The sequence below is a fragment of the Arvicola amphibius genome, chromosome 4 (genome assembly GCF_903992535.2).
Source record: "Arvicola amphibius chromosome 4, mArvAmp1.2, whole genome shotgun sequence".
Classification (NCBI taxonomy): Eukaryota; Metazoa; Chordata; class Mammalia; order Rodentia; family Cricetidae; genus Arvicola; species Arvicola amphibius.
Window position 1 is genome coordinate 3,739,242 of NC_052050.1, and position 279,310 is coordinate 4,018,551.

General features: G+C 52.9%; 3 protein-coding genes, 1 long non-coding RNA gene and 1 pseudogene across 5 annotated transcripts; 2 read left to right on the top strand and 3 right to left on the bottom strand.

Annotated features, from left to right (window-relative positions):
- Nucleotides 1-26,839: 26,839 nt before the first annotated feature.
- Nucleotides 26,840-137,533, top strand: Dnah17 (dynein axonemal heavy chain 17). The gene is made up of 80 exons (XM_038325776.1): nucleotides 26,840-27,184; nucleotides 28,706-28,899; nucleotides 29,946-30,138; nucleotides 30,324-30,423; nucleotides 30,568-30,653; nucleotides 30,885-31,010; nucleotides 31,403-31,555; nucleotides 31,991-32,077; nucleotides 34,832-34,999; nucleotides 35,513-35,629; nucleotides 37,630-37,895; nucleotides 38,483-38,678; nucleotides 40,621-40,767; nucleotides 44,171-44,279; nucleotides 45,198-45,301; nucleotides 46,681-46,821; nucleotides 47,892-48,035; nucleotides 49,858-50,040; nucleotides 52,339-52,593; nucleotides 53,414-53,583; nucleotides 54,096-54,318; nucleotides 56,177-56,293; nucleotides 56,395-56,481; nucleotides 59,197-59,349; nucleotides 60,477-60,725; nucleotides 62,001-62,123; nucleotides 63,175-63,522; nucleotides 63,609-63,700; nucleotides 64,005-64,131; nucleotides 64,691-64,843; nucleotides 67,141-67,266; nucleotides 67,848-67,955; nucleotides 69,687-69,818; nucleotides 70,451-70,611; nucleotides 71,553-71,709; nucleotides 72,568-72,672; nucleotides 76,189-76,346; nucleotides 76,735-76,873; nucleotides 77,030-77,257; nucleotides 77,452-77,589; nucleotides 78,513-78,645; nucleotides 79,213-79,340; nucleotides 79,987-80,135; nucleotides 84,223-84,505; nucleotides 84,604-84,777; nucleotides 84,960-85,167; nucleotides 86,129-86,294; nucleotides 88,685-88,787; nucleotides 89,797-89,944; nucleotides 90,311-90,402; nucleotides 91,918-92,079; nucleotides 92,847-93,011; nucleotides 93,395-93,586; nucleotides 99,229-99,495; nucleotides 102,053-102,214; nucleotides 104,033-104,266; nucleotides 105,593-105,757; nucleotides 108,191-108,286; nucleotides 108,372-108,589; nucleotides 110,026-110,233; nucleotides 110,447-110,562; nucleotides 112,328-112,520; nucleotides 113,499-113,734; nucleotides 114,516-114,638; nucleotides 117,144-117,348; nucleotides 118,452-118,616; nucleotides 119,154-119,294; nucleotides 119,400-119,570; nucleotides 121,813-121,935; nucleotides 122,558-122,751; nucleotides 124,648-124,796; nucleotides 126,273-126,400; nucleotides 126,721-126,948; nucleotides 128,809-129,000; nucleotides 133,592-133,771; nucleotides 133,942-134,124; nucleotides 135,024-135,206; nucleotides 135,487-135,630; nucleotides 135,990-136,215; nucleotides 137,286-137,533. Exons 1-80 carry the CDS (start codon nucleotides 26,840-26,842, stop codon nucleotides 137,531-137,533), a joined length of 13,389 nt encoding a protein of 4,462 aa, XP_038181704.1.
- On the bottom strand, nucleotides 132,485-134,643 carry LOC119811775. The gene is made up of 2 exons (XR_005285006.1): nucleotides 133,990-134,643; nucleotides 132,485-133,711 (listed from the first exon to the last, which is right to left on the bottom strand). It is a non-coding gene; the product is annotated as an uncharacterized LOC119811775 (long non-coding RNA).
- Nucleotides 136,922-174,485, bottom strand: Pgs1 (phosphatidylglycerophosphate synthase 1). The gene is made up of 10 exons (XM_038325777.2): nucleotides 174,341-174,485; nucleotides 162,836-163,025; nucleotides 160,254-160,331; nucleotides 158,695-158,794; nucleotides 157,886-158,075; nucleotides 157,183-157,361; nucleotides 154,737-155,258; nucleotides 143,892-144,040; nucleotides 139,849-139,974; nucleotides 136,922-137,378 (listed from the first exon to the last, which is right to left on the bottom strand). The coding sequence occupies exons 1-9, from the start codon at nucleotides 174,472-174,474 to the stop codon at nucleotides 139,855-139,857; spliced, it is 1,662 nt and encodes a 553-aa protein (XP_038181705.1). The 5' UTR covers nucleotides 174,475-174,485; the 3' UTR covers nucleotides 136,922-137,378; nucleotides 139,849-139,854.
- A 13,037-nt stretch (nucleotides 174,486-187,522) lies between these two features.
- Nucleotides 187,523-187,636, bottom strand: LOC119813795 (annotated as a pseudogene).
- A 4,589-nt stretch (nucleotides 187,637-192,225) lies between these two features.
- Nucleotides 192,226-196,062, top strand: Socs3 (suppressor of cytokine signaling 3). 2 transcript variants are annotated; one of them, XM_038327091.1, is made up of 3 exons: nucleotides 192,226-192,243; nucleotides 193,035-193,314; nucleotides 193,868-196,062. In XM_038327091.1, the coding sequence occupies exon 3, from the start codon at nucleotides 193,956-193,958 to the stop codon at nucleotides 194,631-194,633; it is 678 nt and encodes a 225-aa protein (XP_038183019.1). In that variant the 5' UTR covers nucleotides 192,226-192,243; nucleotides 193,035-193,314; nucleotides 193,868-193,955; the 3' UTR covers nucleotides 194,634-196,062. The 2 variants fall into 2 exon arrangements, with proteins under 2 accessions (XP_038183019.1, XP_041910905.1); XM_042054971.1 differs by lacking the exon at nucleotides 192,226-192,243 and having other exon boundaries at nucleotides 193,021-193,314.
- Nucleotides 196,063-279,310: the final 83,248 nt, after the last annotated feature.

A 279,310-nucleotide genomic window follows, 5' to 3' on the forward strand; every position in this document is an offset into this window, starting at 1 on the left:
GATTGCCCCAAAGCTTCCTGTGTGGGGGGTAAGCAGCTTAACTTCATCCCAAGCCTGGGGGACAGGTCAGGGCCAGAGCCCCTCCCACACACCTGTTCTCACTGTGTATCCTGAGCGGACCAGCATCTGGGTCAGTACCAGTCTATTTATCAGAGGTGTAGATCATCTATACGTAGTTTTCCCCCCTTTTAGATTATCTTGTATTTCTTTTTTTAAAAAAAAATTGTCAAAATACAAAGAGATGACTGGAAGTTGTAGAAAGGGTTTTTTGAAAATATCACTCCAGCTGTTTTTTGTGCCTGCCTCATAAACTAAGGGAGTTTACTCCAAGGGAGTAGGTCACTGAGGGCATGTATTTGGAGACTGTATCTTGTCCCCCCCCTCCCTCTCCCCTTCTCCCCCTCTCTCCTTCTCTCTCTCCCCCCTCCTCTCTCCCCTCTCCTCTCTGCCTCCTGTATGCTGTACCTCACCTGGTAACACGGTCCAGCTATCACGATGCTCTACTTTACCAATCCCAGTATCACCAGATCCCTGACACCGCTGAAGCCACGAGTCAAACGAACATTATCCCTTTTGGTTGCAGGTATTCGGTTCACATCCAGGGGAGGACTAACAACCTGATGAGCTCTATGCTCAGCAAACAGACCACTGCCCTGACTTCCAAGACAAGAAGCAGGCCTGGGCAAGAACAGCCCCAGCAGGGATACTATTCTTGTCTCCCTTAATCCAGGTCTCTACATCTCATTCCTTGACATTTGATGGCATTTACTTACCTCCTTTTGGTTTGATTTTCTGTACATATTTGATCAAAATGAATCGGCCGATGTGTTCTGCATGGCTCTAGCTGTTTACACTGCATCTTGTTCATAGCATGAAGTCAGCACTAAGCTGTGCTAAGATGTCTGTGAACATCTCACATTTAACTCTCTCAGTCCCTTTAGATGAGCTGGTTCTACCACTTCGTTCTGTGCAGCTCTGGGCCCTTGAGAGTCGCTCTCTGGTCAGTTCAGTCAAAAATACTCTATCCGAGCCCTTCTCGCGTGGTTACACCAGTCTCTGCGCTCTTCACAGCTCCTATTCATTCACTCGCTTTCCTTCAACAAACGCGCCCTGGGGTCTCCTAGACTTGGAAGCCAAGAACTGTGTCCATGACCTGACTCCAAAAAGGCCTGACTGAGCCCCCCCCCCCCCCCAGCAGAAATAGAGCAACAGAACAGCACGGCAGCTGTGCTGGAGACAGGACAGCCAGGTCGGGCACGTGTGCCGCTCCTGACTCATCTCTTCCTCCGGCGCCTGCTAGAGAGCAGCAGAGTGGTAGACTGTGGGCAGTGAGACAATACCAAACCTTCCCTGTGTGTGTTACTTATAGACTGTGTCAGAGTGGCTTAAACAGAAGCAACGCTTTGCAAAGGTCGGTGGCATGGATGGCTAGCTTGCTGCCCCTTGTGCCGTGCTGGCCACAGGAAGTGACCTCATCACTGTTGGGCAGGGTTGTGCCCTGTCTCTGGCGTTCCTCCTAGGCTCCAGCCTTGCCACTGTGCTGACCTGTGTAGCCCTGCGTGGCTTGTTTGCCAGCTTTGAGGCTCACTCCACTGTGAATGTGACCCTGAGTGTGACAGCTACACTCAGTGTTGGAGGTTCTCTGGGCCCAGTAGAAGCTGAAAGCAGGAAGTTTGCTCACTGGGTCCAGCTTTCTCTGAAACTAGCCAGTGTTGGGAAATGCCCAGGGGAGGGCCAGACTTGGGTCCATCTATCTGTCCCATTGATGGTTCTGATCCTTCCAGTTAGAGGCTGTCTTGGTGAAGAAGGGGTACCAGTCCTTGGGAAATGAAGCTGATCATCCCAGTATCCACTGCTTAGCAGCTGGAGCAAACTCAGGCTAAGAGCAGAGATGGGGGTGATGGGGGCACAGGTAGGGAAGCACTGTCCCCTGTCTCCATCCCAAGTTGCTTCATCACATCAGAATGTGACACAGACCTCTCAGGCGTGTGTATGGGAACTTAGCAGAACCCAGGCTAGCAGGGCCAGTCACGGATATGTTTATTGTGTAGGTCTCTGTACCCTTGACGTGTGCGTGTCTGAATGTGTCTGCTCATACCAACACTTGGTTTGTTTTGCTTTTGTGTTTGGTCCTGGTTTTTGTTTTGTTTTTGTTCTTTTGGGAACTCACTGTGTAGTCCTTACAGGCTGGAACTCCCTGTGCAAACCAGGCTGGCTGAGACGGGTAGAGCAGTCCACTGCCTCTAGCTCCCAAGTGCCAGGACTACAAGCCTGTGCCTCTGCACTCAGCCTCGGCTCCTAGAATCTCACTGTGAGGATCCAGAAGAGGACCATCTCTGAGGTGAGCTATCAGATCAGAAGGAAGCCATTGCTAAAGCACCTGAGCTGTGATGCGTACCTGAGCCCTACTGGTCAGGGGCTGGGACTGATCCTTGATAACTCTACATTCATACCCGAGAGAGTTAGGCCATGGTGCCTCCAGGCTTTCCCATCCAGGTGAGTGAGAACATGGGTGACCATGGAGGCAATGGTGTTGACAGAATGTTATCCCAGCACTGTCAGCAGACAGCCTTGGGTGTAAAGGGCAAGGGGGAAAAGGGTGACGTGGGGTGCCAGGTGGATGCCCCGTAGGAGGGCATCTGAACCCACAGGAAATGCAGACCATGGCCGTTTCCAAGGTCTTGGGAGGATACAGCCATTGGTCACATCATTCCCTAGTATGCACTCTAGGGCATTGTACCATACACGCAGGTAGGGGAGGGGCCTGGCCAAGGAGAAGGCCAGCCTCCATGAGCGGGTTGATTTCACCAGCGGCCAGGGCAGCCCAGAGTGGGCAGGACCAGCATGCCTAGCCAAGTTCCTGGTACTTCTAATGACATAGCTGGGCATGGCATGACTGTGACATGCCAAGCCCTTGATGTAAATCTGCAAATCCACCCCACCCCAGCTCCACTGCCACACTGGGCAGACTGCAGCTGGGTCACGGACGTTCATGCTCTCATGGTCTCTGTCAGATGGCAGGGGAACAGGCACATACAGTGTTCTTCAGTTGGCGCGTTCCTCAGGCCAGTTCTTGGGCTCCAGGAAAACACCCAGGGGCCAGGGTTTGCAGGGGTGCCCAAGCCGCCATTCATTCGTCTTTTTCTGTTGGTGTGTGTGTGTGTGTGTGTGTGTGTGTGTGTGTGTGATCAGCCCAGGAATCTGGGCTTCACTGTGTAGCCCAGGTTGGCCTCCAATACGCAGTCATCTTCCTGTTCCAGTACTTTAAGCACTAAAATCACCGTTTGAGTGCACGCGCCCAGCTTGAGCTGTTCATACTATATATAGTGACATGGGGGGAGTGGAAGGATGGAGTTGAGACCCGTTGCCTGTCCTGGCGAGGACCTGATTTAAATGAGTTGCCTGTGGGAAATGCAGAAACCACGCTATGAGCTATGCAAGGGTCCCGGGGAGCAGAGGCGCTGCTGGAGATGTAGGTGCAGCAGAGAAGGCACTTCTCCCCAATAGACCTTCCTAAAACAGGAAGTCCGATGAGATCCCACCTCAGCTCTCCACAGGAAGACAGCCTCGTCCAGAGGGCCCCCATGTTGTCCACACAGCCCAGCACATTGATAACGATGATGCATGAACAGAGCTAGGAGCACACAGCCGAAAGGCGAGACACAGCAAACAAAGCAGATCCCATGGTAACCTAATGAGGAAATCACTCAGTGCCCAGTAAAGTCAGTGAGGCAATCCAGTGGGGACAGCAAAGCCTTTTCAACAAGCAGCACGGGAACCAACTGCATGAGTAAGCTACACACTCCAAAATATTTCAAGATGGGTGTGACTTGCTCCTCCGACATAAAGCCAAGAAGCCTCTAAATGAAAGCATAAAAGTGTATAATAATGACCTTGGAGTCAGCAAAGGTTCCGCAAGCTGGGCTTAGGAAGGTTGAGAACCACCTTCTGACGGCAAGCGCGGTGCTCGCTAGCCCTCTTGGGTTCTGGAGCCTGGGTCCTGCTGCGAAGAGAACAGCCACAGCACCCCAGGGAGACACATTTAAACCTACCGCCTAATGGGGACAGTAAGTTCAAGCAATACTGAGATACATGCAGGAGAGCATGGTCCACAGACAAGACAGGCTCCCACCGGCTTCCTGGAAGCCGGTACAAAACAAGAAATGGGATCAGATAATGCTGCTGTCCGCTACTTCCGCGGGGAAAGTTAGAACTCACTGTGTGAGAGACTGAATAATGGATGTTGAGATCCAGTCAAAGCAGAGCACACTGCATGAGAAACACTGAATGATGAACCTTGAGACCTGTTTTTACAAACCAGGAAGGGGACCCTAGAGCTCCCCCACTAGTGCAGAGTAAACAGATATGTCGAAATGACTTGACTTGTGTTACAAGAGTTGTCTTGTAATGTGTCTTTATGAAACCCAAGGGATTTTAGAACTGGACAAAACTAAGACAGCTCAGTGCTCCCTGCTCCCCTGAGGAATGAGGAGCCTGAGCCCTCCTAGGTGAAGGTCCCTGTGCCAGGTGTAAGGAACAGTGAACTCTGCTGGGAAAGTTTTCCCTGTAGTTCCGTGCTGAGCTGAGAGACGCCTGCTGAGTGAGGTCAGTGTTTGTTTTGCTGACTGAATTATGCAGACGCAAGTGGGATCATTTGTGGTCGCATCCCGTACTTTAACAACAGATTATTCTAAACTAATGACTCATGTGGCTTCCCGCTTACAGTAGCTTTTGTTTTCCGTCCTTGCATCTCAAATTAGTGAGAAGTGTACTTTGCTTTGAAAGCTCAGGGACCTTCTAGGATGCTGTGGCCCTTTTTAACCTCTTGCTGTAATCTTTTTTTTTAAAAGCCCTTGTGTTAAGAGTCTTGCTGTGTAGCCCAAGATAGTCTTGAACTCAAGCATCCAAATGTTGGGACTATAAACATGTACTTACAAGTCCTTCATTTTTTTATTTTCAGGATCTCTCTCTCTCTCTTTCTCTCTCTCTCTCTGTCTCTCTCTCTCCCTCTCTCTCTGTGTAAGAGAGAGATTTCTTTAGAATGTTTAGTTATTTAATTTTTATTAATTACAGTTATTCTTTGACAGTTTCATATGCGTATATAATATTTTCCTTTAACTCTTAGCCCTCAATCTCTCCTAGGGTCTCTCCCACCCCTGTTGCCCTTCCCCTCCCTGCTCCCTTGTCCCAAACTCTCGTCTCTGCGCTTCCTCACACAGATTTGGAACTGTCCATTCTGTGCAGCCGACGCTGCTGGGCAAATCTGCCACTAAGCCCCGCCCTGGCGCCCTCTGTTCATTGGTTATGGCCTTTTCCTGGGATTCATGTCTAGGTCATGTCAGTATCTCTGCCCTGACTGCTGAGACTCAGTGGCAGCCTTCTCAGTTGAACTTTCGGAAGCACTCCAGAGCTGACTGGACTCCCCAGCAGCAGCAGCACCTTCGTTTCCCCATTTGGTGGAGGCTTGGAGAGTCCCCAACTGTTGTTCATGTCCAGTGGGGGCTCCACAGTTTAAGACTTAGAGCACTTCCTACGTGCATAGATATAGTGAATCTCGTATTAAATCTGGGGCTGAAGTGCATGAAAGTGGGGCTCGGGGTACAGCTTAGTGGATAATGTTCTCAAGATGCAATGTGAAGACCTGAGTTTAGTTCCCCAGAGCCCACAGAAAGCCGGACACGGTAGTGCAGGTCTGTGATCCCAACATTATCGTGGTGAGAAGGGAGGGGGAGACAGGAGAAGCCGTGGAAGCTAGTGAGCCAGCCAGCCTGGAGTACAGGGTGGCAAATAACAATAAAAAAATTCTCAAAGGAGATGGAAGGTGAGGAACAACCTCCTGGACTGTCTTCTGATCTTTACACAAGTCCCATGTGCATATGCACCTACACTTGTACGCTGAACACACACCACACACATGGAGACTCTTTTTAAAGTTCAAGGGAGCGAAAGTTAGAATTAAGGAGAACTTCGTGCATCCCCACAGCCCTTCCCTTTCCTGCATTCCCACGGGGATGGAGGGCTCCTAAGCTCCCACTTCCTCTCAGCCAACATCTGGTAAAACCTCTGGTGACCAGTTCTCCAGGCTCTATGTGTGCCTGTCTGTCTGTCCTCTTTAGACAGCACTAAATGGACCCCGTGTGACCTGGAGCAGAGGGCCATGGCATTCTCGCTAGACTGCACTCAGCTGCGTGTCTTAGACCTGTGCATAATCACTGTTTAACTTTGCCATGACTGGAGCTCTGTGAGGGGCAAAACATGCATGCAGGGTGCTGCCAGCTGGTCCCTCCTGGTCCACAAACCAAATCTGGTAATCCCATGTGCTGTGTGGAATTCATCCTGAAATGCAGTCGGACAAAAACAAATATCAGAACATACAAATATAGATGAGTGGATTTTTATCTCACTCTCCAGGCTATTGAAATGGTGCTCGTACATGATAGTGTGTGCTTACCATCTAAAACAATTCCCCGGTCCACACAGTGTGCTCATAGATAATAATGTATGCTTACCATCTCAAACAATCCCCGGTCCACACAGTGTGCTCATAGATGATAATGAATGTATGCTTACCATCTCAAACAATCCCCGGTCCACACCCTGTGCTCAGCACACTGGCGTCGTTGGTGAACCCATCCCTGCTATCCGTATCCCAGAGTCAACTCTGCCCGTGAAACACTGGCTCCTCATCCCCCTCCAGCCTCTGGTGACCTTGATCTATTAGGTCCCTGTGAACTGACCACTCCAGGGACCTCACAAATGACAACAGATGGTATTTGGTCTTTGTGTCTGACCCGTGGCATTTGGCAGGCTTCGTCAAGGTTCGTCTGCGTGTTTCCGGCATTAGTGATGGTTTCTTGAGGGATTTGATGTCAATAAAGAGTTATCAGAGGTATACAGTAAAGAGGAAGACTCACTGTCACAGACTGCCACCAAGCAGAAACCAGGCCAGAGCCTGTATGGAAACCTGTAGTCTGTAGCATTTCCAAGTTCTGGACTCAAGGCCCAGCAGCCCCCACCCCTACCTTTTCCAGGATCTGTGTGCATCCCAGCCCGGCTCTTCCCTGTCTGCCCAGGTGCTGCTCACGGCAGCCTCCAGGACTGTGGCCTCCCCTTTGCCACACATCTAAAAAGTGTGTTTGTTTCCTTCTCTGCCGGTCTTTGCAGGGAGAATGTCTCCAGCTGCGTTCACCTCTCTCTGACCTCAGTAGCCCCTTAGCCCTCAGCACCTGGAGCTCTGAACATAGAGACCTTGCCCTGCCCCTTCAAATCCTCAGGTTCAGCCAACCCCAGGTGGGTGTTACCACACATGTATAGAGCCTGTGTGCGTGCACTGATGTCACCGCGGGCATTACAGTGTCCTGGGAGTGATTCACCAGGAGGACACACACAGGTGACATGCAGGTACCACATCTTCGTAAAGGAGGAACCTGAGCGGCTTCAGACTTTGGGAGGACTTCCTGGAACCAGTGCCCTGTGGCTCCTGAGGGACAACTCTACTCACATGAGTTCATTCACCATTTTGCCACTCAGAATGGACTTCCTCTGCCAGCAGTGGTGTTTCGGTCCCTGTCTTAGCCACAGAGCACAGAAAAGATTTAACTGTGCCCTGGCCCTGAGGTCTCAATACATGCATCTTATAATGTTCAGCTTCATTGTTTCTGTGGTTTGCTTATAAATTAGTTTTAATTGAGAAGGTTCGGGGTTTTTCCCCCCCTAAAACCTCTGAGTATTAATGTGATCATATGGTTTCCCAATCTCAATTTATTCAGATGACCAATCCCATTAATGGCCAATGAACCATCCTTGCTGTCGGGAAGGAGCCCAGTGGGCCACAACATCAATTCTGCTCATGGCCTTGGGGAGTCTGGGATCTTGAGTTTCCCCCAGGGCCCCAGAGTTTTATTTTCCTTCCTGTTCTTGTTGAGGCTTTGCCATGCCACACACTAGATTTATCCCATGGTCTAGAACTGTGCCCTGCTCAGGTCCTGTGTGCCAACCTAAAGACATGGACATTGCCTGTGCCCAGGAGGTTTATGAAAACCTGTAAGGGGACCTGGAGCTCTGGAGGTCCCAAGTCAGAGTAAGGCCTCTGCTGGGTGTCCCCTCTGGGGCTATACCAGGCCTCTCCTGACTTCTGGGGTGGCTGTGGCCTCTGTCGCCTAAGCTCTGCCTGCGTATTCTCGTGGCATTCTCCTGCATGTGATCACATTTTCCCTTTGTCTAAAGATGCCAGTCGTGTTGGATCTGGGCCCACCAACTCCAGCATGATCTCATCTTAACCACCGCAGTACTGACGCTACTTCCAGATACGCCCACTGGCTAGCCCTTCAGCCTGGGAGTGTGGGGAGGAGGGGACACAGTAGAACTCAACAGTGGGAGACACCCTTCACCAAGTCTCATTTTTCTTGGGTTGGCTGGTTGGTTTATACTGCCTCCCTTGGGCCCAATGTCCTCATCGGTGTCCTGCGGTCTGGCAGTCTTCAGTGTCAGGGTGCACAGGGATCCAGGGAGAGCTTGTAATAGATGCAGGATCCAAGGGGAGGTGAAGCTCTGCTTCTCCAGAGCACTGGAGGACCTTGGAGTACATGGTCAGGAAAGCCAATAGGAGATATTGTAGAATAAGCAGTTATTGCATGGAAGGCTCTATACAGATCTGTATTTTTTTAATCTGCCTATTTGAATCACATCTACACTCTCAATACTAATTGCTCTTAGCTTCATTTAACTTTTAGCCATTTGTTTTCTTGATTGTTTTCTTGTGAATTTTTTAAAGACATGATCATACATCCAGGCTGGCCTCAAAGTCAGGATTCCCCTGTCTCTACCACCTGAGTGCTGGGTTTACAGACATGTGCCACTGTACCAGCTTGCTAATCTATTTTCTTTTAAGGATTATTCATTTTTAATTGTGTATGTGTGTATGTGAGTATATGTCATGTGGGTGCAGTGCCTACAGAGGCCAGAAGAGGGCATCAGATTTCCCAGAACTGGGGTGACAGGCTGTTGCAAGCTGCCTGACCAGGGTTCTGGAAAACAGACTCAGGTCCTCTATAAGAGGCAGTATGTGCTCTTAACTTCTGAACCATCTCTTCAGCCCCCTTGATCTTTCAAACATCTAGATTCTGTATGTGATTCTGTGTTTTCCTCCATGGTTGCTACCTCCATGACTGCAGCCCTGCCTTCACTGGGGTGCAGTTGGCTACGGTTCTGCTCTGGCACAGGCTTGGCTCTAGTGCCACATCTCTGTGACTTAAGGCGGCTGCAGCTCCACCTTCGCTCGTCAGCTGCATGCAAACGTGAAGATCTATTTTTATGCATCCTCAGCCCAGTTGACAGTGCCTCTCTCTTGCCTAGCAACAAGAAAACCAAATTTAACTTAACCTGTAAATATGTCTGTCAGGCATTTCCCCCCCACTGATAACCAACTGGTTTCACTTTGTTGTGCTCAGATAAACATCAGCCCCTGTTCGACCACCAGGCCCATAGCTTCTGGCTGGCAGGGAGACCTGGCCTCTCCTCTGTCTGTCCCATCCTGGGCCTAAGTTGCCATTACTGCAGGCTGGTAGGGATATGGCAAGAGAATGGAGTGGGGAGGTCTCTGGTGGTTGATAGACACCCCGTGGCATCGGGCTGTGGCACACTGAAGAGTTCGCCCTCCTCCCCCCACTAGTCTCCCAGCATTGCTCCTACAGAGACGTGGCTACTGCAGCCCCCTGTGGCCCAGAGGACAGTCCTGTGGCCGCCTTCTGTGGCCTCTCTCCCCAGAGGAACCTGATGAATGGTTGCTCACTCACTTGGGCCGGTAGAGGAACCCTCTGTGTCCCCACCTACACGCTGAGGCACCGGCCACTCATGCCTGCCATGCCCCAGCGTTGGCATGGAGGGGGTGCTGCTTCCTGAGCCCAGGGTTCTTGAACACAGGGAGACTATCTGGTGGCTATTAGGGGGGCGGGGGACTTCCTGAAGGACGACAGGATGATCGCAAAGCTACAGATCTTGGGTTTTATTTACAAACCTGTTATAGTAGACACTCTGGGAGAGGAACGTATTTGGGGACAGAAAAGGAGTCGGGGGACAGGAAGGAAACACGTAGGGATGGTCATGCTGGCTACAGCGTGCATTTGCCTTATGGTTTGAACAGCTATGGTCTTTGGACAGTTGTAGATTGTCTGACACTTAGCTGCTTTTTCCAGGAGCGCAGTCCTAGCTGGACTTTCTATAGATGTGTGTGCCACCTTAGGGCGCAGCTCCTCATGCAAGGACCCCTGGGCAGCAGCATCCCTGGGCATCACTGGACAGCTTGGATTAGCACACTTGTTCCCTGCATTCTACATACGGTTTACTCTGTAACATCCAATGATCTGGTGGCAGAGTCCCCCGTGCCACCAGTCCCTCTATTCAGCTGCTCTCCTCCACCACCGTTCTCCACCGCCGTCCTCCATTGCTGTCTCCACCGCTCACCAGCAGAACTCTACTTTTCTTTTTTGATGTCTGCTTTCTCTTGTTTTCATTCCCTCTTTGGTTCCTGAGAGAATTTGTGATGATCTGGTTGTCTAGTGGTGGCTATCAGTGTGAAGAATGGAAGCTAAGAGGGAGAGATGATATCATGTTTGTTAAACAAACAAACAAACAAACAAATCCCTGCCCTTCCAGGGAGTGTGAGATCCTCTCCACATTCCGCTGGTTTCTCCCTTGTCCTCTGTCTCTGTGGGGGCAGATGGAGGACCAGGCTGGATGGGTCTTTGTTCCCACTCCATGAGTTTGGCTGAGGACCACTTGGAAGGTTGCCTTCTCCAGGTAGGCACCAAGGTGTCTGTGGCAGAGATCGTTTCCAGCAGGCCTGGCTAGACCTTAGACTCCTTAGAATCACTCCTTGGTTTTGTTTGTTTTTGAGACAGATTTTTCACATAACCCAGGCTGGCCTTGAACTCACTGTGTAGCCGAGGGTGATCTCGAATTTGACATCCGCCTGTCTCCACCTCCTGAGTGCTGGCCACCACTCCCAGTGTTACTTAGAGCTGAGGACTAAATCCAAGATTAGGAAGCTCTCTGCCTATAGAGTTTTGCCCTCCTCCCAGTCCCAAGGGAGCTTCTGGAATCTCCAATTTGTAGCCCTTGTTACAAACCTATTATATCATGGTGTTTGCAGTAGGACCCCAGATTCAGCATTTCTTAAGGGAACTGCAGGAGGTGTTGACTGACATTCAGCTCAAGGGCAGGCATACATGTCTGATGACCAGCTGGCCAGGTGTCCCCATTAGCAAATGCCACACAAGCAGCAAGGTCCTTACAGTCAGCAAATGGGAGACTGACAGGTGGTGGGGGGTGGGGGACAATAGCAGGAACCTGGTGATTGGGCTCTCCCAGTACTGGAGTCCCCAGGGTGATGGTGTACAAAGATAGCCTGTGGATTCCAGTCAGGGAAAGGGCTTCAAACATCAGCCCAGCAGGCACCGTAAAGACCACAGCTCAATGCAAGTTACCTTCTGGCATCTCAGAGCAAGGAGAACCAGGTGGCTAGCAGGGTCTCAGCAGCCTTAGGCCCAGAATGGCCATGACAATGGTGGGTTTTGCCCGAGAATTTATCACAGTACAAGTCCTCAGTAGGGACCTTGTTTAGCCAGAACTGGCAGTAGTTGTTTCTCACTAGGAGTCACCTGGCTGGGCCAGGACTCTGGCCATTGATGTGACCATTTCTGGAACATTCTACTACATAACCCATAGCTGGTTTCGGTGCCTGTAGCTTCTTGGACTGAAGGACAGGAGTTGGCTGTTCTCCGGGTGTCCCCAGGCATGTTTTATGCTAACAGATGAAGCATAAACAGTCGGAGTAGATTCCTGGGCCAACTGCCGCGTGGCGGAGACGGGTTAGCTGTCTTTTTGGTTCTCTGCCAGGTGCATACACTGTCTCCATTCCTGCTGAATCCACACGTTTCTTGTGGGCGTCCTGGTCTTCATCGTGTCCTCCGAGGCTGCTGTGACCTGCCCATGCTGCCTGCACAGGGTTTCCCACCCTTGCCCCCTGCTGTGGCATCGGGAGTCCTGTGCAAAGGAGGTAAGGCATGCCTGCTGCAAGCTTGGGAAGCTCATAGTTGCCACAAGGACCAACACGACATGGAGGAGGAGTGTGGCTGGCTGGGATGGTCCATCCCTTACTCAACGGAGACCCATTCCTGCCTCACACTAGTCTACCAAAGCCCTGAAGGTGGTGGCAAGGATCGACAGCATACTGGGTCTCTCTGTACCACTGAGAACTCAGATACCCTGTCCCAAAGCCTTCAAAAGCCGAGTGGGTCCTGGTTTAAGTTTCCGCGTCCTCCAACAATCACATGATTAAATTTAGACCCATGAGAAGGTAGGCTCTGGAGAGGTGAATAAGTCACAGAGTGTCCTCACAGAGAGGGCAGAGAGGGTGAGGAGAGCACCTTGGTGCTTCGGCTCTTCTGTCTCTCCCGCACCGTGAGGACAAGATGTCAGAGCTGAGGCTCTCTAGACTGCTCTTGTACAGCTCAGATCTCCCTGCAGCCTCGTCCCTGTACCCTCCAAAGTGCCACCAAAGAGAGGAATGGGGTGAAGATTGGCTGAGGAGGATTTCTGACTTTTGTCCATGGGGACTTGCTGCACTGGATATAATTAGAGTGTCTCTCCCAGGGGTACTAGGTCACCAGTGTGCTGATGTTGTATTGGTGGGCCCTTGAAGAGACAAGGCCTTAGGCCTTTGAGGTGGCTCAGCAGGTAAAGATACATGCCCTAGGCATGATGGCCTGAGTTTGATCCCTAGGACCCACATAGCAGAAGGAGGAAAACACCCATCCCCAGAACTCTGCCTTACAGAGTCCAGATGTAAGGGCCTCATGACAGCCACAAAGAGACTCGACAGGGTCCTCTGTCTTACAGCTGTGCTGAAGGTCTAGGAGGAAGATCCTCAATTCGCCAGCTGTGATACAGAAGCAGCTCTTTCAGACAGTCTAGACCACCGTTACGCAAATCCTAAGTTTGCATGTTGCCTTGACATGCAGGAAAAGGCCACACAGGCCTAAGAACATTAGGCAAGATTTGTGACATGTGATTGCTACATGTTACGAAATCAAAGCCACCTCTGCCTTTTTGATGCAAGCATGGGTACACAGCCTCCATGGGGAAGTCCCTTCTGTGCAGCGGTCTTACCAGGGCTGTTTCCTAGCCACACAGTGATATTGCAATCCCCCCCCACCACCCACGGAGGCTCTCACTGTGTAGCCCTGGCTGTCCTGGCACTCACTCCATAGACCAGGCTGGCCTTAAGCTTCCTGAGTACTGGGATTAAAAGTGTGCACACACTACCGCTTGGCTATGTGTGTGTGTGTGTGTGTGTGTGTGTCTTTTAAGACTGAGTCTCATGTAGCCAAGGGTGGCCCTGAACTCACTCTGTAGCTTAGACTGGCCTTCAGGAGATACCGATCTTCCTGCCTCCACTTTCCAAGATTACAGGTGACGCCAAGCCTGGCTGGAGCCCGTGACCTCTGTGCTGTGTTCTGGAGAATCTGACGGGGTCCCAGGCATGAGCATGCTGTCATACCTGGCATGCCTGCTGTCTCCAGCTCTTCAGCCCAGGATGGAGAATGCAGCTATTTGGATGAAGGTGGGAAGGGGTGGGATGGGACTGAATATTGGAGCAGGGAGGGTAACATGAATTTCTAACCGGTCTTAATAATAAAAACCCGGAGGCAGGGGGTGAAGGCTGAAAGATCAGAGCAGCAGAGCAACCAGCCACTGGTTCTTACCTCCACTAACTCCCCGGAACCAAGGGGACAAGATCCTGTTTCTGTGAATCCTCAGACTGAATGCCATGTGCTCCCGTTTCCTCCTGCCTTTTCTATTCCTCTCTGCCGAGCCATATTTCTTCCTGTCTTCACTTCCCTAGTGCTTGGATTAAAGGTGTGAGCACCCATGCCTGGCTCTGTTTCTCTTTGAGTCTGGATTGATCTAGTTTAGCCCTGGGTGGCCTTGAACTCACAGAGATCTGTCTGCCTCTGGAGTACCGGTATTAAAGGTGTGCGCCACCACTGCCAGTCTCTGAGGCTAACTAATGACTTGCTCTGCACTATGCTCCTCAGGCAAGCTTTATTTGTCACAGCATCACCAGAGGGGAGTCTGAGGCCAGATCAGTCCCAGCGTTCCCACAACGCTTCCTCTGCATCCTGTTGTCTGCAGTAAATCACAGGGCCAGGCCATGCAGGAGCCATAGATGCCCACCTCCTGTTGGGAGGCACAGTGGGGCCCTGTGGTTGGGATGCCTGCATCTTAAGTCTGCTGTGGACTCCCTGTTTATTGCTTCCTGCTGAGATGCTAGCTTCTCAGACATGAGGAAGCTCCAAGTCCTAGATGTGCAAACACTTCATGGTGCCCCTCCCCTTGCTTTGTCCTTCCTCAGGCCCCATTTATTCCCTGACTGCCGTCAACACCCCCAAGCTCTGTGTGAGTCTCAGTAATGCCCAAAGCACCATGCTCTGGTGTCAGTCCTGAGGCTTCTTATGTGGTCATCCTCCCGTCCGACCTGCCTGTCTTCTCCTTCCTGCTGTGTGTAACCCACCCAGGTTCTGAAGGCTGCCTCCCCTGTCTTCCCCCACTCCTCCTCTGGCACTCAGCCTTCTACTGTTTCCGCTGGCTTTCAGTTTGATGTTTTTGCTTCCTGTGTGAGTCTTTGCAACTTGCCTGGGACCCTCAATCTGGTGAGTTCCACTGCTGGGCTGAAGAGTACAGGGCAGTTTGTCGGGCAAAGCTGGAGCAACGGAGACAGGGACTGGAGCCGATGGTGTATGACGTGTTAATATGGGCGGCACTCAGGATATACTGAGCCACGCTTCCTGAGAGAAGGGATCTCAGCCTCCCAGAGGCTACGGCTTCATCCTGGTGTGTGCTCACGGAAGAGGAAAGGAGTCGCGTTGAGTCAGGCACTGCCACATGTCCAGTCACGTGTTCCAGAAAATCGTCCCAGCACACACTTGGATTCAGAGTGTAGAGTTCTGAACACCAGAAGGAAAACCGGAGTCTCCGTGGCTTCGTGACATTTTATGTTTATTTTTGTGTGTACACATGTATACATGTGTGTGTCTGTGCCCACAGAGAGATCAGAGGACAGCTTATGGTAACCCATTCTCCTCCCATCATGGGGGTCCCAGACCTCAAATGCAAGTTGGCAGGCTTAGCAGTGCATGCCTATGCCCACCGAGCCACCCTATTGGTCTGTTGTACTTCTGAGACCAAGTCTCACATAGTAGTTCAGGCTGGCTTCAAACTCTCTGTGTAGCGAGGAGGACTTTGAACTTCAGATCCCCTTCCCTCTGCCTCTGAAGGGCTGGGATGCCAGTCGTGCTCCTCAGTGGATGGGGTGCTGAGGAGCAGGCCAGTGAGTGGAGCACCAGGTAAGCACTCTGCCAATGGCACTCTCTCCAGCCCTGAGAACTGCCCTCTCAGGAAGATTTTGGTGATTGTCACACGGGGCAGTTGCTCTGACAAGCCTGCCTTCCAGCGTGTCTTAATACACTGGTGCTTGAAATGGTCGCCTTGCCAGCTCCCAGCCTCACATGTGGGGCACATGATCAGCTAACATACTGGGTTAGTGTAGTGTGAAGCGGCGGGGCTGCGTCCTGCCACCCGGCTCCCAGCAACCGGCTAGCTTTCCGCCACCCGGCCGCCGGCTAGCTTTACACCCGAAATAATTACACGGAAACTGTATTCATTTAAACACTGCCTGGCCCATAGTTTCAGCCTCTTATTGGTTAACTCTCACATCTTCCTTTAACCCATATTTAGTAATTTGGGTAGCACCACGAGGTGTGGCTTACCAGGAGAGATCTTAACCTGTGTCCATCTCGGAGAGGAGCAGCATGGAGACTCACTATCGTGACTGCCTGAAGCGTCTCCCTAACTCTACTTCCTTGTTCCCACAATTCTGTTCTGTCTACTCCACCTACCTAATTTTCTGTTCTTAAAGGGCCAAGGCAGTTTTCTTTATTAATTAACCAATGAAAGAAACATAGACAGATAACTCTCCTCCATCAGGTTAGTTAAGGAAGGAAGGGTTTATCTGGGCTCTCACTTGTGGGAGGACACGGGAGGAGCGTGAGACAGCCGGTCATGTTGCATCTGCAGGCGGGAAACAGAGACGGATGTAGAGCTCAGCTCGCTTCATTCAGTGCAAGACCCCAGCCCAAGGGCTGGTGCCATCCGTACCCCAGTCTAGGGGATGGGGCCACCCTCACTCAAGGTGGGTCTTCCCTTTTTAGTGAGACTTCTCCACATCTGATCTCATCCCAAAGCCTCTCCAGGTCATGCTAGCCAACATAGCTGTGTTTCCATAGGCCTGAGTCCAGTGACTCTGACCATGAAGACTGGGTACCACAGCGCCTCAGCAAGGCCCTCAGAGAACTGGACGGGAGTCAGAGACTGTGACCCGCACTGGATGTTGAGCCTCCTGAGAACTCCCTTCCCAGGGGTAGGGAGTGTCTACACATCACCCTGGAAAGTCATTGGAAGATTATCAGTTCTGGTTCATTGTAAGTCAACGTGACAAAGCTGGAGTCATTTGTAACAGGGCCCCGGCCTTAGCACAATGGATGCCATGATGGAAGTACCATTCGGGCAGTAAGACTCAGCGTGTAGACAGCACCACCAGCAAAGACCTAATTCACCAAAGACCATGGCTCTAGGAAAGCCTCTGAATGTTCTAACCTTGCTTTTTGACTCCTGCAGTTCCACTTCTGGCTAACTGTTCTCGTTAACGGAAGAAGTATGTCAACCCAGGATGTGGTTTTGTGCTTAAAAGCTCACAGTGAGAGAGGCTCAGGGTGACACTGGGATCCCGAGCCCCCAGTGTAGTCACCAGCCAGCTAATGAAGACTTTCTATTGTAGTGGTTCTCAGCCTTCCTAACGCTGTGACCCTTTAACACAGTTCTTTATGTTGTGGTGACCCCAACCATAAAATTATCTTCACTGCTACTTCAGAACTGTGATTTTGCTACTGTTATGAATTGTAAATATCTAATATGCAGAATATCTGATATGTGATCACTGTGAAAGAATTATTCCAGTCCTAAAGGGGTCGTGACCCACAGGTTGAGAGCCACTGTTCAAACCCATATCTGAGAGGTTTTCTCAGTTGAGAAAATGTGTCCATAAGATTAGCCTTCAGGCAAATTTGTTGAGCATTTTCTTGATAAATGATGTGGGAGGAGCCCAGGCCATTGTGGGCGGTGCCATTCTCTGGACTGGTAGTCATGGATGAAATGAAAAAGCAGGTTGGGCAAAGTCGCAAGAAGCAAACCAGTAAGCAGCACTCCTCCTCCATGACCATGGCTTCAGTTCCTGCCTCCAGGTTCCTGCCCCCAGGCTCCTGCCCCCAGGCTCCTGCCCCCAGGCTCCTGCCCCCAGGCTCCTGTCCCCAGGCTCCTGCCTCCAGGTTCCTGCCTCCAGATTCCTGCCTCCAGGCTCCTGCCCCCAGGCTCCTTCCCCCAGGCTCCTGCCCCCAGGCTCCTGCCCCCAGACTCCTGCCTCCAGGTTCCTGCCCCCAGGCTCCTGCCTCCAGGTTCCTGCCCCCAGGTTCCTGCCTCCAGGTTCCTGCCTCCAGATTCCTGCCTCCAGGCTCCTGCCCCCAGGTTCCTTCCCCCAGGCTCCTGCCTCCAGGTTCCTGCCTTGAGTCTTCTTGCCCTGGTTTTCCCTGCAGATAATGACCTGAGAGTCCTAAGCTGAAGCCAACCCTGACCTCTGTCTTTGTTAGAGTTTCTACGGCCGCAATAAAACACCATAACCAAAAACCACTTGCTCGGCCTACCTTCTGGAGACCAGAGAGGGAAGCCCACTGTGAAAGGCAAGCAGAGCTGCCTGCCTCATCAACCAGCAGCTTTTGATTTTAACAGGACGTTCTCATCAGTTAACAAAAACCACCCAGGACAATGAGCCTTTGGGAGTAGGGGAACACACGGTGCTGCCCAGAAGGGATCACGAAAGGCAGAGGGGTGGGAGAACAGGAGGCAGAGACAAAAGATTTCATAAAAAAGCCAGCTCTCTGCCACCCGGGAAGCTCAGCTAGGAGAAGGAGGTTCTGCGTTAACTGGGTGGAGGCGGAGAAGGAGGCCCCTGAGTCCCGTAAACCTAATGGTGTGGACAAGCGGGGGGGGGGGGGGGGTCATTCATCTTACTGCAATTAGCGGGTCTCCAGCAACAGTGCTGCGCTCGGCTTTATCTGGTGGATGCGGCTGAGCTGCAGAGCGGAGAATGCAGGAAAAGCAAGAACACCGAGAGCGGCTCCCATGAGGCCCTTTGAGGTCACCGAGCAATCCATGAGGTGGAGGTGGTCTCATCACAGACGACCTGGCTACTCTGTATAGATGCTCAGTCTCTCCTACGAGGTGAGAACCTTCTCCATACCCTTGTCTTTGCAGCTGTCAATCATTCCTCAGTCCCATATGTTGGTGTGATGGTTATTCTTGGTTGTCAACTTGATGATGACATCTGGAATTAACTAAAACCCAAGCACCTAGGTAGGTCTGTAAGGAACTTTTTTAATTAAATCATTTGAAGCGTGAAGACCCACTTCTTATTTTCAACTTTCTTTTTATGTATTCTTTGTGTCTTTTACATCATCCTCATGATTCCCCCAAAAAATATAACAAATAAAATTTAAGAGAAAAAAGGGGGGAAGAAGGGGAAAATCTCATCATGGAAGCTGTAGCGCGGTACAATGAGTCACACAGTGAATCCCTTTATCCACACGTTTTTACATGCAGGCGTTCCTTGCAAAGAATCATTGGTCTGGTTTGAGGCCCCTGGTCTCTGCTGCACCATTATTGCTGGGCCTCACTGGGACTCTCCCTGGACATCCTGTTGCTGCCCTGTGTCGTGGAGAGTCTGCAGTCCTGGGTCCACAGAACAGACACCCCACACCCACACACTCCAGCAGATCATGGATAGAGTGGATGTTGGGGTGGGCCAACATATAATCCTGGTTCTGGGCCTGGGTATTGCAGGGCTGGTCAGCCCGTCAGCTCTTCCCTGTCCTCACCACCAGGGGGAACTCTCCAGCATTGCCCTGGTTAGTTACACTTTGCAGCCATGAGCAAGGGGCGGGGCCAGTTCTCCTGCTTTTGTATCCTCAGGGTCTGTTCTTCCACGTCTACACCTTCAGGGTCAGCTCTACTGTGTCACCCAGGTGAGGTATGAGGGCCTCTCTCCTGAGTGCAGCAACTGATGAGGGGCAAGGACAGCTCTCCTGTTCTTATGACCTTGGGGGCAGCTCTCCCACCTGCCTCAGGCATTGATGGGCATGGCCTGGGGCGGGCATCTCTCCCCCACCCATATTGCCACATGACAGATGAATGATGGGGACAGCTCTCCCATGCTCACATCGGGACTGGCTCACCCACACATCTGCCTGTGCTGCTCAGGCAAGGTGCAGGGGAAGATCCACTTCTAATCCAGGTCTTTCTTCTCTTTACTTCTTTTAAATTTAATTTTATTTTAATCCAGATCTTTTGAGGTGGGAAAAGCCACTTTAGTTTGGGCCACACCTGCTGTCATCTCAGAGACAGCTCTTTCTAGCCTGACTTGGTCTAGACTAAGACACTGAAGAGAAGATCTCTTGCCACAGTTTAGATCTTTGGAAAATCCCAATGTGAGCGGAGACTGCTCTTTCGTTTCCTGGCTGCCTAGACCTGAGTAATCACACAGAAACCATATTAATTACTACACTGTGTGGCCAATGTTTCAGGTGTATTTTTAGCTAGCTCTTACATCTGAAATTAACCCATTTTTATCAATCTGTGTATCACCACAAGGTTGTGGCCTACTGGTAAGGTTCTGGCATTCAGCCATCTTTCTCCTTCAGCAACTACATGGCATCTCCTTGACTCCGTTTACTTTCTCTCTATATCTCTGTTCTGATTTTCCACCTGGCTTTACTCTGCTAAGCCATTGGCCCAAACAGCTTTGTTCATCAGCCAATAAAAGCAACACATATACAGAAAGACATTCCCACATCATCCCAGATGAAGGGACCTTGCCCTTTAAGAAAGACACATTCTTCCAAAGCTCCTCTAGTTGAGGAACTGGTGTGGTGAGGCCTGGAAGGAACCGGTCTCATAAGGAGGTTGTCAATGAGGCAAGCCATGCTGAAGTGAACCATGAGATTGGCCTGTGGCACGGCCCCCTTTCAGCAACCCCAGAATTAGTCACATGGCCTGGGCTGGAGTCCACAGGGCCAAGCAGGACCTTCTCTGAGAAGCCTTCAGGCCTCACCCCAGCTCTGTCCCCTTAGAGACACGGTGTTCATAAGGAACCCAGCTGCAGGGTGAGGTGACAGGCTCTCTGAAATCTGAGGTCCCTCAGAGTCACTGAGGATGAATTCAGCAGCATGATGGATAGCTTTTGTCTCAGACTCAGTTAAACCCAATTACTAATTTGCATAATTATCAGCTTTCCACCCAATGGGCCAGAACTCAACTCTGTGGAGCCCTGACTGGACCAGAATGTCCTCACTTGCCTGTACTTAGACTCTGGGAAATAGGGTAATAGCAAATTCAAGAGGCTAGTGTCAAACAATAGGAATCTGAACTTGGGGGCCAAGAAGGGTTCTTCCTGGGGAAATGGTCAGAGGGTGTTTCTCCTAGGGCATAGTCTGCTCCCAGTAGGGTTAGCATAGCACCTTCAGGTCCGTGGGAAACCCTTCACACTGGGCCCATGGGGACAAAAGGGCAAAAATGTTTGGAGTGTTGACCTGGTGCAAGACAGTGATTTCTATAGTTACAGGATCCTGAGTAATTCCTGTCACATTTTCCATAGGCCAGGACTTGCTCCCCAAACTCCCCAAACTCCCCATCCTATTGATTCATGAGGCAAAGTCATATCTAATGGCCATTCTAGGGCTTGACATTGCCCCTTGTCTTAGTTAGGGCTTCAGTTGCTGTGAAGAGCCACCTTGGCCACAGAAACTCTTATAAAGGAAAACCTTTAATGGGGTGGCTCACAGTTTCAGAGGTTTAGTCCATTATCATCATGGTGGGACATGGAAGCGTGCAGATAGGTATGGTGCTGGAGAAGGAGCTGAGAGTTCTAGATCTTGATCCACAGGCAACAGGAAGCGAAACTGAACAACTAGGCAGAGCCTGAGCATAGGAGACCTTAAAGCCCACCCCCACAGTGGCACACTTCCTCCAACAAGGCCACACCTCCTAATAGTACCACTCCCTATGGGGGCCATTTTCTTTCAAACCACCACCCTCCTGTTCTGATCTTGGGCCATCACGTAGCTGACTGAATGTGCTTCATGTTGAAATGGCCCATGGGATGGTTGCTTCTTTTTTTAATTTATTTATTTATTATACAGTATTCTGCTTGCATTTATCCCTGTGGACCAGAAGAGGGCACCAGATTTCATTAGAGATGGTTATGAACCACCATGTGGTTGCTGGGAATTGAACAAAGGACCTCTGGAAGAGCAGCCAGTGCTCTTAACTGCTGAGCCATCTCGCCAGCTCCGGATGGTTGCTTCTTACTGTCATGAAGTTTTGAGGACAGTGGGCCCTTCTTGGCCCAGGTGTTCCCAACTGAGAGACTACGGTTCCAGAAACTCTACTGCCACCGAAAGTCAACCTGAGACAGTGGTTCTGAGTCTCTTGTCTGTCAAGATGTGGACACTCATTAGCATGAGCAAAGCAGAAGTTAAGCTTTGTTAAGAGACGGTCCCCAAAGTGGGAGGGCTTCCCAAGAGAATTGAATGAATTAACAGTGCCAGGGGATTTATTGGACTATGACAGAAACTGGACAGAGATGGAGGAGCTTTGTTGAGATTGGATGTCTCCCTGGCCCCACCAGGCAGGGGACCATGTTTTGTCCATGATGCTCACCCAGCTATGGTGGTCCATCCCTGAGTCCTGCTTTGAAAGCTGCCAACCTTCACTTGGCCTTGTAGGCGTCTTGCTAGCTGACTACACTCTCTCGACCCCTTCTGTCTACTGGACTGTGTATAGCTGCACTGGAACCTAACCTGTCACCACCACCAAGAAGTAGCTGCAGGTTTTCCTGGTTGCCTCACACTAAAAAACAAAACCAAGGGCTGGAGAGATGACTCAGTGGTTAAGAGCATTGCCTGCTCTTCCAAAGGTCCTGAGTTCAATTCCCAGCAACCACATGGTGGCTCACAACCATCTGCAATGAGGTCTGGTGCCCTCTTCTGGCCTTCAGGCATACACACAGACAGAATATTGTATACATAATAAACAAACAAACAAACAAACAAACAAATAAATAAAAACCAACCCTTTTTAGATTCCTTTATTTTGTGTTTATGAGTGCTTAGCGTGCATCTGTGCCTGCGTGTACACCACGCGCGTGACTGGTGCCCACACCAGTCAGAAGAGAGTTTCAAATCCCCTGGAACTGGAATGACGGATGGTTTTGAGCCATAAAGTAGGTGCTGGGAGCCAAACCCTGGGTCCTCTACAGATTTCTTGAAATAGGTGGAGATTTGTTAGCAGCCATTGTTTAATCTGTTGCAATTAGTTGCATTACAGGTGGAGGTTTGTTATCAGCTACAGTTTAATCTGTTGTAATTAGATGCATTAGAAGCAGGAAGATATGAAAAGGTAACAGAGACCAGTTTATACTCCCGGAGTGGGCGTGTCTCGTGGAAGCCAGCCAGCCAGTGCCCTGCTTACACTCCTGGGGTGGGCATGTCTCATGGAAGCCAGCCAGCCAGTGCCCTGTTTACACTCCTGGAGTGGGCATGTCTCATGGAAGCCAGCCAGCCAGTGCCCTGCTTACACTCCCGGAGTGGGCGTGTCTCATGGAAGCCAGCCAGCCAGTGCCCTGCTTACATTCCTGGGGTGGGCGTGTCATATGGAAGCCAGCTGTTGCAGATGCTGGTCTTGCCTCTCAGAGCCCCGACTATCCTCAGGACAGCTGCAAGCCCTCAGTATGTTTTCATCCTAACACTTGTGAGCCCTTTTCCTATCTACAGTGAGCCAGGTCCTGTTTCAACCCACGCGATAGTTTTGAAAGCTTTGCTTCTGCCTAACTGTATTAGTTCTGGAAGCTTCTCAGGTGCCTCTCAAAGTTAGAGGATTTTTTTAAGACAGGGTTTCTCTGTGTAACAGCCCTGGCTATCCTAGAACTCACTTTGTAAACAAAACTAGCCTCGAATTCACAGATATCTGCCTGCCTCTGCCTCCCGAGTACTGAAATTAAGCTAAGGATAGAGTTTTTGATCGAGTTCTATCTCCAGCAAATCAATGAAAATTACAAAATATCTTCTATTTGATGAAAACAGATTGCAGGCACCAAGGTACTTGGACCAAACACTGCCTACTCCCTGTAAAGGAGAAAGTTCTTGCAGTGGGGGTTGGAGAGTGTGTCTCAATGTGTGTTTGCACAGAGAGGCCAGAGGTCATCGTGAGATGTCTTCTTTGGTGGCTCCCCATCTTGTCTTTTGAGTTAGGGCTCTCACTTAGCTTGGAGCTTGTTGATTCTAGATGGACTGAGCCCCAGAACCCTCCTGTCTCTACCTCCACGACACTGGGATGACAAATACTCGTCACCCACTGTGCCTGGCTCTTTCCATGCCTGTGCAGCAAGCACTTAACCTGCGGAGCCATCTCCTGGTCCCATGTGACTTTAGGACCTGGACGCCTCGGGATAGCAGGATTTGGACAGAAGTAATTCTGGCTGAAAGTGTTGTCCCTTAGCTGCTCCTTGAGTCTGAGATGTACCTGCAAGGACTGACTGTCTAATGAGTTTGGGGAGCACTGGGTTGGGTGAGGTTTGACAACTGTCTTGACCGCAGGACTTCACGGAGCCTTATCCTTTCCGGGATCTTCTTGGGGCCTGCTCTGGGCCAGGCTCAGTGCCAGATCCCGGGAGCGACTATGCCTATCACCAGGGATTAGAGAGGCCGGCAGCTCAGGCCGATTGATAGCGAGGTTGACTAATTGCAGCACTGCTGGGTGAGAGCCCACGAAGCTGAAAATGCTTGCCCATAGGGCGGGGGTGGGGCTACAGAGGCTGGTGAGCTGCTGCTGTGGTCCTGAGGATGAGGATGAATGGGGGGAGGGGCTTCATCCTAAAAACAGGAGGCTAGTGATGATTTTTAAGGGATTTTGTCACGACAGATATTTTAATGATGCTGGGAGAATGGATGGCAAGAACTGAACAAGGCCTTTCAGGAAGGACAAGAAGGACCTGAATGAAGAGGGCCATTGGCAGAATTAGATACACTGGAGGCTGAGCGTCGAGCCAGGTATGTGCGGGATGTTGAGGGAACAGAGGAAGGTTCTGGACAAGTTGAGCAGAGAGTGAGTGGAGCTTTCATAGTAGCCTTGAGCTCTAAGGATGAATCGATCTAGGAGTGTCGGAGAAGTTGGTGCTTGTCCATGGGATCCCCTTCTCCTATCTGCTTAATCAACTCTCCAAATACTCACATAGATGCCAGCTAGAAACTACATCTCCCAGATTCCCATGCAGCTCATAGTGGCCACGTAAATAACCATGGCTCAAGAGAGTGTGGGCAGAGAGACATGATGAGCACCTCCTTCTGGGCTAAGTTATAAAATTGTCACCTCCCCGCTTCCCAAGGATGGGTCTAGGGGATAGCGTGGGATCCAGAGAAGAGTTCTCTCTGAATTCACTGTCATGGTGTTCACTGCTAGTGTATAGAAATACAGAGGATGTTTAGACATCAGTCTTCAGTCCAGTTGGCCATGATGGCACAGATCTTCAACTCCAGCCACTTAGGATCGCTTAGCCTGCATGACATGCCATCTGAAGTACTTAAATGAAGATCTTACGTCCTGATGGCTCACTGAACTTCTTCTTAGCCCTGCTTAGTTGGCTTGGGGTTTCCTGCAGACAGGATGATGTCGCTATGAGGAGGGGGGTTCTTCTTTTGGATTCGAATCTCTCCTGTTTCTCTTTCTTTTTTTTGTTTTTTTTTTTTTTTTTTTTTTTTGAGACAGGGTTTCCCTGTAGTTTCTAGAGCCTGTCCTGGAACTAGCTCTTGTAGACCAGGCTGGCCTCGAACTCAGAGATCCGCCTGCCTCTGCCTCCCGAGTGCTGGGATTAAAGGCATGTGCCACCACCGCCCGGCCTGTTTCTCTTTCTTGCTTGACATGGCCGGCGGCTCTAGTATAGCATTTTACAGAGTAAAACCGGACCTGGGCTCAGAGCCCAGACTCTTCCTGCTTCTGTGAACAGTGTGCTAGCCATCTGCTGCACTCCCTCTGCCTACTTAGGTAGCCAGGAGAAGGTTCTAGAAGTCTCTGGTACCTTAACACTCCATAGTTCTGTGGCAGTTGGAGCCTCTCAAGGACCAGAAGCCGTTTCCTTTCGTTGCTGGGAAAAGGCTCTCTGACTCTTGACCGAAGCACATACTCGCGTGGATCTGGTGAGCAGTCCTAAACCAGGTTAGGGCGTTGGAGGAGCTGAGGGGCCTTGGCACATAGGGTAGAAGCCCGGGTCCTGGCTGGCAGCGGACTTATCACTCACCAAGTACTGTCCCTGCTATCTGCTTGGAGCTGGCCATCATGGCCCCACTCCTTCCTCTCTCAGGCTTACTGGTCTGCCCTCCCTGTAGCTGCCCCTGAGCCAGCCCAGCCTCAATCCTGCCAGCTACCCCTCGTGAATAGTCTGAGGGACTGGTGGGCCTGAGAAGTACTTCGTGGGACAGTGTTTAAACTGTCACCTCGTGGCCAGCACCCCAGGAAATGACACTGCGGATTTGAGATGAGACCAATTGTGAAACCCCAAATCCACAAAACCGGTAAACCAGGGGCGGTCCCATCAACCTCAGTCGTAACATCAGCTTGACAAGAGAGGAGGGCCCCCTTAAATACTCACGCTCCAGCACCTAGGCTTTAAATGACGTGGTGCTGGGAGGGGCTGGCTCAGCAGCAGCACCAAGCAAGCCCTTGCATGGCTCACTGATGTCACTGCGTGGCTCCCCCATGGGGTGGAGAGGCAACTGTCATTCCCCTTGTTCACAGAAGGGCCCAAATCAAGCAGGTTTGGCCCAGGGACCACTCTCTCTCCCGGCTCTCCTCCTTCCTCTCTCTTGACCTTGCCTCCTGTCACCGAGAAGCCTTGGGCACTTAGGAAAGCCCTGGGTCACTGAAACCACACAGCGCCACCTCACTCAGATGTGGGCAGGACTGAGCACCAGCTCTGGTGTGGGATGTGGCTCTAAGGACCTGTGTGCTGTAACACCTCAGAAACCTCCAACCTTGGCTTTGCTCAAGTCAAAGGCTGGGATCCGATGGATTCTGATGTGGCCTGCAAACGCTGACATTGACAATGGCTGGTTCTAGAACGGACTGAAACACAGAGCCCTAGAGGAGTTGAGCAGCCCAAGTTTGTGCGTGTGTGTGTGTGTGTGTGTGTGTGTGTGTGTGTGTGTGTGTGTGCGCGCGCGCGCGCGCGCGCACATTTCCATACATGGAGGTCAGAGGTCACTCTTGGGTATCCTTCCTCAGCTTTTTTTCAAACTTTCCCTCATCCCTGTCCCCTTTTGCCTTGCCCATCCCACCCCCACGCTGATGTGGCCACTTCTCTCTCCCCCCCATGTCCCCCTCTGTCTTTTCCCTTTTATTTAATCTTATGGTCACGATAACACAAGTGTACACCATTTACCTGCTGACCCCGCACCAGGAACAGGGGCCCCTTCCTTGTCAACAGCCGAGCCAACAGATAAAAACAAAGGCCAATGAGTCCGGTCCCACTGGCTTGGCTAACGGGGATTCTGTGGAGTTCTGGGAGCTCAGACACCAGCTGACAGCCGCCCGTTTTCAGCAGACCGCACTGTAAGGAAAGGGGACGATGACCATCCTGCCGGACGTCAGAGTCGAGTACCTGGAGGCGGTGTCTTTCATCATTCTCAAGTACAAGGCCGACAAGTGGAGCAAACTGATCGGAGCCGAGGAGAACATGGCCCTGTTCACGGAATTCTTTGACAAAACTGATGTCTCTGTGCTAGTGTTGACACTCAATGCTGCGGGCATGATCATCCCCTGCTTGGGCTTCCCAGAGTCCCTCAAGTCCAAGGGTGTTTACTTTATCAAGACAAAGCCAGAGAACATCACCAAGGACAACTATAAGACCCGCCTCCTCTACGGAGACATCAGCCCCACACCCGTGGACCAGCTGATCGCTGTTGTGGAAGAGGTACGCGTGCCTAGACTGGCAGGGTGGGGCCGGAGCACCGAGGCTTCGGGAGGACTCGGAGTGAGGGGCCCAAGCCCTCATTGCTCTTGCAGTGTGCAAGCCCAGTGGCCTCACCTAAGAGCTGGCTGGAAATGCAGACAGACCTGCCCCAAGCGATGTGGCAGGAGCCCTAGCTAGCTCCAAGACCATTCCTATTTCCCTATTCCTCTATGCCACTGTCATGTCCTGGTACCTGCCCTCAGCAGATTCAATGGAATGGAGGATAGCTTCTGGTGGGCCACACCAGGAGGCTGGGTTACTTAGCCCTCCCAGTTATAATAGAACGAAAGGACCTGGGACCCTGCCTGTGCTTCATCAAAGAGAAACATGAAGCCAGGAGGCTGGGGAACAGGGCCTAGATGCCGAGAGTGGGAAACCTCAGTGGGAAGGCTGCTATCAACTCAGTGACCGTCTGTAGTTCCAGATACTCTTGAAGCTGGGAGCCCAAGGTCAGGACCAGCTGGCCCTCTCCTACCACACCTCTGACCTTGGCTTGTAGATGACCATCTCTTCCTGTTCCCTCTGGGATGAATTTTTTGTCCTTATCTCTTTCTATGAGAACTCAAGTCCTATGAGGTTAGGGCTCAGCCTACTGGTCTAATTTACCTTATTGCCTCTTTAAAAGCCATATTAGGCTGGGCAGAGATGGCTCAGTGGGCACAGGGCTTGCTGCACAAACCTGAGGACACACGTTCCCATCTCCAGCATCACATAAAACTTAGCTGTGGTCCTGGTATCTTGCAATCAAAGCCCCGGGAGGTAGAGACAGGAGGATCCATCGGCATGCTGGCCAGCCAGTCCAGATGGCAAACGTTCCAGGTTCAGGGAGAGACCTTGCTTCAAAGAAGAAGATGGACAGGCTGGAGAGAAGGCTCGGAGGTTAAGAGCACTGACTGCTCTTCCAGAGGTCCTGAGTTCAACTCCCAGCAACCACATGGTGGCTCACAACCATCTGTAATGAGATCTGGTGCCCTCTTTGGTGTGTAGGCAAACATGCAGGTAGAACACTTTATATATAATAAATAAATCTTTAAAAAAAGATGGAAAACACACTGGCCTGTGTGACCTCTACATGGTCACATACCTCTGCATGGATTCATGTATGGGTTCGTGTGTGTGTGTGCCACACACACACACACACACACACGACTGTTTCCAGCTGCATCCACATATCAAGATACAGGAGGTAGGACTATATATATATATGTATACATGCCTAGAGACATAACTCAGCCTTTCTCAGTCCTCACCCTAAACTTCCTGCAAGATATGTGGCATAAATGTGTTATGGGGGCGAGGTGTGATCCCACCCCTTGGTGATGGTTCAGATGCTCAAAGACAGATAGCTGGGCCATCACTGCTCCAAGAACTCCAGCTGCCCCATCTCCAGGAGAAAGTTTTCTCATGGCTCTGGGCACAGAGGTCTTCCAAATCCTCTAGAAGAGCAGAGTGAGGTAGAGTCACTGTCGTGTCCCCTTTCAGGTGCTCTATTCTCTGCTGAACCAGAGTGAGAACATGGCTGGCTGGCCCCGGGTGGTCTCAGAAGATATTGTCAAGCAAGTCCACAGGCTGAAGAACGAAATGTTTGTGATGGGAGGCAAGATCAAGGGGAAAACTCTGCTGCCCATCCCAGAGCACCTGGGCAGCCTGGACGGCACGCTGGAATCCATGGAGAGGTAGGCAGCAGCCGGAGAGGGGGACCGTGAACTTCAGACGTAACTGCAGGTGGATTCCATGCCTTGGCTTTCGTGGGATGCTCAAGGGCAGGATGGCACCAAGTGTGCAGGAGAGGGCTCCAGACACTGGAGCCCCTGGCAATCCCTATCCAACCATCCTGCAGCGTCTACACCCAGGAGGGGGACCCACCTGAATCTAGTGTCCTCCCCATTTACACACAAGGGTAGACCCGACGAGGCTCAAAGTGTAGCCACGTACGCTGGCTTTGAGACGCCATGCTGAAGTTCTTCTCCAGCGGAGGGAGTAGGAGGGATGTTGGACAGGAAGGCATAAGTCAAGGTGTAGAGATGGTGGCAGCCAGAGGTCAAGGGACTCTTGAGGCACCCTGGTATGCGAAACAATTAAAAAGCAAAAGTTGGCCGGGCGGTGGTGGCGCACGCCTTTAATCCCAGCACTCGGGAGGCAGAAGCAGGCGGATCTTTGAGTTCGAGGCCAGCCTGGTCTACAAGAGCTAGTTCCAGGACAGGCTCTAGAAACTACAGGGAAACCCTGTCTTGAAAAACAAAAAACAAAAAACAAAACAAAACAATAAAAAGCAAAAGTTAACCTGCGTGAACTTGTCCACAAACAACTATTGGACGATGACTCCTAAGTTCCATCCTGCCTGGTCCTTCAGGGACTGCGCATTAAGCCCCCAATATAGGCCATGTTGTATGGTGTTTATCTGGGTGTCTCTGGCTCCTTGGGCATCTCTGAAAGCTCCTGTTCCTCTTTGCTCTGGGCATTGTTCCATGGGGAAGGGGAAATCTTCAGCCTCCCTTAGGTAATTGGATTATGCCAAGGATATGAGACCAGACACCAGCTAGTGCTAGTGGCGGTGGCAATGGCGGTGGTGGTGGGTTGTGGCAGTGCCTGCAGCTTGGGGCTTTTTTGTATACAGGCTGCTGATGGGGGACAGGTGGGTTTCCTCCGCAATAGCACAGGGTTCGAGGCAATCCATGTGTGTGTGGCCACAAGAGCATCATCCTGACCTTGCACTTGACAGGATCCCCTCCTCCCTGGACAACTCGCTCCTGCATTCCATCGAAACCATCATCATTGATTGGTCCCATCAAATCCGGGACGTGCTGAGCAAGGACTCGGCTCAGGCCCTGCTGGATGGCCTGCACCCGCTGCCCCGTGTGGAATTTGAATTCTGGGACGCCCGGCTCATGAACCTGCAGTGCATCCACGAGCAGGTAGGGCCTCCTTCCACCCAGAACTTGACTTCTTACTGGGCCACTCAGGCGGCGGGTAGCTCGGTATTGCCCTTCCAGGGACCCCAAGATACATTCCTGGCACATTTCTCAGCCTTGGCAGCCCCAAGTCAGTCTGCTCTCGCTGGAGGGTTGGACTGAGAGGCTGTGGCTTCTTTTGTCCCCAGCTAAACAGACCCAAGGTGAACAAGATAGTTGAGATTCTAGAAAAAGCCAAAAGCTGCTATTGGCCAGCCTTACAAAATGTCTACATGAATGTCACCCAAGGTGAGCCAGACGCCATCCATGAAGTCCCTCAACCTATGGAGGGGGTGGTGTCAGCCCACTCCTTGGAAGGATGCTGAAACCTCTAGTGCTGCCCATATTCACCGAGTCCCTTCAGCGCTGACTGCTGTGTCCCTTCATACTCAGGGCTGAAGGAAGCCAATGACATCGTCCTCTATCTGAAGCCCCTGCGCATCCTGTTAGAGGAAATGGAACAGGCTGACTTCACAGTGGTGTGTTGACAAGGAAGAGCCAACTGGATGGGTGGGAGAGGCCAGCCCATGGCATTGTAGAGCCCTTGGAGCCATTGTAGAGCCCTCGGCGGATTTGTAGAGCCCTCGGTGGCTTTTTAGAGCCCTCGGTGGCTTTGTAGAGCCCTTGGCGGCTTTGTAGAGCCCTCAGCAGCCATCTGGTACAGAGTCCCCTTGGGAGTCCTCTTCAGCAATCTGGGCTGTCTCTCCCAGCTCCCCAGCTTCATCGTCAAGGTGCTGAGCACAATCTGCTTCATATGGGCCACGTCGGAGCACTACAACACACCTTCCAGGGTCATCGTCATCCTTCGGGAGTTCTGCAACCAAATCATCGAAATGGTGACAACCTTTCCCAGCCTGGTCTTCCCCCACCCTCTATTCTTCTTTGGCCTGGGCATTCTCAGGCTCCAAGCCGAGGCCAAGCCTGGGGTGGCTCTCAAGCATTTTCCCAGGGTGCCTTGCTAGCCAGTGGCCAGCACCACTGCAACCCAGGCCACCAAAGCATATTAAAATCCCACTTGCAACCTAGCCGTAGGATCAGAACACTGTGTGTCTTCCACGCCTGGTGATCCCTGATCTGCTGTGGGCAAAAATCCCTTTTTGCTGTCACCTTGACACGAAATGAGCCCTGGGGGGTGGGGACTGGTCCTCTTCCAGTACCCACTGTGCCAGGACTCCACCTGGGGACTCATCAAGGATGCCTTAGGATGCCTGTCTTTTCTTCTGTCTAGACTAGAACCTACCTGAGCCCAGACGAGGTGCTGAAGGGCTTGCAGGGCGAGATCGAGGAGGTTCTGAATGGCATCTCGCTGTCCGTGGGCGTCCTCAAGGAGCTCTTCCACGCCTACGACTTCTGCTGTGCAAACATGAAGCTTTTCTTTAAGGTACCCGCAGCCAGGTCTCAGCACCCTGGGCCACGCCAGTGCCACCCCAGGTGGGGATCTCTGCACCCTGGGCCACACCAGTGCCACCTCAGGTGGGGAATCTCGGCACACTGGGCCACGTCAGTGCCACCCCAGGTGGGGAATCTCCGCACACTGGGTCACGCCAGTGCCACTCCAGGTGGGGATCTCGGCACCCTGGGCCACGCCAGTGCCACCCCAGGTGGGGAATCTTGGCACCCTGGACCACACCAGTGCCACTCCTGATGAGTGGGCAGGTGGGGATCTCAACACTCTGGGGCACTTGATGGGTGGGCAGGTAGGGATCTCGGCACCCTGGGCCACATCAGTACCACCGCTGACAGGTGGGCAGGTGGGACTAGCTGAAGCAACTATGGCCTTCTCTCTCTCACCTCCCTCATCCTCTGCTTTCTAAAGGACAAGCCGCCTGTGCTGTGGGAATTTCCCTCATCCCTTGCCTTCTCCCGCATGAATTCCTTCTTCCACCGTGTGCAGACCATTGAGGTAAAATTGGAATTCCATTCCCTTTTGCTTCTATGTCCCTCAGAAGAGGCTACTGGGGCTGGGCTCAGTGGTAGAGCATGTTCCAGCATGTATGGGGGCTTCCTAACTCTGGGAAAAAAATAGAAAAAACAAAACAAAACAAAAAACCTCCAGGATCATCTCCTAGTTAGAAATTTCTAAGTGAGTGGCAAGCTCCTGTATCTTGGAGAGACTGTTCTCGAGGCCCCCTCCATGCCCAAACGCAGAGGCCACTTGGCCCCTTAGCTCCAGTCTTGTCCCCCAGCCAATACAGTGGCCATTGTCGGCAAGCCAGCAGCCAGATGATGTGATATTGAAAGCCAGGAGCCAACACCAAGATATTGTAAGGCAAAAGTGTATTCACGGCAAGGCCATATTTTCAGTCTCCTGTAGGAAGAGAATGCAAACGGCCCAGATTACAGGCAGAGCAGTCTCTTTATACCAAGCAAGCAAGTGGTTAAAAGTGGAATTTTGCAGTTATTTTTATGATCAGGGGAAAGGTACTTGTTATGAGTTTATGGTCGGACAGTTAACGAACCACAAAATGTCTTACGGTCGGTCAATTCTCAGAACAATGGGAACAGTTGACGACGTATAATTCAGAAGATTGTTGAGGAAGAACCCGTCAAAACAGTTGACCTCTAGCTAAGGATGTGATCAAAGTCGTAACATTGTTTAAGTGAAAAGAAAATGGATTCAGCTGTCCCTGGCACCAAAGGCCGAGTTAGTCCACAAAATTAGCACAAAGGGAGACTTCAGACCCCTGTGTGTGTGGACCCGGAGTGAGACAGGTCAAGTGAAAATTCAAGAAGGCGTCAAGATGGTCTCCCCTGGGGAGGAGCGGTGAGAGGGCTCCAGCTGGGTGGGACAAGGAGCCCCTGCGTCATTTAACAGATTATATTTGCGGTGAACACACGTGTTCCTGTGCCTGGGTGGAGACCAGAAGACATGTATAATGCTCCACCTTCCTCACTCGAGGCAAACTGACAGCAGTGAGCCCTGGCAATTCTCCCGTCTCTCCCCTCACAGCACTGGGGTTTCCACCATGTGGGGCAGATGTTTTCATGTGTATGAGTGTTGGCCTGCATGTGTGTGTACCACGTCCATGCCTGGTGCCCACAGAACCAAAAGAGGGCATTGGATCCCCTGGAACTGACACTAAGGACAGCCGTGAGCTGCTGTGTGGGTACCGGGAACCAAACATAGGTCCTTTGTGAGGAGCAGGAAGTGTTCTCCACCCCTGAGCCATCTCTCCAGCCCACCACCCCCAATGCATGCCCGGATTTTGTATGTAGGTGCTAGGGGTTTGAACTCAAGTCCTTATGTTTGCACAACGAGCATTTCTAGCAGCTGAGATGCCCCCCAGCCCCTCCCAACACACCTTGCCTTTTGTCTTCAAGTCTTTTGCCTGAGGTAATTGGCTTTTAATGTCATGTGCATAGCCCTAAATCCACTAAAAATGGACAAACTGAGAACGTGGCTCAGTTGGCAGAGTGTTTGCCCAGCATGCACAGAGCACCGAGTTTCATGGCCAGCACCCCTGAGGGCAGTGGCTCACACTGTAGCCCCAGCATTTGGGAAGCAGAAGCAGGAGGATCAGGAGTTCAGGGTCATCAACAAATAGTGAGTTTGCCGCCAGCTTGAGCTTTGTAAGACCCTGACTCCAGAAGAGGGGATGGGGGAAGAGGAGGACGGAAGAAAGAAGTGGCATATGCTACTCACTGTCCTCAGGAAACACTGGGGACCTTGTTGCGCAGACAAGACTCCCACCCAGAGAAGCATCTGCTGAGCGATTGGATGTGAAGAGCGTGACCCTGAAGCATCTTCTGGGAAGGGATTGTCATGGGCTGCCACAGTTGGGGAAAACTGGGCACTGGGGGATCCTCATGAAGGACTGCCTGGACCGGGCGCCAGTGTCCAGCAAGTGTCTGACCCCTCTCAGTGTGGGATGTTCTCCAGGGGACAGAGAAATCTGAAGCTGAGCCAGAGCATGAGAGACCCCGGTACCTTTCTAGCACCTTCCAGAGCTGAGGAAGTGGAGGTCAGAGCATCTAGGGAAGCTCTTTGGCCAGCGTGGGGCCTGGACCACTTCCCAGGCTTCATCCTCCTGGTCCCCCATGCTCTTAATGCAGAGGTGATTCCTGGAGGAGCCCCCCCTCCACTATTTTGCACCGTGTTCTAGAAACAGCTGAAGAGCGCATCCCACGCATGTCCCTTGCATGTCTCACATGCTCCCTGCGAAGCCAGCCCTGGGTGTGATATCTGTGGGCTCTCTGTGCTGGTTCAGAGAAGGTCCCGTGTAGTGTGGAGGTGAGCAGGCCTGCTTTTCGTGGCTAGCTTTACACCCGAAATAACAACACACAAACTGTATTCTTTTAAACACTGCCTGGCCCGTTAGTTTCAGCCTCTTATTAGCTAATTCTCACATCTTGCTTTAACCCATATTTAGTAATGTGTGTAGCTCCACAAGGTAGTGGCTTACCAGGAAAGATTCAGCGTGTCTGACCTGGCCCGTGGTGTCTGTCTCAGAGAGGAGAGGCATGGCATCTTCCCTTCTTCCCAGCATTCTGTTCTGTCTATTCCACCTATCTAAATCCTGCCCTATTAAAAAGCCAAGGCAGTTTCTTTACTAACCAACGAGAGTCCTCCATCAGTCCCGGGACCCCTTTGTATTTTATTGGCCCTGGAGACAAAGGCACAGAGCAGATGGGTTCTTGCTCTTTCTCTCCGTGCTAGGATCTTTACAAAACAGCCATTGAATTTTTGAAGCTGGAGAAGATTGAGCTGGGGGGCGTGCGGGGGAACATCCTGGGGAGCCTGGTGACCCAGATCTACGATGAGGTCTTTGAGCTGGTGAAGGTCTTTGCTGAGTGCAAATACGACCCTCTGGACCCCGGGGACCCGGTAAGTCGTGGGCGAGGACTGACCCTGGCCCGCGGATGGCGGATGGAGTGACACTGGGTGGAGTGAGTGGGTTGTCCCAGGACGTAAGGACTCTAATAAGTTGTTACTTGTCGGGCTGGAGAGATGGCTCAGAGGTGAAGAGCACAGACTGCTCTTCTGGAAGTCCTGAGTTCAATTCCCAGCAACCACATGGTGGCTCACAACCATCTGTAATGAGATCTGGCGCCCTCTTCTGGCCTGCAGGCATGGAGGCTGAACACTGTATACATAATAAATCTTAAAAGAAAAAAAGTTGTTACTTGTCACCGTGCCAATGGACAGATGCATGGGCAGGACCTGGGGTCAGGGAGGGGAGATGGCGGTGCTGGTGATCTGACCCAGGCCTGCACTCCACCACTGAGTTGTGCGGTCAGCCCCGTCTTGGCTAAACTAAGCCATGAGGCCTCCCAGCCTGTCCGTGGTTTGCGACAGCTCCCCGCTGCCTGCCTGTCGCCACCCTTCATTTCCTTTTAGAGTTTTGACGAAGATTACAAGGACTTTGAGACCAAAATCCAGGACCTGGACAGGAGGCTGGCTACCATGTTCTGCCAAGCCTTTGATGACTGCAGCTCCATTGAGTCCTCAGCAAAGGTGGGTGAGCGTCGTGCAGCGCTGCAGGGCCAGGGAGCCTGTGTTCCAGGGCAGGTCAGTAGGGAAAGGTGGTCAGCGTGGCCTGGGCACCCCAGGGCAATGGCGACCTCTGTCATTGAGAGGTTTCTGGGTTTCAGGCCCTCAGCTGGAGACTGAGGAAGGTTCTTGAACAGGAGCTCCAAGACCTCTCCCCTGTAGAGTCGGGTGCACCCCCACCCTGTGCTGTTTAACCTGTGTCTTTTATAAAGGCAAATGCAGAAATAGTGGGGGCCCTGGCGACAGGAGAGGTCTAGGATTGCTTGGGACTTCAGGCGATGAATGCAAATTAATGCGGTGTCTCCACAGCTGTGGGTAAAGAACACCTTCAGTTAAGTCAGAAAGGAGACCTCATCCGTTGTTACAGGGAGGGAGGGGTAACAACCTCCCACCCCACCCCACCTGCCTGGCCTCATTTCCAATTCAGCCCAAGCAAGTGGGAGCCACAGTCAAGAAACAGGTGTGGCTTGTGTCTAGAAAGGACAAAGCACAGCACGGGTCTCTGGAAAGATCTGGATGGAGTACCCAGATGTTTGTCATCCTAATTCCCCAGGTGTCTCTGTCCACAACCTTTCCCTACACACACACACACACACACACACACACACACACACACACACACACCAGCAGGAGCCCATAGTTAAGTTGATAACCAAGGTAACAATCTCCTGCCCTTCAGGGAAAACAGACTCAGCAAAACCAGACAAGTTGAGTATCTGATCCCTTGACCAATACATGAGGTGACACCCCTGTCTCTCAGGTCTCAAAGAAGGGGACACGCTGGGTGGAGTCTCCCAGCCCTGGGCATGAGCTGAGCCACCCACCCTCTTGAGTGTTGCCCACTGTGTCATTGGGTTTTGTTTTTTTCTGTCAGAGGCAGTTGGGCCATGGATGGGTGGAGCCTCACTCATCCAAGAGTGATAAAATTGGCCTGTCCCAGGGCTTTCTTGCTCATGAGAATGCAGGCTTGCTTCTATACGCCGCATTTCCTAAATTCCCAATTCACAATGATGGCACTTATTAAAATGGTCCCACATGGGGAGACCCTCGGGAGTTGCCTCCTGCCGTCCCTGTGCGTCCCTGACCTGATGCTACAGATGCTAGGTCTCCCTGTCATCAACGCGGTACACGTGGCCTGGAAAGTTCTAGAGCATTGTTCACGTGACCTCCTCCAAGCAGAAAGTGAAAGGGCGTCACGTCCCGAAAACCAGAGATCAAAAAGCCAGCAAAGAGCAACGGTGGTCGGTGGTCGGCAGACCAGGTTCCCCAGCTGTCACAGGTCAGGGAAGTGACAGGGGAGGATGCCTCAGGGTTACCACAGAGGAGGGCCCGAGGCAGTGCCTGGCTCCCGCTTCCTCTGCAGACCCACACTGCTCCGTTCTACTTCCAGGGGACTGAAAATTTCCTCTCACTTCCTCGGGTCATGTTGGTCCTCAGGTCTTAAAAGGTCATTTTTAGTGATGGTCATATTTTCCAAACCAAAACCTGAGGTCAGTGTAAGACCCACATAGGCCTCGGAGCCCCTGCTAAGGGAAAGGTTACGGGAGTCCACTGGGACACTAGGTGTTTGCTATGAACTCCAGACGTTAGGGGACCCCTTGCTATCCCCTCTCTGTGGACAGCCCCTTGTTTCTTTTGTGTGTGTGTGTGTGTGTGTGTGTGTGTGTGTGTGTGTGTGTGTTCCCAGATCTGGAGTAAAATCTCCTGAGCTCTGGGCTTAGCTGCCTCTGCTAGTTTCCAAGCAGGTGCCTCTGCCTAAGGCAACATGGGCTCATACAGGCTCCATTTAATAGCTGCCACAAAGAGAAAGACTCCGGTGGGGTTTCTGTTTCAATAAGGCCCAAGTCTCCTCAGTCCTGAAGTTTGTCAACAGCCCCAGTAACCCTGGGTTAGGGCCAGTACTGGGGACAGAGCTGGAAGCCCGAACTCTGACAACAGCAACGCCTCCTTCCATGTCTCGGCAGCTCCTGTACATGTGTGGGGGCCTCTTGGAGCGGCCTCTGATTCTTGTTGAGGTGGTGCCCAGGTACTCGGTCATGCTGGAGATGTTCAACACTGAGCTGGATAACGCCAAGCTCATGTACGATGCCCAGATGGCGGCCTCCACCGAAGGCGAGATACCACCCATCCACAAAAACATGCCTCCTGTGGCCGGGCAGCTCAAGTGGAGCCTGGAGCTTCAGGAGAGGCTGGAGGTGTCCATGAAGCACCTGAAGCACATTGAGCACCCGTGAGTCCCGGGCTGGGCTGGGAAGGGTCCGGGTAGCCCGTGCATCCTGCCTGCAGGGATCTTCCACCTCACAGAAATAAACCAAGACCACCTGACTGGGACCAAACAGGCTCTTCACTGTGCTTGCTAGAGCAAAGACGTCACTAGACCCCTTTTCTTGAATTTGGCGTGGGGGCGGGGCGGGAAGGACCACTCTTCGGCAATCGCGGGGATGCAGCAGGTGTGCACAGAGGGAGGTTGTTGCTGGTGAAGCCTGCACTCTGTGGGACCCGTGAGTCACGCTGGTCCCACGTAGGAAGGGAGGCTGTGCATTGCCAGTGGCTATGGCCAGCTGGGGTTCCCGCAAGGCAGGCTACCGTGTGGACTCCTGGGGCATTGGCTTTGGCTCATGGGCAGGCTAAGAACTCAGATCTCCATTTTCTCATGTACGGCTCAGCCACCCTCTGATGGTACCTTCACTCTGTCGCCCTGGGAGGAAGGTAGCCGGCAGCCTGCTTCAGCGCCCTCAGATGGGCAGCCACCGATGGGGGGGGCGTTAGAAAGCCCTAGAGGGTGAAGTCTCACTGCCCTGTCCTCCTCCGGCCCAGGGTCATGTCCAGCATGGAGGCCAAGCTGGTGTACGAGAAGTACGACGAGATGATAGAGCTCCTGAAGAGCTGCCGGGAAAAGATCTACCAGCAGTGGGTGGGAGGCGTGGACCAGGACTGCCACTTCAACCTGGGCCAGCCGCTCATCCAGCGCGACCCCGTCTCCAGCCTCATCCAAGTCAACTTCAGCAAGGCGGTGGGTCCCTGGCGGGCATGGAGGGCGGGGAGGGAGGGGAAAGCCTGGGCTCACCGTGCCACAGGCTGACTCCACCACCACCACCACCAGTGAACATCCGTGGAGGTGGCTGTGCGTGAGCCACAGGTGCCCACAGCTTTGCCGAGGGTTTTCAAGTGTTCAGGATATGGGTTAGATGATAGCTTGAAACATCTGCGAGGTTGGAGTACAGCTCAGTGGTAGAGTCTTTGCCTACGAACCAAGAGGCCCGGGTGTCCATGATCCTTACCATTAAGAGAGACACGGACAGAGTGGTTTTTTAAAAATATTTATTTATCTATCTATCTATCTATCTATCTATCTATCTATCTATTTATTATATGTACAATATTCTGTCTGTGTGTATGCCTGTACGCCAGAAGAGGGCACCAGACCCCATTACAGATGGTTGTGAGCCACCATGTGGTTGCCGGGAATTGAACTCAGGACCTTTGGAAGAGCAAGCAATGCTCTTAACCACTGAGCCATCTCTCCAGCCCCAGACGGAGTGTTTTAAGATAGACCTTTTCTTTATTTTTACTGATTTGACCTCACAGGACCTCACACATGCTAGGCACGTGTTCTACCCCTGAACTACATCTCTTAACCTCTTTTCCTTCATTGTGGGACAGGGTCTCGCTGAGTTGCCCTATCTGGCTTTGATTCATTCTGTCATGAATCCTCCTGCCTCAGATTTCTGAGTAGCCGGGATTGGGGGCCTGTGGAGCTTCTTGGCCAGCTTGTCTGCCTGCCTTTCATATGACCCTAAGAGAAAAGGTGAATTTGAACATGACCCAGAGAGGTGGACCAGCTAGCCAGCCAGGGTGGTGTATCCAGGGCCGAACCTTGATGGTTCAGGTGTGACCCGGAGAGGTGGACCAGCTTGTCAACCATGGTGGTACATCCAGGGCTGAACCCAGATGTTCGAGTGTGCATATGGGATGGAAGCCAAGTGAGGCCGAGTCCTCTTTGCACTGCCATGCACAACCTGTTCTGCCTGGACATGGACAGTGACACCAGGAAGGCAGGGAGGGGGGCAGGATGAGCGTTTCTTAAAGCTTTTCCTTTCCTTAAGATCCATTCTTCCCTTTGGCTGGGCACTGCCGTGTGTGTGTTCGGTACACCCTGGTGAAGCCAGTCCACAGCCTCCATTTTGCCCTCCTGGTAGGAAGTGGGGAGGGAGTGAGCAGAGAGAGGACAACCAGTTAGTATAAGCAAAGAGATGAAGGCCGGGCCACCCGGGCGGTGGTGGCGCACGCCTTTAATCCCAGCACTCCGGAGGCAGAGGCAGGCGGATCTCTGAGTTCGAGGCCAGCCTGGTCTACAAGAGCTAGCTCCAGGACAGGCTCTAGAAACTACAGGGAAACCCTGTCTCGAAAAACCAAAAAAAAAAAAAAAAAAAAGCAAAGAGATGAAGACCCACACAGCAATGGTGACCTCAAGTGCCCCGGGGTAAAGGAACTAGGAAGGAAGTGGAGAGGAACCCACTATAGGGCTAGAGGAAGGGAGCAGGTGTAATTTTAGACCTGAGTCAAGCCTTGCAGGAGGTCACCTGCCATGTCAATCCCCTGGTCAGAGCAGGTGTGGGGGAAGAGAGAGAGAGAGAGAGAGAGAGAGAGAGAGAGAGAGAGAGAGAGAGAGAGAGAGAGAGAGCCAGAGCGCGAACCCAGGGGAAGCCCCTAAGGAAACCTCTCAGTAGCCTGGGGCAGAAGGAAGGATGGAAGAGAATGATGACATCATCTGCCCACGACGATGATGTCAAGCTCACCCTGGCTGGGTCCCATTGAGTAGAGTGAAGACACCCAGCCAGCAAGCACCATTTCTTACTCACCTTCAAGTTCCCTGGCTGTGAAGAGCCAGCAGCAGCGGGCCCATGGCTGGGGTCACCTGCTGACCATTTCCCTGCTCTTGCCCGACCCTTTAGTTGGTGGCAGTCCTGCGAGAAGTCAAATATTTGAACTTCCAGCAGCAGAAAGACATCCCCACGAGTGCGGAGACGCTCTTCTCGGAGAACGAAACCTTCCGGAAGTTCGTGGGCAACCTGGAACTCATCGTCGGCTGGTACAATGAGGTGAGCCGGTGTTGTCTTGCGTAGTATGCCACACTTGGGCGTCTGCCTATTCAAACGTGCCTCCCTTCCTTACTCATATGGAAGAAGCCACAAGGACGGTGATGACTCAGCGACACCGCGGGAAGCGCCGTCTGTGTTAGACTCGGGCTAACATTGCACAATTCTCGGTAAAGGCTTTGGAAGTTCCCGAGCTTTTGGGTAATACATACCCACGTCATCTCGCATCACGTCCATCCCTTCTGTGTAAGCAGGGAGGGGCACCTCCTGAAACCCAGGTGGGAATGACAAGGCTCTCCCCTAGTCCCTTCCATCTGGGGACCTAACACAGACATCACTGACAACTGAGAGTCCCAGGCCTTGGTTAGCCTTGAGGACAGCCTGCTCCGGCAGCAGAAACAGAAACTGTCGGTGGGCCGTGGGCGCGGAGCATAGCAGGCAGCCTGCCCCACTCTTAAATTCTACCCAGAGACAGAGAAAGGCAACATGAGAGTCTGGCCATGTACTGGAGGCTCCGTCCCCAGTCTGCGGTGCTACCGATGGCTTGGCACAGTCGGGGTGAGCCTTATGGGAGGGACATAGGATGATGGAGACACAGACGACAATTCCGGGGCCCCAGTTCCTGCCTCCTCTTTGGTCTTCTGGTCACCACGGGGTGACCTCTGCTTCGCATTCCCACCCCCATGACATCCGCTTCACCACAGGCCCTGCAGCAATTACACCAACCTCAGAATGAAACTTTGGAAGCCAAGAGCCTAAACCTCTTTAGCTTAACTTTCTCAGGTATGATCTGGAGCAGGCAAGCACAGATATTGTGGTTCCCCAGCCGTAGATTGTGGGCCAGCCCGGACTCTGGCAGGCTCTCTACTGCTGCCGTGACCTAGAGTCACACTCCAAGCAGCTCCCCGACAGCACAGACCCGACATCTTCCAGTTCTGGGTCAGAGGTGTATAACCTGTCCATTGCAGAGGACAAGTGCCAGCTTCCAAAGGCCACCACTGCCCTTGGCTAACGGCTCAGGTGTTGGTCAAGACTCTCCAGGGAAGTGGTGCCAAGGAGAGATGGCGGTCCATGTGGCAATTAATCACCAGGAATTGGCTTGTACGGTTATGGATAACGGAAGGTTCACAGTGCACTGCCCGCTAGCTGTCACCTCAGGAAGGGGCCATGTAATTCAGACAGTCTAAAACCTGAGAACCAGGAAAGCTGGTGGTGTGAATACAAAACCAATGCCAGGAGAGGTGACCAGTTGCCCCAGGGAGTGAGCCAGGAAAAGGGAACAAACTCCTCCCGTTTCAAATTCCCTTCCACTGATAACATCAAAGAAGCCTAGATGAAGCCCATCCACTTGGGGAAGGCACCCTACTGGGTCCACCCTCATGTGCCCCTTGCTAAGTCCTGCCAGAGACAGCACTGAGTAGCAGAGACGTGCCAGACAGCACCAGAAAGAGCGGCAAGAGTGCCCAGTGCCACCTCCGCTGCCCCGACAGATGCCTTACAGTATGGCGCCCAAGTACCCCAAGCATTGACCACACCTGCTGTTTCGGTGCCGGCCCTCGTTGCAGCTCAAGTGAAGGCTTGGAGGATGAGCAGGTTCCAGGGAGGTTGCAGGAGCCCAGGGCACCTCTGTTTGTGACTTTCCTTTAGCATGGCAAAGGTCAAAAGTGAAAGGGAGAGTTGGCTTAGAGATACCATACACGCCACCCCGCACAGAAAGGACCGTGGCTAGACTATACCTGAAGTGTACAGTTCCGAACACAACAGAGTGACAAGCCAGGGACCATGACCCATGTCTACGAGCCAAGCACTTACAAAGCTGCCTCCGGAAGATTGCTGCAAGTTCAAGTGCCACGTGTGATAAACACCTATAGCGCTAGTACGCAGGAGGTCGAGACGAGAGGATTGCTGTGGGTTGGATGCTAACATGGCTCAAATAATAATAATAATAATAATAATAATAATAATAATAATAATAATAATAATAATAATAATGGGCTGATGAAATAGTTCAGTGAGAAAAGTGACTGCTCTTGTTGAGTCTGGTGACCTGAAATTGGTCCCCAAGGCTCCACATGGTAGAAAGGAGAGAACTGGCACCTGCAGGCTGTCCTCTGACTGAGACGTGTGTATGAGCACACGCGTGTTCGCTCACGGTGGATGGTTCTGGTTTCTATAAGAGAGCAGGCTGAGCAAGCCACGGGGAGCAAGCCAGTGAGCAGCACTTCTCCCTGGCCTCTGCATCAGCTCCTGCCTTCACGTTCCTGCCCAACTTGAGTTCCTGTCCTGACTTCTGCAGTGATGAACAGGGATGTGGAAGTGTGAGCCAGATAAACCCTCTCCTCCTCACCTTGCTTTTTGTAATGGCGTTTCATCACGGCAGTAGCCACCCTCCCTGAGAGAGGGGTTAGCACAACAGGTCTGTGGGCTGTGCCACAGCAACCTTGTCTTCCAGACAGAAGACTCCTTGGGCCCCCGCAGCGTCATCAGCCACCAGAAGCCAGCAGCTGGAGTCAGCATACAGGGCTCCCCTGAAATCCACCCACAGGCTTTGGGCACAGACAATGGGATGGGATGACATCATCTGGGGGGGGGGGGCTCATCCTCCAAGGAAAGGCTCCACCCCTGGGAGGAGTCTCTGTTCTGTGTCTTAGACAGAGCCTGACTGGTGGCTCCCTCTTTCTTGGCTACTTCTGATTTTTTTGGTTTTGTGAATTCACCTTTTCAAGGATCAACTACTTTTTGGGTGCACGAGGCAGAGCCGGGCAGAAGCAGTGGGCTCTACGTCGTGATAAGACAGGTTCAGCCACTTCTCCCAGACCCTGGCTCCCCCAAGACATCGCTGGACTTCAGACTTAGATCCCTGACCGAGAAGAGGTTCTGCAGACAGAGCCTTCATTACACATATGTTACATATATGTTACACATATGTTTCCTGCCATTGTCCTTCTTTCTACTGCGTTGACATAGATAGCAAAGAATGAAGCATTTTCTTAACCCTCGGAAGAAATCAGAATCACATGAAATACAATGTAGTTTCGTTTTTAGAACTTTATTTTCAGTCTTTGTGTGTGTGTGTGTGTGTGTGTGTGTGTGTGTGTGTGTGAACACCATATTTATGTATTTATATGGGTATCTTTGGAGGCATCAGGCCCTCTGCAGCAGGAGTTCCACCTGTGGGCCACCTGACGTGAGTGCTGGGAATTGAACTCGGGTCCTTATGGAAGAGTAATGTGCACTCTTAACAACTGTACCGTCTCTCCAGCCCCAGCATGAAATTTAGACATAATTCCAAGATGATACCGGTTGTGGTGGCATTTGTAAGTGGCCCTTCATGCTGTTGAACTCTAGGCAGTCTAGAATCAAGATTTGGGACCAAACCCCTGACTCCGCGGCCTTCCTTCCGCAGATAAAGACAACAGTGATGGATGTGGAATTCCCACTGATCAAGTCAGAACTGGAAGCAATCGACGTCAAGCTGCTGAGCGCCGAGACGACGCTCTTCTGGAATGGCGAAAGTACCTAGGCCCCCTTTGCTCTGAGGGTTTACCTGGGCAGCCCCAGCCTCTGGCGCTCCAGGGAAGCTGCTTCTGCCTCCAGGCTCCAGAGAGTCGCTTGAATTGCTGTCATCCACCTCCTTGCCCAGGCCACAAAGCCTGCCCTTGTCACTCACAGAATGGGCAAAGGCCCTTAGGGAGTTGCCAAGAGTCCAGCCGTTTCCAGATGGGGGACCCAGACCTGGTCTTCCTCATTTCTGCCGCAGGCACTTAGCAAGTCAGTAGGGGAGACATATTATCCCTGTTGTTCAAGGCAGATGCTGAAGGAGAGGAAGGATGCGGGGTGGCGGGGTCTCCTTCCTCCATCCCACCAGCAAACGAGACATGGCCCTAACTCCCCCTGCAACCCTGGGTACCCTCTGAGGTCTGGACGAGCCACCTTCTGCTCCTCTCTTCCTCCCGAGACCTTTGCTGTGCCTTTAGCCACCCTTTTCAGTCCCACTGTGCTCCACTGTCTCAGCTGGAGGGTGGGACCAAATGTCACCATATGTAAGACATGCAGGCCCCCTTGAATGCTCCTTTAGAAAGTGGCTACATTCCTTCCCTCACCCTCCAGCTGCTGTAGAGCACAACCTTCCTCCTACCCCAGGCCCTGGCAGCTTTATGCCCAGCCTCCTCCTCCTCACTCATAGTCCCGGGAGCCTTGGGGTGAGGCAGGATCCACACACTGGGCAGTGAAGACAACCTATGACCACAGTGGCAGACTGTGAGTGACTTCCGCCATTTCACTCCAGGGAAGTCAACAAGGGCAACTTGTGCTTCGTGCTCTGGAGTGGGATGCCGCAGAAGCATCCACGTGGAGTACCGAGCCTGTCTAAGAAGGGTGTGGCTCTTTCCGGGCCCTTCCTGGGGTCATGTTGTTCGCGCTTTGTGTTGCAGATGTGTTTCAGTACATCCAGGAGATGCGGGAGGTCCTGTACAATCTGCAGAACCGGATGCAGAAAGCCAAGCAGAACATAGAAGGGATCAGACAGGCCATGCAGGTGAGTGAGCCGCCAAGGGCAAGGCTCCGGGGCTGTGTGGAGGCCTCCGGCCGGTGCTGCTGTGTGTTGGGCAGCCAGATGTTCTGAACCGTGACATCAGTGTGCTCCCAAAGCAGGAGGAGCCTGGTCCCTCGGCAGAACTGACTCAGCTCCATTCTGTTGCTCTCAGTAGACTGTGTGGGACCCTGGCTGTGCCAGGCTGGGACACAGCCAGTCAGAGAAGAGGCACCCTGCTCAATGGGAAAGACAGAAGGTAGTTCTTCCACCTCGAGCAATTTCCAGAAAGCTGAGGGACCTTTCTCTAGCCTCCCTCATGGGTCTCAGTGGCCTTCATTTGAGAAACATTTGTGGCTCTTTGTTCAAAAGGAAGTTGAGAGTACATGTGTGTTTGGTGTGTGCAAGTCTGTGCACATACATTGAATAAGTGTGTGTGTGTGTGTGTGTGTGTGTGTGCGCGCGCGCCCCCACGTGCACGTGGTGAATGAAGGTTAATATCAGGTGTCTTCCCTGGTTGCTTTCCATCTTAGCCCTTAGAGACAGGGTTCCTGAGCCTGAAGTTCCAGCTGACTAACCATGCTAGCCAATGAGTTCCAGGATGCAACCGCCCCACCCCTGCCCCTCATTGGGCTTACAGACATGCACTGGAGCACCCAGACTTTACCCCGGTGCTAGGGGTCTGAGTTGAGATCATCAGGCTTGCATGGCAAGCTTTTATCCTCCCCAGGCCAGGATGTCTTTTTAAAAACTCTTTCCTCCCGTCAGTTCTCAGATATATAATTTTATTATATGTCAAAGCCACCATGCATCCACGGGCAGGGCAGGGGGACAGGCAGCTACGAGCTAAGTATGTTAATCCTGAAGTCTCGGGAAACTGAAGAGGGGGGAATCCCGAGGTTGAGGCCCACCCAGGTGTAGGCAGGAAGACCCTGTCTCAGAAAAGCAAGCAAAGCACCAACAATAAAAACAAAAAGATGGGAGGCTGAGAGACAGCTCAGCAGCTAAGAACACTTGCTACTCCTGCAGAGGACCCGGGCTCTGTTCCCAGCACCCACACTGGGTGGCTCACAGCTACCTCTAATTCTAGCTCAGGGTATTCGACACCCTCTTCTGTTCTGTGGGCGCTCCACATATACGGTGAACATACCGACAAGCGGGCACACACACAAATAAAACGTAAAATTCAAAACAGAAGTGGAAAAGCAATGTCACCCCTCACCATTGTCTTCACTTGGATGGCACACTCGTGTCCCCAAGAGGAAGTTAGGCACAGGTGCACAGGGGGCACAGCGAAAGGCTGGCAAGGGACAAGGAGGCCCACGTCCAAGAGAACGTGGAGGAGGGGCCAGGCCAAGTGCGTCACTCTTGTGGTTTCTCGCCAGGACTGGTCAGCCAACCCCCTATTTGAGAGGAAGGACAACAAGAAGGAGGCCCTGCTGGACCTGGACGGAAGAGTGGCCAACCTGAACAAGCGCTACGCTGCCGTCAAGGATGCGGGCGTGAGAATCCAAGCCATGGTCGCGGTAAGGAGACCCTGGGGGCGGGTGGAGAATCCACGTCACAGTAAGGAGAACCTTGGGATGGGCAGGGGTGGGGTGTCTTTGGAAGCTGCTTGCTCTCTGTGGAGGTGAGAGAGCTGAACATTTTATTAAAATGACAGACAACAAGTGTAGTAATGGCCACAGAGTCTATTAGTTCTCGTCCATCCATCCATCTCTCCATCTCGTCCATCCTTCCTTCCATCCATCTGTCCATCCTTCCTTCCATCATCCATCCATACATCCTTCCTTCCATCCTTCCATCCATCCGTCTGTCCTTCCATCCATCCATCTCTCCATCTATCCTTCCTTCCTTCCTTCCATCTATCCATCCATCCATCCATCCATCCATCCTTCCATCCTTTCCTTAATCCACCCCTTCATTCATCCTCAACCCATCCACTCATGTACCCACCCATTCATCTTCCCATCTATTTATCTAGCCATCTACCCGCCCACCCACTCATCCACTCTTGTGTTCATTCACCTCCTACCCAGTTCTCCTTCCATCAATATTTCTAGCCATACATCCACCCATCCATTTACCTACTTGTTGGCCCACCCATCAACCCATCCATCCATCCATCTGTCCCTCCCCTGTACGTCAAGCCCTTTACCACGTGTGACCCAGATACTGCCAAGCATCAGAGGTACAATTGCAGAAAGGATAACTGAGGCTTCTTGTCACAAAGATGGCCACCAAAGAAAGATACAGACCAAAGACAAGATAATTGAGAGCTGTTGCTTGTGCCACAGTAGTTGTAGAAACAGCAGGTTGCTAAGAAGAATGTGGGTGGGGTCAGGGATGCTCAAGGGACAGTCTTTAGGAGGAGGTGACATCTGAGCTGAACACTAAAAGATTAGAAGAGGCATACCTTACAGGATCGGGGGGAAGCTCCTGCAGGAAAGCCTTCTATGGGAAAGAGCCCAACACATTAGAAGGACTTAAAACATCTGCTCTGAGCGTCTCTGAACCAAATGGTCAAAGACCAGGGTGATGCATCTTGTCATGGGCGTCAGTAAGATCGCAGCCAATGGTGTGCTTCCATACGCAGGAAAATGCGGAACTGTTCAGAGCAGATACGACTGGCCAGTCCTGGAAGGACTATGTCAACTATATCGACAGCATGGTCTTAGACGAGTTTGACCACTTCATCCGCAAATCTCTGAACTACTTGATGGACAACATGACTACGGATGTGAGTTATTGGTGTGTGTGTGTGTGTGAGTGTGTGCATGCATGTGTGTGTGTGCGTGTGTGCGTGCGTGTGTGTGTGCGTGTTTGTGTGTGTGTGAGTGTGTGTGTGTGAGTGTGTGTTTGTGTGTGTGTTTGTGTGTGTGTGCGTGTGTGTGTGAGTGTGTGTTTGTGTGTGTGTGCGTGCGTGTGTGTGAGTGTGTGTTTGCGTGTGTGTGAGTGTGTGCGTGTGAGTGTGTGTTTGTGTGTGTGTGTGTGTGTGTGTGTGTGTGAGAGAGAGAGAGAGAGAGAGAGAGAGAGAGAGATTGGTGTTGGAATCCATGCTTCTGAATTGCTTGATGAAAAAGCAGGCAGTTTTGTGGATTAATAGACTTTTAAGTCTGTTTGTGGTACCCAGATTGCCCTGGTTTTAAAACTAAAGGTCCCGCATGCCAGAGAACACCTCCAATCCCAGGCCCTCAGGACAACTGGTCACCTGAGATCTGCTATAACCCAAATGCACTGTAGGGTCCCTGACCAGGTCTGAGAAAATGCTTCCACCTTGCTGCCAGGTAATGCCAGACAGCCCTGTTCCCTTCTCATGGTTATGACAGAAGGGGCTCTTCCCTGTGATGTCAGCAGCTTCACTTCTGTGTCACCGAGGTGTGCTAGTGAGTCCCACTGAGTTGTGTCCTCTGGGGGGATAGCGCCTTCCCTATCGTGCCCTGGGTTATAGACAATAGACGAATACGCAGCTCACAGTCTAAGGTCAGCCAGTGGCCCTGCTGGAGCAGACCTTAATGTTGTATCATTTCATGGAGGAAGAAGGAAAGGCCAAAGGTAGAGGCTGGCAGCGTCAAGTCTACTGTGGTCAGAATCCAGTCTTAGGGTCAGAGTTCTGCCCATCTGCCCACACAGGCTTATTGAAAGGCCCATGTCAACCATAGCCCTGACAAACTGTAGACCCAGAAGTCTTTTGGTGCCAGCAGGCCTTACTCCCAGCTGTAAGGGTCACAAAACAGCCCACATCCTTGTTAAGCATCAGTGGTAAACTGTCAAGGTGTCATTTACAGCGGCAGATCAAGGGGCTTCACCATCAGAACCATGAAGATTCCTCCTTTACCCTGCCAGAGAGTTCCCAGTAGCCGTGGCCTCCTGGCAGGAGCCAGACTCTGCATTAGTGTTCAGAAAAGCCCGGCCATCCTTTATGCTGACTGACCACTGATACCCTGAAGCCTCTCAACGCTAGCAAATAGCTCCCCTGGTCATAGAGAACTTGCAGGAAGGGGGCAGCGTCTGCCACAGATCTGATGGGGCCTGAGACCGAGGTGACCACAGAAAGGACAGCCTAGCCACTTGTGGGCCGTGGCACACAACCCAAGAGTCCCTGATATAATGGGAAGAGCCCCAGAGTAAAGCTCGGTAGCTCTCCTGGAAGATGGGACCCATGCCCTGTGACTCTGCAGCCTCACCAGAGGCATCCAGATATGGACTGGCTGCAGCGGTGTGGGGAGACGAGGACTTGCCTAGCCCTACACACTTGTGTCCTAGGAGTGACGGGCAGCCTCTGTCTCCATCCTAAGTAATGGTAATCCTGGCTTCCCATGAAATGACTCTTCCAGGGCCAGGCAGCGGGGGACTGGCAGCACTGAGCTCAGCCATCTGCTTTCGGGCACACTCTTCCCCAGCCTGTCCTTGCTGCCTCGAGCCCACGGCTGTGCACCGGGCTGACGTAGTCTGAGCCAGCAAGCGAGAGCCACTTATTAACTGGAGCCCGGAGTGGGCAGCTGGGCCTCATTTAGCAGCAGCCGAGACCCTAAGCCCCCCCACCCCATGACTTGTTTCAGGAGAGCATCGCTCCCCTGTTTGAGATCCGCATGGAGCTGGATGACGAAGGGCTGACCTACAACCCGTCTCTGGAGATGGGCGGAGAGGATGGCTTCCTGGTGCTGATCGAGGGCCTGATCAATGACCTCTACAATGTGGCCAGGCTCATCCCTCGCCTGGCCAAGGGCAGAATCAACTACAAGGTCAGCCTCAGTCCATTGCCACCTTTCTGTGTCTCCCTGCTTGTGCGGGTACCAGCTGGTTATGGCCTAGCTCAGCAGAGTCTGATGATGACAGCTCAGAAAACGATCGGTGTGGGGTTATGTCCTGTCGGGTTGCCAGACCTGTGTCTGCAGCTGGGAAGCAGAGAGTGATGGATTTTGGTACTCAGTGGGCTTTCTCCCTGATAAGCAGTCTGGGAATGGTGTCGCCTGCGTTCAGCCACTCTAGAAGTCTCCACAGCCGTACCCAGAGAGGACTCTAAAGCTGGTCAGGCTGACGATGGAGATTAACCCTCCCAGATTCCATCTGCTACCGTCCCCACCAGCCTGATCTGAGTGTATTGATTGCCGAGTGTGGTCCGATTCTGGGCGCAGGAGTCTGACGTGGGGAAGCAGGCAGACCGCTAGGACATTTGTGGGTACAGTGGAACACAAATTGGAGATAGTTCCAGTGTCCCCCCCAGACTGGAGCCGTCTGATGGATAGTCTGTCCCCCCCAGACTGGAGCCATCTGATGATAGTCTGTCCCCCCCAGACTGGAGCCCTCTGATGATAGTCTGTCCCCCAGACTGGAGCCATCTGATGATAGTCTGTCCCTCCCCCCAGACTGGAGCCGTCTGATGATAGTCTGTCCCCCCCAAGACTGGAGCCATCTGATGATAGTCTGTCCCCCAGACTGGAGCCGTCTGATGATAGTCTGTCCCCCAGACTGGAGCCGTCTGATGATAGTCTGTCCCCCCCCCAGACTGGAGCCATCTGATGATAGTCTGTCCCCCAGACTGGAGCCGTCTGATGATAGTCTGTCCCCCAGACTGGAGCCGTCTGATGATAGTCTGTCCCCCAGACTGGAGCCGTCTGATGATAGTCTGTCCCCTCGCTGAGTACTTACAAGGAACCAGACCCGGGAAGATGTCCTGATTACCATACACCTGTGAGGCTGGGGCACTGTTTCCACTGGGATCTCATCTAAGCCGACAGAAACAAGTCTTTCTGTGGGTGCACACTGAACTTTTGAGTGCCTACTGGTGGCAGCCAGGATGAGGGCAAGGGGATACGAGGACAGGTGTCATGAAGAGGGGTATCAGGTGACTTTTCCTGGGGAGACCAGAACAAATGTCAGTCCACCTCAGATAGAGTACTGACAGTAACCTGGAGAGCCCGCCCCACTCAAGTCTAGCTTAGTGAGCCAGTGAGCTTATTGGGTTTGCTGACAGAATTGTGGGTTGCTCAAGGCAGCTGTGTCCCCAAAAAGCCCACCCAAGTACGGGTGACAACTCATGAAAGCTTCATCTCTGGAGCGACCTGCAGGAATTGTAGGCAGCCTGTCAGTAGGAGAGTGCCTTGCCACTAGTTACTGCTCAAATGACCTGGGCAATCCATCTTTGTGGATCCTGTAAGCATCAGGAGTTTCCTAGCCCTGGTGAGTTTCCTCTGCCTCCTGAGTCCTGGGGGAGCCGCCTCGGAGAAGGAATGTTTGATCCTGGAAAATAGCTGCACAACATGGAGCCATTTTCTCCTCTAGGTTTCTGCCTCATTGGCACTGCCCAGTGGTGCAGATTCTCCAGTAGCAAGTAGTTCAAAGGCGGTGTCCCTTGTGTGCAGGGAGGGAGGGATGTGTGTGCACTTGCGTGCTTTTACTAGAAGATTTAAAGTTACGCAATGAAGAACTAGTGAAGGACAGAAGGACTTCAAGAGAAAAATAAAAATGAGACTTAACAGAAATCGTTAAACGTTTAGAAATGTACAAAAACAAAACACCGCCCTCCCTGGCGTTCCTAGCCAGAAGCAGGGCTCCAGCTGGGAGTGAGTGTCCAGTGCAGGTCTCTGCAGAGCATAGTGAGGAACTTACAGACCTCATAAACGGCCAGGTGCAGACCCAAGCACCTTCCATCTCTCTTAGGTAACCCTGACTGAGATTTACCAGGAGGGTGATCTTCTGGGTTTGTTACTGTTTGTCAAATGCTGCCCACTCCCACCCAAAATAGTCCATGCGAGCCCTGTCTGTGTCCCCATTGCCCTTCCCGGCACACGTCACCCAGCCAAGGTCTGTGCAAATACAAAATGGATGAGCTGACACCCCAAGTCACCGTGGGTGAGACAGACCAAAGTCGCCCTCACCAAAACGTCTACCAAGGGGGCACTGCACCCTGGCAGCCCCTCCTCATCCGGGTTACTTAAGAGCACCTTCATCCATAGCAAGCTACTCTTCCAGGTTGGGGGCAAACCTGTGATTCATCAAAGCAAATGTCCCATCCATTGTCCCCACTCCTACGCCTGCAGACAGACCTGGAGGACATTACAGACCTCATTGAGATGCGGGAGGAAGTGTCCAGCCTGGTCATTGGGGCCATGAAGGTGGCTGAGGAGTACCAGGACTCCTTCGAGAGATACTCCTACCTCTGGGTGGATGACCTTCAAGAGTTTATGAAGAACTTCCTCATCTTTGGGCACGCGCCCACCCCTGAGGAGCTGGACATGCGGGTGGACGATACCATCCCCAAGACGCCACCCAGCCTGGCTCAGTTCCAGCAGCAGGTGTGTGCCCTGGAACTGTGTGCATTGTCCTCCCCTGTGCCCTCTCCTGCATCTTCCGGTGGACGGTCTCAGAGCCTCATTTGAAACCTGGGTCATGCATGATTAAGATGTGGGTTTTACAGCCGCTCGGGGCTGATGAGGCTAGGAGGAGTGCCATGCTATACCACACCACGCCACACGGGGGAGCACTAGTGTCCCAGGAGGGTTTCTCTAGGCCAAGGCTCTGAGAAGAGCCTTCAGCAGGCTTCAGTTAGCTTGGTGAGTTGGCTCCTGTGCTGAGCTGGCTGGTGTTCTGTCCTGTGTGACTAGGACAGGGGACTGTTGACCCTGAGCGTAAGACTCTGTGAGAGCTCAGTAAGAGTCCCACACTCAGGCCGGCTCTAGGCAAGGGGTTTGCTGTCCAGGAATCGGCCTCCAGGGTCAGCAAGGGCCCAGGTGTCGGAGCATCTGGAATCCAAACAATGAGACAGTCCCCACAGATCTCCAAACTGAGTGAGAGAGGACCCTCACTTGCAAGTGAGAGGGAGCCACCTCACTGGGATGGGGTGGCCCAGATTGGGCAAGCGCTTCCTTCAGGAGTCCCCCAATGCTCCCGAAGGCCTGCTGTTGTCACCCAGTCCTGTTCCCCTTCGTCTGACTGTCCCCTTGTAGCGGTGGAGCAGAAGGCACCCTGGGATGTTGGCACAAGGGTAAACAAGTAGCTGGGTGGTGTTAGCACCCTGGGCTACCAGGCTGCCCTTCAGAGTCAGACAGAAAGCAGTGCTGGCTCTCAGAGTAAGCGCGGCCATGGCTGATGGAGCCCACGGCCTGTGTTGGACAGATCGACTCCTACGAGAAACTGTACGAGGAGGTGTCCAGGTGTGAGAACACCAAGGTTTTCCATGGCTGGCTGCAGTGTGACTGCCGCCCCTTCAAGCAGGCCTTGCTCAACACCATCAAGCGCTGGAGTCTGTTGTTCAAGCGATACCTGAGCAACCACGTCATCAACAGGTGAGACCGCGACCCACTGTGGAGACACCCAAGTCTCCCCGGGACAGCCTGGGAGAGAAACCAGGAACTTCACCAATGGGGCCTTCCACCTCTGCTTGTGGTTAGGTGTGTGACCAGTCTGGGGCAGGTAGGATGGGGAAGCTGAGGGGGGAAGCCACGTAGCCCTCATGCTCACTGTGAGGAAGCCTTGGGTCTGGCGGGAAGGCTGCTGGGACAGCCCGCCAGTAGTTGTAGCATCAGGGCAGCAACATGAGCGTGCGCTCCAGCTGAGCCCATCTGGGAAGCCCGCTGGCCACTCTGAGCTGTGGCTTTAAGTCGGGGCTCAAGAACCAGCCTGGTCTAAGCTGCTAGGATCTTTGTGCATCTAGGCTGAGGGGGGGGGCATATGGGGGAAGCGGCTGTCCCTTCTAAGGTGGCACCTTGCATGGTAGTCAAGTGTCCTTACTAAGCTGACATTGAGGTGGCACCCCAGGAGGAGTCAAATCCTCTCAGAGCGTCCCCTTTCCCCGCAGTCTTGCTGACCTTGAAGGCTTCATGACCATCACTCGATCGGGCCTCAAGAAGCCACTAAAGGAGGGAGACTATGATGGGCTGGTGGAGGTGATGGGGCACTTGATGAAGGTCAAGGAGAGGCAGGTGGCCACCGACAGCATGTTTGAGCCCCTGAAGCAGACCATCGAACTGCTCAAGACCTATGGGGAAGAGATGCCGGAGGAGACCTACTTGAAGCTCCAGGTAGGGCCAGGCGGAGTGGTACAGGGGAGCTGTGCCGGGTCACCGCAGGCTTGGCACCTGCTAGACTCTGCGGTCCCAGAGGTATTGAGGCAGGTGACAGCGTCCTCCCAGAGAACAGGGCCACGATGGTCCCAGAGGCCTGGGACAGCCTACTGATGGTTCCATGGGGTTAAAACGATCCCCATGTCCCACGTCTCCTCTGCAGTGTGGCGGTCACTCCAGGTGGGTGTGAAAGCTGATGGAGACCAGGGCAGAGAGAGTCCCTGAAGAGAGCGATCGAAGAGGGGGGCAGAAGCTCTCTAGGTCTTGCCGTTTACTACTCACATGCCATGTGTAGATGGAGTCTTCATTTCCTGGCCGCCCAGACCCAAAATAATCACACAGAAACTATATAAATTTCAGTACTGTGTGGCCAATAGCTTAAGCATATTTCTAGCTAGCTCTTACATTTCAAATTAACCCATTTCTATTATTTTATATTTTACCACAAGGCTTGTGGTTTACCGGTAGCAGGCGTCTTTCTCCTCCGGCGACTACACGGCCTCTCCCTGACTCTGCCTTCTTTCCTCCTCTATATGCTTGGAATTCCCGCCTTACTCAATTCTGCCCTGCTGTAGGCCAAAGCGCCTTTATTCGTTGACCAATGGTATTCAAAGCATACAGAGGGGAATCACACAAAAGACATCCATTGTCAACACGGAAGAAGTCTCTGTTGCAGGGATATAGGCTGAGCAGGATGGGGGAAGTCCGTCTGTAGGAGCCCTCTAAGGAGGCTCTGCCTTTCCCATCTCCTCCCAAGCCCATCAGCTAACTAACATCGCTCCCTCCTCCCCTCCTTCCCTCCTTCCTTCCCTCCCTCCCTTCCTCCCTCCCTCCCTCCCTCCCTTCCTCCCTCCCTCCCACTCTCCCACTGCCCAGCTGCACCTGCTCTAGCCACTGTCCACATCCACGGCTCAGGAGCAACAAGAGACATGGAACCACAGACCCATGGCCCCACAGTGCTGTCTGCCAGGGTGGCCTTGTGCTGTCGAGGGTCCCAGAGTTGGTTAGGTGTGAACCTTAAGCAACAGGCTCACGTCTGCCCCACTCAAGGTCCAGATGAAGCCTGTGGCCAGTTCCTAGGGGCTCCCAGGCCGTGCCAGGGGACAGCTTGGTGTGTAAGGGTACCACGTACAGTGGACTAAGTAGGAATGTCTTAGGATGCTCAGTGGGGTTGATGGCCTGGATGTTATCACTTTCTAATTCCTGATTCTGGGTCCTTAGCCTGATAGACACAGACCTCTGCCTAGATAAAAGGCTTTGAACTATATACTGGTGGACGGGCACACATGCACAAATGTATACACAGGCGCTCCCATGCACACATGAGCATACAGTCACTTTCATAGGTACACACATGCATACACATGCACAAATACATACTTAGGCACACATGAATACACACACACACTCGTATGCACAGTGTACATCGTAGGTAGGTTCAAGCCGATCAACACAATGAAGGTTGGAAGAACTTCTGGTTGGTGGAGGACACAGAGCTCGGTTCACCATTCTAGGGCTGAGCGGGGACCACATGAGCACTCACTCCACTTTAGAGGTGGCTCCTGAGCCTGCAGTTATCTCACGACAGAGCGTCTACAAAGGGAGACATGGGGGGCTAGGGAGACAGCCTGGCTGCTTTCGCAGAGGACCTGGGTTCAGTTCCCAGTACCCACACGGCAGCTCACAATCACCTCTAACTCCAGTTCCAGGGGATCCGACCCCTCCTCTGCCCTCTTCAGGTGCTGCACACGTGTGGCACACATACCTACATGCAGGCAAACACCAGACACACCTCCCTGGCCTTCGTCTCCAACAGGAGCTGCCAGAGCAATGGACCAACACCAAGAAGCTGGCCATTCAGGTGAAGCAGAACGTGGCTCCCCTCCAGGCCAACGAGGTTAACATCCTGCGGCGCAAGTGCCAGCAGTTTGAGGTAGCCTGACAGGGCCTGGGTTGAGGGTGTGGCAGTGGTGGCAGTGCACCGGGTGTCCTGAGCCCGGCGGGGCCTGAGCCCCCTCCCTTGCTCTCTTTCAGCTCAAGCAGCACGAATTCAGGGAGAAGTTCAGACGCGATGCCCCCTTCTCCTTCAGTGACCCCGACCCCTACAAGTCTCTGAATAAGGTACTTACGTGCTGTGCTGAGGTCCGAGTAGTGGCTCTGGGAGCCTTGTGGAGTACTGGTCTTCTCTCAAGTCTTTACTCTTGCACATAGGAGTGTGACATAAATGGGACTGCCCTCGGGCCAAGCATGTGTGTGGGACTCTGTGTGTGTGTGTGTGTGTGTGTGTGTGTGTATGTGTGTGTGCGCACGCATGTGCATGTGTAAGTGTGGACATGTTGATTAGCCTCCACTCTATGCACTGCTTAGAAAGCTATTCCAGGGCCAATGCCCATGGTCATACAGACGTCCTGCAAGGCTGCCTTTGTCACGCTCATGCCCAGCTACCTTCCCACGAAGCAGTGTCCTGTCACCTGGACTTAACTCCTGTCCCTTCCTCTCCCGGCCAACCAGCTGCCAGGTATTGCCTGTGCCCCCACTCTGTTCTCACTGCCCAGAAGTTAGAGTCAGCATCCGACACTTGGGTCCACAGCCACAGCCTGGCCATCTTTCCCCGGCCAAGGAAGATCCTCCCAGGGCAGGAACGCTTGGGGTTCTCAGAGCCTGGGTCAGCTCTGAGCCTCTTAGGCCTCCTGCACCCACTCCAGGGTCCAGACCTGGGGGACCTCAGCTTGCTCGGTGAACCCCACAAGGTCCTTCCAGTAGCCTCACATTTCCTGTGCCCTACGCGCCCGTTCTTAGGGTCAAGTTCTCCTTTTCTTCATGGCCACTTCACATGTGGCTCATTCCCTGAGCCACAATCTCAATGCCACCACCTCCGCCTTAAAGCAATCCTGTGTTGCTCTTGTCAGTTTTAATATATGAAACTATGGTATGGAAGTGGTGGGTGCTGGGGGATCGATCCCCACAAGGACTGATGTTGGGGGAAGTGATCGCTTGCTTGTCCCAGCCACCCAGAACCAAAATAACCACACAGAACCTGTATTAATTAAATCACTGTTTGGCCCATTAGCTCTAGCTTCTCATTGGCTAACTCTTACATCTTAGTTTAACCCATTTCTATTAATCTGTGTATTACCACGAGGGCATGGCCTACCAGTAGAGTTTCAGCACGTCTATATCCGGTGGTGGCTCCATGGCTTCTCTCCCTCTCTCTCCCCCTCTTCTTTCTCCCAACATTCAGTCCAGTTTTCCCCACCTACCTAAGTTTTGTCCTAACAACAGGCCAAGGTGGTTTCTTTATTCATTAACCAATAAAAGCAACATATAGACAGAAGAACCTCCCACACCAAACTGAGGCACTTGGGCTGCAGTGGTACATACCAGTCATCTCAGCTCTGGAAAGGTATAGGCAAGAGAGTCGGGAGTTCAAGGACAGCTTCAGCTTCAGAGAAAGTTTAGGTCACCCTGGGCTCCAGGAGACCATATCTCCAAAACAAGTTAAGGAATAAAAGGCAGCATGGATATGCCACAGCCTGCACAGCCTAGGGGTGACCTAACCGGCTCCCCACGGAATGCTGTTATTTGTATTCTGAGAAATAAATCTTGCCTAAAGACCAGAGGCAAAGCTAAAGCCACTAACTTTCAGGCAATGGTGACACACACCTATAATTCCAGGATTTGGGAGACAGAGTCAAGTCTATGAGTTCAAGGCCACCCTGGGTTACCCAAAATTGATGCAGAAACAGATCCAGGTGGTGGTGGCTCCCACCTTTAATCCCAGTCCTAGGGAGTCACACACCTTTAATCCCAGCACTAGAGGGAATATAAAATAGGAAGAGAGAGAGAGCCTTATTCTGTTTAGTTTCTAGTCACCCAGCCTTGGTAGAGGTAAGACGTCTCTAATGGCTTGGCTGCTTTGCTTTTCTGGTTTTCTGGATGAACCCCAATTACACATAGATTCCCAGACACACAGACGGAAAAGCTGGGCTTAGGTGGGCTGTATGGCCAAGACATAGATTCCCAGACGCACAGAAAAGCTGGACTCTATGTATATATGATGACCCAGCAGCCCAGAAACTCAATACATTTATTGTATACGTCTGAATCCAGGAGTCGGGTTTTTTTTTACACCATCAAAAGAAGAGAGTAGCATCATCTCAGTAGAGGGTCTAAGTGAGCAGTCTCAAGCTGTGAACATCCAGGAGAAGGGAGAAGGAAGTTATGGTTGATAGCTTCTGCACACAGTCAACCTCCCACACAAGGATTTTGTGGGGGTTCCCATCTGCCCAGCAAGCTGAGGTCCCCAGGGTCTGGACCCTGGAGCGAGTACAAGAGACCTGTTGAGTTCAGAACTGACCCCTCTGAGAACCCATGCGTTCCTGCCCTGGTTAGGATAAGATGGTTGGGCCATGGCTGCGGACCCGGGCATCAGATGCTGACTCTAACATTTGGGCAGTGGGAACAGAGGGGGGCATGTCTTTACCATCTCCCTGAGCCTAACTTGGGAAAGGCCTTGCCATGTCCCTGGGTCTGAGGCTGTGCCCATGCCAACAGCACACATTCTCTCAGGACTTCCTCTACTTCCACACAGACCAGAGTCTGTAGACACAAGCTGTCTCTGACTACATCCCAGAGGGAATGGCATCACAGAGGGCAGCTGCCATCTTGGCTGGGGCATTGGTCTCCACCAAGGGATGGGAAGACACCAATGGAAGACAGAGAAGATTTGTTGGGGCATGGTGGAGAAAAGAGATGGAGAAGGCAGGAATGGGGGCAGGGTAGGGCACTCAGGTTTTGGGGGGCAGCCCACTGATGTCCCCTCCCCTCCCATCCCAGCAACAAAAAAGCATTTCGGCCATGGAGGCCGTCATGGAGGCGCTGTGCAAGTCTGCCAGCCTGTTTGAGGTCACGGTGCCAGACTACAAGCAGCTGAAGGCCTGCCACAGGGAGGTCCGCCTGCTGAAGGAGCTGTGGGACATGATCGTCATGGTGAGGCAGGCCAGGCCCCGTGGGGGCGGGGTAGGGGTGAAGAGGGCTGGGGACTCTGCAGGAGGCTGCAAGGGCACCGAGAGGGGACCTGACCCCAGCTGGGGCCACTTCCCAGAGGCCTTTGCAGTCAGGCTTTGTCTAGACAATGTGGCCTCCATCTGCTGCCTCCCTCCCTCCTGCCCGACTCTCTTCCCTCAGACTCCTTCTGATCCACTCTTCTCAGATTGATCCCTCCTACTTGCATGGCCTGTTTGTTTGTTTGTTTTTGGGGGCCTGTTGAGTGTAGTTCGAGATGCTAGCCCAAGTATAGGTGTAAGTGTATTTACTCCAGCAAGGGCAACTTACCAGTGGCCTTACCACTGAGGAATATAGCTCTGCCTCCCAAGCCACCTCAGAGAGGGGTGGGGCCTCGTGAGCCCCTCATTGTTGAGAGACCAAGTCTCACCTGGTTCTCCTGGGCTGTGAATGCTCCCACGCTGGGCACTGTTGATGTAAGAAATTGGTTTGTGGTCTCAGGAAAATGACCATACATCCCACAGTATTTCACTGAGGCGAAATTGGGGGAGCCACGTCAGAGCCAGCAAGATGCACACCTGGCAGGGTCGGGTCCTACTGTGCTTTTATCTCTAATGCAAGGGGTCCTGAGTGGCCTGAGCTCTGCCTCAGGTTGCTACTAGTCTGACTGACTGGTTTATACAATTGCGAGCGCCTGGACCGCGGACGTAAGATGCGCTGATCCTGGAGGACTTTGAATTTCCGCTGAGCAGCTTTTTTACAGTTTCTTCCTTTTTAAAATGTATTTATTATGTAAACAATATTCTGTCTGTGTGTATGTCTACAGGCCAGAAGAGGGCACCAGACCTCATTACAGATGATTGTGAGCCACCATGTGGTTGCCGGGAATTGAACTCATGACCTTTGGAAGAGCAGGCAATGCTCTTAACCACTGAGCCATCAGTTTCTTTTCTAACGGAGTTTGCTTAACACTTTTTTTTGAAAGCGAAGACAGTACAGCGTGTCTCACATCCCCCAAACTCTCCAACAGCAGATGGCGCAGGGTGCCCAGGGGGAGGATGGCGCAGGGCGCCCAGGGAGAGTGGGAGGTGACACGGATGCTGTCCCTGCAGGTCAACACTAGCATCGATGACTGGAAGACCACCAAATGGAAGGACATCAACGTGGAGCAGATGGATATTGACTGTAAGAAGTTTGCCAAGGACGTGAGGTCTCTGGACAAGGAGATGAAAACTTGGGATGCCTTCGTGGGGCTGGACAACACCGTGAAAAACATGATCACATCCCTGCGTGCTGTGAGCGAGCTGCAGAACCCCGCCATCCGAGACCGCCACTGGCAACAACTCATGCAGGCCACCCAGGTACCCGCGGCATGATGCGGGGCGGACCGAGAGGCGGCTGCTGGCTGGTGGGCTAGCCTGGGTTGCCTGAGCGGTGGGCATGGGGTGTCAGTGCACAAGACTGGCAAAGCTAGACCTGGGCCGCTTCTGTACCGTGGTTCAGAGCGGGGGGGGGGGGGCTGCGTACTTGCCTTCAGCTCTGCTGGTTTTAAATCCTTTTTGTGCAATGTATTTTGGTCATCTTCATCCCCTCATTACTATCCCTCACCCCCTCCTACTCCCACCAAACCCTTTCTTCTTCTCAAGCCCCCCCCCCCTTATTTTCATGTGTTAGCATCTGCCGCTGCGGCCCCTGAGGTCATCGTGAAAGGAGAAAGGGTTTATTTACTCTGAGTCACAATCAGAGGATGTCTCCATGGTCCTTTGGTCCTGCAGTTCGGGGACTGTGGTGATTCCATCCACGGCAGGGGTACAGGAGAGCAGGGCTGCTCACCCCCTGTGTCCAGGAAGCAGCAGGAGAGGAAGGAACCAGTCCATCAGTGTCCCTTCGAGGACACACCTGCAATGGTCTCACTTCTCCCTGCTAGATCCCACCGTTTCTTCTAACACCTCAGGCTGGAAACTAAGCCTTTGACTCATAGACTTTGGAGTGTCCGTGAGGATCCAAGCTGCAGTAGTGGGGTGATGGCGGCATATTGTTGTGCTTGTGAAGAACCAGTAACTTGCCGGCTACCCAGAAGGTCTATGCAGCATGGACTTTTTCCTGGGCTGCTCTGTCAGGGTGGGCTCGTCACTAACAAAGCCATGCCCTCCCAGATCTGAAAATGTCAGGAAGGAGGCTCCAGAACCAGGGTGCTGCTCTCAGCTTCCAGGGCTCCGTGAGTTTGCTGGTCTGCAGCCACTTTCTCCGTCGTCGGTCTCTGTTTCTGTGGCCTCCTCGAGCTGTGACTCAGAGCCTCACTTCTTCCTTCTGCCACCTGACTTAGGGTGCACCCGGAGATCCGGGCCGACCTCATCCTGAGGTCCTCACCGTCTGTGGGTCATGCCCTGAGATCCTTAGTGAGCGTGTGTTCGGGTATGCGTGTGCACTTTTCACCCCCACTCCAGAGGGTTCTGCGGTTTATGTGACTTTATAGAAAATGCAGTGAGGTTTGGAGAAGGAACCGGCCTGAGTCATGGAGCCCCTGAGTCACAGATCACAGCGTGGCACAGTAGCCAAGGCTCCTCTGAGAGGCCTGCTTCCTGCCGCTGCAGGACACCTGGCCTCACCTGAAGCACACCTGTTTTCTCCCCTAGGTAAAGTTTGAGATGTCAGAGGAGACCACCCTGGCAGACCTGCTGCAGCTGAACCTCCACAAGTACGAAGACGAGGTCCGCAACATTGTGGACAAGGCTGTGAAGGAGTCGGGCATGGAGAAGGTGGGCGCCAATGCGGCCGCGTGTGCTTCTCTGCAGAGGATCCTGGGACTCTCTGATGGGTGCGGTGACTGTGAGGAGCCAATCTCATAGGCTCAGTGACTGTGAGGGACCAACCTCAGACCTCAGACCTCAGCCTCTGGCTCTGGGAGGTCTAGACACCTTCCCTTGAGAGCTTGAGACAGAAAAATCTTGATCCAATACCTGCATAGCTCAGTATCATCAAATAGCCCCATTCCTGGCGTTTCTGGCTGTTCTCTCTGAAGCACACAACAGTACGCTATGAGGAGACTCCGGGGGTATCACTCACCTGGGAATGAATCCCCTGATATGTGAAACAGATCGGGGGGGGGGGGTGTTGCAGACATGGCTCAACAGTAAAGAGCACTTACTGCTCTATCAGAGAACTGGGGTGCAGATCCCATCCCCCACAGCAGGCGGCTCATAGCTGCCTGTGACTCCAGCTCCAAGGGATCTGGTGCTCTCTTCTGACCATCATGGGCATCCAGCACGCACACATATGTGCACACACGGGTGCACACTCACATATTCAAAAGTAGCTGACACAGGGTGACACATGCCTTTAGTCCCAGCCCCCAGGAGACAGGAAGATAGATCTCTGTGACTTGGAGGCTGGCTAGGGCTACATAGTAAGGCCCTGTCTCAAAAACCCAAAACAGGGTGGAGGTCGGTGTGAGCTTAACACCTGCCGTTTCAAAAACACCTTTAGTCCAGAAAGTCAGTGCACTCTCCCTAGCTTTATTCCGAGTCCCAGGTGCTTAGATCCCTCCCTGAGCTCGCCACCCCGGATGCTCGATGGTTGTGAATTGGCCATTTTTGACAAAATGAGCATCTTAAGGAAGAGTTTTTCTGGCTTACAGGGGGGGGGGTGCACAGTCCCTCCTGGGGGAAGGCATGGCGGCAGGAAGCTTCCTAAAGGTTGCACGACCTTCCCAAACTGCAGCACCGGGTAGGGATCAAGGGCGCAAGACACATTGAGCCTGTGGGTTACGCTTTGCCTTAAAAACGCTCCCTGTTTCTGTCGCCCTGAAAGATCCTGAAAACCTTGGACATTACCTGGACCACCATGGAATTCGAGCACGAGCCGCACCCGCGAACGGGCACCATGATGCTCAAGTCGGATGAGGTGCTGGTGGAGACCCTCGAGGACAACCAGGTGCAGCTGCAGAATCTGATGATGTCCAAGTACCTGTCCCACTTCCTGAAGGAGGTGACCAGCTGGCAGCAGAAGCTGTCCACGGCAGACTCTGTCATCTCTATCTGGTTTGAGGTCCAAAGAACCTGGAGCCACCTGGAGAGCATCTTCATTGGCTCCGAAGACATCAGAGCCCAGCTCCCGGAGGATTCCAAACGCTTTGACAGCATCGACCAGGAGTTCAAGGCAAGCTCAGCCGCTGGGTGTTCCCAGAAATGGACGCTGTGGACGAGACAGACCCTGACGCTTCTGTCCTCCCCTTCTCCTTCCAGGCCTTGATGGCAGATGCTGTGAAGACACCGAACGTGGTAGAAGCCACCAACAAACCGGGTCTCTATGATAAACTGGAGATGCTGAAGAAGAGGTGGGTCCCCATACGTCCATCTGAGGTGTCGTTGGAGCACAGTCGTGTGCTACCTTAGGCTGTGCAAAGGCACAGCTCATAGACTAAGAACATTCCACCACTGAGGTGGGTTAGGAGCTGGGAGGTGGTCAGAGCTGGTGGGGAATGAGGGCGTCTGATTAGAGTCTCTGAGTTCATCCGGGTCTATGGAGAAAAGGCTGATCTGAGTCGTCTGGGTCTGTGCCTTCAGTTATCTGAGAGGATGAGCTGGCCGAGGGCCCTGCAGTAAAAGACCAACGGGCCCCTTCTTCCTCCTCCCTCTTAGCTTGGCCGTGTGTGAAAAGGCCTTGGCTGAATACCTGGAGACAAAGAGACTGTCCTTCCCGAGGTTCTACTTTGTCTCCTCGGCTGACCTGCTGGACATTCTTTCCAATGGAAATGACCCCGTGGAGGTAGACGGGGCCCCAGCTGTGGAAACCGCTACATCTAGGAGCCCTGGGCTGGAGGACAAACCCGCCATGCACTCGGCACACAATGCAGCTTTGGGCAAGGCGGCTGACCCGTCTCTGCTTGTTTTCCTTCTATGGAATGGATGAGAAATTGCAGGGACCGGGGTGGGGTGGGGGCTTCGTGGACACCTGGAAGACACACTGAGCTATTCTCCTTGTGGTCCTCATAAGCTTTGCCCTAAGGCATACCCTGAAATCTAGGAAGACACTTCCCAGGGCTCCTTGAGAAGAGAGGTCATGTTTCATTTCAATAATAGAACTATAGGCTAGGCACGGAAAAGGGTGCATGCCGAGAACCTCAGCAGAGGCTCTGGTAACTGTGTCCTGCCCAAGGCTGGTTCTGGCCGATGTCTGTGGTCGCCTGAGCCACACTCAGTTAGCATCAGTCAAAGACAGGGCAGATATTCCCAAGACGGAAGAGAAAGGATGGAAAAGAGAAGGCTTAATTAAATCCACTGCAGGGAGCCTGGAGCCATGGGCAACTCCAGGGTCCTTCCCCCAGGTGAGCCGCCACCTGTCCAAGCTCTTCGACAGTCTGTGTAAGCTCAAGTTTCGTCTGGACGCTGGCGGAAAACCGCTCAAGTTTGGGCTGGGGATGTACAGCAAGGAGGACGAGTTCGTGGACTTTGATAAGGAGTGTGACCTCTCCGGCCAGGTGAGCCTGCCTGTCAAGCGGTGAGGCTGTGGGAAGGGGGACAGGCTGTGCACTGTGCATTCCTCTCTTCTACTGCTCAAGGAAATGCTTGGGCGGCGGGGGGGGGGGGGGCTCTTTTCTATCTGATTTATAAACGTGTTTGTTTGTGTGGAGTGCATGTGTCATGGTTTGCAAGTGGAGGTCAGAGGCCAGCTTCCAGGAATCAGTTCTCTCTCTCCTTCACCGAGTTGGCCCCAGAGACTGATCTCAAGTTGTCAGGCCTGGCAGCAAGCACCTTTGTCTGATGAGCTATCTCCCTGGCCCCCACTCGGAGACCTTACCAAACAGCCTTCCTGCAGGGTGTGACTGAATCTAAGGGGCAAAGGAAGCAGGAAGGGACAAGCTTGCCCATCTCATTGAATTGCTATGGTTTGTGCAGAATGGGGCTGTGCTCTCTGAACTGCCAGTCCCTAGCCCCTGTCATGAGAAGTGACCATCGTGCTTCAGTGGGTTCAGGGCAATCTTGAGGTCCTGATTCTTCCCAGCAAGCCTGTCGCCACACTTGGACTGCCTGGTTCTGCTGACAGCAAGCTTCCTCCTGGCTCTTCCCCCACCTCCGTGTCCGGTCACTGAAATGCTTTGGCCATTAGCCCTAGGGAAAATGTGATGAGGGGTGAGCCAGAAACTCACACAAGAATGGGGGAGCTCGGGAGCTGGAGAGATGGCTCAGAGGCTAAGAGCACTGACTGTTCTTCTAGAGGTCCTGAGTTCAATTCCCAGCAACCACATGGTGGCTCACAACCATCTGTAATGAGATCTGGTGCCCTCTTCTGGTGTGCAGGGATATATGCAGACAGAATGCTGTATACATAATTAATAAATAAAACTTTTTTAAAAAATCGCGACACTGGAATTACCGCCAAGAGATGTTTAAAAAAAGAAAGAAAGGGGGCGCTCTAGAGATCAGCTCATGCCTGTGTCTCTCCTGCTTCCCGGGGACAGGGACTGGGCAAGGCAGTTCCATGTTGCCGGGTGACTCAGGACTGTGGCAAGATCCCCTCATGGGGGCAAAGTCCCCTCATGGTAATGGTAACTAGAAAAGACAGTCCACCCTCCCCTAGAGGACTCTATTCCTCCATCCAGGTGAAGTCATGGAAGGCTGTGCTGCTAGGAATGAGTCCAGGGCCGCAGGAGGGAGCAAGGTAGTCGGGCTCCCACTGAGATAGACTTTTCTCTGGATGCCTGCCTGCTCCCTTCTCTGATTTAAGGATAACTGTATACTCTACAAGTCTTTGCAGAGGTATTGTTGGCTTACTAATGTGTTTTTTTAAGTGGATCGGCATCGGAGGTTTTTTCTTTACACTTTATCTTTGTGTGTGTGTGTCACGGGACTCACACAGAGGCTGGAAGGCAGCCTTGTGTCCTTGGTCCCCTCCTCCACCTTTACATGAATTCTGAGGACTGACCCTGTCCTGGGATCATGCAGCAACTGCCTCCACCTAATGGGCCATCTCACTGGCCCTGGATAGCCATTATGCTGCTGCTCAATGAAAACCTTAGCATTTCTGCCCCTGACGAGCATGTTATTGGTGGCCACAGCCTGGACCAAACTTCCAAGTTCTTGGCATCTTGTTGAAGAAGCTCACCCAGGTAATAAAGCAGCCGGGATGCGGGGAGGAGTGTTATGAAGAAGCAAAGCAGAGGTGTCGAGTAGATACGCAGTAAGGGCAGCGGGCGCTCAGATGGTCAGCTCAGAGCCCTAGCTGCATCCATCACTTCCTTTTGTGGATCCAGTTGGTGGAGGAGTCGTTGGAGGTGGGGGTGGGGCTCTCCTCTAATTGACAGGCTTGGGTTCTGTAGGCTGTTGTTCACTGCACACATCCTTCTTCATGTCCCTGGTTTTGAGCGTGTGCATGCCCAGTCCTGCAAACCTATGAGATAGTTAACGGGATTTCCCCTAAAAGCTGACTGAGATACAGTCTGGCGCACTGCCCGTGCTCCCAAAGCTGGTCCACGCAGGACCCATGCACCGCTTCTAGATCCAAAAGCGTTTGGTTGGTCACAGGAAGGGAGTTACTAGCTAGCCACAGATCAGAGGATCCGTGGTTCTGTCTAGAAAGGGGTGAGACTGAAGCTCACCACAGTGGAGGTCCTAAGTGGCCAGCTGATCTGTTGGGAAGGGAATGTGTGAAGGCCAGGACAGGCAGGGTCTAGAGCTGCTAAGCTACTCGTAGCTTGTCTACCTCAGGTATGCAAACCACTGGGATGAGATGTGGAGGGGGAAGGGGCTACCAGGTCAACGTGAGGTCTTTCCCCAGGTGGAAGTGTGGCTGAATCGGGTGCTGGACCGAATGTGTGCCACGCTGCGCCATGAAATTCCAGAAGCAGTAGTGACCTATGAGGAGAAGCCGAGAGAACAATGGATCTTTGACTACCCAGCCCAGGTCTGACATGGTTGGGACCCCCTGCAGTACAGGTCCATGGGGGACCTTCTTGTGGCTCCAAGGCCCCAGCTTAACCCTCTCTCTGTTGAGAATGGGTTTATCTGTTTGGCATGAGGTCTTTTAAAGAGAATTTTTTCCTTTACTTTTACGTGTATAGATGTTTTGCCTGTGTATATGTAAGTGCACCACCTGTGTGCAGTGCCTGTGGAGGCCAGAAGAGGGCATCAGATCTCCTGGAACTGGAAATGGTTGTGAACATCTATGTAGGTCCTGGGAATCAAACCCAGGTCCTCTGGAAGAGCAGTCGGTTCTCTTAACCACTGAGCTGTTTGGTCAACCTCATGATGTCATCTTTTTCTTTTTTCTTGGTGGGATTGGGTTGGGATTAAGGGGTTTCAAGACAGAGTTCTTCCATGCATCCCTGGAACTCACTCTGTAGACCAGGCTAGCCTTCAACTCAGAGACCCATTTGCCTCTGCTTCCCGAGTGCAGGGACTAAAGGCGTGTGCCACCACTGCCCGACTATGCCCTCATGTCTTCATCCGTGAAGAACGGTTTCTCATGCCCCACGTCGTTTCCAGGTGGCGCTAACGTGCACGCAGATCTGGTGGACGACTGAGGTGGGCCTGGCATTTGCAAGGCTGGAGGAAGGGTACGAAAATGCCATCAAAGACTACAACAAAAAGCAGGTGCGGGAGCCCTGGGGCTCTGAAACCGCCAGGCAGTAGCCAGAAGCTCCTTGGATTAAGTAGGGTTTCTCCCACTGTGATAAGACACCATGACCAAAAGCAACTTGGGGAGGAATAGGTTCAGTTCAGCTTACAGCTTGTAGCCCATCAGCCAGGGAAGTCAGGGCGGGAACGGATGCCAAGGCCACAGAGGCTGCTGCTTCCTGGCTTGCTCCCCAAGGCTTGCTCAGCCTGCTTCCCTATACAGCCCAGGACCACCTTCCCAGGGGTGGCAGCACCTACCGCAGGCTAGGCCCTCTGACATCAATCACTAATTAAGAAAATGAACCCTGGACTTGCCCACAGGCTAATCTGCTGTGGGCATTTTCTCAGCGGAGGCTCTCTCTTTCAAATTCCTCCAACTTGTATCAAATTGACATAAAAACTTCTCCAGGTGTTCACTGTGTTCATCGGCCTGTGGGTCAGAAGCAATCACATAACCATTCAGTATCAACCTCAGGAATACGGGACTCAGCATCTCCCCCGGGAATCAGATACCAACACTGGGTTCTCTCAAACGTTTATTTCTGTGTATGTGTGGAAAGTGTGTGAGTGTGTGTGGGTGTGCGCGCGCGCACGTGCGTGTGTGTGTCTGTGTACACATGTGCACCCCAGTGTGTATGAGGAGGTCAGAGGACAGCTTGTGGAGGTCATTTCTGCTTCCAGGAATCAAACTCTGATAATCAGGCTTGATGGCAGGCACCTTTATCTGCTGAGCCATCTTGGCAGTATTCTTTTTCCCTTAATATACTTGGGTAGGTCTTAGAAGCTGAGAGAGAGGGGGGAGGGGGAGAGGGGGAGAGGGAGGGAGGGAGAGGAGGGGGGGGGGAGAGAGGAGGGAGAAAGAGGGAGAGGGGGAGGGAGGGGGAGGGAGAGGGGGGAGGGGGAAGGGGAGGGGGGAGAGGAGGGAGAGGGGGAGAGGAGGGGAAGAGAAGGGAGAGAGAGAGAGAGAGAGAGAGAGAGAGAGAGAGAGAGAGAGAGAGAGAGAGAGAGAACCTTGGGTGGTTCCTCAGGAAGCAGTCCACCTTATATTTGGGTCAGGGTCTGAAGCTTGCCCATTAGGCCAGTGAGCCCTAGGGATCACCCAGTCTCCGCCTCCCTGGTGTCGGGATTACAAGCATGGTCCACCGCACCTCACTTCTTTATGTGCATCCTAAAGCCCTCACCTGGCTGCATCATCTCACCGTCTCCCCAGGGACTCTGTCAACATTTTCTCCCGTTGCTTCAGAACCTCCCTTGTGTGTAGTTTGATCCATTATGCCGGCTTTACAGCAACAGGAAGCTGGTTCTTTTTTTTTTTTTTTTAAATTTTATGTGCATTAGCATCTGATTCCCTAGAACTGGATTTACAAACAGTTGTAAGCTGCCATATGGGTGCTGGGAATTGAACCCGGCTCCTTTGGCTGAACAGCCAGTTCTCTTAACCGCTGAGCCATCTCTCCAGCCCCCAGGGAGCTGTTTCTACTGAATGCACATGCTCCTCCTTCTTGGGGACCCCATGGTATCTCCACATGGAGGAGGGGAACTTTTCCATTCTTTCACTGTGGTAAACAAGAGCTAGTGAACTTATACACACACATGGGAGTGGGGGAATTCTCTGTGACACCCCACGGCCACGGGAATCCAGCCCAATGGTCCCCCGAGGGTGGTGGCTGCCAGCCAGGGTCCCAGCACGGCCGCCCCTTTCCGCAGATCAGCCAGCTGAATGCGCTCATCACGCTGCTCATTGGGAATCTCAGCGCTGGCGACAGGATGAAGATCATGACCATCTGCACCATTGATGTGCACGCCCGGGACGTGGTGGCCAAAATGATCACCGCCAAGGCAGGAGCACGCCTGTCCCCGGGGGGCTGGGAAGGCCTGGGAACTGGGATTGGGGCTGGCCATATGCTGGAGGGATCCAGCCTCTGCCATATCTTCCTTCCAGGGAGGTGACAGGGGAGGAAGTTGCTGTCTGTCCTTTACACACACACGCACACGCACACGCACACGCACATTCCATAGAGGTCAGATGAGTAGGTCAAGTTTCCATTCTTTCATGTGTGTTCATGTGTGTGCAGATGCATGTGTGTGTGTACCTGTGGGGGCCAGAGGGCGCCATCTACCTCCTTTTTGGAGACAGAGTCTCTTACATTGGCCTGGAACTCAGCGAACAGGTTAGACTGGCTGGCCAGGGAGCCCCAGGGGTCCTCCTGCACCCACCTCCACAGCACTGGGATTACAAGAACACACCGTCACACTGGCTGACTTCATGTTACACGGGTCCTGGCGATTGAACTCAGCTGTCTTAGACTCTCAGCAAGATCTTTACCAACGGGGCCAACTCCCCAACTGCAGAAGGTGTTCCTATTTGTAGCAGGCTGCAGCCCGGGGTGTGGGAACAGTTATATATAGGATCAAGAGGGGAGCCCCAGGGACTGGTCTGGAGCCAAGACACCCGCGGCGTTCTTCCGCAGGTGGAGAGCTCGCAGGCCTTCACCTGGCAGTCGCAGCTCCGACACCGCTGGGACGAGGAGAAGAAGCATTGCTTCGCCAACATCTGCGATGCCCAGATCCAGTACTCGTACGAGTACCTGGGCAACACCCCACGGCTCGTCATCACCCCGCTCACAGACAGGTGAGCACCCAGACCCAGTACCCCTACAAGTACCTGGGCAACACCCAGCGGCTCGTCATCACCCTGCTCACAGACAGGCGAGGACCCAACACCCTTCCCTCCTCACCACACACCCCCTGGACCCTTTCCCCACAATTCTTCCCACCCTCAGCTCTGAGGCTAGAAGAACCCACCTCAGGGTGAGGAGGTCCTGGGCTTATGATCCAGCCCAGACACCGGGTAGGGTGGGGGACCGTGGAGACAGCTTTAGGCTGTGAGTCCTTGGTCTGACGCTGACCGTGTCCTCTTGGGAGTTAGTTACTTCAACCCTCTGAGGTCTTGAAAGCAGGGAGCGTGGCACATCAATCCCCACGAGTGTGTGAGCGTTGAGTAAATTATAGGACAATAACCGCACTCAGCCCAGAAACCATGTCTGATGAGTCCAGAGGGCCCACTACCCAAACCCCACAGGAGGGCCATGCCTGCACTACGCCTGTCCCTCAGTCACATCACAGTGTTCTTGCTCTCTGCCTTTTGTCCTTTGGGGGCTCAGCAAGTACAATAGCTCCACAGTTTTTTTAAAAAAAAAAAAAACTGGCCCTGGGGGTCACAGTGTCACAGTGCAGAGCGGGCCCTGGGGTCACAGTGTCACAGTGTGGAGCAGGCTCTGGGGTCACAGTGTCACAGTGTGGAGCAGGCTCAGGGGTCACAGTGTCACAGTGTGGAGCAGGCCCTGAGGTCACAGTGTGGAGCGGGCCATGGTCACAGTGCCACAGTGCAGAGTGGGCCGTGGGGTCACAGTGCCACAATGCGGAGCAGGCCCTGGGGTCACAGTGCCACAGTGCAGAGCGGGCTCTGGGGTCACAGTGCCACAGTGCAGAGCGGGCCCTGGGGTCACAGTGCCACAGTGCAGAGCGGGCTCTGGGGTCACAGTGCCACAGGTGACTGGGGGTCCTTGGCAGGTGCTACATCACCCTCACGCAGTCTCTCCACCTGATCATGGGCGGAGCCCCTGCTGGCCCGGCTGGCACAGGCAAGACTGAGACAACAAAGGACCTGGGCAGAGCCTTGGGCACCATGGTGTACGTCTTCAACTGCTCCGAGCAGATGGACTACAAGGTATGTAGACCCAAGCATGTGTGGACCCCACAGACAGAACCCTGGGGACCATGATGAGGCATTCAGAATGCCCTGCCAGTGCCCCCTTTTGGAGGTCCATGTATCCTAGAGGGACCCCTCTCATGACCACCATTGTCCCAATGATTAGAGACCACAGAGAAGGAGCAAGTACCCGCTTCATGTTCAGCGTAGGTTTAGGGTGAATGTAGTGTCCTGATGGACTCTGAAGGGGACGAGAGATGGGGGAGTCAGTCCCATCGAGCACAGAAACTTTGGGGTCATGTCTACTCAGAGAACTGAATGGGAGGGGAGAGGCCCCAGCGGTAACAGGAGGGGTGTGGGGGACCTCAGTCTTCAGGGGACTCCCTCCCCTTGGATGAGTCCCACAGCCTACAGGTCCCATCCTGAGGCTGAGGACAATGCTCATGACCCCTCCTGAGTGACAGTCATACCATCATGCCCCCCTCATGGGCCCTAGAAAAGTGGTGTTGGTGACCCGACAAGGGATTTCGGTTTGGACTCCGTGGCTGTGTTGATTACCCTGCAGGAGACAGAATGGCACACTCATAGGGAAAGGTCCTCCAAAGAGCTGGCAGCCCCAGCCCACCTTGGAGGATCCTTCCTTCATGCATAAAATGAGAAGGTGAAGGGGGGAACCGCTGAGGAACTTCTAGCTGTGCCCCTGCCTGAGCCTTTTGCTTAGAAAGTCGCTGGGACAGTACCCCGTGGACGGTCAGGCGTGAAAGGATGCTGTTCCAGGCATGTGCCAGACGCAACAGGAGTGTGCTAAGACGCGAACCTACTTCCTGCAGGCCTTTGGAAGCCACTCCCTCCCCTGACACATCTTTCTCTTTGTAGTCCTGTGGGAACATCTACAAGGGCCTAGCCCAGACGGGAGCCTGGGGCTGCTTTGATGAGTTTAACCGGATCTCCGTAGAGGTCTTGTCTGTAATCGCTGTGCAGGTAGGGCCCTTCTGCTCTGTCTGTGGGTCAATGGAGGGGCCTGGAGCTTTGCCCAGCTTTGTGGCATCTGAGACACTGGAGACCCTCCTGCCTGTCCACCCCAACAGCTGGGCACTGGGCACTGGGATGACACAAAGATGCCTCAGACCAACCCCTGCCCTGGTTCCTAGGGGCCCTTGGTAGTTTACACACAGAGGAAATAGAGTCAGAGATGGCAGCCCCTGTGCCCAGGGAGACGGGGAGGAGTAACGGATACCGCTTGGGGATGCTAACATAGAAAATTACCTTGGGTGTGGTAGCGCATGCCTATAATCCCTGCCACCTTGGGATGCAAAGCCAGGAGGATTGCCACGAGTTCAAGGCCAGACTGGTCTATGCAACAAACTCCAGATTAGGCAGGACTATAGATTGAATCTCTGTTTTGAAGAGAGAGAGAGAGGATATTTTATAACCCTTAGTTGCCTTTGTGATTGTACAGTCGGGCAGCAGGCTAAGCCCAAGTGGTCTAGAATGTACCATCCCACGGTGTAAGCAGTCTGTGTCTACAGTCTGAGGAGAGGGAGTGACGACGGCGTAGGGCAGCTGGGTTGGTCACAGTTGGCTCTGTCTTACCGGAACATGGTTCAAACAACAGTTGGCTGCCTGCAATGGACATGCCTGGGACTCAGCCATGTGCTTCAAGAATTAAGTTACAGTGTCTTTAGGCATCAGTTGGTCACAGTGTATTCAACAGATATCCAAGGCTAGAGAAACCCTTACCTAAGCTGAAGTTCAGTGTGGAGGTGACCAGGCCAGACCTGGCAGCGGAGAGACAGCGGACAGAGAAGTGCTTTAGCAGTGAAGAAACTGGGGGAGGGGCGTGTGGAGGTGACTAACAGGTCAGGAGTGGGTGGGGAAAGCGTGGCCGTAGGTCTTAGGGAACTCCCTAGCAGGGCACAGGACAGCGGTGGGGAATCCAAGGCAAGGCAAAAAGGAGCAGAGTCCTCAAACGGGGTAGAAATGGCTATGCCAGCACCCCCAGCTTTTAAACTCACCTGCACAGCCCTGCCATGCATGTCACATTTCACATGTCACATCATCGTCACATTTCAGACAGGAGCCCCTGGTGCCCGATAGGCTGGAGAAACAGGGGGGCGCTGTGGTCAGCTGAGGCTGGCCTCCAGTCCTAGGTCAAACTTGCAATCCCATCTCTGGAGCCCCAGGCCAGAGGCCCCACTGCGGAGGTCCTGAGAAGCCAGGCCTAGCTACTTGTCCCAAACCTGGACAGAAAAAGGAATGGTGGGAAACAGGAAAGGGAGACGAGGGACAGCACTCTTGTCCTGGGTGGGGTTGGAGTGTGCAGGCAGGGGAAGTGCTAGCAAGAGCTCCAAAGTTACACAGGAAGGGGTGTTGGGGCTGGGGGTTCCAGTCTTGTCACAAGACATTGGTCCGTCAAGCCTATTGTCCCTGGCACAGAAGTTGACCACCAAAGAGAATTAACCTAAGAAAAGTGAGTCGGATGAAGGTCCAGGCACCCAGGTTTCACCTTGCTGTCTGTTACCCATCAACCACCTGTCTGCCTAATGACAAGCCAGAACTTTGTAGCAGAAGCAACTGCTAATCCTGTTGGGATTTCAGTGGGAAAAGTCAGTGGGGTGGGCAGGGGGCAGGGCTCCTGACCACCCATGCAGGGGTGCAGTGTGGGAGAGAGGACCCATGGCCTGGGGGAACCTTACCTCCAGAGCTCTCAGCAGCTCCCCATTCCCCAGTCTGAGAAAGGCCAAATGAGTTTGCCAAAGTGGTAGCCACTCCCCCACCCTCCTCATTGGGGCTTAACTACCAGCCCCGACCCAGTATGCACCCAAAGCTCCACCCCGCTCCCAAGTCAGGGAACAAACCCTAGAACGTTCCAGGGAGCATGTTTTGTTTGTGGGCACGAAAGACCTGGGAACAGAATGCTGGGAAAGTTCTGGCAGCAGGCGATGCTCCCAGTTCTTGCCCTCTAGTCCTGCCCAGGTGGGAGCCCTGTGGGCTCCGTCATGACCCACACAGCACACTGCCTAGCAAGACCAGGCCAGCAAGCTGTGGGCTGGGCAAAGGAGCTGATGGCCCAGAGATTTCTATCACAAGCCTGGAGCTCCCTCAAGTGGTGATTTTGTGGATTGCAGCTGCCTCCCTTAGGTTTCTCTAAAATCCCAAGCACAGACCAAATTGATAAGCAGGAGGTGGCCTCAGAGACTCTTGGCTAATGGGCCACTTACGGGACTCTGGTGGGTATTATCAGAAAACTGACAGAATTCAGCCATGGTCATGACCAGAGGGCGCTCTTGAGACAAAAGCCTCCCTGCCCCCGAAGTTTTCTCTATAACAGCCTTAAATTGCAAAATCACAGAGGACAGGGCAGCACCGGCAGGAACCATGGGCAGCGACAGTGTGAGGGCATTGCTGGTCACAGCTACCAGGTCCTGTAACTGGAGTGGGGGTACGGGGGGGCGATAGTCCCATCAGTAAAGAGTCCTGTAACTGGAATGGGGGTACGGGGGGGGCGATAGTCCCATCAGTAAAGAGTCCTGTAACTGGAGTGGGGGTACGGGGGGGCGATAGTCCCATCAGTAAAGAGTCCTGTAACTGGAGTGGGGGTACGGGGGGGCGATAGTCCCGTCAGTAAAGAGTCCTGTAACTGGAGTGGGGCTACGGGGGGGCAATAGTCCCATCAGTAAAGAGTCCTGTAACTGGAGTAGGGGTACGGGGGGGGCGATAGTCCCGTCAGTAAAGAGTCCTGTAACTGGAGTAGGGGTACAGGGATGGGCGATAGTCCCGTCAGTAAAGGGGTCTATAACTGGAGTGGGGGTGCAGGGGTGGGCGATAGTCCCATCGGTAAAGTACTTGCCACACAAACCTATATAGACCTGAGCGTGATTCCCAGAACTCATGATATAAAAGGCCAGATGTGGGGCCTGGAGAGATGGCTCGGAGGTTAAGAGCACCTAGTGTCCCAGAGGACCCAAGTTCAGTTCCCTACACCCATGCCAGGTGGCTTACAGCTTTGGGGGATCCAACATCCTCTTCTGGCCTCTTTGGACAGCCAAACACACGTGTACATACAGATGAAAACATACACATAAATACTCATAAAGGGGGAGGGCAGATGTTGCCAGGTATGGTGGACCATGCCTTTAATTCCACAACTCAGAAGGCAGAGGGAAGCCGATCTCTTGAGTTTGAGGCCAGCCTGAGCTACATAGTGAGACCTTGTTTCAAAACACAAACAGAATCAGATGCAAGGTGTGTAAACCCGGTGTTGTGCAGGGGGAGGTGGAAGGAGCCCCGGGACTCTCTGGCAGGCAGTCCAGTCGACTGGTGAGCTCCACGTTCAATGAGAGACCCTGTCTCAAAAACAGCAAAGTGCAGAGCAATAAAGGAGGACACCCATTGCTATCTCTCTTTCACACACGTGCATACCAACACACATGCACACGCACATTTGCACACACAAATGGTTCCATGCTGGTGTGTGTCTGCATACCAACTGTCTAGGTAAAGTGTGTCCAAGATGCAATTCGGGCCAAGAAGAAGAAGTTCAACTTCTTGGGCGAGATAATAAGCCTCATACCCACTGTGGGCATCTTCATCACCATGAATCCTGGCTACGCCGGACGCACAGAGCTGCCTGAGAACCTGAAGGCCCTGTTCAGGTAAAAGCGGGTGGGGTGAGGAGGGGCGGGGGGCTAGCAGTGTCAGGGCCGAAGAGCGAGTGAAGCTGGAGGATCCCCAGGCTAGCATCCAAGCCCAGTAGGGCTGGCAAGAAGGCAGGCAGGTCCATCAGAAGCCCTGGGGCTCCCCAAGTGAGGGCAGTTCCCCAGCCGAGACACTTCTGTCCATGAGGATTCTGGTTAGAGCAGGCATGAGGTCCAGAGCTTCCTGACCCAGATATGTGAGGAACCATGGGGGAAGGCTGGAACCCAGCTCCACGTGCCCGACTTGGCTGGCAGGAACACATACTCCAGGGGAGGAGGGACAGGTGGCACCCGAGGAGCCAGGGGAGCCGACGTGGGGAGAGACAGCTGCTTGCTCAACCCCCAGGCCCTGTGCGATGGTGGTGCCCGACTTCGAGTTGATCTGTGAGATCATGCTGGTGGCCGAGGGCTTCCTGGAAGCCCGCCTGCTGGCCCGGAAGTTCATCACCCTCTACACCCTGTGCAAAGAGCTGCTCTCCAAGCAGGTGTGTTCTTCCAGTTCCAGGGGAATCCTGGTCAAGTCTCAGGGGACCCACGCTTCTGTTTCTGCCTTCCCTATCCCTGAGATCCACTCTGAGCCTGGAGTTGCCAGCTGACCTCCATAGGAAGGTGTGTTCATATCCCTGTCTCCACTCCCACAGGATCACTATGACTGGGGCCTGCGGGCCATCAAGTCTGTGCTGGTGGTGGCCGGCTCCTTGAAGAGGGGGGACCCAACCCGGGCAGAGGACCAGGTGCTCATGAGGGCGCTGAGGGACTTCAATATCCCCAAGATCGTGACTGATGACTTGCCCGTGTTCATGGGGCTGATCGGGGACCTCTTCCCTGCCCTGGACGTGCCCCGGAAGCGAGACCTGAATTTTGAGAAGGTAATTCTCGCTTCCCCCCACCTCCATCCCCCCCTAGAAGCCTGGTCTTTGCTACAAGGATCCTGGGGCCATGAACTGCTTCCTGCCCCCCGGCCAGTCCTGGGTTTCAGAGCTCTGAGAGTCACAGAAGGATCCAGGGTTGGGGCTCTGGGTGACATTAAGTCTTCCTGCCCTGCCTTGCACCTGTCACCCAGATCATCAAGCAGAGCATCGTGGAGCTCAAGCTGCAGGCAGAGGACAGCTTCGTGCTGAAGGTCGTGCAGCTGGAGGAGCTGCTTCAAGTCCGACACTCGGTGTTTGTCATCGGGAACGCTGGCAGCGGCAAATCCCAGGCACGCTGCCAGCACCCGCCTATTGTCCCCCTCCGCCCCCCCGACAACTCCACCCCGCCACCCGCCACCCATACACCCCACCTGCCTCCCCGAGGCTCCCCCACTCACATACTCCTGTCTCCTGGCACTGCTTGAGGCCATGGCAAGCCCTGGAGGGTGGCACCCGGCGACACCAGTGGCGGTAACTCTGGCATATTCTGAGCTAGTCAGGTGTCTGACCATGTGCCTCCAGGGCGGGGTGCTTAGCCTCCTACCAAGACCCATTTCTGAAGACAGAGGGACCAGGGGGCAGCTCAGGTGGTACAGCGCTTGCCGGCCCCCAGAACCACATAAGAAGCCAAGCATGGAGGGCTGGGCACTAGAGAGGCAGAGACGGTAGAATCCCTGGGGCTTGCTGGCCACCAGCTCTTGCTGGCCTAACTGCTAAACTCAGGCACAGGGAGAGCCTGTCTCAGAAGGATGCTGATGGTGTTCCTGAAGGTGACACCCAAGGTTATCCTCAGGCGCACATGACGGACACATGTGAGCACACACACACACACATACACACACACACACACACACACACACAAAATAACCTTAAGTGTCCTTGAAACCCATTTCTCTGAGTGAAAGTCATGAGCCATTTTCTTCAGCTTCTTTTGTTTTTCTCAATGGATTACTTGTGTAGCGAGCATGGAGCTTGCATGCTTTTCTAGGTCCCAGCATAGTCTCAGGCTCTCTCTCCAGGATCCGTAGGATGAAGTCAGCTCCCATCGCCCAGCCTGTGTTGCTGTCCAGGGGGCACAGACTCAGCAGCATCTGCTGCTCAGTCCACTAACACACCTGGGGCTGCAGAGAGGGTGGCCCCGTGCGGACTGTGTGCCAGGCTCTGGGACAGGTGCTGTGGGCATTGAGTCGGTGAACAATTCCCACCCTCCCAGGTCCTCAAATCCCTCAACAAGACCTATCAGAACCTGAAGAGGAAGCCGGTGGCAATAGACTTGGACCCAAAGGCCGTCACCTGTGACGAGCTGTTTGGCATCATCAACCCGGCAACCAGGGAGTGGAAGGACGGTAGGTGGGGCGGGCTGTGAGAAATCACCTCTGGGACAGTCGCTGTGCTCAGTGCAGCAAGGCTTTCTGAGACCCCGCCTGGTACCTCAGCAGGCTCCCGGGGCCTGGGAGGAGTCACAGCCTGTGCAGGCCCACGCCACTTCAGGAGAAGATAACGGAGCCAGTGCTGGGGTGCCCGGGGCACAGTGCCCCTGCACCACCAGGCAGGCAGCAAGCAAGCATGAAACTGACTCAAGAGTCCAAGTAGAGCCCCCTAACCTCAGGGAGACCCACAGGTGGAGCTGTGCTGAGTGTGGCAGCCTCTGGCAGGGCCTCAAAAGAGGGGCCGACGGTGGAAAGGAATGGGAGGGTCGGAAGAAGTCAAGGGCAGAGGTGTGGGCAGTACCACGAGGAGCAAGAAAACCACTGTTGTCCCTTTAAATGGGGACCAGCCACCTCTGAGAAAGTTGAGAGCAAGGCCAAGGTCAGATCCACCTGGGCACGAGGGAGTGAAGGCTCCAGAGTGGCCATCATGCCATTTAGCCCCTCGGGAGCGGCCATGTGTGTCACCAGCCTGCCTCCCTACAGGCCTGTTCTCAACCATCATGCGGGACCTGGCCAATATCACGCACGATGGTCCCAAGTGGATTGTCCTGGATGGGGATATAGATCCCATGTGGATCGAGTCCCTCAACACAGTCATGGATGACAACAAGGTGGGTGATCCCTGGACTCCCAGCTGAACCCCCTCATCCCCACCGTGAGAAGGGGCGGTGTGGGAACTTACACGCAGTGCTAGGGGTGGAGGGCGGAGCAGGGCGGCTGGGAGGGAGTCTGTGGGGAAGTCCACACGGAAAGTCATGAACTGCAGCCAGCACCTGCCACACGGCGTTCTCCAATCAGGACACCGATCCATGCACTCCTGAGCCCGCCCATATTTCTGCCTCAGTGATAGCCAGAATACAGCTCGGGGCTCATCCTCCAACTCACAGGTGCACATCATAGCGACACACTTGGGAGGTAGAGATGGCTCTAGAATAGTCTAGAAGCAGCTGGAGAAAACAATTCCTCTCAGCACCAGGGAGGACGAGGCAGGAGGATCATGAGTTTAGGACCTGCCTGGGCTGCATAGCAAGACCCTGTCTCAAAAACAGGGCTTCTCAACTGGGTAGAAGACAACACGGAAGTGTTCCGATAGAGGGGAGAGTTGTGGTTTTTGAAGGGATGTCTGTGTTGGCTAGGAGCCAGGCAGGCATGGGGGGAGGGGGGCCTGGAGGTAAGGAGAGCTGAGAGACGTGGGTTCCAGTGTGGTCTGTGTGCCTGCCTCAGTGGCTCCTCACTTAGAGACTGCTGCCTCCCCAGGTCCTGACCTTGGCCAGTAATGAGCGAATCCCCTTGAATCGCACCATGAGGCTGGTGTTTGAGATCAGTCACCTGAGGACAGCCACCCCAGCCACCGTCTCCAGGGCTGGCATACTCTACATCAACCCTGCTGATCTTGGGTGGAACCCGTGAGTAGGGCTTGGGCTCTTATTCCAAACTGCGGCAGGGAAAGTGGTCAGTGGGCTGTGGCATAGTGGTGTATGCTTTCACGTACCCATCCACGCACATAAGTACCACGGGGCCCCTCCACCTCACGTTCAGTGGGCTGTATCAGAAGGGTACACACGTGTATGTGTTCACTTCACTGTCGCTGCAGTGAAGGAGTGAGAATATGTATGGCAGCTGGTGAAACCCTCTGGTATAAAAGCTGGGCGCTCAGGATGCCAGGATAAGGAGGGGCTGGAGATACTGCTGTCCCTGAAGACTAAACTCAAAGCTGCCGCCAGAGGGGGCACTCAGGAAGTACAGGATCTGGGTTCAAATTCCCAGAGGAGGTCTGGCACCTATGGGGAGGCCCTGGGGGTGGATGGTGAATGAAGGCTGAGGGCCAGGGAGAAAGGATCATTTGTGATGTGAAGAAGAGTTCTGGCCTTGCCTATGGACAACGTGTGGACAATAAGGATGGGGGTAGGGGGAGGCGTGGGGATGAGGGTGGGGAAGGCGTGGGGATGAGGATGTGGGGAAGGCGTGGGATGAGGGTGGGGAAGGCGTGGGATGAGGGTGGGGAAGGCGTGGGATGAGGGTGGGGAAGGCGTGGGGATGAGGGTGGGGAAGGCGTGGGGATGAGGATGTGGGGAAGACTTGAACTTGAGAATGTCTTGAAGTTTTAAGGAGATTTGAGGTTAATACTTTCCTGCTTGGACATGTGGCCAATAATTGGCAGAATAGTTAAACTTCAGGGGACACAGAAGGGGCAGCTTGGAGCCAATGTCCTTAGTCAGCTGGAGTAGAAATCCACCCATGTTCTAGGAACTATAAGCTCAGGATGGATACCTGAGCTGGAAATGTGCATTCACCCATTAGTTCATCTGTCCATTTATCCATCCACCCATTCACCCATCCATCCATTCACCCACATACCCATGTACCCACCCACCCATCCACCCACCCATCCACCCATCCACCCATCCACCCACCCACGCACCCACCCATCCACCCATCCAGCAATCAATCTGCCTACCCACTTATCTACCCATCTGTCCATCCATTTATCTACCCATCTACCCAATCATCAACCTCTCTATCCATCCACCTATCCCCAGTCCCACCCCCATCTGTCCACCTGATCCTTTCTTCATACCTTTTGTGTCAGTGGAACCCTGCTGGGGAAGTTGATTTTCCAGGAGAGACATGGGTCATGATTGCAGACGTCAGTTTTCCTCACCCAACTCACATAGTCTTAGAAGAGAAACAGATTCCCAAAAGTGATCTCAGAAGAGACACAAGGGGCAGTGGTGAGCTGCAGAACTCTGAGGAGAAACTGCCAAGAAGCAGGATACTGACAGGGTCACACCTGAGAGACAGCAGGCTCAAGGAAGGAAGTTGGCCAAGACCTGGCAGCCAGGTGCTCACCAAGAGGAAGCCCTGGGACACTGGGGCAGCCGCCAGCACAGAGGTGGCCCTGGAAGTGAAGCTGTCTGTGAGAGTTCTGAGTTTAAACTCAAGTGCTGGGGGAGGAGGGTGCGAAAGAAGGGAGGTTTGTCAAGGTGAGACCCAGTCTTTTGGGCTCAGGGAGCTGGCCTGAAGTGTCCAGGCACACACATCTGTGGTAGAGAGACGGAAAGGCACTTCAGTGCCTTGTCCCTCTTCAGTGGGAGGTGAGATGCCCTTGGGGAGGCAGGCTACAGAGCCAGGCCAGGCTTCCAGAGGGCGCCGAGGAGGATGGCCCCCTGGTGGGCACAGGCCTGAGACCTGGCCAGACACCAGGGGGCTGGAAGCTGCTGAGACAGGAACCTCAGAGTCATCTGCCCAGAAATACTTGCCAAGTTCCTGGCACTGCCGTAAAGAAGAGCTGCACACCAGGTAGCCCCTGAGAGCAACCCGTCCTCTGAGAGCTGAGGCCAGAAGCCCAAGGTCAACGATGGCAGCATACTGGATCCTTGGAGGATATGGCACAGGATTGATCCCAACTTTTGTCAGTTCCTGGTGGCTCGTGACCACCCACGACTGTCTCTACATGGCTCTCTGCCAGCACCAGATTCAGGGTCCGCTGAGGCTCAGGACAACCACATCTTAAGATCCAGACTTTGATTGTGCCCACGAAGTCTCCCTCCCTCTATAGGGCCACACACTTAGTTTCTGGGTGGGTATGGAAGGGCCGCTGTTCTGTCCCTTGCAGCAGCTTGAGTTTTCAGGGAGAACAGAAGACAGGAAGTGGGGGCTGAAGTGAAACCCAGGTAGGAGATGAAATGCAAGGAGGAAGAAGTCAAGTCCTGGTCACACCAAGAAATTGAGACGTCAGGACACAGATGGCTCTAGGATGCAGGCGATGGGGTCAGGGGACACAGCAGTGGGAAGCAGGCAGGAGAGCCAGAGGTGAAATTGTGAGGACAGAGGCAGGAACTGGACACTCCAGGGCGTCCAGAGCAATCAGAAGAGGATGAGTTCTGCTGAAGGAACCACGAGAGGCAGGTACAGGGTCCCCACGTGGAGCAGCAGCCCTCAAGTCGGACTCCATAGGAGCTGGCCAGCCCATGGGGACATAGGCCAATGACATGCCCCAATCACCTCTGGGAGTGAAGCCAGAAGTGCCTGAGCGTGTCAGCAAGGCTGACCTGCGTCTTCAGGTATGTCTGCCTGAGTGTGTGCACAGATGGAACCCAGCATGCAGGGGACTGTGACCCGTGCCATCACTGAGGCAGTGTGACATGGGAGTGAAGCAGCAGCCTGAGTCCAGACCTGCGTGCCAGCCCACCCGACTGAGGACCACCCGCGTGTGGCGTTCACACCCACACCGTGTGTGGGACATAGATGTGAAGGCTTCTCTACCACACGGGTGTGCAGGTGTTGGGGTCCAGGCTCAGCTTCCTGTCCCCACAGCAGCGCAGGAAGCAGCAGCGCCTCCAACAGGCTTGTGGAGAGCCCAGTGGGTCCCGGTTGTGGACTGTGGCCTCGCGTTTCATAACACGAGCTTCCTGCTTATGCCTCGGGCATCCTGGAAATGACGCACGCCCTCAGCTCGCTGACCCTCAAGGGAGCCCGGCACTATTTATGCTTTTAGCAGAGAGTCCTCTGGCACTTGCCACGGGCCAGGCTCCCCTCTGTGGGCTTTAAAAGGAGCAGCCCGCGCCATCCTCTGGAGAGGGGGTGACGTAAACATGATGGGATTATAGATGAGAAATCAGGAACCCAAAGCTGTTGAGTGGACTTGCCTCCAGCTGCATCTGGCTATGGTCCACCAGGCGAGCCCAGGCAGCCAGCTGCAGCTTCCCTGCCCCTCACAACCATGCTGGGGCATGACATTGTGCTGTACAGTGTGGAGTGGGTCCCAGGGGTCATCTAGTGTATGGACTTGGACTCTTCCAATGAATGTGTCATAGAATGTCTACACACATGTGTATGTATGCACACGTCTGGGTTCCAGTCCCACAGTTGGATACAGAGGTCTGAATGATGTCATGAGGGTCCCACTTCCTCTCCTCTCTTCCTTCCTTAGCCGCCCCCCCCTCAATCCCCAGATGACCTCATGAGATCTTCTCCTAGTCCCTAGCCCTTAGTATTAGCTTCAGCTGGGGTAAGATGCTTCCTAGATGGCAATAAGAATGACTGGAGATTGGGGTTGTAGTTCAATGGGTAGAGTGCTTACCTAGTACGCATGGTTTACCTAACACCAGTAATCCAAGCATGGTTATTGTCAGCTGGTAAGTCCAGCATTTGAGAAGAGGAAATAGAAGGATCATATGCTCTCATCCTTGGATACCTGGTTTGATGACAGCTTGGGATACAAGGGACATGGTCGAAAGAAGTGGGGTGGGGGGAGGCAAGTGAGTGAGCTGGTCCGTCCCAGTTGCCTTGGCTTTACATCACTCCCAAAGCTACCAATCCAGAGGAGGAACCCAAACGCCCCACCAGCGGGCATCCCCATGAGGCCTTCTGAGGGTCTGCAGGGCACTGCCACACGGGAGGCTAAGTGGCATCCCCACTTCCCTGGCCACTGCCCCCCAGCACTGTGAAGGGCCCCTACGTGGGCTGACAGCGGCCGTCACTCCCCATCAGGGTGGTGAGCAGCTGGATCGAGCGGCGCAAGGTGCAGTCCGAGAAGGCCAACCTGACCATCCTCTTCGACAAGTACCTGCCCACGTGCCTGGACAAGCTGCGGGTCGGCTTCAAGCGGATCACCCCCGTGCCCGAGATCACAGTGATCCAGACCATCCTCTACCTACTAGAGTGCCTGCTCACCGAGAAGAACGCCCCGCCTGACTCCCCCAAGGAGCTGTATGAACTCTACTTTGTGTTCGCCTGCTTTTGGGCTTTCGGGGGCGCCATGTTCCAGGACCAGGTGACAGGAGCCCTGGGGAGCCGCCATCCGGACCCAGGCCACCCTGCCTCTCTCTTAGCTGAACCCTTGGGCTCTTCCTTTTCTTCCTGTCCTTGCAGCTCATTGACTATCGAGTGGAGTTCAGCAAGTGGTGGATCAATGAATTTAAAACGATCAAGCTACCCTCGCAGGGGACCATCTTCGACTACTACATTGACCCTGAAACAAAGAAATTCCTGCCTTGGACAGATAAAGTGCCTGCCTTTGAGCTGGACCCTGACATCCCGCTGCAGGTAACACTCCCCAAAAGCCATGGCCTGGAGAAGGGCTCAGGGTCTCCTCCCACGCAAGTTACAGCAGGACCTTTTAATGACGCCGGGGACTTAGAAACCCCGATGGAACCTGTACACCAGTTGGAACTGGATCTGTTGTCCCTGTCGTCCGTTAGCCGTGCCCCTGTCCCTCCCACCCCTAGGCCTCCCTGGTCCATACCACGGAAACCACCCGCATCCGGTACTTCATGGACCTACTTATGGGGAAGGCGTGGCCGGTGATGCTGGTGGGTAATGCCGGCACCGGCAAGTCGGTGCTGATGGGGGACAAGTTGGAGAGCCTCAACACGGATGACTACCTGGTGCAGGCCGTGCCCTTCAACTTCTACACGACCTCGGCCATGCTGCAGGGTGAGTGAGCCCGGCCCCGCCCTCACACCTGCCCACCTGCACCTCCCCAGCCCCCTTCCCCGCCCTCACACCTGCCCACCACCTCCCCAGGACCCTTCCCAGTCCTCATACCTGCCCACCACCTCCCCAGCTCCCTTCCTCGCCCTCACACCTGCCCACCACCTCCCCAGCCCCCTTTCCCGCCCTCACACCTGCCCACCACCTCCCCAGCCCCCTTCCCCGCCCTCACACCTGCCCACCACCTTCCCATTCACACCTGCCCACCACCTCCCCAGCCCCCTTCCCCGCCCTCACACCTGCCCACCACCTCCCCAGCCCCCTTCCCGCCCTCACACCTGCCCACCACCTTCCCATTCACACCTGCCCACCACCTCCCCAGCCCCCTTCCCCGCCCTCACACCCGCCCACCACCTCCCCAGCCCCCTTCCCTGCCCTCACACCTGCCCACCACCTCCCCATTCACGCCTGCCCACCACCTCTCCAGAACCCTTTCCAGTCCTCACACCTGCCCACCACCTCCCCAGTCCCCTTCCCCGTCACCTCCTCCCACTGTAGGCCTGGGCACTTCTGAAGGCTAGTTTTGTTCTCATGGAAGCTCCTGAGCGGTGTCCTGGGCAGACACTGCAGTGGTGGCCCGTGAGGGTCCTTGAGGGTCCCAGAGATGACTGATTCTCCAGCTGAAATGATCTCACGTCAATTAGGGGTGGCCCTAAGGGTGAGCCAGATCAAGGGTCCTGCCACCTCCTCCTCTGAATGGTATTTTAAAACAGAGGCTGAGTTGAGTGGCAGATGGTGGATCATGGTGGATCCCTGTTGCCTATGACACGCCATTGAGGGTCTCTCTCTGGACCAGGCACATCCTGCAATCCTGACCCCTCACCTCCAGCCTGTAGGGCCCTGCATTGTCTAACGACACCAGTTCGGGATGTGTGGGTGGTAGACGACCTTCTGTCCTTTCCAGGGGTACTGGAGAAGCCTCTGGAAAAGAAGTCAGGGAGGAACTATGGCCCCCCGGGCACCAAGAAACTAATCTACTTCATCGATGACATGAACATGCCTGAGGTGGACAAGTACGGCACGGTGGCCCCACACACCCTGATCCGCCAGCACATGGACCACGGGCACTGGTGAGCTGGGCAGCCACGTATGGGAGAGGAGAAGGTTGGGGCTAGCCGTGAGACCATGGGATCACGGGGTCATGGGGCAGGGTCAGAGCAGTGGAAAGATCATTCGGTTTCTGCTCTGTTGCCACCCCACAAACATGTCAGCAACTGTGGCCAAGATCCCCCACAAGGGAGAACAGATGGGTCCCCACTCAAGAAGGTACCTACCTGCTGTGCTGGGCCAAGGGAGCACTCTGAGAAAAAACCTGGATCCATCACAGAGGAACCCCTAGTGGGTCACAGATGCCCCCGGGAGAGCTGGGAGGCGGATGCCATTGGGACCGCTGAGGGACTTCTCGGGGAGAGCAGCCTTGGCTGAGAGAAGGCCATGCGCAAGGGGCCTGTGACAGAAGCGAACGCGGCTCAAGGATGGACTGAAGAAGGAAAGGAGGAGGGTGCACATGGCACCTTCCGCCTGACATGGGGCACTTACCTCTTCAAATCGGGAAGCAGCCCAGGCCAGAGCTGGGAGTACTTGAGATAAAAACAAACAAAAACCAGAAGCCAGTCAGTAGGTTCCCAGAGCCCCCCTCAGGACTGCCCAGAAACTGGGTGGGGGTCATGCTCAAGGGGGCCGGGCTGCCTGTTTGAGGTTACAGTCCTAACACTCACCCCACAGCCCTCCTTTCCCCCACGGGCAGCACCGACCCATGGGGTCCAGGAAAGAAGAGCTCAGAGTCCCTGAGCTGTGGGCATAGCCACCTACTGAGAGAGGGTGATAGCACAGCCCAGGGGTGTCTGCACGCATGGTGGCCCTCACGGCAAGTGCTGTTGAGTTAGTGAAGGAGAAGGCAGCAGTGAGGTGGTGGGGTGCTCCCCTTCTTCCGGGGGCTCCCCTGTGGCAGCCTGACCCCCACCTGGACCTCTGCAGAGCTCTCCACCAAACACTGGAAGACCCCCTTGCTCTCTCCGCCAGAGAGGCTCTCCTGGATCTCCAGATACAGCTCAGCCCATGCTCACCTTCAGGTTTTCTCTGAAGAAGCCTGAGGATGGGGAGGAGTGGCTCCATTTGGGTTTTCAAAAGGCCCCAGCAGGATGGCGCGCCAGAGCTTGCCACCAAGGCCAACAACTGGAATCGGATCCCAGGGGAAGCAGAAAACCATCTCCTGCAGCTTGTTCTCTGCCACCCCCACATACACACACAGTGTGGCAGAACCTCCCTACAGATGAGGTCTAGGTGGCCAGCAACGGCCGGGACAAAGGGATCCTATTGCAGTCACGTCAGGAAAAGGCACTTTTGGTGCCTGATCCAGATAAGGCAGGGACACCGGCTCTGAGGGAGGTCGGACAGAGAAGGGCTTCCCAGACAAAACTTTGGAAAGCCAAGCTGGGGGCAGAAAAGCTGCTCCCATGACCGACATCGGACTTGTGGGAATCTCGTTCAACAAAAGCGTAGGCCGACATAATAGTTAGCACACGGGGTGGGGGTGGGGAGGAATCCCTGACAGTGTGCTCAGTTCATGGAGAGGCAGAGGAGCCGTCTGGAGAAAACAAGCAATTCCGGGCTCTACGAAGGGGTAGCAGCCACAGCAGGGGTCGGGGGGAATGGGAGACACACAAAGAGGTTCAGCTTCGCATGAGGATAATGATATCACAGAGCACTCAGCTCCCCTAATAGTGAGAGGCTAGGGGCATGGCTTGGAGGGTGGGGTGCTGGCCTAGCATGCAGGGGACTCTGGGTTCAGTTTCCAGCAGTGGATAAACCAAGCGTGTCCTAACGGTGTCCGCTTGTAATCCCAGCACCTGGGAGGTAGGAGCAGGAGGATCACAAGTTCAGGGTCACCCTTGGCTACCCAGGGAGTTAGAGACCAGCTGAGGATCCGCCCGAGACCCTGTCTCAAAAAAAGAAACCAAGTTGAGTGACCCATACTGAGCATGTATGTGGTGGCAAGTGCCTTTGATCCCAGCTTCAGGAAGCTGAGACAGGAGGATTACCACCAGTCCAAAGGCAGCCTGGGCTACCTAGTAAGACCCTTTCTCAAAACATGTGCGCAGTGCATACACGCACACACATGCACACACACAAAGGTACTCGTGGGGCAGGAAGCACCGATGGGTGTCCTTATGGTTATGCTTGACACGCGGACTCCTGCATCCTGGCGGTGATGCCGAGAGAAGGCAGGAGCAGCAAGGTGCCCAGTGGTCATCCAGTCTGAGAGGGCCCACTCCCTCCCCCTGAGAGCTGGACTGGAGCTCAGGGCCATTCCCAAGCTCCCCTCAAGGCTCAGCAAGCAGTCAGCTCCCCTCACCTGATGCTGCCCCCTAGTGGTCTTCCTTAGGCACGCACAGGGTGATACTGGGGAGGGGGGCTTCTCTGGGCCTGAGTGCAATGTTCCTACTACCCTCCCCCACAGGTACGACAGGCAGAAACTGACGCTGAAGGACGTCCACAACTGTCAGTATGTGGCTTGCATGAACCCTACGTCTGGCTCCTTCACCATTGACCCCAGACTCCAGGTAGGCAGAGGTCCAGCACCTTCTGCCAAGTGCTGAAGGCTGAGGCAGCTCTGGCCCTGGTTTGAGGCGTTAGCGCTCGGGCTGCCAAGCTCCACAGATCTCACTAGCCTTGCAGTATCAGGAAATTGAGGGGAGCAGGAAGGACAAGAGGCCAGACAGCCCTCCTCATGACCCCGGAAGGCTGCCAGATGTGCCAGGTGTGGCGGTGCACATCTGTAATCCCAGCCCTTGGGATGTGGAAGAATTATGAGTTCAAGGCCAGGTGGGCTCCATTGCCAGCAGTGTCTCCGAACACCAAAGGCTGGGGTTGCAGCTCTGAGGAGCACTTGACTAACAGAGCACAGGGCGCAGGATCCCAGCTGCACCTGAATTTCAGATAATTTACAAATACCTTTTTTCTTTTTAAAGATTGATTTATTGTGTATACAGTGTTCCACCTGCATGTGTGCTTGCAGGCCAGAAGAGGGCGCCAGATCTCATTACGGATGGTTGTGAGCTGCCACGTGGTTGCTGGGAATTGAACTCAGGATCTTTGGAAGAGCATCCAGTGCTCTTAACCTCTGAGCCGTCTCTCCAGCCCACAGATACCTTTTTATGTATGACACTGGAGACAGTGTCATAACCCCAAAGTTATTGTGAGGGTGTCAGGGGCCCAGTTTTAGCAGGGTATCATGTATTACATCTGCAGCTGTGCCCAGGCCAACCTTTTCAAATAACCAGAGTCACAGGGACCCAGGATATCCCCACAGACCAGAGCCACAGGAACCTGGGAGACACCCCCAGACCTGGTGCCCTCCATGCTGTGCCTCTGGGAATATTTTTCAGGACGATGTGTATGGCTGCTTCACATAGAGCGGGTGTCTCATGTGATTCTCCATGCGTCTTTACTATGCACCCCCCCAAAAAAAAATTAGACAGTGGCACCAGGGCCCACTCTCCCCAGAGGGTGAACCATGGCCTCAAGCTCGTAACTCAGCTCCCTAGCAGAAGCCTGTGCTTGTCTGTGCAGCGCCATTTCTGTGTGTTCGCCGTGAGCTTCCCCGGGCAGGACGCCCTCATCACCATCTACAACACGATTCTGGCACAGCATCTGTCCTACCGCTCAACACCCATGGTGATCCAGAGACTGAGCAACCATCTGGTGACTGCGGCCCTGGGTAAGCCCAGACCGCCTCCTCCCCAGCCAGCCGGCGAGACCTATGGCTTCGTGGGCTGGCGGGTCTTCCCATCCCCGCCCCCTGTAAATATTTTATCTATCCTTTGGAATCGATCTTTTTTTTTTTTTAAACGGTGCTACGTTGCAGCTCGGAGAGAGGTGAAATCCGATTGCCTGGGGGTGGGGGAGAATGGGGGGAGAGGAGGGGCAGTTGACAATAGCCGCGAGCGCCCGCCCTCCTCAGAGAGCTGCGCGTATTTCTTGGTTAAATCATTGCACAGTCCATTTGCCTTAGGAACTTTAAGCCCTGCGCTTCCTGAGGCCATTAAGAGTCGGTAAGAATCGATGTGCCTCTCTCCTGCAACAGCCTTGCACCAGAAAATTGCGGCGACGTTCCTTCCCACAGCCATTAAGTTTCACTACATCTTCAACCTCAGGGACCTCTCCAACATTTTCCAGGTACTGCTCTGGAGCTGTGTGTCACGTTGCCCGTGGCCACGTCCCTGGTCCATGGGGGCTCTCCTCCTCTGCGGTGCTCAGGAGGAAAAGGGAAATGGGCGTGGGCTGATGACAATGGTGACACTAGGATGGTGGGTGATGGTGATGGTGGCCATGGTGATGGTGGCCATGGTGATGGTGGCCATGGTGATGGTGGCCATGGTGATGGTGGCCATGGTGATGGTGGCGGTGGCCATGGTGATGGGGATGGCGGCCATGGTGATGGTGGCCATGATGATGGTGGCCATAGTGATGGTGGCCATGGGGATGGTGGCCATGGTGATGGTGGCGGCAGCCACGGAGGTGATGATGATGATGATGATAATGATGATGATGGTATCATATCGGTCACGTGATGGCAGGGATTTGATGGTGGTGGTGGTGGTGGTGGTGGTGACAGGCTGAAGATTACGAAGGATGTCATGATGAAGGTGATGTCGTAGTCCCTCATTTAGTGACTGCTCAGCCTGAACCAGGCATTAGACTTAGCCATTTATACACCCGCTGTCCCCTGAGCTCATGCCCTCCGTCTGACAGATGGGAAATTTAAAGCTCAAGGCTAAATTGTGCTGGTTCCGTCCCACTCCAACCATCGGCTCAAAAGTCACAGCCCTGCAGAGGCCTCTGCACACCCGTGTCCCTCCCGCTGTCCTGTGTGGCACTCACAGCACAGTGTGCCGTGTCCTGTTCTCTGCTCAAATCTCGCCAGCGGGACGCAAGCCCCATAAACACAGGGACTGTCTTGCTACCATGATGGTCCTACAGCCCAGGGTGGGGGCTTGGCAAACATCTGCGGAACCTATCGAGGCTTGCCAGTATCCTCCCCTCCCGGGCTGGACTCACACTGCCTGAACCTGAGCTGTGGCCTTTGAAAGCCTGGCCTTGTCAATGTGGGCACCACCACCACCTTGAATGCGCCCAGTCACAATCTGCCTCCCTGTCCTTCCTCTCTACAATGCTCCTCATTAGAAAATAGACCCCTAACCCTGTCCTGGGAGGAGACTCCCCAGGCCTCCCAGGACACAGACACACACTTCAGCATCTAAACTGTGTCTGTGACCCCCACAGTGAGTGGATTTCCTGGTCCCAAGCAGAAGCCAGGAAGCAGCTAAGTGGATCGCTCCCTAGGGACGTAGGCACTTCCCCCACATTCCTTCCAAAGATGGTGCTTGACTTGCCCTCACAGCACAGGTGGAGCTGCTGGCTGTCCAGAGAGGGGGCAGAGCTGGCCGCTCACCGTGTGTCTGGGGCAGGGCATCCCCGGCCAGAGTGGGGGCAGAGCTGGCCCCGCACGGTGTGTCTGGGGCAGGGCATCCCCATCCAGAGTGGGGGCAGAGCTGGCCCCGCACGGTGTGTCTGGGGCAGGGCATCCCCATCCAGAGTGGGGGCAGAGCTGACCATGCACTGTGTGTCTGGGGCAGGGCATCCCCGTCCAGAGTGGGGCAGAGCTGACCATGCACTGTGTGTCTGGGGCAGGGCATCTTATTCTCCACAGCAGAGATTCTGAAAACCCCACTGGACCTTGTCCGCCTTTGGCTGCATGAGGCTGAGCGGGTGTATGGGGACAAGATGGTTGATGAGAAAGACCAGGAGTCCTTGCGCAGAGTCAGCATCGCATCCACCAAGAAATACTTTGATGTAAGTCGAGCCGCCGGATTCCCTTGATGTGCCCACATCCAGTTCAGTGTCCAGGGCTAAGGATGCCCACAGCATCCTCTGGGAAGACCCTTTGTTGGAGACAGGGAGACCCATGTAAGGACCCCAACATGTGGCAATGGGTCCAGTAAGAATAAGCCAGAGCTGGAGAGATGGCTCAGCAGTTCTCCCAGAGGACCTGGGTTCAATTTCTAGCACCCACATGACAGCTCACAAACTCTAATAAGGAGGGAGGGAGGCAGGCAGGAAGGGAAGGAGGGAGAGAGGGAGAGAGAGGGAGGGAGGCAAGGAGGCAGGTAGGGAGAGAGGGAGGGAGGCAAGGAGGCAGGTAGGGAGAGAGGGAGGGAGGCAAGGAGGCAGGTAGGGAGAGAGGGAGGGAGGCAAGGAGGAAGGGAGAGATGGGAAGGGGGAGAGGAATGAGGGGGGCGGGGAGGGAGAGGATGAATTAGCCATTCGGAGAGTGGCTTCCTGCCCTCCACCTGTATTGGGGCACAGCTGCCTCAGTCCTTGTCACCCCCTGGCATGTCCCGTATGTTTTTGTACCATCCATTCTTCTCCGCGGACCACCCTACGGGGATGGAGCATCCAGTAGTCTGTAAGGGCTGACACAGTCATGGTTTGAATCACTAGAGACATGCCTGGCCTCCTACAGGCCTCATGGGCCCCCCTCGGTAGGTGTGGTGACCATTGTCTGGCAACTGTACGTCCTTGATGGAGCAGGAGCAAAGCATCTTGTCTCTTGGCCCCAGGATCTCGGGGAGGAACACTTATTCGCCAAGCCCAACATCTTCTGCCACTTTGCCCAAGGGATCGGTGATCCCAAATACTGCCCCGTCACGGACGTGGCTCACCTGAACAAACTCCTCATGGACGTCCTGGACAGCTACAACGAAGTCAATGCAGTCATGAACCTGGTGGGTACACTCGTGATGGCCTGGCGACAAGGGCCCGGGACATAGATGCTCCTCCTGGGTCGCTGTACCTCCTGGGTCGCTGTGCCGCGGGATTCCTTATCCACACAGAGACCTTCTGAGGTCCCTGGTGGGTGCCCCAAACTGCTGTGTTGTCTGTCCTAAGTGTAATTTACAAACAAAGCCACCTTTGAAACCACAGTGCAACAGGGGCACGAGCCATTAGCACCTACCAGGGATTAGTGAGAGCCTGTGCTCTCCTTGGGGTTGGCCCCTGCAGGTGACTTCCTCTGAGCCACAAGTGGTCATGTGACCTTGGCGAGAGCCTGTGCCCTGCCTTCCACAGGGGTAACACAGGGGTGACCCCTCTGACCTCCCTCTCCCAGGTGCTGTTTGAGGATGCAGTGGCGCACATCTGTAAGATCAACCGTATCCTGGAGTCTCCTCGGGGAAACGCCCTGTTGGTGGGCGTGGGCGGCAGTGGGAAGCAAAGCCTGTCCCGCCTGGCTGCCTACATCAGCGCCCTGGACGTCTTCCAGATCACCCTCAAGAAAGGCTATGGGGTCCCAGACCTCAAGGTGAGGGCTCCAAGGGAGGCGGGGCAAGGGCCCACTATGCCCCTTCCCAAAGAGAGGCCAACCAGGAGAGACACCAGATGTCACCCGTGACTCGATCCTGTCAGAAAAGGCCAGGACACACGTGACTGATGCACTAGGCCCTGTGACAAGATGGAAAAGTGTGACTCAGTTTACCTCGGTGTGGGAGGGCAGAGTGGAGATGACACACAGAAGTGCAGAGGTCAGATTCCCACCTTGGTCACAGGGTGTACTCAGCTGTCCCCAGTTCTACAGGCTAAAGCATTCAGAGCCGCTGCTCGGCTTCTCACTGCATGCCAGACCCTGACGCGGCGGACCGCTCAGCCTGAATTGACCGAGTCCACATTAGTGAAGTAGGCCTGCCATGCCCCAGGCGTGCCGCTGGGCCTTCCATTGATTTCTCCTTCCCGAAAGTTGGCCCCCTGGGAGCGTGTGTGTGTGCCAGTCAAACACTATTAAGCCAGAACAAGTTATCGGAGTGCCGGGGAAGGAACCTGAAATTGATCAGCATACACGACACAGTCATATCTGTGTTCATTCTGGAGCTGCCTCTGCGCGGGGCCTGGGAGATGCCAGACCTGCCCAGGGAATCCCTGGGGAGTCCTCGCCGTGGCAAATGCTGCAGTGCCTGGCCTGGTTGCACAGGTCTGGAGCTTGGAGAGCCCGGCACCTGGAATCTGGGGTGCAGGTGAAGATCTGAAGCGCACAGGAGGCTCTGGTAGGGGGTGTAGGCCGGGAACCATCTCCTCCGGGCCAGCCTCCTATTTCCTGGACTCTGTGGTCGATTCCATTTGCAGAACTAGCCAGCTCTAGCTTCAAATCCTAGTATGAAGGGACAGAGCCTCCCGCAGGAGGCTTTTCTGCACCGCAGCAGCACGCATGCAAGCAGTTGTCCTCGGTGACATCACCACAGCAACTTAAGTGCTGCTTGGACCCACCCCCGCCCTCCCACCCCCAGGAGCCACCTGTTTTCCAAGGTTTTGTCCCATCCATCAGCCAACTCATGTTCTGTCCCTGTGGGGACTTTATTACTGAGTCTTCGCTTTAGAGCCGACAGTGGGTGTCCAGTATTTTACTTGAGGTCACCAGCCACCGCAGTACTGTAATTATGGTCTAGAAATCAGTTACCCCGCACCCGTAATAAGCTAGCTTCCTCCCTCTCTAGACCCAGTTCTAAGAGTGAAGGAAAAGCTGGGTAAGGGACCCCACATCGTAAGAGGGGAGTGGTCTCCCGAGCTGTTAAGCTGTCTTACAACAGCATCACGGTGCTGGTGTGAGCGGGCGTGAGCTGGCATGAGATGGGGTGAGTTGACGTGAGCAAGCATGAGCGAGTATGAGTGGGCATGAGTTGGTGTGAGCAGGTGTTAGCAGGTGTGAGCGGGCGTGAGCTGGCGTGAGCAAGTGTGAGTGGGTGTGAGCAGGTGTGAGCGGGTTTGGGGGGGTGTCGAGCGGCCATGAGCTGGCACCATGCTTTCATGATGCTTTACAACAGTCCTTTAAAGTGAGTCCCGGAAGTGGCAGGCACCTGCCAGAGGCTAAAGATGGAGGAGATTTAGGAGTGTGCTTGGAAGCACTTCACATAGAAGCCGCTGGTCTTTGTCCCAAGAGGATGTACAAGCCAGGAAGGGACAAGCCCACCACATCTTAGAGCAGAGGGGAGTCACAGTAGACAGGCGCAGTGTGTGGCCCGTAGGGAAGATGTGGCTGGCGCACAGGAGATGGCCGGTAAACATGGTCCCCCTGGGGCTTGTAAGGGCCGCAGGGAATGAGAGAGAGGTGGACTCAGAGCAGAGTGTCGTGATGGTGGCCCAGGACAAGACACTGGACAGAGAGCAGAGATGGGGTGGGGGGGCAGGCTCAGCTTCAGGTCAGTGTCCTTGGCTGCAGGGGTTCCACGGAGTTTGGAATACAGCAGTTGTCCAGGGCCCTGGGAGATAGGGTGTCCTAAAAGATGTAGATGAGAGGGTTTCCTCACACAAGGGAACCGCCTAGCGCTGTCTCCAGGCTTACGTGGCCCAACAGCTTTTCCAGAAGCTACCATCTTGACCTTAGCACTCAGTTGGGGGGGGGGGGCGCTTGCTTTGTCCGCTCACCCAGATCCATAGCCCTCACTTGAACTTGCCTGGCAGTCTGACCAGAGGCTGTGAAGGCAGCCCTGCCAGTGGCTCCTTCTGTGTGCTGTGTCCTTCCTGCTTCCTGTGGTGACCGTGGATTCACTGAGCCACAGTGCTGGAGGCACAGAGAGTGTCCCTGCTCTGACCTCCCTGGCTGTCACAGCAGCCCCTCCCCCCCAGGCTATTCCCGAGGTCACTGCTATGGAGAAACCCCTGCAACATTGGCTTTTGTAGTGTGGAGCTGCTGGCGGCTTCCCGCCGCCCTGCTCTCGGCCACCAGCTAGCTTAAAACCCAAAATAACATCACACAACCTGTATTCTTTTAAACACTGCCTGGCCCATTATTTTCAGCCTCTTTCTCACATCTTGACTAACCCATATCTAATAATCTGTGTAACACCACAAATGGTGTCTTACTGGGAAAGATTCAGCATGTCTGAACGGCTGGCTCCATTGCATCTCGCATCTCTCTGAGGAGAGGCACGGCGGTCTGACTAAGGAGAGGCGTAGCATCTGACTGAGCCATCTACCTCACTTCCTTCTTCCTGTTCTGTCTACTCCACCCACCTAAGGGCTGGCCAAGGCAGTTACTTTATTAATTAACCAATGAAATCATCAGATAGATAGAAGACACACCTACATCAGGCTTTTCCAAATTCAGAGGGGTTTTTTTTCCCCTTCACTTTCAAAAAAAAAAAATTAGGTTGCCTAAAATATGGAGTTTGAGACTTGCTTTTGACCACCAATCAACCCCAAAAGAGGAGCCTTGGAATGTTTCCTTAAACTGGGAGACTTGGGCTCCCATGCAATGGGTGAGCTAACCCACTAGGTGGGGGGACTTTCATGAACATCTGTGAAACCTTTCAGAGAACTACAGAGCCTTAGAGAATTGGTAGGCTTTACTAAGGAAATTAGGCCAGGCGTGGTGGCTCCTACCTCTAACCCTGATACCAGAGGGCAAGAAACAGAAGGTCTGGGAGTTCCACGCTATAGGGAGACCCAATTGCAAAAAAAAAAAAAAAAAAAAAAAAACCCACATAGACAAGCAAACAAAAAACCCTGGCTGTAGCTCAGTGGTGTGTCATCTACCAGACACATACAACACCCCAAGGCCCCTTGGTCCCATATCCAGCACGGTAAGGAAGAGAGGAGGGTGGGCTGCTGAGGTTTACCGACTTGACACAGCTGTGTAATTTTGGAAGAGAGAGCCTCAGGTGAGAAAGGGCTCTATCAGGTTGCCCGTGGTGTGTGTTCTTGATTGACCATAGATTCAGGAAGGCTGAGCTCACTGGGGGCAATGCCTCTACCCCCACCCTCCATCCCCCCACCCCCACAGTGGTGATTTTCAGTGCTGTAAGAAAGCAAGCTGAGCCGGGCAGTGGTGGTGGCACACACCTTTAATCCCAGCGCTTAGGAGGCAGAGGCAGGCTGATCTCTGAGTTTGAGGCCAGCCTGGTCTCCATAGTGAGTTCTAGGTCAGCCAGGGCTACATAGTGAGACCCTGCCGAAATCTCAGTGGAGACCTCCAATTGCCGCGCCCCGCGCCCCCGTGTCTGCACTTGGTGTGCTTGAACCCAGTTACCGAGTTTCGGGCAAGGGGCAGGAGGTTAAAATACACAGACACAGATAGACAGAGACACGGGTCATCCTTGAATTCCCCAAGAATGCCCCCTTTATTGTGTTCAGGGGCAGATTATATAGAGATAGCCACGCCCCAGCCAAACCCACCAGAAACCACTCTCCTGCCATCAGGAACTCCTGAAGGTCTCGTGCTCAGAGCAGCTGTAGGCACTCGGATCAGGGGATTACAAGAAATTCAGGATCTGGGGTCTCACTGCTCCCAAAAAGACCCTGTTGAAAGAAAGAAAAAAGTGTGGTTGTCTGAAAGAAAATAGCCCACAAAGAGAGTGGTACCTATGAGGAGGCGTGGCTTTGTTGAGGAAGTGCGTCACTGTAGGGGCGGGCTTTGAGTTCTGTGTTCAAGCTACTCCCAGTGTCATCATTCACTTCCTGTTGCCTGCAAGATGAAGGACACTCGCCTGCTTCTCCAGCACAGTGCCTGCCTGGCTGCCCGCCCACCTGCCTGCTACCATGTTGCACCGTGATGATAATGGACAAAACTGACACTGTAAGCCAGCCCAATTAAATGTTTTTCCTTTGCAAGAATTTCCAAGGTCCGTTGTGTCTCTTCACAGCGACAGCAACCCTGACTGAGGCAGCAGGCAGGCAGGCAGGCAGGCAGGCAGGCAGGCAAGCAAGCAGGCAGGCGGAGCAAGCCACAAGGAGCAAGCTGGTAAGCATCATTCCTCCATGACTGTGCCTACAGCTCCTGGCCCTAGCTTCCTTTGGTGATGCAGTTTAAACTGAGAGCTGCAAGCGACGACAAACCCTTTCTTACCAAATCTGCTTTTTTTTTTGAAAGATCTTTCCCACGTAGACCAAGCTGAGATTTACCTGCCTCTGGCTCCTTAGTGCTGGAATTATTAGTGTGTGCCATGTTGCTTTTGGTCATGATGTCTTATCCCAGCCACAGAAATCTTAACTAGGACAGAAATTAGTTCCAGGCTGTAGGTATTGCTGTAACAGGCCTGGCCTATGTGGTGGGGGTGGGTTGTGGTGGACTTGAACTTGGGGCTGGAGAGGCCGTTAAGTGTTGAGAGCTCCGTGAGCAGTTCTGCAGGATCTTGGAAGATGAGCATCCTGAGAACAGTGCAGACGATGGAGGCCTGACTTGGGACATTTCAGAGGGAAGGTTGAGAGTTCCTTAAAGACTTTACCAGGGCCCTTTGTGTGATAGTTTGAACTAAGGATCTGTCAGCCTGTGGTGACGAATCAACTATGATTAACAAGAGCCCAGGACTACGGAGGTGAAACCCTCACCAGGTGGTTGATGTGAAGTGAAACCTTGGCCGGGGTGGTCACTGCTGCTCAGCCAAAGCTGAAGAAGCAGCCGTGATTAAGGAGAGCCCAGAATCACTGAGGTGATGTCTTTGCAGTGATTCCTTAGGCTCAGCATACAGATGCCATGGTTCAGAGGGGCTACAGCTGTGTCTCATGCTGGAAGCCAGACTTGGTAGTGTTAAGAGCCAGCCAGGTGGCGCTGGTTTTGAAGGCATGGGGAGGACATGGAGAACAGCTGAAGCTTGACACTGTGCAGCAGGGCTGGAGTCCCCGAGGAGAGCTCAGAGAGACTGGTTATTTCTCTAAACCCTCCTGGGGATATGGAAGGAGATTGCTGTAGTCAGGCCACTCTGGGGACTGGCCGCTCTTCCCAGCATTAGATCTGGATGTGAATTAGTTTTATTGGGGCCTTCCTAGTTGAGGATTAGTAACCTTCCACCTAGAATGCGCCCACCCAGCCATCACCAGGAAGCAGGGCTGATGGCTGCCCAGAGCTTAGCAGTGTCCCCTTGAGATCTCAGGCTCCTGCCGGCACCTGGAGAGTTGGCCCCGCCTGTGCCTTTGCTGCGTGAGTGAGGCCGTTCACTCCACTGTCCTTGTTCCGTCCAGCTTGACCTGGCCACCCAGTACATCAAGGCCGCTGTGAAGAATGTGCCCTCTGTGTTCCTGATGACGGACTCCCAAGTGGCCGAGGAGCAGTTCCTGGTCCTGATCAATGACCTGCTGGCCTCTGGGGAGATCCCGGGGCTGTTTGGGGAAGATGACCTGGAAAACATCATCTCCTCCATGCGACCGCAGGTGAAGTCCCTCGGCATGACCGACACCCGAGAGGCCTGCTGGAAATTCTTCATCGAGAAAGTGCGCAGGCAGCTGAAGGTAGGATTCCACCTGGACAGTTGCTTAGGGGCTCAGCCCTCTTCCCCCTGAGACCTGGGTGTTTCTCTGTAGACTTGGGACTCTTTCTTCCCAGGACGTGAACGCCAACTGGGAAAGAGTGGTGGCATTGGGAGCTAGGGCCGAGTTCATGTCTTGTGGCAGCAGAGGTACCTGGGGGCCAGAGGGAGCCTTGTGTAAACACAGACTTCACAGATGTCAGTGTAAATAGACTGAATGCCTTGAGGGGCTGGAGAGCCGGCTCAGCAATTAAGAGCCCTGGCTGTTCTTCCAGAAGATCTGAGTTCAATTCCCAGAATCCACATGATGGCTCACAACTGTCTGCAACTCCAGCTCCAGGGCATCCAGATCTTCCTTCTGGCCTCTGCAGGCACTTGTTCTCCCTCCCTCCCTCCCTCTCTCATAAATAATAATTTTTTAAAAATTAAAGGGCACACCTTGAGGGGTGGGAAGATGGCTAGGGTAGGTGAAATCGCTTGCCACATGAACCTAGTGACCTGAGTTCAATTCTTAGAACCAACAGGAAGGTAGGAGAGGATCAGATGCACGAAGTTGTCCCCTGATATGCAGCCCATCATATACAAACATATGTGTAGTTAGCATTTTCTCTGCCCCGCCAGCCAGCTCCCAGATAAACACGCAGAGATTTATCATAAGCACGAATGCTTGGCCTTGGCTGAGGCTTGTCCCATTAGCTCTTTTAACTTAATTTAACCTGCTTCTATTCATCAGCACTTTTTCTTTCATCCTGTGTTCTGCTTTCCTGCTTCCTCTGTATCTGGCTGGCTGGCCAACCCCTGGCATGTCCCTGGTGTGTCTTTTTTTTTTCCTCTTCTGCAGAGCCTAAATTCCTCCTCCTACTTATCTCCTTGCCCGGAAGTCACCTATACCTCCTCCCTTGCTATTGACCATTCAGCTTTTTATTAGACTAATTGGGTGCCTTAGACGGGCAAGATAAAACAGCAACACGTCTTTGCATAGTTACACAAATGCAACACGTCTTTGCATAGTTACACAAATGCAACACGTTTTTGCATAGTTATACAAATATTCAGCAACATTTCCCCTTAAATAAAAAGGTGTTAGCTTTTTTGAAAGATTTATTTGTGAATGAGTTTTCTGTCTGCCTGTGCACCTTTATGTTGGAAGAGAGCATAGATCTATAGATGGTTGTGAGCCACCATGTAATTTCTAGGAATCAAGCTCAGGTCCTCTAGAAGAGCAGCCAGTGCTCTTAACCTCTGAGCCATCTCTCCATCCCCAAAAGGTTTTAGCTTTAACATAGTGAGTCTATATACAATAAGAACAATTATCAAGTAAGAATTATATTTATACTATCAAGTCCATTTTCATCAGGCAAATTTAGAGAAAATGTTCTTTTATCTATCCTGTCCTGGTGTCTTTTTTCTTCCCCAAGCTTAAATTTCTCCTCCTACTTATTCTCCCTGCATGGAAGTCCTGCTTATGCCCTCCCTTGCTATTGGCTATTCAGCTTTTTATTAGACCTGTCAGGTTCCTTAGGCAGGCAAGGTAAAACAGAAACACATCTTTACATTTAATTAAACAAATGCAACATATCTTTACATAGTTAAACTAATATCCTGCAACATAAACAAATGCAATATATTTTTGCATAGCTAAACAAATGTTCTGTAACATATGCACAATAATAAATAAAAATTTTAGAGCAAAAAGCAACCCTTGACCTCAAACATTACCTGGAGAAAAGCAAGCTAAACTCACTAATACCAAAGGCACCTGAGAACTTTTGACTGCTCCTCAGAGTTCAGCTGGAGTGAGCCAACCCCACTGCCACACTGAGTATCTGTGGTCATGTACTCCCCACTGATGTAGTAAGACAGTGTCCCCTGTGTCCCTCTCTGGCTCACACAGTCCTGTTAGCAGATGTTGCTGGTGGGACTTGAGCTCCTGATGGCTGTAGCCTGCCCTCACTACCTGTTAAGGCCCAGGCATCATCTCTAGAGAGAGCAGGAAGTCAAGATATTCTACTGGTCTGCATAACCCCTTCCATCCCATCACTGTGCCCCTGAAAGTCAAGGTCAGAGTGATCAGAGGGGAGCCTGAGACTCCCTGAGAAGTAAAGTCCCCATCCATCAGGAAAACCTGGGACATTTCTCTACAGCTCCCCTTCATTTTCCAGGGAAGCCCAGGAAACCAGGGCCCCATTTGGAAGTCAGCCTTCAGGGCCTGCAGGACATGTTACATACCTAGCTGGATTCAGAAGAAATCACCACCTCCCAGCTGTCTGTCCTCATCTGCCTAGAGCAGGGCCCGTTCCCCACCCCTTTCTCATCCAGCCTTGTACTTCACAGCACCACGTAGAGCTGTGAAACTGCACACTGGTTCACTGAGGTACCCAGCCACACTCTCAGGGCTCTGCAGAAGTGACCCCCGACACATGGATACTGAGACCTGGAGAGCACCGTGCTTCCGGAGGGGCCATCTGCCAAAATGACATGTCTAACCTCAGCAACGACAACCCCCCCCCCAACAGATGTTTGCTTTGTCCCACATCCAGGTGATTCTGTGTTTCTCCCCCGTGGGCTCCGTCCTGCGTGTGCGAGCCCGGAAGTTCCCTGCCGTGGTCAACTGCACAGCCATTAACTGGTTCCACGAGTGGCCAGAAGACGCCCTGGTATCCGTGAGTGCTCGCTTCCTGCAGGAGACAGAGGGCATCCAGGTGAGGCAGCGTGCACCCAGATGCTGGCTTCAGTCCCTGACATGGGTGTCCCTTCAAAGCAGGAATGACCCCGGGTGCAGGCCAGAACTGCAGCATAGGCAAGCACCTTTTCAAATCAACCAAGATTGAAACAGAGGCCTCTGGACTATTTGTGGGGCAGAGGTTCCAAGAGTTTGTCCTCAGGAAAGATGACAAATGCCAGGGAGTCCCCAAGCTCAGGGATCCAGTGTAGGAAATGCCCGGCAATGCTTGCTGATATAACTAGTATAGGAAAGCTTTTCTCTTGTGAGATGGAGACAGGAGGGTCAGGAGTTTTAAGGGCCAGCCTCAGCTAGGCATCAAGTCTGAGCCCAGCCTGGGCTACATGTCTCATATAACAAAAACAAAACCCCCAAATCTCAGCTCTGCTCTTTCCCAGTATACAAGCGTGTGAATGCATGAGAATGTGTGTACACGGGTGTCAAAATGATAGGCTCTGCTGGTCCCAGACACTAGATCACTGGTTACAAAGTTACTAACGATAAGCTCTGCTGGTCTCAGACGTTAGATCACTCATTACAAAGTTACTAATGATTGGATCTGCTGGTCCCAGACACTAGATCACTCGTTACAAAGTTACTAACGATAAGCTCTGCTGGTCGCAGCCTCTTGATCACTTGTTACAAAGTTACTAATGATAGGCTCGTCTGTTAGATAAAGTCACCTGACACTTTGCCAAACTGAAAGGTCATTGCTCTCCTGGAGCATCTCTTTTTAGCTCTTTCTCTCTTCTTTTCCTTAAAATAATTAATTAGCTTTGTGCATGTGCATGCATGTGTGTGCATGCATGTATGTGTATGTATATATGCATGTGAGTATGCATGTGTGCATGTCAGTGTTTGAGCACACGTGTTTGGGGGTGGCACACACATGCCACAGAGCAGGTATGGAGGTCAGAGGAAACTTGAAGGTGAGCCCCAGAGGACTGAATTCAGTCTTTCTATTAGCTTTACCTACTGAACCATATTTACAACCTTCTCTCTCTCTCTCTCTCTCTCTCTCTCTCTCTCTCTCTCTCTCTCTCTCTCTCTCTCTTTCTCTCTCTCTGTGTGTGTGTGTGTGTGTGTGTATACGCATGCACATGTGTAAGCCAGAGGACTACCTTGGGTGCCATCCTCAGGAACATGATCTACTTCCTTTGAGAAAAGGTCTCTCACTGCCTTTGAGCTTGCTGATCAGCTAGAGCAGCGGTTCTCAACCTGTGGGTCGCAACTCCTTTGGGGTTGCCTAAGATCACTGGAGATATCAGATATTTATAACAATAGCAAAATTACAGTTATGAAGTAGCAACAAAAGTAATTTTCTGGTTGGGGTCACCACCACGAGGAACTGTATTAAAGGGACACAGAATTAGGAAGGTTGAGAACCACTGCTCTAGAGTCTGGCTGGCCAGCAAGCCCCAGGGATGTTCCTGTCTCCGTCTCCCCAGGCCTGGGGTGATGGATGTTCCTGTCTCCGTCTCCCCGGGCCTGGGATGACAAACGTGAGCCACCACACTGGGATTTAACGTGGGTTCTGGGGCTCGATCGAACTCAACTCCTCATGTTTGCGATCACTTCACTGACGAGCATCTCCTCAGCCCCTCTCTTGTATCTCTTGACACCTGAGACAGGTCAGGCCTTGGCACGTCTTGTCCAGGATCTGAATGTATATGCTGGAGCCTGCAGTGGCCCCTCTCCTAGGCCCTGCAGGGTGAGGTTGGGGCCCCGGGAGGAGTGGGTGTGTTGTCTGGGCCCCCAATAACCAGCTCCGCCCATCTCGTCCATCCCGGCTTTGCAGCCTGAGGTGAAGACCTCCATCAGTCTCTTCATGGCCTACGTGCACACCACCGTCAACGAGATGTCCAAGGTGTACCTGGCGACGGAGAGGCGCTACAACTACACCACACCCAAGACCTTCCTGGAGCAGATCAAACTCTACCAGAACCTGCTAGCCAAGAAGAGGATGGAGCTGGTTGCCAAAATTGAACGGCTGGAGAATGGGCTCATGAAGCTGCAGAGCACGGCTTCTCAGGTAGGAGTCAAGTGTCTGGGCTGCATGCTGCAGGGCCTTCTCACTGTAATGGGCTCCCAAGGCGGCGACAGCCACACATGGGATATAGTCATATGTGGGGCTGAGCATCCCAGGCCGTGGATGAGCCTGACTCCAGTCTGAGAAGCAGAGAACAGGGATGTAATCTAATCCAAAACGGCGGTGTGAAATGCTTCAACGGTATCAGCACTGAAGCGGGCACCCCGCATGTGTGATGGATGTGTCTTAGGGTTTTTATTGTTGTGAAGAGATACCGTGACCACGGCAACTCTGTTCTCAAACAGTTGAGGTGGTGGCTTCCAGTTTTCAAGGTTTAGTCCATTCTCATCATGACAGAGCATCGCAGTGTGCAGGCAGATGTGGAGCCAGCTGCAGCTCCACCAGAAGGCAGCAGGGAGTTGACTGTCACACCAAGTGAAACTTGAGAAAAGAGACCTCAAAACCTACCCCCACAGCGATATGTTTCCCCAACAAGGCCACACCTCCTAATAGTGCTCCCTTTGGGGAGCATTTTCTTTCAGACCACCACATGAAGGCGTTGTGCTTGTATCCAGGGAAGCCTGCATCTCAGTTCAAGGCGGCCCATGAAAATGCAGCTGTTTCTGCATGCCGCTCATACCCGAGGCCCGCTCACAGGCTTCCTACAAACCTTTCTTTCATGTTGAGTTGATTTTCGAGGTTCCTGCCTGGAGTTCAGTTACTGCACCTCCACAGCCTCCTGCCCACGGTTCCCAGGGGGCCCAGCCTCCTCTTCCCTATGACGCTGGGCCGAGTTGGGTCTCTCCACCAGCTTTCTGGAGGTTTTGATCCCCAGTCTCCATTTCTTTCCCACCCTTCCATAAACTTGCTGGACTGCAAACTCCCTACCCCACTCCCACCCCAAAACCTTCAACAATTTCTCAACTGGAAATTTTTATTAAGGGGACATTTTGTAGTTCTTCCTGGCCTGGAAACTCACTGCATAGACCAGGCTAACCTTAGACTTTTGGCAGTTCCCCTGCTTCTGCCTCCCAAGTGCTTGGCTCACACACTTGTTCACCTGCCAGCACCCAGTTCAGTTGACATTTTTAAAATCTGGTCACCTTAACTCCTAGCACACTAGGAATGTGTCTTAGATATGTGGCTTCGTGTATACACTTGGTGCTTGGTATAAACTTTCCTTTGATGTATTCAAAAGACTCCAGAGTCGCCTGGAGTCCGGAGCCATCAAGGCTGTTCTCCTAAATCTGAGGTGGCCACCAACCGTGGCCAGCAGCGTGTACTGTCCTCAGCAGGCTCCTGCCCTCTCCCGCCTCCTCCCTCCCCCAGGTGGATGACCTCAAGGCCAAGCTGGCGGTTCAGGAGGCCGAGCTAAAACAGAAGAACGAGAACGCAGACAAGCTGATCCAGGTGGTGGGCGTGGAGACTGAGAAGGTCAGCAAGGAGAAGGCCATCGCGGACGAGGAGGAAATCAAAGTCGAGGTCATCAACAAGGTGGGTCTCGGGGCCTCCCTGATGGGTCGGATGCCACCCACAGACAGGACTCGAGTTGAGACATTTGTACAAGGACAAACCTCCCAACCCAAGGTGCCAGGGAAAGGAGCCCACCCTCGTGTAGGCTGGGTTCTAAGAGAAAGCTCACAGCCAGCCAGGCTCCTTACAGAGAGCCTCTCCGTTGAGCATCACCAGAAGCTGGGGCTGCCCAGTCCAGCCTGGCTCTGCCCGATAGCACCACCTCACCTGCTTTGTTGTACCATTGTTTTATGCGTGGTTCTGGTTTTGGTGGACCTGGAGACTGAGCCCATGCTAACCGAGCAGCAGAGCTGATCCATGGAGTCTCCTCCCCAACCCTCTTCTGATTCTGTATTCTGAGGCAGGCTCTCACTAAGTTGCCCGTGCTGGCCTTGAGCGTACAGCATGCCTGCCTCAGCATCTCAAGTAGCTGACAGTGCAGACCTGTGTCACTGGGCCTGGCTCGCCTCTGCATCTTAATGGAATGCTGTGTCCCGTGAGTGTGTGAGGGTCAAGGTGGCACCACCCAATTACCCGTCCCTGTACTGTGGCTTCTGCTCTGGGCTCCCTCGTGCAGCCAGTGGTCAGGTAGAAACAGTTGCTTAGGGGAGTGTCCTCAAGCCCATATCTGGACAGTGGATAAATTAAGTCCCCACAGTTACCTCCCACTCTCTCTGGAAGGCAGCCAGGAGCCTTTCACACCCCTAGCTTCTCCCCTAGACCAGCCAGGTAGGGCCTGAGTAGTTCCCACCTAGTGCTGGGCAGGGAGGAGACCCAGGCTGGGCTGGCCAGGAACTGGGTCCCTGTTCCCCTTTTAACCTGCAGAGCCACAAGTCTGTGAGGGAGATAGGGAAACTGAGGCTCAGGGTGGTCCATAACTTTCCTTGGCTCTTGAACTAGCATTTGGCATAGTACCCAATGTTTGGACATAGGCTCCAAGGCCAAAGACCTTGTTGACCCTATTTCTTGATGACAACATGTAACTAATGTCCTAGCACCTTCCACTCCCTAGCCCTCCATCCACAAATGCCCCACATGGGGAGCTTTAGAAAAAACTAGGGGTTACCCCCCCACACACACACACACCACTGATCTTTGCCCCGTTAGCCCTTTTCCTTAATTATGCCCCATGGATGTCCTTAAAGGATCCTCAGGGAGAAAGGACTGCCTTCCCCTGGGGCCCAGCAACACGCGCAAGGCCTGGCGACTGCTCCCCACTCCTGCCACCCAGCTGCTGCTCCTGAGCAGAGACACCAAGTCACTCTGCCCTCTGAACTTAGAAAAAGTCTAAGGGTCCTTTGCAACTGAGAAAGCAGAGGCGTGCCCACACGAGCGGGTGAATGCTCGCAGGCACGAATGACTTAGCACTGACACTCATAAGTGAGAGAACACTGCCCACTAGTGCTCCCACAAGTTGAACGCTCGCTCACTCACGTGAATGAGAGGGACAGGTGACGTGTTCTGAGATGCCCTGTTCTGGAAGGATCAAAGTGACGAGGGAGAGGGAAGTTGGAGCTGATAGAGGGGTCCAATCCCCCACTGAGCATCCCATGTCTCTCTGCACATGGTAGGTCTCATCTGAGGGCAAGAGGCAGGGACTGAGGAGACCAGGCCGGGGAGGCGGGTCTTGCGAGTGCGCACACAGAGACACCAGTGATGGGGATATCCAGCAAAGACAATAGATATGTGGTGTCTGCTGGCAGGAGCTCAACCACTGGGGCTTGGCTGTAGCTTGGAGGAACGTTCACCTCATTCTCCCATCCCCCTGCCCTACCCTTCTCGGATGAGTGTGTGAGAGGCTGGCTGGATGAATGGATGGGTGTGGCCAAGTGGGCGGTTAGGTAGGTAGGCAGGTGTGGGGGTGGATGGGTGGGTGGGTGGGTGGGTGGATGGATGGATGGGTGGGTGGGTGGATGGGTGGACAGATGGACGGGTGGACGGGTAGATGGGTGGATAGATGGGTGGATGGATGGATGGGTGGGTGGGTGGGTCGAAGGACAAGTGGATAGATGGACAGATGGATGAATAGATGGGTGGGTGGGTGGATGGGTGGACAGGTGGATGGACATGTGGACGGGTGGGTGGATGGGTGGGTGGATGGATGGTGGATGGATGGATGGATGGATGGACGGACGGATGGGTGGATGGGTGGATGCGTGAGTGGGTCGAAGGACAAGTGGATGGATGGATGGACAGATGGACGGAAGGGTGGGTGGACGGATGGGTAGACAGGTGGAAGGATGTGTGGATGGGTGGATGGGTGGATGGACATGTGGACGGGTGGGTGGATGGGTGGGTGGATGGATGGGTAGACAGGTGGATGGATGGACGGGTGGACGGGTGGATGGATGGGTGGATATATAGATGGATGTTTGAACAGCCTACACTGAACTTCCCTGCTTGTAAACCTTCTAGAATGTCACTGAGAAACAGAAGGCCTGTGAAACAGACCTGGCTAAGGCGGAGCCAGCCCTATTGGCTGCACAGGAGGCCCTGGATACCTTGAACAAGGTGACACAGGGAGTGGAAAGGAAGTAAAAGGAGCACGGGTGGCCAAGTGGGGTCCGCAGTGACACTCGGTGTGTCGTCTCCGTAGAACAACCTGACCGAGCTGAAGTCCTTCGGCTCCCCACCGGATGCTGTGGTCAATGTCACAGCTGCTGTCATGATCCTGACAGCACCTGGGGGCAAGATCCCCAAGGACAAGAGCTGGAAGGCTGCGAAGATCATGATGGGCAAGGTGGACACCTTCCTAGACTCCCTGAAGAGGTTCGACAAGGAGCACATCCCCGAGGCCTGTCTGAAGGCCTTCAAGTGAGCCTGGGGCAGGGTCGGGCTGCACCTGTGCGCTGGAGCTAGGGTGGGACCCTCAAAGCAAAGGGGTCCCTTCTCCAGGGAGGCCTGCCACCTCTGTCTCCCCCATGGGGACAGAACTGGGGCAGACAGGAAGACCTACAACTGTACATTTAAATCACAGCTTCTCCGTGTACAGCTGACAGGCAGACAAGGGACAACCCGGGGCCACAGAACCAGGGAGAAGCCAGCCCTGCCCAGAGGTCTATCCCTGCCAGAGCAGCTGGCCACACACACACATACACACACACACACACGCATGACACACAGGCTCCTCCGAAAGTGCACTATGAGCGTGTCCTGTCCTGCACTTCCTCTCAGTGCTATGACAGACAGGTACCTAAGCTCAGTCTTCTTACCTATAAATGGTATCATTGGCAAGTTAGAACGAGATCAGATGCATGAGGCACCAGGGACAAAGGAGAAAAAATGTACCCCAAATTCTGTTTGTCAAGCCAATTTTTTAAAATTTGCATTTATATAAACTGGGGAGAGGGGAGGGAGAAAAGAGAGCATGCAGGCGTATGGGTGCCACCGCACACACGTGGAGGTCAGAGGTTAGCACACATGTGGAGGCCAGAGGTTAACTCTGAGTCAATTCCCTCCTATCAGCTTGTGAGGCAGGCAGGTCTGTCTCTTGTTTCTGCTGCTCTGCATACTCCAGACCATCCAGCCCACGAGCCTCGAAGATTCCCCTGTCTCTGACACCCGTGTTATTAGTGGGAGGGCTGGGGCTGCAGGCGCCTGCAACCACATCTGGGATTGTGCCACATCTGGTCTTCACATACACTCTACAGATCAAACTCGGTTGTCTGGCAAGTGATTTTACCTGGTGAGACATTGCCCCAATGAGAGAGGCCAAACTTTTACGCCGCTTTTTCTTCTTTTTTGTGCCGGTTAAAGTACTCGGCAAAGCGAGGGCACTAGAGCGGCCACTCCACAGGGAAGGCACTCACTGCACAAATGTGCAGACCTGAGTTTGATCCCAGAGCCTAAATAGAAAGCCTTGTGTGGTGGTGCACGCTTGTAATTCCCACATTGGGGAGGCATAGACGGGAGGATTCCTGGACTCACCAATCAGCCGGCCTGGCTGACGGAGGAGCTCGGAGTGATTAGAGGCTCTGTCTCAGAAACAAGGAGGATGGTGACTGACTGAGGTGCCACCCCTGAGGTTGACCTCTGACCTGTACGCACACGCAGATACACAAAATGTCCATATCACAAGAGCACCTACATACACCACAAGGATTAAAAGAAAGAAGGAATATTGATGTTTCCCGGTGCTGCTGCGCTGACCATGGCTGGCGTAGCCTGAGACGCAGAGCCAGCCATGGGGACCGGGGACTAGGGCTCCTGTCCTGTCACAGCCCTGCTCGACGGCCGTGATTTCCTTCCAGGCCCTACCAAGGCAACCCCACCTTCGACCCCGAGTTCATCCGCTCCAAGTCCACGGCCGCTGCTGGCCTGTGCTCCTGGTGCATCAACATTGTGCGCTTCTATGAGGTCTACTGCGATGTGGCCCCCAAGAGGCAAGCCCTGGAGGAGGCCAATGCCGAGCTGGCCGAGGCTCAGGAGAAGCTGTCCCGGATCAAAAACAAGATTGCGGTAAGTGCCCTCGAGCCCGTAGCCCTGTTAGACACCGCGCCACCCACTCCCTGCCAGTCAGGTTTCTGCTTAAAACACACTGGCACGGCCTGCAGTCGTGAGAAACCGCAGACGGTGGTACCACGGAGCATGCCAGGGGGGTTTCAGGGATGCTTGGGCCGTCAGGCCCTGAGCTTGGGGGAGCTGGGGACATCTCCCAACTTGGTTTTTCAGGAACTCAATGCCAACCTGAGCAACCTGACCTCAGCATTTGAGAAAGCAACAGCTGAGAAAATCAAGTGCCAGCAGGAGGCCGATGCTACCAACAGGGTGATCTCCTTGGCTAACAGGTAGTCCTTGCTGTGGCCACACCTCCTATCTCCCAGATCCGCGCCCCCCACACACACACAAATGTCTCAGAAGACAGAATTCCCAGTTAACTCATGCTTGCCCACAACACAGTCCAGAGCCACCTGCTCTCAGGCAGCACGTTTCCTTGGTATCCCTGGAGACTGACGTCCCGACCTCCCGGGAACACCAAACCCCACCTCAGCTGAACTGATCTTCAGGCAGCTGAACTGATCCCAGACAGCTACGGTGGACAGCTGCACACACGGCCCACATTCACACTTGGACCAGAGGAGAACTTCACTAAAGCTCTCCCCTCACCTGCGAAGGCTGTGCTGTGCCACTCCCCTGGGGCTGTGCCCATGCTGACAGCACACACTCACTCAGGACATCCCCTGCCCCCTACAGCTGACATCTCCCCTCACCCCGCCCCCATACTCTGGGACTAGGAGTCAAATGGTCTGCTCTGTTCGGGACCGGCAGGCGCAGGCACAATGTTTCTCCCACAGACAGTAGCTCTGGCTGCTTGACCACGAGCCACTCCCACTGGAAGGCGCAGCAGCGTCACGTTCCCATGTAGTCTGTGGAGAGCTACCGTCAGGCTACCTTGCTGCTCCACTCCCCAGAAACCCAGGGTGGTTCCGCTGTTGGTGAGACCAGGTCTCATGTAGCCTAGGCTAGCCTCAAACTTCCGTGTGTCAGAGGATGACCTTGAACTTCTTCTGATGCCCCTGCCTCTAATCCCCCAGTGCTGGCTACAGGCATATGCCACCATATTTGATTTATGCAGTCCTAGGGCCTTGTGTGTGCTAGGCCACTTTTCTCCCCATCGAGCCACAGCCACGGATCTGTTATTTTGCTTTGAGACAGCCTTGTAGCCAAGGCTGGCCTTGAACTTGCAGTGATCCTCCTGACTTTCCCTCCCAAAGGCTGGGATTACAGGTGTTTACCCACCATGCCCGGCTCTGGATGCACCCTGTACAGGCCCGCCACCATGCAAGCCCTTAGCGACCGCACATGGTTCACAGCCTCCATGGTGGACAGCCCGGTTTGAGCGACAAGAGGCTGCTCTCTGGCTACCTGCTTTCTTATTTTCTCCCAACCTGGGGGCTGGCAGCCATTGATCAGTCAGTGGTCAACATGATTCAGGAGCTGGCGGGGAAGGGGATAGGGAGTCCCAGGTCACCTTAGCTGATGGCTCAGGTGCACCCCCACCATCTGTTCGAGAGGGGAAGCAAGGCCACCGGGCATGGCACCTACACACAGCATTAACTTGGGGTAGCACTTGGAGACCCACAGGGCACCAGTTACGACTAGGTACCAGTCCCCCAGCTGGTAACCTAGGCAGCACCACATACCCCACCCCTACAAGGCCAGCAGCCATCTGGATGATACATGGTCCTGTAGTCACCACGTTCTTAGCCAGACTCCGGTGCCTGCAGGCCAAGTGTGCCAGCGGGGCACAGTGGCATTGGCATGGTGAACAGGATGCAGTCACAAATGGCCTGAGCAGGGCATGAGGGCATCCCTAAGTAGCACCAAAAACATGCTGTTTTTGTTTTCTGTGAATTCCCTGAGCCGAACAAGCACCCGTAACTTTGTAAGCGATCACCCGCGACATTGTATGGGCTCCGTTTGTCCCAGGTCACTTTGACAGTTTGTCTGCTGACTGACAGGCCATTAGATAGGCACCCTAGCCGCCTCTCAGCCCCGGCCCCATGCTCTCCAGCTCACTCAGGCACTCCCCCTGTTCCTGGACTCTTGCAGGCTTGTGGGAGGCCTGGCTTCGGAAAATGTGCGCTGGGCTGAGTCAGTAGAGAACTTCAGGTGTCAGGGGGTCACCCTGTGTGGAGACGTCCTGCTCATCTCTGCCTTTGTCTCCTACGTGGGCTACTTCACCAAGAAGTACCGGAATGAGCTGATGGAAAAATTCTGGATCCCTTACATAAATAAATTAAAGGTAAGAAGTACAGTGGTGGTTATGACTCAAGGAGACTCCGGGGATCCCCCAGGGCAGCCACAGCCGTACTGCATCCTCACTGGGGTTCAGCCAGCCTCGTTTGCTGGGATTGACATCACTTCTGGCATGCCACAAGGCTGCTTCTACAAGCAGTGTTGAGGGCCGCCTTCTCCACGGGCTTGCTCTTCAGAGCATGTGGCCAGTACCAACTTCAGAACATGGGCAGAAAGTGAGCAGGGGAGAGACAGCTCAGTCAGTAAAGCGTTTGTTGCAGAGACATGGAGACCTGAGTCTATATCCCTGACACCCACAGTTTAAGAAAAAAAAAAAAAAAAAAAAAAAAAAACCAGGCCTGGCAGCAAGCACTTGTAACCCCATGTGCTGGCATGGGGTGTGGGGAGAAAACGTTCCTGGGGCTTGCTGGCCATCCAGACTCACCAAAGAAGTGAGCTCCAGGTTCGGTAAAAGCCCCTATCTCAAAACATAAGCCACAGTGTGCCTGGAGAGACGGCTCCATGGTTGAGAGCACTTGCTACTCTCACAGAGGACCTGGGTTTGGTTCTTAGCACCCACATGGCGGCTCACAACCACCTACAACTCCAGTTCCAGGGGATCTCATGTCGTCTTCTGTCCTCTGAGGTCACATACCTACACATGGTGCATATCGACAAACAGGCAATGCATTATACACATAAAATACACATAATATATACTATACACATAAAATAGTGAATTAAAACATAAGGCAAAGGGTTGGCAATGTGGCTTAGTGGGTAAGGCAACCTGCTGCCAACCTAATGATCTAGATTTGATCCTGGCACTCAGAAGATGGAAGGAGAGAGCCAACGCCTGCAAGTTGTCCTCTGACTTCTGTCTGCAAGCGCACAGCTGTGCCCAAACCACACACACACACACAGAGAGAGAGAGAGAGAGAGAGAGAGAGAACCCGCAAAAAACAAAGGTTCCCTCCCTTGGCAGGTCCCAATCCCCATCACAGAAGGCCTGGATCCCTTGACCCTGCTAACAGACGATGCAGACGTGGCCTCCTGGAACAACCAGGGTTTGCCCAGTGACCGCATGTCCACTGAAAACGCCACCATCTTATGCAACACGGAGCGCTGGCCGCTAATTGTGGATGCCCAGCTTCAAGGCATCAAGTGGATCAAAAACAAATATGGCAGCGAGCTGAAGGCCATCCGCCTGGGGCAGAAGAGGTGCGGTTGGGGCCAGGTGGTGCTGGGCAGGGCCGGGCAGGGTTAGGCAGCAGGCGGCACTGCCCGGGTCTGTATGCACACGCGCACCTCAGGCCTTATGAGTGGCTTGTGAGAGGCCTTGTGATGGTTGCACACTCGGGACAACTGGGAGATGGCCAGGTCCTATGCGTGCACACAGGGCCTTTTGTGTTTACTGAATAGCTGGGGACCAGGAAGCAGTCCCGGGCTTGCTTTCACACGCAGCCTGAGCCGTGAGCATCTGCTGGCTGACTCAGTAGTCTGCTAACACAAATACGAACATGCAAACACAAACACCAGCCGAACAACAGAGAGTCAAACCAGGATCTTCTCCTGCCTCCACTTCACAGGGAGGGGAACTGGACCTGGCCTTTCGTGTCCTCCTGGCCATTATCTGTCGGGGAGGCTCCAGGCTCTCATCTCGTGTGTGGTTTACATTCTGCTCCCACAAGGGAAGCAGAAACCATAAGCACCAGGGTGACAGTGGCTGCCAGGCAGAAGCTTCCTGGAGCCCTAGAACAGGCTCTGGCGGAGCAGGGAAGATGTTAGGCTCTGCGTCCTGAAAATCCCTCCCGCTCCCACACAAAGGTTCCAACCCCCAATATGCAAGCCCACACAGATGACTGAGGAAGGAGGAATTGGGCTGGACTCCCTGGCAACCCCCCTGGACACCTCCTTTCCTCAGGGCCAGGGCTACCTCTTGAGGCAGACACTGCTTCCTATGATCCGCAAGCCATGTCTTGTCTTCCTGTTCTGTGCCCAGCTATCTGGACATCATTGAGCAGGCCATCTCAGAGGGTGACATCCTACTCATTGAGAACATCGGCGAGACCGTAGACCCTGTGCTGGACCCATTGCTGGGCAGGAACACAATTAAAAAGGGGAGGTAAGGCATATGACCCCCATGACCCAGCCCAAAGTGAACCTCTCCTGGGGTGGCCCCAGCCGGGAGCACGGTAAAGGGCCCCTCTTTACTAAAGGCTTCAAAGGCTGACAGGACCCAATGCTTGAGGGGACCAGAAAGGCTGGCTCTGCCCCAGGGGGAGGGACCAGCTGATGCGTGGAGTCCATATTGCCTTTATCTCTTTTCGTATATGTTTGAAAATCGTGAGACTTACAGTCCTTTCAAAAACTTCTTCCACAGTTAAATCCCTGCCCCCCATTACCCTCTCTTGTCCCACTCCCCCTTAATGGTTTTCTCTTCCCAACATGTTCCCCTTCTGCTTTCACATCCTCTGTGTGTGTACGTGTTCGTGTGTGCGCGCGTGTGCATGTGCCTATTATGTGTACGGATGTTATGCCTGTATGAATGTCTGTGTACTACATGTGTGCCTAGTGCCTGAGGAGGCCATAGGAGGTGTCAGGTTCTCTGGTTGTGAGCCACCATGTGGTTGCTGGGAATCGAACCCGGGTCCTCTAGAAGGGCAGCCAGGGCTCTTAACCGCTGAGCCATCTCTCCAGCCCCGTTTTAATGGCCCCCTGAGTTCAATGATGGTTGCATGCATGAGCATGACCGTGGGGCTATTAATGGAGCACTGGCAACTGAGCAGTGACCCAGTGGCCATGCCACTGAAGGAAGTTACCCTCCTCCCCTAGAAGCTGTTGGCTGCAGTGGCATCATGAGTTCTCCTCTCCTTTTCAAACTTTTTTAATTTTCAAAATATTTTACTTGCATTTATTTACTTTGTGTGTGTGTGTGTGCACGCCCCAGGATATGTAGATCAAAGGCCACTTATGGTAGTTAGCTCCTATCATGTAGGTCCCAGGGATTGAACTCAGGGTGCCAAGCTTGGCAGCTAGCCCTTTTACCTACTGAGCCATCTGGGTGCCCCCCCTCCTTTTTTTTAGCTTGGTTTGGTTTGGGTTTGGGTTTTTTGGTTGTCTTCTTCTTCTTCTTTTTCTTCTTCTTTTTCTTCTTCTTCTTCTTCTTCCTCCCCTCCTCCCCTCCTCCTCCTCCTCCCCTCCTCCTCCTCCTCCCCTCCTCCGCCCCTCCTCCTCCTCCTCCCCTCCTCCTCCTCCCCCCCTCCTCCTCCCTCCTCCTCGTCTCCTCCTCTTCCTCCTCCTCCCCCCCCTCCTCCTCTCCTCCTCCTCCTCCTCTCCTCTCCTCCTCCTCCTCCTCTCCTCCTCCTCCTCCTCCTCCTCCTCCTCCTCCTCCTCCTCCCCTCCTCCTCTTCCTCCTCCTCACCCCCTCCTCCTCTCCTCCTCCTCCCCCCCCTCCTCCTCTCCTCCTCCTCCTCCTTCCCTCCTCCCCCTCCCCCTTTCCTCCTCATCCTCCTCCTCTCCTCCTCCTTCTCCTCCTCCTCCTCCTCTCCTCCTCCTCCTCCTCCTCCTCCTCCTCCCCTCCTCCCGTCCTCCTCCTCCCCTCCTCCCGTCCTCCTCCTCCTTCCCTCCTCCCCTCCTCCTCTTCCTCCTCCTCCTCCTTCTTGTTCTTCCTCTCTCTCTCTCTCTCTCTCTCTCTCTCTCTCTCTCTCTCTCTCTCTTTTGTTTCTCAAGACAGGATTTTTTGGAGCCTGTCCTGGAACTAGCTCTTGTAGACCAGGCTGGCCTAGAACTTACAGAGATCTGTCTGCTTCTGCCTCCCGAGTGCCGGGATTAAAGTCATGCCCTCCCCCCACGTTTAATTCTAAGAAACATGATTGTAGTAAAGTAAGCATTTCAAGGGCGCTGCACACATTTACCGTGTTATCCAACTATCGCCCGTGCCTCCCACAAGGAAACCCCACACCCCCTACCCACACCCACTCAGGCATCTCTTCATCTCCGTGGCTTTGCCACTCTGGACGTGCATCGTGCAGTATGTGTCGTTTCGGGCCTGGTTCTCTCCAGTTGGCATCCCCTTGTCAAGGGTCATCCACGTTGTAGCCGCGGTCAGTGTCACAGTTCTTTCCACAGCAGTGGAGTAATCTCCCGGAGTAATGTCGCTGTGTTTACAGCACAAAGAGAGCAAACCAACTCGGGGCTCTGGTGCACAGGAGCCCAGGGCAGGAATGATGGGAACACTTCCATGTCTCGGGCTCTGACAAGGACCCGACATGAATGCTGATACCCAGGGACTGCAGGGGGCTTGCACCAAGAAAGTGAGCTCGACCAGGAAAGGGGAGCAGAGCCTGGGAGGGGGTGACCCTCAGTGGGACAGCAGCTCCAGGGGTGCTTGGCAGAGGTGTTCCGCACTGACCGTGGGAGAGCTGGCTGCTCTTCCATGCAGGCGCTTGGCTAAGCGCGAGCTGCAGCCAGCTTTATGAACAAACTCCCCTGGGCAGACCAAGTGCCCACTAGAGGAAAGGCTAGACATGGCCTCTGGTGGCCACTGGCCTCCCCAGAGTGTGGGGGGAGAGGTGGGTGGCCTACCAGGTGAGGGTGCCTCACCCTGCTTCTGCTCCTCACCTGCCAGGTTCATTAAGATCGGTGACAAGGAGGTGGAGTACCACCCCAGTTTCCGCCTGATCCTTCACACCAAGTACTTCAACCCCCACTACAAACCCGAGATGCAGGCTCAGTGCACGCTCATCAACTTCCTGGTCACCAGGGACGGGCTCGAGGACCAGCTCCTGGCCGCCGTGGTGGCCAAAGAGCGCCCGGACCTCGAACAGCTCAAGGTGACTGCCTCTGACAGACATGGGCATGCGGGGGTCACTCACGGGGTCACCTGGTTTGGGGGCTTGTCTCTAAGCTCCCTCAGCTCCGCCAGCACCAGTGCTTCCTCTTCCCCAGCATTCTCGTCATTCAGCCCCTAACTCAGTTTACACCAGCAGCCAGAACGCTTACACCAGGGCTCTGCGCCCTAAAGATCAAAGAGGGTCCCCAGAACCCAGGTTGTGCCTGGCTGTGCAGAGCATTTGTCCAGCATGTGTGAAACTCTTAGCTCACCCCTCAGCATCACAGAGAAAGGAAACATAGGGTTCTGGGGCTGGAGATAGGACTCACTCAGTAAACTGTTTTCAGCAAAGGCATGAGGATCTGAGTTACACACACATGCACGCACACATGCCCACACACGCGTGCGCACACACACACATACGCACACATACACACACACGCACACACGCATACACACACGCACACACACACACACACACACACACGCACCCGCCAACACAGAAAAGGCTGCCATGTACTTGTAATCCCAGGACTGGGGAAGCAGAGATGGAAGGGTCTCAGGGAGTCTTTGGTCAGACAGCCTAGCCTAAAGGGTGAGCCCCAGAGAATCCATCTTAAATAACAAGGTAAACTGAGACAGGCGGTGTTAGTGCAAGCCTTTAATCCCAGCACTCAGGAGGCAGAAGCAGGCAGATCTCTGAGCTGGAGGCCAGCCTGGTCTACAGAACAAGTTCCAAGACAGGTATCAAAGCTACAGAGAAACCCCGTCTCAAAAAACAAAACAAATAAAAAAGAATAAACCCAAGGTAAACTGAGTCTGGGGCTCTGGCTTTCCCACACACATGTACACACAAAGAAGGCTAAGCAGAGCCAACTGTGTACCAGCCGCCTGCCCAACTCTGCCTCGGCCACACCTGGTTCTCCATCTCCACGGCAAGAGGCCTGACAGATGTCTGAAGAGCAGGCACTTCCACGGGTGGCCTGCCTGCTGGGTGGCATCTGTCCTCTGCCTCCCCTCCAGAGAGTCCTGGCAGCAGAAGTGAGACCAGGCCCCAGCTAATGTCGCTCTGCCCCCCCGCCCCGGGCCCTGCCACCCCTGTAGGCAAGCCTCACCAAATCTCAGAACGAGTTCAAGATCGTACTGAAAGAGCTAGAAGATTCTCTCCTGGCCCGGCTGTCGGCTGCCTCGGGGAACTTTCTGGGAGACACTGCCTTGGTGGAAAACCTGGAGACCACCAAGCACACGGCCAATGAGATTGAGGAGAAGGTAGGACCCACCTCTCAGGCCACCCAGCACACAGAAGGCTCGCAGTCTGGGTGTCTGTGAGAGTTTGTCGTGACCTAGAGCTACCTGAGAAGAAACTCACAGTGAGGAATTATCTAGACCAGGTGGGCCTGTTGGGCATGTCGGTGGGGGACAGTCTTGACTTTTAATTGATGTGAGACGACCCAGCCCACTGTGGGCGGCACTATTCCCTAGCCAGGGAGTCCCAAAGAGTCTAAGAAAGCTCGCTGAGTATCAGCACACACTTGCAAGCCTGCACCTCTCCCTGCTCTTGATTTTGAATGCGATGCTCTAAGTTCCTGCCTTGGCTTCTCTACAATAACAGGCTGTAGTCTGGAACCGTGAGCCAAATAAACCCCTTCCTCCCACTATGTTTGCCAAGATATTTTATCACAGTAACAGACTGGGAGAGCCTCAAGGGGGCTTCAGAGGAATGAAGGGCTGGGACTGGGCGGGGCCCTCCTGTGGGCAGCTTGTCTTCCGGGTCGTTCCCTCCAAGTCCCTTTCTTCTGTTCTGAGGTCCAAGAGGCAAAAATCACAGAAGCAAAGATCAATGAGGCACGAGAGAACTACCGGCCAGCGGCAGCGCGGGCCTCCCTGCTGTACTTCATCCTCAACGACCTCAACAAGATCAACCCCATCTACCAGTTCTCACTCAAGGTCAGCCACGCTGGGCGCAGGTCCAGGGCCCGCCTGTGGGTCCTCCTCCCCACCTTCCCCCAGTGCAGCCTCAGAACCCCCATGTTCACGCTGGCCACTCCCCAGGCCTTCAACGTGGTGTTCGAGAAAGCCATCCAGGACACCACGCCTGCCGACGAGGTGAAGCAACGCGTGATCAATCTGACAGACGAGATCACCTACTCTGTGTACATGTACACGGCGCGTGGGCTCTTTGAGCGGGACAAGCTCATCTTCCTGGCTCAAGTCACCTTCCAGGTATCACATTGTCTTTGTGCTCAAACTGCAGCCGGTGTTCCTGCAGCTGGGGAATCCCCAGGCTTGTGCTGGGAGAGCAGATTCTCAGGACCCCTATCCAGGTCCCACGCATGCACACCGGCTCACACAGATAGCTAAGTAGCCGAGGAGGACCTTGCATTTCCAATCCTCCTGCCTTTATTTCCCTAGTGCTGGTATTACCCTTGTGCACTGCCATACCCGGACTCAAACCCAGGGCTTCCTACATGCCAGGCAAATGCTCTACGGACTGAGTCGCATCCCCAGCCTCGAAACCAGCTTCCAACCAGCTTTCCAGGCATCTGGTGGGGGCCGTTCCGGGAGCTAGATTCGGGAGACACCAGGGAAGTATAGCAGATGTTTCAATGGGATACAAGTGAGGGGAAGTTAGAGAGACTTGTACAAAGAAATATCATAACAGTATATCAGTGCTGAGTAAATGGTCTCTAACCCAGCGAGGATGCTGAATACATCCTCAGCAATGAGTGGAAGAGCTTGTCAAGGTGGCTCCGTGAATGAGGGCACTTGCTGCAAAGCTCCAGGACCACATGGTAGAAGCGGGGAGCCAGCTCCCACCAGTTGTCCTCTGGCCTCCACACATGCATCGCCGTGCACACGTGCATGGTTGCACACATGTGCATCGCTACACACACATGCATCGCTACACACACATGAAGAAAGAAATACAGGAGCTGGGGAAATGACTCAGTCCAGCCTCATTTTCAAGCCCTAGCTCCCAGTGAGAAATTCCTGCCTCAAAAAATTAGGTGGGCTGGGCGGTGGTGGCGCATGCCTTTAATCCCAGCACTCGGGAGGCAGAGGCAGGTGGACCTCTGAGTTTGAGGCCAGCCTGGTCTACAAGAGCTAGTTCCAGGACAGGCTCTAGAAACTACAGGGAAACCCTGTCTCGAAAAACAAAAAAAAAAAAAAAAAAAAAAAAATTAGGTGGGCAGCACCTGAGAAATGAGCCCAGGGTTCACATGTGGCCTCCACTTGCATACAATGCACACATGCACACAGGAGCACGTGGGTCCACACATATGCAAGCAACCACACACACATGCAAAGACTCGTTCCAAGGAAGGATGTTTGCATAGGTGCGCCGGAAGTCCTGCTGAGGTACTGGAAGGTTTGTGTTCTGTTCAGTGGGCTAAACAGCCCATCTTAGTAGGGCCTGTGGCGTGAGCTCAGACACTGGGCACTCAGAAGGCTGAGGCAGGAGGAGTGCATGAGCCAGGGAGTCAGCATCAGCTGTAAATATAGCTAGGTCCCTGTCGGGAAGGAAGGAAGGACAGAGCAAGATGGACAATGGCCTTGGTCCCTTTTGAAAGCACTACATGATAGAACTTTGTCTCTTGGTTCTGGGGACCGGGAGGACCACGGTCCAGGTGTAACATTTGGTGTCAGCTTCCTGCTGGCCGGAGAGAACAGGACAGGGTGGACTGGGACCCTTCATAACAGACCATCTCAACAAGAGATGGTACACTTTGCACTGCCTCCACATCTTGGTTGCCCGTCACCTGACCTTGCATCCCAGAAACTGCCGACCTGGGGGTCAGGATCCCACTGTAGGCCAGGTGTGATGCTGCGCCCCTTTAATTCCATTGTTTAGGAGGCAGAAGCAGGGAGAGCTCTGTGGGTTCATACAGCCTGCTCTATATAGGCTCCAGGTCAGCAAGGGCTGCACAGTGGGACCTTACACACACACACAGATTCCGATAATGCAGGCTGCTTATGGAGACGCCTGAACTGCAGCATGCACACACACACAGAGGTCCCGATAATGCAGGCTGCTTATGGAGATGCCTGAACTGCAGCATGCACACACACACACACACACACACACACACACACAGAGGTCCCGATAATGCAGGCTGCTTATGGAGACACCTGAACTGCTGCACAGCCACCGACAGTACACATGTCTGTAGCCTGGGACCTTCTCAGTAGATAGGGACTTTTCTTTTAGGTTGGTGGGAATGTTGCAGAACTAAAGTTGTGACTGCACACCCTTGTGGGTGGATCTATGCCCCTTGCCTGATGGGCTTTAGTGTGAGTAAAACGTGTTTTACATGTTTCACCCAAGAAAAAACAACACCAACAACACGGGGTTGGGGATTATTTAGCTCAGTGGTAGACCAAGCCCTGGGTTTGGTCCTCAGCTCAAAAAGGCCCCCACAAAAACAAAGAAGCGTTTGAGCCCCACAGCCCCCTCGGCCCACAGGTCCTGTCCATGAAGAAGGAGCTGAATGCGCTGGAGCTGGACTTCCTCCTGCGGTTCCCCTTCAAGGCGGGCGTCATGTCCCCTGTGGATTTCCTGCAGCATCAGAGCTGGGGCGGGATCAAGGTGGGTCCTCGCACTCAGTACTGAACCCCTCCCAACCAGTCTGGAGGATGCCTGCGCCCCATCATGGTGACAGAGCCAGAAAGTGGGAGCCGGGATGGCTGCGGCTTGGATACAGCCGCACTTGCATTGAATGTGACATTATTGGTCTCTGCTGACCTGCTTAGGTCCAGAGGAGAGCTGCGTCCGTCCGTAGGGACCTGCAGCAAGTCCCAGGCCATCCTGTGCCCAGCATCCCTATGCCCTGCCCTGTTCTAGGTCTGGTCACTCCTCAGGTTCCCAGATTCATTGCCAAGAGCCCTCAGGTCCCAGGTGTCAAGTTTCAATCCAAACTGGAAGGCAGTGGCCTGAGGTGGGACTGCCGTGACATTACCCTCATTAGAGGGGAGGGCTACTGTGAGCCACCAGGCCACTTGCCCCCATGGAAGCTTGTCCTACCCTTGACAGGGAGAATAGTTGAGACCCTAATGACAGGCCACTCTGTCACCCTGCCCAGAGCACCGCATCTGCCTGAGACCTCTCCCCAGGGCCCGCTGAGGGCCATCTGGAGAAGGTTACCCCCCTCCCGCCGACCCCCCACCGAGTCAGGCCGTGGGTGGTCCCTGAAGCGACACTTCTGGCTCAGGCGCTGTCAGAGATGGACGAGTTCAAGAACCTGGACAGTGACATCGAGGGCTCCGCCAAGCGGTGGAAGAAGCTGGTGGAGTCGGAAGCCCCGGAGAAGGAGATCTTTCCCAAGGAGTGGAAGAACAAGACAGCGCTGCAGAAGCTGTGCATGGTGCGCTGCATGAGGCCGGACCGCATGACCTACGCTGTCAAGTGAGCACTGCTCAGCCCCCAGTCTACAGGGAATGGAGCTGAGGGAGGGAGGCCCCTTTGCTGGCACAGCTGGGAGAGGTGCTCTGACCCGGGGACCTAAGTTCCTTTATGTTTTGGATGTGGTCTTAAGCATCCCAGGCTGACCCTCAACTCAAACTTATGTATCCAAGGACTTTGAACTTCTGATCCCCCTGCCTCTGCTTCCAGAGTGCTGGGATTGCAGCTATATGGAACCCCAGGCCCTGTTCATGCTTGGCAAGCACTCTAGGGCCTGAATCACCTTCTCAGCCCTGATCCTAGGTTCATGTTGATTCTTGGTGTCTCGGGGTGTGATTGGCAGGACTGCTGGCCCTACTGGCCTGTGTAGAGGGATAGATAGACCCTGTGACAGGGACGGAAAAGCAGAGTTTCCCTCACTAGCTCTAAGGTTGAAAGAGAGGGAAAAGAAAGGCCATCAGCACTGGGGGAACTCTCTGCGTCTAAATTGTCAACTGGGTGCCAATCATAAACGAAGAGTTCTAATTTGAGACCTGAGCCCTCCTGGGGAGCAGGTAAAGGAAGAGAGGGACTGAGCAGAGAGGACCCAGGGCCCAGACTTAGAGTAGGATGGGCTGGCTTGTGCCCCTTCCATCTATCCATGCAGCCTAGACACAGCCAGGTCTCCTCAAACCCACTCACACCCCACAGAGCACAGAGCTCCCCTCTGACAAAGCAGGGGCCTTGATGCAGATTCACCCCGTATCTGAGGACCTCTCCTGTTCCATTTTTCTCGGTTGGAAGAGGATAGGGCCAGGATTGGTGGGGAGGGAAGGGACAGAGTGAAAGACCAAATGTCAATATAGCTGAGCTGGTGGGAATTGGGGGAGGATGTTGGACAAGCAATGGCACCTGACCATCTCAGGGGCGCAGTAAGACTTTTTTTAAAAATATTTATTTATGTATTATGTATACAATATTCTGTGTGTATGCCTGCAAGGCCAGAAGAGGGCACCAAGACCCCATTACAGATGGTTGTGAGCCACCATGTGGTTGCTGGAAATTGAACTCAGGACCTTTGGAAGAGCAGGCAATGCTCTTAACCTCTGAGCCATCTCTCCAGCCCCGCAGTAAGACTCTTAAAGCCTCTCAGACCCCCAGGGCCTTCCCATCGTCTCCTGCCTGTGTCTGGGAGCCAGTCCACAGCACAGGAATATAGCCATGGTCCTGCTTTCAAAGCCAGTGCTGGGCAGTCAGCATCTCATCAGCTCAGGAGACTTGGACTATGACAGAGGGAAACAGGCAGATACTGGGATCCGAAGGTCACCCCAAGCACCCGATGGCATGAGAGGACCACCCAAGGGACCCAGGAGTCCTAGGGCTGGGTTAGAAAGAGGGAATCTGGACTCTAAAGCTGTCTTCTGCACAGAGCTTGCTCCTCCCCTCAATATCCCACATGGGCCTCGGAGGCCCTTGGCATCCTAGGCAGCATCCTTCATGCCATTCCCTGGGCCTCTGGGATTGAAGGGGGAGCACACTGTTGAGGAAGATGGAAATCCAGCTCAATTGGTAGAGGCTCGCCTAGCATGCACAAAGTCCTGGGGTCACCTCCCAGCACTGCACAACCGGTGCATGGTAACACTCAGAAACCTGCAGCCCCAGGACTGGGAACAAGGAGGCAGGAGGAGGGTCATAGTCATACAGCAAATACCTAGTCAGCCCGGGCTGCTGGACTACTCCAGACCCTGTCCAAAAAAAGAAAACCTCAAGCTGCCACTTCCTTCCCCTTGATGTCTTGAGAGGAAGTCCACCCAGAATGGCCCACCCACCTGGACCAAAGCCACCCACACCCACACACCCCTAGCCCTGGTCCCGGGCAGGCCCCAGCTGCCTGTGGCCCCACAGAGCGTGTTCCCTCAGGAACTTCGTGGAAGAAAAGATGGGCAGTAAGTTTGTGGAAGGCCGGAGCGTGGAGTTCTCCAAGTCCTACAAGGAGAGCAGCCCCTCCACGCCAATCTTCTTCATTCTGTCCCCCGGGGTCGACCCCCTCAAAGACGTGGAGGCCCTGGGTAAGTACAGCCACAGAAGTGGACCCCCGTGGAAACGCAATACAAAACCACAGGGAGAGAGACCCCAGACCTCCATGGGCACCACTAAATCAAAACCAGAAACTCGCGGGGGTGCTGCTGGGGTGGAGGAACAGCACGCCTACCAGTGGAATGCAGAGTGGGCAGCAGAGAGGCCACTCTGCACCCAAAGTCACCACGGCATCTTCCAGTCTGAGACCCAGAAAGGAGGTCCTCCAGGAAGCCTCCGCCCAAAACTCTGGCTAGTTCTGTCAGCTTGGCACAAGCTAAAATCATATGGGATGAGGGAACCTCAATTGAGAAAATGCCCCCACCAGATTGGCCTGTGGGCAAGCCTGTGGGGCATTTTCTTGGTTGGTGATTGATGTGGGAGAATCCAGCCCACCTTGGGCAGGGCTGTCCTAAACTGGTGGTCCCGGGCGCTGTAAGAAAGTGAGCTGGGCCAGCCAGTGAGCAGCACTGTGTTGAGCTCCTGCCCTGACTGCCCTTCATGACGAACTGTGACTGGGAAGTGAAGCCAAGTAAACCCTCTCCTCCCCAAGATGCCTCTGTTCATGCTATGGCAAACAGAAACCCAGCTAAGACACCTTCCCACTTGTACTCTCTCCCAACAACCAAAACTAGAAACAGCCCGGCCTGGGTTACTTTTATCACAGTTGGGACCAAAAATAAAACAAAACACAAAAGCCCGATAACGGTAACCTAAGAAGGATTTATTTGGTACAGTGTGAGTGTTCCGTCTCTTGAGGTGGGGAAGGCACCATGGCAGGGGCCCGAGATGGCTGGTCACATTATAACATATGATTATAACATCTGAAGTTAGGGGTTCTGCCTAGTTCCCCTTGGGCCCCAGCCCATAGGACGGTACATTCACGTTCAGGGTGTGCCGTCCTCCGTTTTTGAAACCTCCTCATAGAGATATCTAGAAGGGAGTTTCTATGGCAAATCTATACCCAGTCATGCTGACAACCAAAATTACCCATCACACACACACACACACACACACACACACGTGCTATGGGCTGTTACTCTGCCATGAACCAAGCCCATACTACTTCATGGATAAAACTTGGAAGCATGGGGCTCACGCAGGCCAGTGGTGAAGCCACCAGGGAAGGTCAGAGTGTGTGATCTCATTTACATGAAATGCCCAGGACAGGCTGATCCACAGGGCTGTCGGGCAAGGGAGTGGAGACAGAGTCACACTGTTCAAGGTCATGAGACCTTCTGGAGTGGTGATGGTGGTACCAGAAGGGCAGCTGCACAGCATGACCCATTTCCCGAATGTCCCCAGGCCACACCTTTCCAGATGGCTGAAGCACGGCCTCGTTCCGGGATGTGTGTTTCCCCCGGCGATAAACAAGACGGGAGGCATATGGTGTTCCTGGCTGTGGACCGCAGAGCCTGAACCACTGTTCTGAATCACCCCTGTGCTTTTCCTGTTTTTCCCCTCTTTAGGGAAAAAACTGGGATTTACCATAGACAATGGGAAACTCCATAACGTGTCCCTGGGTCAAGGACAAGAAGTGGTGGCCGAGAATGCGTTGGACGTGGCTGCCGAGAAAGGACATTGGGTCATTCTGCAGGTGAGGACTCCTCTGCCACCAGGGCCATGTCAATGGGCATGGAACAGACCCTCCCCGTGCTTGGGGTACCACCCCCACCCTTCCTCAGCATGGAGCCCCTCTACAGCCCTCCCTAGCTCCAGGAGGAGTGCTGGGGGCCATGTTGTCTAGACTGTGAGATCAGGGGGACAAAGTTCATCCCATGGCTAGTTACAGGGCGGATTCCTCATCAGAGCAAACGGGGTTGGGATAGGGCAGCCACATTACTGGGTGTTTCTCAGGGTGCTGGTGGGGGCTCAGTGGGGGTCCATCCGGGCCTGAGTCAGGGCTCCTTGCTGCAGAACATCCACCTGGTGGCAAGATGGCTGAGCACCCTGGACAAGAAGGTGGAACGCTACAGCTCGGGCAGCCACGAGGACTACCGCGTGTTCATCAGCGCAGAGCCGGCCCCCACCCCGGAGTCGCACATCATCCCCCAAGGCATCCTGGAGAACGCCATCAAAATCACCAATGAGCCCCCCACGGGCATGTATGCCAACCTGCACAAAGCATTGGACCTTTTCACTCAGGTAGGGGGAGTGAGACTGGGTGGCTCGCCATGGCCAGGCTAAGGAAACAGACCCAGCAGGCCAAGACTTACCTCTAAGTTCCAGAGGTTTTTCTGTACTGGCCTCCTATCCACATCACACCAGCACACACACACACACACACACGTCACATTAAAGTACATCCCCCAAAGGCTGGGCAAACTCACCAACCCCCAAAATCAGACGCAGCACGGCTTCTGATCAGCCTCAGGACCCTGTCAGTTGGCAGGGGTGCCCGTTGTTACTGAGGCTGCTGAGGCCCCGTCCCATCCTAGGTCCCAGTACTTCCCTGACTCCATCCTTAGGAGATGTGAATCTTATTTGGGGTCACCAAGCCTCGCTGGTGGGGTCAATGGGTGACTGACAGGTGGTCGTGACACTGTTCCCAATGGAAGTCTGATACTGCCCTAAACAAGGCAGCAGGTGATCAGGCCCTTCTCCACTGACAGGTACCATGGCTTCTTGTACCCCCCAGAGAGGAAGGCAGATGCAGGGCCTTGCCTGGCACCCTAGGGCTTCAGGGGGTACCAGGCCTGTCTAGGAGGGTTTCTACCGCCCCCCCCCCCACACCCTCTGCACACGGGGCTCCTCCTCTGACCCAGCCTCCCAGTCCTCAATGACTCTGTAGCCTTCCCACGTGTCAGCCCAGGGCCGCTGCTCCTGCAAGCCCCTTAGCACCTCGCTGCCCGCAACGGTTTCTGCTGTAACCTCCAGTGTCACACACCTGCTTCTCCAGGCTGCAGCCTAAACCTCTGAGGCTTTGGAACCCTGCATCCTCCTCACACACACCTACCCAGAGAGGACATTAGGAACACAGAGTTTCCGTGTCTCCCTTTAATACACAAACTATGAGTCCTCCATAACCCATGCCTACACCGCCATCCAAGTGTGACTGTCACAGCCGAAGGTCAGGAGCACACAGCAGTCGCGGGGACAACGGAAGGGCAGCCCGTGACTTGGCTGGCAGACGATAGTCTGGTGATGGGTGTGGGTGTAGACCTTGGACACAGGAAGCGCATGGAGCAATGGTGGAGGCTACCTCAGTGCACAGGGTCGTGGTGCACGCTGCAAGCCACACACAAACCTGAGGCCCACCCCACCTTTTGTGTTTCCTTCTTACATTTGCAGAAGTCTGTGGGTGACAGATGCGTAGAACACCACGTGCAGGGCCAGGGGTCCTTCACCTCCAGCCTGCCTGCAGCCTCTCAGGTGCTGGCACTGTAGGTGCACTCCAGTGCGCAGCCAACTTCTTTTTAATAAGTAGGGGTACCCCAAAGTCATGATGAAAAACTCGAGTGGAGGACCAGTGAGGTTACTCAGCAAGTAAGAGTTTGTCACCAAGCACGCCAACTTGAGTTTCATCCCCAGAACCCACACATAAGCAAGCAGGATGCAGAGAACCGACTCTGACCTACACACTCACATGTGCACACACACACCACGGCGCACACATTCACAGTAAATTAATGTTGAAGTTTAAATGTATATTAAGGGTGGGTGTGCACGCCTGTAACCTTAGCACCCACAAGACCGAGCTAGGATTGTGAGTTCCAGCCAAGCCTAATATGTAGCAAGACCCAGAGGCAAAAAAAAAAAAAAAAGAAAACAGGCTATTATATAGAAAACACAAACCAGGAACACATGTAGATTTCCTGGGGAATAACCCTGCATTACCTTCCCTGGGTCTTCAGATGAGCGTCCCCGTGGTTGCTGTGAGGAATTGGCGTGATCTGACCAGCCATGGGCTTTAGCCACCCCACACCAGCTCTCAGAGGCAGAGCCGAGGATCTCTGTGCAGAGCCATCCCTACTGGCTCCCTCTTGTTTCCCCTCCCACACATAGGACACCCTGGAGATGTGCACCAAGGAGATCGAGTTCAAGTGCATCCTCTTTGCCTTGTGCTACTTCCATGCCGTTGTGGCCGAAAGGCGCAAGTTCGGTGCCCAGGGCTGGAACCGGTCATACCCCTTCAACAATGGGGACCTCACCATCTCCATCAATGTGCTCTACAATTACCTGGAGGCCAACCCCAAGGTAAGCACGGTACTCCCAGTGTCACCCCACCCCACCCCCTGAGTCTTCCTCCCCTGCCGGCTGTCTGGACCTCCAGTTCTTGTCGTCACGGTCAAAACATTGGGGAAAGCACACAAACCTGGCAAAGTGTTCATAGAGAAGCGAAGATGCCGTGGTGTACTGATCAAACACGCTGCCAGCGAGCAGCGAGCTGCAGGCTCCATGAGTTAGAGTGCCCGGGGCCCCACATTCTTGTCCCAGGCCCTCCTTGGTGCCATCCAGGAAGGGAGGAGCTGGTGCTAATGGCATTTTGATGGACAGCTTGGGTCATGGCTGTGATGCATCTTATCGTAACCTTATACGTGCCCAGTCACACAGAGTTGTAAGATGTTAAGTAGAGGGCTGGAGACACGGCTCAGCAGCTAAAAGCACTTGCTGCTCTTTTGAAGGATCCGAGTTCAGTTCCCAGGACCCACGACAGGGTGGCTCACGGTCACCTAAAACTCCCGCACCGGGTGATCTGGCCTCTGCAGGCACCTGCATGCGTGTGCGCTCACCCACATGAGTGCATACACATTTTTTATATTTGTTAGTTTGTTTATTTATCGGCTTTTTGATATAGGGCTTCTCTGTGTAGCCCTGGCTGCCGTGGAACTCACTCTGTAGACCAAGCTGACCTCAAACTTACAGATCCACCTGCCTCTCCCTCCCGAGTGCTGGGAATTAAAGGTTTGTGCCATCACCGCCTAGCACACATTTTTTTTTCTTTTTTAAGATGGTAAATAAAATCTTTTCCCTAGAAGTTCACTCAGAGGACAGACACAGTTAGCTATACCACGTATGCACCCAAAACTAGGTCAGGTCTGATGGGCCCCAAAGATCCCTGAGAAAAGACAGGGTGCTTCTTTGTGTTCTCAGCAAACACGCAAGGAGCTGCAGGCGGTGGGTGGATGCTGATCTCAGGTGGGTGTGGAGGTGCATGTCCATAATCCCAGCTCACCAAACACACAAGAGGCTGCAGATGGCAGGTGGATGCTGATCTCAGGTGGGCGTGGAGGTGCAACCCATAATCCCAGCACTCAGAAAGGTTGAAGCTGGAGCATCTCTAGTTTGAGGCTAGCGTGGGTGATTTAGCAAGGTATGCGGCTGAGTGGTCCAAGGCCCTGGATCTCAACCTGTAGAAGCTCTGGCAGGCAGGGTGCAGTGCAGGGGTCTGACTACACACAGGAGGGGCTGTGCTGGTAAAACGTGGGGCCACATGTGACCTGGAGCCTGAGCACAGGTTTGGGACCAGACTGTGGAGTTTGGATGCCAGCTCCAGTGTCCACTAAATTCCTATTTATTCCCTCCCTAAGTTTCAGTCCCTCAGTTGGGTCTGGCAGCCACATCTGCTAAGTCTCTCTGAGGCTTGGCCGTTAGATCCAGCAGCAGTCCCCGCCTCCCATGGTTACCAGTACCTGCCACCCTGGAAGTGGGCTCTGACCCAGCATTCTCTCAAGAAAAGGCCAGAAGGGTACATGCACCCAGACCTTATGCTTCTCTACTGTGCTCTTGGCACCCGAATTCAATAGCAACAGAGACCATGGCCCCCAAGAGAAGAAGACACCAAGCTCCTCCTCACAGGCTGACGGTCAAGCGCACCAAGCCGTGCATCATACTGATCAGCAAGTGAACTTGGTCTGCAGGAAATGTGGCCGGATCCCAGCCCTGCTCTGGGGTGACACACAGTGCCGAGCCTGTGGGGAGTGGGCTTGAATTTCCACGTAGACCAGGATCTCTCAGGCAAGCCATTCAGCCCCCTCTGAGCCTGCTTCTTCACTGACAGCACAGGGATGGCAGCCTGTATCAGCGCTTCAGAGGTCAGCTGAGGACAAACGGAAGGCATCCTGGATCAGATGCGGGTCTCAGGAGTCCCCTCCTGCCTGCCATCTCCTTAAAGAAAACCCAACAAACGCCATGGTGGTGCATGCCTATAATCCCAGCACCTAGGAGGTCCAAGGAGGTCTGGAGCGCACGGGGTGCAAGGTCACCACCCTCAGCTACATAGCAAGTCTAAGGTCAGCCTGGGATACGTGAGACCCGAGAGAGGAGAGGCCATGGTCAAAGGCAAGTGAAACACTAAGCCCAGGGTCAGGAGAGAAGATGCTCCCTGTGGGCAGCCTAAGAACATCTGGCCAGAGGCTCCGGGGCCCCCTCACTCCCCCTCCATGCAGAGGTCCTGCCTGGTACTAAGCAATCTCCAGCAGCGATGGCATCGTCGGTCACCATCTTACACAGCTGTCCTTGCTAGTGTCCCTCTGAGGACCACTCCAGTGATTCTGCAGGCAGGTGGGAGCACTCGCCACACCTTCCCCTGCAAAAGACACCACCACGAAGCTTCCGTGATGGAGACGGGGTACTATGATGCTGCCTGGACCACAGTCACAGCAACCCACCTCGGCCTGGCTGGAGCAGGAAGGCAAACTGGGGAGATGCCATGCCTGCAGGGACACAGTCCCTCCCTGTAGGTGATGAGACTGTCCCTGGCTGCCACTTCACGCGTGACACTCCTAAGCAAACGCAAACAGAAGATGCCAGCAGAGAGCCCCTGGGGAGACGACCGGGATGGGTGGTCTTGTCAGAATTGTGTGAGGACCTTCAGTCAGCCACACAAGCATGTGGGTTCAATCTGCTGAGAATACCATGTCCTATGGTGACCGGAGTGTCTTGGCAAGCATGGTGTTCTGCCCAGCCTGTACTGGCCGACCTTCCTCCATCAGAGCCCAAGCTTCGGGAGGCCCCGGTGGAAGCCCTGAACCTCTCCCTCGACACATGGGTCTATGTGATGCGAAGCAACCTCTGGTAGTAGTGTCTCAAGTGGCTGCCATCTCATCCCTCATGCCTGCCCTAAGGACAGTCCCAGGGCTTGCACAGCAGGTGGAAGAAGCCACCTGGCCCTCTGGTGGCCAAGAGCACTGGCTGCTCTCGCAAAGGACCCGAGTTTCGATCCCAGCACCCACACGGAGGTGCAAACTGTCTGTAACACCAGTAGTGGAGGATCCAATGCCCTCTTCTGGCCTCCGTGGGGACCGGGCACACATGTGCTGCACACACGCGCTGCTGCACACACTTACATTTGGTTAAGACAACACCACCCATACATCTTTATTTTTAATTAAACAGAAAACTTCGAAGTTAGAAACTAACAATTCAGGACCAGGGAGGTGGCTCAGTGGGTAAAAGCTTGGAATGCCCAAGCGTGATGACCTGGGTTCAGGTCCTCAGCACGCTTAGTCTGACACGGTGGTCCACGCCTGTAATCTTGGCCCCAGGAAGTCAAGAATCAGTTAGCCTGGGGTGCACAGCAGTAAAGAGATCCTGCCCCAAACAAGGTGGCCCTCTGACCTCCACATGCATATACTGGCCCACAAACACACACACACTATGCACACATCTCTCTCACAAGATTCTTTTTTAATGTGTGGATCCTGACCTATTATTTATTTTTATACACAAGATTCTTTGATGAGAATTCAGAGCACCCTTGTATTTTGAATGAGAGTTCACAAGGCTAAGTAAGACAAATGGTTAATCAACCAATTTCACCAGAATTCCACCAAAAGCTCTCAGGCAGGGCACTGTGGTAGTTACAGAAGTGCCAGCCACCGTCCCTGGAGAAAGGGCATCTGTGTACAAGCTGCAGCTGGCTGTGCAGACATGAGTGGCACAGTCCTACAGCAGCTCCGAGAGCCGGGGTGCAGAGGTACCGTCCACAGGCTCAGCCACCCAGAAAGAGTGCCTCCGGAACACGGCTGGCCTGTCACAGGTCAGAGAGCCACCAACTTTGCGTCAAGTGGCTGCCAGGAAATGAAAATATGCAGACGCGGCTCCCTGCCCTTCCTCAGGCTGCTGTGGGCAGCAGGAACAGGCTACATGCCGAACGAAGCTCCAGGCTTTGTGGATAAAGGGTCACCCAGGCTCTGAAAGACCATGCGTATCTTGGCCAGTGATTCTAGGGCGGGGGACGTGGAGCTGGGCAGAAGGTAGGCTGAAGGGAAACAAGACAGGATGGAAAGCCCACCTCACCCAATGGGACAGCCAGTGCCAGGCTATGAGTGCATACATCTTCTCCAGAAGCCCACGGAGCCAAGGTTCTGGCTAGACTTGTGAGCGAGCACCCAGCTCCCACAGAGACCTGCACAGCTCCACAAGAGACAGCCACTGGGCAGAGGCCACAGAGGTTCCCATGGGCCAGGAGACCCACTGGTCCACATCAGACATGCAATTGACTGGACTTTTAGCCAATGGAAGATGCGGGGGCCAGCACCGACTCTCAAGAGCAGAATCCAGATGTTACATAGAATGCAGACTGATGTTGAGGCTGACAGAGCCCAGGGAACCAGGAAGGAGCGGGTGGCCTGTGACCCCTGGGGCACCAGCAGGAGCCAAGATGTCCCTATGGAGGAAATGAGGCTGGAGTCAGCCTAAAACCATAGCCAAAGCAGAGTCTCAGAGGGGCTAGCCTGAAGGAAAGCAACCTGGGAGCAGACCCTGCTGAGCTTTCTAGCCTCACTGGTATGAGTGGCAGAGGGTGGGGGTGGGGCGCTCCTCACATTCCCCTCCCCCTTCTAAGGTACCCTGGGATGATCTCCGCTACCTTTTCGGTGAAATCATGTATGGAGGACACATCACGGATGACTGGGACCGCCGGCTGTGCAGGACCTACCTGGCAGAGTACATCCGTGTGGAGATGCTGGAAGGGGAAGTGCTATTGGCACCCGGGTTTCAGATCCCCCCCAACCTGGACTACAAGGTAGGGAGGGGTGCCCTGCCTGGGGGTTCAATATGTGACCGGGACAGCAAAGACCAATCCATCCTGACTACTCCCTGAGGGCACAACCCCCCAAAAAAAGCCCGATTGGGTTCTAGGGGTTTAGGTATTTGACAGAGGACCCCAACAGCATATAAAGCACCCCTTTCCAGGGCTACCATGAGTACATCGATGAGAACCTGCCCCCCGAGAGTCCTTACCTGTACGGCCTGCACCCCAACGCAGAGATTGGCTTCCTTACTGTCACCTCCGAGAAGCTGTTCCGCACGGTCCTGGAAATGCAACCCAAAGAGACAGACTCGGGTGCAGGCACAGGGGTGTCACGTGAGGAAAAGGTAGGACCCGTCATGCTCCCAGCAACAGGGACAGGCTGGGCAGCTTGTCGAGTTGGGTGCACTCTGTCCCCGAGCCTTGGGTGGTTCACAGCTGGTCACAGACATCACTGGCCTAGAGCTGTGGGCAAAGAACTGTGAGGTGCAGCAAAGCGGCTCCCCCAGGACACGGAGCTCAGAGGACAGCTGCACACAGGCAGTCTGAAGACTGAGACAGAGCACTGTGGAAGCTCCTTTGCCAGGCTTGCCTCGGCACCCCGAGGCTCTAGCACCTTCCCCACTTTCTCTTACATCATGGGAAAGATCTGTCACACCTCAGCTCTAAGCTTGGGGCTAAACAGTAAACAGGCCAACACTGGAATCAAAAGTCCCTGCTTGCTGCTATTCAGGGTCCAGAATTTTTACTGACCTAGCAATAGAAACTAGGAATCTACTGTTAAGCCAGGTGTAGTGCACACATAGACCTATAATCCCAGCACTCCAGAAGCTGTGCAGCAGGAGAATCTCAAGTTCAGGGCCATGGTGTTCCAGGGCGGACTGAGATGACACTTTCTCAAAAAAAAAAAAAAAAAAAAAAAAGTCTGATGGATGGTGGTAGGTGACCGTCACGTACCACTGTGTGTGTGTATGGGGTGGGGGTGGGGAGGCTAAATCAGTCCTGTGCCCACTAGGGTACCTGACAGGAGGTAAGAAGCTGGAGTGTTTGTGCCGAGTCACTAGGCTACCATGCCTGATGCACTCACAGCCCCGGCCAAATGTGGCTGCTCCCCACCCTACTTACCTCTTCCCTGGGAGAATGGAGCCTGAGCAGCCCCCCCACCCCCCAACACTGCTGGGTCAGGGGTGCCCTCTCCATTGGTGAATGCCTCAGTAACAGGAGTCTGCCTGGCACTGGCTTCCAGGTGAAGGCTGTGCTGGATGACATCCTTGAGAAGATTCCAGAAACCTTCAACATGGCCGAGATCATGGCAAAAGCGGCTGAAAAGACCCCCTATGTGGTCGTCGCCTTCCAAGAATGTGAGAGAATGAACATCCTCACCAACGAGATGAGGCGCTCGCTGAAGGAGCTGAACTTAGGGCTCAAGGTCAAAACCGTGGGTCAACTAGGGTCAACCAGGGCACGGGCAGGGGCTTGTGAAACTGGCTGGGCCGCAAAGGGACAGCCAGCAGCACACCTCGGGCCTCCAGCCTGGCCCTTGTCTAACCCCTCCCCTCCCCTAGTCTGGAATCCTGTGCCCTCCAATTCAGGCCAGGGAGGGGGGCTATTGCCTGGCCGTGACCTCTGGAGGTGCCAGAGAGCCATGCTGGCAAGCCAGGACATACAGTGAGGGCTCTCCCCCATCCTGACCTGACCACGTCCCTTAGGGTGAGCTGACCATCACAACAGACATGGAAGACCTGTCCACGGCTCTGTTCTATGACACTGTGCCTGATACGTGGGTAGCCCGGGCCTACCCCTCCATGATGGGCTTAGCTGCTTGGTATGCTGACCTGCTGCAGCGTATCAGGGTAAGTCACAGGACCCCGGAGCCTCCAGGAACCTTTGTGCCATGGCCGCAGAGTCCCCGGCAGCCACCACAGCTGACGCAGGTGGGAAGGCCTGGCTCAGTCCCTCAGACATCTGACTTCCCAAGGAGGGACAGGACAGAAGCGAGCACAGGAGCTCAGAGCCCCATCGGGGGGGGCCCCTCACAGCCCCATTGGGACGCCCCTCGCTCTATGCAGCAAAGGCAAGAGCAAAAGCACTTCTGGGCCCCAGGTTATGGTCTAACATGGGGCCATTCCCTCACGGGAGGCTGCAGGCTCTCCGGTGAAGCCAGCCTCAGCAGAGACTAGTCTGTACCCTCAGCAACCATGCTTCCTTGCAGGAGCTCGAAGCCTGGACGACAGACTTCGCCCTGCCCACCACTGTGTGGCTGGCCGGCTTCTTCAACCCGCAGTCATTTCTCACGGCCATCATGCAGTCCATGGCGAGGAAAAACGAGTGGCCCCTGGACAAGATGTGTCTGTCTGTAGAGGTGACGAAGAAGAACCGAGAGGACATGACAGCTCCTCCCCGAGAGGGCTCCTACGTGTACGGGCTCTTCATGGAAGGTAACGTCTGTCAAGAGAGCTTCCAGAGCCACTCCCACTTAGCGGGGGATGAGACAGGCTAAGCAAGCCTGGGGTAGGGGTGGCTGGGCTTGGAGCCACCCTGAGGGTTAGAGGGGACTGATGGGCTGAGGCCTGGACCAGAAACCCATTCCAAGCTGAGTATGGTGTGCACGCTACAGTTCCAGCACCTGGGAGGCTGAGGCTGGAGGATTGCTGGACCTTTATGGGCAGTAGGAAGATCCCACCTCGAAAGACAAACCTTGTCCCAGCCAGCCTGGGCTCTACTCAAGACAGGAACATTTGTGTGCATCATATTTAAACAGTTTAGACATGATGAGTAAGAAAAGTGGCCTCCAAACTGAAGCAGGAGCTTTGTTGAGTTGGGAGCTCCAGGGCATGTGGGCTGACCCTCAGCCAGGACCCCACCTCAGCCAGCACCCTGAGGCTCCCCCAAGCAAAGGCTTCAAGGAGGAAGGCCAGCCAGGACAGCAGGAGGGCAGACAGGTAGAGGTGCCCATCAGAATTCATTTCCCAGCCAGCCAGGCAAGAAAGGCTTGTGTCCTCAGACCCACACCAGCCAATGGCTCCTGCGCTGTGTCGGTCCCTGGCCAGCAGAGGCTCACACACCCATTCTCCACGATACTGTGGAATGCCACGTCCAACACATGAGCACCACTGGATAGGACAAGAGACGACAGCAGTCTGGTTAAGGGCAGATAGTGTTTATATAGGCATATATATATATATATAACTTATTCCCTATGTACACAGAGAGTAGACATTCATTACACAGGAAGGGACAGTGCTGGAATCGTCAGCTGCAGCCAGTTTCTGTCACTGACACTCAGAAGGCTGAGATGAGCCTCAGAGCCATTATGGCATGCAGGGTCACCTTCAAGTCCTCAGTGCGTACCCATGTTTGGCACTTCTGGCACCTGGCCTGAGCTCTTCAGGGCTCCCACTTCACTGGCCTCTCTCTCTGCTGGTGCCTCCCTTCTTCACGGTCAGCACTCCAAACAGTGGCTCAGCCTCCATACAACACCAGGCCATCAGCTACCTTGTGCCCACAGGAGCTCGCTGGGACACCCAGACCGGAGTCATTGCTGAAGCACGGCTGAAGGACCTCACGCCAGTCATGCCTGTCATCTTCATCAAGGCCATTCCTGTGGACCGAATGGAGACCAAGAACATCTATGAATGCCCCGTGTACAAGACGCGTATCCGAGGCCCAACCTACGTCTGGACCTTTAACCTGAAGACCAAAGAAAAGGCCGCCAAGTGGATCCTCGCAGCGGTGGCGCTGCTCCTGCAGGTGTAGCTGCTCCAGCTCCCGACCCCATGTGGCTCCAATCAGAAAACTGCCCTTGCTACCCGAGCAACTGTACAATTTTTTTTTTTTACTTCTTACAAATCCAGTGCCCCTGGACTACTGTGCAGAGGTGGATGGGCACAGATTAAAACAATTGCAGTCTGATTGCACTCAGGGCCCAGCCCAGCAGTGAAGCTGATTCCCAGCAGCTGGGAGCAAACATCCTGGGAACCAAACCCCAAATCCTGACTTAGGGAGGAGTGGGAGGAGTGAGCTTATCTCCCGGCAGAGCAGGTGGAACGGTTAGGGTGAGGCCCTCACCCCGGCCTGATACCACACACAAGCCCCATAGCCAGGGCTCAGGTGCTTTCCACACAGCAGCACCCACACTGAGCTCGCAAAGAGAACGCCTGAAGTAACGATCTCAACAATGGCGTCTTCCCCAAACTCTGTCCCTGAACTACAACAAGCAAACCATGACATAGACGCCACCATGCGATCTCTGCACAGCCTTCCTTCCCCAGTGAAGCCACCACATGGAACACAGCAAGCAGGAACCACTGTTACCATGTCGTGCTCTGGGGTTATGGGTTTGTCCTAAGGAATAGTGTTCCAGGGTAGCAAACCCCGCCCCCCATAAACACTGTGCTTTGTCTATTCTTTCTCCCACACCCTCAGTCCACACTTCTTGCAGGTGAGTGCACACACGTCCCTGAGAACACTCCACTTAACCGGGCTACTCCATGGTTTTTGCACCTAACACACACTCCTTGGAAACCAATGGCCCCAGGTGATGGTGGGCAGACAGGTGACGCTGGCTGAGGCCCCTCTGACTGGGCAGTGCAGCCAAGTCATCAGGCTACAAGCAAGTAAAGAGGGTGCCGGGAAACAGCCACTGTAACCCCACCAAAGGGTTCCCTGGGGAGCAGGCACCACACCCAGCTTGTCTGACCTGTGAACATGGCCCTGAAGCCTGAGCCCCCAATGGGGACAGAGGAGTTTCGGGCCAGGCCTAGCTACTGAACATCTGCCTCTGCTGGCCAGGAGGGGTCACTGCAGCCCCAGAAGATTGCACAGCCAGCACGGCTACAGGCAACTTTGTTCCAATCCCTCGTAATAAGCACAGATGAGTTTTTCCAATTTTGCCTTTGGAGTCTGAAATAAAACAGTAATTCTCCAAACTTCCCAAAGGCCAAGTTACCTTCAGGGATCTGGAACAAAGTCCTGGTGTCAGAATTAGGGAGCCTAGATGTGCAGAGCGACAGAGGTAGAACCAACCCAGGATTCCCAAAGGGAGCAGGCGAGGAGGGGGCTCAGCCCAGGGCAGAAAGTGCAAGAATCTGGGAGCTCCCTAAGTCAGCCTCTCCAAGCAGCTGCTGTGGCTTGTGTCAGTCGCTAGGTGTTCCTGACTCTGGAGCCCCACCTACTACAGCCATAATGGTGACAGTCACTCAGCCACAGCCATCACTGCTGCAGAGGGCTCCTCTACAGGAGGCTCTTCTCCGCACACCAGGCTGGACTGGCAGCAGCAAATGAAGTTTCTAGCCACATCCCAGAGACCCTGGGGAGGAGTGAGTAGGCGAGCAGGCTTCTAGAAACGCCCAAGACACATGCACTTGGGATGCCCTGCTGTGAGGATGTCCACCAAATCTGAACTGGCGCCTGACCAGGTGTGGTGGCACATGCCTTGAAAACTAGCACCCGAGGCCACCAGGGCTGCTGAGACTTTGTCTTAGATGAAGTGAAACTGAAGGTGTGACAAAGGGGCAGGAGCAAAGATCCAGGGACCCCTTGGCTCACGGTGGTCAGCTCTGCAGAGGTCCGCACAGCGTGGTAGCTCAAAAGGCTACTGGGTTTTCCACCAGACAGACCAACAACAACATTCTCCAACACTGGCTCCGGCTTCTGGGCAGACAGAGTATATCCCAAGCCAGCGAGAACTCGCAGCTGCCTCTCTGATACCCCACTAACCTGCTGCATGTCAGGGAGACAGAGTCTACCATGAGTCACCGTGCCCCCCACCCCACCCCAGTGCACTCCAAAAAGTTCCTCCACCCTTGAGCATTGTCTGCCACAGAGCCACACTCAGCAGAGACCAGGGAAGGAAAGGACCCCTGGACAGGAACAGCAGAAGTTGCTGGCCTAGCCCTGGGCGGCAGCAGCAGCACTGAGGGGAGGGGAAGAAGAGCAAAGTTCAACACCTGCTTTAAGACCACTGTCCACGACTACACTGTTCTGTGGCAAAGGAAGGAACAAGGCCACAGGATCCCCTCAAGGTCCAGCCTTGAGGAACAACTGGCCTCCTCTGAGTTCCCAGCACCTGCCTGTTGTCAGAAGAAGTTCTTGATCAGCGGGGTCACCATCTTCACCCACAGCTTCACCTGCCGACCTGGCTGCTCAAAGGTCGCAGACGACACCACGCCTGATCTCAAGTAGAGCTGCTCCTGCTCCTAAGGAAGAGAGAGGACAGTCAGCACTAGGTGTGGGTCAGCCTGTGACTGCCTGAGCACCACCTGGCACAACAGCAATGCCTATGAGACGGGTCAGAGACGCCACCCACACGTCTTCCTGAGGACTTTGGCCAAAGGGCTCCCCTCTCAGCGGTGGGAAACCACTGTAGCTGCTCACCCCTCACCCCCACATGGATCAGTGTAAGTAAAGTAATAAACAGGGTTCTGAGGAGGGCTCCAGGGGGCAGCATTAGCCCAGCCTGTGCACGGACCGAGTCCCACCCCCAGCGCAGCGAAAGTGTCTCTCCCACCACACTGCAGTGACACTGCCCCTGGTGCCGGCCAACGCTGCTGATGGAAAGTGACGCTCACCAAGAAAGCACCGCTGCACTCAACCACACTCAGAGCTACAGACATCTGTGGTGGCCGCATTCACAGGGGGGAAAGGCTGGAAACCACCTAAACATCCAACACTCGCTTATGAATTAACCCAGATGACAAAGCGATGTCAGACTGACGTCACAGAGGAAAGTGACAGAAGCCAGACACACACGTGTGTGTGTGTGTATATATATATATATATATGGTCCCTTGGAATACATGACCACTACAGACACCAGAACCTGCAGACGCTCAAATCCCCCCCCCCCCCAAATCAAATGGTGGCATGGACATCCTCAGATCTACTTTTACCTTTTTTTAAACAAACAAACAAACAAAAAAACAGTGCTAGCACCTGGCCTAGAGTCTGGTGCCTACTAGGTGAGAGAGCCTCTGCCACTGAATTACAGCCCCCAGTCAGCCCCACTTGTTTTTAAACTCTAAGACAGGATCTCACTAAGTTACCTGGGCTGACCTTGAATTTGCAGTCCTGGGTCAGCTTCAGAGATGCTGGTATGACAGGCCACCTGGCCTGCCTCTCACATCAACTTTGATCTGTGTCTGCACATAGATGAGTGTATGCATGCAGTGTCCACAGATGCTGGAGAGGGCATCTGATCCCCTAGAGCTGATGTCACAGGCCATTGTAAGCCTCCTGATGCGGATGCTGGGACCCAAACTTGGGTCCTCTACAAGAGCAATACACACACCCTGCTCTCCAGGCCTGTCTCACAGACTTTTCAGCTCAGGGTTCCTTACCTAATGCAGTTGTAAATATATGTAATATATCGACATCACGTATGATGTTACATTTCATTCTTCAGGGACTACAAGACAAAGCCTGCGCACGTCCAGGTAGGAGAGCAATTCTCCTTAAGTATTTCCCATCCACAGCGGTTGGCTCCTTGGACTTGGAAGGCCAAGAATCAGGCCTCCCATAGGCTCCCAGAACAAAGACAGAATGATCCAAATGAGTCCGACAGAGACAGTTTTTTTCTGCTGCAAACCATGTTTAAACTTTCACTTTTAAAACCGAGTTCTAAAACCCACATGTGGGCGGGTGGACGGCTGCTGGCGAAGGCGCTGCCACCAAGGCTGACAGCCTGTAGAGCAGGCAAGAATGGGCTCCTTTGAGCTGTCCTCTGACCTCCACGTTCATGTGGCATGTACACATGTGCACACACACACACAGGAAGGTGCTAATGAAGACTAGGACAGACGCGCTTGCCTTCAATGGAGTTAGGTTGTGGCTACCCTACCACACTGTCCTCTTATACCCGCACGTCCATGAGCAGCTGGGGTCACATCTGCACCCACACTTAAGGTCACAGCATGGTAACCATCAGCACAGGAGCCTGACAGAGCCTCACAGGGCAGCAGCACCCACAGGAAGGAACAGACTCCTCAGCAGTTCCTCCAGCCAACAATGAGAAGATGCCTCACCCAAGACCCTTCAGAAAAGCTTTGCCCACACAGAGGTGGGGACCCAGTGCCTGCCTTCACCTCTCCTGAACCTTCCACACTTGTGACCTTCATCACGAAGGCAGCATCCTGAGGCCATTGTCCACACCAAACTTTCAAACTGTGTCCCCACAGCTGGCTTTCCCATCATGATAGTCCCCAAGTCAAGAACACTGGCCTCTGGGGGAGGGGCTGGCCTGCAGAAGTCTCCACAGACCCAGCTCCAGTTCAGCTCTTCAGTAAACACCAAGCCAAGATCTCAATTAAATTACCAGAAGTGCTTCGGTGTCCTCACAGACGCCAGAGCAGGGACAGAGAAGGAAGTCAGCTGGTAGAGGTCACAGTGCTGTGCAAGGAGCCTCTTAGGTCACAGAGAAAAGCTGTGTTCTCTGAACACAACCAGGAAGCTTTCAGTTTTTATTGTTTGCTCTACCAGGGAGGGACTCGGGCTCTGATAAAAATATCTTCCATTTTCAAGACTCAATACCCAGACAGGGCCCTTCCCTGGGTCCCAGGAGAACTGCAACAGGCCTTCTGAGTGCAGGGACCACAGACTGCAGCACTATGGGCTGGAGGCTGGGCATGCGCAGCTTATACCACATGGCACAATCAGACACTGAAGGGTCAGGAGGCCAGCTGCAGGCCTTAAAGTATACTGAAGCAAATGGACCTATCTAGAAAGACATTTCTGCACTTCACAGACCCTGAATCAATGCGCGTGGGCAGCCACCTTCCCACCATCAAAAGCCCCTGGGAGATAGGTTTGGGAAGAAAATATCCCAAGTATGTCATTTGAGAAGTCAGCTCAGACCACAACCAGCCAGGCCTTTCTCAAGATCCAGGATGTGGGTTTAGCTCCCATCTCAGGAAGTGGGGTCTTGCCAGCACTAGGATCCAGGACACAGGCCTAGGCACTTGCTTGCCGAAATCACCCAGAACTCATCCTTGCCTGGGCCAGAACCATACACAGCTCTCTCCGTGGAGGCGTCTGCGTGCTCAGCTCTCTGCAGCAGTGAGAACAGGCCAGGAGAGCCTGCAGTGCAGAGCCACAGGCTCCTCTCCTCCACAGCCCGGCTCCCAGGCCGGCAGTTGCTCTGTTATGGGAAGTCCTCGGCCTCAGAGTGTCCTTGGTCATCTGCCTTTCTTCAGAAGGAAATCTGCTAGCACACCCAGTCACCCAACTAAACACAGGGCACGGCTGTTGTCACTTCCTCCTGCCCAGTCACAAAGCCCTTACTGGCACCTGGCCCCCAGTGACAATTCCCAGACACAGTAGCAAGTCCAAAGAACAAAGCAATTCCACTTCCTCACCCATCAGGCAAGGGCTCTGAGCATGCTGCAGCAGTGACTCCTGAACACTGGAGTCTAAGGGCTCAGCACATAAAGCTGTGGCCCCACAAGCCTGAGACCCGCATTCAGTCTTGAAACCCACAGTAGAATTCACAATGAACTGACCTCTAACCCTCACACAGGTGTCATGGCAAATGCACATCTCACTCACATCTCATACACATATAACATACACAGCTAAAAAATAATCAAAATAAAAGCCAATGGGTGGTGTTCCTGAGGTCTGGCTGGGAGCAAGGGTCCTACGTTCCAAGACCCCAGTGGAAATCTTGTCCAACCCACACAGGGGCTCCTGCTTCCAAGACCACAGTCCAGGGCTCTGAAGGCGGAGCCTGGTGCAGGAAAACTCACAGGGAGAGCATGCATGAATTCTCAGCTTTCTGTTGTTCGCTCTATAGGGGGTGGGGGACAAGGCCATGGTCAACCCTGAGATTATTCACCCTCACTTTTAGAAAAGACTGGACCCCATTCTGCAATACCCATGTCCCAGGGGAAGGCCCAGGGGTGGGGTATAAGCCTATCCTGACAGTGCCACAGGCCAGGGCCTGCCTGGCTTTCCAAGGTTCCTCTTAGACTTGAGGGACCCAGTTTCTCCCCCCACACACACTCTGTCTGTCTGCTGAATCTCGCTCCCTGTCTGAAATGACTAAGGCAAAAGCTGCCGTGAGAACACCAATGGCATGGCTGCACCCCATGTGCCCAAGAACCCCACCACTCCAACAAACCTGATGGAGCTGCTGCTGCAGGGCTCGGCTCTCCGTCACGATGGCAATCTGGGCTTCTAGGTCCCGGTGAACTGACCTGTACCCAAAATTAGGAGAGCCAATCAGCGTGAGGCAGGGCAGGCTGCTCCCTGCCAGGTACAGCCAGAGGCCTGCGGGAAAAGGAAATGTGCAGACAGGAAGTGAGCTCAGCATCTGCCAGGTCTTCGCCACACATTGTCTCAACCTAGGAGGAAAGCAGCCAACAGGGGCGAGCATCAGGGAGCTGGCTGAACCAGGCTCATCCTCCTGCCTACAACCATTAAGGTGCTCCAGACTGCTGCGTGCAAGGCCATTCTGCTCTCTGCCACAGCTGCTGCTGCTCAAGTCCCTAGTGGGGAGTTGGCTCCTTTGAGGGAACTTTGGGTCTTCTCTGACATCCCTGGCCCTAACTGCTCCCTGGGCCTTTCTCCAGAGAGGCCTCTAGCCCTAACTTTCGACTGTCTACTGCTGGTCAAGTGCAGTTCAAGGTCCCTGCGGGCCAGAGCCTGCCAGCCCTCCTGGGAGCCCTGAACTAACAGGCAGATGGGCAGAGGTGATGCGGGAGATTTGAAATAACCAAAAATAGTCCTTTTAGAATAAATCAGTTTTAATAAAAGGAGAAAGAGGGACACTTACAAAGCCAAGGCTCCAGCGAAGCAGAGGGTCAAGGGGGGGGGGGGGAGGCGGGGACAGGGCGTCTCTTCCCAACCTGGCTCTTTTTAAAGGTACCTTTCTCCCCTGGGGCAGCCACGCCCCTGAACGCAGGGATTGGGCCAGATGCCCCAACACAGAGGTGGCTGTGGCATGGGTATAGAACCAGGTCTGCCTGCATACAAGCTGTCCACCTTTCTACCTCAGGACACCCCGAGTTTGTCCACATCTCTAGTTACCATCTGTGCCTCACAGAGAAGCACTGCTGTAAGAGGACACCAGGGCACTGTGCCACGAAGGCTGCCACGTCACACTACACATGGGGACATGTCTGAAATGAAGATCATGGGTTCTAGAAGAGTCTTAAGTACCACTAGGTACGCCCATGGCGGGTCCCATTCTGTATCCTTTTCCATGCTCTCAAGATCCAAGGCTTCACAGCCCAGCTGCAGAACGAGTCCTGAGTCCTCCCCCAAGGGCTAGCCTGCCCTCTACCCTGCCCCTTACTAGCCCAGGAAAGCCCATCTTGGAAAACCCTGTCAGCTCCAGGAAGACCAAGCATTCACGGGCTCCTACCACAGCCCCCCATCAATAGGACCCTCGCAGAAGCCCACAGACACGCACAAACATCACGGACACCTGGCCTGCATGGAACACACACACACAACTATACCAAAAGACGGCTTCCTAATGTCCACGCATAACCATTTCCAAGAACACCTTGAGCAAGTGTGACAAAGGGTGCTGCTTACTCCTGTGACTGGTGTCCTAACCTAGAAGGCCACATTCAAGTCTCCTGCCCGCTCTAGCGGTAGCCTCTACTTACACAGAAGTCAGAAGCCAAGGAGGAAGATGTCCCTCCCCACATCCACGCTGGCAGCTCTGCTGCAGACGGCTCACCCTTCCCAGGGATCCAGGCCACGCATGCTCTTCCACCTCTGGTGTCCATGTATTTAAGCTGCTGCTGTCCCCACCTGAGCTTCCCCAGAACATGGAGCTGGGGAAGAGGAAGAAGCCTCGGGACAGAAACCCCAGCAGTCTCAGAAGACTGAGCATCCTTCCCACCTGCTGCTGTGGGGCCATCGCCACTACTCCCACCTGGGTCTGCTTGGGACAACCTGCAAACCGCCCTCCTGATCCTGCTCAGGGGGGGGAGGGGGCACCCACCTCCGGGGCCAGGCTGGTTCCTATATATAAAGAGTACCAAACCCTGAGACACTACGACCTTGTGGGGAAGTGTAACTTCTGCTCCCTCCACTGCCTCCTCAAAAACTTAGGCTGACCCTCAGGGCCTACTGTCCCCAAGCCCAAGCTCCTAGGCTGACTCAAGGTTTACTGTTCCCAAGCTCCAGCTCCTAGGCTGACTCTCAGGGTTTACCATCCCCAAGCCCTAACTCCTAGGCTGACCCTCAGGGACTACTGTCCCCAAGCTCCAGCTCCTAGCCCTACCTTAACTTGCTGCCAGGCCCCAGCTCCTTACCCCAGAGCCTGACCTTTGGCCCTAATGTCTCCACCATTCCAGGAACCAGCAAGAAAGACTAGAGTCTGGGAAGGAAAAGATGTTTGGGGTGTGGACTAGGGCAGGGTTATTCCCAGACAAGAGACATTATGAGTATCAAGGAGAGCTAAGGACAGGAGACGTCACTATAAGGCTTGGCACTTGTCACAAAACATGTAACTAGCATAAATACAGTGCCCTGGACTCAGAGCCCAGATACCCTTGTGGCTTGTGGATGAGAATGCCCTACCTACAGTCTTGTTCCTTATCAGAATAAAAATGAAGTGGGGGGGGGGGGGTGAGGTACGCTCAGTTGGCGGAGCAGTGGCCTAGTGTGCAGCAGGAGTCCTGGGCTTGATCTCAGCACACAATGGAGCCCAGCATCGGGAGGTAAAGGCAGAGCATCAGTCAGCCTGGCTGTAAGATCACTTTTTGGGGGGTAAGATTATTTAAATTATTATTGTGTGTGTCTGAGACATACAAACTGGCGGCGAGGAGTATTGCACATGCCAGAGCCCACGCATGAAGGTCAAACAACTTTGTGGAGCTTGTTCTCTCTTTTCACCTTTATGTGGTTCTGGGGATAGAATTCAAGTTATCAACAGCCAGGAGTGGCACACGCCTTTAGTCCCAGCACACAGAAGGCAGAGGCAGGAGGATCTCAGTGAGTTCAAGGCCAGTCTAGTCTACAGAGCAGGTTCCAGGACAGGCTCCAAAGTTACAGAGGAACCCTGTCTTGGGAAGGAAAAGCAAGAACTCAAGTCACCAAACTTGCACAGCAGGCACCTCTGCCTTCTGAGTCACTTCGTCAGAGCCTGAGATACAAAGACTCTGTCTCAAAAACAAGGTGATAAGCAAAGGGCATGGTGGCACATCCCTAGAACCCCAGCACTGAGGAAGATGCTTTCATGTCTGAGACCATTTTAAGCTACAGATTCAAATTCCAGACTAGCTGGGCTAGACCTATAATAACCCCAGTACTTGGAAAGGGGACAATAGGAACAGATGTTTGAGGCTAGATTCCCTCTGCTACACGGAGAGTTCAAGGCCAGCTTGGGCTGCACATGACAATGTTTCTCCCTCCCTCTCTCTCCCCCTATCCCTCACCTCCCTCCCTCTCTAGCACACAGACTAGCCCCCTCTGTTGAGCCTAAGAGAGACATATGGGTGGGCAGCGGTCACTGGTGCTGAGTCCCAGGGAAGCCTGTGGTAGAACATCTGTACACTACATGAGGGTGCACTGCTGTGACTAGTGTAATAAAATAGCTAGGCGGGAGAGAGAGAGGAAGAGGAGGTGAATCAAGATGCACAGGAGACACCAATGGAACAAATCAGACATAAGGAACAAAGGAAAGGTAACCAAGCCATGTGACAGAACACAGAGTAACAGAAAGACGTTAATTAAATTGCAAGACTGGTTGGAGAAAAAGCCTGCACTAAGGCCAAGCTTCCACAATTGCTAGTAAGTGTCCACGTCATTATCCATGAGCTGGCGGCCCACAGGACAGCTGTGACAACAGAGACCTGTGAGGTGTTCATCATGCACGCTAGATATCTCCCCCCTCTGGACTCCAAGTCAAGAGCTTTAATCAATGGCTGGTGCACGGGAGACTCGTCTCCCTCCCTTGCTTGCTTGACCCCAGCTGTGTCTACCAGCTCTCTCCAGATGCGCCTCCATCACGAATGCAGGGGAGGCTCTGTGGGCAGGAGGAGGAAGCACATTTCCAGCACAGGGCTATAAAATGGTCATCGAACCCCAATTCTTCACCTCAGACCCTGACCTTTGTGCCCAACATCTTCACAATTCCAGGAACTAGCAGCTTGGAGAAGGAAGAAATGCTCTGGGGAGTAGACTGGGGGTAGAGTGGTTTGCAGCCAAGGGAAACGCAGTAGCTCTGAATACCAGCAAGAGCAGGGAAGCTGGGCGGTAGTGGCGCAAGCCTTTAAGCCCAGCACTCGGGAGGCAGAGCCAGGTGGGTCTCTGTGAGTTTGAGGTCAGCCTGCTCTATAAGAGCTAGTTCCAGGACAGGCTCCAAAGCTACAAAAACCCTGTCAAAAAAAAAAAAAAAAAAAAAAGAGCGGGGAGACCACTGCAGTCACTGTCAGAGCTGGAACACTAGAGGGTGGCCTGGACTCAGAGACCCAGTACCCCTGCTACCTCCTGACTCTGTTCTCTTCCTGGGAGTGGTGGCTCACACCTGCAATCCTAGTATGAGAGGCTAGGGAGGATTCTTATTAATTCAAGGCTGGTCTGGACTACAGAATGAGACTCGGTGTCAAAAACAACACAACAAGGCCACATGTGGCCACATGTCTGCCCTTACACAGCAAAGGCTGCAGCACTTTCCAACAGTCCTGGCCACCCTCTACCCTGCAGACTGCACGCCTACTGCATTCAGCCATGCAAGCGGGGGCCTGGTGACTTCACTGTCCCGCCTATCCTGGACAGGCGTGATGTGCTCTACACTCAGGCCTCTGCACAGAGAGCCTCCCTGACCGAGACCCTACCACCTGGATCCCCTCTCTTCTGCTTAGAGCTTTTGCCTGCCCTAGTCTGCACGGGTCCCCATTAACTGCGTGCTTCCTGTGACAGAGAATCCCTGTGAGAGCAGGAGCCCCAACCCAATGAGCATGCACATGTGCACAGGCAACAGGGATGCCAGATTATTATCAAAGTGTGACAGCCTCCCAGCTAAATAGTAAATGTTCAAAAAAAAAAAAAAAAATTAAAACGGCAGGAGTTTGGTCTGAAGAGATGGCTCAGCAGTTAAGAGCACTGACTGTTCTTTCAGAGGACCTGGATTTGGATCCCAGTACCTACATATTGGCTCACAGATATAATTCCAGTTCTGGGGGATACGACACACTCTTCCGAGCTCTGGGGGCACAGGGCACACACACACATACATTCAGGCAAATAAAGAAAGAAACCTAAAGAAACTCAGGAGCTCTGCACATGTAGGCCCGAATCTTCTCTGAGAACTTCTCCAGAAAGATGAACTTCCTCGCACCCCAACCCTCCAGGTCTTCAGTCTCAGACCCCTGTAGAAACCAGGAGACAGAAGGCATCACAGCCTGGATCTTTCACAGGGGAGCACCACTCAATTCTGGTGTCAGAGGGATTGAGAAACTCCTGAGGCCCGGCTGGAGTCTACTGCCTGTGATGGCCATGTGCACCACACAGCCCCCACCACCCTGAAGTTTATCTGCTGTTTCTAGGTGGCAGCCATACCACATGGAGCCCAGGTGAACTGGGTGAGGCTGCCAAGCTGCCTCATCAGCTCACCTTCGGGCAAGGTGCCAACCAGCCTGTCGGGAAGACAAAGATAATGGCGTCCAGTCAGTCATTAACAGATTCCATCTGCGCAGCCAAAAGTCTCTTAATCCTAAAATCCCTGACCACACAAAGGGTTTTGTTAATCTAGAACACTTCATCCAAAAGCAGTTAGTATGCTCAGTCCTTTTTGATCCCCACAGTGTGCCCCGCTGAGCCTATGGCCCTGGCAAACAGATGGGCAAGAGGAGCTTGGTGCACAGTGAACAAGGGTGTGGTCCCTGCCTGACAGAGCTCAGCTCTCAGGACAGAGCAGGGACAAGGCTGACACGTGTCTGGCTCAGGGCAAGATGTCAAAATGATGGCCTGAACAACATGGCAGGCTTCACCGTGGGGCAGAGCTGAGACACGGATCATCACACTCGGGCTCCACACACCCGTGCTGCTAACGCTGCCCCTAGGCACCATAGTAAGCATGCTGGAGCTCACCCCAGACTTCACCTAACTAACACCTGGGCCTCCCACTCCCCACACTCTGACCCAGTGACCCCATAGCACCTGCTCGGACAAATCTGTTGAGCATCTGACATGCAGTGAAACTCTACCCCAGCCCCTAGAACCCTTCCCACTACGCCTACAGGCCAAGCCACAGAGACCACCAGAGGCACAGTCAGTGGCTTAGCTGTGCCCCGCTGCCTTCTCCCCAGGACTCTCTCCAGTCAAGGACAGAGCTGCCCTTCATGGCCAGAGGTACAGTAACAAACCTGCACACAGACAACTTAGGCCAGCCCACCTAGGAGTTTACAAGTGTTTAGCTTCCTGATGGCTGGAAAGCAAGATACAGAGTAGAAACCACACTCCAGCTAGGGTAGGGAGGCGCTGCAGTGCCGAGGACAGCACTGTGCAGCTGCTCCAGTACTGAGCTCTACCCCAAGCCTCTCACCTATACACTTGTGAATGTGACACCTCACTCCTGGTGGCAGCAGCAAGTCACAGCACTCTTACAAGGGCTTAGAGGTAAGAGGAGCCCTCAATATGCCACAGCAGTCAGGGCCACTGTGAGCTGGGACGCTCATGTGCAGGGGACACACCAGGGGATCCCAGGGGTCCCTCTACTCACACTGCACCAGTGAGCAGAGCCTCCTCCCAGGGAGCCCTCACTGGCTGTGCACTGCTGGTCACTTACACACACTTGCTGGTGAACTGCTCTGCTGTCTCCAGACGACGCCTGCTCCTGCCCAAGTTATCTGAACTGAGCTCCCAGGAAACACTTCCAAAAATTCCCACTAAGAACTTAGCAGATACGCCACACTGTGAAAGAAGTCTCCTAGGCACACAGCAACGCATTGAGCGTCTGTGAGTCTTTGAAATGGCGCTAAGACATCAGCAAAGCCTGGGAGGGACGTGAGTTCCATCCGGTGCTCTAGAGTCAACTGCCATGACTTCCCAGCAGGCATCTGAGCAGTGGTGAGTAGTCCAGTCCTGTGGAAGTACACCCCAGGCTGGCCTCGATCCCTACCCTTTGCCCCCGATGGTAGGGTCACAAAGCTGCACTCAGCTCCCCAGCAAACACTACAGAGCAATCCTAGTCTTCTGAATCGCTGCAAGAAGACCCACAATGCGACTGCTATGAGCATTTGCCAAGAAGACTTCCCAAGGAAAGGGACTAAACCATCTTCTTCACTAAGCCACCTCACAGGGTCACAGGCAAGTTCAACAGGGTCCTCCTAGCATCCTGTGCCTGTCCCTGGGGAAAGCTATGCTGCAAAGTGATACCTCCTGAAGTACATGGATCCAGACGGATCTATAACGCACGCAGTGTCCTGGATTCTCAGGCTGTCTCTCCTCTGAGGCTTTTCGGAGCAGAAACCGTTGAGACCAGCCCAAGCCTGTCTTGTAGAAGCTTGGGCAAGAGAACAAGAGAAGCAACTACATGGTAACCAGCAGTTTTCCAGGGGCCCACAGCAGACACAAACAAGCAGGCCCACATCCTGTACCCAGCACAGGCCCTGCTAGAAACAGTCCACTGCGCCAACCAGCAAAACCCACAAGCACCCTGTGGACCACCTGCCCAATCACCCCATACTGATACAGGTCACCTGTCCGCAGGTATGCCAGAAAAGGGCTGTGACCCACCTTAGACAGCAGCCACTAAGCAGGAAAGGGTGCTGGCCTTTCATCTTGGCAGAGTAACCTTTGACCTCTAGTTCCTGGCCAGGACCCTACTCAGAAGAAACTGCTTCAAGCTGGTTGTGATCCCAAAACTCAGGAGGTCTAAAATTCAAGGTCATCCTCACTGACAGAGCAAGCAGCTCAGGCTACATGAGACCCTATCTCAGAACCAAACTTCCAAGCACCATCTCCCCCACTTAGCTCCACCTTCTCGTCCTCCTTCCTGTTTTACACACACACACACACACACACACACACACACACACACACACACAAAAAAAATTCTAGGATCCAGATATGAGGCTCTCCCTGTTCCCCCACTGATCCAGCACTCACAGATAGCAGGACCCCACCCACATCAGGGCAAGCAAGAAAGAGGGATGGAGAGAGGGAGAGAGGAAGGGAGGGAGGGAGGGAGAGAGGGAGGGAGGGAAGGAGGAGTCAAGCAAGAGGGAGGGAGGGAGGGAGAGAGGGAGGGAACAAGGGGCAAGAGCACACAGTCCAGGAAAAGGTGAGGAGAGACACAAAGGAAAAACCAGTTGGGTGTAACTGGGGAGGCTTCAGGGGAACACAGCAGTAAAGCAGGACTCAGACTCAGTCTCTGCAGCTGCAAGGCTGGCCTAGGGTGAGGTCGCAGTGTACTTGGAGGAGCATGCTGTCTAGCCTGCCTCTGGCTGTGCAGGGACCAGTGAATTACTGAGCCTCTCCAAAGCTCTGGCTTCACCCAGATGCTCAGCTCTTCCTTGTATCCCCAACCTTGGGCTCTGCTGTCATTCCCAGAAGGAACTGGGCCAACCTGAAGACTTTCCATACACACCCTCTGGCCAGCTCTACCTGCCCAGAGATACCTGACCGCAAGCTTCACTTAGCCCACATGCTAAGATGAGACCAACAATGGGGCAGTCACTTCCCACACAAACAAGGCTGCCTGCCTGGGCAGGAATGCGGGCTTCCATGCACAGGCAGGGCCAGCTGGACAGGCAGGCAACTTGGCCATTCCCAGCTGAAGCGTTCCTATGGTGAGGAGCCAGTCTCTGGGGCAGAACGTCCTGTTTGGGAGGAGTATGTGATGCATGCACAAGGCACAGAACTCATCCCAGGACCACGAACCACAAACGGAAGGAAACAAAGAATGGTGAGATGGGTCAGGGGGTAAAGGTGCTTGCCAAGTCTGAGACCTAATTTTGATGGATGCAATTCACTTGGTAGAAGGAGAGACCTCATTCCCACAGCTGTCTTCTAACCTTTATAAGCAGGACAGACAGACAGACAGACAGACAGACAGACAGACACACACACACACACACACACACACGGTAGGAGACATCTCATTCCCACAGCTGTCTCCTAACCTTTATAAGCAGGCCACACACAGAGAGACACATCCACACACACACACACAACTGTGAGGGTTTTTTTATTGTTGTTGTTTCTTTTTTGGCTTTTTATTTTTCTACACAGGGTTTCTCTCTATAGCCCTGGATGTCTGGAACTCATTCTGTAGACCAGACTGGTCTCGAACTCAGAGATCCACCTGCCTCTGCTTCCCAAGTACTGGGATTAAAGGTGTGCACAACCACCACAAGGCTCAAATAAATATTTTTTTAAAAATAACTAAAATAACAATACAGATAACTGGATTCAGCTGAATAGCATTTCTTAAAATATATCCCCACTAGCCAGGAATGGTAGTGCATGTCTTTAATTCCAGTACTCAGGAGACAGAGGCAGGCGGGTCTGGTTTCCAGTATCTCCTGGTCTACAAAGAGAGCTGCAGACCAGACAGCTACATAATGACCCTATCTCAAATAACAACAAAAACAAAAAAGTATCCCCACTGAAAATGCTGTATTCGGCGGGGCAGTGGTGGCACACATCTTTAATCCCAGCACTAGGGAAACAGAGACAGGCGATCTTTGTGAGTTTGAGACCAACCTGGTCTACAGAGCTAGTTAGTTCCAGGACAGCAAGGGCTACAGAGAAACCTTGTCTTGAAAAACCAAAAAAAAAAAAAAAAAGAAAGAAAAAGAAAAAGAAAAAAGGAAAAAAAAAGGAGGGGAGGGGGGGGGAGGGGAAGGGGGGAGGGGGGGGGGGGGGAGGGGAGGGGAGGGGAGAGGAAAATGCCAGATTCAGAGATCAGAGAGTGAAAAAAGTTCCATCTGAGGAGTCAAAGATGGCCTCAAATGTCAAGAGCCCGGATACATGCTGAGGCCAGGCACAGCAGTCCTCTGGACTGCCTAGAGAAGCCACAAGAACCCAGCATTCCCAGATAACCTCTGCAGTTATAGGTCAGGCACTGGGGCTAAGGTGAATTCCTCGGGCAGTGTCACCCTGAAGCAGGCACCCTCAGCAATGGGCCTTGGGCAAACTGTTGCCAGGTTCAAGGTGCCCAACAAGTTTCATGTAGCCCTCAAAGAGCTCTCCGCACCTGAGAGCCAGCCGCGTCTGGGCTGCTCTCCTTGGAGCACAGTGAAGACTCAATGCAGCAATAACCATCTCTACCACAGGGCTGCATGTGAAGGATCCAGGGCACTGGCTGGGTGCACAGCACAGCTCAGTGATGGATGCCAGCCTCCCATGGACAAGGCTCTGGGCCTCACCTTCGGAACCACAGAGAAAAGAACCAAAGTTCTAGTGACTTTCACTAAGTAAGGGCTACACACTGAGCATGCTGCTTCCATCTTCTCAGTTATGGGGAGAAGCAGCAGAGATGAGGAAACAGGAAAAGGATCTATCAAAGTGAGGGGAAGACAGGAAAACGGGTTATTCAAGACAAATCAGCAATCTGCAGGAAGTCCCCTGCACAGCAACTAGGTGTGAGCCCCAAAGACAGAAGCAAGCCTTCCGTGTTTCCTTGCACTCCTTCAGCAGACAGCACATCACATGTGCCTCAATAGCTACCAAAGACTGAGGATTCAAATTAAGTCAGTGGTAGAAGTGAAAGCTTTGGGGCTGGTCCCCAGAATCAGGAAAAAAAAAAAAGGAATATTCACCAAGTGGTTTCCATTTTTAAAACTGTGCTCACATACAGGGGAAGTATTCTGCACAGCTCCATCCCCTGAATAGGATAGCATCATCCCTCCTGGACCTGGGACAGGCAGGCAGGACTTGCAAGGGCTGCTGGGAAGATAACCCAGTGCAGGGCTTTCCCACACGTGCTTAGACACCCCAGCTCTGTGTGACCAGGAGCACGGAACACCCCCAATGGGGGTTCTGGCCAGCCCTCACGTACCTTTGGCATGAAAGGTCCATCCCCTGCGCCAGTACTCCTGCAGCTGGACCCGGTCCTGCTGCCCCAGGCTGCACACTTCACTGTAGAACTGTCGCTCGATGTGCACATAGGCAGCTGGGATGGCGCCCGCCACGCCCTTGGCTCCAAAGAAGCCATTCACCTCTGGCGAGGCTAGGAGGATCTGGTACTCGGCTCGCGTGCCCAGCACCAGGTCCATGTAAGCCTGGGTCAGGTTGAAGTAACCGGTGGTGAGGAAGACCCTGGCTCCCCGCTCGGCTGCTGTCAGCAGGGTCTCAGTGACTAGCTCGTCTATTTGAATCTCAAAGGGCTTCATCTGGATCAGTGGGTAAATCCAGGTGTCTGGTGCTGGCCTCCGGTCACCAGCAGCCGCAGCCTCTTCCTGACTCAGCAGAGAGTCACTGTGGAAGGTCTGTGCATGCAGCATCTGCTGTCGGGTCCTGGCTGAGTGGATCACGTCCATGACCCGTTTGTTAGCTGCTCTGCAGTACGCAGCCCGGTCACCTGCAGAGGACATAAGAAAGAGGAAAGAGAACATGGAGAGCCACAAGTAGTGGTACCCAGGAGGTGGAGGCAGGAGGATCAGGAGTTGCGGTCATCCTCAGCTACACAGTAAGTCCAAGGCCAGCCTGAGCTACATGAGACCACTTAAAATCCCATCCAGACTCTGCTGGCTCAAGGCACACACCATGTGACTGCTAAGGGCAAATGCACAAGTTTTTACTGGCAGAACACAGACTAAGATCAAGGAGCAAAGAAGGCAGCAGTCAACAAGGGCCCTGCCCACAGGACCAATGCAAGGAGACATGGTAGGGCATGACACAGGTAATTCCAGCTACAAAAACTCAAAAATACAAGGAGAGGAATGTGGGGTAGCAAATACCAGGACTTTGGTACCTTGGGGACAATAGTTGGGGGTCAGGTAGCTCTGTGAAGCCACTGTGACAGGGCCTGAGCTGCACCTCTTTGGTGTCTGTCTGGGAGGCATGCTATGTACTTCAGTAAGAAAGATCATTTAGATAAAAGACATGCCAGGAACAGGCAGGTGGCACCTGATTACAATGCTGGAACATGGGAGGAAAAGGTCAAGCCAAGCTGAGCTACATGAGACCCTGGTCCAAAGGAAATAAAAGTGAAAGAAAAAGATCATATGTTCACATGAACAAAGAACACACATGTGGCCCAGAACACATGTGGCAGGAAAGCACGGTAACCACCAACAGAAGCCCTGAGGGCAGGCTCGAGCTCCGCAGGGACACTGTCCCCACAGGGAATGGACACAAATGGAGAGCAAAGCAACGCTGCAGTATCAGGAAGATGACCAGTCCACGGACAGAGTCCAGAGAGGAGGTCAGCATGGAAGACCCAGAGGCAGCAAGGCTGGTCAGAAAGAAGAGCAGCACAAAGCGGGGCTATGCTGGGCCACCCACATTCACACGGTCTGCACTGAGAACAGGGACATAGGTACCTCTCATGAGCTAGACTAGGAACAGAGAAGAAACCAACTGGGCAGAAACCCACCCTGCCACCGAGCAAGATGTCCCTGTCCCTGCCCTAAAAATGACACATCTCAGCTGTCCCTAAACACAGTCATTCCCGACTAGTTGTGCCTGGCCTGGTGCAGTACACTAGGACATAAGCAATTCTTCAAGGCCCAGATAGTATACATTTTAGGCTTGGGAACCAAAAGACAAATCTAAGGATACACAGAGGGAAAGAAATTTTCCACAAAACGTTTAACTGATGCACTTCAATGCACAGTGGTAACAACTAAATGTTCCCTGGGGCAGACAGGGCCATCAAGAGACCACAGCCTCAGTGGGCAGTCACAGCTCCCTGGCACCAGACAGGGCTGTCATCAGGAAGACCACAGGACATGAGAGCTTTTCTCTCACAAGGGCCAGGTTTCTCCCCTTCCCCGAGCTGTCCCTCAGCTGTGCAGTCTATTGCATACTCAGCAGCAACCCTTCAAGGCCAGGAGAAGCCACAGCCACAGGAATCACAGGAATGCAAGTGCCCAGAAACGCTTCGCAAGGGCTTGCTGCAGCAGAGCCAAGCTCTCCCAGTTCACTTTTCCAGGCAGGCGGCCACAGACCTCCATGGGGCTGCTAGGACAGGAGATTTGGGGAAGAAGCTGAGGTGGGAGGGTGGTCACTAGGCAGGTCACTTCCTGTAAAAATCAAGGCAGTGTCCTGGCTCACCTGATTAAGGTACAAGGACCCTGAGCCCAAACTCCCACCTTCCCAGGCTGGCTCTCGCTTATAGTGCAGGTAAGCATGTAAGGGCCGGTAAATCGCATTTCTCTGGCTTTAGAAACAAATACCGAAAGCCCGGACACTGTTTCCTGCGCCTGGAGCAAGCACCACAGAGGTGCTCCTGTGGCCTGTGCTCTATAGGAGTCAGCAGAGCGTCGTGAAGGCTGCCCTACCTTTGTAAGGGTGCACCATGCCATCCACAACGTCCACGGTGTCATCCCCCTGCAGCTGCAGGGACACATCCCCAACCGCATCCACCAGCTCTGTGAAGAAGTCTGCGATCTCAGCGCAGTCTTGTAAGAACACATAGCGGTCCTGGCGGTTGGTGAAGTAGGAGTCACTCAAGTTTGCACTACAGAGATGAAGAATCAGATGAGGGCGCAGCCAAGACGATGTGTGGCCTTAGTGACCCTAAGTAGGTGAGGAAGGACAATCCCATGGTGTGATGAACCAGCGCAGCCTCTGTGCTGGACACCAGCCAGGCTGACACTGAGTAACAGAACAGAGATGGCATCCCACAACAGGAACCAACCCAGGTGGAGAACAGGTACTAGAGCCCACACAGCTGTCTGTCAGAGATGTCACAGCCCCCAGAGCTGGGCTTCCATCGTGCTCAGTGTGTGCATCCTGGGCTCTGCCTGTCCTCTGATCCGTCCTCCTCACATGAAGTGAGGTGCACAGTGACAGAGTCACCGTGACAAACAGTGAACTGGCGCAGAGGCTCAGCACACCATCTACCTTCCACACAGGAGGGCCCCTAAGGAGGTGAGCGCCATCTACAACCAGCACAGCTCCTCTCTCAGGAGTTGGGGGCAGACTGGCCTTGTGCCTTCAACTGAACTCCCAGCTGGAGAACACAACGGAGTGCTCGCTCACCCACTCAAGATGACGTTGTTGTCAAAGAGGTACACCTTGATGTGCTGGAGCCCAATGGTCTCGTTGAAGCGCTCAGGGATAAGGAGTCGGAGGAGTCCTCGGAGGTTTGGCGTGTGGAAGAGGGAGACACGCACACGCTCTGGAAACCTCTGCAGCAGTGGGAGCAGCATGCTGCGCGAGTTCTTCCTCCCTGAGTGTGAGCAGCAAAGGAGACAGATGTCCTGACTGCCTGAGAGACCAACTCCCTAGGAGCCTCACTTTACCTGGGGCATGGTGAAGGAGCCACATCAAACAGTGCTGCTTCTGACCATGACACACCTGCTCCAGGGCAGGACTGCTACTCAGCCACGCTAGACCCCCTCCTCCTCCTAAGTCAGCAAGTGCCTTCTGGGGAGCCACTCCCACTTGGTGTCCTGACCTCTCACCCCAGCTCCAGAAGAAAAATACCAGCCTGAGCCAGATGCAGCTATCAACTAGACTTAGTCCATACCTGACAGCAGTCACTTGGCCTGAATCTAGGGAAGAAAGCAGACTTCCAAGAAGCAGGTGCCCTGGGAACTTGGTCTCAACCACCAGGGACCCCCACACAAATCTTTAAAATAAAGCAAGGCCAAAGGAAGCAGGGCAGAGACAGACCCTGAGTAGCCGCAGACTAAGAAAACTCTGTCCTGTCCTGACTGTTTCAACCTGGGCTGCATACAGCTACCCACTATAGAAGGAACCATGACTGGGACCAGCAGGCAGCCCTGTGCGGGTCTGTCAGAGGGTGGCTCCTCAGACCAGTGAGAGAAGAAGTGCAGAACACCCACCTCTGGAGCCACGGGTGAAGTCCAGGAGGATGGAGACCTTGAGGTCAGAAGGAAACTTCGATTGTAGTGACTTCTCCAGAGAACTCTCCAGACAATCCACCTAGGAGAATCAAAGGCACACGTGTGAGACCAAAGAGCTGTTTCTGCCCCTGAGAAATGAGCCATGGAAATGACTGCGTGCGCTATCAGCCACTGCCAGGCTCCCTCTCCAGCCTGGGCCTCAAGAGGAAGGTGGAGTACAGGGCAGAGGTCCACAGTGCTTGACAACCTGGGTCTCGGGTCTCTCACATCTCCACATCCCCTCCAGACACAACACCAGTGCTGTACCCCATGCAGAGTAGTACTAGGTGGGAATCCACTGGATGATGAATAAATCCAAGATGGAACCTGCCCACTGGCCCTCCGTCCCTTTCCCAAGAGAACAAATGAGCTTCCCAAGCTTGCAGTTCAACAGAATGACTGGGAAGTGGAGGGAGGCCTCCGCGCTCCAGTCAAAGATGCAAGGATTCAGGCTAGCCTACTTCCCCCGGAGCTCCACACACCAATGCCACACCATGTCCCAGCTCCAACCCACCTGTCTCTAACTACAATAAATGAAGGAAGAACATACAGCACCAGCCACACACCTTCCATCCCTCTGAGAGAAAAGTGCCCAGAGAGAAGACAGATAAGCCAAATTCACAGGCTTCAGCTCAACCCAGATGCTGCCTGCCATGGGCAACTCTACAGTCAGCATTTCTGAACTCATTAGGTGGCTTAGGCTCCTCCTAGCCCTATCTTCCTTACTGAAAATGACAGCTATGGCACACCAAAAAGTCCAGGGGACAAGGCTGGCCATGTCCTGGTACCCCTTGTATACCCAACAGCCAGTCAGTTGGCCCTAACTGTATTTTAGCTCATCAGCCCAGAACAGTCAGAAAATGTTTTCTGAAAAGTGCTGCTGAGTAAATATTTTAGCTCTTATGAGCCAGGATGGTCTCTGCCAAGACCACTCAGACATGCGGCTGTCACAGAAGAGGGCGAGTGTGCCCGTGCCCCTACAACAGCACTGACACAGGACGAGTGTGCCCCTACAACCACACTGTCACGGGAGAGGACGAGTGTGCCCCTACAACCACAATGTCACGGGAGAGGACGAGTGTGCCCGTGCCCCTACAACCACACTGACACGAGAGAGGACGAGTGTGCCCGTGCCCCTACAACCACACTGACACAGGAGAGGACGAGTGTGCCCGTGCCCCTACAATGCACTGACAGGTGAATGTCATGGACCTTACATGACTCACAGCCTTTGGTTTTCCTCCAACATCTTGGAAATCAGTGGCAATTCTTCAGGCCACACAAAAGCAGGCCATGGACCTGATGCAGCCTCTGGGTTATGTCAGAGAGCAGCCCAAACAGCCCTGTAAGGATTGGGGAACTGCTGGCCAGTACGATCAGGTCTCCTACACCATTGTCATGCACTAGGGACACCTATGTGCAGAGGCCAGAAAGGCAGCTGGAGTCAACTGTGGCACTGTGGAGCTGGCTCCACCTGCTGCCCTGCCCCTAAGCCTTACCAGTTCCTGCTCCAAAGGTCCTGTCCCCAAGTAGAGGGATGCCATCACGACTCGCCTCTTGGCTGTTTTTATCTGCCCCTGGAAAAGGAGTAACAATTCTACGTTACATTCATTGTTTTCGTAATCCACTCGGAGGCAAATCACTTCTAAGCTGAATGGCTGGCTCTACGTCCTCACCATTAATTCTCCAATTAGCCTAGCACAGACACAGTGACTTCCCAAAGGAGGACGCACAACCTTAATTCAAATATTCAGTCTGCAAAGCAAGGCACAGTCTAATGGGACAACAAAACACAACACAACCACTAATGGGTGAAGGAGATCAGGGGCACACATGTATGTGTGTATTATATATTTACATATGTATATTTGTCTAAGTGTTGGTCACATGTAAGTGTGTAGACACACATATGAGGACATAGAACCACTTTGGGTTATTCCACCATGTTTTGTTTTATTTTGAGATGGGGTGTCACTAGCCTGGAACTCACCAAGCAGTCTGGCTGGCCAGCAGGCCCTAAGAGTCCAGCTACCTCGCCCAGCCTTTCCTGTAGTGCTGGGGATGGGACTCATATCTTCATGACTGTGAGGCGGGCACTTTACCAGGATGAGGGAGATCTGTGCACCCTGATGAGAGCTCACCCCCACAATGTGCTGCTAAAACAAAAAACACACAACCTCACCGATAAACCCCACAAACACACAGCTGCACTCATGTACATGTATGTACGTTCAGGTCCAAAAGGAGCATGGAGACTTCAATACCTCTGGGAAGAAGGACTGGCAGGAAGGGGACAGAAAGCTGCATTTGCCAACATCTGAAGTCTGGCTGTCTGTAACCAAGCATGGGTACACACATGCACATGCACGGGCACACATGAAAAGACAACACATCCCAAGTTGTCTCAACAGCCAGTGTCCTCTCTAGGCCCTGCTTCAGTCCAGGAGAATAAAGGATCCCATCTTCAAAGCCCTAGACAGCCACCCCCAGGAATGTCAGCAAGCACATAAAGCACAGCAGTGCATACTGCCACATCTGTTATCCCAGCCCTTGTGAGATAAGACAGGAAGGTGGGAGTTTATATTGAGTTAGGGGCCAGCTGAGGCAACATGGGACTCTGTCTCCCAAAATTGCAAAGATCAACTCCAAAGGACACAGGAAAGCATACTTAGAAGGAGAGACCACAAAGCACAGCACAAGCCTGCAACTGAAGAAGGGCTATCACCCCAGCTAGTAGGGTCCACTCAGGAAGTTGGGCATATTGACTAGACAGATGTATGAACACACCCCTGGGAAATGCTTAGGCACAAGGAAAAAACAAACATCCTCAGGCTGCTACTTCCTTTGTTTTGTTATCTATTAAAATCGAGGTTGTAGAAAAAAACAACAGGCGGAGTCACTTCAGCCCCAACCACCACAGTATACAGGGCTGCTCGTTACAGGATGCCAGGATCCCAGACAACCCCTCTAGAAGGCAGGCACAGGAACAGCCAAAGACCAGAGGGCCAACATCTGTCACACATGTCAGGTGGTGAAAGACAAGAGAGCCTGCTAGTCCTCCAGTCTGCCCTCCTGTCCAGGGACAAGGTAAGGAGGCCTTGCCTCTTCTCAGCCCAGATGCAGGCCCCCTGCTGCTTTGTGAACTCTTCAGCTTCACGAATGTGGGCAGGTGCAGAGCATGACCTGGGATAACCAGTTCTTCAGGTCAGAGGGAGGACACTGCAGGACCATCCTCACAGACAGTGAGAAAGAGAATGGAGAAGCAGGGTACAACAAGAGCAAGGGGCCCCATGGGCACTGGCCCACACATGGCCACGAACCCAGCTCAGACAGAGGGTGAGAGCAGGGAGACGGCAGGCTTTCTGTCAACGAGCGCTCACTTTCTCCAGAGATGAACCTGAACCTGGGTCTCTGCTATCTCCCAGCACTCTGCTGGTCACCAGATCTCCATTCCAGAGCCATTGCTAATATGAACAGAGTTCACATTGTTAAGAATTAGTACTGAATTACTTCATTCCAGTGAGCAGTCCGACTATGAACTGGATGTGTAATGGGAACCTGAGCACTGTGAAAAGCAAGCCCTTGGTGCAAAGGGACATCACTTCCGAGGAGAAGGAAGTACACACCAGACAGACGCCAGGACCCCAGGCCAGAGAGGGCAAGGCTCCTGATCTGAAAGGCCCTGTGACCAAATGGCCCCTGCACATGCTCATCAGACCCCACCTCAGACTCCCTCGGGCAGCACAGATAACAGATGGTACTGCCCCCCAGGGAGGGATTTCATGCACAGCCCCCCTCATCTTTTAGCAGAGAAGGACTGGGGGCTACCAGTCCTCACTGCCTCCACACTCAGAGTCTAGCCATGTTCTCGCTTCTCCCTGTTCTGGGACACTGGCTCCCCAAGAGGTTTCTGCTTGGAGCTCAACTTGGATTTCACCTAGATGAAGGTGAAATCTGACAGAAGAGGCACAAGCTAAGCCAAGCTGCACCAGAAGTGTCTACAACAGAGTGGGTGACAGGGCCTAGCAAACCCTGACACCCTGCCCCCATCACTCCTGTCTCAGTTCCTCAAATGACTTACCTTTAGGAGCTCGAAGAACTCTGCAGGGGAAGAAAGCACCCTGACGTGAGAGCTGGGGACTCCAAATTCCGGGACCAGGTTTCTGATCCACTGGAACCTGTGCACACCCTCGGGACATAGGCAGCAAGGTGGGGAGGTGATCTGAGGAACAGTTGGGGACAGCAAGGGAGCCAGTAACAGCCATGGTGACCTGGTTAAAGAAACATGCACATGAGCTACTGTGTCAAATACCTCTGTGGACTGACTGATTCTTTTGGGAGAGTTTGGCCATTTCCCATTTTTCCCATATAATTTAAGTCCTCCTCCCTCCTAGCACCTCGAAGCAGTCGGTGCTGCACAACTAAAATGGCAATGCCTATATACAAACCCAACCAAAATCACTCCCAATAACTCAGGGGCCGAGTAAAAGCAGCCACAAAAAAAGCTCACAAAGTTCCTGCCTGGCTAAATCTGTCCCTTTGACATCAATATGCCTCAGAAAACCCTGGTTACTGGTGGTTACTTGTCAGGGATGGCCCAGAGGCCCCCAAACACAGGCTACTGATGCTGTTCTTGGATTCCCCCAGACCCAGATAGCAAGACTGCTGAAGACACAACACAACACACCTTGGCTGTAGGACACTGAGGAATGCACCTGGATGACCTAAAAGTTCCTCCCTACTGGGTGGCTTTAACAGTGCTGAGTGGTGCTATGCAGACCAGCGGGGAGAAGTCATCCATGGTGGCACCGAGCAGTGACACACACACACACACACCTCGCAGGCAAAATGCCCCATGGTGCAACAGTGGCATGAAGGATGTGGGGTGACCAGCCACGTTCTGTCCTATAAGGCCCATCCACAGAAAGGAATTCATTCAGGGTACTGTAATCTGATCAAAGGTCCATGGCTTAGAAAGTCAAGCCCTAGGGGGAACTTATTACTGTTTTTGTTGGCTTTTTTTTTTTTTTTTTTTTTTTTTTTGCTAAGTATACCTGTTGTTAAACTGCCTTCTAAATATCTATGGCTATGCCCATGGGCTCCTCTCAACCTTGGCCAGAGAAGCCTTTCTGTAGTGGCCAGGTTAATGAAAACTTGTAACTGGTTAGAGAGTTGAGATAGTGACTGCTGAGTGCTCAACCTGAACTGGACACCTTCATGGAGCTCACCAAGCCTCGGAGAGCACCCAGGAAGAGACCAGGAAGGGATTTACGAGCTGAAGGATAGTGAAGAGGAGTGTCGTGAAATGCTGGCTTCTGGGTGTGATGCAGCTGCTGCAGCCATGAACTCGGGGCGGCTACAGTGCCAGCACAAGGGCATGCCAACAACAGCAGTTGGCATTCCAGCAGTCAGCACTGACTGCACTAGCTGGGAAGGAGGGCGGGAGCAGCAGCTCAGCAGTTAGGGGCTCTGGCTGCTCTGGCAGAGAGCACAAGCTCAGTCCCCAACACTGGGCAGCTCACAGCAGCAACTCCAGTCTAGTGGAGCCAACGCTCTCTCTGTCCACTGCAGCACAGCACACGCCACTTGCACACACAGGCTCAGCAGCAGAAACAAAAAGTAATGCTTTTTATTTTTAAAAAGGAAAGGACATGAAGATTCTGCTGGGGAATAGACAGGATCAAGACACATTGTATAAAGGTACAAAATTGCCAAAAAAGTAAACAAAAGACACATGTTTTTAAATTCCCTCCTAGGAGCCGGGCGGTGGTGGCGCACGCCTTTAATCCCAGCACTCGGGAGGCAGAGGCAGGCGGATCTCTGAGTTCGAGGCCAGCCTGGTCTACAAGAGCTAGTTCCAGGACAGGCTCTAGAAACTACAGGGAAACCCTGTCTCGAAAAACAAACAAACAAAAAAAAAATCCATTTAAATTCCCTCCTAGGATACTGGAAACAAAGTTGGCTAGGAAGAATAACAATGAAGAACCAGGAGACTCACGACTCATGGACTCACGGGCTCCGCTGTCAGAGGACCTAGAACACCAGATCTCTTTACAACTGCTGTAGGGAGAAAGGCTGTGCAGTGCCGCGGGGAAGAGACTGATTTTTCGAGGGGCTGCCTTGACAAGAAGGCCCTCAGCTGTCAGAAACATCTTCCAGGGTCCCACCAACATGAGGCTGACTGCACAAAGCATGAAGCTACACCCCAGGAAGCCTCAGTGTGTCCAGGCTGAGCCATGCCCCTGCTGCCTGTGCAAAACCCCACACAAACCACTCTAAACCCCAGACTGCAGAGAGCAGCATGAAGCCTTCCAGTGTGTGACTGGGAAGGGTTCTGGGCAGCATTTCCTCAGCACCCTGGGGCTCAATGAAGATTCCAGGAAGATGATTTCACTGTTGGTCCACTCCAGCAATGACTCTGCCCAGGGTCCAGCACTGCAAGACACCAGACAGCCCCCAGCTGCACTTCCCAGAAAGCCCACCGGTCTACCATGACCAACTCACTGCCAAGAAAACTTCAGTCAACAGTGGAAGGTAGTAGCTCCCTGGGTCCGGGAAGACTGCACCAGGCCCTGGCCACCTGTGCAGAGATGAGAATGCAGCATCTCCCTGCTTTCAGCAGGGAAGGGGAGGGGAGGGCATCCTTCCTGTTGCTGCTGGTTTGCAAACAAAAGTCCTGAGTGTGATTGCTACCTCTCTGTCCCACGCACTGAGCAGGCTTAGAGGAAGAGGGAGAACCAGGAAACCTCCCAGCTAACCTGGGAGGCTCCCAAGAGGTGCAGTCAGCCTGAGCCTCGTCTCACGGCACATGCTCACTGTAGAGCAAATGAGAGAGGACCAGGTCTGCCTGTTTTACTCTGTGTCACACCCTCAGACCCACAGCCACCAGATGCCCACCAGTTCACAAAGAGGAAGGTGAGGATACTCATCCACACCAAACAGTCCAGAGCAGGGCCAGGGTTCCTGTAAGCTTAACTAAAGCCATCATATGACTACCTGACACATGCTATGGAAACACACGGAACCAGCAGCCTGTCTCCCATCTTGTAAAGGCCTTACCAACCCACACACCAGGACTGCAGTGATCAAAGAGGAAATGCTAAGGTGATTAGATAGATATCAGACACAAAGGGTTAAAGGGGAGGGGAGGTGATGCCTGGAGCTTCAGGAGGCTTTCAGTAGGCAACACAGAGGGGAGGGGCTCTGGGCAAGGTGAAACCTGAGTAACAGAAGTGTCCAGAAACCAGTGCAGGGGCTGTGTGCACCCATACTCATACCCTACAAAGTATCAGGGTAGGTCTAAACAGCCACCATGGCAGCAGTGATTGCAGGGGTGGCAACTTTGAGCAGGCCTCTCCCCTGCCAGCAGCTCTCCCTGGGAATGTTCCACCAGGGCCTCAGTCCAGAAGTTGTTGCAGGCTTCTCCATACTGACTTCCTGTTTAATCTGTGTACTGACTTCCTGTTCAATCTGTGTACTGACAGGTTTATTTTTGTGAGCAAGAATGAGCTGCAAGGCCAGCAGGGTTTGCCGATTCACTGTAGAGACAGTCCAGACTTCATGTTGCTTCCACACACTCAAGGGGGTGTGCACCAGTAAAGGACCCCACAATGACAGCACACACAGGAGACCCATCTGGACTGGAGCCTGGTCTGTTCTAGGGCCAACACTGTGGAGGCTGCTCCTGGTTTCCCATAATGCAACGCCTGAGGACTGTCCCAGAAAAAAGCTTATCCCCACAACAGCACCAGACCCACTGTACAGTAATCCAGTCTCTGGGGGCCACCCACCTGCACGAGTGATTTCCCCTAAGCCAGGCTGTTTACTAAGAAACAGCATGGCCCGGGTCAGTGGTGAAGGCCCTCGCTGCCAAGCCTGACAACCTGAATTCAATAACCTGAAACTCAAATGACAGAAGGAGAGAACGAAAGAAAAAGAGAGAAGAGAAAAAAACCTTAATACAGCAAGTGAGTGGCACTCACAGGCAGACAGTCAAGGATTTTTTTTTTTTTAAAGAAAAAGAAGCAAAGTCAGGTGGTGGTGGTGCACACCTTTAATCCCAGCACTCCAGAGGGCAGAGGCAGGCGGATGTCTGTGAGTTCGAGGCCAGCCTGATCTCAAACTACAAAAGCTAGTTTCCGGGACAGGGTCCAGTCTCGGAAAATGAGAGAGAGAGTCCTATCGAAAGCTAAGTCTGAGAGTTTCAAGGCAGAGGCTGCGGTTACTCGTCACGCTCCCATTTAAGGAACCGAGCCACTGCACAAGCACAATGTCCACATCACAGCTGGTTCCCCTAAGTCATCTCTGTCTAGATAGCATCTAGCACCCAGTTCTAGTAACACAGAGAAGGAAGTGGTACAAACAGACATCAGGCTTTGTGGGCCTTTCCTCTCTGAAGGCCCCTCCTTCCTCCTGGAATGTCCAGGGAGGAGACAGAACAGGGCCTGCAGGGCAATGACCCCCTACCTGACACCCAAAGCCTAGGAGGACATGTTACCCTCAGCAAGAGGGGCCAACAGTGCAAAGCTATCCTCAGCCTGCAGTCCTGAGGACCCAGGACAGCATCCTCTCTCGCAATTAGCTGCTCAGGTCACACCCACAAGACACCTGACTCTGGGTGAAAGTTCAGTCAGACGTAAGGCCTCCTGTAGACACTACAGATAAATTCACCCTACCAACAGGGTCCTGTGACGTGGGCACAGGGAATGTGAAAGCATGGCAATGGGCTTCTCCCCACCACCCCAAGGACTAAGAGATGCAACCAGCCCAGAGCAAGGCATGGACACGCTTCTTTGAGCCCCCGATGGATGGCAAAATTAGCCTGATATACCAGGGAGTCCTAGGCAGGACAGTGTCCCCCTCAACACTCCTCCATGAGAGGCACGGGACAATAGTGGCCAACTGAGCTCAAAATTGTCAAGCTGCCACCCAGCAGAAAGCCACAAGCCCTTGGGTGGAGCAGCAAGAATGCCCATCACACCAAGTTTTGGGGAGCTGCCTGCACCTATGGAAAGACACTGGTTTGCCTCACCTATGGGTGGGCCGCAGCGAGACTCAGCCTAGCTCCCCCATTCTCAGTAGAGAATGAGAAAGACAAACCCCACCCCAGAAATACGCTTGCCTATACATGTCACACTCTGTAGCCCCCCAGCAACCCTGGAGCCATAGTCCCCAATCTACCTATCACCAGTGGGACACTGGGACTAAAATTCCTTCCCAGGGGAGGTGCAAAGTCCCCAGCACACCAAGGGTGAAAGCACCAGAGCTCACTTCGAGTGGCTTCATGGCACGGCACGGGCGAGGGGGTGTTATTGGGGTGTATGTGCTCCCAAAAGGCCACACTGGAAACTCTTTACCCAGCAGGAAAATGATTTCCCCACAGCCACAGGATGGAGCCCCTCCCCAGCCTACAGACCCCAGCCCTCTTCACGACCACCTGCAGGGAACAGCCCTGCACGCAGAAGCTGCTATGGACACTATTTACTCAGCTGAAGTCTCTGCCCCCCCCCCCCGACCCTCAATGAGGCGGGTGAACAGTCAGCAAGCCCAGCAGGGATGACTTCTCAAGCAGCCACAGCTGAATGCCCCAAGTTGGCGGCTGTTGACTCAGAGGATAGACTGGTACAACAGGCAATGGCAGAGCTGTGAGCAGACAGAACCGAGCCAGTCCTGAGTCCTTTTTCTCCTCCTCCTAGCAACTATTTACTCAGGAGAGGGTCTCTTGGCCCTCCCAGGCCCCTGAGGGGTGTGCACAGACGAGTCCAGTCAGGTTGGCAGCTGTGCAGCTGAAGGTAGACCTGTAGACAGACACAAGCTGTAGGTCACCATGCAGGGCTAGGAAGGCTGACTGCCCCCTGAACCTACTGGAGAGCCCACACTGGCTAGGAAGGCTTCGTCCTACTCAAGACCTCAGGGCTCCCTCTGGGAAAGAGGGTTCCTGGCACAGACGATGGGATCCCAGTCAAATGTGTCCAAATGGCCCCAAAATAAGTCTTGAGAAGAAACTGTGGTATTTGGTCACATTTTCAGAAACTACTTTTTAAGAAAAGGCCACCCTCTGCCCACCCACTTCCCCGTCACACACATGTCAATGTGAAAAGGGAGCTGGTGAGAAGAGCAATAGTCATCACTTCCTGAGAAGTCGGTACTTCCTGCAACCCCGGCAGCAGTGGCCCTTCCTGACTTCTGCAGTCTAAGCCCAGTCAGGGAAGTGATGCTGCAGGTTACTCAAGACCGTGGCCACTGGACTCCCCCAGTAAGTACAGCTCCAGAGGCCTGGCTGCCAACATCCAGATACACTGACCACAAGCCAAAAGAAAGTTGATGACATTGGGGGGCTGGAGAGCTAAAACATTTTTAATGCCCTCGGCTAGCAAGGCATACCAAGAACAAAGTACGTGACATGAACCAACCATGTCTGCCCTTCCTGGGCCCCGCCAGGCTGCCTCCTTCACCATTCATCAGTACTTACAAGGGGATTAGCTATCAGCGCATTTTAATCCCAGGCTGTTCTCCATCTGCCTAGCAGCACACATCCAGCTGGACCCCTCACCCCAGTTAAGATGCACTCAGGGGCATTGTCAATAGCAAGCCACCAAGCTACAACTGCAAGTGAGTCACACATCTGAGCTCTGAGGAAACAACTCTTTGATTCGGATTCTCTCCCTCCCACCCATCCTAACTGCACAAATAACAAACCACGAGGGGAGTGAGGACACAGGTCTGTGGGAAAGTGCTCGCTTAATGTGTGCCAAGAGGCCTGTGGCTCAAACCCCAGCACAACCATAAAAACCTTGACAACTTGTTAAGAGCCAAGCACAGTGGCCTAAAGCACAGGCAAGCGGATGATGTGTTCAACTACACAGAATTTGAGGTTAGCCTGGGCTACATGAGACTCTTGTCTCAAAAACTAAACTAAAGCAGAGGCAGAGCTCTAGTGGGCTGGAAAGGCTGACTCCCAACACCAGAAATGCCAAAGGAAAGCACCTGCTGGAGCGTGAGGGCTCCTCAGAGCAGAAATGTCTCAGAATGCACCACGAGCCTTCCACCACAAAGGAAGAAACTCCAACTGAAAGAACCTCTGTGGCCACCGTTTCCCTCTCGCAAGCGAGGAAGTAAGGCCAGTGTCCTTGTCTCTCTGTGCCCCCACAAAGGAAACAGGCTTAAGTTTAAAAAAAAAATGAAGAGCTGTGTATTTATTTAGCTCAACTAATGTAGTTTTAGAGGAATATTTCCTTATATGGCAAATAAACTCAAGCTTAGGAAAGAAAGCCCTCTCAACATTTCCCAGTAGGTCTCCTCTGCTCCAACTAAGGAGCCTGCCTTGTGCATCGCTGGTCCAAACCCCTCCATCCGAGGCGTGGCCTCTCCTAAGCACTAGGCACCTCTACCCGGGCATCTCAATGTAGCTCAGGAGTCACAAACCTGCAGCTTTTGCTCCCAAAAGCCGGTGCAGTCAAGCGCTACAGCCTAAGCACTTGGTCACGTCACCTGCCTCAGCATCGCTTCCCCCAATACCCATAGCAGGCCTGACTCTAATCTGGCCCCCTCTAGTTTTATTCACCTCTATCTCCCAAAGCTCAGGGCTGTACCATTCACAAACCACACAAGGACCTAAAATCTGCTTCCTAGGTCTCTGGCCCGGCCCAGGAGACTGACTTGCTTATAGCTCCCCTCCTACTTAGCAACCCTCCAACAGGTGTCAGACGTGGTTCAAGGGCAGGCGGTGGTGGCACACGCCTTTAATCACAGTGCTCGGGAGACGGAGACAGGTGGATCTCAGAGTTCAAGGCTAACCTGTTCTCCATAGCTAGTTCCAGGACTGCTAGGGCTGTTTCACTGAGAAACCCTGTCTCAGAAAAAAATCAAAAAAAGAGGAGGAGGAGGAGGAGGAGGAGAAAAAGGAGAAAAAGAAGAAATGGTTTCAAGTGCTGCCGCCACTCCTGGTCACATCATTTGTCCCTTAAATGCCTATTCCCCTTCTTCACTTCACTGCAAACAGCTCTGTGCTGTGCCACAGGGAGGCCTTCCACCCCCAGGGCGCCGCCATGACCTTCCACCTTGATTTCCTGGAATGTATGCTCACAGGTCGGGCACTGTAAAGGCAGGACTGTCTTTATCTCTCTCACTAGCCTAGCGATGACCCATCTACATGAGGGATAAATCGTCTAGTTCTCCCAATGACGGTGAGTCAGGCACTTGCTTCAGAGAAAGCAACAGTATCTCAGGATCACTAATAAGAAATGGTTTTCTCGTGTTCTTAAGTCTCTATGGGCACCGCTAAGCCTGAGAGGAAACCACGCAGTGAAGAACCGTTCCTCCTGCTGGCCACAAGGATTCACCAAGCCCCCGATGGCTGAGTCAGATGGGCAAGCCAGAATCTAAAATAACTTAAGCTCATGACTACACAGAGCTATTATCAATGATTCAGTGATCAGAGAATTACAAGAAACCACACCATTCGGGGAATGAGGAATTGGGAGGCGCAGTGGAACAAAGGAGAAGAATCGAAAGCCAGCAGCTGAGAGTGAGTGGCCACAACTGACAGGAATAATGCCAAACACTGAAGCCCCAGAGAACCAAAAGAAGCTGCAAGCCAAACTAGGCAGAGGCGGGGACAAAACCATGCAGGGTCACTCATTGGTGGACACAGTCATCCTCGTCCCCACCCTAAATGTTATCACTGTAAAGAGAGCTTCTGAATGCATGGCAGAGAAACTCAAGTTCTGGTTCTGACTCAGAGAAATCCACCAGTCAATCCCCCACACCCTCTGACTTAACTGCAGGCTTAATCTTTTGGCTGAGAAATACTGAGCCACGTGTACTGGGGAAATGTTGGGAAGTTGAGCTCAGTGTGGTGGCACCTGCCTGTAATCCCAGAACTCAGGTGTTCAAGGTCATCTTCAGCCATCCCTAGATCAAGGCCAGCCTAGGAAAATGAGAACAACCTGTCCCGAACAAATGTGAGTCTTGTAAAATCAATTTAGACTACCCTCACTGCCACACTGCACCTGCAATCCCCCATCCTTAAGTTAAGGCTACCCTTAACTACATAGCAAGCCCGAGTCAGGCTGGGCTACATTCAACCCTGACTCAAAATAAACATACATACATACATATATGTATGTGTGTGTATATGTATATATATGTGTATATATATGTGTGTGTGTGTGTGTGTGTGTGTGTATATATATTAAAAGATAGCCTGGTCTACATAGGAAGTTCTAGGAGAGCCAGGGCTACGTAGTGAGATCCTGTCTCAGAAATTTATTAATGGGCTGGATAGACAGCTTAATGGTTAAGACTTAAGACGGGATCCTAACTGCCTGTAACTTTAGACCAAAGGGATCCAATGTCCTTTTCTGGCCTCCAAAGGCACCTGCACTCAGACACACACACTATGGTACACATAAATAAAAATAAAACCTTTGGTCTAAGTGTGGTGGTGCACACCTTTAAGCCCAGCACTCACTCAGGAGGCAGAGACAGGTGGATCTCTACGAGTCTGAGGCTAGCCTGATCTACAGAGTTCCAAGTCAGCCAAATATCTAGTGAGAACCTGTCTCAAACTAGCAAAATCTTTTTCTTTTTTTAAATTTTTTAAAGGGGCCAATTCACTACCTCACCAGGTAAAAGTATCTGTCACCACACCTGACAACCTGTGTTTAATTCCTGGAACAAACACATACACACACAGTAAAGATTTTTCACTAAGAAAATAAAACAGGAGGAAGAGAGAAAGAAAGTGCCCAGGTGGGCACGGTGGTACAAGACTGCAATGGCTGTGCTCAGAGTTCAAGGCTAACCTGGGTCACGCAGCATGGGCACTGGGGGTATAGCTCATTGGTAAGTAGGGTCTATCTGCCTAGCATGCACAGAGCCCTGGAAATTACCCCTAGCACATGAGACTGGGCACAGTGACTGTAATCCCAGCACTCAGGCTATAGACAAAGGGATCAGAAGTACAAAGTCATCTTCATCTACAAAGCAAGCATGTTGGAAGCTAATCTGGGCTACATGTGGCTTTACAGGTACTGCTCAGTGGTAGATTTGATACCTAGTGGTAGATTTGATCTCCTGGATCTGATACCTAGCAGAAGTAGGGATATTTGTGTAGCATGCTCCAGCACCCTTCAGTGATCAACACCAAAGCTCAACAATAATAAATGTTTCAAAACAAAAAGGAAATTAACAAAGCTTCCTAAGCCCCTCATCTTTTGGGCCCAATTTCTGAAACCTTAAACTACATCTTGCATGGTCTGATAGCATGATGTCAGCATCACCTGACTTTACCACCCAATAGAATGGCCAGGTCTTTCTCTGAGCCTCAGTTACAGAACACAGAGTGGCCACCTCCTCTACATCTGGGACAAAGGAGATATTCTGATCAGTGTACATCCAAGACTCCCTTTCTGCCTGGAATCTGTCACCTGAAAGTTCCTCCAAAGCAAACTGGGGCTTTGGCTGGCAAGCTCCCTGTTAGTCTGAGAATCGAGGCTCCACGTCTAGAACCAACACAAGACTCTGCATCCCTAGCTGTCTAGCAAGACTGCAAGATCTTACCCATGGAACTCGGATACCAAAAGCTAAGACAGTGGACCATTATAGCTCACACCTGTGACCCCAGCGTTTGGGAGGATGAGGCAGGAGAATCATAAGCACTAAGCTAGCCTGAGTTACTTAGCCAGTTTAAGGCCAGCCCCAGCTACATGCGACCATGTCTCTAAGAACTGGGGGATCCATGGAGCTTGCTGCTAAGCCCAGGGACCTGAGTTCAATCACCTGAACTCACATGGTAAAAGAACCAATTTCCACAGGTCGTCCCCCTCCCACCACCTGTGCGCTCTCCTACACATTCATACACAAAAAATTATTTTAAAGAGAGAGAGAGAGAGCCGGGGATATGGCTCATTGTTAGATCACTTGCCTAGCATGTATGAGGTTCTTTCTGGGTTTGAGCCCCAGCACCAGAAGAAAAAGAAAACACTTATAAAATCAAAACGCTGAATATTTCAACTAATAAAGTAGGTTCAAAGCTTTCGTTGGGGCCAGTGTCTCTAAACATTTGCACACAAGAGACTTACACACACACACACACACACTTTTTTCCCCTAAATATTAACAATGGCATTAGGCCTCTCTAGGTGAGCCCGTTCTTGGTAAATGTTTACTTTAAAGGACCACTGCCCGAGCAAACTGCTTCAAAACCTACTTCCCCGTTTACACAACCCACTTCAGTACTTTTCCAGAAACAGGCCCTTTGAAAACACGTAGAAAGGGTTCCGAGAGTTTCCTCTTCACCGGCCTGAGTGCCGACTGAGTCAGGATTGAGAAATGTCTTGAGCAGGATGTGTGGAAGGCAGCTCGCACCCGGTCCCCGCAGGGCTGATTCACTCCCGCCAAGTCACCCCGCGGGGCCAGAGAACACCAGCTTTCGCCCCGGGGACCCCGCTGCAGCCCCGAGCGCGCCCCGGGTGGCTCCTGCAGGGTGCACGCCCACGGGGGGCCGCGGCCGGGCCGCCGCACGCGGGGAGACGGCAAGGCCCCCGCCCGCCCGCCGGGTCCACCTCGCCCCGAGCGCTCTCACCTCCGGCGCCGGCGCTCCCGGCTCCTGCCCAGGCGGTCGGAGAGCCTGCCCAGAAGCGCAGCCAGCCCGGGCCGGCCAGGGAGCAGGCCCAGCAGTCGTCTCCAGAACACCGGGCCCGCTGCCGGCGCCGCCATGGAGACCCGCCGCTTCCGCTTCCGGCGCGCGAGAACTTTATTGACAGCGGCGCACGCGCCCGCGCGTGTACACGGAGCCAGTGCGCAGGCGCGGAGGAGGCAGCGGCGGCCCGGGCTGGCAGGGCTGTAGAGGGTGCCTTCTGGGGCGCGGTGTTGCTGAGCTCACTTGCACTGCTCCAGGAGGGAGGATGCTGGTGACAGTGCAGTGCTCCGAATCCTGTCGGACTGATAGCTGCAGCCCTGCGCCCTGCCCTCATCTATACGCCTTGCTGCAAGAGGAAGGTTGCTCAGCGTCCTGACACCTGACTGATTTGACAGCTCCCGCCTTGAGCCCTGCGTTACCTACCTTGCTCCAGGAGAGAGGATGCTGGTGACATCTAAGCTCCCTGAATCCTGACAGATAGCTGCTTTCCTGAGCCCTGCGCGCTGCACTCTCCTGCACTGCTTGACCATTCTCTGCCATCTGTCAGACTTTCATGCCACGGAGTCCTTCTCTGGCTCACACAGGCCACGATTTAGTAACTAGAAACATTGTAAAACATAATCATAATTCTGTTTACCCCAGAGATGCTGTGGCGTTAAAGCTGTGACACTTCCACTGACATTCCGAATTTCACTTCCACCGAAGTATTCCCACGGGAATATTGATCTCAACATTTTCACAGTACTGGAAGTGTGGGGAAAATCTCAGTGAAGGAGTTGGTTAGATACCCTCTGCTGCATCAGAATATTGGAGAACCACATCTCCTTGAAAAATGATATCCTGGCAGAAGTGACATCCTGTTCAAAATCGCTGGGGCTGGTAAGAGGGCCCAGTAAATAAAGGTTCTTGCTGCCAAGGCTGAGAAACTGAGTTTAAGCATCAGAACACACCTGGTTGAAGGAGAGAGACCTGACACACAGTGTGTTCTCTGACCTCCGCATGCACTCCATAGCATGTGTGTGCCTGCTGCTCCCACAAAATAAATGAACATGCAGAAATTTAAATAAAAAGAAAATTAGAAAGGAGAAGTCAGCAAAACGGCTTAGTGGAAAAAGGTGCTTGCCATGTGAAATTGTCCTCTGACCTCCACATGGGCACCATGGCTCTCCCACTTGTGCCCCCTCCAGATCATACATATGAATACAATAAATAATAAAATAAATAAAATTTGTACTGATTTTTTAAAACAACAAAAAATATTATCAAGGAGTGTTACAAAGACAATCGTATACAGACACGGTAGCCCACACTGTAATCCCAGCACCTCACGAGCCCTCAAGGAGGCAAAAGCAGAAGTATATGAGGAAAAGAAGGAAAGGAAAGGAAAGGAAATGGAAGGAAAGGAAAGGAATGGGACCAGCAGTGGTGGGGCACACCTTTAATCTCAGCACTTGGGAGGCAGAGACAGGTGGATCTCTGTGAGTTCGAGGCCAGCCTGGTCTACAGAGTGAGTTCCAGGATAGACAGGGCTGTTACACAAAGAAACCCCATCTCGGAAAACAAAACAAAAAAGAAGGAAATGGGGCAGGTCCCAGAACTTGGGAAATAGAGACAAGAGGATCAGGAGTTAAAGGTCATTCATTGCAACATAGAAAATTCAAGACCAGCTAGGAATGCATGAGCCTCTGCCTAAATATATACAGGCTTTTTTTTTTTAATTTAAGTACAAGCGGGTGGTGGCGCATGACTTTAATTCCAGCATTTGGGAGGCAGAGGCAGGCACAGGCAGATCTCTGTGAATTCGAGGACAACCTGGTCCATAGAGCGAGTTCCAGGACAGGCTCCAAAGCTACACAGAGAAACCCTATCTCAAAAAAAAATTAATTACAGGGTATATTTACACCATGTGCCAGGCATGGTGGAGAGTTTTTTAAGCCCAGTACTCGGGGCAGAGGCAGGAGGATCTCTGTGAGTTCGAGGCCAGCCTGGTCTATAGAGTGAGTTCCAGGACAGTCAGAACTATATAATAAGATAGCCGGGTGGTGGTGGCCCTCTCCTTAAATCCCAGTACTCAGGAGGCAGAGGCAGGTGGATCTCTTTGAGTTTGAGACCAGCCTGGTCTACAAGAGCTAGTTCCAGGACAGGCTCCAAAGCTACAGAGAAACCTTGTCTGGAAAAACCAAAACAAAACCAAAACAAACAACAAAAAAACTATATAATAAGACCATCTCAATAAATAAATAAATAAATGCAAAAACAAAAACAAAAAAACCTAAAAGTAGCTCATCTTGTGAAAGGCATAGAGAATACAACACTATCCACTGGGTGTTCTCACAGATCATCTGGTGATGTTTAGGAACTTCCAAATCACTTACAGGCAGTGAGTATTTCAGACTGGCTTTAATTTTTTAAAGTACATATAGTTTTACAACTACTAGGTAAAATTTGATTTAGTTCTTCTGAGTTAGAAACAGTGAATCATCAGATTTCATAACTTCCAGTAACCAGCAGGAGATTATGGTGCCTTAAGCCTGTTCCGGGAGGTGCAGAGTAAACAGCATTGATCAGCTGCCCCTTCACCCTCAGCGGATCACCACAGGGATCGCAGAACACCCTGACCATCATAGAAAGAAAACAAGCTGCCTTGCCCATGCAGCTCGTGGCTGAGTGAGGCGGTACCTGAGACATGGAGCTGGCTCCCTGGGAATGTCTCCTCTAAAATAAATCACTGATACATGCAATGATATGGACCCCACGGGCAAATGAAACTAATAAACATTTCCATTTCTAGTAAACAAGGACGGCCCAGCCCCTTCCAAAACCACACACGTAGAGACTCGAGCTTCGCGGCCCGTCTAAATCAAAGCCGTAAGCAGAGTGAGGCCGAGTGAGGCCGAGTGAGGCAGCATGGCTCTTCTGGGACATGTATATCTCAGAGATTCCAAAATTTTGTAGACTGGCTTTCAGAGATGGGGCAGTTTTTTTTTTAAATTCATTTTTTTATTTTTCAGATTTATATATTTTTATGTGTGGAGTGCTTTGCCTGCACATCTATAGTGTAACATGCTCATGCCTTGTGTCTGTGTAGGTCAGAGAAGGGTGCCAGATCCCCTGGAGCTGGAATGACAGATGGTTATAAGCCATGGGATGGTACTAAGAACTAAATCCTGGTCATTTGCAAGAGCAGCCAGTGCTTTTAACTGCTAAGCCATCTCTCCAGCCCATTCATACATTCATTCATTCATTCATTCTTCATTTACTTTTGCTTTTTCCAGATATGGTTTCTCTGTGTAGCCCTGGCTGTCCTGGAACTCACTCTGTAGACCAGGCTGGCCTCAAACTCAGAGATCCACCTGCCTCTGCCTACTGAGTGCGGGATTGAAGGCGTGCACCTCCACACCCAGCGTCCCCTTTATTTTTAAAATTAAACTTTAGTATTTATATTTATATTGTTAATAGCAAATTCATTTTTATTCTTTGACAGTTTCATGCACATACATAGTGAATGTTTAGAAAATAGTGAATGTTGGTCCCTCTTTCCCCACTGCCATCCTGTACCATCCTATCTTTCTCCCACTGAAACCATGCTTCCCAGCTTCATGTCTTTTGGGTCTGCTACCCACTGAGTTTAAAAACGGTTGCCTGCATGAGCATGGGTCAGCAACTTGTCGGTGGCTACACCACTGAAGATACTGACACCTCATACCTAAGTAACTTATCAATTTTATTTCTGAAGCCCAGGGCTGATGGCACATACCCTTAATCCCAGCACTCAGGAGGCAGAGGCAGACAAATCTCTGAGTTCAAGGCCAGCCTGGTCTACGGAGTGAGTTCCAGGATAGCCAGGGCTACACAGAGAAACTCAGTCTTGAAAACCCTCCCCCCCAAAAATTATTTTTTATTTATTTCCTTTAATATGCATGAGTATTTTGCTTGCATAGATAGATAGATAGATAGATAGATAGATAGATAGATAGATAGATAGATAGATAGATAGAGATATATAGATATATAGATATGAGTACCACTTGCAAGTCTGGTGTTCATAGATGTCAGAAAAGAGTGTCAGGTCCCCTAAAACTGGAGTTAAGGATGGCGTGTGCCACCCTGTGAGTGCTGGGAACCAGAATAGGGTCCTTTGCAAGGTCAGCAAGTGTCCCTGATGTCTGAGCCACCTCTCCAGCTCCTGGAGCACATTCACATTTGCATGGTGAGGAAGGTAACATTCTTCCTGCCCAGAGACCTTGTTTGAGTTGGTTAGTGAGAACACCTTGGGGAGATGAGGCACTTTCAGAGGACGTCCAGGCCTAGGTGAGCACCTAGCAGGGTTTCTGAATTCCAGCGTCGCTCAGAGGGCTCTGGATCTGGGGCAGAGCCTACTACCGTGCATGAAGTTATTGATGCACACCTTGAGGGCCCCAGTCAAGAAGGTATCTGTCCTCACAGAGCCCCTCACTCCATAGAGACCCATCCGCTGAGTCCTGCCCTGCCTCCTGTCTCCACCCACTGTCTTCTCGTTAGCTCCCCTTGCTCTTTCCCAAACAGGAGGTGCCAGGATGAGAAAGACGGTCAATAGGCTTGATGACAGATAGCAAGTCTTCCCAAACGGAAGAGGAAAGCCATTCATTGGAAGCAGGGTTGACGTCAGGGAGCAGCGGCTGATGCCCCAGAGCAGGCTGCTCTCCCAGGCAGGAAGTGCCAGGAAATCCTGAGCCAAGGGCCCATGCCGCCTCTGATTCACTCCCTGCACCAACATCCACAGCAATGCCAGAGGAAGGCCATGGCTCGCCAGCCTGAGAGAGATCATCCCTGACAAGAACTACAAGCAAAGTCGAGGAGAGAGGAACTGGGGTGGTCGCTTGGTGCTTGCCTATCAGGCCCAAGGCCTTGGGATTGACACCTGGCACCACATAAACCAGGGGCACACCTGAAAAAGCAACACTTGAGAGGCTAAGGCAAGTGGTTCTCTGTAAGCTTAGGGCCACCCTAATCTACATATCAAGTTCCAGGCCAGCCTGGAGACTCCCTGAGACTCTGTCTACAAATAAATGGATGGATGAATAAGTAAATAAATAGATAAATAAATAAAATTATTTAAAAAGTATTCTAATTTTCACATTAGAAAATAGATTGTTTGCTGGGTGGTTGTGGCACATACATGCCTTTAATCCCAGAACTCAGGAGGCAGAGGCAGGTAAATGGATCTCTGTAAATCTGATTTACAGCCTGGTCTACAGAGGGAGTTCTCGGGACAGCCAGGGCTGTTACACAGAGAAACCCTATCTCGGGGGGAAAAAAGAAAAGAAAAAAAAAAAAAAGAAAAAGAAAAGAAAAAGAAAAGAAAGAAAGCTGGGCATGGTGACATTTGCCTTTAATCCCAGCACTTGGTAGGCAGAAGCAGGCCGATCTCTGAGTTCAAGGCTACCCTAGTCTACAGAGTAAGTTCCAAGACAGAAAGGCTAAACAGAGAAACCCTGCTTTGGAAAACAAATACAAAATATAGCTTGTCATAGCCAGGGATGGCTACCCACACCTATCAACCCCGTGCATGCAGACTTACCTGGCAGGAAGATTGCCACAGTTTGAGATCAGTCTGGGCTACAGAATAAACCTTGAGGAAGAAGGGAGGGAGAGAGAGAGAGCACAGAGGGAGAGAGGGAGGGAAGGAAGGCTAGTTAATTGCCAGAAAAGAAACTGGTACTTCTGTGAAGGCTTCTACCAGGTTTATTGACTGATTAGAACTAAGTGACTATGGGAAATCGAAATGTTGCGTATCCAGTAACATCATCTCAGGCTATCTCTAGCCCTGTTAATGGCCACCCATCACCCATTTCTGTGTTTGACCTAACATCCTTGTGGTTATAATATGAAACCTTTGGGGACACATTCATTTAACAGAGCCCTAATATCCACCAATCCAAACTCCAAATCTCATCTGAGGGCACCTGACACCTACAGCAGAGATTTCCCCACTTTCCTGAGGTTTCCACCAAGGGGCTTGGAGAGCGCTTTGATTTATTGTTTTCTTCTGCTCTGTAGCTGTAAAAACCTCCAGAAATGGGCTGCAGAACTGGAGAGATGGCTCAACAGTTAATAGCACCGGCTGCTCTTCCAGAGGCCCTGAGTTCAATCCCTAGCACTCACAACCATCTGTAATTTCAGTTCTAGGGGATCTGACACCTCCTTCTGGCCTCCACTGGCACCAGACATAACATAGTGCAGGCAAAACACTTATACGCATAAACAAGATGAAATTGTAAAGGTAAATGAGGTCCTAACAGAGAGCTTGTCAATGATGCCTGAAGCCCTGGGTTCCTTCTCCAGCATGGGCTCCCAGCACTGAGAGAATAGGAGGATTAGAGATCTCAACGTATCCTTGGCGGCGCAGGGAGTTTAAGGGCATCCTGGCTTTCATAAGAACCTGTCTGAAAACTCAATTGTTTTCTTCATTTATTTTAATATACATTGCTGTGCGTTTGCATGCGGGAATGACACAAATGTCACAGCTTGAGTGTGGAGATCAGCAGATAACTTTATAGGGTTAGTTCTCTCCTTCCTCCTGTATGTCGGTTCTGGGACTTGAACTCAGGTCACCATGCTTGCGTAGCAAGCGCCTGACCATTTCACCAGCCACCTAAAGCAAAATTTTTCATTGGAACATGATAAGGTAGGCTGAATCCTGCTCTGCAACCACAGTCATTCATATCTGGCTCCAGAACAACTGTTTCTTAGGGCTATTGAGATAGTTCATTGGGTAAAGGCACTTGCCCGTCCACTTATCAAGTTAGGCAATCTTGGTTTGGTCCCTAGGATCCACAGGGTCAAAGAAGAGTACAAATTCAGCCGGGCTGGTGGTGATTAAAAGTCGAGCCTTTAATCCCAGCACTCAGAAGGCAGAGGCAGGCAGGCAAATCTCTGTGAGTTCGAGGCCAGCCTGGTCTACAAGAGCTAGTTCCAGGGCAGACTCCAAAGCTACAGAGAAACCCTGTCTCGGAAAAAAAAAATACAAACTCCAGTGTTTTCTCTCTCTCTCTCTCTCTCTCTCTCTCTCTCTCTCTCTCTCTCTCTCTCTCTCTCTCACACACACACACACACACACACACACACACACAGAGCTGTATACCTCTCAAGGGCCCTTCTGACCCACAACTACAGAATGGAGAAATTACAGAGGCCTTGTAGAATTCTGGGACCAGGATCCATGTCCTCTGGAGCTGAGGAGATACCTGGAGGAGCCCAAGGCCATAAAGAATTCCTTCCTAGCATGGAAGTTGAAGCCAGCCACACACACACACACACACACACACACACACACACACACACACCGGCCCAAGAAGGGAGCCATTGGTCAAGGCTGGCCACTTATCATTTCAGCTTTTCAATGTCGAAAACTCTTGTCATCAGCAAAACAAAACATCTATTGCTCAATGGCTGCCTCACCACAGAGCAGCTCTGGGCTTTCTGGCATCTAATCAACAAGAAGTCAGAACCCAAATTTCTGGAAATGCCTGCGGGGCAGAGCATCCTGGTTGCTTCTCTGTCAGTGTGAGGATAAATGCAGCTCTTGGTTTCAGGGGAATCTTGGCCTCTTGTGGTGTGGCATGCAGCCAGCACCACAGAGCCTTGTGACCCAGCAGCCCAGCGCGTGGGGAAACACAGCCATATGTGGCCAGTTGTCCCAGGGCAGCCCACTCAGTAGCCACAGAGGTATCTGAGGGGGTGCCCTCAGCATCACGCCCTGCCACCTCCTTCCCCAGCTTTGCCTACCTGGCCCAAGCAAAAAAACAGAAGAGAGAGACCAGCAGGAGGGTCCTCCTCTCAGCACTAGCCTGGCTTGAGAGAGAGGCAGAGCAGGCCAGGCAGGGGGAGTAAGAACCTTTTAGCCTTGAACACGGGGCCAGGCTGAGAGGCTCCCTGACACTCCTGAGGAAGGTTAGGGTTGGAGAGTCCAATGTCCCAATAAAGGGCCAACGGGCCATGCTGGATGCAGGCCCACCAATGAGTCAGGCTGGATGCAAGCCCACCAACAAATACCAAATAAAGCCCCAGAATATGGAATATAGGTGTAAGGTTTCCAGATTTTTGTCATTGCTTCATTTACTAAAGATTTACTTATTTTTATTTTATGTCTAGATGTAGTCCAGGCTGGCTCATATTCACTGTGTAGTCAAGGATGACTTTGAACTCCTGGTACTACAGACGTGTGGCACCCTGCCCAGCTTGCTCTCTTGATGCTCTCTTTTTTGGGTTTGCCTTCTCTCTCTCCTCTCTCTCATCTCTCTCTCTCCCAGACTCCTCTCTTCGATCCTCTCTCTCGCTCGCCTCTCTCTCTCTGTGTGTGTGTGTGTGTGTGTGTCTGTGTGTGTGTGCACGCCACAGCACAAATAGGGAGGTCAGAAGATAGTGTTGTGGAACTGCTTCTCTCCTTTCATGGGTTCAGATTACCAGGCAGCAGGCTCCTTGGCCTTCTGTGCCTTTTCACTGCCTCATCTCCAGGCTGCCTAAAAACTGTTTTTTACTCCTGTGTGAGCGAACCGACCCGCTCATACACCGTGGTTCAGCCTGGCTATCCCTTCCTATGTTTCTGTCAACAAAATCCCAGGTATTGCTAGAGGACAGAAAACATAGGATGTAACAGCCACTAGTTTGGGCCTTTCAAATGTGGTCCCAAACGCTGCTTTCTCTCTGCATTCCCAGTTAACTAGTTCCAGGGGGCCCTCCCGTGGGTAGAATGAAGTTGAAACGTCATTCTCATGCTGTCGGGCAGCTGCTTAGTGAGTGGGAGGGTGTGTGAGCAGTAGTGAGCCCTGGAGACACTGGACAACAGAGCTCTGGGTACCCTGAGCTGGTGAGGCGCCAATCCTATATGCCCTTGAGTCTTTCCTCTACCTAGCTGTACAGAAAGTCAGGCAGAACAGAGGAGCCAGACTCCAGAGAAAGCCCAGGAGTTTGGTCAGCAGTCTGGGCCCCAGTGTGGCCCAAGTGGGGACACTTCTCTCGATCCAGCTTCCCATCAGTCTATCTGTCACTTCCTCAGGGAAGCCCCTTTGGATGGTTTCCCATCATGGTAACAACTCTGACTTTTTCCACAATGTATTGCATCTAGAGCCTTCTACATGCTAGGCAAGTTCATACACACACACACACAGAGTAGGCAAATGCACTAATACATACACAAACACACACGCTAGGCAAGTAGTCTAACACACACACATAGAGCCTTTTTTACTTCTCATTTTAAGACAGGGTCTCAAACTGGCCTTGAAATCTGTAGGCCAAGCAAGCCTTAAACTTCCAATCCTCCTGCCTCAGCCTCCCCAGCAGGGGTGATGACAAACCTGGGTCACCCGATCAGGCTTATGATGTCTTCATGGCACTTAGCAAAGTTAATCAATTCAGATATCAACTGTGGGGGAATCTTATCCTGTCAGGAAGAACCTAAACTAAAATGGGTAAATTTCAGGGGCCAGCTCAGTCCCTGATCCACCCACCCACTTAAGGAATAAAGGAATGAATTTGTAAAACAAGTGTGAAATGAGAAGCAAGAACTAACTGAAGACCAGGCATTGGAGTGCATGCCTTTAATCCCAGTGCTAGGGGAGCAAAGGTAGAAGGATCTCTGTGAGTTCGAGGTCAGCCTGGTCTACAGGGTGAGTTCCAGTCAGCCAGGGCTACAAAGTGAGAGATTGCCTCAAAAAAGAAAAATAATACTAAAAATTAAGAGAGGAAAGAAAGCTGGGTGATGGTGGCACATGCCTTTAATCCCAGCACTCGGGAGGCAGAGACAGGTAGATCTCTGTGAGTTCGAGGCCAGCCTGGTCTGCAGAGCGAGTTCCAGGGCAGGCTCCAAAGCTACAGAGAAACCCTGTCTCAAAAAACTAGAAATTAGTCAATTAATTAAAATAAAAGAAAGGAAGAAAAGAAAAAGAAACCCCAAATAATATTACAGTGGGTGGGAAGGTAGCTCAGTGGGTAGAGTCCTTGCCCACTATTCACAAAATCCTGAGTTCAGTTCCCAGCACTGCATAACTGAGGTGGACCAGATGCTAGTGCCTGTGATCCCAGCACCAGGGAGGGAGAAGGGAAGACCGGAAGTCTGAGGTCATCCTTGGTTACAGTTGAGTTAGTTTGGGATTGAAACAATGGTAGTGGTGAGAGCGGCTGCAAACCTGACAACCAGAATTTCGGTTCCCATGGTCCAAATACTAGAAGGAGAAAGCAGATCCTAATGGGTTGTCCTCTGATCCGCACGTGCACCCCGTGGTCCTTGTGTACCTGTGTGCGTACTCAGATAATACAAGTTAAAGAATTAGCCCGACGGTGGTGACACACCTTAAATTCCAGCGCTCAAGAGGCAGAGGCGTGCAGATCTCTGAGTTTCAGGCCAATCTGGCAAACATTTTAAAAATGCAAAAATACTCCAAGGCTAGAAAGAGGGCTCAGGGGTTAAGAGTTCACACTCCTCTTCCAGGGGGCGTGAGTTCACTTCCCAGCATCCACACCAGCTGCCTCAGAGCACAACCTCCTATAGCTTCAGTTCCAGGGAATCCAAGGTCCTCTTCTCGCTTCCTGGAGGTACCTGCCCGCTCAGGCAAATTCCCACAGAGGCCTATGCAAAAAATATTTATATTTTATATTAAAATATATATAAATATAATTAAAATATATTTTAAAACCTCTAAACAAGACCCATAGGAGAGGGGGATGGGAAGGCTACCTCAAGGTCAACTCTTAGACTCTCTGAGATGGAGGGCCCCACCCGTCCACCATGAAGCCTGAGACCTTGGGAGGCAGAAGGCCTACCTTTTTACTTTGAACTTGCCTAGGGTTCAGTGCACACCAAGTGCACACCAGTGCCCTTCTCAGAAGACAGGTGGCTCTGAAGGATACCTGAGAGTCACTTACAGAAGGTGGGGTAGATGTTGCAGGTTCACCCCAGTGAGGAGCACCTGTCCCTAGAGCACAGGGTCCCAGCCTTGTAGTAGACGGTCCCCCTCCAGACCTGGCCTCTCTGGAGGCACACACACACACACACACACACACACACACATGCCGCGCCCCAGGCTGGGCTCTCCTCCCTGGGTACAGCACTTCTGCTCTCGGCATGTGGCCAGGCCTCATTTGCATCGCAACCCAGATGGCTCACCGCAGCCTGGCTTCCCAGAACTGCCCAGCTGCCCTGCTGTCTGTTCCCCAGCCCAGCGCCAGCCTGGTCTTTGTGGGTGCTTCTGAGCAAATGACACTTCCCACCCCATCCCTGGACAGAGCAGGGTGTGTTGGTTTGGAGGGTGGGATGGCGGGGTAAATGCCTGGAAACTGACTTCCCTCATCCTCTGCCCCAACTCACAACTTATGAACTCCTTTGTGATGGGCAGGAAAACACTCTCCTTCTCAGCACACCATTCCTTTCTGTCTGCACCCTCCTCCAGCACCCACCCCACACGTATCCATTACCCACCCCCAAGCTCTCTGTGGGCGGAGGAATGGCCCCTAGGGCAGGGGTCCTGGCACTCTGGCCAGCCCAGTCCCTGGAGGGCACCAGGAATCTGAGAAGTGAGGATCCAGGGAGTGTGTGGTGGGTGGGTGAAGTGTTTTCTTTTTCTTCCCCTCCTCGGAGTTTTCTGGGAAACGCCAGAGGCAGGCTGGGCCTGGAATGGCAAGCTTGAAAGAACTCTTTAGCTGCCGCCCCATAGACATTCAACCCGCAAACCTTTTCTTTAGCTTAAGGCCCCTCCTGCCTGCAACAAAGGCCTGCCAACTGGAATGCTGCTTCCCAGCCACGGGCCATTGTCCTAGACTCCCTCCACCCCTTCAGATCGTTAGCAACCGGAAAGGAAGAAACTGGGGTCAACTAGATACGTGACCCCTGAGGCCTTCTCCTTGCAGGAGAGAGGTTATCTGTGACAGGCTTCCCCCTGTTCCTCAAGCAGTCCTGGAGGGCAGAGAGTGAACCTGGGCAGGCGCTGAGAGGTACACCCAGCCCATGGCAGACCTGGGCTCTGAGGAGCCTCACTCTCTCTTCAGGGGGCAGAGGAGAAGCGGGTTCCCTGCATCTCTTTCCAGGATGACCCAGAGAAAGGGGAGTAGCAGAAAGGCAGGCTCCTGCCCCATACTAGACTAAGTTGCAAGGGCATCTTGGCTCCTGGTTCATCCTCCCAGGTCTAGGTGAAGCTATCAATGGACAAGGACCTGAGGTTCAAAAGTAAATAACCTCCAGATGTAAACAAACCAAGTCCAAGGGATGAGCAAGGCTTCCCAACCCTGTGGCTGTATATCCGGTCACCAAGAATGGCTATCTTAGCATCTGTGCCCAGGGTAAGCATGGCACCTGGGGCCACTAAGGCACACCAGCGCTTCCTGCCTGCCTAGGCGCCAGCATGCCTCCCCATCTGGACTCAGAGGATGATCTCAGCAGATGTCGGTTGCCACAGGCTGGCAGCTGAAACCTCAGGGCTCTTCCTCTCCAGGGCAAACGCTTATCTTTATTATCTTTATGACCCTGCACCTTTGCCTGGAAATGGGATTCTGAATGCATCCAAGTTCTGCAACAGGAAAGATTAGAAGAAGGTGGCTGCCTCCGGATCCCTCGGGTGGGTGTGGGGCGCTAGGTGGAGCTGAAGGGTCAGACTAGATAACTGGTTCTTTTCCCCCCTTCAGCTACACAGCAAGATAAGAGAGGCTGCAGGCCAGGCTTAAGCTTCGTCCTAGGTCGGCGTCCCTTAGTTCAAGTCCTTTCTCAGAGTGGGTCCCTGGAAACGTGCCCTGCCTTAACCAAGTGTCTCCTCCCACTTTTCCAGGCTGTTTATCTTCAGATTAGAGGTCTAATAATCGCCAGTAAACCAGCCACGGGGCTTCCCAGAACCCACACCATCCAGAAACCCAGAAACCAACAATTCAAAAGAATGCTGGTTGTGGCATCTAAGGCTCATAGAAAATAGAAATCCACACAAGCTGGTCCTTAGACTCATGGAGGACTTTGTTATGCGCCGGGCTCAGTGGTTAAGAGTCATTGCTGCTCACAATGACCTCTAAGCTCCAGATCCAAGGGGTCAGATGCCTCTGACCCTTATTCACATACCCACAGGTAGGCACACATACATACACATAAGTTTTTCCTTTTTTAAAAAAATATATGAATGCTTCACAAACTTTTGAGTGTCATCCTTACACAGGATCCATGCTAATCTTATCCGTGTCGTTCTAATTTTTCTGTAGTGTATGTCCTGCCAAAGCGAGGACATATTTGCATAATTTAAAACAATAAAAAAAAATCATGCTGGATATTGGTGTCACAGGCCTTTAATCACAGCGCTCGGGAGGGAGAGCAGGAAGATCTCTGAGTTCAAGGCCAGCCTGATCTACAGAGTGAATTCCAGGACAGCCAGGATTACACAGAGAAACCCTGTCTCAAAAAACAAACAAACAACAAACAAAAAACAACAACAAAATTCAAAATACACACAAAAGAGGAAAATAAACGCGCCATTTTCCCGTCAGATTCTCTCTGAGCAAGCGGTTGGAGCGTTTCGATGAGTGAAGTAGTTTCAGTGCCTAATTGTAAAGAGACAGTACAAGTCAGCCAACCTGGGAAAGGTAGTTCTGACCCCAGGGAAGCAGGTAGGCTGAGTCAGCTGTCAGGCCGCAGGAGGCCCCCATGGAGCACACAGTGGAGGCCTCTGAGGGACCACAGTGACTAGGCAGAGCTAAGAAGGCCCGGCATTCCACCAAGGAGGTTTCCTGTACTTATTTGGTTCTTTGCTTGTTTGTTTACTTCCAGTCCTGGCGATTTGTTACTCTTTTTTTTGTTGTTGTTTTGTTTTGTTTTGTTTTTCAAGACAGGGTTTCTCTGTGGCTTTTTTTGGAGCCTGTCCTGGAACTAGCTCTGTAGACCAGGCTGGTCTCGAACTCACAGAGATCCGCCTACCTCTGCCTCCCGAGTGCTGGGATTAAAGGCGTGCGCCACCATCACCCGGCTCGATTTGTTACTCTTAAAGACTTACTTTTGACTGGTCTCAGACTTTGAAGCAGAATCTCCCAGCAAGGACAGCCTATGTCTGGCTGTCTCTTAGCAACCTGTTCCTTCATTCTCTCGGCCGAAAGTTCTGCATGTCCTGCAGCTTCCTGCTCGTTCTTTTATTCGCACTGTTTCTTCGGAGCCTTATGTTGGTGTTTTAGCAGCAGGACACGTGGAGTAACAAGACGCTGACTCTTGGATGATTTGGTCCTGTTTAAGGACTCTCTAGCAATATATTGTCAGACACCATCCTCTTTAGAGAGAGAATGGAGTCCACAATGCATCCTGAATGCACCCGCACCCATGCTTCCTCTCTCTAGTTCTCCTTGGTCTAGACCAAGGACGCCCCGACTCAACAGCAGGCCCCCTCTATCCTGGGTCAAGACACTCACTTCAGAGGAAAACCTTGCTTGCTGTTCCCACCACAGATTCGGACCACACAACTCTCCCCCTCTTCCCCCACAGCATCAGCAGCTACCGCATCTGTGGCCATGCCCTTCTCATGGGAGGTACAGAGCTTTCGTTCCTCACGCACCCCAGTGATACCACGTTCTGACAGTTGGTGGCCGGGAAGGAGGTGTTTAGCTTCATCTTGACACAGGGTTGTAAATTTTTATTTGTTCCTGTTTTTCATTTTGCATGTCTTTATTTTATGTGTGTGAGTATTTTCCCTAAGTGCATTTATAAGTATCTCATGCACACCTGGTAGTCGTACAGGCCAAACGAGTCTATCGGATATCACATCTCCATTGGAGTTTGAGTTAGCTAGTTGTGATGAGGCTGCTGGGAATTGAACTGGATCCTCCACAAGAGTAATCAGTGCTCTTAACAACTGAGCTATCCTTCCAGCACCTTGGGATGTGGGTTTTTTTTTTTGTTGTTGTTTTGTTTGAGACAGGGTCTCACATAGCTTAGGCTGGCCTCAAACTCCGTGTGTAGTTTAGGATGACCTTGAATTTCTGGTCCTTCTGCCTCTGTCTTTTGGTTGCAGGGATTACAGAGCCACCAGTCAGAGTTCCATCCACTGCTCGTTAGATCCTGCAGGCTGCCCTCTTAGAGATCAGCCAGGCCTTAGACCCTATTTAATAAGTACCCTAAGCTTCTAAGCCGGAGCAGGTAGCATTCCAAAGGTAGGTGGGTGATAGGATTAGCTCCTACATTACGATCTGAGGCCCTGTCTAGGATTTTCACTAGGCTGCTAAACTCGGAGCCCCTTCCCGTCTAAGCTCAGAGCTGATTATCCTCAGAGCCTATCAATGTAAGGCATTTCCTTTGTTCGGGGTTCTTGCTGCTGGGTCTCATTTCAGCTTCTCCCAATGCCAGCGGCCAATGTTATTAAAAGGCCTGGCTGCCTGAAATCCGTCTCAAGGCGTCTCTCCTGCATCTGGAAAGAGACCTCAATATTTAAAACAATCAAGCCTGGCCGAGGCGGCGCACACCATTAATTCCAGCACTCTGAGAGGCAAGGGCAGGAGCTTCTAAGTTTCAAGCTAGTCTTGTCTACAAAGAGTCCCAGAACAGCCAGGACCACACAAAGACATCTTACTTGGGGAGTGGGAGGTGGGAGCTGGGGAATGGAAGCCAAGGGCTTCCTGCATGCTGCGTAAGCCTTAAATAGTGGCCTCAACCATTCGTCCCAGGGATTGAGACTTAACAGTGAGCACTTTATCAGCTGAGCCACATCTGAAGCCTCAAAAGTTGTGTCCTAAGCACCTTAGACCTCACAGGACCTCGAGGGGGGGAAAGGACAGGGTTGCAGAGCCAGTGATGACACACAGCTACCATGCAATGGAGCCAAGGAACGGCTTAGGTTCCTAAGCCCATACATGGCACTCAGCTTACCCACCCGTCTGCTGTTCTGGCCTTCTCTAGCCACAGGATCCATGCTGGGAGAGCAGACATGCCTGCTGGTCCCATCTTCCCACCTCCCCTCTTCAAAGGGCCTGCACTCTTGCGTTCTACTCCGAGTACAGTTTCCTGCTGGTCTCTTGGGCAGCATCTCCTGTCAGGACTCATTCAGAAGAACGAGTCCCTACAAACAAGACAGGACTCCAAAGCTCCAGCATCATTTCCCACCCTTCCCCTCTCTCGGATTCATTTATCTATTTGATTTAGTCAGGGTCTATGTTGCTCTGGCTGGCCTAGAACTCTAAGTCCAGCAAGCTGCCCTTGAACTCATAGAGATCTGCCTGCTTCTGCTTCCAGAGTCTGCGTTTAAAGGCATGTGTTCTCACGACCATGCAAGGCCCAAGATCTGTTTGATTTTAGTTATGTATGTGTGGGGGGAGGTGGCATGTGTGCTTCAGTGCAGCAGGTTCCTGTGAAGGTCAAGGGGCGGTGATCCATCCTGCACGGGTGCTGGGAACTAATCCGGTTTTCTGGAAGTGCAGTATGTGCTCTTAGGTCGTCTCTCCGGCCTCTTTATTTCCCTCTTGCCCCACCTCAGGAACCACCACAGTGTCTCATTGGGTCAGGCACAAAGTGAGGGTTTGTGGAACGGCTGGGTGAACCTGGCTTGTGTCGGGCGTTGTCATTTACAAAGCATTTTCCCATCCATTAACTCCATGGCTATTTCCTGAGAGTCCTCCCTGTCCTCTACCGCCCTCAGCACAGAAGGCAGCCGCTGGGGAACACTCCCTGGACGAGGCGAAGCAGGGTTTGTCCACAGAGAGCGGCAAGTGTCTTGAAGACAAGGACCGGCTCTCACAAGATATCTCCATGTGTGAACAAGGTCTGGGTTTGTCAGCACACGTCTGTGAGATATTTTATAATTTATTTAACTTTATTTTATGTACATTGGTGTACAGGTGTCAGATCTCCTGGAACTGGAGTTACAGACAGTTGTGAGCTGTCATGTGGGTGCTGGGAATTGAACCTGGGTCCTCCGGAAGAGCAGTCAGTGCTCTTAACCACTGAGCCATCTCTCCAGCTCCTGTGACATATTTTAAATGAGGCCTCCTAAGCCTCTTGAGTACTGGGATTTCTGGGGTGGGTGCATTGCTATACCCATTCCTATTTAACAGAAACAAGTCTGAGCCCCGAGAGGCTGTGCATCTGCCTGAGTCTATATCAGTCTCCCATCATAAGGGAGCATACTTGACACAGTGGGCCAAGATAATGAGGTGCCTACCAGTTCCACAGGAAGGGAAGCTGGCAGTCTCCTCAAGCCCAAGATCCTGCATGTGTAGCGTGTAGCCAGCACGCTCCTCATTTAGGGTAAGACTAGCCTTACACGAAGTCTGTGGCATCTAAGAGGGTGGGGCAGAACCACTGAGAGCAGCCTCTCTGTGCTCACTTAGCTGGTTCTCAGGCGGCTCCAGCACCCTGCTGCTTGTTGCAAAACTTGCCTCGGGGCCTTTATAGGTATTCACGTGACCAGGAGCAAGTCAACCTTTCACCTCAATCACCTGCTCTTATTAATACTCCTCTTCCCCCAACCCCTGAAAAGTTCAGATACCCTAACTCTTAGGGGCAAAGGAAGGTCCATCCTAACACCTTAGTGGCCACTTGGCAGTGGGCTGAATCCGTAACAACTGGTCTGTGGACTTTCTGCCTATTCGACATTTATTCCAGGTTTGAACCTGGCCTGGAAAGTGAACTGCCTCTCTTTCAGGTTGCCCACTTCTCTTCTTGAATAAGGAGTCCCACAACCTCTCCTTTCTCCAGGGCCTGGGAAACAGCAAAACTCTGCTCGTCTACAAGACTCCCGTGCGCCCTCTAGCGGACTCGGGCGCGGCCTGGGGGTCACGGTTTCCTCCCTCGCGGCGCCGAGAGCACCTGGGCCGACTCAGCTCACCAGACAGGTTGGGAGACCCAGATGAGAGATAGGGTGGTAGGTAGTTAACGGCTTCCTCCACCTACTGGGTATCAGCACCCACGTCTGTCACCTTAGAACCTGGCAGTGGGTCGGGGAGCCGAGGCCCCGTAGCTGCCTCGAAGCCGGCGTCTCCTCCAGCTTCATCTTTTGGACCTGTCCACAGGTCACTGTCGCGCACCCCGCCCCCCCTTCACTTCCTAGGTCTCCAGTGAGTTGGCTGAGGAATGGCCCAATATTCCTTTTGACTGGCACGGGCTGCTTGGAACTGTAAATGAGGACCTCGGGGTAGCCTGGGTGGGAGCGAGGGGAGCGTCCCCACCCAGGGTCCAAGAAAAAGAGAAGGGGTGCCGCGGAGCCTCTCCGGGCCGGTCTCCTAGAACTGCCCGCGCGCTCCCATCGCGGAGCCCCCGCCTCTGCCAGAAACCAGCCTTCTTAGAAGGGAGGGGGTGGGGGGGGGAAAGTGTGAATGAGAAGTTGGGGGCGGAGCGCGCGGGGGAGGGGCCGCTGCCAGGAACGCTCGGCTAGGGCTGGCGCCGCGCCCGCCGGTCGGGCAGCCTCGCGCCGCGCTTTGTCTCCCTCTCCGTGAGTCTCGGCGGGTCCTGGAGGCCCCAGCTCCAGGCCCGCCCTCGGCCGCCCGCGGCCCCTCCCTCGCCCTCCGCGCCTTTCAGTGCAGAGTAGTGACTAAACATTACAAGAAGACCGGCCGCGCAGTTCCAGGAATCGGGGGGCGGGGCATGCTGGCCGCGTAAATACCCGCGCGCGCGGCCTCGCCGGCGGCTCTTAACTCAGACTCTTCGCCTCTCCAGCTCTCAACACCTCAGCCTCTCCGGGCTCCCGGACGCCCCCTGCCCGACCCAGCTCTCTGTCGTGGCCCCTCGTCTGGGTCCTTTGCCTAATCCATCCCTGGGCGCGCCTGATCGGCCCCGGGAGCAGCGAAGCCAGAGGGGACGCACGCACTGGGAGCCCCTTTGTGGACTTCACGACCGCCAACATCTGGGCGCAGCGCGGGCCACTGCTGGCTGCCGCCTCGCCTTGGGGACCGTAGGAGGCTCAGCCCCAAGGCCCGAGACTTCGCTACGGGACTAGGTAGGAAGGAGGGGCGCGGTGTGGCAAAGGGTGGGGGCCTCGATTCAGCTCGGGAGCTTTTCCCGGTTTCTCCTCCCCTTCCCGGGTCATTCCCGGTAGGGAGGGGACGAGGTAGGGGGCAGAGCGGATGAGAGCCGAAGATCCCGGGTTCCCGTAATACTCGGACTGGGGCCCATGGGCTTCTCCAGTTCCCTCTCCCACATATCTCGGGTTTGTCACCCCCCTTTTCGTCCTCGCCACTGAGGACACCGGACTGAGCGGCGCCCTGAGCGTCCCTGGGGCTCTTGTCTCGCTCCCCAACCTGGCGGTGCTCCTGGAGACCCAACTTCCACTAGCGAGTTTCTCTCGGGTGTTCTCCCAGGGCGTCTGGGGAAGGGACTGTCTGGGGTTGGCCGACAGGGACCGAGGCCCGGAGAGCCCCGCGAGGTGGCTGGGTCCCAGACACGGCCTTCTGCGGGGCAACCAGGTGCCCCGGGCGCACGGCGGAGGCTGGAGGGCCGGGCACACTGGAGAGTTCCGGGCACTCACGCTCTGGGCGCTTTTCTCTCCGCAGCCCCCCGGGATGCGGTAGCGGCCGCTGTGCGGAGGCCGCGAAGCAGCTGCAGCCACCGCCGCGCAGATCCACGCTGGCTCCGTGCGCCATGGTCACCCACAGCAAGTTTCCCGCCGCCGGGATGAGCCGCCCCCTGGACACCAGCCTGCGCCTCAAGACCTTCAGCTCCAAGAGCGAGTACCAGCTGGTGGTGAATGCCGTGCGCAAGCTGCAGGAGAGCGGATTCTATTGGAGCGCTGTGACCGGCGGCGAGGCGAACCTGCTGCTCAGCGCCGAGCCCGCGGGCACCTTTCTTATCCGCGACAGCTCGGACCAGCGCCACTTCTTCACGCTGAGCGTCAAGACCCAGTCAGGGACCAAGAACCTACGCATCCAGTGCGAGGGGGGCAGCTTTTCGCTGCAGAGTGACCCTCGGAGCACGCAGCCAGTGCCCCGTTTCGACTGTGTACTCAAGCTGGTGCACCACTACATGCCGCCCCCGGCCACCTCCTCCTTCTCTTTGCCACCCACGGAACCTTCCTCCGAGGTGCCAGAGCAGCCACCTGCCCAGGCGCTCCCCGGGAGTACCCCCAAGAGAGCTTACTACATCTATTCTGGGGGCGAGAAGATTCCGCTGGTACTGAGCCGACCTCTCTCCTCCAACGTGGCCACCCTCCAGCATCTCTGCAGGAAGACCGTCAATGGCCACCTGGACTCCTATGAGAAAGTGACCCAGCTGCCTGGACCCATTCGGGAGTTCCTGGACCAGTATGATGCTCCGCTTTAAAGAGCAAAAGGGTTAGAGGGGGGTCCGTGTCGGCCACCTCTCCTCTGCCGCACATGGCACAAGCACAAAAATCCAGCCCCAATGGTCGGTAGCTCTCAGTGAGCCAGGGGCAGGTAGGCTTCCTCCTCCGGCCCCCCACTCTGCAGAGTGGGGCAGGCAGGACCTGGAATGTGTCTGAGGGGAGGGGGAGTTGCCACCTGCTTTCCCTCCCTGGCTCCAGCTTCTCTCTCAAGAGGAGCCAGCTGGCCTGGTGGGACAGTAGCATTGACAAGTGGACTCTCCTCTTCTTCCCTTCCTCCACACCCCCTCTGCTTCCCAAGGGAGCAGAGAGAGGGTGGGAGGACACCTCGAGTGTTGGACTAATGAGAACTGCAGGGGAATCTTCAAACTTTCCCATGGAACTTGTTTGTGCTTTGATTTGGTTTAATCCTGAGTGGGCGCCAGGCCTGGGGGAAAGATGGAAGAGAAGAAAGAGGGTGTGTGAGGGCGGCAGGCTGGCCAAAGAAATGACCACTGGCACTGCCCAGCCTAGGTGAGGAGTTGGTGGTTCCTGGCTCTGGGGAGAGAGGCAAGGGGTGACCTGCAGAGAGCCATTCTGGTGCCAGGCTTCTCTCCCTTGGGGCAGCTAATGAAACCTCCCAGAGCCCTCCTCGTTGTAAGAGACAATGGCACGTGACAGATGGGTCAGTTGGCCACCTTTTCCCACACCAGAGGGGGGCAGGTGAACAGATGAGCCACCTTGGGGCCCAGGTTTCCTTAGACAAGATGGGGGACTCTTTGTTTCTCCTATGTCCGGCTAGGAGACTTGCCTTAAATGCCCTCTGTCCCATGGATAGGGATTGGCACGTGAGGAGCCAAACACAGCCAACCACAGCCAACAGGCAGAAGAGCTGAGGGATTCACCCCGTGAGTGCAGGCCAGGGGGAGTGGGTGCAGGGAGGAGACCCTGGCATGCAGGAGACTCCTGAGTGGCAAGAAATTGGCCAGTCCTAGGCACCTCTTGGTCAGCGGGATCAGCAGGTCCCAGGGCCTCCCTTTTCACCTGGGGTAAGGGGGAGGCAGGAGGTAATGGAGAAACCTTCACCTGCCACCCAGCAGTGGCCACTCACAGGAATGCAGCAGCCATGGAATTACCTGGAACTGGTCTTGTTTTGGGGAGAAACAACCAAGTTTTCTGAGTCAGGTATGGGGCTGGGTGGGGCAGCTGTGTGTTGGGGTGGTTTTTTGCTCTCTGTGTTGTTTTGAATAATGTTTACAATTTGCCTCAATCACTTTTATAAAGATCCACCTCCAGCCCGCCCCTCTCCCCATTCAGGCCTTTGAGGCTGTTTGAAGATGCTTGAAAAACTCAACCAAATCCCAGTTCAACTCAGACTTTGCACATATATTTATATTTATACTCAGAAAAGAAACATTTCAGTAATTTATAATAAAGAGCACTATTTTTTAATGAAAAAAAAAATGACTCCAGCCTTCTTTCCCTGATTCCTTTTGCGCTCACAATGGGACGAGGGGAGGGGGCTGGCTGTGCCTCTTGGGTCCCTGCCCACAGCTCTGAGGTAGAGTCACATCCCCAGCAGCCCTCCTCTGTCACTGGCAAAGCCTTGACAGCCACCTAGGCTGCTACCAATGGTTAATTCCTGCCAGTCTGATTCAGCTCTGACCAGAATATGCAAAGCAAGTTTGCGAAGGAAGTGCGGGCTTCAAAGGGCTTGCAGGGAGCAGGCTGTACTGTGGTCAGAAGCTGTTAGAGGCTCCAAGCTATTAGCGCTCGCTGGCTGGGCTGCTTGGCAGGGAGGTGTTCCGAGAAAGCCTAGATGTGGGGTCCTGATGGTGACTCGTGACCTCAGCACCGCGTCACAGATGATGTCACAGCATGTGGGGTGGGGGGGAAGGGTGATCCCCATACAAGGCTGGAAGGCAGGTGGAGCCCTGGGGCAGGTGTTAATGGCTCCTTCCTGGCCACGCTCCTCCATACACACATCTTTTTTATTCTTAAAGGTCCTCCCGGGCCATGGACCACCAGCCAGGCTCCTGGAAAACACCCATCTAGTCACCTTTAGTCTACCTCTGGGCACTAAAGAGGCTGCCTGTCAGGCACCCCCATGAGACACAGCTGTGCTTCGATGTGAGCAGGACTCGGCACAACTTGAATTCGTCATTTCTGGTGCCTAGAGAGGTGAAGTGTAAATATTTATCCTCTGGTCTTGGGGCAGACGCGGGTTCGGGGAAGTTAAGCAACCTGCCTGGGACACAGCACCCAGGAATGTAGAAACAACAAAGAATTGGGGCTGAGGGGCGTCTGATCTCCCACATTGCCTCCTAAAAGGCCGAGTGTTTGGTATCTCTCTAATACACACACACACACACACACACACACACACACACACGCGGTTAGCATAAGTTTCTGCTAGGAAAACAAACACCACTTATGTGATAGTTTTCCTTCTGCTACCCAGTCCCAAGGATCTCTGAGAGGAGTGTGATCCCGGCTTGAGGGCTCCTCGGTCTCCCCTCTGTCTGATAAGCGCCCTGAAGTTGAGCTGCCAGAGCTTCCTTTGGTCCCACAGCACCTGATAAACAGCTGTTCCAAGAGTCAAGTGCTTAAAAGGCCACTGGAAGAATAAACAAGGCCCTTTCTGTCCGTTTCCTAGGCCTTGGGGGGAAATGATCTAAAGAGATACGGGAGCTGACCAGGCTTGAGACCAGTGCGGACAGCATGCCAGACTCACACTAGAGGGACTATCAAGTTTGGAACCAGGACTGCACACTAAGGCAGAACCACATCTCTCCCAGAGTCCCCAGTGTCTCAGGACAAGGGTCCTGAAGCCTGCCCAATGGCATCCACCTGCCACTTGCTGCTGAGGGCCACTTTTGTGGATATTACAGCCTCCATGGAACCAGGGAACCTGGCCGTGCAGTTGGCCCCAGTCTTTGACCCAGAAGGTAGCCGGCTATTTAGCCACGTGTTGGCATTCGTAGGACACGGGTCCTGTGTCTTGCCTTCCTCCTGGAGGCTCAGTTTGGTTTGGGGAGACTCAGAACAAAGAAGGGGTTTGTTTTCCCTGCCTGCAACTCATTGCCCCTCTAGACTTCTGGGTCTCCAGCTCAGATCCCAGCCTGGGAACTGATACACACCAGGAAAACGAAGTTCAGAGCCTCCCTGGCCAGTGCCTCTTTCTTCCCTCTTCCTCCAGTGCCCATCACATAGCCCTACTGTGGCTCGGCCCTTTGGGGTAAAACTCTCCTTTTCCAAAAGACCTAGTCAGGGACCTGATTGCCAGAGGAGGGGTGCTCCTGGCTCCCAAATGCTCCATAAAGGGCTTGTAGAGAGTGGGGCAATTTCATGTGGTTTGAGCCCCTGAAAGGGGGGGAGGCAGCTCTCTACCCTGTACTCTTTTATCCTGCTTGTAGCTCTGCAAGAATCCACCCGAGAGGCCCCATTCTCCCTCCTGGTGTTGCTTTGGGCTGGCCTCCTGAAGACTTGAGCCAGGAATGGGAAATCCAAGGCCTGCTCGTGGGGAAGAAGGGAGGCCACAGATAGGGAGCTGGCGACGGAAAATAAGCCCTCATGAAGTGTCCTAGCGTACAGAATGAGTAAAGATGTCAGTCAGGAAGGGGGTACCGCAGGGGTGCTGAGAAGCAAGGCAACCCGAGCAGAGACACAGCCCCCAGGAACCCTGGCTGGGTGATGGTGAGCAACACGCATGGGGGCGTGAGGTGTGCCCTCAAGGCCCAGGGTGGTTAGAGCCCCCTCAGATCCCCTTTATGCGCCCCGCCCGTTCTCCTCCGGTTTCAGGCTCGGCGCTTCGAGCCGCCCTCTGCCAGGAAGAGTCACTTCCCGGCCACCGCGGGAGCCCAGGAGCAGCTATGCGAAGAATGTCCGAGCTGAGCGCGGAGAGGGCGGTCCCTTCGGGCCCCGCCCCCAACACGCCCACTCCTAGTCCACAAGTCACGCCTCCGACACGCCCCCTCCCGCGCAGCGCCGTCGCCACGGCAACAGGATTACAGGCGTTGAGCGCTGTTTATTCTCAGCCGGGTGCCAGGAAACTCGCCGGGAGGCGGCCAGGCGCACCTCCCTGGGTGTGTGTCGGGTGGTGGTGGGGAGCTCGTCATTGGTCACAAGGGTCACTGACCCCCGGGAGGCGACACTGAAAGCTCTGACTTCTTTCCCGGCCAAAGATGGTTCATGTTTTCTGGCCCCACCGGATTCGAGAACACCTTCCAGGCTAATAGAGCAAAGCCTGCCCTCCCCTTCCATCCAGGGAGCCCCGCTGCTCCCTCCCCGTGCCCTTCGCTTATTCGTCCACTCAGCAAATATCTGCCCAATACATCCTGTGTTTCAGGGAATGTTCTAGGTCCAGGGGAGTTAGAGTTCGGCAAGACGAGGCCTGCTGGGGTTTGGCTCCCCATTGCTTCCCAGGAGTTAAGTTTGAGTGGGAGAAAGCCAACAATAAACTAGTTAAGCATGTAAATTAAATAAGTAAGGGCTGCCGTTTGTGCGATCAGATCAAATGTTCACCACAGATCCAGAACGTTGCCACGGGAAGCCACTGGCTTGGTTAATAACCCCCATAGCTTGACAGAGGCACTAACTCCAGTCAGAACATATCCGCGTGTTCTGGTAGAGAAACTCTGACCCTAAATTCAGGGACCATCCTTTCAGGATCATGGAAGGGGGTAGACAGAATCAATGAGACTATCCGAACTCTTTTTCAGTCTGCTTAGACTCTCCCAGTGCTTCCCAGACCTAAAGGCAAAGAGAACCGAGGCTGGTCCCCAGGGGGTGTAGAAAAAAATTGCTTGATTCCTGGAATCCAACCGCAACTCGCAACTCTTGTGAATCAGAAGGGAGACCTGGAACCTGAGAATTCCAGGTCCTCCTGGGTGACCCACCTGCTGCTCACTTTGGGGAAGGCAAGTCTGTGTTTCCGCTCTTCCTGGAGAGGGAATTTCCTTCTAGCACCTTGACTAAGCCCAGGCTGGAAAGTGAAGTGGGAAGGGAAGGCCTGGGGCTCACCACAGCTGTGGCAAGCCTGGACAGGCACAGCCCTTTCCAGTCCCCAGGCTCCAGACCCAGAGGCCCTGAGCCCAAGGGCAGCAGGGGCTGTGGAGGAGGCTGCTCGCCCTTAGCCCTGAGCCCTCCCAGCTGTGCTGTGCTGGGAACAGGCCAGGCAGTTTGTGAAATCCTCGGGTGAGCCTGACCCACTCTCATGAGGACGGCCTGTGGAAGCTGTGCCGGGAGGGGGGTGGGGGCTGTTCCCAGAAGCAGGGAGAACTCTGGACTTCCCACTCCTGCACTCTCTGGATTGCAGCACAGACTTAAGCAATTGCTGCAGCCTGGAAGGCAGCTTGCAGAGAGAGAGGGAGAGAAGCTGAGACCCTAGGCTTTTCCAAAAGGAAGCCAGGGTTCTGGCGTGGACAATAACTGCTGTTGTTTGGCCCAGTGCAGGCAAGTCAGCTTTAGGAACACTCAGTTCTTATTTTATACACTTATTTATTGTGTGTGTGCTGTGAGTGTCTATATGCATATTTGTGCCACAGGGAGCCCATGGGGGTCAGAGGACAGTTTGTAGAAGTCAGTTCTCTCCTACCATGTGGGTCCTGGATAGCGTTCAGGTTGTCAGACTTGGCTGAACCACCCACCACATGGGTCTGGGGGATTGAACCCAGGTCATCAGGCCTGGTGGCAGGTGCCTTTACCTGCTGAGTCGTCTCCATGACCTTCTACCTTCTTTCTGTGACAGATTTCTTCATTGCATCTGAAACTGACCAGTTAGGTAAGACTGGCTCCCCTGTGAACTCTAGGTCTCTGCTGGTCTCCACTTCCCTGTGCTGGACTTACAGTCATATTCTACCGTAATGGCCGGCATTTACATGTTGCCGGGGGTCTGAATTCATTAACGCCCCCACGCTTACAGCAAGCACCTGCCCATTGATCGAGCCATCTCCCCAGGCCCCAAATACCCAGATTTAGAAGGAAAACTCCACAAAGCAGGTTTGTTATAGCTAGCACAGGGTGGCCTCCCACGTGTAGCCAAGGATGACCCTGAGTGCTGGGATCATGGGCATAAACCACCAAATCCAGTTTTTATGCACGTTGGAGGTTAAATCCAGGACGTCACACGTGGTAGACAAGGAATCTACCAACCTAGCTACATCCTAGCCTGAGAAACATTTAGCATTTATAATGTACACAGAATAAACATCAAAGGTGTCGACATGAAAGCCACAAGGACCCTGTCTTCCAGGAAGCTGCTGTGCCACACACCTGCCAGGAGTGTTGTTCACACAACACAGTCTTTGGGCATGAGATGCTAAGAGGCTGTGAGAGGAGGGGCTGCAGTGGTCCTGAGCTTTAGGGTACAAGTACAGCTTCACACACACACACACACACACACACACACACGCACACACACACGCACGCACGCACGCACGCACGCGCATACACAACAGTAATTAAATGTAGACTCTTCTCCCTATGTGGGAGCTCAGGGACAACTGGATATTTTCCTGACTTCAGGCTCACAGTGTGAAAGGGGATCCAGACTGAAAGCTGAGAAGGTACCCTAAAAAGGAATAGGTATAAAAATAAAACAGTTTACAAGGTACAGCTCGGGGTGTCCAGAAGGAAGTGACCGGTAACGGCTTCCCAGAAAGGGACACCGAGCTGAGGCAGTCAGCAGGTGCTCTTTCCACGTGTCCTTCTGGGGGAGAACAGGCATCAGACACAGAGCAGGGGAAATGGCAGGAAAGGGGAAACCCGGAGAGCTTGGAGAAGTTCGGTATGTCCCAATAGGGCATATCTCCATCAGACCTCATCTTCTAAAAATACCGCCTTTGTCGTGGCACACCGCGGCCCAGCCCGTGGAATCCACGGTGCTGGTTCCCCTTGGCACTCTCTACCAAGCCAAGTTTCTAACCCCCCCCAGGCTCTAAGTACAGAAGAGAGATTGCTTTCACCTCTGCCGCTCCCCTGCTCCGTCCCACACTGTGAGAGACAAGTCTTCCCAGCTAGGTGACCTCCTCTCTGGGGACTAGGCACTTGTACATCCTACAGCTGATTCCTGTCCTTGACAGCCACAACCCTGAGACCTCCCTCCCTCTCTCCCTCCCTCCCTCCCTCCCTCCCTCCCTCCCTCCCTCCCAAGTCTCTCATGGGTACAATAGCAGGATCCATGTCTTACCAGATCACATGTATTCTAAGTGCTCAGAGCACAGCATAGTGGTTCAAAAAAAAAAAAAAAAGTCAGACTTCACAGGGGTCAAATTTACTGGGCCATAAGTTCTAGCACTTGGAAAGCCGAGGCAGGAGGATTGCACGTTCCACACCAGCTGGTCCTACATAGCAAGGCTCTCAAAAGAACAAACAGAATAAAGGGCTAGGATAAAGGTCGGGGGGGCCTGCGAAGGATTTGCAAGGTCGTGGGTTCAACCTTCAGTATTGGTGGCAGGGGGAGACAGACAGACAGACAGACAAATACTAATAGGTTATCTCATTCCAAGATAAGTACAGAATAACACATTTTCCAGGTGAGCATTGGTGAGGTTTGGTCCTGCTTCCAACCACAGACAAGCCTGTGATTTGACTTAGAATCCAGACCCACCGTAACTTGCATCTGCCTGGAGAACCTCCAGCCACACTACCCAGGGGCTCCACTCGGCACTCCAGGTGATGGCCAGGTACAGTCAGCTGTTATTGATGCCTTGGTCAGCTTTTGGGACAAACCCTGCCTTCTTGGACCTTGGATGAGGGCAGAACTGTCAGCTGGTCTCATTGGGGGAACCTTAGCTGTTCCCAACAGGCAAGGACTCTATGGACACCCCCACCCCCAGCAAGGGCTCAGGTCCCCCACTATCTGGAACTTGGCTCAAAGCCCCAGGGTACCCCAAACCCCTCCAAGTTATCCTTTCTGAAGACTAAGGTGGTGCTTGGGAAATGACCTCGAAATTCTTTTCTGTTCTAGAATCTTATGTAAAGGAATAAGAGGAAAAGATGCTGGCCAGTCCTGCAGAGAAGCAGGCTGGCTTCTAATATGGTCCCCAGTTATTCGTCGTCCTTTCAGAGTCTTTTGGCACCTGCTGAAAGTAGGCGAGGGGGTCTGGCAGGGTGGCTGCCCAGTTAGCACCACCCAGGGATGGGGATGGCTGTGAGTGGCCCTGAACTACAGCTCTGCAAATCACGGTCTGGGTTTCCCCAGTGGATCCTCAGGTCACTGCAGGACCAGCAAGGACCAGAACCCTGCAGTGGAAGGGTAAGAGACCTCCCCTGGCCCTTTTCCAAGACTTTCCAGCCTAACAGAAAGAGCTAGGTCTGCTGGGGGCGGCAGGGTGGGGGCTGGGGGGTGCTGTTGCAGGAAGAGACCCTGTATGGATACAGGATAGGGCCTGAGCTGTCAAGTCTTGGAAAAAAAAAACCCAGCAAGGCCTTGGGTCACCAGGCCAGACTCTGTGGCTGGTAGGAGAGATGCCTGGACAGCAGCCAACTCAGAGAGCCAGATGCCAGGCAGAGGTTGCAAGCCCCTGGCAGAAAGATGGGGAAGTGGCCAGGGATGACAGAAGTTCCCGGAGGCCAGGCAAGACATAGGGTTTACACGTTGCTGCACGCACGCTGTTGCTCAGCACATTCTGAGAGCCTGTGTAAAGATGACGGAGGGACAGTGACTATACATGGTCTCTCGTCTACTGGCGGTGAGTGGTTGTGAATCACCCGGGTCTAGGTTCCCTTTGTGGGCAGGACAGTCAGCCCAAGACACCAGAGAGTTCAAGGTGAGGGTTCTGGCAGGGCTCCAAGCTTTCCACCAGGAGGAGAAAGCCAGCTCAGACCAGGATCACAAAGGGATCTCAGGAGCTCTGGGGGGAGATGGTTCAGTGGGTAATGGGCTTACTACATAAGCATGAACCCTGTGTTCAGACATCTCCGACACACACGTGAACAACGACATCCCGGTAGCACTGAGGAGGCAGAGACAGGATCCCTGAGGCTCACTGGCTAGCTAGTGTCATCAAATCAGTGAGTTCCAGAATCAGTGAGAGACTTTTCCCCAAAAGAAGCAGAGGTGCGGGGGAGGGGCAGGGCGGGGACTGTATAATGGCCTATGCCTTTAATACCAGAAGTTGGGAGGCAGAGACAGGCAAATCTCTGTGAGTTCCAGGACAGCCAAGGCAACACTGTCTCAAATTAAACAAACAAACAAATAAATAAAAAGTGGAAGCCAGGCATGGTGGTGCACGCAGTAGGCAGAGGCCAAACTGGTCTACATAGTGAGTTACCAGGGCAACCAGACAGGGCAACCCTGTCTCAAACAGTGGTGGTGGTGACAGATGATGAGAGTGACCAGATGATGTAGAAATCAGCTAAAGATGACACTGGTGTTGGTCTCTGCTCTCCATGCATGTATATCTACGTATGCGCACACACGCGCGCGCGCACGTGCACACACACACACACACACACACACACACATCAGAGCCCCCCCCCCCATTTAGGCAGCAAGCATTGAGGACCTGAGCCAGGCTTCACAGTCTTGGGTGTGCTGCTTACTGTCTCTGGAAGATCCTATTAGACCCAGATGAGAACTGTGGGAGAAGATCAATGACCCTGGTTTCCTCTTGGATCCTGGAGGGAGAAGATAGGTCACCATGCCACAGCCCTCTTTGGTCCTAACCCTGTTCACCCAGCCTTCTTTGTTTATTTTCCAAATGTTTTTGCAGCTGGGCCGCCAATGTAGCTGGAGCTATTCTCAGCGCTTGAAGCAGGCTAACTCATTAAACTCTCCAGTCATCCTATGAGTTAGATTAGCCCTGGTTGTCCTGGAATCTCTGTGTAGACCAGGCTGGCCTCCAGCTCACAGAGATCTGCCTGCCTCTGCACTCAGGGTTCTGGGATTAAAGGCACATGTCACCAAGCCCAGTATTTATTATTTATTTATTTAGTTAGTTAGTTTTAGTAGCACAACCTGGCCAGGAACTCAGTAGGGAGCCAAGACTGGCCTTGAACTAATGATCCATCTTGCCTTGACCTGCCAAATTCTGGGATTAAAGTGTGAACCCACATATCTCCCTTATTTGTTTGGTTTTGGGTTTTTTTTTTTTTTTTTTTTTTTTTTTTTGGTTTTTCGAGACAGGGTTTCCCTGTAGTTTCTAGAGCCTGTCCTGGAACTAGCTCTTGTAGACCAGGCTGGCCTCGAACTCAGAGATCCGCCTGCCTCTGCCTCCCGAGTGCTGGGATTAAAGGTGTGCGCCACCACCGCCCGGCTTGGTTTTGGTTTTGAGATACAATCTGTGTTTTTACCTAGTCCTTGGCTGGCCTAGGACTCCCTACATAAATCATGATGGTCTCACTTATGGCAATCCTCCTGCCTCAGCCTCTTGAGTACTAGGATTACAGGTATTAGCCACTATGGCCAGTTTATGCCTGTGTTTTCAGTGGAGGAAACCGTGGAATGGGGGGACAGCATAACCAGCCTAAGTTCACTCAGGCAAGCTCAGGTGGCTTTAGCATCTACTGCACAGCTAGAGGACTCACTGTGTGGCTGGGCCCAGCTCCACCTTGGGCCTGACCACGGGCACAGGAGACCTGAACTGGCAGGGGCTACGTCAGAGGAGCAGAAAGACAAGTGGGCTTTGGGTGTGAAAGGCTCTGCTCATGACCTTGGGCAGTTCCGTGGGTTGTCAGCAAAACCTGCCTCTCAGGCTGTGGTATGGACGAGACAATGGTGTGAGTTGAGTCATTATCGCCTTCCCCAGAGACCCAGCCTGATCCAGACACCCTGGCATCCCTGTCCACATGGCTTTAAGCCCTCAGCCTCCTGGAGGGAAGCGACTTCTTCAGAAGCAGTTTCTGGTCTGTGGGGAGAGGAGGAAGCTGCAGAAACACCCTTGTTCCCTGCTTGTCCTCCAGGTTGCTGCTGCTTCGTGGCCTGATGCATTCCCTTCTGTCTTCCTTACTGGACCCTTGGACCCGTATTCATGGTACCAGTGTCCTGGGGCTGCCATCATAGAGTGCCACCAACTGGGCAGCTTAAGACAACAGAAACTCGGGCTGGAGAGATGGCTCGGCGGTTAAGAGCATTGCCTGCTCTTCCAAAGGTTCTGAGTTCAATATCCAGCAACCACATGGTGGCTCACAACCATCTGTAATGAGGTCTGGTGCCCTCTTCTGGCCTTCAGGCATACACACAGACAGAACATTGTATACATAATAAATAAATAAATAAACAAATGTTTAAAAAAAAAGACAACAGAAACTCCTCTCTCCGTTCTCAAGGTCAGAAGTCTAAGACCCAGCATGGTGCTGTGCCAGTCTCTCTGTCTGCCCTGCCCAGTTTCTGGTGGCTGTTGGGAGTCCTTGCATTAGCCTGGCTCACAGAGATCAAGCACTCCGGTCTCATGGCTTTTTCTTCCGTGTGTGCCTGTGTCCAATCCCTCTGTCTTTCTGTGTCTGTATGGGTGTGTGTGTGAGGGTGGAGGCAGAGAGCTACATCGTGTCTGTCTCTATCACTGCCGACCTTACTTGTTCATTTGTGTATGGGGGGGAGGGCAGACATTTGTCATGGTGCTCTGGTAGGGATCAGAAGACTTTTGGAATCAGTTTTCTCCTTCCATTGTATGAGTCTTGGGGATCAAACTCAGGTCATGGGACTCAGTGGCAAGCGCCTTTCTCTGCTGAGCCATCTCATCCGCCCCTGGTAGCAATCTTAGTTTTGAGAAAGGGTCTCTCACTGAACCTGGGGCTTACCAATGGGCTAGAATGACTGGCCAACGAACCCCTAAGATTTTCATGGGATTTCACGGGTGCCCAGCCATGCCTCACCCTTAACATGGATGTTGGGGATTTGGACTCAGTTCCTCATACTTGGGCAGCAAGCACAGTACCCACCGAGCCATTTCTCCAGCCCTGTACCCTCCCCTTAGAAAGACACTAGCCATTGGCTTAAGTCAACCCAGTGCAACCCCATCTTCACATGTCCCTAAAAACCCTACAGGCTGCACGTGAATGTGTATGTGGACTGGGGTCAACCCAGAAGAACAGACCTGTAGGATCTCCAGCTGAGATTTCCCATGCAGAACAGACCTGTAGGATCTCCAGCTGAGATTTCCCATCCAAGAACAGACCTGTAGGATCTCCAGCTGAGATTTCCCGTTTGGGCTGGAGAGATGGCTCCACAGTTCAGAACGCTTGCTGCTCTTGCTTAGTCAGAGGTTCTGTTTCTGGTTCTCACACTGTTGTGAGTCCAGTTGCAGGGAATTACAAACTTTATTCTGGTCTTCAAGGCACCTACGCATACATTCTCTCTCTCTCTCTCTCTCTCTCTCTCTCTCTCTCTCTCTCTCAAGAATCAAATAAACAAAGAGATTTTCTTTAAAAGCCAGGCTCAGGGATATAGACCCACAGTCCCATAACCAAGAAGGCTGATGCAACAGGATTGCTTGAGCCAGGAGCTCAGGCCCAACCTGAACAGTACAGTGAAAACCCATCTCCTTAAGAGGGAGAGGGAAGGCAGGAGAGGGAAGGCGGAAGAGAGAGGCAGAGAGAGGCTTTGTAGAACACACCTGTGATCCCAGCACACTCTCAGGAGGAGAGTGGGAGTGAAGGCCAACCTCAGCTACTGTCTCTAAACCTGTTTCCCGCCTGTAGCATGGAGGGATGACATAATTTTTACATCTTTTAGGAAGATTTGGAAGTTATGCCCCCTGCTTGTTCTTATCCCCACTAAAGATGCCTTCAGTACCCAGACCAGGCTGAAATGTCAGGGAATGGGGCAAGCAGGCGTCCTGGCTGGCAGCAGGGAAGGGGCTGCCATGTGGCTGGAAGGAGCATACATCTGCAGCCTGGCAGGGCTGGCGCTGCTCAGACATTGCCTCACTCGCCACAGGGGTGCTTCCTGTGTTGCTCTGGTGAGGAGCTGCGGGCTTGGCAGCCTCAGATGACCCCTCACAGGAACATCAGCCTCCAGAAAGCTTCTGCTGAGCTCCCTCAGGCCAGAGGGAGGGAGGAGAAATCCAGGAGCTGCGCACAGGAAGCAGACAAAGCCAAACCTTTGTGAAAATGTCACTGAGAAAAAAGAGTTTAGGTGACCATCAGTGGCTGGGGACTGCTTGATCTGAGATAGACAGCGTTGGTTGGGGAGCTTGCCCCGAGGGCTCCTGTTGAATCCAGATGGCCACGTTGGGGAGAGCTGGAAAGAGGAGGTGGGGGGGTTCAAGAGCGGTTTTGGGGAAAGGAGACGCTTGTTGCTCCTCTAGAGGCTCAGTTCCTAGCACCCACTTGGTGGCTCACAACTGTTGGGGACACAAAGGTCTACCTCCATTTCCAGGGAATCCAATGCCCTTTTCTGACTTCCCTAGGAACTAGGCACACAAACAGACTCATACACATAAAATAAAATGAATCTAAATTTGTTGTATTCATTTTTGAGACAGTATCTCTCTACATACCCCTGGCTGTCCTTGAACTCAGACCAGACAGGCCTGTCTGCTTTCCAAGTGATTAAAGATACTCTGATAAATTATTTTTTTAAAGCAGTTTTTGTGGGGCTAGAGAGATGGCTCAGCCGTTAAAAATACTGGCTGCTCTTCCTAGAGGACCTGGGTTCAATTTCCAGCAGCCACACAGCAGCTCGCAACTGCCTGTAACTCTAGTTCCAGAGGATCCGGTACCATCACACAGACATACATGCAGGAAAAACACCAATGCACATAAAAATAAATAAAGCTTTAAAAAAAATAAATAAGTACCAGGTGGTAGTAGTATACGTCTTTAATCCCAGATCTCTGTGAGTTCGAGGCCAGCCTGTTCTACAGAGCTAGCTCTAGAACAGCCAAGGCCACACAGTAAAACCCTGTCTCCAAAAACCAAAAATAAAAACAAAATAATAACAATAATAAATAAATACAGCATCTTTTGGGTTAGAGAGACAGTCAATAAAGGGCTTGCTTTTCTGAGTTCTAGTCCCAGGATCCTCTTAGAAAAGACCAGCCGTGGCTCTTTCCAGGTGTTCAAGATGTTGACTTGAGGGTGTGAGCGGGTGGGTCCCAAAGCCTCCTCAAGGCAGGTGTGGTGGATGTGAGCAGGTGGGTCCCAATGCCTCCTCAGGACCCGTGTGGTGGATGTGAGCAGGTGGGTCCCAAAGCCTCCTCAGGGCCCGTGTGGTGGATGTACAGTGTTGGGGTGAGTCCTTACCTCAAATAAAGGGTAGGTGAAGCTAGAGAGACAGCTTTACAGTTACGAACAGTGGCTGCTCTTTCAGAGAACCAGGTGTGCGTCCCAGCATCCACAGCCCAGCTCGCAGCCGTCTGCAACTCCAGTTCTAGAGATCCAGTGGCCGTTTCCAGTCTCCATGGGCACCAGCCATGCAAGCAGTACAAAGACAAACATCCAGGAAAAGCACTTATATGCATATAATAAATAAATAAGATTTTTATAAAAAAATAAAGGATGCGTGAACAGCGACTGAGTAATGAATCCGAGGCTGTCCTCTGGCACCCACAGGCATATTCACATGTGTACACACACACATCTACACATGCGTCTACACACACACATCTACATACACATCTACACACACATCCACACACACACATCCACACACACACATCTACACATACACATCTACACACGCATCTACACACACATCTACCTACACACACATCTACACACATGCATCTACACACACATCTACATACAACTACACACATGCATCTACACACACGTATCTACACACGCATCTACCTACACACACATCTACTTATACACACATTCACACACACGCATCTACATACACATCCACACATGCATCTACACACATATCTATACAGCACATTTACACACATGCATCTACACACACATCTATACACACATCCACACACACGCATCTACACACACATCTATACAACACATTTACACACAGGCATCTACACACACGCATCTACACACAACTACACACATGCATCTACACATACAACTACACACAACTACACACATGCATCTACACACACATCTACCTACACACACATCTACTTATACACACATCCACACACACGCATCTACATACACATCCACACATGCATCTACACACATATCTATACAACACATTTACACACATGCATCTACACACACATCTACACACACATCCACACACACGCATCTACACACACATCTATACAACACATTTATACACAGGCATCTACACACACGCATCTACACACATACATCTACACACACGCATCTACACACACATCTACACACATCTACACACATGCATCTACACACACAACTACACACATGCACCTACACACACGTATCTACACACATCTACACACATGCATCTACACACATGCATCTAGACACACATCTACACACTCATCCACACACACGCATCTACACATACATCTATATAACACATCTACACACATGCATCTACACACACCTACACACACACATCTACACATGCACACATCTACAGAAGCACTTTATACTTCTGCATGCTTGAGCTTGGCTGGAGGAAGAATGACGGTCTCTTTGTGACCTTGGTAGCTGACAGAAGTCCCCAGAACCTTCCCCACCCAGGCCTGCAGACCTCTGTGTGCCCAGCCTGTCCTCCTTCACCTGTAGCTCAGGATGCTGGACAAGCCCCTGCCTGGAGAGACCCTCAGGGCAGCCAGGTTTGACTCTCAGAGCTCAGGAAAAGAGAGGGGAGGGTGGCAAGGAGGTGCGGGTTAAGCTGCCCGTGAAGCACAGGAAAGGGACCGCCCTGCCCCCGCCATACCCACAGCCACTCTGCTCTTCCAGGGACAGGAAGTCAGCTGAGTACCAAGCAAGCAGGTGCTGTGACTGAAGGGGGAGGTGACAGGCACCTGGCGGTCAGCTGGGCCACCCACTGCTGTTCCTGGCTTCGCTGGTTCCCACACTCAGAAGGCCAGATAGAGTGGGGTAAGGAGCCTCGATTTCTACCCCAGTGTGCCTCCTCCACCTCTGAGATCCATATCTGAGATCTGTTCCCTGTGTGGATCCTGGGGTAGTAATTCCTACGTCCACGTGTGATAGGGACAGTTGGGTGAGACAGTGTCATGGTCACCATGAGCAATTCCAAAGCCCTCCGGCTCTCTGGGCAGTTTTCTTTCTCCCTCACAGACCTGCTCAGGTTAGCAGTGCCTCCCCCTCCCCCATAGCAAGATTTCCATAGCAAGGCAGGGAAGCACCTCCCTCCACTCTGCAGGACACACACTGGATCCTGGAGATGGGAATGTGGGGCCTCCCTTCTCCAGGGGCCTCTCCCCCTGGGCCTAGCCAAGCTCAGCGCAATCAGGCTTGTAGCCAGGGAATTACAGTAAAGTCAGGCCCGCCCTGCTTTAACCCGGGGACTGCTGTTGTCCCACGCCTTGGCTGTCAGAGAGGAGGCTGATGTTCAGAGACCCTTCCCAGATCAAAGTAGTTCATCCCACACTTCCAGGACACCATGGTCTTTGAAGTCACTTCCAGGGGGCTGCGTCATCTGGGCCGGGACCAGGCTGCAAGGGACAGCTGGAAGCTGTAGCTCATGTCAGAAGGGCAGGTGACTTGCCCTTCACAGACTTGGACCTCAGCCCGGGATCCCTGCAGGTTCTGAGAGCAAGTGTTCAAGGTAAACCTCAAGGGAGGCTCTATCGGGGTGTCTGTGCCCACATTGCCAGGCTTTTCCCCACCCCTAGCCCTGCACACACACACACACACACACACACACAATCACAAGAGTGAGACCAGTTCATTCCTGGGCAAGACAGAGGAGAAGCAGGTGGGGCCCAGGGACACGGAGTGCAGAGCATAGGATAAAATCAGGCCATTTTCATCATAGTTCCTGCAGGGCAGATCTGACCAATTCCTGGCTGCTTGTCCAGCAAGCTGAGAAGAGGTTAAGGACCACAGCAGCTGGAGGAGGGCAGGTGAGGGCTCGTGAGTACAGAGTGAGGTGGCCATCTCTGGGATTCCCACCCTGCCCCTGTTCACTTGGCCTGGTCACAAAAAGGCTTGGACCAAGGTGGTGGCTGTCCACCAAGGGGCTTCTAACCGTCAGCACCTGCCAGAGGGGAGAGAGGAAACACCATCCTTTGTTTTTTTCCCCTGTGTGTGTGTGTCTGTACAACATGTGTGCACCTGGTACCCTTGGGGTTCAGAAGGCAGCATAAGACGTCCTGGAACTGGCGTCACAGATGGTTGTGAGCCACCGTGTGGGTGCTGCCAACTGATCTTGGGTCCTCTGGGAGAACCACCAATGCTCCTGACCTCTGAGTCAGCTCTCCCGTCCCACTGATAAAATGTTTTGTTTTGGCTTGGTTTGGTTTTTTGAGACAGGGTTTCTCTGTAGCTTTGGAGCCTGTCCTAGAACTCACTCTGTAGATTAGGCTGGCCTTGAATTCACAGAGATCTGCCTGTCTCTGCCTCCCGAGTGCTGGGATTGAAGGCGCGTGCCACCACCACCTGGCAATAAAAATTTTTTGAGGTCTTTTTACATAGACCAAGCTGGTCTTGAACTCAGAGATCTTCTTGCTTCTGCTTCGAGAGAGCTGGGGTGAAAGGCGGCACCACTACTTCTGGTTTGTTTTCTGTTGGTTTGGTTTTGACTTTTTTGAGACAGGGTTTCTCTGCGTAGCCCTGGCATCCTAGAACTCTCTCTGTAGACCAGGCTGGCCTCAAACTCAGAGATCTGCGTGCCTCTCAGTGTTGGGATTAAAGGTGTGTTCCACCACTGCCTGACATGTTTTGCTTTGTTTTAATTTTAAAACCATTATGTATGTATGTATATGTACATGTGTGATGTATGTGTGTGTATGTATGTATGTATGTGTCTGTTAGTGGTGTAAGGGGGAGCAGGTACTCTCTTGTGCATCTGGAGGTCAAAGGGTGACATTGTGGCCCCAGTTCTCTCCTCCCACCTGTGAGTCCCAGGGACCGAACTCATAATGGTAGGTTTGTGTACCAAGCAAATTTACCCACTAAGCTAGCTTGCTGGCCCTGTTCTATTTTGTTTAGACAGGGTCTCACTGTGTAATGCTAGCTGTTCTGGAATTCACTGTGTAGGCCAGGCTAGTCTTAAATTCATATAGAGATCCATCTGCCTTTGGAGAGCTGGGATTAAAGAAATGTACCACCATGCCTATCCCTTTGTTTGCTTTTGGAGATAGGTCTGCTGTGGTCCAGGCTGGCCTCGAACTCACTACTAAGCGATGACCTTGAATTCCTGACCCACGTGTCTCCACCTCCCAAGGGCGGGATTACAGTCGTACAATCCTGGGCATTGCTGGGGACACCGAATTCCACTGGACTTGAGATCCCACAGTGCTTGCCACAGCTGGTGCTGGTCCCCCAGCTTAAAGTCCGTGGCCATGGCAACTGCTAAGCTGTTGCTCCCTCGTCTCGCCACGTTGAGAGCTGAAGGGAACGCGTTCACACCCGACCGGGCAGCCAGCTGCGAATTCCTCAAGCCTTCCATCAGCCAGGCCGGCCCCGACGGGCTTCCTCGCAAGCTGTGAGGTCAGCGCCCGCCCTACCCGCCTCCGGGCTGGCCCCACGCCGGGGATCCCGGCCCGGGTCTCTACAGTCCGCCCCTCCTCCGTGGTCCCCGCGCCTGGGTCCCCGCCTTCGCCACCTCCTGCGTGCAGCGCCAGCCCTCGCTCCTCCATCCTAGCCCTCCCCATCTCCGAGCCTGGGTCTCTGCCTCTGCCTGCCGCTCCCTCTTGGTCCTTGCACTCAGGTCCCTGTCCTGTGCCAGGGTCCCAACTACTTGGTGCCGCTGCGAGCCGGGACGGCCCCTCCCGCCCTCGCCGCCCGACCCGCCGGGCCCTATTTCGGGAGCTGGCGCTGCGGGCCCGGGCAGCCCTGCCCGGAAGGAAAGCTATTCTGGGCTGGGCCTCCCGAGTAGCTGCGACCCCAGGGCTTCCCGGCAGGGTGCGTGCTGGGGACAGAGGGCACGCTAGGGCAGGGCTCCCCTCCCTCCTCACAACCCCACCTTCCTCCCAGGCCGCGCCCAACTCCCTCCCGTTTTTTTTTGGCTAGACCTAGGACCTTTCCTAAGTTAGAACCTTCTCTGCTAGTGAGCATCAAGTGTCCAGAGCCTTCAGTCACCCGGTTCCCTCCTTCAGGATCCACACCACACGTGGGCCTCTCTGTCCCCCATCTTTATCAGTGGTCTAATCTTTGTCCTATATGGGCCAATTACTTGTTCTTCCTGACTGTACCTTCTGTCCCCTTCGTGTATCAATGCTAGTGCCCAGAGTCCACTTCTGGGACATGGCCCCTATATAAGCGATCCTGGTCCTCTGGGGTCCTGGTCCCCTGACACAGGGATCCCTGGCTAGACTCCCTGGGACTGCTAATTTCCATCAAGGGTTGAGAAGAGACTAAACACCTACCACATCACTGGAAAACACTTCGCTACCCAAAACTCTAAGCCAAATGCATTCCAGAACACAAGCAAGGCCGGTTATCCACAAACAGCCTGCCAGGTATTTTCTAGAGTCTTTGTCATTCTTTCCATTTGTTTTAGAACTTGCTATTTCAACTATTTTATTCTATTAAGAGACAGGGTCTCATGTAACCCAGGCTAACCTTGAATTCGCTAGGAAGCTGAGAAATGACCGTGAACATCTGTTTGTCCCTCCACCACCTCCCTAGTACTGTTATTACAAGCATATGCAATCAATCACACCTGGCTCACAACAGTGCTGGAAACGGAGCCCAGGGCTTAGTGCACGCTAGGCAAGCTCTAAGCATTCAGCCTAGCCCCAGCCTTCTGCCCGGCGTTTTCCATCATCAAGCAAGGTATTTTGCTCGGCACACTTGCATCTTCGCCCCCATCAGCTGACTCTTGTTAGGACGCTGGCTCCGAGACTTCAGTTCCAGGCTGAATTGCGACATTTGTCCTAGCGTGAGCCTACCCCCAGTGCCTAGGATGGAACACAGAACTTCCCACGTGTTAGGCAAGTGCTCTCTGTCTCTGGAGCTGGCTGGGAGAATCCCCAAGGCTGTCCTGTGAGCGCATCACCTGGTCTTCAGATGAAAATAAGCGGGATGGTGTGGTTACCACAGATGCTGAGTGATGGCTGATCCTCAGAGAACCTCCAAGACCTCTCTCTGGCCCTGGCAATCTTCATCCTTCTCTTCTTCAGTAAAAAATGTTTTATCTTCATTTTATGTCTATGAGAGATTGCCTGTGTGTATGGATGGGCCCTTGTGTGTATGCAGAACCGCCTGTGCAGAAGTGGGGGTCAGGGTCTCTGGAACTGGACTTACAGACAGTTGTGAGCAGCTGTGTGGGTGCTGGGAACCAAGCCTGGGTCCTGTGCCAGAGCTCCCAGTGCCCTTAACCACCGAGCCATCTCTCCAGCCTTTCGTTTGCCTTTTCAAGGGGGACAGCAAATGCGTGTAACTCAGAAAATGCACATGTGCTAAACTAACATCGTTATCCTGAATGGGAACAAAAGGGAAATTCTACACGAGCTAAAAATGAAATCTTTAGGGCAGTGGTTCAATTGTTAGAGCTCTTGCCTGGCTTGTAGGGAACCCCGGGTTTGATCCTCGGAACTGCAGAATCTAGCTGTGATGATCTATGGTAAGGATGATAATCTCATCACTATGACGGAGGAGGCAGGAGGATCAGAGTTCAGGGTTATCCTCAGCGACATAGTGAATTTGAGGCCAGCCTGTGCTACACAAAACCGTATGTCAAAATAAAATATTTAATGAGTATATGAGTTAAAAAAAAATTCTGGCTAAAGGCCTGGGACGGAAATCTCCTGGGAGGAGAAGGGGGAGGGGGGGGATATGAGACAGAGAGAGAAGCGAGTTTCGAGGGCCCAGGAACAGTGGAAACCACTTTCTCCCCAGGGCCCTTCCTCTACGTCTGGGTGAGCCTAACCAGGTGACGGGGAACCCATACGGCTGGCCCAGCACCCTCCTTCTGAGGAACTAAAAGCCACCTAATGCTTTGACTCAGTCATCAGTAAGGAATTAGCATCCTTACTGAGAAGTCAGGGCCCTCATTCCCTGTGAAAGGGGATTCATCAATGGGCAATTCATTACAGTGGAAGTTACCAGGGTTGGGCAGGGTCCTGCGGGGGGGGGGTGGCTTCACAGGAGCAGCATGTGACACTGAAATACACCAGCATGTCCCAGCTGTCTTAAAAGCTTGCCCAGACTTAGGGGGTAGCTAGCAGTCTGGGGATACAGCCTAAGATGCTGGTTGGCCCCTGTCTCTGTGCCTGGATCTTGGTTCTCATCACTCATCCACTGAGCGGCCATCTACAGATGAGGGCTCTGGGGAAACCTCAGGTCCGACGAGGGGGACCATCTTCTTTACCTGCTTTCCAGTCCCCAGATCTGTAACTCATTTTGAGACGGCAAGGAACCCTACCAGGCTGGTTTCGTTCCAAGATGGGCATTTTCTTTCTTTCTTTCTTTTGGTTTGTTTGTAGCTCTGGCCATTCTGGAACTTGCTCTGTAGACCAGGCTGACCTCAAATTCAGAGATCCACGTGCCTCTGCCACCCAAGCGCTAGGATTAAGGGCATGCACCACCATGCCCGGCTAAGATGGGCATTTTCAAAGATGCCTACCACTGAATAGAGTCAGGTCGAAGGAATGACAGGCCCACGGGGGAGGGGCTGGGAAATCTCACTCGGTCTCACTTCTGTTTTTCGGGTCATAAACACTAGCTGCCCACATCTCTATGGTCTCATAACTTCCTCCGAAGAGCCATTTGCATGTGTCTCGCTGAAATTCCGGATCAGGGCTTCCTCCCCCACTCCTCCTGAGGCCCCCAGAGGACCTCGGAATATCACTGGGGAACCTAAGGGTGGAGATGGCAGTATATGACAGTGTTGACCGCCAGAGCCTTCCCCGGAGTGATTCACTCTTGTTCAGCAGACAGACCATTTTCCTAGAATGTTGCGACAGGGGCATTAGGGTTTTCCCAGAGATTTCCACTCTTGATTACCCAACCCCGAGCCCCTCACATGGAACTCGAGGTGACTACCACCCCTACTGTTAAGTCTGGGCACTTGCCCTATGAACTCGATTCCAGTCCGTTTATTTCCCCCTAAGAAGAACAGCTCGGCCTCCTGGAAATGGGCCTACTGTGTGCCCTGCTCCACAACCCTCCGTTCTTGTCCTGTGAGTTTCCTTTCTTAATACGAGGTTAATCATGGATGACTAGAAATTCCTGAGCCCTTATGAAGAAACAGGAAGACAACAGTTCTGCATGTCTAAAGGAAAAGAAAGCTGTCCAAATTTTCTTCTTTTTGAGACAGAGTCTCCTCATGTAGCCCAGAAGGACTGGAACTCAACATGTAGAGTAACTGACCTGGACTTGGCGTGTTCCTGCCCCAGTCCCCGGATGCTGGGTTACAGGTATGAGCCTCCGGCCCAACCATCCCTTCACTCTTTTTGCTTTGAAGCCAGAGTTTCTCTATGTAGCCCTGATTGGCCCCGAGCTCTCTTTGTAGACCCTACTGGTCTTGACTTCACAGAGATCTGTCTACCAAGTCCTGGGATCATTGGTGTGAGCCACAATACTTGACTTTTTCTCTCTTCCTCCCCTTCCTGCCTCTCGCCTTCCCTCCTTCCCTTTTTCCTTCCTTCCTCCCTTCCTTCCTCCCTTTCTTTTCTTCCTTCCTTCCTGTCTTCCTTCCCACCTTCCTTCCTTCCTTTCTCTTTGTTTATAGTCAGGGTCTGTAGCCCAGGCTGACCTCAAACTTGCTGTGTAGCTGAGGTTGACTTTGAACACCTGCCTCTACTCTCTGGGGTGCTGGGATTACAGTTGTTTCCCCTGTCCCCCCAGTTCATCCAAGTCTGAAACTGGGACTCAGGTCTGCATGGGATAAACTCTCTACCCGGAGCTGTGATCCCGGGCCCCTCCTTCACTGTAGATCAGTTTTCTCCCGCTCCAAATCGGAAAGCCCTTAGGCCAAAGGTTCAAAGGTCTTCCAGGAACAAAGCCTTTCTGTATTCCTGGTCTCCAGTCTTCCCGGAGGTGCTAATAGACCCTGTTGTATCCATCCTAAGTCTGCAGCATAGAAGGCTAATCATCACACCCTTCCTGGTTGATACCTAACTGACCCCTGCTTCAGTAGCATTGGGCGCAGAGTCTTCTAGAGGAAGCTGGATTTCTGTGGTGTTGCCTGGTCAGCACAGGGTACATCTTCCTTGCAATGACATGCCATTCATCTGAAGTTAAGGCAGGAATTCCATTGAGGGATCCCCTTCCATTCAGGGTGAGTCCCTGTGCGTGACAACTTGGGAGAGACTGGGAGTTGAAAAACTTTTGGGGAAATTTTCCCCCCAAAAGTCCAGGGAACTCAATGGGGTGGGGTGGGGCGGGAATAAAGCTAAAGCTATAGGCCCTGAGAGGAAAGTGGGAGAAGAGAAAACTGGGGAGAAATGAATGTCTTTGAGAAGAAAGAGTATGTATGTAGTATTGGGGGAAAACATTGATAGCTAGGAATGAGAGAGCAAGAGAAGAGGGAAGGGGAGGAAAAGAGGAAGAGGGGGGTGGGGGGAAGAAAGGGGAAGGAGGAAGGAACAAATAAAGGAAGGAAGAAGAGAGAGAGAGAAGAAAGGAAGGGAAGGGGGAGGGGGAAAGACAGGGAGAAGAGGAGAGAAAACTGGACTGTGAAGGCGGCACAGGATGGAGAGAGGTGCAGGGTGGGGACTGCGCAGGGTAGGGTGGCACAGGGTGGAGGGCTGCGCAGGTTGGGAGTGGCACAGGGTGGAGGGCTGGGCAGGGTAAGGGTGTCACAGGGTGGAGGGCTGCGCAGGGTGGGGGCTGGGCAGAGTGGGGGACAGTGCAGGGTAGGGGGCAGTGCTGGGTGGGGGCAGTGCAGAGTGGGGGCTGCGCAGGGTGGGGGGCTGGGCCGGGTGGGGGATTCAGGAGAGGGGAGGGTGCTGAAGGATGGAGAGTGGTTTGGAAGGTAATGTGACCAGAATGCATTTACTATTCAGATCCGCACGATCCAAGTGTGCCTCCTGGTTTTTTGTTTGTTTGGTTTTGGGGTTTTTTTGGGGGGCAATGTGTAATCCCCAATAAGGCAAAACTTTCTTTACTTCTTCAAACATTCTTTCTATAGTATCTACATTTGAATCAGATAGCAAAATGTTATCCATGTAAAGGTAAACTATAGATTCAGGAAATTGCTTACGGATATGACTCACAAAATATTGGCACACGATGAAGATATTTAACATTCCCTGTGGGAGAACCTTACACTGGTGTCTTTTAGCAGGCTGAGAATTAATATAAGCAGGCACTGTAAAGGCAAAGTTTTCTCTGCACACGTGGATCGTGTGGATCCGAATCTTAACTGCATTCTGATCATATTACCCTCCAAAGGGTGGTGGGTTCAGAGAGGGAAGGATGTTGAGGAGCGGGGGTGTGTTGCAGGGTGGAGGAGTGGAGGGAGTGGCCTCATCAGGATAGAGCCATAGGGCAGTCTCCAGACTTCAGTGACCTGTGGTGGGCATTGGAAAAGGGAACAGAAGCGTGGAAGGTCTGAGATCCACACCTGTGAAGGGAGGACACAAGCCGGAGCCATCATCCCATAGGAAGGGAGCATGATGTCATGATGGATATGTGCTTTTGTTTGTTTGTTGTTTGTTTGAGATGGGTTCTATGGATCTCAGACTGACCTCAGACTCACAAAAATCTGCCTGGCTCTGCCTCCTGAGTGCTGGGATTAAAGGCTACCTGGCATAAGGTTTTATCTTTTTAAATTATGTGCCTGCATACATCTATGTTTAAGTACGTTTGTGCACGTGAATGAAGTACCGGAAGAGGCCAGAAGAGGAAGCCAGCCAGATCACTTATGCCGCAGTTTCAGGTGTTAGTGGACACTTATGTGGGTTCTGGGACCCAAGCTCTGGTCCTTACTCTCTGTGCAAGGGCTCTTGGATGCTGAGCCATCTCTCCCATCCCGGGTCAACCTTCCTGATGCTAACAGAGCTGCAGGTAGATGCTTCCAAGCTCAGCCCCTGGCGCCAGTTTGACCAACCAAGCTTTCCTACAGGTTCCACGGCCTGTGGAAGGGAACAAGCACCCAAAACATGAGCTGGTGGGGTGGGGAGGCATTCCAGACTTAAACTATAACACTGGAAACAGCTTCCTCTGCGGGCAGATTCCAACTGAGGAGGCCTGAGAGGAACGGTGCGGCCTCCTAAAAGCACTCTGGCGACTAGAGAAACCGAGAACCATCTCACCCAGCTTCCAGAGAGCTCACGTGGGTGGGTATCTATAGTCCCATCCCACCAACTGGGCCACAGAGTCAGTACAGGGGCATCCATGAGGGAGTTTGTGCCATGGAGTGCACCAAGGGGGAAGCTGGGCTTGCTCCCTGCTCGTTAGATGTCTTGGGTTGTTTTGTTTTTGTGGTAGTCTCACTACGAGGCCTTAGTTGGTCTAGAATGCTCTAGATAGAACAGGCTGGCCTTGAACTCACAGAGATCCACCTGCCTCAGCCTCACAAGTGCTGGGATTAAAAGACTGCGCATTTGAAACACTGCACATGCCCTGAGCAGGAAGTAGCCCAGGGCACAGCTACCACCCGTGGATTGTACGGATTGGGGATGCTGCCCTGTCAGGAGAGGCTCATTCTCTGTGGCTTTAACAGTAGCCGAGGGCAACTATGAAAAAGAGCAAGGCCACGAGAGAAGAAGAGAGTCACTCAAGTGACACCACAGGACCTGGAAGTGGGATCTGGCACCTGGATCTGCTGGGCACCGCTGGCACAGAGTCCTGGGCAAGAGGGAGGACAGGGACTGAGCAGGAGGTGTGGCATCGCCTTTGAGGGCAAGTATCACCCCAGGGATTCTGTCCACGCAAGCCACACCCGTACAGCTCTGAGGTGTTAGGACCAAGAGTCTCTGGAGCATCCAGGAGGAAGGGTACCACCTTCCTGTTTGACCCTCTGGACTCACGCTTCACAATGAGTACACAAGGCTGAAGGAGAAAGCCCAGCACACCATGGGCAGTGCAGAGCCCAGCCAGAGAGGTTTCCACTTGGAGCTATGTGGCCCCAGGCATGCTTCTCTACCTCTGGAGCCTCAGTTTCTCTGTTATGCTATCAAATAAGGGGTATCCCAGTGGTGGGTCAGCCCTTCATGTATGTAAGCATGTTTTTAAATAAACTTTTTTATTTTTTAAATTAATTTATGTGTATGGGTGTTCTGCCTGCAGCTACGCCTGTATATCATGCATACGGCTGGTGCCTGCAGAGGCCCTTGGAACTGGAGTTTCAGATGATTGTGAGCCCTCAGTCAGTGCTGGGAATCAAACCCCGGACCTCTGGAAGAACAACCAGTGCTCTTAACCACTGAGCCATCTCTCCAGCCCCCATGCCTGATTATCTTAAGCTTTTGCTTATTTTGATGCCAATTTCTGTTTTATAGCCCAGGTTGGCTTCTAACTTAGGACTCTCCTTCTGCCTCAGCCTCTTAAATACTGTATCACAGGCAGACACGGGGTGTCTTACTGAACTTGGAATTTACAGATCAGGCTGGACTTGCTGACCAGCCAGTCCCAGGGATCCTCCTGTCTCTGCGTCCTTAGTGCTGGTATTGCAAGCACGTGGTACTGTGCTTAGCTTTATGTGGGTGCTGGGGATCCAAACAACTCGTGCTTGCACAACGTACAACAAGCACTTTACCCACAGAGCCATCTCCCCCAGTCCCTTGGAGTGTGTGTGTGTGTGTGTGTGTGTGTGTGTGTGTGTATAACAAGGTGTCACATGTCACATATCCTAGGCTGGCCTTGAACTTGATATGTAACTAAGTGCGACCCAGTCTTATCTTCCACCTCTCAAGTGCTGGGATTACAGGCATGTGCCATCCTGCCCAGTGCATGTTTTAACTTTAAGAGAATTCCCAGCCCTGAGAAGAAAAGTGGCAGGGTTGGGGAGCACCGAAAGAAGGGTACACTCCAGTCCCTGCAGCACCCAAGCCTTGCTGGCTCACTAACAGTTCTGAAGGCCTCACTGTCAAACTGATGAGTCAGGAGACAGTTCCCACACCCGAAGCTGGAAAGGTCCCTGAGCTGAAGCTTAAACCAGGCTGGAGGGCCAGGCCCCAGGGGACAGCCCAAGAGCAGCCTGTGTGGCTGCTGAGTGCTAACACGGCCCATCAAAGACACACAGCAGGGGGCAGTCAGCGAGGTCAGGGACCAACCAGCCCAGGACTTGCTGGCTGTGCAGACAGCTTAGCATTCTTTAACAGTGTCCCACACCACACACATACCCACAAGTAGCCAGGGGATGCCACAGGCTGCAGGCAGGCAGAGCTTACTGAGAGAGGGCAGATCCCATCGACCCTCAAGAAAGAGAGAAGAAAGAACCCCCAGGTTGACTGCCACAGGGCCCCTACTCTCCAGCTCCTACTGTGGGCAAAGTCTACTTTCTCGGGGTCCTCCTATGATCTCTGTCCATAGACATCCCAGCTTCCAAAGGGAGGGTGCTGAGCCACCCTATGAGTCACTGTGCCCACTTCCTGCCACATGGAACCTGTGGCTGAGTCACCGGCCCCCCAAAGGGAAAGACTGGCCACAGAGCCAGAAAGCTGGAGTCTGAGGGTGGTATGAGCAGATAATTGGCCCCATGTGCCCTGCTCCCCTCCCGGGGCCACCATAATCCCTCGCAGAACCTGGAACCCCTTCAGGGCTGGTCATGGCTGTTGTCTCTGCCCCAGAATAAGGACTTCTGTCCTTATTCTTCTGAAGCCAGGCCTGGGAGTATGGGCCTACCATCCTAGCACTGAGAGGTGGGTGCAGGAGGATCAGGAGTTCAAGGTCATCTTCAGCTACGCGGTGAGTTTCAAACTCACTCCACCGCTGAGGACGGCTGCAAACATCTGGCCCTCCTGACTCTACCTCCCCTGTAGTGAAACCGCAGGTGTGTGTCACCACAGCCAGCTTGTGGTGCCATGGCTTTGAGTATGGCAGACAAGTACTGAACTCAGCGACAGCCGCAGCTGGTTTTACTTCTATGAGACCAGGTCGTATGTCTCCCAGACAGGCGTGGGAGGTGGGAGCAGTCTCAAGGGACGCTGCCTCTACTCCAAGGTCTCTCACCAGGCAAGCCCCCAAGCACCATGAAGTCTGTACAGTAGGGCCCGTGGAGTGTTACCTTTTTTGCAGGAGCTTGGAGCCATAAGCCAGAAGTTGGTGGAAGTGGATCCCATCACAGCTCCTCCTACCCCAGGGCCACCCTGGGGGGATGGGGATGTCATCCTACACTGTATCAGGGCTCTTCTTGGGACACAGGGGAGTTTTCTTTGACCTGTACAGGGACTAGGAATGCAGAAAGGGTGCTAAAGTTGGGCTTGGGGACAGGTATCATAAGGCCCCAGGGAGTGACACTTGGGTCACTGGAATAGGGCCGGCTCCCACAGAGGCCAAGCCTGGCTGCCATCTTCTCAGGACTTGGAACATAGGGATGAGTCACAAAGCCCCAGTTCCTGACTCGACGCCTCGCCTGCCTATACAGCAGGCATTAAGTCCCTAATCCCAGGCAAAGGCACCAGCTTCTTAGTTTGTCCCAGTCTCTTCTCTGAAGACACCAAGAGAAATCTTCAGCTGGGAAGGTGGTGTCCCTTCCCAAGCTTGTGAGCCTGCACACTGAAGACCTGGGACCAGGAAGCGGTCCTGTTGGTCAGGAAAGCAGTGGGCTTGCCTCTTGAGGTAGACCATGGCCCTCCAACCAAGTTCCTGTGTCAGTCACCCTGGGCAAGCACCACCATGAAGTTGAGCATTCTTCCATGTGGGCTGTTCATGAGAGCACCCAAGATTACACGTCCGTGCAGGCCATCCCGTGGGAGCCCAACAAGAGGGCGAAGGAAGCGGTGTTTGAACCCTTTCCTTTGCTGAGGGGAAACGGGAGCTCTGGGAAGTTAAGCAACCTGTGTAAGGCAACCCAGCTAGAAAGCCGAGCTGCTAGCCGCTGGATGGCAGGGAGCCTGACAAAGGATCAGCGAGCCCTGGCCTTCTGCCTAGGGCTCCTTCATCTAGGATTGCAGCCACCCAGAGCAGGGGGTGGGGGCAGCCTCCCGCCCCAAGGAGAGTGGAGCGCCGAGGAAACCCACCCTCCAGATAAACAAAGTATTTCCTTCCAGAGCCGGAGCCCTGGGGGAGGGGGTGCCACAAGTGCACAAGTGTTTATAGAGACAGATGTTTGGGATGGAAAAAGGGAGACAGCCTCCTTTGTCGCCATGGAGACGGAGGAAGTTTGCAGCTCAGGCAGCAGCAACTGGGAGGGAAAAAGGAGAAGGGAAAAAGGGAGGGGATGGGGCTGACCCACTGAAAACCCTTTGACATTTGCTGATGCTGGTGCCTAACAAAGGGTGTCACCAAGGCAACGGGCCTGCCAGCACAGGGCTGCCAATCCCAGCTGGAACTGGGACCAGAGCCAGGAAGATGGCCAGGAGATAAATGATACTTGTACGTGGTTGAATAATACTCTCACAGATAGGCAGAGTTACTTGAAACCCATTTCCTTCCTCGCTCTTCCTTTTTTTTTGGAAGGGAGGGCATGTGTGGGATTTTGTTTGTTTGTTTGTTGTTTTGTTTCAGCCAGGGCCTCACTTTGTAGCTTTGGCTGTCATGGAACTCACTATGTAAATCAGGCTGGTGTCACACTCACAAAGATTCACCTGCTTCTGCCTCCCAGGAGCTCAGATTCATTTATATTATTATTATTTTGGTTTTTTAAGACACGGCTTCTCTAAGTATACCAGGATATCCTGGAACTCGTTCTGTAGACCAGGCTGGCCTTGAACACAGAGCACAGAGATCCACCTGTCTCTGCCTCTGGAGTGCGTCATCTTGCCAGCCTCTCCCACATCTCTTGTTCTTCTCCCATCTTTCCATGTATGTATCTGTCCATCTTCCTCATTTCTTCCCTTCTTATCCCTTCTTTCCTTTTTCCCTCTCTTTCCTTGGTTTTTCTCCTCCTTTTCTTCTCTCTCCTTCCACTCTCCCTTCCTTTTTCTCAAGGGGTCAATGCGGTTCCTGGTCCTGGTTTGAAAATCCTGTCGTCTTCCCTCCCCCCGCCCCCCGCCCGTCTTCCTGGTGACAGTAAATGGGTGTCCCTGGGCACAGCTGACAGTGAAGGCTACTTCTGCCTACCGAGAGACCCGGCTCTTTCATCTGGAGACTCTGGGCTGTCAGGCTGTAACCGGAGAGAAAACAAGGTACAGGGAGGTTCTGGGGTTCAGAGGAGGTGTTTGTTCTTCTGGGCCCTTGCATCTCCTCTGCCTGCCTGCCGTTGGGCATGCTCACCCTACAGGGACTCAGGTTCCCATCACTGGACCGTGCTCTCACCCACAAAGATGAGGCCATTACAGCTGCTGTTGGTCACCTGCCCTCTTCCGGCCTCTGGAAGTGCAATATCCACTACTTAGGGACTCTGCCCTTGTAGCTACCCTGTACCAACCTCCCTGCAACCTTCTTCACCACGCTGTCACCAGAGTCCAGATTCCTTTCCCCCAGTTCAGTCATGACCCTGGCCCCTCGGCTCCCCAGGGATGGGGATGGAGAAGGGGGCGAACTCTGGCTGAGGTGTGAATTCCTGAAGCCAGGATGTCCTTCAGGAGAGAGCTAAAGGGAGTGCTGAGCATAGGGGACCTTGCTGGGCCTCAGACAGGGCTGCAGATTCAGAGGAGGAGGCACCCTCCACCTGTAGCCACTGAGCTCTGCCCTCCCTCCGCCCCGCCCCCATAGACCACAGCACAGAAAGGTGGATCCTGCCATACCACCTGGCTATCTAGCTAGCAGCAGGTCTAACTCTCAGGTTGGAAGAAGGAATCAATCAAAGTCAATGTCCATGCCTGACATACGGAGAGAGTGAGGCTTTCAGAGAGGGCTGAACTGGAGGCTATAGCTCAGTGCTCAGCAGAGGCCTGGCCAACACTGGGAAGTCTATATAGCAGGAGGCTACTGGTTCTGGCTCAAGCTGTGTTAAGCGGTTGACTCATCATACAGAAGGCTGGAAGAGGGGCATGCAGAATCAGCTCGGGACTCACTGGGTCTCAGCCTGGTGGCCCTGTGTCACTATGAACATGGAGACTCCCAACCCAGAACCCTAAAGCCCAGAAATAAAGCACAGAGAATGTCAGTGTGTAGACCTGGGGTTCCGGGGTGAACACAGACTGACGGAAGTCTGTCAGCTCCAGAGCAAGCCCAGGAATGAGGATTTGGGCAGAGTGGGCTTCTATGGACCTGGCCACATCTCCTGGGGTCTTAACACTCCAGATGTGGTCCTGGTTGCTCAGCCACCAAGGAATTAGCTCCCAGGACTGATGCTTGTCACTGTCTCTCCCAGCTGAGCAACTTCTGGGCAGCTTCAGGATCTCTATGGGCTTCTGTTGGGACATCCGTAAGGTGGGGACCGCAGCTCTGGCCTGCTTGAGTGTGGAGGAGATAAGGGGATAATGTGTGAGAAGCAAGTCTAACTGAGAGTTCCTCTGCACCCCCATGTGCCCGGCTCTGTGTTATGCTGCCTTCTGGGAAAGAGGCCAGGGCACCAGGCCAGACCTCCGTGCTCAGCATACCTGCAGGGGAGGAGACATCAGCCAACAGGCAGACAACAGTCGCCTGGACCAGTGTTCCACGTGCTGTAGCCTCAGGCAAAACGTATTTGTTGCTGGAGTTTTGTTTTGTTTTTTGAGACAGGATCTCACTAAGGCCTCAAACTCAAGGCAATCCTTAGGACAGGGCGCTCACACGGTTTCCCCGCCCCACCCCCTAGGCAAGTGCTGTCACTATAGATAGACACATGCTTCCACACACTGGGCTGGAGTTTTACTTTTTGTGACAGGGTCTAATAGCTCAGACAACTTTGAACTTACTGTGTGGCTGAGGATGACTTTCAATCTTCCTGCCTCTGTCTCCCATGTGCTGAGATTGTAGGTGTGTATTGTCATGCCTGGTTCACGCAACATTAGGTACATAAACGGGGCTTCGTTGGTGCTAGGTAAGCACCTACCTGCTGAGCTCTGTTCCCAGCTGGGCTTTTGCATTTTTAGGTGTTTAAAAGGCAAATCGAAAGAAGGCTTTTTCACAACGTGTGACCACTATTGCGTGAAACTCAAGCTTCGGAGTCCGGAGTTTACTGGCATGGTTGTTCACGATCTGAGTCTTCTCTCGCTCCAGGACTAGAAGCTGAAATATTTACCACATGGCCCTTTTCAGGAAAAGCCTGCTGGCCCCTGGCCTAGAGGAAGCATAGTCAAAGGTCCTGGGCCAAGAGCAAAAAAGCCATTTCCTTGCTGAAAGCCCATTGCCACAGGACACAGGACGGAGCAGAGGCGGGAAGGTGAGACCAAAGGAGTTGGGGAGGGTGGCCTTTGAAGATATAGGATCCCAAAAGCAAGGATGCCTTAGTTATTCCCACCAAGGAAATAGAAGCTGAGGGTTGCCTGCAGGCAGGTCTCCCTGAACAAGTGCCTCTGGGCCAGAGGGAAAGAGAGGAAGACAGGAGGGAACCAAGAAGGCTCATCCCAGGAAGCAAGGGTTCCTGTGAGACTCCAAGCTTGGACACAAGGCTCTTTCCCGCCTGTCCAAGGAAACTCCTCTCTTCTGTGGAACTTGTCCTTCCTGTCTCTTCAGGAGCCGAGATGGGGTTGCGGAGTGGGGAGAACTGGAAGACTCCCTAGGGGTTACTGTCCTAATTCCGAAGCTCCTGCTCCAGCTGCCTCAGATCTAGGCCCTTAGAAGCTAGGACAATGGATATGGTGACCAGCACAAGAAATGAAGGGGGGCTCCAGGGGAACTCCAGTCGACCCACATCGGATTGCAGACTGCTGAGGTCATAGCTGGTTGCCACATAAGCCTGAGGAGAGGGGGAGGGGTCCTCCGGGATTCTCAGGGCATCTGCAGGAAGCTGGACCAAGGGGGCATCTGTCCAGCCTGCTGCACACCCGCCCTTCAACAGAATACGCAACCAGCACACTTCTGTGAGACCGGGAAGCTCCTCCGGTTGGATGACATCTTCTGTATACTGAAGAGAGAAAACTCCTGCAGATGGCTGGCACCTGGCACCTGGCAGCTTACAAAGGGGCAGAGGGCTCTGGGGATTCTCAGCCTGTAAACAGAGGCAGGGTAGAATGCTGAGAAGAGCAGGGGGCAGAGGCGTGAGGTCCATCTCAGGCCCACCCTGCAGCCTGGAGTGTGAGTTCAATGTGTTGGGCCCTTTTGGGAGGATGGGCAGGGATGGAGGAGACCCTGGGGAAGCTGGTTGGCTTGGTGAGGTATGGATCAGCAAATCCGGCCCAGGGACAGATTCAGTGGCTCTGGGCCAGTACAGTCATGACACTCATACCCACCCCATCCCCAGCCATTCAAGGGAACTTGCAGGAAGCTGATTGCCAGCAGCTTCCACTGCCAGGTTCTGTCCCTCTCTCGACCACAGCCGCGAGGGTAGCAACCTGGCATAGCAGTGCTGGGAAGCCCCACCCCTGCTTTCACACACCCACCGGACTCCACCAAACCTCTGAGCTACACCTCCTAGTACCCTTGGCTCTCAGCTCCAGAACTCCAGCCCCTAGCTCTTGCCTCACCCTTCAGAGAGTCTCCCAGCCCAGGTCCCCACCCTGGCCCTTTGCCTCAATCCCTCCCTCTCTCTGAACTTCCCAGAGCCTCTCCCCTCCCTGACTGCAAGTCACCTGATGGGGAGGCCTAAAGCCCAGCCTCACCCAGATTCCACACCCCAACTTTCCCAGCTGTGAAGGCACCAGAGGACTGTCCCTCTGCACTGTGGAATTCCCACCGTCCCAGCCCATTTCTCCCAGCTGCACAGCTCAGACACAGGCATTTTACAGATGTGCCAGCTGCACATGCACACATGCTGTATGCACGCAAACCCGTGCGCACACACACACACACACACACACACACACATACACACATGGCAACATGCACCTAGATATGCATACACCCCCCTCCACAGGCATACATGCATTTGCACACCCTCATGAATGCACCCATCCATATAGGACATATGCACTCAGATACACACACATGCACATACATGTAAGCACATGCACACGCACACACATATACTCTTGCACCATCCACTCCATTTCACATCCCATGTCGCTTCCAGCAGGATCCTACAATATCTCCAGCCTCTCCAGGGACCTTCGGTTGTGACTTGGGGTCAGTCACCATGGCTCCTTCTCTCTCCATGGCAGTGCCCACACCCACGCTCAGGGCTGTTACTCTTTCCTATTCTCAAGAACTGGTGGCTGAGGCTTCAACCCAGTTTTTTAGAGCCAAGATATAAATACCAATTGCCTATTACAGTTATGGATATTGGTTGGGGGGTCCCCATCCGCAGGCTCAGTTTCGCTAGGAAAGGGACTTTCCTCAGAAGGAATCAAGACGCCACCGACGCCGCCACCGAACATATCAGTTCTTAACGATTTGGGGAGGGAAGCTGTGCTCTCTTTACTGTAACTCGAACGGCTAAATTATTCATTGAGAGATGCAGGCAGAGATTGAACAGCGACAGGAGAGGCAGGAGACCCCAGCCCAGCCCAGTGACCCACCCAGGCCTGGGGCTTCCTGCCCTGGCTCCTGAGGGTGGTCTTGGAAACGAAGGTCCCCAGCGGTCCCGGGGAGGGGGACAATGGAATAGCATTGCTCCCATCTGGGGCTGACCAGGACTGAAGGAAGACTCTAGAACCCTGTAGGAGAGGTGACCTAGGTCCACAATGACTATCATTGGTAGGACGGTAGGAGCCAGGAGGTCTGGGCCCGGATCCTTCCTGCAGCCAGGACCCTTTGCTGTTGACCTTCAGTGGTTGGGGTACAAAGCTGTGTGACCAAAGTCTTCTCCAAAGAGGGACTGGCTTCCTCCCACAGGGAATTCTGATGGAGAGGCAGGGAAAGAGAAAACACCAGAGCCCTGTCTTTGAGTCCAAACTGGTCCCTAGCCCCAGTTCCCTTAAGGCTCCTCTAGGCAGAAAAGACGAAGTGTGCTGAGAGGGGAGACCCTCATGCAGGCCAGGGAACACCCAGGAAGGAGGCTTGCACTAAGTCCTCAAGGATTCCTTCTCTGGTTGGGGCCCAGCTCTCCCCACATCCCCGGTAACGACGGTCACTGTCTGCAGTCTGGCAGCATGCTGAAGACTTCCCAATGCGGGGTGGTCCTCAGAGGGCCAAGCCTTGGCTGTTTCCTCTTGTGGGCAGTGCCTGGACCTGCGGGGAGCAATGCAAGGCTAAAGGAAAAGAGGAATGCATGGGGGCTCACAGTTGGAGGAAAGGGAGGGGGTGGCCCTGGGCACAGAGCCCAAGCAATCAGGAGAGGGATGTGGAGGGAGAGAAGAAAAGGGAGAAAGAAAGGAGAGAAAGGGAGATGGGGGCTGAGAGGGAGAGGTTGGGGAGGAGGGAGGAGGGGGGAGGGAAGACAGGAGGAGGAGCAGGAGGAGGGAGAGGAGGGGGAGGAGGGCTAGTATTTGGAAAGTGGAGCCCTAGGGGGAGCACGTGCTGACTCACTTGCCTGCCTTCAATTTTCCCTGCTTCCTGGGGACTCTCATTTTATTTTCGGGAAAGCTGCCCTGCTGTGACTAATTTGTTCTTAAACAAACCAAACCCAGGCAGCAGAGAGGCTAGGCGGGGCCTGAGTCACTCACTGCCCAGGGGCCGCCACACCTCAGGGTGGCCCCCTGGCTCTGGGCCTGAGCCTGGGCCTGGGCTGGGCCTCCCTTGTCCCCAGAGGCCCCTTATCCTTGGCCTGCAGGTGACCCCGTTGCTCCACAGATGTTTTCGTGCCCACTCCTGAGTGTGACACACTGGGCTCTCTGGGCTCTCAGGATGCTGAGCGAGCTTCTTGTCTGTCCAAAGCCTGGAAACCTATCTGGCACTGAGCTGGCTGTCAGCTAAAATTTGTTGAATGGCTACTGATTGTTCTCTTTGTCTCTTTATACTTCTCTTTGGATAAGGCCTCCCGCACCACTTCCTCCCCAGAAGCCCCTCCGTTGCACAGAGGGCTTTACTGACAACTGCCCTTGCAGGGAACCTGTCCTCTGCCACAATGAGTGGGTCTTTCTCAGAGTCTAAGGGACCACTAGAAGACAGCAGTGCCAGGGCTCCTCTCGCACCCAGGCAGGTTCAGCCTGACGCACCCAGACGTTCGCCCCCAGACGCTCCATCCTGCAGATGAAGAATGCTGGTTCCTTCCATTTCACAGAAGAAAGTACAGCCCAGAGTCTGGCAGGGTGGCTCTGGGGGCAGAGTGCTTGCCTAGCCTGCAGGAAGCCCTGTGTATGAATGCCAGCACTGCTTGAACCTGGCTCAGTGGTACAAGCCTGTAAGCCCATCACCAGGCAGGCTGAGCCAGGAAGGTCAAGAGTTCAGAATCATCCTCCCTACTTCAAAGTGAGTTTGAAGCCAGCCTGGAATACTTGAGACCCTGCCAAGGAGGGAAGGAGGAAGGGAGGAACAAAGAGGGGAGAGAGGGCGGAAGCGGACTGGAGGGGGCTGGAGGGAACAGAGGCCCAAAGAGGTTAAGTCACTAGCCAGTAAGTAACAGGTGTAAGATGTGAACCCAGACCCGAGAACCAGACACGATGCCTCTCTGCCCTCTGCTACCCTGTGCCAAGGACTGTGGGGCCAGGACCCTTAAGACACAGGGCAGTACACAGACAGGTGGGGTGTTTTCTCCAGCGCAGGCCCAGTCAAGATGCAGCACCTACCCCAAGTCTCCAAGGTGGGACGTGTGCACAGCTCATACAGAAAGAAACATAACCCGTTTTCTATTTTTTATACACCCTCTTTAGGTTTCAACTTTTATGGACCCATAAAATATAAGCCCAGTAATAAAGCGCCTATGGCTTATAAATAAATAAGAATGCGTCTCTAAAATGTTTTCCTGAAAGGGAGGAATTGCCCCCTCTTCTCTGGATCGCTGCACCTTGGCGCCTCCCAATCAGTAGATGCTCAATAAACGTCTCTGTGAACCCCTTGCTGCCCTTTGGTTGGGGGAGGGGGTTCTCTCAGACTGGAGGAGACCCACCGGTGTGCCTCCTCCACTTGATCCCTCACAGGGCTCGGAGCCTTTCCCACCCACCCACACACCCGGTGGCAGCCAGCTTGCCTACCGGGAAGGGAGGCAGCTGGCTGTGCAGCTACCCACAGAAAGACCCAGGCTTCCCCAGCCCGCCCCGTGCTCCCTTGCCGGTCCTCCGGGGGTGGCACGCGCCCAACGCAGCCCTTCACGGTGGCACAGCCAGCCGGCGCCCGGGTGCCCAGCCCTGGCTCTGCCCTCCGCCAAGGGCGGCCCCGGCTGCAGCCGCCTGGCCTCTGCGCGCTTGGGAGCGCGTTTCCAGTAAGCTCGAGCCACCCAGCGCAGCTGTTCCCGACAGTTCGGCCCGGTGCGGGCGTGCACAGATGCCGGGGCCGCCGCCGCGTCTACGCCAGCGATCAATGCATGCATCCCCGGCTCCCGCCCAGGTCCAGGCTGTGGGGGTCCGCATGATCTGTGGGACCACTAATCTGCAGGGCGCCATCACGTCGTGGTACCCCTACTCCTGATCCCATGGGACAGCAGCTCTCCCTGGCATGTAGAGAGAGCGTCCCTCACTTGCAGAAACAGTCCCTTAGTAGAACATTTTACCCGGAGGCCCACTTTCCCCCTTGTAAGATGCTTTCTTAGGATTCAGATGGTTGGTAAATATTTACTCTGAAGTGGCTCCTTGGTACCTTCCTGGAACCCGACCACTTGGGAGGCTGAAGCAGAAGGGTTCTGGATGCTTCAAGGCCAGCCTGCACTACAGCTACATAGAGACCTTGTTTCAAACAAAAGACAGAAGGAAGCAACAACAAAAGGTGCCCAGGGAATTGCTCAGTCAGAAGTGGGGCTTGTGTCTTGTGCTACCAGGCCCCAATCCCAGTCTAAAGGCCAAGGATTCCAGGGGTGGCTGCAAGTGTCAGGTGCATTCAGCAGCTCAGGGGTCCACCTGCTGCCTCTGGGTCTCAGTGTTTGAAGAAAGGGAGACAGAAAGGCAGGAAGAGAGAGCAGACTAGACAGGAGCCTGGCCTCCAGAAATCTCAGAGACAGCATCTCCACCACGTCCAGGAGATCAGGGCAGACCAGGCCAGGCGGGAGAGGCCTATGCCAAGGTTGTTTCTACTCCTTCATGATGGCTGGAAAAGGGGTTAAATGTGGGGTCTTCTCTTCCTCACTCTGCCTTTCTAGAGGACCCCAGGCACTGGAGTGGGAGGCCTTCGGACTGCTAGGTGGACCCACCACAGTTCTAAGTGTCCAGGAGCCTGAGAAAGACCCCACTAAGCAGGACTTGGGCACTAGAAATGAATATTCATTGGAATTAGCTTTGGGAATTGCCGGCTTGCAGGATCTTAGAACACACAGAGGAGACCAGGGATGCGGCTCAGCTGTAGAGTGCTTTCTGCGTGGGACATGGTCCTGCGCTCCAGTTTCAGGCAGACCTTGCATGGTGGCACACACCTGTGATCTCAGCGCTTGGGCAGTAGAAACAGGTGGCTCGGGAATTCTAACCCACCCCAGGTACATAGTGTGCTCAAGGCAGCTTAGACCACATGAGAACTATTTTAAACCCCCACCCTCCACAAAAGAGAAGAAATAGAGAGACCTTGTACCACTTAATTTGTCTTCTTTCCTCTCCATGACAGGTGACATCCCACAGAACCACGGCACAGCCTCACGGCTTCTCCATTGTCCTCGATGGCCTCTGCTAAACTGTGTTCAGATTTCTTACATTGCTTCAATGGGCCCCTGGGTTTGATCTTCAACACTGGAAAAAAAAAGAAAAAGAAAAGGAAGGAAGGAAGGAAAGAGAAAAACAGCCAGACATGGTAATACATCCTGTATTTCTAGAACGATGAGATTGAGGCAGGAGGATTTCCATTAGCTCAAGGCCAGCCTGGGCTATAGCATGAGATCCTATCTGTCTTGGTTTCAGCTCTATGGGTGCGCTAAAATGCCCTGACAAAAAGCAGCTTAGGAGAGAGAGGGTTTGTTTTAACTGACAGATCCAGGTTACAGTCACTCACTTTGGGGACGTTAAAGCAGAGGAGACAGCCGGTCACACCACGTCTAGAGTCATACATGTGGATACTCGTTTGCTTGCATGCTTGTGCTCAAGCTCCATTCCTCCACTCTTGTACCATTCATGACCCGTTGCCTAGGGTATAAGGCTGCCCACAGTGGGCTGGGTCTTTCCGTATCAGTTAACTTAACTGAGGCAATCCCCCATCCTGCAGATATGCCCACAGGCCAGCCCAATGTAGACCATTCCCCATCCAGACTGTCTTCCCAGGTGATTGTAGGTCGCGTCACACCATCTCAAGGTAGAATAAGACAACAGTAATGCCTTTGTCAGGGTGACTATTGCCGTGACGAAACACCATGACCAAAGCAACTTGGGGAGGGAAGGGTTTCTTCCGCTTAACTTCCACATCATTGTTCAACACTGGGTGATGTCAGGACAGGACTCAAACAGGGAAGGAACCTGGAAGGAGCTGATGCAGAGGCCATGGAGAAGACCTGTTTATGAGCTTGCTCCGTGGCTTGATCAGCCTGCTTTCTTTTTTTTTTAATTTATTTTTTTTTGTTAACTTGTTTTTTTTTGTTTGTTTGTTTGTTTTGATTTTTCTTTTTCGAGACAGGGTTTCTCTGTGTTGCTTTGGAGCCTGTCCTGGAACTCACTCTGTAGACCAGGCTGGCCTCGAACTCATGCTTTCTTGTAGAACCCAGACCCACCAGCCCAGCGATGGTACCATCCACCATGGGCTGTACCCTCCCCCATCGATCACTAATTAAGAAAATGCATTACAGCAAGATCTTCTCGAGGCATCTTCTTCAGTGAGGTTCCCTCCCTTCAGATGATTCTAGCTTGGGTGTCAAGTTGACGTAAGACCTGTCAGCACAAGGGACAAAATAAAAGACAGGTGGACCATATTGAAGATGTGTGTGCAATTCCCTTCTACTGCCCATAGCCCCTCCACCCTTGGCCTGCGCCTTACTTGCTTGTGGCTTTCCCACTCCTGGGGTGATTCAATCTGCATTGTGTCCCCTGCCAGTGACCAAACTTACATGGGAGATGTCTGACCTCTAACTCCTACCCCCAAGGAAAGGTTGAGGTATTTCAAGCAATCCCCAAGCTGGGAACAGCAGGGACGAAGACCAGCACCTGAATGCTTCCCAGAAGGCCCTTCTGAAAGATAGCAGTGCTTGAAGACGCGTGTGTGACCGCAAAGGGGAAACCCTGTGGTGCCAGGACCATGCGGTCAGACCAGCACAGAACACTGTGTTGTATACTTAAACACATCCCACGTAAGTCTAAATCCAAGGGAAAATACTGTCTTTACTCCTGAGGTTCCCTGGGGCCCTTTCTCTCTTTCGTTTGCCTTTCTATGAATAGTAGACTCGGGACTACCTTGCTGTGTGCAGCAGGCCCGTGCTGTTTAGCTTCAGGAGGATACTGTTGGCAGTCTCGCTGTGGGCCCTTGGGTGTGTTGAAGGTGAGTGACCTCATCAGTCTGGTGGGATCAGAGGTGCATACCACCATGTCTGGCTTAGCATTGGGGTTTATGGGGGAAGTGAGTGTGTGTGTGTGTTATGTATGTGTGTGTATGCACACACTTGTGTGCACTTTAGGCCTGGTTGCATTAAGTTGGGGGAAAAGCAGATGCTGAGTTGGCTCGATGTCTCTGCTGGTGAGCAACAACTTTGATTGTTAGAATGCTTGGTGCCTTGTCTGTGTGGCTATAACAAAATATCTGAGGCTTGGAAGCTTAATTTTTCTTACATTTATTTATATAGTGTGGGGGCGTGCATATGCCATCCACTCATGTGGAGGTCAGAGGGCCGCTTGAAGGACTCGGTTCTCCCCTTCCACCATATAAGCTGAAAGGGCCATCAGACTTGGTGGTAGGCACACATGTAGATTGAGGGTCATCAGACTTGGTAAGCGTCATTACCTGCTGAGCCATCTCACTGGCTTGATGCGTCAACATTTATAAACTATAAACTACTATCTCACCAAGCTGGAAGTTTGAGTCCAAGATGAGGAAACTGACCAAGAGAGGCGGCCTCATGATGGAGTCTCCTAAGAGTCCCCCTACTGGTACTACTTGGACCCAGCTCTGCTCCTAGACTGACCACGGTCGTCTGCTTAACACCCCAGTTTCTGCTCAGCACCCCCGTTTCTGCTCATCCACCTCTTTCAGCTCAGCAATGGACACATGACCAGAACTAGTCAGTCAGAACAGGCACCCCTTGTTGGTCCGGGGCTGGGTCAAAACCCAAGTAGCCCTAGCCTGGCGCCATTCCTAGAGCTGCCTGAAGCCATTTTGTCAACACTAGGGAAAGTTTGCCCAAGGGAAGAGGCATGGCGGAGGCTAGGGAACAGGGGAAGGGGAGAATTGGGCTCCCAGGACATCCTTGGCAAACCGAGATCCAACTGTGCCTGAGGCTCAGGGCCAGCTCTGTGTTTTTGTCGTGTGAACGGCTAGAACAACCCCTGTAAATTTCTTAATCCAGTTTTAATTGGCTTCTACAGAGCTGCGAGAGAAAGCTCTAAGCCGGCCTTAGGCACCTCACCCAGTCTGGGTTTCAGAAGGTTCAGTCAATAGCAATAGCACCTGCAATACTCAGTAGCATAACGAACCGAGGTGCTAATTAGAGTCTGGCCCAGGGGAGCTTGGTTGGGGGAGCTTGGTTGTTGCAGTGGAGTATTTGGAGGAGTTGGATAAGAACGGGGTGGACCCATCACCCATTGTAGATCCACCGATTCGTTCTATGTCATCAATGGACATTCCAAGTCCCCAGGCACCCAGCTGCAGCTGGACTAATGGAGAAAAGCTGATGAAGCCCAGGGAACAGAGGCGGCCTTGGGCCATGCAGGCAAAACCGCCATACCTTCCCGTGCACACTCTAAGGCGCTCACGCACTCTGTGAACATGGGCAGAGCACGGAGTCCGCTGCTTAGTCACAGAACATGCCATGGTGGTGGTCGTGCCAGCCACCTCCCTGAATATGCCATGCCACACGGGATTCCAGTTCAGCCAATCAGAGACAGATGCGACTGGTAATGTTGGCCGTTGATGGCGGTAGCCTCTGTGGTAAGAACATTCACACCTTGAGGGAACACGGGGTCTCGAGGAAATGGGTGGAGATGGGCCCTCAATATACTGAGTGTGGAAGCAGACTCCCCTGTTGGGAGATCTGTGGTATCCAATCAGGGATGTCAGAGGGAACCTCCTTGGACTTCCTCTTGGGGTAAGGACTGTGAGCAGACTATGTAGCTGAGGTTAGACCTGAATTTCAGACCCTGCTGCTTCTACCTATGTAGTGCAGATTATAAGTGTACTCTGCCTCCCCGGGTTTATGCTTTGCTGGGGACTGAGCCCAGGGCTTCACGCAGGCTAAGCAAACACTACTTCTCAGCCATGTGAGCTGTTATTTTAGCACAATAACAAAATGAAATTAAAGCAAAACAGCCAGACATCAACCCTTGGTGCCCGTGGCACCCCTGCCAGAGCACGAGAGGGCAGGTTGTTGGGCCACACCCTTTGCTCCTTGTTGTTCTCATGGTCCCCAACATGGGCAGAGTGATTTTGAATGGGCACAGTCAACATGCCGAGGCATGAGAAGACTCGAACACTCAAGAACCTCGAAGATGGTCTGTAACGGCCCCTTGGGCTCTAGGGCAGGGAGCCAGATACCAACTGCCCCTGTCACAAGAGAACATCTCAGCCCTGGGGCAGCCAACAGAGAAGGCAGGGTGCACCTACACCTCTAATGCTCTTCTACGCAGGCCACCCACGCAGACCCTGGCCTCAGTGCAGACACCTACCCATGTTCACACATGTTCTCATGCGCATGTGCACACACACACACACATCCCTGCACTAATGGCCCGGTACAGGGTGGTCCCCTGACTCCTAAGAGCCCTCATCTTTCCCTAGCATGCTCTTTTAGCCCTGCCTACCCAGCAACAGCTCAAGTAACCCAAACATGGGCACCCAGGCTCTGGGCGGGCCAGGCTGGGACCTGTCCCAAAGACTGCATGGAAACAGGAGGCCAAAGAATGCAGTGGGCAGCTTGGCAGAGATACAGACAGAGCTGTCTGGCTTCCAGTAAGTTGCCCGCCCGGCCTGACCTCGCCCACCGGCTGGAGCCTTGGCCAATAGATACTGGCCCCAGGCTCCAGCCCCCAAAAGTGCCTGGCTGAACTGCACGCACACACAGCTGCTGCAGGCCCTTAGGACACCGCCCTTGTCCCCAGTGAGTAGGACAGGGAACTGGATCCCTGTCCTCCCAGGGACATGCCGGGAAGGGGTATCTTCGGTTCCCTTCCTGGAAGCCCATTGGCTCCGGTCCCGAGGGGCCCAGCCCCCCTCCCCCCAGACTGATTCCCCTGGAAGTCTGTGGAGCCTTGGAAACCCTGCTGAGCCCACTTGACCTGGACTCCATGGCCAACCTGGACACAGGAGCTTGTCAGCCCTTTTCTCCTTTCCCTGACCGCTGGGGTGGAGCTGGGACTCATTATGAAGATGCCCATGAACCCAAGGGTGCCCTGCCCCCACCCCACTCTAAGTCTCAAGATGGGTCCCTGCTTGCCAGAGGAGACTGAGGCCAACAGAGGGAACAAAAGAAGCTATAAAACAGGTCAGCCCAGACCTGAGAAGGAAGGGCTTGGAGGCCCTGGGGCAGGAGAAGCAGCATCCATCTGTGGGGCTATTGTGGGAAGGGAGGACAGGAAGAGACAGTCAGCTGCAGGAAGAGGGGGAAATGGGCATCTGGAGCTGGGGGCAGCCTCCGGGCTCAGTAGGAAGTGAGCAATCCCTGAAGCAACCGAAGCGAAGACGGGATGATGCCCGTCCACTCAGGTGCTGCTTCACTTCCTGGTGCGGAGAGGATGTTTGGCGTGCTTTCATTTGTTAAACACGCCTGTGAAGTTGGGCTGCTGGCAGCACACACCTTTAAACCCCAACACTCAGAAGGTAGAGCAGAGTTCCAGGACAGTCAGGATTGAGACCCTGTCACAAACAAAGTCCGTGGTCCACCTGCCAAGCATCCTAAAGGTCGGGATGAGAAGAGATGAAGAAAGCCATGCCTCCTGCTCCCAGGGCAGATAGCACCCAAAGTCATGGTGCTGTTGTACACACGGTCATAGAGCAATGTGACGTGTATGTGTGTATGTGTACTAGAGCACATGAAACCATTTACTGACAGAAAATAATACGCAAAGTCTTGTTCACTTGGAGAACAGAGACCCCAGTTCCTGCTGGCCCTGTCTGAGGAGATGGGGGTGATATCACCTGATCTTCATCCCTGAGCGAGCAAGAACTCTGAGGACTCCCTGGGCTCCTGACCCACTTTCTCCTGTGGCTCCGAGTTGGACATGCAGGACAGCCATGCCCATTTCCTTGCATCTCTGGCCACATACTGAGTAGCCAACATGGCGTCTGGTGGGGAGGATCCTCCTTGGGAGTTTTCACCTCCATCCCACCAGCCACTCTGCAGCCGCCACTCGGCAGATGGTTTCCTTGTTGGAAAAAACTGGTGACAAGTGCAAAGGTATCGTTGAACACCATTAAGATGCGGCAGACGCCAAATACTTTCTCTCCTTTGCCCGCTGATTGTTTTCTATCCCTCTGTCTTGAAGGGTCGTTTCTGCTCGTTTCTGGCTCCGCCGCTGGAGAGAGCACTTTAAATCACGTTTAATTTTTTATTTGCTGGTTTTTTTTTTTTTTTGTTCTGAAACAGGGTACCCTCTAGCTGGCCTGGAACTCACAGAGAGACACTTGCCTAGGCATCCCTAGGGCCAGGATGAAAGGGTCTGCACCACCACGGCCTGGCTTTAGTATTTGCCCTTCTGGGAAGAGACCCTAGTAAGAAAGAATCCTCTAGTCAAAGGGAAACCATTCTGCAGGAGCAAAAAGATTAAGTAGGGGGCTGGAGATGTAGCTCAGTTGGTAGCACTCGTCTATCAAGTATGTAGCCCTAGGTTCTATCCCTATCGCCAAATGAACATGCACGCCCGTAAAGTCTACATGTGGGAGGCAGAGTCAGGAGAGTCTTGAGTTCACAGTTATCCTTAGCTGCATAGTAAGTTCGAGGCCAGCTTGGGCTGTGTGAGAATTCTATCTGACCCAAAGCCATAATAAAGGCCAGTAAATAAGATATAAATGTGTGTGTGTGTGTGTGTGTGTGTGTGTGTATAATGTGTGTGTATAACTTATTTGTTATGTATATACTTTTCTGCTGTATGTATGCTTGTACACCAGAAAAGGGTACCAGATCTCATTACAGTGGTTGCGAGTCACCATGAGGTTGCTGGGAATTGAACTTGGGACCTGTGGAAGAGCAGCCAGTGCTCCCAATCTCTTAGCCATCTCTCCAGCCCAATAAGAAATATATTATATACAAGTAAGAGATCAATTTTCAACACAAACACCTTAGGAAATACAGGGTGTGGGCTTTCCCCCAGGCCTCACAGAGGTTCCTGCAAAACCGAGCTGGGAGCCTCTGGAAGGAAAAGAGGATCTAAACAAGCAGAGCCCAGGCAGAGAAGACCCAAGGAGTCACTGTCCCAGGGGAGTGGGTGCTGGATAGGTAATGCAAGAGACTGCCAGCAAATAAATGGGTGTCCTCAAGTGGGGACCAGCCTGGGAGGTAGGTGTAGTAGTAGTAGGGAAGGAGCAATAGTAGTAGGGAAGGACCAGCATGGCGGTGCACAGACCAGGGCTGGGAGAGAGTGGGGATGGGTGTCACTCCCAACCAGATGCCAGGGAACAAATTGGAAGCTGACTAGCTGCCTGAGAGATTGGCATGTTAAAAGATTCTCTTGGCAGAGTTAGTACTTGTAATCCCAGCACTCTAGAGCCTGAGGCAGGAGGATGGGAGTGTACTACCGGCTCAGGCTCCACAGTGAGTCCCCAGCCAGTCTGGGTAAAGCCTGAGAGGCTCTTACTGTGGAGAAAAGCAAACCAGGGGAGAAGGAAGAATGGCTGTGACAAATGGGAGGGGAGAGGAGGGGACGTGAGCTGCTGACTTCAGACCTTCCCCAGAGGGTGGACCTCACCAAGGGGAAAGAGTCAAGGATGAGAGAAAAACCTGGTGTCTACATAGATGTCAGGATGCGTTGTTCCCCATGTAAGGAGCAGCACAGGAGAAGGGGAGAGGGGAGGAAGGATGTGATGGTTGACACCAGCCAGAATGCTGAGACTGTGACAGCCAGTCCCACTTCAGAAATCAAGGCTTGGGGGAAGGAGATAAGGTTCAGAGGTTAAGAGCACAGGTTGCTCTTCCAGAGGACCTGGGTTCAATTCCCAATGCCCACATGGTAGCTCAGGACTGAAACTTCAAGATCTGACACCCTTACACAGATGTACATACAGATAAAACAGAAATGAATATAAAAAGTAAATAAATCATTAAAAAGAATCAAGGCTCTACCCTGTGTACAGTGAGGATGAAGTCTGAGGGAATTGTGGGGAAGGGAGAGTTGAAGCAAAGCTTTGTGTAGCTCAGGCTAGCCTAGAACTCACTGCAATGCAGAGGGTGACCCTGAATGTCTCCTGCCTTCACCTCCCTAGTGCTGGGATTACTGGCGTGGATGTTTCTCTTAGCTCATTTTACGTGATGTGGTGCTAGGGATGAACCCAGGACTTCCTACATGCTAGACACGCACTCCGCCAACTCGTCCCTACCCCAGTTTTGTGTCTTTAAGACTCTTATTATGCAGTCTAGACTGACCTCAAACTATTTCACTGCCTTAGCCTCCTAAATGCTTGAATGAGAAGCCTACACCACCATTTCCAACATATAAACCTGACTTTTAAAAACTATTTCTTTTGGGGCTGGAGAGATGGCTCAGCAATTGAGAGCACCGGCTGTTCTTCCTGGGGACCCAGGCTCTATTCCCAGCGCCCTCCTGGGGACCCAGGATCTATTCACAGCGCCCACACGGCAGCTCACATTCCTGGGGACCCAGGCTCTATTACCAGTGCCCACATGGCAGCTCACAATCCTGGGGACCCAGGCTCTATTCCCAGCACCCACACGGCAGCTCACAACTGCGTCCTGGATCTGACACCTTCACAGGCACACATGGAGGCAAAGCACCAATGCACGTAAAATAAAAATAAATGTTTTTAAAAATACTTAGTGACTTTGAAAAATGTTTTTTAATTTTTGAAATTGTAATTCCAACATGTCTTCCTTCCAAGGCCTCCCACAAACTTCTCAAAGCTGCTATTTTTAAAGGTCTCGTGTGTGTTTGTGTGTGTATGTGCATGTTCCTGCTGAATGTCTGCACACACACACGAGCACGGATGTGCAGGTGTGTGTGGTCATGTGAAGGTCAGAAATGAACAGTGTCTTCCTCTATTGCTCTCCGCTTTAATTTTTGAGGCGGGGTCTCACTCCACCCAGAGTGCATTGATTGGAAGGACTGTGTGGTAGTTTGAATGTAATTGGCCCCAATAAGCTCATAGGGAATGACATTATCGGGAAGTGTGGCTTTGTTGGAGTAGGTGTGGAGGAAGTGTGTCACAGTGGAGGCAGGCTTTGAGGTCTCATATGTGCTCAAACCACACTCAATATCTCTCAGTTCACTTCCTGTTGCCTGCCTATCAAGATGTAGGACTCTCAGCTCCAGCATTGTGTCTGCCTGCTCTCTGCCGTGTCCTGCCATGATGATAATGGACTAGACCTCTGAACTGTGAGTCAGCCCCAATTAAATGTTTTCCTTTATAAGAGTTTCCATAGCTGGGTGTTGGTGGAACACACCTTTAATCCCAGAACTCAGCAAAGCAGAGGCAGGCGGGTCTCTGTGAGTTTGAGGTCAGCTTGGTCTATAGGATGAGTTCCAGGACAGTCAGAGATACACAGTGAAACCTTGTCTCAAGAAAACAAACAAACATAACAACCCAAAACCAAACAAACAAAACAAAAAACAAAAAAGAGTTGCCGTGGTCATGGTGTCTCTTCACAGCGACAGAAGCCCTAAGACAGACTGACTGGCCTTCCAGTCCCAGGTCAACCTGTCTCTATCTCCCCAGCACGGGGGTTACAGATGTGCCACCACCATGCCTGGCTTTATGTTGGTGCTGGAGACCAGCATTCAGGTCCTTACTCCCATTATGAAGTGTTTTAATTGACAGAGTCTATCTACAAAACCCTTCAGAAGCCCAGATAACCATTGCCCAACAATGCCCCTGTGTGGCCTGTATCTGGGTCAAGCCAACTACCCCAAACACCCAGTGAGCCTCCCAGGGACACCCCCAAAACTGTTAGCCACCCCCCGTGGGTCTTGCTGCTTCAGTGCTTTCTGCTGTGGTAGAATTACTCAGGACATACACACGGACTCCCCCTGACTCAGCAATACACTGGAAAGCTCCAGGCAGGGCATGGGGCCACTGTTTGCAGGCCTGTCTCTTCCTTCCCCTGGACACTTGGGTGGGTTCCACTTGTCTGTTCACTGACAGAGCAGCAGGGAACATTCTAGAGCCCACTGTTTGGTAGGCACCTACAGACTCTCCGCCGGCAGCACCTGGGGATGAAGTGCCTGTGGGGCGGGCTGTGACTGTGCTCTGCTTTGGGGACATGCTGTCCACCACACCCAGCCTTGCACAGCGGCTCCAGTCTCTCCATTCTGCCGCCAGTGCTGGGCTGTTTCCATTGCGAGGTCCTGAGGTATGACTCTCTGAGCACCTTGTCTGGGCTTGTGTGTGTGTGTGTGTGTGTGTGTGTGTGTATGGGGGTGATGTATGAGCCCCTGGGTGTGCAAGTGTCCTGTGGTCACTGTCCGTCATCCTGTCTCTTTCCAAAACTGGAGTTCTCAGATTTTGGGTAGCCTGACAACCAACAAGCCCAGAGATTCTTCTGCCTCTGCACCCTCAATGCATGGGCCCTCACCAGCAGGGACTCCTAACTGCTGAGCCATCTCTCCAGCCCAACCACTTTGTCATCCATTTAGAGCCTTTGGCCGTCACCTTTCACAAAGTGCCGGGTCTCCCGCGCTCCCTTTCTTCTGTGTGTTAGGGCTGATGTGGATCAGAGGTCAACTCCAGATGCGGCTTCTCAGCCACCGTCCACCTCGGCTATTCGTTTGTGCAGGAGGGACATTCACACACCACGGTGAGCATGAGGAGGTCAGACGATGCTCTCTGGAGTCAGTGATCTCCCACCATGTGGGTCTCAGGGATCAAACTGCGGTCACCAGGCTTTCGAGACAAGCGCCTTTACCCACTGAGCCATCTCGTTGACCCCACCTTGTTTTCTGAGATGGGTCTCTCCCTGGCCTAGAGCTCGCCAAATGGGCTGGATTGGATGACCGGAGAGCCTGGGGGCTCCCTTTAACCACCTCACCAGGATTGAGATCACCACCATGTCCATTAAAAATGTTTTTGTCAAGATTTTATTTTTAATTTTGCATGGCAGAGCAGGGGAGGGGGGAGGTATGTCCACATGAGTACAAGTGCCCAGAGGGGCCAGGAGAGGGACTTAGCCACCTGGTGTGTGCACTTAGAACCAAACTTGGTTCTTTTGCAAGAGCAATGTGCACTGTTTTGGGGGTGGGGGAGGATGAGGAAAGGATTTGAGACAGGGTTTCCCCTGTGTAGCCCTGGCTGTCCTAGAACTCACTCCACAGACCAAGCTGGCCCTGAAACTCAGATCTGCCTCTGCCTAGGACTAAAGGTGTGTGCCACCACTGCCTGTTCAAGCAGTGTCCACTCAAACCCCAAGTGACCTCTCCGATCCAGTAGAGCCATGTGTGTTTTTTTGTCGTTGTTTTGGCTTTTGTTTTTCTGAGACAGGGTTTCTCTGTAGCTTTGAGCTCGGCCTGCCTCTGCCTCCTGAGTGCTGGGATTCAAGGCGTGCGCCACCACCGCCTGGCTGTGTTGTTTTTTATTGTTGGTTCCGGGCATCGAACTCAGATCCTCTGCTTGCAAGGCAAGTGCTTTACTCACCGAGCCATCCCCAGCCCCACCCCACCCCGACCCCTTCTCTTTGGGATCTTGCCACTGTTTAGGAGGCCTTACCATGTTCCAGCTCTGGTCATCCTGCCCTGGCCTCCTCCACTCAAGGGCCTGTGTCCTTTTCTCTCTTAGTATCCAGCAGCGGTGGCCACCGGATGGCTTGAGGGTCTGGTACCGCTGTAAATGCCCTCCCGGCTTCTCCAAGAACATTCCATCTGAGAGCATCAGACACTTGCTGGGCAAGCAGGTGGAACAGGCCCAAGTCCCAGCTCCCTGGGAATATGCTTCTTGTGGAAGTCTACAGACATCCTCGAGGCTCAGCCAAGCCAGAGTGCCAATGTCTACTGTGTCATGAGGGACATTTAGGGTCCTGGGGCTCAGCCCTGGCACATCACCAGCATTGACAGTGTCCCCGAATTCTATGAGGGGCAGGGAAGTGGTATCCTCAGCACCCAGCTTAGGCCCTGGCAGATGCTCCACTTCCCAGAGCTAGAGGGTAACCATCCTTGAAAATCCCCAGAAACAAAGCCAGGGGCAGGCACCTTACTCATAACCCAGTCAAGCACTGTTGACTAGCCAGCTTCCTGGAAACCCAGGTGGCCGTGGCAAGGTCAAGGAAGCTGCAGGGTCCCTGGATCCTGCCTGTGGAATGAGCAACACTGCTGAGCCGCGGTGGGAGCATGAGGCTCGGTGCGAGCATGAGGGGCGAGGGGCGGTGCGAGCATGAGCTGCTGTAGCACCTCCAGCACCAAGTGGCTCGCCCTGTCTGCGGACAGCTTTCCTCATATCATGGCCCGAGACCACAGTGTCCTAGGTCCTCGGGGTCCACTCCTGCCTAGTCACCTCTCTACCGTTCACTCCCTGAAGAGATTCCACACCTACAGAGACCTCCCTGTCTGATTTATCTGCAGAGAAGCATAGATCCAATTCCGTATCTCCATCACGCAATCCCTACCCCCACCCCGCCACATGGACCCACAGCTGTGTAGTCTCCTGCCAGCACGTTTTCTGAACCTGCATCAGCGTCTCCGTTCATTCGCTCCTGCTCACACTCACCACCTCCAGCCTCCATTCACACCTGTTCACACTCAGCCTCCATCATTCCTGCTGCCTTGGCAGACTCAGAGAGTCTGTCTCCTTGCCCTATGACAATAACCTTCGGTACCATCCTGCCAGCTCTCCCCAAACTCAGCCCATCCTGTCTCCCTGAAAGTTGACTTCTCTCCCTCTAGTTTGCTTTCTGTTGAGGTACTAAGCAGTTCGGGGAGGAAAGGGTTTATTTCACCTTTCCAGTCACACAGTCCCTCAGTGTGGGAAGCCAGGGCAGAAACTCAAGACAGGAACCCAGAGGCAGGAACAGCAAAGCAGAGACCGTGGAGGAACTGTGCATACTGGCCTGCTCATCTTGCTTATATAAAGAATTATAGCTCCCAGGACCACCTGTGCAGGGGTGGCACTGCCCCCAGTGGGCTGAGTCCTCCCACATTGGTCATGAATCAAAAAAAAAAAAAAATCCCAGGGCTGGAGAGATGACTCAGAGGTTAAGAGCATTGGCTGCTCTTCCAAAGGTCCTGAGTTCAATTCCCAGCAACCACATGGTGGCTTACAACCATCTGTAATGGGGTCTGGTGCCCTCTTCTGGCCTGCAGGCAGACATACAGACAGAATATTGTATACATAATAAATAAATGAATAAATAAATAAATAAATAAATAAATATTTTTTAAAAATGCCTCTACAGCTGGGCGGTGGTGGCATATGCCTTTAATCCCAGCACTCAGGAGGAAGAGGCAGGTGGATCTCTGAGTTCGAGGCCAGCCTAGTCTGCAGAGTGAGTTCCAGGACAAGCCCCAAAGCTACAGAGAAACCCTGTCTCGAAAAACCAAAAATAAAATAAAAAGGAAAAGAAAAGAAAACGCCTCTACTGACGTGCTCACGGGCCACTCTGATGGAGACAGTTCCTCAGTTGAGGACCTTAGTTTGTGCCAAGTTGATAAGAATTGGCTCACTCAGACTCTGCTCCAAGGTCACCGAGTCAGAGAGGCTTGTGTGGGCCACAGGAAGTGAGCTCTCACACCTGCTTATTCCCATGCTGCTGTGACCTCTTTCTCTCTCTCTCTCTCTCTCTCCTCTCTCTCTCTCTCTCTCTCTCTCTCCTTCTCTCCCTTCCTCTCTCCTCTCTTCATCATACACACACACACACACACACACACACACACACACACACGACCACAGACAAGAGCTGCTTCAGCCACCATGCCTTCCCTGCCAGAATGGACTGGACCTTCTCAAACTGTGAGCCAACTGGCCCCTCCTCCCATAAAATGCTTCTAGAGGGACATTGGTCAGAGTGGTGGGGAGTAACTATTAGTATATTGGTACCTCACTACAGGACACTACCCCGGAAGGCAGCAGAACAGGCATAGCGCCCTGTGCTTGGGGGTTGGGGATTAGGGAAGAAGGCTTCACTTTCCACATTACCAATATATGTAAGGTTTCTGCTGAGCTATAGGGCTGGAGAGATGGCTCTGTGGTTAAGAGAACCTGGGTTCAATTCTTAGCACTCAGAGTGCCTTACAACGGCAGATATTGTGCTCTCTTCTGGCCTGTGTAGGTACTACATGCATGTGCTACACATGCATTCATACAGGCAAAACACCCACACACATAACATTTAAAAAATGAATAAGCCAAACTGGAGAGATGGCTCAGAGGTTAAAAGCACTGGCTGATTTCCAGAGGTCCTGAAATTCAATTCCCAGCAACCATATGGTGGCTCACAAATCATCTATAATGAGACCCGGTACGCTCCTCAGGCGTACAGGCATATGTGCAGACAGAACACTGTACACATAATAAATACACCTTAAGAAAAAAGAAGCCAGGTGGTGGTGGCCCACAACTTTAATCCCAACACTCAGGAGACAGAGGTAGGCAGATTTCTGAATTGGAGGCCTGTTGTGGGATATTTGTACCCCAAAGATACATTGCTGTGGTTGGTTTAGCCGATAGCTAAACAGGAAGTATAGGCGGAGCTTCCAGGCAGGAAGAGGACTCCAGGAAAGAGATGGCAGGATCACAACCAGACATGGAAGGAGCTGGTGGTACACAATAAAGGAAAGGCAAGAAGACATGTGGTAGGCCGGGCGGTGGTGGCGCATGCCTTTAATCCCAGCACTCGGGAGGCAGAGGCAGGCGGATCTCTGAGTTCGAGGCCAGCCTGGTCTACAAGAGCTAGCTCCAGGACAGGCTCTAGAAACTACAGGGAAACCCTGTCTCGAAAAACCAAAAAAAAAAAAAAAAAAAAAAAAAGAAGACATGTGGTAGAATGTAGGGTAAAAGATAGGGTTAATTAGGTTATAAGAGCTAGTTAGGGACAAGCCTGAGCTAAGGCCCAGCTCTCATAATTAATAAGTCTCTGTGTCTTTATTTGGGAGCTGGCTGGCAGGACAGAGAAAGACTCATTACAGCTTCGTTTACAGAATGAGTTCTAGAACAGTCAGGGCTACACAGAGAAACCCTGTTTCAAAAGGAAGGAGGAAGAGGAGGGGGAGGAGGAGGAGGGGGAGGAGGAGAGGGAGGAGGAGGAGGAGAAGAAGAAGGAGGGGGAGGGGGAGGAAGTGGAGGAGGAGGAGGAGGAGAAGAAGAAGAAGAAGAAGAAGAAGAAGAAGAAGAAGAAGAAGAAGAAGAAGAAGAAGAAGAAGAAGAAGAAGAAGAAGAAGAAGAAATATAGAACAGTAAATTTCTGATTGCTAACTAGGTAAATCCATTAAAGGCTTGGGGTGGCACTGGCCAGAGTCCCTTTGTGCTGGCATCTAAGGCTCATGTTTGGCATAGTGGACGCTTGTGCTGTACCCCAATTTCCTTGCAGCTTTGCTCAGAGGTGGAACTCAGTGCTGTACCCCAATTTCCTTGCAGCTTTGCTCAGAGGTGGGACTCAGTTCTGGTTCCCAGCACTCACGTCAGGCAGCTCACAGTCACCTGTCACTCCAGTCTTAGGGCACCAACACCCTCTGCTGACCTCTGGGAGTACCAGTCACACACGGCACACATACATAAACGGAGGCAAACAAATTAAAATAATAAATATTTTTGTAAAAAGAGCAGAAATGTGTTGCAAGACATTCTAGAGGCTTCTAGCCCTAGCTTCTAAGATCCAAGCACAGGCAGGCTGGCCCCAGACGGGGCGAGGGGTTCCTAACAGTGAGTACCTTCTGTGAGTCCTCACAGCGCACAAGGAGAAGCAGGCTCTCAGCGCTAACCACTTCCTGAGGCTTCCAAGGCTCAGCTCCTAGCATCAGACAAGTGTGGGGATTCTGGCCCATGAATGAGCATGGCTGTGGTGAGATGAATGGGATATGGGGTGGCAAGAGCAGAGACCACAGCAGGCACAAAGCAAAGGCACAGACTTCACACGCACATGCGTGCACGCGCGCGCGCACACACACACAATCACACCACACAGTCACACACTCAGACACCACACACACCACACACACACTACACACATATACACGCACATGCGCACACACACGCCCCTGAGGGCAGGACTTTGCTGTACTGAGTTCCTAGCCCCTGTCCTCTCTCTCTCTCTCTCTCTCTCTCTCTCTCTCTCTCTCTGAAGATCCCAGTGTTTTCCCGCTGGCTGAAAGGATGAATGAGTGAATGATTTGGGGTTGTGTGACTGAGATTTTTACACTCACGCTAAGAGTGGGGTCTTGCGGGTGGGTCCCACTCCACTGAGGTGAAGTGGTGGAGGGCACTGTGGAGATGGGACTTCTTTCTTGGTACTCTAATAAGACCCTCTAAATGGCCAGTTTAGTCACGCCTTTAATCCCAGCACTCAGGAGGCAGAGGCAGGCGGATCTCTGAGTTTGAGGCCAGCTTGGTCTACAGAATGTTTGGGGCAGCCAGAGCTACACAGAGAAACCAGTCTTGAAAAAACAAACAAACAAAAAAAGACACCAACAAGAAAAAAAATCCTCTAAATGGCTCAGTCAGTTAAGTTCTTACTAGAACATGAGGACCTGAGTTCAGATCCCATGTAAAAGGCACAGAGTCATTTATAATTCCTGACACTATGAAGGCAGAGACGAACTGGTCCCTGGAGCTAAGCTTCCTGCAGCCCAGCTCAGTCATGAGCTCTATGTTCAGGGACATGACCTGTCCCAGGAAGTACGAAGCTGGGCAGGTGTGAAGCCGGGCAGGTATGCTAGCACATAGCTTTAGTGCTAGGACTCAGTCCAGAGTCAGGCTGCTCGGGGAGGTGAAGGTAACCTCATCTACATAATGACTTCCAGGCCATCCAGGGCTGCATAGTGAGACCCTGTCTCAAATAAGGTAGGACCAGCGAGACCTAGTGGGAAAGACACCGCCAAGCCTGGCAAGCAGAGTTTGATTACTGGAACCTACCTGGCAAAGAGAAATGATCCCTACGGCGTGTCCTCTGACCTTCACCACAGTCCCAGACACACACAAGCACACACACACACACCACACATACACCACACACACACATAATCACACACATCTCATAATCACACACACAATCACATACTCAGACACCACACACACACACTCATACCACACACACATAATCACATACACAATCACACCACACAATCACACACTCAAGATACCACATACACACCACACACACACAAATGAAAGTAACTCCAAAAGAGAGGGGGAGAGGGAAGGAAAGAGGAGGGGAAAAGAAGGGAAGGGAGGGAGAGGGAAAGAAAGAAAGAAAGAAAGAAAGAAAGAAAGAAAGAAAGAAAGAAAGAAAAAGAGAAAGAAATGAAAGAAAGAGACAGGGATGGCTGATGTTGGGCCTGGAGAGATGACTCAGTGGTTAGGAGCACATTCTACTCTCGGGAGAACTGGGTTCAGTTCCCAGCACCCACATCAGGCAGCTCTCAGCTGCAAGTAATTCCAACTACAAGAGATCAGATACCCTTTTCTGGCCTCTGTGGGTACACACATAAAGAAAAATAAATCTTTTTTGCTTTGTTTTATATGTTTCAAGACAGGGTTTCTGTGTACTCCTAGCTGTCCTGGAACTCATCCTGTAAATCAGGCTGGCCTTGAACTTGGGGATCTGCCTGCCTCTTGAGTGCTCGCCCAGCTTTTGTTGTTGTCGAACAAATTTTAAAAAAAGAGTAGAGGTGTGTGGTCACAGAAAAAGGGTTCCTTCTGAGGGTATCAGGCCAAACTCATGTTGAGAGGAAGAGGCCTCAACAGGATGTGGGTGAGGCCCAGGTGAGAGAGATGTCACTCATAACCACCGTGGAGGAGCAGGTGAGGGCGAGGGAAGGCCGTGAGAGTCGAGCTGAGTTGGCAGCTGCAGCAATCACGACTCTGACGGTTCATCTGGGCAAAAGGCAGTCCTGGGCATGAGCTCTCCAGAGTGAACTAGGTAAGGGGACACAGCCCGGCCAGGAACCAGCCTTCTGTCCGTTCTATCCAGTAACCTCCAGCCACCTGTCAAAATGGTGGGTCGCTGGCATAGGTGTCCCTGTCTGCGGGAAGCTTCAGTGGGCCCAAGCAGATGCTGAGGAGACACAGCTACATTCTGGCTTCAGCTTCTCTGCTGGCTGGGACCCTGCCTGTTCCCAGAACACTGCCTGCCCCAGAGGCCGTTCACCCTGGCTAGGCACACCAGACCAACGGGAGCCCGGGGCCCGGAACAAAAGATGCCAGCTCTGCTTCGCTGACTAGAGGACAGATGCTTCAGGTCACCTGAGCTCTCCCTTTGATGGCAGCATCAGCTGCTGCCAGGGATGGGATGGGGGTTAGAGGTTACTTCTGCTCAGAAGCCAAGGCCCTTGACAGGAGGCCTCAAGCCCCCCCGTTGCAGGGAGCCCTAGTCAGAGGTGCTGCTTGCTCAGCAGATACAGGGCTGACTGGTCTGGGAGTGCAGTAAGGGAGCAGCCAGTTCAGAGTGCAAATGAGCATCTATATGAAAGGCAGTCACGTGTGCCACCTTCCAAGGGGGAGCTCAGGGACTTAGGCTGGGTACTAGGGGCATGCCAACGCACTTGGTCTCCAAGCCTGTTCCATCCTCCCTGCAGGCAGCCAGTTGCCACAGGGATGATACAGGCTGGAGGTAAGGACACAGGACTGCCACATCTGCAGGGCTGAGGGGACTGTGAAAACACTGGGTCCCTAGTCCAAAAAAATGAATTTCAAGATATCGACAGAACATTAAATGAGATATGAGGGGGTGTCTGACTCAGGGACTCGTGTATTCTGGGGTCACCAGTACCAGAAACTCATCCTGCAGTAAGGAAAGGCCACCCAGAAAGAATAAGCACCTCAGTCACGGGTCAACACACGACACATACAAAGGCCTTACGGCTGCCAGGAATTCACCCGAAGGGCAGGCTCATTAGCTCTGACTGTGTCTGAGGAGCCTCCCCACCCTAAGAGGCAGAGCTCCTTGACACTGGCACCCAAGGCCTGACTCTGGACCCCCATTTTCTCTATCTGTGAAATGGATGTGTTATTATCCCCTATTTACTACCGAGTTATTTCTCATGGCACACATGCAATACCTAGAATAGCCCCAGCCATGCAAAGGCCTCGGTAATGGCCCCCCAGTAATGCTCCTACCCCCACCCATCCACCGCCATGTTTCTCTGTGGGCTTCATTTGCTCTCCTGGGATCATCACATGAATTAACTAACCTTCAAGTATTGAAAGTTAAGCTACCCACCAGTGGGTGTAGGACTGGAGCCACTGCTGCACCCACCCCTTCCCAGGTTCCCAGGTAGGAACATAGACACCTCAGCTTTGGCTTTCGCTGAGGGCCACGAGCTGCAAAGGGCTCCCCCTAGTGGCCCGGTGTGACGATGCGCCTCTGGGCCGGGTCTCACCCTGGGGAAGAACGGGAAGCAGCTGGAAGCTGCCCCATCTCCCGCTCCCCGCTACCCCCGGGTGCTGGAGGGTCCTAAGGGTCTCAGTTGGTGGAAGCGCCTGCAGGCTTGCCTTTGTCCCTTTAATCCTTCCAGCAGCGGACCTGCAGCAGCAAAAGCAGAGGCTCAACCGAGGAGAAAAACCGCAAGTCCCGAAAGGGAGCTGTCGTCGGAGGGAGTCCCAGGCCCAGTAACACAGACCGCCCAGGCTCCGTGGCTCTGTGGGTGTTGAAAACCTACAGCCTTGAAGTCGAGGCAGAGAGAGAAGAGGGCAGCATAGAAGGGGCACAGGGGCAGGCGCTTTGGGTGGAGATGTCGGTTGCAGGGATGAGTTGCCACTCCACGGACCGCTCTAGCGTTTCAAGTCTTTTGGGGTTTTGAGACAGTATCTCCCTGTGTAGTCCTGCCTGGCCTGGAGCTCACCGCATAGCTCAGACAAGCCCTGAACTCGCAGCAGTCAGTCCTCAAGTGCTAAGAAGTGTGCACTTATACTCGGCTTTCCAAAGACACCTGATTGTGGAGACAAGGACTCACTCCCTAGAGCAGGAATCCTGGGACCACTATGTAGCCCAGGCTAGCCTCAAACTCACTGTGATGCGGGTGCCTCAACCTCTCTAGTGTGGGGATTACAGGCATTTACCACCACACCTGGCCCCAGGCACATTTCCCTTTTCCTTTGAGCTCTCTCTAGTAAACTGAGGATAACCTTGAACTTCTGACCCTCTGGCTTGTCACGATGCCAGGTTTATGTGGTGCTGTGGTTGGAACCCAGGGCTTCATGAATTCTAGGCAAACACTCTACCAACTGAACTCCCCAGCCCCAAACCACTACTACCACCACCTACCTCTACCTCCCGAGTACTGAGATTAAATTCATGTGTCCACCCCCTGGCTCCCCAAGCCTTCTTTTTGTTTGTTTTTTGAGATAGGGTTTCTCTGTAGCTTTGGAACCTGTCCTGGAACTAGCTCTGTAGACCAAGCTGGCCTCAAACTCACAGAGATCCACCTGTCTCTGCCTCCTGAGTGCTGGGATTAAAGGCACGTGCCACCACGGCCCAGCATCTGCTTGTTTTCTTATACAACCCTGGATCACCTGCCTCGGGTTGGCACTGCCCCCATCGGTCACTCATCAACAAAACGCCCCTCATAGCTGCCCACAGGTCAGTTGGATGGAGGTAATTCCTCAGCTGAGGCTCCTAGCACAGCTTTTTCAAAACAAAGTTTTCTGTGTTGACCACGGTGTTTGTCTCATTGGTGCTTGGCACCGTTCATCTCCACGTCAGAAACTCTGCCCTGTTAAACACACCCAGCTCTCCCTGCCCCAGCCTGGAAGCCCATTCTGTTTCTCCCTCTGATCTCAGCCAGCAGGAACTGTCTGCAGACATGTAAGCATGCATCCTTGCATCCAGCTCCCATCGCTGGGCAGTGACCTCAGACTTTTCCACATTGTGGCGTGTGTTTGAATTTCCTTTCTCGCCTGAGTGATGTTGCATTGCATGGCTGACAGACGGACACTTGAGCTGTGGCCATCCAGGCTTGAACGCCTGTTCGTGGACATGGGGGAATGTGTGAAAACGTGTAAAACCCTGCATGTAATTCTTTTTGCAGTTCTGGAGATGGAAGCGGCGCCTTGCACACGCTAGGCAGGCACTCTGTCGGTCGGTGAGTTATAGCCCATCTCTTTTTCTTCTTTGAGATAGGCTTTCACTATGTAGCCCAGGCTGGCCTCAAACTCAAATCAACTGCCCCTACTTTTTGAAGCATCAGCTTTTTTGTTGCTGCTGTTTTGAGACAGGGAGATCTCTCTTACCTGGGCCTCCCGCATGCTGGGATTACAGGCAGACACTACCACGTCTGGTTTATGCTGTGTGGGGTCTAACCTAGGACTCTACCCGCGGAGCACCGCCCCAGTGCCTCCCTGCGAGAGCTCTTCAGGACCTTGTCTAAATCCAGTTTCCTCCCTCAAGTTTATCTTTCAATGCCATCCCAGTAGAAGTTAGAGCTTCAACATATGAGTTTGGGGGATGAAGGTATCAGATCCCCAGAAACTGGAGTTACATGGAGTTACAGACAGTTGTTAGCTGTCATGTGGGTGCTGGGAACTGAACCCCGGGTCCTCTGGAAGAATAGCCAGTGCTCTTAACTGCTGAGTCATCTCTCCAGCCCCCTGAGAGTTGTATTGGTATGGACTCCAAATCCCAGCATGCCAGCTCCTGGACCCCTCCCTGGGGCCTCCTGGTTCCCCCTTGGGGCCACCCGAGAGTGCAGGAATCCCATTAAACCTAGATATTTTTTTAATTTGGCTTGTTTTGATTTGGTTAGATTGGGATTTTGTGTCGGCAGAGAGCTCGCATTAGGAAAAATTCCTAACAAGTTTCTTTGTGTTGCCTTGGCTGTCCTGGAACTAGCTCTGTAAGCCAGGTTGGCTTTGAACTCAGATACCTGCCTGCCTCTGCCTCCTGTGTGCTGGGACCAAAGGCGAGCTCCACCACCGCCTGGCCATCAGACTTGATTACTTACAGGAGTGATTGTTGTCCATGACCCTCGAAGGGCCACACTGGGAACTCTTTACCCAAAAGGAAAATGACTTCCCCACAGCCACAGGATGGAGCCCCTCCCCAGCCTACAGACCCCAACCCTCTTCGCAACCACCTCAGGGAACAGCCCTGCACGCAGCAGCTGCTATGGACACTATTTACTCAGCTGAAGTCTCTGCCCCGCCCCAACCCTCAATGAGGGGGGTGAACAGTCAGCAAGCCCAGCAGGGATGACTTCTCAAGCTGCCACAGCTGAATGCCCCAAGTTGGCGGCTGTTGACTCAGAGGATAGACTGATACAACAGGCAATGGCAGAGCTGTGAGCAGAGACAGGCCCAAGCCAGTCCTGAGTCCTTTCTCCTCCTAGTATCACCCAGAGTCCCTGTAGCCCTGCATCCCTGGCAGCAGCATCCTGAGACTGCCTGCATCTCTGGAAGCGTTCATCCTGAGATTGCCTAATGCTTTCCCAGGAGTCCTTTGGCCTTTTGGGTTGTGACACTTTTCAGGATGGGAGGCAGCACAAATGACCCCCAAAGCCGAGGCGGCATGGAATTGTGTCACATTTCCCCGTCATCAGCTCTACACACTAGCAGGAAGCAGCATCTGGACCCCCCAAACAGGGGTAAGGCCACGGGGGCTGCCTATTTCCTTTCCATTGTTAGTGGTTTTGTTGCGATCCAGTTCACAGTCTCTGCACACGATCTGAGGGCTTTTCATACGTCTACAGAGTTGGGCAACCATCACTGCAATCCAGAGAAGAACATCCTTGCCATCCCAGAAAGAAAAACACCTTTCGCTACTACTCCCCTTGCCCACGTCCCAGCCCTGACAACCTCCAGTCGGCTCGCTCTCTCTGGAAATTTCCAGGAGTGCTCTATTCAGCCCTGAATCCGTCGTGTGTTGCGTGAGCCTGTTTTCTACAAGCTGAGCTGCCTTGGGTCCCCGCCCTGCCCACCTCTCTTCCTCCATCCTCTCATTTTCAGGAGGCCCCTCTGAGGTTGCATCTTGGACCAGCTCTTCCAGTCCAGCAACTTGTAAGCCAGGGACAGGGTGGGGAGTGTCTTCGCTTCCCTGGGTCTCAGACTGCTGGGGTCCCATCCCCATGTACCACAGGGAACAAAGGGAGCACATGCAGTCCCTGTGTGTCTCTGAGAGCTGCCCAGGCTCTCGCTTCTCAGATCTTACCCACGGGGTGGTGGTGGCGATGGTGGTGGTGGCGATGGTGGTGGTGGTGGTGGTGGTGGTGGTGGTGGTGGTGATGGTACCAATAATAGCAGTTGTGATGGTGGTGGTGGAGGCGGTGGTAGTGGCGATGGTGGTGGTGGAGGCGGTGGTGGTGGTGATGGTGGTGGTGGAGGCGGTGGTGGTGGTTGTGGTGGTGATGGTAGCAATAATAGCGGTTGTGATGGTGGTGATGGTACTACAGTGGATTGAGCTGATCCTCCAAAAGTTTTGCTACCCTGAACAGTAAAGGTGATTTTTATTTGGCAAAAGCCTCTTCCTATATGTTGTCAGGTTAAGAATCTGTTGTTTTTAGTTCTTTGGTTTTTTAACACAGGTTTTCTCTGTGTAGCCCTGACTGTCCTGAAACTCACTCTATAGACCAGGCTGGCCTCAAACCCAGAGATTCTCCTGCCTCTGCCTCCTGAGTGCTGGGATTAAAGATGTGCGCCACCACACCCACCGAGATTAAGAATTTTAAAATCAGGGCTTGAAGGACTAGAAGTGAGCCCTAAACACGAGGATAAGTTCCCTTTTTAAAGTGCTTGCTAGACCAACATAGTGGTGCACACCTTTAATCCCAGCACTTGGGAGGCAGAGACGGGCAGATCTCTGTGAGTTCAAGGCCAGCTGGTCTACAGAGTAAGTTCCAGGACAGCCAGGGCTACACAGAGAAACCCTGTCTTGAAAAAGGAAAAAAGAAAGAAAGAAAGAAAGAAAGAAAGAAAGAAAGAAAGAAAGAAAGAAAGAAAGGAAGGAAGGAAGGAAGGAAGAAAGGAAGGAAGGTACTTGCTGCTTTTCCAGAGTTCGGTTATCTCACCCCTGTGTCAGGCTGCTCACAGGTGGCTCCCACCAGCTCCAGGGTCTGTGACTCCTCCCTGCGGCCTTTACAGGCATTCATACTCCTGTGCACAGACCCACACATCGACACACACAAACACACGCACATACACATAAACAATAAATGATTTTTTCTTTTTTCTTGTTTTTATTGAGCTATACATTTTTCTCCACTCCCCTCCCTTCAATAAATCTTTTTATAGTAAAATCTGTCGGCTTTGCAAAAGCTTGTGTTTCTATTTTTTTATTGAGCTATACATTTTAATAAATGATTTTCTTCTAAAGAGAGGCAGAAGAGATGACAATCCCAGAACTGCACAGCGAGGCCACAGAAGCGAAACCTGTAGTGAGGTGACCACAGCTGAGGGACACCAGGGCCCATCAGCTGCTGAAGGAGCAGGAGGGGTCTTTTCTGGATCCTTTGGAGGGAGTGGTATTCGCAAGACCTGGGCTCTGGGCCTCTGGTCTCCAGGACTGCCGTACAACCCATTCCTGTTGGTCATGTTACCCAGTGCATTGTTCCAGTATCCTCAGAAACTTGACACAGGACTCCCCCGAGAATCCCAAGAGCCCCAAGATCTCCCCTGCTAAGCCCCATCTTTCCAGTACTTGGGAGCAACTCTCCAAGATGGGTCCTCCTATCCCCAGCTGCTGGACTCTGTAGAGTTAAGCAGCTCGCTCCTGCTGTGGCCTGTGGAGTTGCCTCACCCCCTTTGAAGTCAGCTCAGGAACCCCCATTGTCCAGCTCCCCTGCCACTGTCCCGACAGGATGGAAAGAGAGGGGCCACTTTTTCCGAGAAAATGCCTGATGTGCTTACAGGCACTAGGTTATTGCGTTTATTATTTACGGTCAGTTTTAGGGACATGAAATTGCAGCTGCATTGTTGGAAGTAAATTTTATTTCCGTGGCTTTAAAACACTCAAAAACAAAACTAATAATCCCATTAGCAGCTGAATGTTGTCATAATTCAGTAGAATGTAAATTTCCCCATAATAACAACTGTGAAATACCAGAACCTGTTGCAGCAAGATTGTTGGAAATTGGCTGCTGGGCCCAAAACACAAATGAGTGTTTCTTTCGTGGCTGCAAACCGGCCCGGCTGGCGGACATGAATGGCTGTGTGGGTAATGATAACAACACAGGTAATGGGGACCTGGTCACTCTCCGATGAAGACCAAATAGATGGAGGATTCCCTTCTCAAGTTATTTGGTTATTGATGCTTTTGCATTTGTATGTACACGTGCGTGCACACACAAACATATATGTACCTATGTGTCAAGGACAAAGCACAACCTGGAATGTCCTTGCTCAGATAAAAACCATGATCTTTTTTTTTAAACAAGGTCTCTCCTCTGGCCAGGAACTTGCCAAGTAAGACCATCCATGTGGCCAAGGATCCGCAGCCATCCTCCTGTCTCCACCTCCCCAGCGCTGAGATCACAAGTGTGCACCACCATGTGTGCACCACCACGCCTGCCTCTCTTCATGTGGGTCCTGACTCAAACTCAGGTCTTCACGCTGGAAAGACGAGCAATGGTCATCTCTCCAGCCCTGCTTTGTTTTGTTTTCAGACAGGATATTATGTCGCTCGGGCTAGCTTCAAATAGACAGCAAAACTAAGGGTGGCCCCCATCTCAAGACGTTGGCTCCGCCTCCCAAGCTCTGGGACTGAAGTCTGAGCTACTGTGCCTGCTGTTGTTGAGATAAGGTCTTATCCTGTAGCCCAGGCTATCCTGGACTCATTAGTTAGACCAGGCTGGCCTATAACTCCTCCTGCCTCAACGTCCTAGTGCTGGGATTGTAGGAACAAGCCACACACCCTGCCTGGCTCTTCTGTCTTTAGTCATACTGGGGATGAAACACAGGGCCTTTTGCATGTGAGGCAAGCACCCTACCCCTGAGATGGACCGCCAGCCCCTGATGGCCCAAGACAAGTGATAAAGAGGACTATCATGCATAAGAATCAGGCAGGAAACTGGGGTTGTGTGCCACAGAGGGTCCAAGGTGCTCAGTGACAAGAACACTTCAGACAGCAAATTAGGCTTTGCGATGACAACAGTGTGTGTCTGAAATTCAAATTTAACCAGGAAGTTGTTGGTTTCATTCTGTGTTTTATTTCCTTTGGTGACTTTAGGCAGGCCTGAGGGAGATGAATCTCCAGCCACCAAAGGGAATGCTTACAGTGGAGCCCTGCTGGGGCACTGGGACATTTGCAGGCTTAGGTGACAATGCAGGACCTGGCTCAGTTTGCCTTCCCATAACAAATACCTGAGACAGTCAACTTATTGAGCAGGAGGTGCCTCAGTTAGGGTTTCTGTTGTGGAACGATCTTTTTGTACACTGTGAAGATGTGTCTCTGCCAAGGCACCTTCTGATTGGTTAACAAAAAGCTGAATGACCAATAGTTAGGCAGGAGAGGATAGGTGGGACTTCCAGTCAGAGACAGAAATTCTGGGAAGAAGAGAGGATTCACCAGCAAGATGCAGGAGTAGGTACTGAGAAGATGTTATGAGCCACGTGGCAGAATGTAGATTAATATAAACAGGTTAATTCAAGTTAGCAGAACTACTTGGGGACAAGCCTAAACTAAGGACAAGCATTCATAATTAATAAGAAGTTGCTACATCATTATTTGGGAGCTGGTGGTTCAAAGGAAGTCTGACTACAGGTTTCTTTTGTTGTGAAAAACACTATGACCTGAAGGATTTATCTTACTCTTCCTGGTAACAGTCCATCACTGAGGGAACTCGGGGTAGGAACTCAAGCAGGGCAGGAACTGAAGCAGAAGACACGGATGGTGCTACTTACTAGCTCGCTCCCCATGACTTGCACAGCCTGCTTTTGTGTATAGCCTGGGACCAGCAGCCTAAGGGTGCCACCACCCACAGAGAGCCGGGTCCTCCCACAACTGTCATCAATCAAGAAAATGAACCACAGGCTTGCCTGCAAGCCAATCTAGTGTAGGCGTTTTCTCCGTGGAAGTTCCCTCTTCCCAAACGACTCCAGCTTACATCAGACTGGCATAACTCGCTGTTGGGAAGATTTTGGTTCCTTGACTTAGAAGCTTTAGTCCACCGTCCATGCCCTGTTGCTTTGGGGTTTGTGGAGAGGCTGAACATCATAGCAGGGAGCATGTAGCCAAGTAAAACTGCTCACATTACCCGGTTATCTCCGAACTTGGGAGGCGATAGGAAGGTTGCAAGTTCTAGGTCAGCCAGGGCTACATGGTGGGACTCCATCTCAACAACAAAATCCAAAGCTGAACAGATGAAAAAACCCACAAAACCCAAACGGTATGCCAGAGAGATCCTCAGCCATAACAGTGCTTGCTGCACAGTCACGAAGAGTGGAGTTCAGCTCACACGTATCCAGGAGGGCATCCTGCGCCCATCTGAACCCCAGCTCTGAGGGAGACAGCAACGGGGGCATTGTTAGGGCTGGAGGCTTCCAGTTCAGGGGAAAAGCCTGCCTCAAACGAGCAGATGGAGAGCGATGGGGGACACCCAAGCCCTTTTCTGGTCTCTGTACGTGCACTTAGCATGCTTGAACGTATGAACACAAACAAATCAGTCTTTATTATTGTTGTTGTCGATTTTAGACAGGGCCTCACTATGTAGCCGTGACTGGTCTGGAACTCATATAGATTCACCTGCTTCTTCCTCCCAAATCTGAGATTAGAGGAATGTGCCACCACATCCAGCTAAATAAATTTCAAAATAAGACGTGGACTAGAGTTGTATCTCAGTCCGTTGAGTACTTGTCTGTGTTGAAGAGGGGATACAAGAGCATCTTATGCTTGAAGCCAGCCTGGGCCACACCATTCCTGGAACTGGAACCGTAGCTCATGTAGCGTCCCTGAGGCCCTGTATTCCACCCCAGGGACCATGAGGTTGGGGTAGGGTGGGGGTGCCTAACCCTAAGCTCTTAGCTCAAGCCCAAGCACTATTTAAAAAGCAGGTACACAGCTATAGACCCAGTACTTGTCAGGGAGTCAGGGGGATCAGCTGCTCAGGGTCATCCTCATCTATGTAGCCAGTTATAGGCCAGCCTGGACTATGTGAAACTCTGTCTCAGAAACAACCAGTTAACCAACAGCCAGCTGCTCACATTATGACCAGAATGCTAATGAGAGAAAAGAAAGAAAAAGAGGCCAGGGTCATCCCCAATGCCTAGGAGACACCTTACTAGGTCTACCTCTTAAAGGTTCTCCCTTCCAATAGCATCAAGCAGGGGGTGGAGGGCAAGCCTTTGGGGAATATTCCAGATCCAAACCACAGCTTGGAGGCTTTGTGAGGAAAGCAGGGACCCTAGAGTGCCAGCAAAGCCTCTGAGCTGCAACCTCAGCCCCCCTTTATTTTGCTTTTTATTTGCTTTTTACTGCTCAGGATTTGGCTAAGTTGCCTAGGTCAGTCAAGGTTTCTATTGCTGTGAAGATACTGTGACCATGGCAACTGTTATAAAGGAAAACATTTAATTGGGGTGGCTTACATCTTCAGGGGTTGAGTCCACTGTCATCATGGGAGGACATGGTGGCATGCAGGCAGACACAGTGCTGGGGAAGTAGCTGAGAGTCCTATATCTCTAGCCATAGGAAACAGGAAGTGAGCTGAAACATTGGCACAGCTTGAGCATAGGAGACCTCAAAGCCCACCCCCATAGCAACACACTTCCTCCAACAAGGCCATGTCTACTCCACAAAGCCACACCACCTAATAGTGCTACTCCCTTTGGATGTCATTTTCTTTCATACCCCTACAGTTAGCCTTGAACTCACGCTCTCCAGCTTCACCCCCCTAGACAGCTAGAACAACAGGTGTGCACCACCAGGCCAGGCTCCCTCTCACTTTCCTTATCATTCCTGTGGCCACCTTTTCCTGTAGAAGTTCAAACACCACAGGCGGACGTTCTCCTCTGCCTTGTCCCATTGTTACAGTGACCACTGAGATGGCAAGTGTATTTATATTTTATTTAGTGTGTGTGTTGGGAGTTGGGTATTCCTGTGGAAATGAGCAAACAACCTTTTTTATATATTTTCATTTTCGAGACAGGGGTTCTCTGTGTAGCCCTAGATGTTCTGTGTTCTGGAACTAGCTCTGTAGACCAGGCTGGCCTCAAACTCACAGAGATCCACCTGCCTCTGCGTCCCAAGTGCTGGGATTAAACACGTGAGCCACCATCGCTGGCTGCAAACAACTTGGTTCCATGCATTCATCTTGTTGAGGTGGGGTTCTTTCTACCCCTCTGCGTACTCCAGGCTAGCCAGTCCTGAGGTTTCTGCCTCTGCCTCATAGGCTGCTGTAGGAGAACTGGGGTTTCAGATGTGGGACATCTGTAATCTTCGTGTTTTTGTGGGCTCTGTAGATGGATTTGAGGTTGTCAGCCCTTTCACAACAGCACTGTTACCCGCTAAGCTGTCTCTCTGGCTGTACAATACCTGCCACATAAACTTGTGAGTGAATGAGTGACTAGTTAGGAGGGAACAGGTGGGTGAGAAGTAAAGGGGGGAGACGGAGGAGTGAACGCAGGGATAAGTAAGAGCCAACTTGTCTGTCTGCAGCTTCGAGTGTCTCCTAGTCTACTCTGAAGTAGGAACTTCCTAGTCACTGTGGTGTGTCCCCTTCGCCGGCGGCTCCTTCCCATAGGGATTTATTTATCCCCTGAGAGCTGACGTTTCCCCCGTTGGTCCTGAGACCCAGGCTGTCCTCTGTCTGCAGCAGATGCCCTGAATCCCTGCATTGCTGTGCCCACAGATGATGGTGATGATGTTGGTGTTGACGGTGATGGAGACGGTACTGAGGTGGTGATGGTGATGGTAACGGTGACGAGGGGGTGGACGGTGATGATGGGGATGAAGACGGTGTGTGATGGAGGTGATGGTGGTGGTGGTGGCACTGTGGTCCCTCCAGTGAGAGAGTGGTCTTCTCCAGAAGTGTGCCGGGCTGGGGTGGGGCCTCATCTGCATATACTTTGCATACTATTTTTCATGCCCTCCTCTGGCTGTGCCCTTGGTGGGAGACTGTAGATTACTCTGTCCGCAGGTCTCATGAGTGGCCTCTCTGCCCCTTTCATTGCTGCAGGAACTTGGGGCGCCAGCAGAGGCATGGCTTTTTTTTTTCAATGTGAGGCAGGGACAGAGTGGACTAGGGTCTTGGCCTGCCAGAACACTGAGGGGTAAGGCCTCCGCCCTTAGCAAGAGTCGGAGAGTCACTAGGCAGCCCCTGGAGAGAAGTCAGACTAAGCCAATGAAGGTGGGGTATAAAGAAGATTGGTCTGGCACCCCTGTAGGGCTGATCCCCCAAACAGACATTTTCTTGGGAGGACATCTTAGGAACTGAGTAAGGCCAAGTCACAGATGGACTCTGGGCTTTGCTAGTATATTTCTCTGCTCCTTTTTCTGGAAGAAGAGGGCTTTCTGAAAGGCCCTGGAAACTTGGCCAGAAGTCACCTGTGGGCCACAAAGACTCTCTGTACCAAAGTGGCTGGGATTTGAGAGAAGTCCTAACAACCTCCCAGGGTGAGCTCTCTACCCCCTGGAGGAGAATGAGGAAGGAACTGGGATTGGAAAAAAAAGGAATGTCCCCTAAAATGAGCGCTCCCTCAACAGACTAATTCCAGGGGCTGCTCAGACTGGAGGTAGACAAGTGTATATGTAACACAACCAGACAAGCACAGTCAGCAGGCTAGACCCAGGACCGGCCAGGCTAGACCCAGGATTGGTCAGGCGTGTCCAGCAGGTGTTTGAGAGGTTGAGAGCCTGGAGTGCCCCCAGTCCCTCAGCAGCCCACACCAGACCTGGCCTGAACTGCTAACAGCCTGACTGGCTTTCCAGCTGTTGCTTACAGACGCTGTATCTTCCTGACTGTCAGTGGGTGGGGGTGGGGGTGGAGAAGGGGAGCAGGTGGGAGGCAGCACAGGGCCTGGGCCTGTGCAGGCAGAAGTTGGCACCTTGGGCAATGCCTCCCCCACCCCCGCTCTGCCATTACTGGAAGTGAGGAAACCTCCTGGGGTCTCACAGAGCTGGCTGCTGGTAAGTCCCCTCCCTAGTGGCTTTGAGCAGCTCCCACAGGCCTGCTGTGCTGGCAGCCCCCATGCCCTGCCCCCACTGCAGGTGGCCTCTTGAGGGCAATGAGAGTGGGGGATGGACAAAGGGCCTCTGCCTCTGCCTTTCTGCCATGGACTTCCCTGATGCCAGCGCTTCCTGGGAGAGGAGGACCATTCCTCCACGAGGCCCACACCACACAGGTGGGTGTGCGGGCTGGAGAGGGGGACAACTTCCCTCTTACTCTCTTCCCAGAAGGGAGGAAGTTCGATTTTAGTACTGCAGCAGCCCTTCTGGGGCAAGAAGCCATCACTCCCAGGTGACCTATTACTTCCTGGCTATCCAGATTCTGAAGGCCTCCCTTCAGTGTGAACCTTCCCAGTCTAGGGCAGGAAGAAGGGTCGAGTGGTGACCTAGAAATAGCCAGCTGACCCTAGCTAGTACCTGGAGATCACTTAGCCCTCTGCATCCTGGCCCTGCAGGGGGCCTCAGGAGGTGAATGGGACAGTGGGCTCGCAGCAGGCTTCCAGCGTCCCCAGAGTGAGTACTAGCAGAGGCGAGCTGAGGACAGGCTACCTCTTGAAGCCGGAGACTGAGGTACTGCCAAAGATCAGCTTTGCTAGAACGGTCCAGGGTAGGGGCGTGAAGATGAGAATTATTAGGCAAAAGGAACAGAGGTGTAAGAGAAAGAAGAGACAGGAACACAGAACAGTACCGGGAGGGACATTCAGTGAATACTGAATCTGCCTTGTTATATATATTTCACTCCAAAAGGGGGTTGGGGACAACAGACTTCATTAACACGTTATAAGGAATAGACTTGAATTCTCGGACCTTTGGTCCAGGTGAAGCGAATCCACCCTACACCCAAAAGACTAATTAGCCACACCCTAGGTCAGAATCGCTCGTTTCTAGGCACACCTGTGGTCAACAACTTTGAGAGCAAAAATAAGGTCGAACTCTCTGGCCGGCAGTCAAGGTGGGACAGGTTCGCAACCATGGGTTCCCACAAGGTCCGAGGCTGTATAGGCCTATGTCAGGCAGGACAGGAGAGCAGCGTGGTCACCAGGGAGCCAGCCCCTCCTCTCTGACCAGGACTCCTAAGCACCCTAAGGCCTGTGGTGAGGCGTGAGGATACTGGGGTCAGCAACCAGGAAAGTTGTATGCTTTGAGTCCATGGCTGTGCCCGAGCTCTGAGCTGTAGACAGACAATAAGAGGGTCAGGCAGGGATTGGTGACAAGCTCAGTTAGCACCGTCTATAAACAACAAGTGAAGAAAACAGAAAGGAAGAGAGAAGCAGAGATGGGAAGGGCTAGAGGGGGCAGAAAGGGGGAGAGAGAAGAAAAGGAGGGGAAACAACAGAGGTAAGGAGGGATGGGGACAGAGATGGGGTAGGAGGTCCCTGTGCACTATCTAGGTTAATCCTCACTGTGTTCCCCGTCCCTCAGTTCATTTGAGGGACAGAGAAAAGTGCATCTCTTCCCAAGAAACAAAAGAGAGAAAGAGAAGCGGGCAGGGCTACACATTTCCCTCAAAGGCACACCACCAATGACCTAAGTCCATCCCAGCTCTGGATGGCTCTGCCCACTCCCAAGTGCCCTACAGAGTCCCAGCTTTAACTCAGGAGATGCTGAATATTCAAACAAGGTCTTCCGGGGGGGTTAGGGGGTCACCATTCAACTCTATAACTCTGGTGTTGTGGTGACAGCGGCTGGGGGTGGTGGGCTGTATAGGTGGCTGAGTAGGTAAAGGCACTGTGGCCAAGCCTGACCAGCCAGATTACATCCCTAGGACCCACCCAGTGGCTAGAGAGAGTTGATTCCTACAAACTGTCCTCTGTCTCACACACACACACACACACACACACACACACACACAGCATGGCATACATGTGCCCCCACAGATATACACAAACATTTAATAAATATATAAATATAACTAAAATCAAACAAACAAAAAAAGCACGAGAACTGGGGTAACTCAGCTGGCAAGTGCTTGCCTAGGATGCGTGAAGCCCTGGGTTTGATCCTCAGTGCTACATAAATCAGGCATGGTGGCACATACCTATAATCCCAGCACTTGAGAGGTGGAGGCAGGAGGATCAGGAATTTGAGGTCATTCTTGGCAACATAGTTAGAGGCCAACCTAAGACCAAAGCAAAAACAATGAAAACCTCCAAAGTCACAGAAGACAAGTGTTGGCAAGGATGTGGCCAGCCCGGGGACCTTGTGTGCCTGCTATTGTTGGGGCAATGGAAGGTGTGTCTGTTCTGGAAACAATTTGGCCGTTCTTCAGAAAATTTAATGCAGGCTCAATGGATGACCTGGCAACCCCACATCAGCTGTGTCTGGAACTGGATGTTATACACCAACCCATGAATGCGCATAGACAATATGGTAACCCTGATGTGGGATTCCCCTCTGTATGCTGTGAATATGTTTTATTGGTTAATAAAGAAGCTTCTTTGGCCTATGACAGGGCAGAATATATCTAGGCAGGAAAACTAAACTGAATGCAGGGAGAAAGAAGGTGGGCTCAGGCAGACGCCATGTAGTCTGAGGTAATAAACCATCATGAGCCTCGAGGTAAAATATAAAATAATAAAATGGGTTAATTTGGTGGGCGGTGGTGGTGCACGCCTTTAATCCTAGCACTTGGGAGGCAGAGGCAGGCAGATCTTTGTGAGTTCAAGGCCAGCCTGGCCTACAAGAGCTAGTTCCAGGACAGGCTCCAAAGCTAAAAAGAAACCCTGTCTCGAAAAACAAAAAACAAAAAAACAAAACAAACAAACAAACAAAAAAGAAATGGGTGAATTTAAGATGTAAGAGCTAGCTAGGAATATGCCTGAGCCATTGGCCAAACTGTGTTGTAATTAATATAGTTTCTGCATGATTATTTGGGTCTGGGTGGCCAGGAAACAAAAGCACAGTCTCCAATTACATAACCCTACAATGAGGATGTGTCCTTCTGCCTTAAAGGGACAGGTAATCCCAACACATGCCACTAAGTCCAAGGAATTTAACAAGATACTACATTGTTCAAAATATTCCGGGTGGGAACCTAGAGAGGGGGCTCAGTATGTAAGAGCACTTTCTGCTGTTAGAGAGGACCTGGGTTCAGTTCCCAGCGCTCACGTGGTGGCTCACAACCATCTGTAACTCTGACTTCTTCTTCTGGAATATTCAGGCACCCAACACACACATGGTGCACATACATACATGCAGGGAGAACATTCATACGTATAAATAAATATTTTTAAAAATTATAAGCCAGTTCAACAGGACAAATGCTCTTTGCGTCCTTTTTCCTTTTTGAGACAGGATCTCAGCCCAGGTTGGCTTCCAATTGTAGCTGAGGCTGGCCTTGAACTTCTGAACCTTTTACCCAGCATCCCTGAGTGCCGGGATTATTGGTGTGTGCATCACAGTTGGCTGTATGTGGTGCTGGGGCTCGAACTCAGTGCTCTGTGCATGCTAGACAAGTGCCCTACCCACTGAACCACATCCCCAGCCCATGCGACTCCTCTTGTATGTCCTGCAAGTAGACAAACGGACGGGGCAGATGGTGAGGGTGGCTCCTGGGAGCCCAAAACGAGGAGTTATGTTTTGTGGAGACAGAGCTTTGACCGGAAAAGATGAAAGTTCAGGAGATGGATGATGGTGGTTACACAATTCGAATTACTTAATGCCCCCGAATTGGACACTTAAAAATGGTTAAGACAGCATGTTTTACCACAATTGGAAAAGGCTTAAAAATTACTTTACCAGGAAATAAGAGGCTGATTAGACAACTATGGGGAAACATTAATAACTATGGAACCCGAATGGGAATCCTTGAGCCCACCCACAATTCAAACATTCGTGGTATTTTAAGTGAGATGTCTCCTATACTCTCGGCCCCTTGAATGCTCGGGTTCCAACTGCTGGTGTGTTTGGACTTAGTTGGGGTGGGCTTGCTGAATGAAGCTTGTGCGGAGCTTGAGAGTTTAAAGACTCATGCAGATCCCAGTTCACTCTCAGCTTCCTGTTTGTGTTCCAAGATGTGATCTCTGAGCTGCTCCAGCAGCCATGCCTGACAAGGTGGCTGTGGTTCCTACCCCTCTTGAACCATAAGCCAAAATAAACCTTCCCTGCCATTAGCTGCCTTGGTTCTGGTGTTTTAGCAAGCAATAGAAAAGAGACTAACACAATATTTTCATAATAAAAATTAAAAATAGGGCTAGAGTCAGGCATGGCAGCACACCCCTTTAATCCCAGCACTCAGGAGGCAGAGGCAGGTGGATCTCTCTGAGATTGAAGCCAGCCTGGTCTACACAGTGAGTTACAGGACAGTCAGGGCTACAGATATAGACCCTGTCTCAAAAAAAAACAAAAACAAAAACAAACAACAAAAAAATATAATATACGGCTGGCAAGATGGCTCAGTGGGCAAATATTTTTGTTGTACAAGCTTGATGCCCTTAGTTTGATCTCTGGGACCCAACCCACATAAAGGTGGAAGGAGAGAGCCAACTCTACAAAGCCGTCCCCTAACCGCCACTTGTACACTTGTTACACGTGTGTGTGCACACACATCAAACACACACACACACAATTAGTAATAAAGGTTAGAATAAAAAGAGAGTTGGCTTCTTTCCCTGCCTAGCAGAGTTATGCAACCTTACTTTGAACTGTTCCTTAGCGCAGTGCCTTTAATCCGACCACTCAGGAGGAAGAAGCAGGTGGATCTCTGTGAGTTCAAGGTCAGTCTGTTCTACAGAGTGAGTTCCAGGACAGTCAGAGCTGTTACACAAAGAAACTCTGTCTCAAAAAAAATAATAAATTAAAAAAGAGCTGGGCGGTGGTGGCGCACGCCTTTAATCCCAGCACTCGGGAGGCAGAGGCAGGCGGATCTCTGTGAGTTTGAGGCCAGCCTGGTCTACAAGAGCTAGTTCCAGGACAGGCTCCAAAGCTACAGAGAAACCCTGTCTTGAAAAAAACCAAAAAACAAACCCAAAAAAAAATTAAAAAAGAACATTAAAAATTAACAGTGTGTAGGATATACATGTGCATATGCTTGTACGTGCAGAAGCCAGAGGCTGACATCAGGTATCTGTCTTTAACGCCCTTGAGATGGGAGCTCCTCACTTGGTAGACTATCGACTCAGTGAGCTCCATCCTTCAGCACTAGGGTTAGAGACACTTGCCCCTGTGCCGGGAGATCCAAACTCAAGTCCTCAAGCTTATGGTCGTCACGCCCCAGTGCCCAGACCCCTGGCCTACCTTCTTTTAGACATAGAGTCTTGTGTAGCCCAGGCTGTCCTAAAATTTGCTATATAGCCAAGTATAACCCTGAACCTTTTTTTTTCTTCTTCCTGTTTTTTGGTTTTTTTTGAGACAGGGTTTCTCTGTGTAACCCTGACTGTCATGGAACTCACTCTGTAGACCAGGTTGGCCTCAAACTCACAGAGATCCTCCTGTCTCTGCCTCCCAAGTGCTGGGATTAAAGGTGTGCGCCACCACAGCCCGGCTACCCTGAACTTCTAATCCTCATCTCCCCACTCTCCTAACGCTGAGATGACAGGCATGTATGACCTTGTGGTGGAGGAGATGAAGCCCAGAGCTTTGTGTGAGCTAGGCAAGAGCACCACCAAATTCTCCACATCTACAACCCTGTGTCTGTAGTCTTGGCTTTGAATGTGTCTGTGGTCCCAGAATTTGGAAGATCAAGGAAGAAAGATCAGAAGTTCAAATCCATCCTCAGGTACATGGAGTGTCTGAAAGTAGGATTAATGACGTATTGATTAGCACAGATGACATCATATTCTGCCTGGATATCACAGACGGATCCTTATCATCTGACCCACAGCCCCCAGGAACGATCCTGCATTTCCATTTAGCCCTCCTCTGGGTGCTGGGAACTGAATCCAGAGCTCGGAGCCTGTGAAGGAGGATTTTACCACTGAGCTGCACCCCAGCTCCTAGACTCTGCTTGACTTTATCTTCTCATCCTCAGAGGAGGGATTCATGAGGAAGCCTTTGATTGGTCACTTTTGCCACACGGCCATAGGCTAGCGTAATAGAGGGGACTGAGCCCAGTCTTGCTCCCTTCTAACCAGGAAGGAACAGAAGCACACCTCTGTCAAGAATGAAGGATGGGCTGCAACAGGCCTGAGTCCCTGCCTGCCTCTGTTTCCCCTCAACTCGTCCCATGCATGCAGTGTGACAGCCAACTGTCCTCAGGTCCCAGGTCGGTAGCTTCAGCCACCTTGGGGAAGATGGGCTTCCCTTTCTCAGAGCCATCTGTGGCTTCTGAAGTTGGAGACTATTCCAGTTACCACACGGGGTGGGGGTGGGGAGAGCCATCCTAGAGGTGAGGGAAAAAGAGACTGACGGTTGGCATCTGCCTACTCCAGTGTGGAGTTGTCAGGCAGGCACGTGTTCAAGGCTTTCTGTTGGCGTGTTTACTGACTTGGTGGCTCAGCTAAGTCAGATGTGAAGTGTAAACCCGTATGCAATAACTCGTCACACAGGACCTCGGGGACAGCTGAAGGAGGGGTGTGTGTGGAGTATGAGCTGGGAAAGAGGAATAGAGAGGGCTGGCCCTTAGGAGCTGCCTGCTGGGAGGGAGGAGAGAAGGGACACAGACCCATATAGCCAGAGGATGCAACTGGGGCTCCACTCCCTCCCCCACCTCTTTTGCAAGTGCTCCTGACTGACTGACCCCCAGAGAAAGCAAAGGACAGCTCACACAGGGTGAGGAGGGCATAAGGAAGCAGGCACCAAAAGCATCCTGTTACCCAAGTTGTTAGGGTCAGAGCCTGGCTGGACCCTGGCAGCACTAACAAGCTAGGCTCAGCCTCCAGTCCCCAGCAGGCCGATTAAAGAGACAAGCCATGGGGGAAAGCAGAGAAAAGAGATGTATTTAGCGTGGGTCCATTGGGAAGAGACACAAAGAGATCCAGAACCTGAGGGTCCTGGCGTGAGTTTCATGTTTAAACAGAAGGCAAGAGACATGGAGAACTAAGCAGTCCTGGTCAAGGTGGGGCCTGACCCATCATCAGGCCAACTCCTCTCTCCTGTGTAGGGTCTCACAAGTTGCCAAGATGGTGTGAAATCTCTTCCTGGGAGACAAGCTCCCCTCTGGCTGTCACCAGACTTTAGCCTCTCCCTTCTCCCAGCATGAGTCTCCTGGGGAGATTCCAATGTCTTGGGGTTCATCTTCTTAACAGTCTAGTAGCCAAAGGGAGGTGCACAAGTGTCTTGTTAGGTTATCTCCCCTCCTAGGCTGGGCGGTGGTGGTGCACGCCTTTGAGCTCAGTACTCAGGAGGCAGAGGCAGGCTGATCTCTCTGAGGCCAGCCTGGTCCGCAGAGTGAGTTTCAAGACAGCCAGGGCTACACAGAGAAATTTGTCTTGAAAAACAAAACAACAACAAAAACAAACAAACAAAAAGTTTATCTTCCCTCCTGCCAGGCTCCTTACAACCCTAGCTCCCTGAAGGCAACAGCCAAATCCCTGTGCTTCTGAGGTGACATCTGATGCCATCTCCTCCTGGTACCCCAACTTCGGATCTAGTCACCTGGTTCCACAGCTTTTTCCTCGTCCAGCTGTCCCAGAGCTGTCACAGCCTGTCCGTCTGGAGCATGGTCACACTCAACCTCCTGCACCAGCTCCTGAGCCCACCCTTGCAGACCTGAGCTGATCTGCAAGATCTCACTGGGTCGAGTGATGGCTTTAGAATGGAGGGCTAACTCTGGGGCGTGACCCTCAAGGGACCCCAAATGGTGCTGTCCCCCAATTGGCTGAGTCTGTCCTTCACCTCAAGACATCAACACTCCCATTCCCTGGTCCTGGCAGAGCCCTCGGGGTGTGGGTCCTCTGGCCTCATGAAAAAGGGGCTAACACATCCACTCATTCACCCAATCCTTAACCAAGCCACGGGCTTCCGACTCTGCAAACCACAAGATTCCCACAGTACTGGTTCTGTGGGAAAAGATCTGCCTAGAATTACTGGAAGATAAGATCAGCAAGTCAGTCAGCATGGACCTGGCTTAGAACCCGCCAAAAGGGAACAGAGACCGTATAAACTGGGGGCTACCACGGTTCCTTCTCGATCCAGGCTACAGTTGCACCTTCTAGCAAGCCCACCTTCTAGCAAGCACCACCCCAGCACTATCCTGCCCTCCTCACTCACCCCTACCGTGTCCAACTGCAAAGCTGTTTACACTCTGACCCTAGCTAGGGGGGCAGGAATGCTTGCTAGATTTCCAGTCTCTCCATTCTTCCCAGAAAAGGGCTGGGACAGGGGGGTGGGCTGGACAGATGGGGCCCAGCGCCAGCCCAGCAGGTCCCCAGTGTAGGTACCTCTCTCCAAGAACTAAGGGGAAGAACATGCCCCCAGCCTGCTTCTGGACTTGAACCTAACATTCTAGGGAAGTGCTCCCAACATGGAACAGAAAAGACCCCCATTCTTCCTGCGGGGAACCCAGCTCACCTTCGGGAAGATTTATGGCACAGAGTGTGCTGCCTCCAATACCAGAAGTGGGGGTGTAGAGGTTCAAAGATGAAGCAGGGCTCGGCCTGCCTGGTCCCTTCTTCAAGGAGGGGGCAGGACAGACAAGAGGGTCAAGTCCCTGCCAAGCTGAGCAGCTGACCCCCAGAGGGAGCCGAATGAAATGTCTGATTGTGCCCCAGCCGAGCCCACACAAGCGGCCAGTCCCCCTTTATCATCCACGGCAAGCATTTACAGTCAATAAGCGGCCTAATTAATTCCCTTCAAAGACCTCTCAATTACTCATCCGGCTTCAGAGAACAATTAGAGCTTGCTGCAGCTCGCAGCTCATAGTAGGAGTGAGGCCGGTCAGAGCCACAGATGGAGGCCCCCCTACCCCCGGCCTGCGGCCTCATTGTCCCCAAGGACCCCTTCCCTGATCAAGGCCTGACCATGGGTCCCTGGGGCCCAGGAGGGTGGTGCCTTTCGGAAGAAGCCTTCTTCTTCCACAGACCCCTAAGCTGTGTAAGCGGGAGATGGGGGTGGGGTGTCATTCTCCAGACTTCTCAAGGCAGGACACTGAGACGGGGCAGCTGAGACCTCTGGGTTCCACAGCCCACAGGAGAGCGACTTGCAAAGCTAAACTCCAGGCTGTTGGGACCCTTCCGCCTCCAGGAAAAGAATTTGTGTCTGAGGGACAGGAGAGGAAACCAGAGAGGGACTGCGGCTCAGATCAAGCTAGACAGAACCCACTGAGTTGAGTGCCCCCCCCCAACACACACCGAGGCTGGAGTATGGTTGCCAGGGGGCCCCAGCAAGGCCTCCCTGAGGCCCAGGGGGCTTGGCTAAGCCAAGTCCAGTTTGGTTTCCCTGCTCCAAGCTGCGGACTTGCTCAAGTCGCTGGCCAAGATCATGCCCCTGCCCGCCTTTGCGTCTACCCATGACCCCCACGACTGGCACCCGCTCCCCGCCCCCCAAACAACACTCCCGGCATATGCAGGGTTAACTCCCAGCTGCTCCCGGCTGCCACGAGGGGGGTGGGGGCCGCAGGCGTGCCTGTCGGGAAGTATGGATCTCGGCAGTGGTTTTACTGGAAAAGCTGTAGTTGAAGGTGGGAGGGGGTCACCATGGCAACTTCTGGCTGTGGGAACAGGTTGGCTGGTGGGAACCAATTCTTCTAGTGGCCCAAGGGAGGCCCAGGCGGCCCTGGCCACCCCGGGGATCCTACCCGTCCCCCTTCTCCGTGGCTCAGCGAGGCAAGGAGGCCCTCCCTAACCTGGCATCACCGGTTTCCCCGCCTCCCTCCGGCAAAGTCTCCCCAGGGCCTACCCAAGACTCGGCCTCCCGCCCCCATCCGAGAGCCTTACACCCCAGCTGCGAATCGATGCACCAATTACCAGGCTGGCAAGCCCCCCGCCGGGAGCCTCAGGGAATCTCCGGCCTGGAAGAGTTCTCCTCTAGAGAGCACTACTCACAGGCTGCGGGAGATGGAGTGGAAATGCTCAATTTCAGGGGAAGACTGCTGATCCGGCCCCACACACCAGTCCCGGAGGCCAGGGGGAACGTGGCAGGAGTCCCACTCGGATCCCAGTGGTGAAAACTCGGGCTAAATCACCAATTGCCAGTCCTTTCCAGCCCACACAAACACGTAGCGCGATGCGGCCTCCGAAAGCCCCACCATGGGTGTGAGCAAGGGATGGGTGCTCCCAGGGGCAGCTCCTAGTCGCGCCCTGCCCTGCCTGCCCTGCCTGCCCTCGCTTTCCTGAGCTTGCAAGTAGCTGTTGGCACAGATGCTGTCCAGCTTCTTTTCCCGGGGCGGGTGGGGGGGCTGTTGGAGGTGCACACCGAGCATCCCACCCACACCCTCCATGATGCCCTGGGTAAGGGATACCTGGGTAAGGGTGCTCGCACACGGAGCACAAGGCTGACCCAGCTGACCCAGCGTGGGAAGGTTGGCTTCCGAGACCACAACAACCCTACAAAAGCAGGGGCAGGTGCAAGGCAAAGACACTTCAGGAATCTCCAATGGGATTGCCAGAACTGGGACCTGGCAGGGAGGGGTGGACCACACCCACTGTGCCGCTCCATTAGTCCCAGTCCCTTGGGGCTGCTGCTGGGAATGGAATAACCAGGGCTCCAGCCCCGGTCTCATCCACAAAATAAGCACAGTGAGGCCACTCCAGTTTCCAGGCACTGGAGAGCTTGAGGAGGAACAAGTTACATAGCTGTTGGATGCCAAGGCCTGGGTTCTCCCTTCCCACCTTTACTGTTGGTTTGGATAAAATCTTGTTTGAGACACACTGTATAACCCTGGCTAGTCTTGCATTCCCTGTATTGACCAGGTTTGCCTCGAACTCACACTCACAGAGATCTGCCTCTCAGATGCTGGGACTATAGGTGTGCACGACCATGCTCAGCTCGTGTTGGCTTACAGGGTTTCTCTGTGGCTTTGGAGCCTGTTCTGGAACTCTCTCTTGAAGACCAGGCTGGCCTTGAACCCACAGAGATCTGCCTGCCTCTGCCTCCCGAGTGCTGGGATTAAAGGCGTGCGCCACCACTGCCCGGCTTGCGTTGGCCTTTTTTAAAGATGCATTTATTCTATGTGTATGAATGATTGCCTGCACGTGTATTTGTGGACTACTTGTATGCCTGATAGTCAAAAGGGGGTTCAGATCCACAGGAACTGGAGGTACAGGCAGCAGATGGTTGTGGCACCACGTGCATGCTGGGAACAGAGCCCGCGTCCTCAGCAAGGGCAGCAAGTACTTAAAAATACTTCAGAATGTTCTATTTTATATGGTTGCATGTATGTACATCCACTACATGTATCTCTGGTGCCCAAAGAGGGCATCAGATTTCCCCAAAACTGGAGTTACAGATGCTGGTTAGCTGCCACATGGGTCTGGGAATTGAACCTTGGTCCTCTGCAAGAGCACCCACTGTTCTTAACTGTTGAGGCATGCCTTTAGCCCCAGGTTTGGTTTTTGGAGAAAGAGTTTAATGTTGCCCAGCCTATCCTAGAACTCATTATGTAGCCCAGGCTGGCCTTACACTCCCAAGCCCCTGGCCTCCACCTCTCAAGGAGCAGGATTCTTGCCGAGCCCGGCCACAGGCAGTTTAGGGCCCTTCATCAGGTCTTGTGGGTAGCTGGCTGCCTGTGCCGCTCTGCTCTAAGAGTGCATCAGGAAATCTGGTCCTTGGTGGAACCCCCGCCCCCTGCAACCAAAGCAAAACATGGGCAAACCTGCCAGCCATAGTCTCCCATGGGCACAACACACACATGTCCGTCTTCCCAACATCAGTGCATGGGAGGATCAAGGCTGCCACTGATGGCAGCCTTGCACCCCTGCACCCTCCTTGCACCCCTGGGCCAGGCTGATTTGGGTGCTGCCTGTGTCTGCCTCCACCCTGCTGCCTGCCATGCATGCTTGACTATCTAAGGAATCCTGATCAGACATTTGGGGGAGATAAGTGCTATGTATACATAATCAAGACCACACGCATATTCGCCAACAAAAGAAATTAAATCCCCATTCCGGGAATAGCTGCCCACGTGGAGCCCTAGGCAGGTTGTTCAGACCCATCCCCTATGGACTCCACAGGGAGGAGCCCTCTATGTCTGTACCCAAAGCCCAGGGACCACCCCAGAGTAAGCAGAGAAAGGGTGGCCATGGGGATTGGTACCCCAGGGGTGGGGTCAGGGCACTAGCATACATTGGGCATCCTGAAGCCCAGCCCCTACTCAAGGCAACCCAAGCCCAGTGCCTGGAATGCTCCAGAAAGTTCTTGGTTCTCAGTAAACACTTACACAGGACATGAGTAAATTGAACACATGACCTCTAGATTCCAGAGGATGGTCAGACTTGAACTGTGTGGCCTAGGCAGGAAGTCTGAGTAAACTTTCAGAGGGACTCAGTTGCCCTCCGTGCCTCCTCCTCTGCTGGAGGGTTCACACTGGACTCTAAAAGGAAGGCTTGCTTCTGCGATGTTCCTGGTTCGGAACTTGGCATGTCCCAGACCAGACAAGCAGATCTAGGTGAGTTCCAGGTCAGCCAGGGCTACACAGGGAGACCCTGTCTCAAAAACAAACGAAAAACTCTAGAGGGGCCCCTACTGAATGTAGGAGCTAATCCTACTAGTCTGTCCCCGGCAAGCATAGCTCCTTGCCTTTGATGAAGTGCTCCCTGGTTCCCTGTTCCTCAGGACCGTTGCCCATCTTCTGAAGGACGCCCCCGTCGACCTTCTCAACCTTCCTGAGCACCCACTGATGATGCCCAACCTCATGATGGGGATACTGAAATGAGAACCAATGAGACATCCTACAGCCTAGTGAGGGACCTGGGGCAATAGCGACAAAGACAGACGCTGCCTGGAGATATCGGGTACAAGAGAGACAGGGAGAATGGGACTGTGGATCTTGGCACAGGTGGGGCTACCATGGGAGACTCCCTGGAGGAAGAGGCAGGCTTAAGAATGGTGGTGAGTCATCCAGGGAGAGAGGGGAATGAGAGCTGAGCAGTGCCTTCCACCCACACAGCACACAGCGCTGTCCCCCCCGCTGGCTCCACACACAACTGGCTCTGCACATTGGCCACACAGAGTCCAGGCCTGCAGCACTCACAGGCTGTTTATCTCCTGAGTCCCTTTCTTCACCAGTGGAGTCCCTGTCCTGCAACGCGGAGCTCCCAGCCCTCGAGTGACTTTTCCAACGTGAGACCCGCAAAGGCAAACTGGTGGGTAGGTGGGTTGGCATCTTCCTCCCCCAAATGGCCGCTCACCTCTGTTCACAACACAGCTGGGAGTGCAAGGTCTCAGCCAAAGCAGGTGTTACTTCTGCCTGCTATCCTGTGCTGAGTGAAAATGTCTTAGGGTATGGTCACAGGGTCCCACACCTCAGGGTCAGAGACATTCAGGCTGGTCTCTGCTCCCAGCAGGGCCATTCCCACTAGGGAGAGGCCTGAACCTACTGTTCCCACATCACCCCCAGGCCACCTGCTCCCCCCATTATCTTCATCAAGCCAGTTTGGGACCCTGCATCGCAGACAGCCCTCCAGACACCCCAGGGGAGGGACCGTCCTCTGGCCTGGGCTCAACAAGCATGTGCTAGGATGAGAAGGACCAGAGCTGGGAAACATGGCCTTCAAACCTCACACTGCTAGTACGGTGCACCTGCCTGCCCATAAAAACCAACACATACAGCAGTTTGCATATCGTGAGTCTCTGTGGGCATGTGTACATTACTGTATATAAAATATTTGCCAAAAAGCCGGGTATGGTGGCTCGTGCCTGTGATCCTAGCACTTGAAAGCCTGAGGCAGGATCGCTGTGAGTTTTAGGTCAACCTGGTCTCCACAGTATGCGCCAGGCCAATCGTGTCACAGAGCAAAATTCTGTCTCAAAGAAACAAGCAAAACCAAAGGCAAGTGCCTTGGCCGTGCACAGTTTGAGAGACTGAATTAAGTAGGGTGGCCAGGGAATGAAGAGACAATAACACACAGACACACGGACACAGACACACGGACACAGAAAAGCCAAGATCCAGGGGACTGGGCTCTGGTGGAGGAAGCCACAGCACCCCTGAAGCTTGGCTTTTCTGTTGTAGACAATTGAACAGAGAGGCCGGTTATTGTCTATGCATGAACAAGGAGGCGGGATTATTACAAACACCTGTCCGAGGAGGCGGGGTTATTACACACAGATAAATGAGGAGGCGGGGTATTACACACAACTGACCGAGGAGGTGGGGTTATTGCATACAGCTGACCGAGGAGGCGGTCAGCTAATTTTTGTAGGAGTGGTCTTCAGGTGGTAAACATGGAGGTTGCAGAGAAAGTATGGTAGGTATTTTCTGCACACACTGCCAGCATTCACTCTTGAGCCCGAGGTAGGCTTTGCCGTCCCTCTGAGCCTTGTGCTGGGGAAGGATTTGCTGTTCCCACGGGACCGAAGCATTGGTCCTTGACATGGCTGTAACCCATGTTCAACAATACGCGTTCACTCAGGACTTCACCTGCTTCTGCAGCCTCCAGCCTACGGAGGTGAAGCTAGGTAGGGACTTGATTGTTAGTTACATAGCAAGTTTGAGGATGGACTGGAGTATATAAAACCCTGTCTCTGCTCTCCCAACAGCAAAATAAAAATAATAGGAATAAAAATTCATCATGATTAGCGTTAGGAGATTATAATTGGGCTGGAATGGTGACTTATCAGTTGAGGATACGGTGTAAAGGCTACATGAAGAATCTGGAGTTTGAATCCTGGCTCTGGGGTAAATGATTGCTGGAGAGCCTACAGTTAAGATCCCACAGTGGGTAACCAGTAGGCAGTATTCAGTGCCTAGTAGGTATCTGACACACAATAGGTGTTGGTGCATAGCCAGGGTGGGGCACAGTAGGTGTTGGGCGCACAGTAGGTGTCCAGCACTTGGGAGGCATTATTCTTGCCCTTCACGCACGGCTACAATGACCCATTGTAAACATAAAGCCACTGCTAAACTCTGGAACATCCCGGCAGGAGCCACAGTCACAGTGGGGTGTGCCCTTTCCCTCATGTGACATGTTGATAGTCTAGGAAAAAAAACAGGACAAGAACAGTTTCTACCGACCGCATTTTGCTTCACACCACAGTCAAGTCGTCCAGACAGTCTTAAGTTGGGGACATCTATGA

Bases quoted from the DNA above. Each gene is read 5' to 3' on its own strand.
- Dnah17 (XM_038325776.1), top strand. From the start codon at position 26,840: ATGACCATCCTGCCGGACGTCAGAGTCGAGTACCTGGAGGCGGTGTCT. The intron at 40,768-44,170 runs GTGAGCCGGTGT...TTCCTTCCGCAG, and splicing joins TCGTCGGCTGGTACAATGAG to ATAAAGACAACAGTGATGGA. The intron at 44,280-45,197 runs GTACCTAGGCCC...TTTGTGTTGCAG, and splicing joins GCTCTTCTGGAATGGCGAAA to ATGTGTTTCAGTACATCCAG.
- Pgs1 (XM_038325777.2), bottom strand. From the start codon at position 174,474: ATGGCGGCGCCGGCAGCGGGCCCGGTGTTCTGGAGACGACTGCTGGGC. The intron at 163,026-174,340 runs GTGAGAGCGCTC...TTCTTTAACCAG, and splicing joins CGGGAGCGCCGGCGCCGGAG to GTCACCATGGCTGTTACTGG. The intron at 158,795-160,253 runs GTAAGGCTTAGG...TGATTCTCCTAG, and splicing joins GACCTTTGGAGCAGGAACTG to GTGGATTGTCTGGAGAGTTC.
- Socs3 (XM_038327091.1), top strand. From the start codon at position 193,956: ATGGTCACCCACAGCAAGTTTCCCGCCGCCGGGATGAGCCGCCCCCTG.